The 288,358-nt window shown below is 39.2% G+C and overlaps 1 protein-coding gene across 2 annotated transcripts; it reads right to left on the reverse strand.

Moving 5' to 3' along the window:
* Positions 1 to 50,194: 50,194 nt before the first annotated feature.
* Positions 50,195 to 206,285, reverse strand: LOC143658906 (contactin-associated protein-like 3). 2 transcript variants are annotated; one of them, XM_077131326.1, is made up of 22 exons: positions 206,092 to 206,285; positions 166,376 to 166,523; positions 156,402 to 156,605; positions 155,574 to 155,758; positions 154,345 to 154,488; positions 151,700 to 151,961; positions 145,801 to 145,950; positions 138,088 to 138,259; positions 118,805 to 118,911; positions 115,432 to 115,551; positions 102,506 to 102,703; positions 98,858 to 99,014; positions 93,175 to 93,302; positions 84,704 to 84,874; positions 83,637 to 83,855; positions 81,513 to 81,752; positions 80,719 to 80,949; positions 79,280 to 79,413; positions 78,358 to 78,445; positions 55,187 to 55,408; positions 54,913 to 54,984; positions 50,195 to 51,158 (listed from the first exon to the last, which is right to left on the reverse strand). In XM_077131326.1, exons 1-22 carry the CDS (start codon positions 206,215 to 206,217, stop codon positions 50,965 to 50,967), a joined length of 3,672 nt encoding a protein of 1,223 aa, XP_076987441.1. In that variant the 5' UTR covers positions 206,218 to 206,285; the 3' UTR covers positions 50,195 to 50,964. The 2 variants fall into 2 exon arrangements, with proteins under 2 accessions (XP_076987441.1, XP_076987433.1); XM_077131318.1 differs by having other exon boundaries at positions 55,178 to 55,408.
* Positions 206,286 to 288,358: the final 82,073 nt, after the last annotated feature.

Raw genomic sequence — 288,358 nt, forward strand, 5'->3', positions numbered from 1 at the left:
AAGAAAAAATTACAAGAGAAATCAGTAAATATCTCAAGGCAAATGAAAATGAAAACACAACATATCAAAATGTATAGGCTGCAGCAAGCACAGTACTAAGAGGGAAATTTATTGCCTTAAATGCTTATATCAAAAAAGAAGAAAGAGAAAAAATCAAGGAATTAATTGTTCACTTGCAAGAGCTAGAGAACAAACAGCAAGCTAGCCCCAAAGCAAGCAAAAGGATAGAAATAATGTAGATTACAGCAGAAATAATTGAAATTGAGAACATGAAAATAGAGAAAAATCAACAAAATCAGAAGTTGGTTCTTTGAGAAAATCAATAAAATTAATGGAGCCCTAGCAAGGTTGACAAAAAAGAAAAAGAGAGAAGATGCAAATAAATAAAATCAGAAATGGAAGAGAAGCATAACCACTGACCCTGTAGAAATAAAGAAGGTAATGAGAGGATACTATGAGAAACTATATGCTGATAAACTGGACAACATGGATGAAATTAATAACTTCTTAGACAGGCAGGAACAACCAACATTGACTCAAGAAGAAATAGGCAACCTTAACAAACCAACCACAAGTAAAGAGATTGAATCAGTCATCAAGAAGCTCCCAAAAAAGAAAAGTCCAGGACCAGATGGCTTCACTTATGAATTCTACCAAGCATTCAAGAAAGAAGTAGTGAAAATCCTGCTCAAACTCTTCAAAAATATTGAAGAGGAGGGAAGGCTACCTAATTCATTCTATGAAGCCAACATCACCCTCATAATGAAGCCAGACAAAGATACTACAAGAAAAGAAAATTACAGAACAATCTCTCTAATGAATATAGATGCAAAAATCCTCCACAAAAGTCTTGCAAATCAAATCCAGCAGCACATTAAAAGAATTATACAACATGACCAAGTAGGATTTATTCCAGGTATGCAAGGATGGTTTAACATAAGAAAATTAATTAATGCAATACACCATATCAACAAATCAAAGAAGTAAAACCACATGATCATCTCAATTGATGCATAAAAGGCACTTGACAAAATTCAACATCCTTTCTTGATGAAAAGACTTCAAGGGATAGGAATAGGAGGGAACTTCCTCAACATGATCAAGGGAATATATGAAAACCCCACAGCTAACATATCCTCAATGGGGGAAGACTGAAAGTTCTAAGATCGGAAAAAAGATAAGGATGTCCACTGTCACCATTGTTGTTCAAAATTGTGTTGGAAGTTCTATCCAGAGCAATTAGATAAGAAAAAGAAAAACAAGGCATCCAAATTGGAAATGAAGAAGTAAAACTCTCACTGTTTGCAGATGATATGATACTATATGTCAAAAAACCCAAAAGATCCACAGCAAAACTACTAGAGCTATTAAATAAGTACAGCAAAGTGGCAGGACACAAGATCAACACTGAAAAATCAGTAGTGTTTCTATACACTAGTAATGAGCAATCTAAGGAAGAAATCAAGAAAAAAAATCCATTTACAATCGCAACCAAAAGAATAAACTATTTAGCAACAAACTTAACTAAGGATAGAAAAGACCTATATACAGAAAACAACAAGAAAGTGCTAAAAGAAATAACAGAAGATCTAAATAAAGGTAGGGCATACTGTGTTCAGGGAGTGGAAGCTAAATATAGTTCAGATGTCAATTTTACCTAAAATGATTTATAGATTCAATGCAATACCAATTAAAATCCCAAAAACTTAATTTGCAGAAATAAAAAAAACAATAACCAAAGTTTATTTGGAAGGGCAGGGTGTCCCTAATAATTAAAAATTTCTTGAGAAAGAAAAATGAAGTGGAAGTCATATTATGAAGCTACAGCGTTCAAAATAGCATGGCACTGGCTTAAAGACAGATATACTGACCAATGGAATTGAATAGAGTGTCCAAATATAGATCCTCTCATCTATGGACAATTGATCTTTGATTAGGCAGTCAAGTCAACTCACCTGGGACAGAGCAGCCTCTTCAATAAATGGTGTTTGGAGAACTGGATATCTGTATGCAAAAGAATGAAAGAGGATTGATATTTCACACCTTTTACAAAAATTCACTCAAAATGTATCAAAGACCTAAACATTAGAGAAAAGACCAGAAAACTTTCAGAAGAAAATGTAGGGAAATATCTTATGAAACTTGTAACAGGAGACAGTTTCCTAGATCTTATATCCAAAGCAACAGCATTGAAGAAAGAAAGAAAGAAATGGGAACTCCTCAAAATTAAACTCTTTGTGCATCAAAGAACTTTGTCGAGAAAGTAAAAAGGCAACCTATGCAATGGGAAACAATATTTGGAAACCACATATCAGATAAGGATTTAGTATCCAGAATATATAAAGAAATTCTTCAACTCTGCAACAAAAAGACAAACAACCCAATTTAAAAATGGGCAAAAGATATGAATAGACACTTCTCTGAAGAAGAAATACTAATGGCTAAACGGCACATGAAAATATGCTCAACTTCACTGGCTATTAGGGAAATGCAAATCAAAACCACAATGAGATATCATCTCACACTCACTAGAATGACCATTATCAAAAAACAGATAACAACAAGTGCCCAAGAGGCTGTGGAGAGTAAGGTACACATAACCACTGTTGGTGGGAACATAAAATGGTACAACCACTGTGGAAAACATTTTGATGGTTCTTTAGGAAGAAGAATTGCCATATGATCCAGCAATCCCCTTGCTAGGTATCTAGTCAGAGGATATGAGGAAAAGGACACAAATGGACATTTGCACATCCTTATAGCAGCATTATTTACAATTCCCAAGAGATAGAAGCAGCCCAAATGTCCATCAATGGATGAATAGCTAAACAAGCTGTGGCATATACATATGATGGAATATTACACAGTTGTAAGACAGAATAAAGTCATGAGGTATGTAACAATATGGGTGGATCTTGAAGATGTTATGTTGAGTGAAATCAGCCAGAAGCCAAAGGACAAACACTGTATGGTCTCACTGATATGAACTAACATTAATGGCGAAATTGGAGAATTTCAGTTAAGAACACAGATTATCAGGAGATAGAAATAGGGTAGAGATTGGGTAATTGGTGCTGAAGGGAAACAGATTGTACAACAGGACTGATTGTAAAAATTCAGAAATGGATCACACAAAAGTACTTGATTGCAAGCACAACAATGTAAGTACACTGAATGAAGCTGAATGTGAGAAGGATAGAGGGAGGAGGGCTGGGGGCACATGTGAAATCAGAAGATAGACGATAAAGATAGATGATAAAGACTGAGATGGTATAATCTAGGAATGCCTAGAGTTTTCAATGATGGTGATTAAATGTACAAATTAAAACATGTTTCTGCATGAGGAAGTAAAAAGGAATGTCAGTATTGCAAGGTGTAGAAAATAGGTGGTCATCCATATCTTAAAACTTCTGCATGAGACTAAAGGAAGAAATGTTTATTTGGTGAAAAATTTAAATTTTTAGTAGTGCATTTCCTAATTTACTTTGTATGGTCAGTTTAACTGAACACCATAGGTACATGGAACCTTGAAGAGTGCATGAGATTTTGTTGGTTTGTCCAGGTTAGTGTGATGCCCAGATAAATTCTAGAGTTATCTGAACAGTGAATCAAGAAGTATCTGCAATGTCCTCTTAGGGAAATGGGGAGAAAGGGGGAGAAATGCAACTTTCCCTTTTGGAGAATTCCTGATATTCTTGCAAGCAATGGGGACAGCCAAATCAATAGGCTGAACCGATCTTGGGGTTCGCCCCTGTGAAACTTATCTGTGCAAAGGATAAGCTAAGACTATTTAAAAATAGTCCTAAAAGTCACCCCCAGAAAGCTTCTTTTGTGGTTCAGATGTGGCATCTCTCTCTCTAAGCCAACATAGCAAGTGAACTCACTGCTCTCCTTCTTCTACATAGGACATGACTCGCAGAGGTGTAAACTTCCCTGGCTACATGGGACAGAAATCCTGGAATGAGCTGAGACTAAGCATCAACGGATTGAGAAAACCTTCTCGACCAAAAGGCGGGAGAGAGAAATGAAACAAAATAAAGTCTAAGTGGCTGAGAGATTTCAGAGTCAAGAGGTTATCCTGGAAGTTACTCTTTATGCATTATATAGATATCCCCTTTTTTAGTTTATGATGTAGTGGAGTGGCTAGAGGGAAGTACCTGAAACTGTAGAGCTGTGTTCCAGTAGCCCTGATTCTTGAAGATGATTGTATAATGATGTAGCTTTTACAATGTGACTGTGTGATTGTGAAAACCTTGTGTATGGACCAATGAGTAAAAAATATGGATAAAAATAAACAAATAATAGGGGAACAAAGGTTAAAATAAATTGAGTAGATTGAAATACTAGTGGTCAATGAGAAAGAGGGGTAATGGATATGGTATGTATGAATTTTTCTTTTTTCTTTATTTCTTTTGCTGGAGAGATGCATATGTTCAAAAAAATGATCATGGTGATGAATACACAACTATGTGAAGATATTGTGAGCCGTTGATTATACACCATGAATGGAATATTTGTATGTCAAGAATGTTTGTATGTTTGTTTGTTAAGGTTTACAATTAAAATGTAAAAAAAAAATTAAATAAATGAACTTTACTATTTATTCCTATTGTTCCTCTCATCTCAAAATTCTTTTCATTTTGAGACTAATGAACCTGGACGGGGACTCAGCTGACACCATTGCCAGCAGGGCACTGATTATAATAAGATTCCTACTCCTGGGTAACCCTCCTCCAGCTTCTCCATGCCAACAGCTTCCAATCAGAGCATAGTCAAAGTCTTCTCTTTTTCCAACTGTAAATTTTTTCCATTCCTCTGACTGCCTTTCAGTCTCTGGCAAATCCAAGAGATGGTGGCTACCTCCCTTGCTAGAACACAATCTGACTAGGTAGCCTTTACTTGTTCTCATTTGAGTATCTATTGCTTATTTCCGTAAGATTATTGCAAAGAATCTACTTTATTTTTAAAGTTGTCCCTTCCACACCCCACCCAATCTTCATGAGTCTTTGTTGGTTTGAATGTTGAGATGTTAATTAGACATGCGTAAGACATGGATCTGTCATCATCCATGCCTCTCAGAAGTAGATATATAAGGGAAAAGTAGTCTCTTGTGGTTTGCCATTTATTGGAACACAAAAAGCGCTGGAGATTTCTCAACCACCACTGCTTCTGGGAATATAGGGCTTATATACTAAATTCAACATTATCATCACTTAAACTGAGCTCATAATATTCAGGTTTGACCTCCTTTTATTGATAGTAAGATAAGAAACTGAGAAATTGCTTTAAGTCTATCTTCCAGTTTATTTATTAAATTGTTTTGATAGACTCACTTTTTTAAAACATTTTTCAAGTGAAATTTTAATTAAAACATTTTTCAGAGTTGTCGATACCTTGTGGGGTAAGGATTTTATAGATGCAATGTTTTCTTGAGTCACCTTGAGGATACTAATTACTATTTCAATTAGACAATTCTTTTCAACTCCTTGAATTATTTATCATTCCTCAGAGAGACAGTTTTTCACAGGTCAAAGATTAGAAATCAAATTGAGAAACCAGAACTTGAAGTTGTTTTTGCATAAAACATCACAAACTTGAGAAAACTGTACTTGTTTGCCAAAGAACAGGGAGAAGCAGATAATGGAGAGATAATGGTTCCAAGTTCCCTACCAGAGCTGGCTTGAGTTTCTTGTGCTCTGCCAAAGGTAGAATTTTTCCTCAAGAATCTTTTCCCCAAGTTAAAACCCTTTGCAAAACCCTGGTCACAGGGGCTGAGCAAGGCAATAATAGGGTTGTAATGTAAATGTAATTGTTATAACAAAGCCAAAGCAGATCGAAATCAAACAGCACTTGTGAGCAGGTCCTAGATGGAATGAAGCCCAAGGCACAAAACAGCTTGCCTGACCAGGACACAGGTCAAGAAAGAACACAACCTCCCCGGAAGGAAAAGGATGTAATCACAGTTGTAAAGGGACTGGAGCAGAACAGCATTATTGAATCTTAGTCTTAAACAAAAATCTTAGCAGAAGTCAGCTCTTATGACCCTTCAATGATCACACTAGAGGCCCCATGTCCTCATACTACATGGAATTTCTTTGTTCTAAAATCATATACATATTTCCCCTTGCACTCCTGCTACTCGGTTGAGTACTACCTTCTGGACTGACACCACTAGAAACTCTCTCTGTTTGCAAGTCCTAATAAATCTATGTCTACTTCAGTGTTTGGCATGTTTTTTGGTCTCACAGTTACAGGAGTTCACGCTCTTGATGAATTCCATTTGGGCCTGAACAATGCTCAATGCAGTTTATTTGCTTGTTTAATCTCAAGCAGTCAATGCGATTAATGCACAATAAACAGGGTATGCAATACCTTCAAAGGTGGAGGTGCCAGGGTCGTGGCAGTCCATCTGTGGTTGTTAGATTCAGTTGTCAACTTGGCCAGGTGAGCATACCTAGTTCTGTTGCTGTTGACACGAGCCAATGGTATGTGAACCTCATCTGTTTCTAATTACATCTGCAATCGGCTAGGAGGCATGCCTGCTGCAATGAATGACGTTGACTTAATTGGCTGGTGCTTAAATGAGAGAGGGCAACAACGTAGCACAGCTAAGCAGCTCGGCATTCCTCATCTCAGCACAGCTCAGCCCAGGCCTTTGCAGATGCAGAAAGAAGTCACCCAGGGGCCTGGAGAGAAGACCAGCAGAGACCATCCTGTGCCTTCCACATAAGAAAGAACCTCAGTGGAAAGTTAGCTGCCTTTCCTCTGAAGAACTAACAAAATAAATTCCCTTTTATTAAAAGCTAATCCATCTCTAGTGTGTTGCATTCCGGCAGCTAGCAAACTAGAACAGATTTGGTACCGGAGAGTGGGGTGCTGCTGCGGTTTGCAAATGCCAGATCTGTTGGAACAGTTTTGGATGGCTAAAGGGAAGATTTTGGAGGAATTGTGAAGAGAATGATGGAGAAGTCCCGGAGTGTGTGAAGGGACTGTTGGTGTAAATGGAACCACCGCCAATCTCAACAAAGGAGGACACTAAAGGGAGAGATTGGAGTTTGCAGAGTGAGAACCATGGAAGCTCAGGTCTGAAGCCAAGCAACCTCGGCCAGGAGAGTGAACCCACACATATACATGGAGAGGGTGAGTTTACCCTGAAGGGCGAGGATGAGCCTCTCATCTTGTTGCAGTGGAAGAGCCGTACAGCCTCAGGCCTTGGAGAAGGCAGAGCACGCTCCTTGGGGGACTGGGAGAGCCTGGCTGCCACCACATGGAGGGGTTGAGCATGTGCCCTAGAAATGGCAGAGAGCCCAGGGGTGGCCCTGATGCCTGGAGAGAGTGGAGCTGAGAGGTGGTCTTCTTGATGTTCCCCAAGGTTGATTTGGAAAGAGGCGGGCCACTGCATAGGCCCTCGGAAAGGGTGGGACTGCCACTTTCTAAAGCCGAAGGATGAATGACTTTCAGACTTCGAAATCCAGTGGTGTTTGCCCTGCAGGTTTTACATCTGTGTTTTTCCAATTTCTCCTTATGGAAATGAAAACCTGTATCCTGTGAATATCCTCCTTTGCATATTGGCCCCAGACAACTTGTTTTGAGATTCACAGGTCCACAGCAAGAAGAGAATTTTTTGCACCTGTTTAAGGTGATGCTTGAAGTTGCCAAGTTGACAAGGGGTGGACATGTGGTAGTTAGATTCAGTTGTCAACTTGGCCAGGTGAAGGCACCTAGTTCTGTTGCTGCACAGCCTAAGCAGCTCAGCATTCCTCATCTCAGCACTCGCTGCTCAGCCCAAGCCTTTGGAGATGCTGAAAGAAGTCACCCCGGGAAAAGTTGTTGGAACCCAGGGGCCTGAAGAGAAGTCTAGCAGAGATCATCCTGTGCCTTCCACATAAGAAAGAACCTCAGTGGAAAGTTAGCTGCCTTTTCTCTGAAGAACTAACAAAATAAATCCCCTTTTATTAAAAGCCAATCCGTCTCTGGTGTGTTGCATTCCGGCAGCTAGCAAACTAGAACACCATCCAACCGAAAGCTGCTAGATCACAAGCCTTCTAACTGGCAGGCTCAGGAACCAGGTCCAGTGCAGCATTCAACCAGGCCCTGTTGCCAGTGGCCCAGAGGCACAGGTCCAACCACGCGTGTCGTGAGTGAGTGTGTCAGCAAATCTCCCGGCCTGGACCTTAAAGCCAGGATTCAGAGAACAGGTGGGAATCTGTCTGAACTTGATGTTTGCTGAAGCATCATCCGCACTGGATTTTTTTAAAGAAGTGCACCTAGCTGGTATTTAAGCCAATCCATATCATCATTTCTTCATACAAATGTCTAGTTATCACTACCATATTGCTTTTCTCAATTTGTTTGTATTCTGTTTCCAGTTCACATGTTTATAATGTTTCAGGTTTTTTAATCGTTTACATTTTGATTGTGGTCAGCATGTTTGTAATGGTTTTTGAGATCAAGACCATTACTGCCGTTTCATACACAAGGGCTTACCTGAGTTTCTATAGATGGGGAACTATCTCTGTCACTGAAAACCAAAGCCAGCTATGCTACCCACAGCCACTGAATGTCTCCATTCAAATGACTTTACTAATTCTAGCAGACTAGAACTCATTAGTATAACTTTACAGTTCCTAGATATTCTTGCTGAGAAAGATGAAGGCTCAATGGACTTCAGTCTTCATTCCAGGAATTTTCTGAAAGACTCATTATTTTAGTTTCTTGGGCCACTCAAGCAAATATCATGAAACAGGTTGGGTTACACAACCGGAATTTATTTGCTCCCAGTTTTGAGGCCAAAAGAAAGTCCAAATCAATGTGTCAAGATGATGCTTTCTTCCTATAAATTGGCATTCTTGGGCTGGCTGTCAGAGGTCCTTGGTCCCCAGCTTGTCACATGGCAAGGCACATAGTGGCATCTCTGGGTATCTCCCTTCTCTTCTGGGTTTCACTGAGGTTCCATTTCTGCCTGCTCTCTCTGTGGCTTTCTCTCCATTTCTTGCTTCCTGTGTGTGTGTGTGTGTGTGTGTGTGTGTGTGTGTGTGTGTGTGTGTGTGTGTGTGTTTTCTCTCTGTCTGAATTTCATTTTACTTATAAAGGATTCCAGGAACAAGATTAAGACCCATCCTGACTGAGACACACCTTAACTGAAGTAACCTCATCAAAAGCCCTACTCACAATGGGTTCTCCCCTACAGGAATGGATTACGTTTAAGAACATGTTTTTCTGGGGTACGTACAGCTCCAAACCACCACATTCATCAACCCATTCACAGAAAGCTCACCTCCATAAAGAAAAGGTGCAAATTCTGGGGTGAGGCTTCCCTACTCAGGCATTTCTATCGCCATGCTGCCGTCTACGCTGTGGAAACTGTTGGGAATCTCACTAGCAACAAGCCCCAGTTCCACAGTCATCACTGTAGGAAGTAAATTCCCTTGTGAGTATTTCTTCTGTCATGGAAATAGGCTCATGGCAAGAAGGGAAGACAGACATATATGTGTATTTGGACATTTTCTACCAGACGACTCAGTGGTAGCCCCAGAGTATGGGAATTTGCCAAAAGCCAGACTATACTGAGACTTTTAAAGCTAAGTTTATGTTTAAAGATGCCAAAAGGTATCTTTCTAAACATGAATTTCCAAGTTCACAAACTGCAAAGCCTATGTACTAAAAAGAGTCCCTTAGCCCCCAAGTAGGGCAATGGAGTCGATTCATCTCCAAGGCACTTTTCCCTTTGTGTTTGTTCTCTACCTCCTTCCACTGTGCCCTCTCCTGACTGTGTGTGTGTTACAGCAATGCGCTCCTGTCCCCTTGGGCTAAGGGGAAGCCCTAGCAGGAGATCAGAGGGAAGGGGGAGAGACGTTCAGTTTCCTGTTCTCCTCATCCCAACTCTGTGAGGATTTTTCAGGCTAGATTTGTCCCAACATAGAAGGTCACTGTTCCCTTCAAAAGAGTTAATTCTACTGACTCCTCAACCTTCCATATTTTAGAAACCTCTCCCACATACCCCCTGATCTAAAGGTGGTGACAGCTCTGCTGCCAGCCCTTGCTCCACCTTGCCCTCTGTGGCTTCCCTGCCGCCTGCCCAAACTTTGTAATTAAGTCCTTTGTAAATAAACCCTCTGTGAAGAACCCTCTCTGACACGTGCCATCTGTATCCTGTTGTTCACCCGACTGATGCATGAGCCTGGTTTGAAATAAATAAAGGTAGTTGTCATGCGCACAATGAGGTAGCAGTGCTGCTTGGCTTAGCTTGGGCATATGTGCAGTTTATTCATTAAATAATCATGGTGTTTTTGCTCAATATGACATCAAACAATATTCTTTAAGTCCTTATGTTTATTCACCTCTAGTATATGTATAAATCCAAGATAAATGCACTTAGTATTACTGGCTAAGACTATCACTCACTAAATGTCTTAATATTCAAACAAAGGCCTCGACTTGTCTTCTGAATCACAGGATGACTTTGTGACACTTTGTGATGTTTCTGTCCTTGTTGTCATAAAATTGCCATACTCAGGATCTGGCATTCTGAACTGCCTAAAATAAATAAGAAAGATCTCATTCTTTACACTATATGATATTTTCTAGGAACAATATATTGGATTATTTAGAACTCTACTGACCACTCAGCTCAAAGAGGAAACCTCACATTCTACCAGTTATACCCTGTCCTCTCCATATCCTGCTGATTTTTTTCAAAGCATTTACAGAAACACTACCCATCCGTTTGTTTATTTTAAGTTGTAATATTTCCCCTACTAAAATGTAAGCTTTATAAGATGAGGGCTTTTATTCTGTTCTCAGTTCTATCCTCATCACTTAGGACAGTTCCTGCTGGTTATAACCTAAAAAAAAATTCTTTTTTTTATGGTGAATGAGTGATTCAGTGGTAAAATACTCACCTTCCATGCAGGAGAATCGGGGTCGATTCCTGGACCATGCACCCCCCCAAAAAAATGATGAATGAAAGAATAATGGATATGGCTTTGTAGCTCAGGAAAGAGATCTGACTGACTTTTTCTCTTTCTCTCTCTCTCTTTCTCTCTCTACCTATCTATCTATTTAGTTTTCTCTCTATATATATGTATATCATAATTTTTAGCAAAGAGATGCTAGTTGAGAGCACATCTATTAATCTGAACACATGGAATGTCTGTGAAGGTTAAACAGAATATAGAAGAAAAGCAAAGCTGTGGAGATCCTGGAAAAGAGAATTTGGAGAGAGTTCTGTCATGGAAATTATGAAGAAAGCTTTTTGAGAAGAATGAAATAAGCATCAAATTATCAAACACAGTAGAAAGAACAGGTAAGACAAAGGAAAATGTCCATAGGATGTGTTGCTCTCCATCTCTCCAGAGACCCAGGCCCTGAGTACCCCCTTCCATATGGAGAGTAAGTGGCTGCATGTAGCTGCCTATGTGATTAGGACAGAAGGAAAAGGTCAACAGAGCTTCTCAGGAAAGAATGTACAAATGGTATTGCAAACCACTTATCTTATAAAACATTAAAACTCCTCTCTCCTGATATGTTGATAACAAATCCCCAAACCCTAGTGTCATGAGACCCTGCTGAAACCCTATTCTCATACCTTGTGGGATGTCCTTGTCCTAAACACTTACAAGTGTTTTGCAGCCCCCTTTGCAGGGTGCTGACTTTCCAAATGGCCACCACAGGAAAAGTCTTCTCCTGTTCATAAATCCTAATAAAATTCATGTCTGATTTTGTGCCTAGTGTGTTCCTTGGTTTGGGGGCTGGGATGACATAAGCCATTGAAAAATTGGGTTGTAACAATTGGCGAACCAGCCAGGAGACTGAAGAGCCACTGGCCATACCAGGCATGAGTCCTGGGAAGGGAGAATCTGTGGGGGAAATCCCAAATTGGACTCTATCTTCCATGTAGGGAAGAGTGGCTGCCCTCCCAGATGAACGGGGACCACCATGAGAGTATGGGGACGCCCTGAAATCTCTGATGCGCTTGCTAAATGTTTGTTTTTTTTAAAAAAATATTTTGTTGAAAAACCTTCACACACATACAGTCTATATATCATTTACAATCAATGGCTGAAAAAATCATCACATAGTTGTGGATTCATCACCCTTGTCATTTTTAGAACATTTGCATAACTCCAGAAAAAGAAATAAAAAGAAAAATTCTCTCTCATTGACCACTAGTATTTCAATCTACACATTTTTCACCCTTTAATGACCTCCCATTATTTATTTATTTTATCCTTATTTTTTTACTCACCTGTCCATAACCTGGATAAAAGGAGCATCAGACACAAGGTTTTCACAATCACATGGTCACATTGCAAAAGCTATATAGTTATGCAATCATCTTCAAGAATCAAGGCTACTGGAACACAGCTCATCAGTTTCTGGTACTTTCCTCCAGCCACTCCAATATGCCATAAACTAAAAAGAGAAATCTATATTATGTATAAGAATAACTTCCAGGAGAAACTCTCAATTCTGTTTGAAGTCTCTCAGCCATTGAGACTTTATTTTGTCTCATTTCTCTCTTCCCCCTTTTGGTCAAGAAGGCTTTCTCAATCCCATGATACCAGGTCCCAGCTCATCCCAGGGGTCCTGTCCCATGTTGCCAGGGAGATTTATACCTCTGGGAGTCATTTCCCACAGAGGGAGGAGAGCAGTACGAGTTTGCCTGCCAAACTGGCTTAGAGAGAAAGGCCACATCTGAGTTCTCTGGGGGTGACTCTTAGGCCTAATTTTAAGTAGGCTTAGTATATCCTTTGGAGGACTAGGTTTGATAGGGGTGAACCCCAAGATTGAGGGCCTGGCCTACTGACTTGGTCATAAGAATATCAGGAATTCCTCAAATGGGGAAGTTGAATATTTCCTCCTTTCTCCCCAGTCCCCCAAGGGGACTCTGCAAATACTTTTTTATTCACTGCCTAAATTACTCTGGGATATATGGGGGCATCACACTAACCTGTACAAAAGAACAAGATTTCATGCCCTATTCAAGATTCTGTGTAATCATGGTGTTCAAATAAACTGATCATACAAGTAAAATTAGGTAATATGCTACCCAAAATATAAATTTTGTACCAAATAAACATCCCTTCTTTTGGTCTCACACAGGAGTTGAAGTTTTGAAATATAGACCACTTCATCCTTTACCCTATGTTCTGATTATCACGCCCTATTCAAGATTCCATGTAATTACGGGTTCAATAAACTGACCATACAACTTAAATTAGATAATGTGCTACCTAAAATGCAAATTTTGCACCAAATAAACATCTCCCCTTTTGATCTGGCACAGAGGTTGAAATTTGAAAATATGGGCCATATCATCCTTTACCCAGTGTTCTGATTTACTTTAGTCCTATCCACATCAGCTTCAGTCATATCTTTAGTTGAAGTCTGATCACTTTTTCAGCTTTTTAAAAATGGTTCCTTTATGGGGCAGTGATGACTTTCATAGCTTCAGTTCTCTCACTCAGAGTCTCAGGTGTCCCATACAAACCAGAAATTTCAGGGAATGACTAAATTATACTCACATAGCCAGTATCTCAGAATTTAGAAATAACAGTTACAACTCCTGAATATATGTGACTGCTGTGAGAGTTGACAATATAGGACCTGTTATAATAGACCCAATGCCTGTTTCTTTAGCCAGTTCTTCCTTAGTAGCAATACAGGGTAATTGGTTCTTCTCAAAGGCTGGAGCTAGGATACTGATTTGAGATCTTGTCATGTATATACGGTTTCTTCTGTGTCCTGTTGCTCAGTATTCTTGAGTCCTAAGCCAAAGCTGATCCTGAACCTGGGTTTGATCTTCTCATAAGGAACTTCAGACTTCAGTCGCTGTGCCTTTAATTGTCTTGTTCTGTGGTTTTGAAATCAAACTTAAATTCTAGACTCTAGAATACCAATTTTTCGGCAGGCTGTTCCATGGTAGGTATACCAGGGTAAGGGTTACACTTAAACCACGCTTTAAGGATATTCTTTGGACTCTGGTTCAAAACAATACTCCTTCACCAGTCTTCTTTCTGTAGTGTTTCAGCCAGTGCTGGCTGGGATGTCATTCTTGAAGCAGTAGCTGAGAATTTCTAAGCACATTTCTACTATTTGAAGTAGGGAAAGGAAGACGTCTCAGTTTTATCTTCCATGACTATGTCCACACCTTAAGAGATGTGACCAAAACATCCATGTGGTCCAGACAATATTTATGAACAGGTAAGTGTCTTCTCTATGCCAAATCAGTACTTGAGACTTTTCCTTGATGATAATAGAAGGGTGATATTTTACAGTCTGGTAAATCAACATTACAGACCAGAACTCTCCGGAGGACAAACCGTGAGAAGCTTTACAAGACTATCCATATCCCTTCTAAACCCAGACCTTTGAGAATGAACCATCTCTGTTTACTAAAGCGCTGACTGCAGGTTGCACAGCCAAACCTGCTCTGGAAAAGGGTTAATGACTCCATGGGATATGTCGGCCATCATGGAAGCATCAACATGGCATGTGCCAAAGACCAGTAGCTGTGGTTCAATTGCCGCAGCTTATTCTTTGCAACCCATGCAGAGCTTCTGCATTTTCCAGGTCATTTCTTGCCTCGCCCCTTCATTTGGGAGCTGATGTGTCATTTCAAAACTGAAATCAGCTTCCATCAGAGGGAATATCCCAGTGATGGGAGGGTATTCCCAAATGCACTTGAGCCACCAGACAAGCATTTTACAATGCTTTATCCTAAATCATTTTTGTAAGATAATAATCATTAATTTTTACAATTAGATGTGATCACTTTTGGGGGTCCAGTCACAAATTTTAGAGTATTCTGGCCACAAGCAAGGCCCACAGGTTGATGTTCTGCCACTGATACCTGACCCTTTGGAACAGGCATCACGTCCCAACTTCCCCTGTTAGAGAATGAGTCCCAACATTCCCATCAGAAACAACACCCAGACCTTTCTTTCCAGAAACTAAGATTGACCCAGGCCCCTCCAGCAGCAAAATTCTGTTTCTGGCTCTAGAACCTTCATCCCCACGGGACAGCAGTCAGCAGGCAGTGCCAGATGACCGACGCAACTAGAAGGGAACATAACCTTGTCCATGGCACTTCTCCAGTTCTCCAGTTCTGAGGCTAGAGAGGTGGGGAGTGACAGGCTTGGCATGGCTGGGGATATATTGGCAGAGGATCTGGGATGCCTGGAAGGCTCAGCCTTTGCCGGCCCCTTGCTGGATTGCCCAGCTGGCTATTCCATCCAGAGAGGCAGGGTGCCCAGAGCGTAGATGCCTTGACCAGAGGCCTTAAGGGGACAGGTTGAGAACTGCTGCTAGATGCCCCCACCTTCAAGATGCTCCCATTGCTAACTGTTTTGCAACAGATAGCAGGACAACAAAATATTAGCAAAATGAAAAAAGAACGCCGAGTAGCCGTAGCTGTAGCCTGGCCCTTCTTAGGAGCCTTACATTTGGCCACAGAGGCAGAACCAGTGGCAAAAACCACATCCCACCATCTAGAGGAGGCATTAAAACTGGAAAGAGTGGCATGCCTTGCCCAAGCAGGAATGAAGGACTCTGACTGAGGCCCGCTGGACAGTCAGTTAGAGACTAACAGGCAGATATGCCTGAGTCAGAGGCTGTAAGTTGCCATGGGCTCAAGTTCAGAGGATTTTATCTACTCTGGGATGGAACCCCAAAGCATGGGACCCCAAAGGCCCCTCCCTGGGAAAGGAAGGGGAGGAGGAACGTCCGGAGGCAGAAGAGGATGAAGAGCCCCAACAGGTGTACCTCATAACACAAAAGAAATGGAGTTACCACAAGAACAATGCCCTGATTTTAGCAACCAGGACTAGGGAGTCCCTACCCAATTGGTTTCTGAGGTCGTGGGACACCAGAGCAGAGGTGGTAGGGCATTCTGCAGTGGAGATGAGTAAATGGACATCTGTTACCACTACCCTTGATTATTGCGACACTCAAGTACTACCTCAGCTGATGCAAAAGACGATTCCTTATCGGTATGGCTGATTGATGGGTGTAAGGCTGCATATCCCAATGAAGGGGATATACCACACAATAATCCCCCAGTGACAAGATATGGAGGAGCTACAAGATATTTTAAGGTGGCTGGGAATGAAAGACACCATTTATGCTGCAGCTTTCATAGGTCACGATGCTGAAGCTTATATCATAGGAATGAAAGTCATGGTATTGTATACTGCCCCCAGACATTACTATGGGCCTCTCGTGTCTAACCTAAATCCACTAATAGGACAGCCTGGATCCATTGCCTCCCAAACTACAGCCAACCTACAGAGTCAGAGAGGCTGTGGAAAAGGGGCAGGAATAAGGACAATGGGGAAAGCTCCCTGTAAGCTTGACAGCCCCAACCAATTACCCCACAAGCCAATGTGGTTGGATCGCATTGCTACAGGCACAGAAATAAAGGTTATTGATAAAAACCTATCGCAGTCCTGGAAAAACAATGAAACAAACTGCCTAAGGACCAAAATTTACTAAAGTGAGATTCCAAGCTTCCAAAGGAGAAAAGAAGTCAGGAAAGAAACCACTATTCAGAGCCTGAGGCTGTGAACCATCTGCTACCCTAGAAGAGGCTTGGCGAGCACCTTTTCCTCTTCTGTAGGGGAAGGTTGAGATCCCCAGGTGTGAAAAATAGCTAGAGACCCTCGAGATCAAAAGTCACATGTAGAATTAACCATTTACTGTTCCCCTACTAACCAGCCCCAAGTGTTAGCACTGTGTTGGATATACCTTAATCTATGGGTATGTAGCTCAATTTCGCAACCCAGTACAGCTTATGGATGGCTCTGGGGGGTGGGGGGGAGGGGGAACGATTTGGGCAAAGTAGCACAGTCTTACTTTAAACATTGGGAGATTGCTCCCCAACCCTCACCCCCAGCGTATAGGGTATATATTTCCCCTATACTGGAATATATTTTAGGAATTCTTCTTCTACAGAATGCCACAATACAGACCATCATAGGAGAATTCCACCTCTAGTGTAGTGATGAAAGCACAAAACAATATAAACTTCCAGAAGGCACCAAGAAATTTCAGCTACTGTCAAAGAATCAGAGCAGGTGGGGGTAATAATACCTACCCATACCTTTTCAATACTCCTGTATGGCTGGTATAAAAGCCTGATGGAACATGACATATGATGAATTATCAGAAGTTAAAGTAACACCATCACTGTATGCACAGTCCCTAACATCACTGGTTTATTACACGAGATTAGCACCCAATTGTATAAATATCATTTGGTATTGGATCTTGATAATGCTTTCTTTAGTATCTCCCAAGAAAAATCAAGCCAGCCTACATTCACCTTCACTTGCAAAGGGCAACAATGGACTTTTACTGTGCTTCCCCAAGGCTATGTACATAAAATCTCCCACAGTCTTGGGACAAAAGATTTGGATAAGTGGAAAAGTCCCTTGAATGTTTTGCCAAGGAAAGACCATTCCTGGGAATAGGACACTTCCCAACAGGCTGTTTCTGAAAAGACAAAAAGGGCAATAGCACAACACATGCCCTGGGGAGCATAGAGCCAGACTTGTCCCTGTGAATTGGATGCAGTCAGCATTGTTATCGATTTTGGGTGGGGTCTGTGGCAGAGGGAACATTCTAAATGAATGACCCTTGGATTTGGGTGGAAAGGGGTGAAACTGGAAAAGCAATTGTATGCTGCATATAATGCTTATTGCAAGTGAAGGGACTGACACAAAGATGTTCAGTCATCTATTCAGGGATGGATAACCGACAGCTTCCAAGTCATACTCTGGCACTACCCAACTGAGCACACTGACCAAATGGAAACCCCACCTGCTATGGCACAGCTTTTACAGTACTAGTCCTCTGAGTGCAGAAATGCATGAGATTTTCAGACCAGTGTCTTATATAGAAGATTCGACAGCTAAAGTCACTGCACCTGAAATAGCTATTAGGATGCCTATTCTAGAAGGCATAGGTACCATTTCCAAGTCTGCTTGTACACTGATGGATCTGCTAGCCGGAAACATCCTACATGGACAGCTGTGGCAGTACCACCCAGTACTGACACTATAAGGTGCTGGTACTGTGCAAAACAGTTGATAGGCTGAGTGGAGAGCAGTATGAATGGTAAACGTGCATGAACCAGGAGATGCACTATCTGTACTGACAGCTGGGCTGTTTACAGCGGCCTTATGATCTGGATGGTAACCTGGAAGCAGGAACAATTGACAATTGTCAATCTGTCGCTCTCTCTGGGGACAAGAACTTTGGAAAGACATCTGAGTGACTGCCAATGATGTAAGGTAACTGTCTATCATGTCCCTGCCCACACTCCCAACATGTTACCCCGGAATGTGGATGCACATACACTTGCACAGGTCTGAAGCAGACAGCTAAAACCCGGGAAGCAGTTGAATGGCTTCATCACAAAAGCACACACTGAGGGTATCAAACCTTGTTGGCAACCGGCCCAGAAGTTCCAGCTGCTGATCACACACCAGTAGCTACTGGACATCACTAGAGAGTGTTCTTCATGCTACCTGTGCTGACCACATAGGCTACAGCATCAGATGGGGCATATCAATCAGTCACAAATCATGGTGACCTATTTGCAAGTGTATTACTTCTGTGCCTTCCACTCTTGGAGGAGTGAGGTATGCTTTTACTGCCATGGACACAGCTACAGAACTGTTGCTGGCTTTCCTGGTGGGGAAGGCTAGCCAATGGGCCATGATCCAATGTTTGGAGAGAGTCAGTGCTCTGTATGGAGTGCCTACACAAATGGAATCAGGGACTTCTTTCATGGGGGAGATAACCCAATCTTGGGCCATAGACCAAGACATCGTATGGATGTTCCATCTGCCCTACAGCCTCAGAGGTGCAGGCCTTCTTAAAAGAATGAATGGTTTGTCAAAGGAAAAGCTGAGATACTAAGAGGTCCTTACATCAGTGGACTAAGAGGCTCAATCAAGCCTTAACTTGGTTGAATGCAATGCCCCCAGCCCCATTAAAATGCTGATGGCGGACCAATGTAGGCGCTGAGAATTCAAGTCTAATGGCCCACTGCTTTGCAACTGAAAAGGGAAAATTGTAATAATTTGTTGTTGCCTGTAAGTCAGATCATACAAAAGGGGAAAATGAGGCCAATTGACCTTGGTGCATATTCCCCAAAGTCCATGGGGAATATGTCACTTGTTACAAAATATTGTAATAAGAGCTCAATTTACAGACCTCAATGCTTGTTAAGATCTTTGTCACCAGGGTGCACAGGTCGTTCAGTGGTAGGATATTCACCTTCCATGTGGGAGACCTGGGTTCAATTCCCAGTCCATGCACCAAAAAAAATTATTTGTCACCAATCCAGGGTCTCCTATTCCCACAGGAACCTTATGCATGTCTATGTGGATACTTCTTTTGTCCAGACTAACAACTGATGGAATGGTAGAAAACTCTCAAGATTTGCAGGTGGAGAATATCTGGTATTTAAAACCTCCCCATAATGTTCCTCTACCTGGTACTTTGTTCTCTATCAGTGGAACTCTAGCATGTGTATAGTTAGATCAACAGGGACTGTCCATTATTGTTCCTCATAAAAGAAGGATTATTCCCCATAAACATCTTTCTTTTCACCATAGAGCCCCATAAAACACCTTCCTACAGTGGGCTTCAGAAGGAACTCATGCCCACAAATTGAACCCAGTGTTGGGTTTGTATGGACTCGCCATTTTCAGGTGCTACTGGCCTTCCTTGGACTGTGGCCCCTGCAAATTGTACTACGTGGAATATCCAGCTGGCCTGGCAGAATTCAGCACTTCAGAAAATCTGAAAAAGGATCTTCTCATTTAAGACTCAAGTCCCACTACCATCCTACAATGAGACCAGAGCTTAACTCCTCTCCCTTGTATGGAAACAGGTGAAGAAGCCCCAACCTGCATGGGGTATGCTGCATATAATGGTTTAGGGTGTCTGATGCCAGAAGCTGTAACAGTAGAGCATGTTGTCCTTGTGTGTATGGAAGAACTTGATGGAATTCGACACATGGGGTGGCTACCACCTGAATTGTGTGATTTTACTGCTAAGCTATAAAACAATAGTCTTTTCCACTGGCAAAATACTCCAGTCAACATAGGGCATATTGTTTCCCTAAGGGATAGCTATGGACCTGTGGGCAATATGGTTGGCCCTATTTACCCTGTAACTGGACAGGACATTATATATGGGGACACTCCTATGTCCCTGATGCCTCTCCACCTCATACTCCTAATAATTGGGAAATGGTTAAAGCTAGATATAGAACATGAAACATCACCTGGTGGTATTATCCTTTAGTCATTCTTGCACCAGGCGGGGCTGCAATAGCTATTGAAAAATATGTGGCAGCATTAGCCAATCATACTGCCCAAGCACTTAACGATTCCAGAATAGCTAAATCCTTGCTAAATGAAGACACCATACAGCTCAGAAAAGCGGTTTTACAAAATAGGGCAGCCTTAGACGACCTCACTGCAGTACAAGACATTACGTGTGCCTTAATTACTGCACATTGCTGCATATATATTCCAGATCATTAGCACAATGTCTCACAAGTTTTAAACCACATACTACAGCACATCCAAAATATCGATCAATTATCAGTAGACCCCTTGTCTAAACAGTTTTGTTCCTCTTCTTGGCCACAGCAGGATCTCTTTATAGGGTTGTTATCTCTTGTGCAGGATTCCTAGTGTTCTGCTGTTTCTTAGACTATTATTATGGGATATGGATGCAATGCCTGTTTTATAGTCAATGTAATCAGCTGTGTGGAGGTGAATTGTGAAGAACCAGTTCCCGAGCTCCCCTTCCATACAGAGAGTTAAGTTGCTGCACATAGCTGCCAACATGACCAGAACAGAAGTTAAGGGTCAATAGACCTCCTCAGGAGAGAATGTACAGATGGCATTGTAAACCACTTATCTTGTAAAGCATTAAAACTCCTCTCCCCGGATACTTTGATAACAAACCTCCAAACCCCTGTGTCAAAAGACACTGGTGAAATTCTGTTCTCATACCCTATGGGATGTTCTTGTCCTAAACCCTTGTAAGCTGTCACATGCAGCCTCCTTCGTGGAGCACTGACTTCCTCAACAGCCATCACTGGGTTAAAATCTCCTGTTCATAAGTCCTAACAGGACTCGTGGCTCACTCTGTGCCTAGCGTGTTCACTGGTCTTGGGGTGGCACTTCAAGAGCTGGGTTGGAACACCTCTTAGTAGAGAGAACTCTTTGATATCTTGTTCAATTTTTTTTCAATTAGACTAGCCCAAAGACACCCTTACCTAAATCAGCTGACCTTGTCCCATACATCACTAAGAGAATAAAAGACTTCAAATGGACTTTTGGTGCAATGACTTGTTAATGCTGCTGCAATGTGATACACCAGAAATGGAAAGGCTTTTAAAAATGGAATATATTAAGTTGCAAGTTTACAGTTCTAAGGGAATAAAAACATCCAAACTAAGGCATCCAGAAAAAAATACCATAACTCAAGAAGGGCCGATGGGTCCAGAACACTTCTGTCAACTGGGAACCTGCTGGGAAGGCAGATTGCTGTCATCTGCTGGGGTCTTTGGCTTGTGATTTCAAACAGCTTCCCTGAGGAAATTCACTTTCTCTACATCTCCAAACATCTGGGTCTTGTGTTGGCTCTGTTGCTTCTCCAAGATCTACATCTAAGAGTCCTCTAAAATATTCCCTCTTTTAAAGTGCTCCAGTAAGTGAATCAAGGCCCACCCTGAATGGGCAGAGTTACTTCTCCATCTTATCAAAAGGTCACACCCACAATTGAGTGTGTCACATCTCCATGGAAATAGTCCAATCAAAGTTTAAACCCTAAAAAATAGGTCTGTCCCCCACAAGACTGGACCAGGCAAGAAAACATGTTTCTGGGGTGCATACAATTTCAAACCAGCACACCTAGTTATCTTCCTACTAGCTCAACCAATAGATCTCCTGGCATCCTTACCTTTTTCTTCCTTTTTCCTACTTTTATTGTATGAAGAAATATCTATGAGATCACAGCCAGCCCAACTGTTATGTATCATGCACACTCTAGGACCTGGGATGAGCACTCCTAGATGCTTATGGGCAAGAGAGAAGAAATGTGACTCTGTAAAGGGTATTGTGGACTAATTTAGGAAAATGCTAAGAAAGAGTGAGGGTTGGAGAAAGGGGAAATCAAGTGTCTTCATAGATTTGGAAGTCATCAGCATGTAGATGATGCTGAGATGCAGTGGGCTAGATAACTCACCCCCTTGGAGTGGGTAGGACATTTGGAGACAGGCTTGAAAGGCCTCTGGCACTCAGTAGAGAGGATTCAGTAAACAAACCTTAGAAGTGGCCACCATAGTAGAGGCAGAAAAGCAGAATTTGTTGAGCAAGGTTTTCTGGACTTGCTGAGTCCAGGTGATATAAGTATCATTGCTTAAATTATAGTTTCTCTGCTGGCCTAACCCAGATTTCAGATGACTAGTAAACCTAGCATTCACTATCTCAGAAATGTTCTTAAAATCTCATCAATCCAGATTCCAGATTGCATCTCACTTGCATATTATAAATAATTTAAAAGAATGGGTAATATTTCAGACTTTAATTAGAAATTATAGCCCTTTACTAACCACTCTCCAGGAGTAGAGAAAATATTTCAGATGGTAGATGCAAACCATTCATAAAAACGAAATGCAAAATAAGTTGTAATTAACACAACCAATTGGGTGCATTCCTTAGTCCATGACCTGCACCAACAACTAATGTGGGCAGTTATGCTCTTTAGAAATGCTCATTATCTTTACCTCTAAATCTGCATTTATTGTTAGATATGACTTCGCCCTCCCAAAGAATGCATATTTTAAAGTACTTATAAATAGGGACTAAGACTAAATAGAAACTATAAATAATCTGCTTATTTGTTCATAAATTCCAAGTGTTTTTGAAGCCTGACAAATCTAGAGAGTCTTCAAATTTTATGTCAAATTTTATGTTATTTGACTGAATATATGAAATAACAAAAATATGTGCTTTAGTCCATCAAAGAAGATCTAATCAGAAAGCTATCAATCCTTTATATATTTTATTCAACTTTACATTTAACTTAATTTTGTGTTATATCTAAATGAATCTCAGGTTTTAGATGTTGGTCTGAATAGAAAGATTAATAGCCAGGAAATCAAAATTAATCTTTATGCATTTTGAGATAAACTTCTCTATAACAAAAAGTGACTCAGAAATTTGGTATTTATCCACTAAATTAGGTGATATAATCTATTAAAACAAATAATGCCATTAAATCCACTGTATTATTATTCCATTATATTTTTATTATTGTATTATATTTATTATATATGTTCTAGTATATTTATTATTCCATTATTTTAATTCCATTATAAATGTCATTATATTATTACAGTATATTATATTCCAATATATTTTATATGTATTATTCTATTTATCATTTCATTATAAAGTTCATATCATTATTGTTACTGCTACTACTGCCACTACTACAACTAATAAACAAGTAACAATTTGGAGGATTAACGAAGTCTGCATCAGGTGCAGATCTCATGGCAAATATTAAAGAACAATTTTCAAAGAAAGGGAAAATCATAAGTCTCATAGAAAAGAAACACCTGTTAAAGATTTTATTTAATGGAAAAAAAAGATTTTATTTAATTTATTAATTAAATGTAGGAACCAGGCCGAGTTTATAACCGATTCAAAGGAAAATCCAAAGAACAGACACATATGTAAGAATATTAAAGTGAACGTGCAAATAAAGGCAAAGCTTTCCCTCCCCCCAGCAGGGACTGTTTGTCCCTCAAAGGACATAATTCATTTGCATGCCTATAGAAAGAATTTTTCTGCATCACCATCAGTTATCTACAATTTACGGAGCTGTAAACTAGTTTCTTTAGAATCAGACTCAGATTACCCAGAAATGTGTGCTCTGTACATTGACGCTGAAACATGCATTTTCCCCTGCACAGCTCACATCACAAGTGGATCATATCAGGAGACCACACTGAATCAGTTTCCTGCTGTCCCCCTTGTCTCCCGGCATCCCTCAGCTGAGCTGCGGAGCGTCTCCATTCGTTCAGCAGGTGGCTCATCCAACAATGTGATACTGAGTCGGTCTTGTCCGCTTGCCCCATCATTCTTTAACGATGACAGACTAGTGCCTGCAGGGAATGAAGATTTTCATGGAGGCTCTCTGAAATCTGTCTGGGGCTCCTGGGGTGCGTTTGAACTACAAATGTATGAGCAATTCCAGATGGCACATCAGGAGAACGTCTGCTTGTAGACTTGTCACCAATGTGGAAGAAAATTCTAAACCCCTTAGATTTCAAATCCCTTTCAAGAAGGCACCATGCAGTTCCTCCTGGAATAATATCCTCATGCTGGATAAAGAAGTCTCCGGATTTTATTTGAGTACAGGTAAGATGGTAGCACTAATGTACCATGATGTAAGCATAGTAGAACTCTGAACTGCAAACAATTTATGAAACATTCACACTGGTGCAGATTGGCATAAGATTTGCACTGCTACGGATCAGTCTTACAATGAAGAATCCCTTTACTCCCCAAGGGATGCTCACCAATTTACAGGTTACACATTCAGAAGACGAATTATAGGATTGAAATGAAATCAGAATAATTAAGTCGTATATCCTGGGCATCGGTGAAAGGGGATAGTGGTGTCAAAATTGTCTTTTATTCACCTTTTCCAGTTCTGAGCTGCTAATTATTCTGTACACATTAAAACCAAGAAATGAGAGCATGACTTTGGGTAACTGCAGTGTGCTTTAGAAGAAAACAAAATTAAATATTCAATTTCAGAAAGCCTTCCAATAGAAAAGTTTGTGTAGAAAATAATTAGTGACTGTGACCAGAAAATTTAACACAAACCTATTAATCATGTGATGATAAAATCACTATGTAAATAAGCTGAAGTCAATAATAATATTAAGATCTAGAAATGTAAAGTTCCTGTTCACTTTGGGGTGGTCAGGGTCACAGCAGCAAAGGACAAAATTTTGGTTTGCAAAAGAAAATGGTGATTATGAACCACATTTTACATATCAAATTCCCTACCAGTACCTGAGAGACATGAGTTGAGGAGTGAGGATGGGAAACAGCAGCTGTCACCTGTTCATGAGGATAAAGAATGATCTAGCACCACTTGGAAAGAAAGGGAAGAAAACCTTTTCTACCGTGGGTGGGCAGCCTCATGTTACCACTTACCTGCTCTGTTCTACCCCTCTCCTGTGTCTTCCATGGCCAAAGATCTATCATATAGGATGCAGACTCTCCAGCCCATGAGACGGCATCATACACCTTTCTTTCTGTGGGTCACAAACCTTCAGAAGCATCTTCAGCATGAAGATTCTGGAGACTGTGCAGAGTGGATAGCAGTAAGAAAAAGATGAAAGGTACTTTGAAGGAAGGGGATGGTCAAAGGTGAAAACACAATTGGAGGTTCTCAGGCTTCTTGGTCTACCTTCTGACTTTTACTCCACACTTTGATCCATCTTGCCATGCCACATTCCCATCCTTTGGAGTGTAACTACTTCTCTTTAGTGATGTTACTGTAAGTTAGGGTTCTCAGTAGCCTGGTGCAAAGAGAGCCCTCTAGACCATGTCCAAGAATATCCACCTGGGACATCACACGGGTACTGTCCTTCAAATCATCTTCGCATTCTGGAAGTCTTTTCAGTTTCTGTCTTGTGCCAGTGTGTTTACAGATGCACATAATTATTATTATTTTGTAAAATCATACCTGCCCTGATGCCTTTAATGCAAAGCTGTTCCTGGCTGCACCTTCAGTGCATACTTTTCTCAACCACAGGGATTTTCTTTTCTACCTATTTCAGTGCATTATAATAGCTTATTTCTATTTCTAGGCTTATTTCTTCATAAATTGAACTTAAACAAAATACAAATTATTGAGGTCTGTGCCCTAGGGTGTTAAATAATGAATTTCAACACACAGGCCCTTCTCACATATCCCCAATTGTATTTTTTTGAAGAGTACCATGAATTGTTGCTAGAATAAGTCTGGAGCAACTTAATATATAATTTGTGCTAAGTCAGATGACAGCTGAAATAACAGGCGCCAAATGTGTAAGAAAATTAAACTTAACAGAGGAAATGCGTATTTTTCCTGTTAATTAGGAACATTCCACTCTTTTCAACAACAGAAAATATCCCAGAAGGGACCAAGAATAAGGAGTTGGTAGACAAAGATTTTAAATGAGCTGTAATGAATATGCTCAAAGAACTAAAGCTAACCATGTTAAAGAATTAATAACGAGTATTTTCGTGATGTCTCACCAAATAAGTAAGTCTATAAAGAGATGGAAAACATAAATAAAAATAAAATTGAAATCCTGAAGCTAAAAAGACCAATGGGTACAATGAAAGTTCACTAGAGAATTCAAGAACATATTTGAGCTGGCAGAAGGAAGGTTACTTGAACTTGGAGCTAGGTCAAGTGAGATTATCAGTCTGAGAAGCAGACAGGACATCTTCAAAGTATTGAAAGAAAATGCTGTCAATAAAAAATTCTAAACCTAACAAAACTTTCCACCAAAAATGAAAGGGAAATTAAAACACTCCCAGATAAAAAAAAAATTCTGGGCAATGCACAACTAGCAGATCTACACTACAAGAATGCTTAGTTCTTCATAGATTGAACTGATGCATTTGGTGAGTGTATCAGACTGAAGAGAAAGCATACTAGATAGGAATTTGAATTCATACAAGGAAATAAAAAGCACCTGAAAAGGTAAAGCTTAAATGTATATTTTCTTATATTTCTTTTCTACTTACAAGGGATTTAAAAAGATGATGACAGGCAACAATTGTAAAACTGTATCAGTGGGCCTTTAATATGTACAAGTGCAATATGTATGATAATAATAGTACAGGGAAGAAGGGAGGAATGGAGAAATATTGGAGTAAAATTTACTACTGAAGTTGTCAATATTCAACTGAACCATTTTGTTTTAAGTTAAAACTCTCACTGCAATCTCCAGGGTAGCCACTAAGGTCATTTAAAAAGATATTGTGAAAGAAACAGCACAGAAATGAGCACAGCACAAAGAAAATCTCTGTTTAATACAGCAGAAGGCAGGGACTGAGGAAGAGAGAAAACAACAACAACAACCAGAAAACACATCAGAACACATTATAGAAAATAAATATAAAAGTGACGATGTAAACACTATCTCAATAATTAAATTAAAGATGCAAGGATCAGAGTTCAATTGAGAGATAGAGATTAGCAAAATGGATTTAAAAATGATTCAGCTATATGCCAATTACAAGAGACAGTAATCAAACATACAGAGTGAAAGTAAAAGTGAAAAAAGTATAACACACAAGCAGTAACCAAGGAGAGCTGGAGTATCTGTACTAATATCACAAAAAAGACATTAAGACAAAACCTGATACTAGAGAAAAAGAGGAATCACTCCATTGGGAAGACATAAAAATTACAAATATATCTTCACCTAAGAAGAAAACCCAAAAATACATGAAAAAACTGATATAACTGAAGGAAAAATATAAAAAAGTCAACAACAGTAGAGACTTAAATACCTTACATTCAGTAATAATACAATAATGAGGCAGTTGATCTATAAACAACTAGATCTAATAGAAATCTATAGAACATTTCCTCCAAGATTGGAAAATACACAAAGAGCCATGGAGCATTTTTGAGGATAAACCATATGCTAGGTGTGCTGGCTTGAAACTGTTATGTACACCAGAAAAGCCATGTTCTTTTTCCTGATCCACTCTTGTGGAGGGAGACCTATTGTTTAGGGTGAGACCTTTTGATTAGGTTGTTTCCATGGAGATATGCTCCACCCAATTGTGGGTGGGACATTTTGATTAGATGGTTTCCATGGAGATGTGTCTCCACCAATTCAAAGTGGGTCTTAATTTGCTTACCGGAGTCTTTTAAGAGAGAACCATTTTGGAAAAAGTTCAGAGCCAATGCAGACAGAGATGTTTGGAGATGCAAAAAGAAAGCACCCCTGGGGAAGCTGTTTGAACCCAGAAGTCAAAGGACCAGCAGACATGAGTCATATGACTTCCCTACTGACAGAGGTGTTCTGGACACCATCAGTCATTCTTGAGTCAAGGAATCTTTCTCTGGATGCTTTAGTTTGGCTTTAGAGCTGTAAACTTGTAACTTAATAAATCCTCTTTATAAAAGCCAATCCATTTCTGGTATAATGTATTCTGGCAGCATTAGCAAACTAAAACATCAGGCCATAAAAAAGCCTTAATAAATTAGAAATAATTGAGTATATGAAGTACAGTGTCTACCCACATTGGAATAAAATTGGTAAATCAAAACTGGGAGTAAATCTTGGAAATGGAAAGATACATGTGAATTAACACAGCTTTAAAGAACCAGTAGGTCAAAGAAGAAGTCAGAAACAAAATTAGGAAATACTTTGAGATGAATAAAAATGAGAACATAGCATAACAAAACTTATGGGATGGAGCTAAAGCAGTAGTTAGAAGAAAATTTATAAATGTCTATAATTAAAAAAGAGAAACATCCTAAGTGAGTAATCTAACGTTCCACCTTAACATATTTTATAAACAAGAGTAAACTAAACTCAAAGCAGGCAGGAAAAGGGAAATAATAAAAATTAGGGTACAGAGCCTCCCCATGCCAAAAAAAAAAAATTAGGGCATATATAAATGAATTACAGAATAGGAAAACATTACAGAAAAATAAACAAAACCAAAAACTGATTATTTGAAAAGACATAAATACTGATAAACTTTCAGCTATATAGGTAATTTTAAAAGATAGAGAATGAGAGAGAAAGAAGACTCAAATCACTAATATCAAGAAGGAAGGAGGAGCTATCACAACCAACCCCCCTGCCCCGGGGGTTATATACTTGGTTTGTGGGCAGCACGGATCTCTCATCTCAACAGGAAGTAGAGTATGCAGAACCATAGTCCACTGACCCTAATCCGAGCAGATGCCCTCCTCAGGGGACTGGTGATGATGGGATCTATTCCCCTGTTCTTTGGGATCCTTTGTGCTTTGCAAGTAATAAAGCAACATTTGCTGAAAGTTTCTGTTGTGCCTGAGCCTGTGTTCCCACAACACACTGTCTAGCAACTCACTCCATAGGAACACTTCCCAAGACATGCCATGAGGTCAGTATCTCCCTCACAGCAAAACCAGAAAAAGATATCAGGAGAAAATAAGAAACCAATATCCCTTATGAGTAGAGAGGCAAAACAAGCAAACAAACAAAAATCCCAAATCAACAAAATACTAAAAAGCTGAACCAAACGTTATAGAAAAAGTATTATACACTTAGTATAATCCCTGGAATGCATGCAGGATTGGCTTAACTTCTTAAAATTAATCAGTGTAAAATACAATATTAATAGAATAAAGGACAAAAGGCACATGATCATCTTGATAGGTGCAGGAAAAACGTTTAACAAAATAAAATACTCTTTTATAATGAAAACATTCAAAAAAAACTAGGAATGGGAAGGAACTTTGAGATTGCAAAGAAAGTGTGCTGGTTTGAAAATATCATGTACTCCAGAAAAGCCATGCTCTTTAATCCTAACCCAATATTGCTAGATGGGATCTTTTTTTATTGCTTCCATGGAGATGTGGCCCACCCAATTGTGGGTAGTACCGTTTGATTAGATCGTTTCCATGGAGATGTGAATCCACTGGTTCAGGGTGGGGTTGCTTACTGGAGTCTTAAAAAGGGCACCATTTTGGATAAAGTTTTAGTGTCACCAGAGCCCACACAGTCAGAGATCTTTGGAGATGCAGAAGGAAAACGCCGCTGGGGAAGTCTTATGATATGAGGAGAAAAGGTTAGCAGATATCCCATGTGCCTTCCCAGCTGAGAGAGGTGTCCAGAAGCCACAGATACCAGCAAGCACCAGCCTCAGACATCCCAGGTGACAGAGATTTTCTAGACCCATCCGCCTGTCTTGAATGAAGGTGTCTTTCCCTGGATACCTTAGTGTGAACATTTTTATATCTTTAGGACTGTAAACTTACAACTTAATAAATTCCCTTTTAAAAGTCCTTCCATTTCTGGTATATTGCATTCTGGCAGCTTTAACAAAATAAAACAAGAAGAAATAAAATCATCTCTATTTTCAGATGGCATAAGCCTGCATATAGAAAATCTCCAGGAATCTAGTAAAAATCAATTAGGAAAGTTCAGCAATGTGCCAGGATACAATTTGCACATGCAAACATAAATTATTTTTCTATACACTAGTAATGAACAATCCAAAAATGAAATTAAGAAAACAATTACATCTAAAATAGCATTAAAAATTATAAAATACTTCTGGACACATTTAGCAAAGATGTACAAAAATTATATAGAGTAAGCTACAAAGCTATCAAAAGAAATGGACAGACATCCCATGTTCACAGATTTTAAGACAATATTACTAAGATAGGAATATATCTAAATTGATCTAGAGCTTCAGCATGATACTTATGAAAATTCCAGGCATTCTTTTGCAGAAACAGACAAGATTTTCTTTAAATTCAAAACAATGGACGCAAAAAGGTGAAAACTATCTTTAAAAAGAAGAACAAAGGGGGAGGACTCATTGTTCTTGATATCAAGACTTACAACAAAGCTACAGTAATCAAGACAATGTGATATTGGCATAAGAATAAATGTACAGATCAATGAAATAGACTTGAGAGTACAGAAATAAAACCTCATGTTTGTGTCAATTGATTTTCAACAAGCATGCCAAGAGAATTCATTGGTGAAAGAATAATCTTCTTAATAAGTAGTGCTAAGAAAACAGGATACTCACATTCAAAAGAATGAAGGTTGGACCCTACCTAATACTAAACACAAAAATTAATTCAAAATTGATCATGCATCTAAATGTAAGAGCTGAAACTATGCAATTACTAGACGAGATCATAGGAGGAGATTTATAACCTTGAGTTAGGCAATTATTTATTAGACATGACACCAAAAGCATCAGCAGCTGTCTTAGTTTTCCAGGCTGTTATGGTAAACACTACGTAGCGGGTTGGCTTAAGCAACAGGCGTTTCAAAGGCGTTTCATGATTTCAAAGGCCAGAAGTCCAAATGAAGGCACCGGCAGGAGGTCTTGCTTCCTCCTGAGTTGGTAGCATTATGGCTGGCTGGCAATCCTTGGGTGCCTTGGTTTTCCCATAACATGTCCTCCCCTTTCTCTTCCAGGTTCTGTTGACTTCCAGTTTACGGCCCCTCTCCATATCTTTCTAATCTATGTCTGAATTTCTTCTGCTTATAAAGGACTCCAGTAATCCAGATTAATACCCATGCTCATTCAGTTGGGCCAAACCTAAAATAAAAATAACAACTCCAGAGACCCTATTTACAGTGATTTCATACCTATAGGAAGGAGAATCAAGGCCAAAACCATGTCTAAATTTGGGGTACATAACTCAAGTGACCACACTAACCAAAGGAAAAATAGATACATTCAACTTCATAAAATTTTAAAACTATTGTGCTTCAAGGGACACAATCTAGTAATTGAAAAGTTAACCCACATAATGGGAGAAAATATTTTCAAATCACATATATTTCAAGGGTTTTATATCCAAGATATATAAAAATTCTCTTGCAATATGATAAACACAACAACTCAATTTAAAAATTGACAGAGATTTGAATAAATAGTTCTCCAAAGAAGACAGTAATGACCAATAAATATATTTGACATCATTAGTCACTACAGAAATGCACATCAGTCATAATGGGATAGCACTGCACAACCACTATGATGGGCATAAAAACTGACAGGCAGTAATTAGTAGTGGTGAGGAGGTAAGGAAATTGGAACTCTCCTGTAGTGCTGGTAAGTATGTAAAATGTGCAGCCACTTTGGAAAACAGTTTGGCAGTTCTTCAAAGAGTTAAACATAGAGTTAGCATACGACCCAGCAATTTCATTCTTTTGCATACCCAAAAGAATTAAAAGTATACGTCCAAACAATAATTTGCATGCAAATGTTCATAACAGCATTATTCATAATAACCAAAAGGCAGAACAACTTAATGTCCACCAACTGCTGATAGGATAAACGACACGGTATATTCCTGCAATGAAATATCATTCAGCCATAAAAAGCAATGAAATCCGAATTCATATGACATGGATGATCCTTGAAAGAAGCAAGTCCAGAGTGCTGTGCAGGAGAATCAAACCCAGAGCAGGCAAATCTGTGGAAACAGAGTTGACCAGTGGTTGTGTTTGTTTGCAGATGGGGGTTGAGGGTGGAATAATGAGTGACTGCTAATGGGTACTGGGCTTTTTTGTTTGTGAGTGGAGAAAATGTTCTAAAGGAAGATTTATAGATAATTGCAGAATTCTGTGACTATACTAAAGCCACTATCCTATATATTCAAAATGCTTGGATTTTATGGCGTGTGAATTGTATCTCAAAAAAAGCTCTCAAAAATAAAATGCTTAGGTTGATGAGTTTGGAGTCCGTGCTTTCAGAAGGAAGTAACTTCCACATCTTGCACTAAACTCAGAACTCTTTTATTGTAGGACTTACCTCATTAGATCTCCATAGGCCATCACTTAGAGAGGACCCTGGACATAAAGGAAATGAAAGAAAGTGTGTGGAATACAAAATGATGGGAAGGAAGAGAGTAGGAAGGAAAGAGGGAGGAGAACATAAATAAAGAAAATAAAGAAGGAAGAACTGCAGGTAGAAAGGAGGGTGGGTAGGTTAAAGGATCAAGAACATTCTGCCTTTATGGTCTCCCAAAGAAAAATGATAAACCAATTCAAAATACATGTATTGAGTGTTTCCCATGTACCTAGTTCTGTGTAAGGTATACCAATATTATGCTCATATTAGGAAGGGAACTATATATAAATACTGAAAGTAAAAGTGGTGAGGAATATACTCATAGTACTAAACAAGTGAGGGGGGAAGGAATTTTCATATTTTCTAGAGTGAAGGGCTTGCAGTTGGCAAGAAGGTTGCAAATACTATTTTTTATGAAGATGTGGGCTGGAGGTAACAGAATAGCTGACCAAGAGTGGCATAAGCAATGGTGATTTTTTTAATAGAATGAGAAGTTATAAAAACAATTGGGAAATTTAGTCCTAAGCATTTCCTAGCTCAGTCCCTGAGAATAGGCTCTGATAGCAGGAAGATGGAGACAGGATTAACTGGAATGCAAGAAATGGGAAGTGAAAAGGGGGTGAAAACACTTGAAGTGAATTTCACTGGATAAATAAGATTTGCTAAGAGGTGAAGCCGTGATATAGAAATGAGAAAGCATGCAACATATTCACAGAATCACAAGGAGGCTGTGTGAGTTACCAGGAAGAGGAACCTGCAAAGTCGGTTGGCATTTACTTTATGGAAATTTTTATTCCACGTTTAGTATTTAGTTTAGAATTTCTTATTTTGGGAACATCAATCCATTAAAGTTTTTCAAATAAATGAGATATGTATTTAAGAAAACTAATACCAGCTATAATAGGTAAATGTTAAGTATTTGCTAAGTAACGATTCTGCCCCTGCTATGTACCTGACCTTACTTCTAGTACCAGGGACAGTGAATGCATGGAGCCTCTGGAAACCTACTGCATGAATGAATAAAGGCATAAGCACAGAGGCAGAACTGCCAACCTTCCATCAATATGCAGAACGGAAGACTACGTGTTCTACCCACGTTCACCAGGACCTGTGAGAACAGCACAGGATGAAAAATAGAAAGAGAGAGAGAAAAACTGCCAACTAAGAAGCAAAGGAATTAAAATACTATGTTAAAAAGAATAAAGGATGACATCTAACAAAGAAAGCTCTAGATCAAAAGGACTGTTAGGCTTGTAATCAATCTTCTAGTAAAAAGTTATAAAGATGGCATGCTAATAATGATCATGCTATTTGCTTTTCAAAAGTAGAGTATTATATTGAAGACTAAAAGTTAATGAAAGTTTGACAATTCTTTTGATTTTCCTCAAGTTTTACTTTTCTTTCTGTAAAATTCATGAGAAAGTAAAATTTAAAACTAATAGGAAAAACAGCAAGAATTGAATGATCTAGTGATTTCCCCCCAAATAGCTATCTCTCATTTCTCTATCTGCATCTCCTCTTTTCTCCAGTGTGGGTGCATGAAGACCTATCTGGAATGCAGGTGTGTAATATAATTTATTCTTTATATTTTTCTCTATACTTAATTTAAAGACACGTTGTATTAATTTGTAAGCTGCTGGAATGTGATATACCAGAACTGGAATGACTTTTTAAAAAGGGGAATTTAATAAGTTGCAAGTTTATAAATTTAAGCCTACAAAAATGTCCAAACTAAGTCATCCAGGGAAAGATACTTCAATTCAAGAAAGGCAGATGGGTCAGGAACACCTCTGTCAGCTGGGAAGTCATGTGGCTGGCATCTGCTGGTCCCTTGCTCCTGGGCTCTGTTGCTTTCAGGCTCTGTTCCTGTGGGGGTTCCTTACTTTGCTTCTCCAGGGATGGCTTTCATCTTTTGACTGCCCTTGGCTCTCTCCAGGTTCTGGCTTGCTTAACATCTCATAGCAACATCTGCCAGACTCCAAGCATCTGTAAACATTGGCGTCTCTGTTCTCCAAGTATCAGCATTTCTGTCAGCTCTCTCTCTTTCAGCTCTGAAGTTTCTGTTGGCTCTGTCACTTCTGAGCCTCTTCTGAGAGTTTCTGACTCTCTTCAAAATACTTTCTCTTTTAAAAGATTCCAGAAACTTTTACACAGCAGTAGAGTTGTCAGATTGAATCCAAGATTCCTCATTTTCTTTAGACTCTTGGTCATTCACCACATTTTACTTAACAAATAATTTTTCAGGAAAAAAAATACCATGTTTACCAACCCTTCCCTAATTATTTAAGGATGATAGTCCTCCTGCTATTTTTTTTCTGTTATAAGTTATTTGCAAATGAAGAATATTATAGTAAAGTTGTGAGAAATTCTGAAAAGACAAAACGAAAAAAAGAAAGATAAGAAAACATTTTTAGACCTGGAAATTTTACCTTGGGTTTCTAGAAAACAAAGTAAGTAGGGAAGAGGAGATGTAAGTTGTTTACCAGTTCCAACATCTGACACCTATCTGTAAGTCATAGATATGCTCCTAACTTCTAATTCTACTTTTGAGAGAGGCAAGGACATTTATCAGTGGGGAATATAAATCAAAACCCCAAAGAGTCTAATACGATTTTAATAAATTTTAGTTAGCTTTCCATGAAAATGAATGTCTTCGATCTTATAGCTAATATTATAATATGACATTTTAAAAGAAATTACATTCCAAAATCCCCAATCAAGCCCAGAGCCTAATAAAATAAAAGCAGAAGTGATGAATTACCAAATTTTATATTTTTGGTAATTTTATATCTTTTTATATCTTTAAGGTTAGCTATGTCATTCAAATTATGGCTAAAGTTTAATTTTGAAGTTTAAAATATGAACATTTTCAACATTATATAATATAAAAACTAATGTCAATTATCAAGATCATTTAAAATTTATAAATCATTTACTACCTTTGAAAACAGTTCTGCTAAGTATTAGGATAATTCACATAATGTTGTTAGTAATAAAATTTTGCCACTATATATGCTGTGAGCATGCCCTTTCTTATCATTTGTTATTATGAATAATAAATGCCAATATCTAATTCCAAATACGTATTTGTAACCTAATATGACAAATGTATTCAGCATTCAATCACTCATAAAATATACCTGCATATATTTTGTCCTATGCAATATGTCATGTGTATTATCATATGTATGTAACTTGGGGGGAGGGGGGAAAATGAATCTAAAAATGTAGGCATTTCGCCATTAGTCGAAAAATTCCTTCTGCTGTCTATTTTCATGATGGCATTACATTTTGCATCTGAAATTTTTATTTGGGGATGGTGATAGATTCACATGTAGTTCTAAAAAACAATAAACAGAGATTCTGTCTACCCATTTTCCCCCAATGGCAAATAAGAGCTTGCAAACTATAGTACCATAATCAGGATATTGACATCAATAAAACAAAATAAGAAAATTGGCAATACCACAAGGAACCCTCGTCTTGTCTTTTGTGAACACATTGCTTCCCTTCCACCTCATCTCCTTCTGAATCCCTGGCAGTCCCTGATCTGTTCTCTGTTTCTGTAATTTCTTCATTTCCAGAATGTTGAATAAATGGAATCAAATAGTAGGTAAACTTTTGGGATTGGGTTTTTTCACTCAGCACCATTCTCTGGCAATTTATACCGATTATTGTGTGTAACAATAGATGATTCCTTTTTCTTGCTGTGCAGTACTCCCTGGTATGGACAATTTGTTTACTTACTCATGCACAGCAGAGCATCCATATTTTTTCCAGTCTGTGGTTGCTCCAAATAAAGCTTCTTTGAACATCCATGTGCAGGTTTTTGCATGAAAATCAGTTTCTATTTCTCTGGAAAAATGCCCAAGAGTGCAATTGCTAGGTCATATAGTAGCTGCACGTTTAGTTTTTTAGAAAACAGCCAAACTCTTTTCCAGAGCAGAGGCACAATTTTACATTCACATCTGCAACAAATACTTGATGCAGTTTCTTTGTATCCTTGCAAAGATTTGGTTGCCACTATTCTTCAACTCGGTCATTCTGAAAAGCGTATTTAATTTGTATTCCTGTAACAGCTAATGATAGTGGACATCATTTCGCTGCTTATTCCCCACCTGCACATCCTCTCTGCTGAAATACCTCTGCAAATATTTTGCCTATTTGCTAACCAGATTCTTGACTCACTTATTATTGAGTTTGAGGAGCCCTCTATATATTCTAGATATTAGACCTTTGTTATATTTATTTTGCAAATATTTTCTCCTACTCTGTGGCTTGTCTTATTATTCTCTTCGTAGTCTCTCACAAAGAAAAATACTTTAATTTTGTTTAAATCTACTTGATTAATTTGTTTTCTTTTGTTGTTCATGCTTTAGAGGCCAAGTCTAGTAATTCTTTGTGCTTGGCCTTAGATCTCTCAGATTTCTCTTCTATGTCTTCTTCTAAAAGATTTTTATTTTAGTGTTTTGCATTTTTCCCCAATCTGTATCCCCTTGTATTACATTTTTCGTGACTGCTCGAGGGATCACATTATATATGCAAAAGTTATCACAGTCTATTGATGTTCTAGTTTGCAAGCTTCCAGAATGTGATACACCAGAAATGGAGTGGCTTTTAAAAAGGAGAATTTATTAAGTTGCAAGTTCACAGTTCTAAGGCTGTGAAAATGTCCAAATCAAGGCATCCACAGAAAGATACCTTGGTTCAAGAAGGCCAATGATATTCACCTCTCAATGAGGTTTACCTCTCAGCTGGAAAGGAACATGGTGACTTCTGCTAGCTTTCTATCCATGAATCTTCAACTGCTTCCCCAGGGCTCTGTCTGTTCTGTCGGCTCTGTCACTTCTGGTGGCTCTCAAGCTTTTTCCAAAATGGTTCCCTCTTAAAGGGCTCCAGTAAGCAACTCCACCTTGAATGGGTAGAGACACATCTCCATAGAAACCATCTAATCAAAAGTTGCCAGCCACACTTGGGCAAGTCACATCTCCATGGGAACAGTACAACGTATTCCACCCAGCAATATTGAATGAGAATTAAAGGACATGGCTTTTCTGGGGTCCACAACAGATTCAAACTGGCACAGTTGGTGTCATCATCTTCCAGTATCGATGAAGCATAGAAACTTTGCCTCTATTTACATCCCTTTTTCACTTAAAATCGGCTCAAATATTTTCTATTAATACATTTAGAACCACATCACATAGTGTTATAATTTAGATTACTCAAGAAGAGAAGGGGAATCTATTGTATTTACCTGTATTTTTTATTATTTTGTTCTTCCTTCTTTCCATATGCCAAAAATATCTCTTTTATTATTTCCATTCCATTTAGAGAAGTTCACTGAGCTATTCTTTTAAGGTAGATCTAATGGTAATAAACTCTTCCAGTTTTCCTTTATCTGAGAATGTCTTGCTTTCTCCTTCATTCTTGAGGGATACTTTTCTGGATTTAGGGTTTTGGGCTAGCAGTTATTTTCTTTCAGTACTTGCAAAATATTGTGCCTCTTCTTTCTGTTCTCTATGGTTTCATACAGGAAAATGTTAAAAATGTTAAATGTTAAAATGTCATCACACTATGTATAAGGCATTATTTCTCTCTCACTGCTTTCAAGACATTTTCCTAGTCTTTTGCTTTCAAAAGGTTGACTGTAATGTGTCTTGGTTTGCATTTCATGTTTGGGTTTTCAGTAAAGCGTCTTGCATCTGTAGGCTTAGGTGTTTTGCAAAATTTGGGAAGTTTTCTGCAAGCTGTTATTCCTTTGAGTACTTTTTCAGCCCCACCCTCTTTCTCTTTTCATTCCAGGACTCTGATGACACTGATGTTAGACCTTTTGTGAAATATCGCTGCACAAGTTTCTGAGAATCTGTTCACAGGCTGGTTTTTTGTTTGTTTGTTTTTCAGTCTATTTCCTGTGTTGTTCAGATCAATTTCTATTGTTTTACCTTTCAGTTCACCGGGTCTTTCCTCTATCCCGTCCATTCTGTGGGGAACAACCCATCCGTGCAGGATTTTTTGTTGCTGGTATTGTATTTTCCAGCTTTAAAATTTCCATTTGGTTCTTCTTTATTTTTTTCTATTTCTTTACTGTGACATTCTATTTTCTCATTTGTTTCAGGTGTATTCATAATTGCTCACTGAAGCATTTATGATGCTGTCAGATAATTCTAGCATCTCTCTCGTCTTGGTGTTGGCATCTGTGGATTGGCATTTTCTCATTTAGCTTGATCCTTCTGGTTCTTGGTCTGATTCATGACTCACTACTGAAACCTGGACACTTTGGCACTGTGTTCTGAGACTCTGGACCTTATTTAAAATTCCTGTTTTAGCTGATACCAGCCTGGTAGCAGAAGAGGGAGGGAGTGCATTGCTATTGCCAGGTGGGTTAGAAGTCCAGGTTTCCCCCTTAGCCTCCTTTGCCACTTAATAAGGAGCTGTGCACTACTGTTGGGCAGGGGTGAGGTGGGGGTTTCCACTCTCTCCCAGACTCCTCTGTTACAGCCCTGGTTGGAAAGGGGAGCAGGACCTTGCTACCTGTCCCCAAGTGGTCTTCAGTGACACCGCTGGGAGGAGGGCTGCGTGGCTTTGTAACCGCAGGCAGGTGGTGGTGAGAGTCCTGACTCTCCCCCAGGCTCCTCTGGCACCACTCTGTAGTGAGGTGGGGGCCCCTTGTGATTGCCAGGGGCGGGTGGGATCACAGTCTCCCCACTGACACTGAATAGCTGGGGCTCATTGCCACCTGATGGGGATGGAGATCCTGGCAACCTTTTCTGGCACCACTGTCATGGGAGACAGACTGGAGACCCACCTCCTTTAAAGCATCTAGTGAGGGCAGAAGTAGAGGCTCCTCACCTATTCTTTGCTGGCAGGGTTGGGGATGTGGCCACAGTGTTTTCTGTGACGTTTAGAGCAATTATCATCTGTGCTTGTTTGAAGCCGTTATGTACCTCCAGAAAAGCCACGTTCTTCTAATCCGATTCCATGGGTGCAGACCTGCTGTGGGTGGGAACTTTGGTTTAGGTTGTTTCCATGGAGATATGATCTACTCAATTCAAGGTGAGTTTTAATCCTTTTACTGAAGTCCTCTATGAAGAGAACAAAATGTAGAAAACAGAGGGAGCTTAGAGCTGATACAGAGAGCAGAGAGATGAAACCAAGTGGAGAAAACACAGTCACTTGGAGATGACAAAGTCCAGGGAGATGCTAAAGTAAGAGGTGAAATCCAGAGAAAAGCCCAGAAGAGAGAGAGAGCCATTGAAACCAGCGCCCAGAAGTAAGGGGCTGGCAGACATGCCTTCCCATGTGACAGAGAAACTTCAGATACAAGCAAACCTTTCCTTCAAAAAGTGTCCTCTTGTTGATGCCTTATTTGGATATTTTCATGGCTTTAGAACTGTAAAATTTTAATGTAATAAACCCCCTTTCATCAAAGCTGATACACCCATTTCTGGTATATTGCATTCCAGCAGCTTAGCAAACCAAAACATCATCTAAATGTTTTCTGTTCTGCTACATTTACCCTTCTTGGTCCTTTAGCTAGAGAAAGCTTTAGATGGTGCTTTCTTTTTGTTCATATCTGTTGGCATTTCCAAATTACTGATTCCTCAGCTTCAAATCTGGGATATAAGAGGCAAAAAGAAAATGTGCATAATTCATATAGTTCTTCAGATCCCAAGGTCCCTAGATAGCCTGTCTTCCTCTCTTCCCCTTTCAGAGTGTTTTTATTTTTGAGTTACATAAAATTTTTAGGAACTTTAGTCATAGTTAGCAGGAAGAATATGGAAAAGTACATCAATTCCATCATCCTAGAGCTGAAGGTCTACATTTTTAAGCATCTGATATACAGTAGCCAGAATTGCTTTTACGAACTGTTTTGACTGGGTGGGTAGTTACACACACAGAGATGTTTAAATCAGTTACAAGTATGAAGCAAGGACATGCCAGGCTTCATTTCATTACTCACTTGTCCATACTCCATCTGCATGAAAACCAAGATCAGTCAGAAATTCAACATTGTTTTTTTAGGATTTTGTTCCTATTGTAGCTGTAGTTTAGTTAAGTGAAACCCACGCCAAGTGTTTCTGATGTCATCCTTGATTTTCTTCCTCCTTTCTTGGCCTCCACAGCACCTTTCTGGGAAGCATGCAGTGCAGCCACTCTCTGATTAGCATCAGGCAATCTTGGAGCTTGAAAGACCTAACCTTTTAAATTCACATATAAAGAAATTGAAGCACAGCATCAGACCTCAGCTCCTCTGATTGCCCATCCAGTGATCTCTCCAACATTGGAAAGGCATTCCTAGAAGAGACACAAAGCATGCAAAATTGAAACCCCTACTGTAATGGAATAAGATATGGGCAGTAAAATATAAGCATACTTGCAGTATATCCAGCGGGGTACCTTGGCCAAAAGGAAAGGTGTGGGAGGTTTACAGGGCTGTGTTTGTAATCTAGATCTGCCGTCTAAGAGCCATAGGCCTTCCGTGAGTCTCATATCATTTCTGGGCATGCATTTCTTTATAGACAAGGCTGTGATCACCTTTGGTTAGTTAATATTCATAACGGCATTCCACAGTGCCTTCCACAAAATACATAGTAAATGAGATGGCTGTCTTCAAGTTCAGATTTTCAACCATTTATGTTCTTGGGTAGATTAACTGACACACTGGCCTCACCACTCGTCAGCCACTGTAATAGCATTGCAAGAACAGGTAACCCTGCAAAGTCATGTGTGGTAGGTTCTATTAGAATCCTCTTTAACAGGTGACGCTGGGAGAGGTAGAGACCTGCCCTACACTGCCCAATCTGTCTGACCCTAATACCTCAACTTGAAACCTTTACATGCTTCTCATGAGGTTAATATACCCCTAAAACAGGACAAAGCGGCCCCAGTCAAAGAATGGCAAGTGCATTTGCTTCAGAAGACTTGTTGCTAAAATTGACCTCATTCTCCTTTTATAGAAGGGAAACCCACTCTACATCTTAAAAAAAAATATCCAAACGCGTAATACATACAATAAATTATTCAGAAACTCCTGCCACCCTTAGGTCCATTTTTGTCTGCTCCCGGTTCAGTTCCTTGGGTGTGTTCTCTATACAGGATTAAAATTATTTTCCCAAGACATAAAAGAGAAAGAGACAGTGGTTGCTTAGAACTCCAATCACCAATGGGCCCACTTTCTACTCTCCCAAAAAGCACCCATAAAATAGTAGGTTTGCACCAAAATATATTCTGTTTAGGACCCAAAACTCTCTTTTCAAATGAAACCACAGCTATCATGCCAGCAAAAGAAAAAAAAATGAGCCTGATTTGCTTGGCAGCTGGCATGCTGAGCCTAAATGGCCAACTGCCAAGCTACTTGTCATTTCCTAAATCTCACAGGAAGAGAAACAATTTTCTTTTTAAACACACATGCCCTTTCCTATTAAAAATGTGTCTCAGGAATAAATTAATTATTGTGGTAAAACACCATTTCATCTCACTCAGCAATAACCTGGAAATCTCAGGAAAAACAAACAAACATAGACCCGCCAGGAATTAGAGTACAGTCAATAAGGCCATGGCTATTTGACCACTCGTTCACTCGTCACAGGAAAATGGTCTAAGTGGAGTCGATGTCCCATTTTCAATTTAACACTTGCTTTTTCACTTAATACACTTAAGAGAAGTACGTTTTTCTTGTGTCTTTTGTAAAATGCTTCAGAGAAACAAAATATGCATTGGAATAGAATCCAATGAGATGAATCAACTCAGTAGCAGATGGCTCTTAGCCTTTTGGTATGTAGTTAAATACATATACACACACTGTATCTATTTCAGTTCAATTTTAAATATTCCTTAAAGAATTCTTACAATAGTAGACTTTCTAAAATAAATACCACTAATTTACAGCTTGAAAAATAAATATTGTATACAGTGCCGTTCTTCTGTGTGATGAAAATGAAGCACAGCGAAAAAGGAGAACAACATAGCAATGCAGTGGTAGGAGACTGGGCACAGCGTTTTATAACACAGAGTCAAACCAGAAGCAGAGAAAGCCAGATTAGATGATACCACCTGCAGAGTGAACTGTACCAAAAGGAAAACTCAGGATCTGTGCTGACCATCAAAGGCATCAGATAGGCCATAGAAATGCTTCCCAAAGACAGCAAACCAAAAAGTCTTTGCTAAATTGCTTCCCCTCCAACCATTTAAAGGTCTTCTGAAGAAGTGAAGGACCCGGAAGTTCTGAGTGAGACAGACCAAGCTATTATTCAAGATACCATCACCTTCCATGGCCTACTACCTTGGACCAGTCACCATCTAAACCCTTTGTCATCCCAGTGGTGCAGACTTCCTAGTTGGATTTCCCTCTGTTCCAGATCAGTTTTGGGCTGAATTGCCAGCGATCCTTTTCAAGACCCTCCCCTGGTTTGGAAAGCATTAAGAGCCAAGGGGTTCTTTACAAAGGTCATCAAAGAGGCCTCCTCCAGACCTAGCAAGTTTTGGTGAGACAGAAAACACAATCTGCCAATGGCTAAGCAGCTTGTGTTTATCAGTGTTTTATTTTATTTGGTTGCATTCATTTCGCTACTATTTTATTAAGAACTTTTACATACATGTTCATAAGTCAGATTAGCCTGTAGTTTTCTTTTTTAATATATATTATCCTTGTCCCATTTTTATTATCAAGACTATGCTTCATGGAAAGAGAGTATTCTCTTATTTTCTATACCCTGAAGTGTTTTATGTTAATATGTAATGAATTTGTTTTCTCTAATAAGTGGAGAACATGAGTCCACCAGGACCCAGACTCTTCTTTGTGAGATTGTTGACTTTTGATCCTGCCTAAGCTAGAAGGGGTATCACAGCCCAACTCACTCTGAAGCAATGCACTGCTCAGAAGGGGAGGAAAGAGCAGCTACAAAAGATGCAGCCTTTGTGTTCAAAGCCTAGTGTTAACCCCTGGAAGGCAAGGGTCACTGCTTTACCTGAGTTGCAGCAGCTAGTTTCCTGCACCCAAATGCAGAGGACTCAACCCAGGAAAATGCAAACATGGGCCTTTTGATAGGCCACCTGGGCTTCTAAAAGAGACCGTTTCTTTCTTACCCATGTCTCTCTTCTCTTTCTTAATCACACAAAAACCATTTGTAATTGTCATGTTATTAATATTAATAGATTCACTTAATAGATTTACCACCCTATGGACATGTGATTCATTCTTTAAAAAAAAAAAAACCATGGGACTTAACTATTCTTTTGCATATATAACTTTTCAAATGTATGCACATATTTGCTATTTGGAGGCCCTTCCTTACTTTTGGCATCTCACATCTTGATTCTTTTCTTTGTGCTTGTTATACATCCTTTAGAGCAGTCCTATCCAATACAGTATCCAATAGCTACATGTGGTTAAAGTGAAAATTATTAGAATTAAACAAAATTAAAATTCAGATCCTCAGTGATACCAGCCTCATTTCAGGTGCTGACCACACACTCGTGTAGGGGCTGCTTTTCTACCATCATGGAAATTTCTATTGGACAGTGCTGTTTTAGAATGGGGCTTGTTCTCACTTTTTGTTTATCCAAAATGTCTTGATTTTGCAAAGACATTAAAAAAAATATTTTCCTGAGAATAGAATTCTTGGTCGGCCTGCTGCATTGAACACGGTCAAGCATTGCCAGTGCATCCCCAGTCATGCAGCTTAAAAGCCCAAGGGTCAGGGTCCCTCCTCTTAAGTCTGACATGGACCCAGCACGTCCTTGTGTGCCTCCCCCGCATCTGATGGACAGGAGGGGCCCAGCCCCACACGTTACTGCTCCTGGATCTGTGAGTTTCTTGTGAAGGAATCCCAACCCTCAATATATGGAGAACCACATTTGTTATTCCCACCACTTCCCAATCTCCATAGATACAATGGACCAAATACTTGCAGCATGGAGGAGATATGGCAATTAAACAATTACTTTCCATTGATGAGCTTCTCCATGTGGCCTAAAATATGTGAATCAATTTCCTATATTGAAAACACAACCCAAGAATCACACTAACTCTCATTTCAGCTTGCTCCGTATCTTCGAGATCCCCCTGGTATCACTTAGTAACTCAACCAAGATAGTGAGGAGAGTGTAAATGACTTGGGCATTTACTGGGTGCCAATGTCTGTGCCGAGCCCTTTGCATGGATTGATTGGAATGATTTATTTTTTTTTCAAAATTTCTAAAATTTACAAACACTGTGTACTTCACCAAGCAATAACTTTTTATTAGGAAAAAATATGAACAAATTAACATAGCCTTAGGCTGGGAATATGACTCTGAATTCATTACCTTAACATTCTCATCGCAATCTTGTCTCTAGCTCAATTCAGCAATGATGCAATCCTTCATCCCAACAGGACCTTTGAAAAGCACACTCATTTGTACCCAGGTATTCAGATTTGGGTTTCTAATACTTTAATAAATGGAAGAAGAAATCCTATAATGGGTTCTAGAAAACAGTAATTTCTGTTACCAAAATAGGAAAAGAAAAAAGAAAAAAAACAAATAAAACTCCAGCAGATAGCAGTACATCAAACATAGCAAAATGATGAATTAGCCAATAGTCTTGCAAGGGCATCTTGTGTCACCTGGGATACAAAGCCACTGGGTGGTCATTTTTGAGATGGAAAATGCAATGACCAGGATTTCAAAAAGACCCTGTTTCAAGAGAAACCATGGGTCTGGGGGGGCCTGATTAACCCTGAGGGAGAGGGATGCAGCCCAGCCCAAGAAACACAGGCCTCATTTCCCAGCCAAGCACCGTGAAGATGCAGCCAGGCCCACAGGTTGACCAAGAACCCCTTGACCAGCAACTGGCTGATCTGCGATGATACTCTCCATTCTGGTGTGGCAAGTTATTAAAACCCCTAGAAGGTTGCCTGAGTTTTCGGGGACTACCATGACAAAGGACCACAAACTAGTTTGCTTAAAATTAATAGCAATTGTCTCCATTTTAGAGGCAAGAATTCTGAGCTCGTGTGTCGGCAGGGCCAAGAGGAGAGTCCTTCCTTCCCCTTCCAGGTTCTGGTGTTTGCCAGCAATCCTTGGGGTTCCCTGGCTTGTAGATGGGTCACTCCAATATCCGCCTCGGTGGTCACATGGCCTTCTCCCCTGCGTCTCTATTTGTATCCAGATTTCCCTCTTCTTTACGGACACCAGTCATATTGGATTAGGGCCCACCCTCGTCCAGTTTATCCCCACCTTAACTTACCTCTTCAAAGACCCTATTTCCAGATGACGTTACATTTATGGGACCAGGGGACAGGGCTTGAACATGTCTTTTTAGAGGACGCAGTTCAACACGTAACAGCCGTATAATTGCAAATATTGCAGTAATATCAGCAAATTAGAAACAATAACAATCTGAGTCACATTATCAACAATTTTGCAATAAACTGAGTGTAAATGCCATTGAGATTTCTGCAATCACTGCTGTGATTTGAGTGGTTTGGTTTTCTGTTTTTAAGTTTAGTTGAAACGTTTAGGAGAAGCTGATAGAGTAAATGTTTAAGTTAATAAAATGTTTAAGATAGTTTGATTAAGGGTCCAGTCAGTCTGAGATTGTATTTATAAAATGTACACTTTAATTTAAAAGTTGGGATGTGAAAGTCGTATTTAAATGTTTAGAAAAATTCTGTCCCCAGATATGTAATACAGGCTTAACATATACACACTGAGCGTTAAAGAAAGCACAAGTGGAAGAGTATTTTTCTACGCACATGAAAGATTTCAGAACTGTGAAAGCATAACTGGCAATAGTAGTTAGAAAATTGAGTGTGTGTGCAGGCATCTCAGCAAAGTAATTAGATACATTTTTAATATATAAATTATATCTTAGAAGAGTGGAACAAAAGATTAATGTAGCCATGGATTATATTTACTAGCTGCACAATTTGGGAGCAAGTCAATAGGCAAAAATTCAAAAACTTAACTCCAGTATAGCCTGGTCAGTAATAAATTATCTGCACGACATTTATCATAGAAATGAAGGCCACCTGTGTCCCAGTTTTCTGACCTATGAAAATGGATAATTACCACACTGAGTTAAGGATTAGAGTGAGATATTGTGTTAGTGGTGCAAAGTGCTACATGCAGGTTCAAAGGTTGTAATTTAAGAGATCTTAATTATTAGGTAGATTATAAAACTTCATTTTTCAAATCTAAAGGCAAATTTAGACCTGAGATAGAAGTATTTTTGTTTACAAAGTGAATGATAGATTCTGAATCTAGGCTCCCATACTTGTAACACAAATGATACAATAAAATGAAAATACACTATTTTGGGTTATAATCAAACTATGGCCAATGTATCATTTTATTAATAATTTTAAAGCAGAGATTACATAGGAAGCAGCACTTCAGCATATTTTCCGAGCCACATGGTTAACACATAAATCCTGCAACTAACCCCAGTAATGTAGCCACTCCAAAGCCTGACTAACCCTCCTAAAACACCATCCACAACTGCACTATGATTATGAGAATTGTTTTTATGAAACTTTGACTTTTCCTTTGAATATAAATTTGCTAAACCAGTGTTTATGAATCAAAAATTGGTAATAGGGCGGGCCACGGTGGCTCAGCAGGCAAGAATGCTTGCCTGCAATGCCAAAGGACCCGGGTTCCCTGCCCATGTAAAAAAAAAAATTGGTAGTAATCATATGCAGGCTTAGGAAGCCCAAATATCTGCCACTAATAGCATTTTTATTCAGCTAAAGAGGATATTATTTTCAATCTGCACCATTTCTATTAATGTTCCAGAAATTGCAAATGGGGTGTAGTGTTGCCACTGGGACACAGACATGCAAAAGCCATTGCCCCAACCCCATTTTATGCGAACTATTTATTGCCTGTCACTTTCTTTCTCATTCTTTCCTCCATATTATCTCCTTATTATCAGTTAGATTTTGGAAAAGGAAAAGGGACAACCATTATTCACTGAAGGTACCTAGGGAGTCTTAAATACCTCAGTACATGGGTTTTAAAGCAATAGATGAAGCAACCAACTAGGCATGTTCTGATTTAAAATGTGTCCATTTCACCCTCCTCATTTGAAGAATATTTTGATAATCTACTTACGTAGTTAGCAGTTTATTATACTGAATGGAAAGTGCATCAATCATATTTTTCTTCTCACAAAGCAAGGACCATTAATTTAATATTTTAAAAATTCCATTGAAAACCAGTTGCCTACCAAACACTCCTTATGGAAGAATGTGAAAAGAAGTTCCAGAAATAGTGGTAATTCTAGACAAACAGTACCCCAATATACTTTACCACACTGCTAAATGATACTGGGAAGACAGAAAGTGGGCTTCACTTCATAGTGGAGTGAAGAGAAGTTTCCAAGTTCCAGACCCAAAAAAGTGTGTAAATAATATGTCATTTTCATTTTTATTTGGAAATATAATTGGGGGGATTTTGTTTTACCTTGTGTTCCATAGAAGGATGCTACTTGTACCTGGAATCTTGTATTTAAATAGTATTTAGTAATTCGGCTCTCTAGGGGAAAAAACACATTTAACTAATTTTGAGTACATAGCAACCATTCAACAAATAATTTACTGATTGTTTAATTATTGTTATCTGGCTACAGAGATTTAAATATCTACACTCAAGGGTATTTTGTAGGAAACAGTAAATATTTACCGATTTTCTTTCATTTTGTGTTTGATCATTTAAATACTTTTATAAACAAGTTAAAAGATCACAATACTCATGTCCCCTTATATGCAGAAGGTGTAAAATAAAACACACACACTCTGCAAATTTTATATTATTTTAGGGAAAAAACAACATACTTCCATACTTAAAATCTCATCCAACTTCTCTTAAAATACTTTCCTAATTTAATTCAAAAAAATGCTTTTATCAACAAAGAAAACAGGTAAAGTTTACAAATCAGTAAGGGAAATTGGATAATACAGCCCTGCACTGGGTATAACTATTTTGCTATCTCTCTAGAGATTTTACTCTCTATACATCTGTAAAATTCAAGCTATCAGAGTGATGAATTCTTCTGGGACCTAAGACAATCGCTTGTAAAATCTGCAGTGTTTTCACGATGTTTAGAATCAGCTGTGCGTTTAAACAGTCTACCATATCTGTGTTGGATCCTTCCACAGTCTGCACAGGCCTGTGGGGGAAAAGCATGTTTATCATATTGAGATCTTTAAAGTGCTTTGAACGATATTTCATTCAAAGAAACATCAACACAGATACTTTACAGTGGTGAAGACTGCGAGGTGGCTCCCACGATCCCTGCTGCCAGTACATGACCTTATATAACTTACTCCCTTTGCATGTGGGCAGAACCTGTGACCTGCTTCTACCCCAGAGAACATGGTGAAAGCAGTGCAACGCCACTGCCATCATTAAGTCACATGAATGAAACTTCCTTTTGTTAGCAGGATCCCTCTAGAGTCTCTCTCCTTAGCAGGCTTTGAAGAAGCGAGATGTCATACCTTCCAGGGCAGAAAGGAACCAAATTTCACCACCACAAACAACGTGAGCAGGAAAAGGAATTCTTCCCCGGTTGAGTGTCCAGATGAGAGCCCAGCCCTGGCCAATACATGACCGCAGCCTTGCAAAAGACCCAGTGAAGCCATGCCTAGCTCCCGAGCCAGAGAAACCATGACATAATAAATACTGGTTGCATCAGGTTGTGGTAACTGGTTGTAGCGTATAGAAAACTAATAAAATACCATAAGAAAATACTTTTTTTTTTTTGAGAAAAGGACTTAATAGAAAGGACACATTTTTGCATTCCTTAAAAAGCACACCGAAAACTGGGTGGGCATGCAAAGGTAACAGCAGGGTTGATGCCCTGATGTGGACAGAGTACATAATCTAATTAATACTTAGCAGGCACAGGGCAGATGGGATGCGACAGTGCAGCACCGTTTTATTATAACTGGCTTAGTAAATGCGAATGGTGGCTCCATGTATTTACCTAACGACCTCTGCCTCAAATGTAGCTACTGGAGAAGTTTCCACAGTTAATGTGAATTCCCTTTCCTGGTATGTGTATATTCCTAATACGACATGAACCAACTAACAGCATATGTTACTTTTGGGTGCTATAGAAGAAATTGGCTCATAATCAGAGAAACACCCCTAGACCTTAGTTTGAATCAGATAACCTGCCCCTGCCCTTAGCATCAGCACCTCTCTCCTGATATTCCAAAGAGTAACTTGATGAGACAGATAACATTTTGTTTAGGTGAGTTCAAAATTTCGAACAGGAAATGAAGAGCTTCAGTTCGAAATGTAATTTTGTCCCTAATAAATGAAGACAGTCACAGGAAATCAAAGGATTGTTGTGGTAACTTTCAGGGAGAGAGAATTACAGATTTACAAAGAAAAACTGACCTAATCACTGAAGGGAAATAAACTGAATATTATGTTTCATTCAGATGTGGATGAAGAATGCATTTGCAGGGTTAAGTAGAGTGCATATATATAAGTCTAGTTAGAAAACACACATTTTCGTGAGATCGATGGGAGGTGTTCATTATTATAATTTACAAAAACCAGTATTACAAGTCACAAAGAAAAATTAACAAATTATCACCCACTGAAATCCTCTATACATTGCTATTTAGGAATTTTCTGTCCTATAATATAAATCAGTTCTACAATTTCATAGCTGACATTCAATACTAATTTCATCATTAAAATGCATCCAACGGGATTTAAAGAGCCAAATGGCAAAAGGAATCAACCTTAAAATGTATTTTTTTCCCAGGTCTCTAATACATTTTTGGACAGTGGGCTCTTGTTCACAAGAAAATGGAAACCCAGTCGAAGGCCATCTGAGAAGCATTTCCTGTTTTACAAAGATCAGTAGGGAACTGATAAAGGGACTGCAGCATAGGTTTCCACGAAACAAAATGTGAAAGTCCAACATTGACATTTACCTCTAAAGAAAACTTCTCTGTTGCCTTTTTTTAAGAGAATAAGGCCACAGCTCAAACCTTGGTTCTCATCTGAAACTTATGCAAATTACATTTCAGTCTTAGAAGATCAGGTCAGAGAAGTTAGAAACTGCCAACTTGTGATTAATGATCACACCTGACTCACAGTTACATAAGTACCAGGAAAGAGCACATATCAGTGAGGGGCGCCTCCTGGTACTTTCCATGAGGCTCGGTGTGGGCATTTTAGGGGGGCTGTACTCCCACTTCAGGTTCCAGGAGAACAAGAGCTGGGTCTTCGTCCAAGAAGAGCTTCTGGCTCAGCACACTGCCACACTGTCACAGCAGAAGTCAACCACAGCTACCCATCAGAAGAAATATTCTTTCTGACTTTCATTGGCAGTGTTTTGCACACTGAGTTCACTTTTCAGAGCAGTCTCAGCACCGTCTCCCTTTGTCGAGATATCTGACTCATTTTTTTGGTACAGCCATCTCTGTTGACAAATGCGTATGGCTATGGCAGTGATGCAGAGAAAGATAAAAATCACAACTGCAATCACACCTAGAGAGGGAAGAGAAAAGAAAAGTACGAAGTTAGAATACAAATCATAAATCAGTCTAAGCAGGCATCATTTATACCATATCATGAGAAGTTTTGAGACCAAGCAGTATTATAATATTAAAATTTCTTCAGAACCCCTATAACCTTTACCTACATCTGTTTTATGCCTTTATTCTAAAGATGTATCATGATTAGATTTCAGTTAAGACCTTCGGACTAATGAAGGAGCAGATGTCCTCTTCGGCCACGCCCACACTTTGTGCTAATGATCAGGCTTTATTTCAGAAAGTATAGTGCCTAGTCCCATTGTAGAATAACCAAATGTTATTGTGCACAAATATGAACAGGAAATTTACTTTGATGATGATATACTGTTGAAAGACACCAGTGTGATATGTCTATCTTCAATCCCTAAGAGGTAGACAGGCTCTTAAAGTTGGCTCCTGCGATCGCCCTCCTGGACCCATGCAATGTGTGAGCCCCTCCTTTTGCTTGTGGTCAGGACTTGTAACTTGCTTCTAACCAACAAACTATGGCAAAGGTGATGATAGGCTATACATGGTTACATGTATGTGATTATATTACATTAAAGTTGTGGCACTCATCTTGCTGGATTCTTGCTCCCTGCTGGCTCTGAGGAAGCAAGCAGCTATGTTGGGGGATCAGACATGGTGAGGAACTGCAGGTGGTGTGAAGCTGCTGAGGTTAGCCTAAGCCAACCATCAACAATAGCAACGGAAAGAACGGAAGCTTTCAGCCCTACAACTGCAAGACACTGAATGCTACTAACAACCACAATAGCCAGAAAATGGTCTTTCTCCAGTGGAACCAACAGATGAGAATCCATTCATGATGGCTCCAGGATTGCAGCTCTGAGAGAGCCTAAGCAGTGGACACAGGCAAATTGTGCCCAAACTCCAGACCCCCACACACTGTGGGATGTTCAATACCTGTATTTTTGAACTGCTAAGTGAGTGCTAATTTGTGATGCAGTGTGATAGTTAAGCTCATGTGTCAACTTGGCCAGGTGATAGTGCCTGGTTGTCCTGTTGCTCTGAATTTAAATCACCTGCATGTGAAATTCATTTATGGCTGATTACATCTGCATTCAGCTAAGGAGAGTACCTTCTGCAATGAGTGAGGCTAAAAAGGGGAGGTAAAAATAAATAAATAAATAAACAAACAAACAAACAAATAAATAAATAAATAAAAACAAAAAAACTGACAAACAAAGAAGGAGAGGTCAGAAGAAAGGGAAACAGCTCAGTATAGCCCAGCACAATGCAGCCCAGAGCTCAAAACCAGCTCAGACCCAGACATTTGGAGAAGCAGAAAAGAACTGCCCTAGGGAAAGCCATTTGAACCCAGAGCCAGGAGAGAAGGCCTGGAGACATCACTGTGTGCCTTCCCAAATTAGTACATATGTAACTAAATAAATCCCCTTTATAAAAGCCAGTCCATCTCAGGTGCATTGCATCCCTGCAGCCTTTGCAACTAAGACATGCAGTAATAGTCAACTATAACACCCAATTATTCAAAGGTAGTATAAATATTTATTACATTCATTTACATGGAAAGTGGATAATTTAAATATGTATGACATCAGCTCTGCCGGTGGTCTTCAAACTTGGCTGTACATTAGACAATAACTCGGAATCTTTGGGTGGGAGACCTGGGCATTGTATTTTATAGAAGTTCCTCAGATGATCCTAATGCACTGCCCATGTGCAGAAGTAGCAAGCTATACCATAGAAATAGAAATGTTTGCTCAAGTTAACATATTAATGAAGCACGCATGTCAAATCTGTACCAAAACAAATATATAAAAGCAAGCACTCACTACTCAATATACTTTGAAGATGACTGGCATAAGCTTCAATTCATATGTCCAACTGGCAGATAATAAGAAAGCACGTGCACTGCTCAGTGATGTAAACCAAAATTTATTTCTGAAATATGATTTTACGTTCTACTCATATGGACATAAGCAATTGTTCTCAAGTTCAAACGACTAACAGCTTGCTTGGGTGTAGTTGGTCAAAGGGAGTCCTGAGGACATGCTGTGCAGAGTCCCCACAACCACTCAAGTCAACAGAATTATTTTATCCAAGAGGAGGGAGCCCCGAGGCCATTGCTAAATCTAATATAAATGTATATAAGGATTCTGCATTTCTTATTTGGATGATCTACTGATGGTTGTTAATATTATCATTGATATTATTATGAGCCAGAACAAGAGAGAATAACGAATTAGAGTATTCATTATATGTTCTGTACTTTGTATCTCACTTGGGAACAAACAATAGAGCGGCTTCATTTTTATGTTTAGTAACACAACTTCTCTTTAAAGAGAGATGTCATATCCAATTGCAGTGTTAAGGAGTAGTAAATCTCAAATTACATGGGTCAGGCCAAATTATTATAAAAACACCATCCCCGTTATCTTAACCCATCAAGAGGCTTCAATTCCTATTTTGAAAATATTGACCACATTTAAGTTGATTTATTTTAAACTAGTTTTTGGATCGTAATGAAGTTTTCTAAATAAAACCAACTTAGGAATGATTTGGTTTAGTTTCATTATGATACAAAAGTATTTCTTTTAGATATGCATTATTAATAAAATTTAATATTTTGTTTTTTGATTGAGTTGTAAAATAAGGGCCATATTAAATTATATTTATAACGCACTACAAAAATAAAAGGAGCTGCTTTAGGGATGGAAACGTTAACATTATTATAGAAATTTGGTCAGCACTCCAAAATATCTGAATATTTACATAATTCTTTGGAGAAAATTGGTGTCTAAGCGAATGTGGGTGCAATCAGTTGATTCAACCTGACCATGTCCACACCCAACATGAACACTGACCATGTGCTGTCATTCAGCTCTGTGAGTAACAAGGTACTCAGGCGGTTAACATCAGCAACATACAGTAGTTAGTTAGCTTATGTTTGGGTGGTAATGGAATAGAATACCAGTTGACTTGTATGTATACTAAGCAGAGTTTGTAACTGACTCTATTTCAATAATCTAATGAAATGAAGTAAAACTTTCTTCAGCATGATAAAGAAAGTGATTATTCATTGTTTGAGCTAAGATGGCTAAATTCTGTCTCTGAGAATATACTGCTTGTTTTGCCAGGAAGATATATTTAAGATGCATTTACTTTTATTCCTTCAATTCAAAATGATCATGAAGCATTCAGTCCATTAGCTCAATATATTTAAAAATTAAATTTAAAATAATGCATATGTCCATGGAAGCATCTAAACTATGAAAACTGTCATTATCTGAAACATGAAAAATATAAAACTACGTTTCTGGTATTAATTTTCTCTTAGGCGTCATTGGTTTTTACATAACTATTTATAGAGTCAGTTATCTGACACAGGAGTCATGAAAATGTTATTTTAAAATTGTATATTATATATATATACACACACACACATATATATGAAATATGCCTTGAGAGATACTAAAACCTATTTCCAAATGCAGATCTTCTCATTATTATATAATTTTGCAACTATTCTTTAAAAACTGTGCTTTAGAAGGATTGTCAGTTCCTTTGCTAAACCTCTTCAGAGAAGCTCAGTTTAATTCAGTGACATCCCATCAGAATGTCCACAAATATATAAGGCATGCCATTGATTTCACTAATCAGTGCAGGTTCCTACAGGTATTCTTTCCCGATTAAGCTCACAGTGATAACAGAGCAAGAACGAGGTCATTCAAGGATGGCCCTGTTACCTCCGATTATGGCAGAGTCACTTCTGTCCGCGTTAACTAAGGGCTCCCCCTCATCTGTTGGTCCAGAACGACCTACATCAGAAAAAGGAAGAGTAACAGGCAAGTAGAGAAAAGGACTGCTGAGAAAGTCATAAACATTGTAGCAGAGGCTACAATGGGAGAAACTGAGGAGGTAGGGAGGGAGTGAAAGGGGTAGAGACAGCGAGAGAGGAAGACAGACAGACAGACACTTTGGGAAGCCCCGGTACACGGAGGGGCCACCCACCTGCGTTACCTGCAAGCCTCCGGGTCAGCTCCGGAAAGGGGGAGCCGGGCCCCGCCCCCGCCGCGCAGCGGGCCGCGGCGGCCACGTGGCCGCGGATGGTGGCCCGGGCCGGGCCTCCGACGAGCAGCGCGGCCTTCAGGGGGGCCGCCCGGCCGAAGCGCACGGCGGACAGGCAGCCGGTGAAGCCGTGCGCCCCTGCGCGCCGCGTGTCCGCGTCGGCGCCCGGGGCATCTGCCAGGGAAAGCAGCGGGACAGGAAGGGTTACAGGTCAGAACATCACAACCTCTCCACAACAGCGACGTGGAAACTCCCTCCAATCCTTTGAACTGCCATCATTATGAAAGAGCAGAGCCATTCCCTGTCGGCCTGGCGGGGTGGAGTTTAGCCAGTTGTCATGCAGGTGTAACTCTGCGTATGGGCCAAGTAAAGCTTCCCTGGATGCAGCCGGGGGTACCAATGAACGAGATGCTCTGACATTCAATTTTTTCGAAAGATAAATTAAAATGCATTTTTTGGAATGTCTGTGGCCAATAATCCACGGAGGTACAACGGGCTATCTCCTGATCTGAACGCAACAATGCTCCCGGCGTCCTCTCTTTCGTTGACCCACAATTTACGCTCGAGTCTTGCTGAGTGTTCTCACATCCCGGAGGCGGAGGCGACCACACCCTAACAGCAGGTGCAGCAGCGCCAGCTTCACACAAACTTTCTTTCCTCCCCTTCACACTTGTGGTTTCTCTGTCCACTTTGTCCTCCCACTGCCATCCACCTCCCATACTCAGCCCAATAGCACCAAGTTTATTATACAATCGATGGGAGCAGAGATACATAGGGATTGGAACATCGACTTACTAATTTCAGTAAGGATTACATCATGCCTTCTACTTGCCTACAGGACATAAATTCTGAACAAGGCCCTCAGCTGTAGACTTCAATTGTTTAAAGGTGTCAGGCTGAGCCTGCATCTTCCCACCAGAGCTAACCATGCCAGTATGATCACAGTACTTTCATCTGCTGCCAATTCCTTCCACACTTCATAGCACTTACATGGCCATGTTGACTCTCCTTTTTGCTAATAACCATCCTATAGCTACCAAGGATTTACCAAATGCCTTCCATGTACTGGCAATGTGCTGAGCAACCCGCATAAGATATTTACTCCTCACAGCAACATTATGAGTGTTATTATACCTATTTTGTAACTAGGAGCCTAAAGTTCTGAAGTTAGTAACCTAAAGCTTAAGTAAATTAAGTCATTTAGTTGGCGAGTGCCAGGACTGACCTGAATCTACTCTCCTTGCATCAATCCCTTTCTCTAAAGGATATGCTTTCTTTAGTTCTGTTAATATCTTTTGGACATGGCCATAATTGCTCACCTTAGGTAACAGATGGGAATCATACTATTCTTTCTACTTTAATGATTGCATGCACATTTCCATAGTATATTCACATATATTATGTAAGTGTTTTTTCACTGACTGAACAGTGGACCTTTAAGTTCAACTGAGAATCTAACTTCTGATTCATTCTGTCCTTGTGTTATAGTGAACTAGAGGGCAACTTTTATTTCCTTTGAGTTCAAGGTTTTGAGAGGCACTTCTCTTTTGTCTCCATTTCCTGACAACAAATTACAAATAACAATAAATAATTTTGATTATATCTGATTTGTGGTAGCATGAAAAATAAAGGGTTATTGGTATCGTAAATATAAAAGAGAGCTCAGAGACTTGCTTCTTGCTACACAGCTAAAAAGCAGTGGAGCAGGCTCTCTAAAGAAGGCATCTGAACTCTGAAGCCAGCACACTTCACTACACTGCCGCCAGTCCCACCCCCTGCATCAGTTACAGAATATCACACTCCCTGGATTGTCCATCTGTCTCACATAGTAGATGGCAATTTCCTAGTGGGCAGTCTTTTATTCATCAATCGCCATAGCCCTAAGTTCAATGTCTCTTATATAGGATGCACGCGATATATATTCTTCTTATTAAAGAATAAATTGAGCCCCATTACCATACAGCTCACCCTTCTGTGCACACAATTTTAACATCTGAAACCATTTTTATCTGGCACTCCCAAAGAGTCGTCTGACAAGTGCACAGGACCCCCCTTGTCATAAAATTTATTTGCATTTGGCTCAAGCTAAAAATACACTTCCATATTTGATTGCCATCTTGTGCCCTTGAGTGTCGTGAGTGGAGTTGCAAAGTAACCGAGGACTTCATCCTTCTCACTACAGTAAGCAACATACTTGCTTATGGGGCAGGTTTCTTATCTAATTACAGGTCTTTATCTTTATTCCTTTATCTTGCTACTTCAGTCCATCACTCATGAAAGCTAAATTTGCATATCTTATTATTCCTCTAGCTTGGAAAATAGCTGTACTATCTGAGAAAATAGTGACTTGACACCTTCTGCAAATGCATGGTATGCTACTCAGGCTTACAAAACTCTGTTCAGTGGTTTTGAGTTGCAAAAGTAAATGCTTGTGACATCTAGGGGTGAAAGTCTTCCTGGCAATGCAGATATGACCCCCAAGGATGAGCCTGGCCCTGGCACTGTGGAACTGACAACACTTTCTTGACCAAAAAAGGGAAAATAAATATAACAAAACAAGACATCAGTGGCTAAGAGAGTTCAGGGTCAAGAGGCTACTCTACAGGTTACTTTTATACAAGCTTCAACTAGATATTGCTACTGTCATGGTTTGCCAAACCCCAACCAAAACTATCCCTGCCAACCCTAAAGAACACTAGGGCTATATCTGAGATTCTGCAAAGGATCCATGCACTAGGATTTGCATTTCCCTAATGTTTAATAGTTTTGTGCATCTCTACATGCATTTTGGGGCCATTTGTGTGCCATCATTGGAGAGGTGTCTATTCCAGTCTTTTGTCCATATTTATTTGTATTTTTTTGTTGTTGAGTTATAGGATTTAAACTTTTATTGGATATGTAATTTCCAAATATTTTCTCCAATTCTGTAGTTATATTTTTGCTTTCATGATGAAGTCCTTTTATGCACAAAATGATGAAGTCACACTTATCTATTTTCTTCTCTTCTTGTTCATGGCTTGGATATAAAGTCTAAGAAACAACTGCCAAACACAAGACCCTGAAGATGCTTCCCTGTGTTTTCTTCTAGGAGTTTTATAGTTTTTGGTTCTTATATTTAGGACTTCAATCCATTTTGAGTTAATTTTTCATATGGTATAAGGTAGGGATCCACCTTCATTATTTGGGATTGTTTTTTATATCCAGTTTTCTCACAACCATTTGTTAGAGAGACTATTATTTCCCAATAAGTGGAATTGGAACCCTTATCAAAAGTCAATTGACACTGCACAGGTGGTTCAGTGGTAGAATGCTCGCCTTTCATGCAGGAGACCTGGGTTCAATTTCCGAACCATGCACCCCCCACCCCCCAAAAAAGTCAGTTGATCATAGCTGTGAGGGTTTATTTCTGATCTCTTAATTTGAATCCACTAGTCTATGTGTCTGTCCTTGTGCCAGTACCATGATGTTTTGATCACTGTAGCTCTGTAATAAGTTTTTAAATTGGGAAGTATGAGTCCTCCAGCTTTGTTCTTTTTCACGTTGGTTGCTACCATTTGGGGCCCCTACTCTGCTATATAAATTTGATGACTGGTGTTTCACTTCTGCAAAGGCTTCTGGACTTTTGAGTGGGATTGTGTTGAATCTGTAAATTGTTTTGGGTGGAACTGTCATCTTCCAATCCATGAACACAGAATGTCTTTCCACTTATTTAGGTCTTCTTTGATTATTTTCAACAATAGTTTGTACTTTTCCATGTATATGTCCTCTATGTCCTTAAATAAACTTATTCCTAGATATTTGCTTCTTTTCAGTGCTACTTTAAATGGAAAATTTTCTTGATTTCCTCTGATACAAACACTGCTGACCTTTGCAGGGTGATCTTTTACCCCACCACTTGGCTGAATTTGTGTATTAGCTCAAGTAGCTCTATTGTGGAATTTTTTTAGGACTTTCTGTATATAGAAATCATGTTATCTGCAAATAGTGAAAGTTTTACTACTTCCTTTCCAATTTGAATGCCCTTTATTTTATTTTATTTTATTTGCCTAATTTCTCTGGCTACAACTTCTAGTACGATCCTGAATAACAGTGGTGACATGGCATACTCGCCTTGTTCCTGATCTTGGAGGGAGGGAAAGCTTTCAGTCTTTCATAATTGTGTTAGTTGTTAGATGTGGGCTTTTCAAATATGCCCTCTATCATATTGAGAAATATTCCTTTATCCCTTTTTTCTATGTGCTTTTATGAAGAAGCATTGCTAGATTTTGTCAAATGCCTTTTTTTTGCATCAATTGAAGTGATCATGTGTCCTTTGATCTGTTAATGTAGTGAATTACATTAATTGAGTTTCTTATTTTGAACCACCCTTGCATACCTGGACAGATCCCACTCAGTCTTGGAGTATAATTCTTTTAATGTGTTGTAGGATTTGGTTGAAGACTTTTGCACCTGTATTCAAAAGGGATATTGTAGGCATCTTTCTTGTGGTATCTGTTTCTGGCTTTGGTATGAAGATGCTGTTGGCCTCATAAAATGAGTTAGGTAATGTTCCTTCCTCTTCAATGTTCTGGAAGATTCTGAGCAGGTTTGGTTTTAATTATTCTTGAAATATTCAGTAAAATTCCACTGTGAAGCCATCTGGTCCTGTGCTTTTCTTTGTTTGGAAGGTTTTTGATTACTAATTCAATCATTTACTTGTTATTGGTCTGTTGAGATCTTGATATGGTGCATTTTTGTTTTCATTTGCCACAAAATATTTCCTAATTTCTCTTGTGATGTCTTTATTGACCCCTTGGTTGTTTAAGAATGATTTAATTTCCATATATTTATCAGTTTTACAGTTCTCCCTCTGTTATGAATTTGTACCTTTTTTCCATTGTGAACAGAGAAGATATGTTGTGTGGTTTCAGTATATTTGACTTTACTGAGACTTGTTTTTTGACTTAACATATGGTCAGTCCTGGAGAATGATCCATGTGACGTAGAAAAGAAAGTATTTCAGGCTGATGTTGGGTGAAGTGCTCTATACATATCTGCTAGGTTTAATTGTTTTTATAGTGCCATTCAAGTCTTATATTTCCTTATTGATTCACTGTGTTCACATTCTATCCGCTATTTAAAGTAGTTTGTACTGAAATCTCTAAAAATTAATGTAGAATCCTCTATTTCTCCCTTCAAATCCATAAATATTTGCTTTTTAAAAAATATTTTGGTGCTCTGCCATTAGGTGCAAAAATATTTATAATTGTTAGGTCTTCTTGTTAAATTCATCCCTTTATTACTATCGGGTAATGTTTGTCCCTCATAAGAATTTTTTATGTAAAATTTTTTATCATATTAGCATAGCTAACCCACATCTGTTTTGGTTACTATTTGCAAGGTATATATTTTTCCATTCTTTTGCTGTTAACTTACTTTAGTTTTCAAATTTAAGGTGAGTCTCCAGTAAATAGCATATTTAGATGTGTCATGCTTTTTTTAATCCATTCTGCCAGTCTCAGCTTTTTGACTGGAGAGTTTAATCCATTTACATTTACAATAATGATGGATGAAACGCAATTTTCTTCTGTTATTTTGCTGTTTGGTCTTTGTAAATGTTATACCTTTTTTGGCCCTCAATTCCTCCATTGTTCATATTCATATTCACTTGATTTTTTGGTATTGTGCCGTTTTGAGTCCCTTCCTAATTCTGTATGTATTTTTCAAATATTTTCTTTCCAGTTACCACGGGGTATAATTATACATCATAAATCTATAGCAATCACATTTCATTTGTTATCAGCTTAATGTCAATTGCATACATGTATGCAAACCTTTAAAGCCTCTGTACTACTACTTTTTATTTAAAACTATATCTTCATATATTTCATATCTAAAACCATAAATCTATTATTACTTTTTATGCATTTGCATTTTAGCAATGTTAAGGAGTAAAAAAAATGGTGTATATAACCAAAAATAGAATATATAGTGCACGCAATTATAATTACCCATATGGTTAACTTTACCAGAGGTCTTTATTTCTTTATGACACTTTGATATACTGTCCGCTGTCCTTTCCTTTAAGTCTGAAGAACTCCCTTTAGCATTGCTTATAGGATAAGTCTAGTGGTAACAAATACCCTAAGCTTTTATTTATCTGGTAATGTAAATCTCTCCCTCATTTCTGAGATAGTCTCACAGGATATAAAATTATTGGTCAGCAATTGTTTTCTTTTAACACTTTAAATATTTTACTCCTCTGTCTTATCTCTGTAGTTTCTGATGAGAAATCAGCAATCATACTTATGGGGACTCCCTTGTCTATAGCATGTTGCTTTTGTCTTGCAGATTTCAAAACTCTCTCCTTGTTCTTGGTATTAGAGTTTGACTACTATATGTCAGGGCATGGTTTCATTGAGTTTATCCTGTTTGCAGTTCTTCGAGCTTCTTGAATGTGCACATTTGTGTGTTTTGTTAAATTTGGGACATTTTATACCACAATTTCTTTGAATACTCCCTTGGCATCTTTCTCTTTTTCTGTTACTTGCAGAACTACAATGCATATAATGCATATATATTTAATGGTGTCCCACAGATATTTTAGGGTCTGTTCACTGTCTTTCATTCTTTTTTGGTTCTGCTCTGTCATGGTCAGGTTCAAGTTTCAACTTGGCCAGGTGGTGGTGCCTGTTTGTCTGGTTAGGCAAGTGCTGGGCTGTCTGTTGCTATGAGGACATTTCATAGAATTAAATCATGATCACGTCAGCTGATTCCAGTTGTAATGAGCCAAAGGGAGTGTCTTCTGCAATGAGTGGCATTTAACCTAATCACTGGAAAGCTTTTAAGGAGGATTCAGAAGAGACAGGCTCTCTTCCTGCCTCAGCCAGCGAGCCTCTCCTGTGGCATTCATCCAGACCCTCCATCGAGTTGTCAGCTTCACGGACTGCCCTGTGGATTTTGGGCTCTATGCTACCACAGTTACATGAGACACTTTTATAAATTTTATATTTATGAATATTTCCTACTGATTCTATTTCTCTAGAGAAACCTAACTAATACAGCTTGGTACCAGGACTGGGGTGAGTTGGCAGAAGAAATAGTGAAAATATCACCATGTGATTCTTCCAATTCTTCACTTTTATGAAGTCAGGCTCTCAGGGATAATGTTTCTGACACCTTTATGTAGTTTTGTGGAATTAGGAGGTATAGAGATGTTGACTGGTTGTTGTTAGATACACTGTATACATTAATGAGTGAAAGGGATGGGTTTAAGGATTCAAATGAGAAGCTTATGCATTCTCTGACAGATGTAAGCATTTCTATTAAGTGTCCTGAAGGAAAATCTTATTTTCTGTAGATGCAGACTTGAAATCTCCAAAAATCAGACTCAGAATCTTATTGTTAGAGTAGCAACTTTACAATGTAAACTGAAATCTCAATCTTGCATGGTGTCTGCTGTTAAAGTGAAGGCATTGATTGGAAAGGAGTGGGACCCTGAAAAATGGGATGGTGACATATGGATTGATAATGATGATGGTGGAGAGGTTGGAACCCTAGGTCATGCTGAGTCTTCTCTAAATAACCCTGTATCAGTTTGCCCTGAGGACATGGCCTTCCCACCATCAGCCTGCCCTAAAGAGTTGACCACCCAACCTCCACCTGAAGGGATCAGCCCTAGAATTATTAATCCTGTTTCACCAGATGAAACTTCAAATGAATGCCCTGAAGCAAATGGCTTGGAAGATACTTCTAACTCCTTTCATGACCCACCCCCACGACTCTCATTTCTTCCAGACCTATAACTAGACTAAAGTCCCAACAGGCCCTAAAATGTGAGGTACAAAGTATCACCCATGAGGAGGTATGTTACATTCCAAAAGAACTGTGTGAGTTTTCCAATTTATACAGACAAATCAGGGGAATGTGTGTGGCAATGGATTTTAAGGGTGTGGGGAAAATGATGGGAGGAACATAAAGCTGAATCAGGCGGAATTTATTGTTATGGCCTCACTAAGCAGAGATTCTGCAACATTATAGCTCAAGGGGTTAGAAAAGGCATTAACAGTTTGTTGGGATGGTTGGTTGAAACATGGATCAAAATGTGGCCAACATTACCTTGAATGTTGAAATGCCAGAACTGCCCTGGTGTAATGTAGATGAGGGGATCCAGAGGCTTAGAGAGTTTGGAATGTTAGAGAGGATTTATCATGCAAAGCCTGCTCTTATACCCCAGGAATGTCCGGAGGATGCACCTTTTACCAGAACTATGAGAAATAAATTTGTGAAACTAGTGCCATCATCCCTGAAGAGCTCTGTGGTTGCACTTCTCTGTAGGTCAGATATTACTGTGGGAACTGCTGTCACTGAGATGGAATCCTTAAACACAATGGGGATGATGGGATCCCAAGTTGACAGAAGCCAGGTAGCAGCACTTAATCACCAAAGACAAGGTGGACGTGACTATCATAATCGACAATAGACCCAAAGCAGAAGTCAAAATAATCTGACTCACGGAGACTTGTGGCATTGGCTAGTAACTCATGGGGTACCTAGAAGTACAATAGATGGGCAGTCTACTAAATTCTTGTTTGAGCTGTATAAACAAGAGTTCTAAGTCAAGTGAACAGTGTCTAACTTGAATTACAAGAACACAAACACCACTCTGGTCCACCAGTCAGAGTGGGGACTTATGGAGGCCAGGTGACTGATGGAGTTTTAGCTCAAGTCCATCTCACATTGGGTCCGGTGGGTCTCCGGACCTATTCTGTAGTTATTTCCCCAGTTCCAGAAGGCATAATTGGAATAGACATACTGAGTAACCGTCAGAATCCCCACATTCGCTCTCTAACTTGTGCGGTGAGGGCTATTATGGTGTGAAAGGCCTAATGGAAGCCATGAGAACTGCCCCTACCTAGCAAAATAGTAAGTCAGAAGCAAAACCTGAATCCTGTAGGGATTGCAGAGATTAATGCCATTCTTAAGGACTTGAAGGATACAAGGGTGGTGATTCCCACCACATCCCCATTCAACTCTCCTATTTGGCCCATGCAGAAAACAGGTGGGTTTTGGAGGATGACAGTGGATTACCGTAAGCTCAACCAGGTGGTAACTCCAATTGCAGCTGCTGTTCTGGATGCAGTATCATTGCTTGAGCAAATCAGTACACCCCTGGTATCTGGTATACACCTATTGAGCTGGCAAGGTCAGCAATACGCTTTCACTGTCCTACCTCAGGGATATATAAACTCTAGAGCCCTATGTCATAATCTTGCCCCCAGGGACCTTGACAGTTTCTCCCTCCCAAAAGACATCACACTGGTCCATTATATTGCTGATATCATGTTGATTGGACCTAATGAGCAAGAAGTAGCAACTACTCGAGACTTACTGGTAAGGCATTTGTGTGTCAGAGGATGGGAGATAAATCCAACAAAAATACAGGGTCCTTCCACCTCAGTGAAATTTTTAGTTGTCCAGTGGTGTGGGGCATGCCGAGATATCCTTTCTACAGTGAAGGTTAGGTTGCTGCCTCTGGCCCCTCCTACGACCAAAGAAGAGGCACGATGCCTAGTTGATCTCTTTGGATTTTGGCGACAACATATTCCTCATTTGGGTGTGCTACTCCAGCCCATTTATCAAGTGACCAGAAAAGCAGCTAATTTTGAGTGGGGACCTGAACAAGAGGAGGCTCTGCGACAGGTCCAGCCTGCTGTATGAGCTGCTCTGCCACTTGGACCATATGATCCAGCAGATCCAATGATGCTGAAAGCGTCAGTGGCAAATAGAGATGCTGTCTGGAGCCTTTGGCAGGCCCCTGTAGGAGAATCACAACACAGACCCTTAGAATTTTGGAGCAAAGCCTTACCGTCTGCTGCAGATAACTACTCTTCTTTTGAGAAACAGCTTTGGGCCTGCTACTGGGCCTTAGTAGAGACTGAATGCTTAGCCATGGGCCACCAAGTTACCATGAGGCCTGAGTTGCCTATCATGAGCTGGGTGTTGTCTGACCCACCAAGCCATAAAGTTGGGCATACACAGCAGCACTTTGTTGTAAAATGGAAATGGTATATATGAGATAGGGCCAGAGCACGTCCTGAAGGCACAAGTAAGTTACATGACGAAGTGGCCCGAATGCCCATGGTCTCCACTCCTGCCACATTACCTTCTCTTTCCCAGACCAGATCTATGGCCTCTTGGGGAGTTTCTTACAGTGAACTGACTGAGGAAGATAAACTTTGGGTCTGGTTTACAGATGGTTCAGCATGATATGCAGGTACCACCCAAAAGTGGACAGCTGCAGCACTACAACCCCTTTCTGGGGTGTCCTTGAACGACAGTGGTGAGGGGAAATCCTCCCAGTGGGCAGAACTTTGAACAGTGCACCTGGCTGTTCATTTTTCTTGGAAGGAGAACTGGCCAGAGGTACATTTGTATACTGACTCATAGGCTGCTGCTAATGGTTTGGCTGGATAGTCAGGGACTTGGAAAGACCATAATTGGAAAATTGGTGGCAAAGAGGTCTGGGAAAGAGGTATGTGGATAGACCTTTCTGAGTGGGCTAAAAACATGAACATATTTGTGTCCCATGTGAATGTACACCAGAGGGTGACTTCAGCAGAGGAAAGTTTGAACAATCAACTGGATAAGATGACCCGTTCTGTGGATACCAGTCAGCCTCTTTTCCCAGCTACTCCTGTCATTGCCCAATGGGCTCATGAACAAAGTGGTCATGGTCATAGGGATGGAGGTTATGCATGGGCTCAGCAACATGGACTTCCACTCACCAAGGCTGACCTGGCTACAGCCACTGCTGACTGCCCAATCTGCCAGCAGCAGAGACCCACACTCAGCCTCCAACATGGCACCATTCCCCAAGGTTACCAGTTGGCTACATGGTGGCAGGTTGATTACACTGGACTACTCCCTTCATTGAAGGGGCAGTGATTTGTTCTAACTGGAATAGACGCATACTCTGGATATGGGTTTGCTTTCCCTGCACACAATGCTTCTGCCAAAACTACCATCCGTGGGCTTACAGAATACCTTATCCAATGTTATGGAATCCCACACAACATTGCTTCTGATCAAGGAATACACTTCATGGTAAATTAAGTACAGGAATGGGCACTTGGCCTATTTGGGGAAGATTTCATATGTTTACGGATGTATGCAGTGCAGTTAAGTATTGTTAGGTGAGGAAGAAATATGCCTTTTATTGTTTTCTATTTAGAAATTAAGTATGGTTTAAGGTGATGTATACAGCTGCCAAGGTGACAAGGGGTGGACTGTCATGGTCAGGTTCATATATCAATTTGGCCAGGTGGGGGTACCTGTTTGTCTGGTTTGACAAGTGCTGGCCTGTCTGTTGTTATGAGGACATTTCATGGAATTAAATCATGATCACGTCAGCTGCATCCACAGGTGAATTCATTTGTAATCAGCCAAGAGGAATATCTTCTGCAATGAATGGCATTTAATCTAATCACTGGAAGGCTTTTAAGGAGGATTCAGAAGAGACTGTCTCTCTTCCTGCTTCAGCCAGCAGGTCTCTCCTGTGGAGTTTATCCAGACCCTCCATCAGAGCCATCAACTTCACAGCCTGCCCTATGGATTCTGAACTCTATGTTCTGATGGTTACATGAGACACTTTTATAAATTTTATATTTATGAATATTTCCTGTTGATTCTGTTTCTCTACAGAACCCTAACTAATACATGCTCCTCAGCCTGAATCACTTCAATTCTCTTGTTTTTTGCATTCACTGATTCTTTCTTCTTCGAGCTCCAATCTGCTGTGGCAACTCTCTTGGGAATTTTTCATTTCAGTTATTTTGGTCTTCAACTCCTGCATTTCTGCATGCTTTATTTTTACAATTTTTACCTCCATATTGATATCTTCATTTTGCGCAATCATTTTTTTCAAGATATCCTTTAATTCTCTCTGTGTGTGTTTTCATGACCTTAACCATATTGAGGATCATTATTTACAAACCTTTTTCTGGTGTGTCTAAAAATTTGATCCTCTTCTTTGATGGTTTCTGGATTTTTATTTTGTTCCTGGCACTGTCTTGTGCATCATGTGTTTATTTTCTAATCATTTTTTGCACACTGTACCTTTTAATATTTTAAGGTGCAACTCTGGGATTTAGTCTCTGAGCTGTCAGTTCCTTAAGTTTGCATCCAGGTTGGACTGATATGATAGAGAATACCTTGAGTGTTAAGAGCTTTAAAAATGCAAAAAACACCTTTCCCGATATTTACTGATTGGCCCTGTGTCGGCTCACGCTCTCATTTACAGCCCAGCCCTCCTAGCAAGAAGAGCAGGTGGAGGTGAATGTGAGGAGCAGGTTTCTCTCTCTCGCTTTTCTGAGCCTGCTTGTTTTTGCCTTGGGCTTGTTTTTGCTCATGGCCTGAAAAATTTCCCATTTATAGGAATTCAGGTGCCCCCTTTAACCTCTATGAAATAGACTTTCTCCTCCTGCAGGAGAAAACGCCTATGCACTTACAGCAGGTAATCCTTTGCTCCACTTTGTTTTGTTTTGTCCTAATTGTTTCTTGCACCACTTTTGCTTTCCACAAGCTGCATGCGACTGAATGGCAAATCCTAGGAGGGTGAGCCCAAGATGAGTTTCCTAGTTCAGTTACTGATAACTGTGTCACCTGATAGAATGGCACAACACACAGGCACCCTGGTATGTGCTTAGGAGTTACTCTTCAGGCCATTCTCCCAAGAAGGTAGTACAGAAGGAGCCAGCAAGACACTAAGAGCTTCTTCTACCATGTTTAAAGCTGCTTTTTCCTTGATTAGGCCCTTGCCCAGGTACTGCACTGTTTCCTGTACTTTTCTGTATTTTAACTGTTTTCTGGAACTTTGAAGAAGATGGCTTTGCTAGTCTTTGCCAGTTATTCAAAGATTTTGTATCAGTACCTTGTTTACTTACACTGCCATCTTGGTCAATAGGAAGCTGGAACTACTTTTTAAAGAGCACTGAGTTTCATCTCTGTAAATTGTGCTATTACTGAAGAACTATTGGTACTACATATACTAGCATTATTTATTTCAAGAATCTGTACTGCATATTGATGCATATACATATATATGGACTAGTGAATTGAATGTGCAGGGGTAGATATATATGTACACAAACTGCCTATCATTAATTTAGAGGTAGTTATGAACATGTATGCATGTTTGGGGGGTGTACATTTACATTGAAAGGGGTTTCTCTCCTCTTCATATTTTTTGCATCCTACAACTATGGTTTAAATTCAATTTTTTTTTTAGGTGCATGTTCCAGGAATCAAACCCGGGTCTCGCACATTGAAGGTGAGTATTCCACCACTGAACCACCTATGCACTCTTAATTCAATTTTCGATTGCAGTAATTTCTCTAGCATTTCTGAAAATGGGGGTATATGGTTAATATTTATCAATTTTTCTTTGTTATCCAAAAAGACCTTTCTTTAACATTTTCCAATAAATGATACAGTAAATGCTTTACTTGCAGTCCATTCCTCTTAGTAATATAATAATATCATCCGGCCATTTTTTTTATTCCATTGCTATAGAAAAGAAGTTGTCTATGCTGATGCCAGAATCATTGTTATTTCTTAGAAGGAACCTCTCCTTCTGTCTGGAAGTTTGTAAGTTTTTTCCCTTTTTTTTTAACTAAGGAATTTTCACATAATTTTTCAAGATGTGTGTTTTTCTTCTCATAATAATCAGTGACCCTTTTCAATTTGCAACTCAAGCTTTTCTACAATTCATAGAACTCTTTTCTTTCCTTTCTTTTTTTTTTTTTTCTTTTGCATGGGCAGGTACTGGGAAATGAATCAGGGCCTCCAGCATGGCAGGTGAGAATTCTGCCACTGAGTCACCATTGCACCACCCTAGAACTCTTTTCTTTAAAAAAAAAAGCGTGGCATGTGAGAATTCTGCCACTGAGCCACCATTGCACCACCCTAGAACTCTTTTCTTTAAAAAAAAGCAATGTATTTTTTGGCTCCTTCTACTTCTCTTTCTTCATATTCAATAATTGATGCTAGGTTTCCTGGCTCTAATTTACAATATCTCTTCTTTTCTCTAATATCTATCTATTAAGTTTTTTGCTCTGTAGATCGAGACATTTCCTCTACATCTCCAGGCCTATTTAAGGATAATCAGTTGTGATCTCATTCAAATAACCCAGTGAAGTTTTTCTTTTCTTTTTCTTTTTACATTAGAGTTCACTGTGTTGTACAATCATATGGCTTTTAAAAAATATTTTTATTGTAGTGACAGATGTGTCACTACAATGAAATTTCCCCTTCTGACCCCATTCAAATGCCACACAGTATCATTTTGGAAATCATAGGTTTTAATTACCAGTGTTTCTTTCGAAGTAGGTGTTAGGGATGGGGGAGGGATGATTTTATTAAAATATTTTTGAGTTTCAAGTTTCCTCCTAGTGTTTTCTCTTCTTCATCAGCTCTGTTTCTATGTGGGAACTTTTCTTTATTGTTTGTGCTTCCACCCTTCCTACCCACCTCTATTCCTATCCTTGATGCTAGAGTCCCTCTGGTGTGACATTGTTTATTTTCTCATCTATTATTGGTCTGCTTGTTGGGATTTGATCATTGGTGTTCTTATTTAATACATGGGTCATGACAAAATAGAAGGGGCAGCTTCTCTGTTCCTGGAAGCAGCAGTGGACCTGTGGGCAGCCTGTCAGACCACAAACAATACGCAAGGAATGACCACAAACAGCAGGTCTCTCAACCTTACCCAACCATAAAGGTAGAGGGAATGTGGGACGATGATTTGGCTCCCTTTCAGCTCCACGAGGGGCAGAGCAGACATGGTCATGCTGGGCAATGTTGACCATTTCTTTGGGAGTCCAGATTTCCCTGATAGTCAAGCTTTCCCCAGTTTCCATAGCTTTCAGATTCCCACCCTATTCTCTCCTTGGTCCCAAACGTAAAAACCACACAACAACTCTCATTCATACTTTCCTGCCCCCCTCCCACCTATTAGACTGACCCTACAACTCCTGGATTCAGGAGCATAAATATAGGCTGGAACTGGGAGTGAAGGCAAAATATGATGGCCAAACCCACCACTTCTCATAAGTGAGTCCACACAACCACACAAGATCAGCATCCAAATAGATGGCAGCTGTGCCTGGAGGGGCAACGAGTGTACTGATGTCATCCCTAGCAGCTGACTCCTGAAATTCCATCATGGAGGCTCTTAACTTTGGGCTCAAAATTTTCTGCCCATTAAGGATAAAGAAAAGAAAAAAAAATGGTGAAGGGATGTCCATTAACAGTCATTCATATGTCAGGGTGAAAATGTCTTATCAATTACTAGCATGAGAAAACAGGTACAATGAAAGAAAGTGAGGGGGAGAAAAAGTGCACTTTAATTCTGAGGAAGAAAGGATGAGAAACATGGTTTGAGCGTGGCCATGCAGCAAAGTAAAGGCTTAGGAATGGGCAGGCTAAGGAGCTAAGGCTAATTTTACTTCAGTTGCAACTGTGAGTAGAACTTCTAAATCTCTTTAAATAAAAACAGATTTCATCTTTCCTTCTCTTTATTTAAAAAATCTCTGTGGTAAGAAATCTTGAAGGAAGAGTTAAATTTCCAAGTAACTAGGGAGACAGGCATTTTCGACTGTCTCAAGTTTTGGGTAATGTTACCTTAAAAACATATCACTTAAATTGTACACTCCAGCAAGTGAAATTTATGCTCTTCTGAGGAACAAACACAAACTAAAGGTCTGGAAAGAAAAGGAAGCACCGAAGAATTAAAAATTGTGAAGAGCTCTCAGCAGCCCACCACAAGTACTGCTTCTGAAAGATATTGACAGAAAACCCTAGAACAATTAGAAGAAGCATTTCCAATGATTCTCTGAGGCTCTCATCAGAAACCAAATATCTGACAACAAAAATGAGTGGTTCTTCACTGGTAGAATGGTCACCTTTTATGCAGGAGACCCCGGGTTCAATTCCCGGACCATGCACCCCACCCCACCCCCAAAAAAGAGAGGGAGGTTCTTGGAATTGCAGGAAACATTGAAGAGCAACAAAAAATGTAAATATGTGGGTAAACAGAAATAAATATTGACTATTCAAAAACTAAAAAATAATATGGCAAGGATAGCACACAGAAACCTAACACATGACAACCATAACACAAAGGATGATGGGGGGTGAAAAAAAATAAAATGTTTAAAGAATTTCTAATGTACTTTTGTAAGTGGTAAAATTATGAATTTAAAATAATCTATATTAAGTCAAAGATACAAATTCCAATTGTGAGGGTAATGAATAAAAAATAGTATAAGCACATAGAACTAAAAGATTAATATAGCAGGTTAAGAGACAAAAACAATAAGCAATTCTAATGATCATCAACATGAGAATAACAAATTGTGTCATATTCATACAATAAAAGACCCCATGGTAATGAAAAGGAATGAAATACTTTTACATACAACAGCACAGATGATTCTTGAAAACATTTTTATGAACTAAAGAAGTTGACCACAAGACAGACATTCAACAAACACACATGTTGTAGTATGGCTGAATAATGTTTCATTTTATGGATATACTGTATTTTGTTTATACATTCACCCATTGCTGAGATCTTTGGGTTGTCTCAACTTTTTGGCTATTATGAAAAGCACCGCCATGAACATTTGTATGCACCTTTTCGTGTGGACACATGTTTTCAATTCTCTTGGGAATATAACTAGGAGTGTAATGCCTGGGTCATTCTCAGCTTAACTTTTGAGGAACTGTCAAATTGTTTTCCAAAGGGGGGGTACAATTTTACATTTCCACCAGCATTGTATGAGGGTTCCAATTTCTCCATATCCTCAGCAACACTTGTTATTGCGTGTCTTTTGATTACAGCACCTGGTTTGAATTTGGTATACCATTGTGGTTTTGATTTACAGAGCTATCTAATGACTAATGGCGCTGAGCATCTTTTCATATGCTTATTGTCCATGTATATATCCTGTTTGGATAAATGTCTGTTTAGATCTATTTCCATTTCATTTGAGTTATTTTTTTATTGGTGAATTGTAAGCATTCATTATATATTCTACATAGAAGTCCCTTATCAGATATATGATTTGTAAATATTTTCTTGAAATCTGTGGAACTGTCTTTTAGCTTTCTTGAGTGTGTTCTTTGTGCTACAGATTTTTTAAAAAATTTTGATGAAGTCCAATGTATCTATTTTTTCCTGCGCTGTTTTGTTTTAGCTAGGAACCAGCACCTAATCTAAAGCTACAAAGATCTACACCAATGTTTTCCTCTCAGAACTTTACAGTTTTAACTCCTATATTTAGGTCTTTGATCCATTTTAGTTAATTTTTGTATATGGTGTGAGGTAGGTGTTCAATTTCATTATTTTACATATTAATATCCAGTCGTCTCAGAACCATTCTTGAAAAGACCAAGACTATTGTCTTGAATGAATAGAAGACTATTCGTTCTCAATTGAGTTGTCATGTCACCTTAGGCAAAAGTCAATTGACATAAATATGAGGGTTTATTCTGGATTTTTAATTCTATTCCATTGCTCTATACAGCTATCCTTTTGCCAGAACCAGACAGTCTTAATTACCGAAGCTTTTTAGTAAATTTTGAAATTGGGGAATGTGAGTCCTCCAACTTTTTCCTTTTTCAAGAGCATTTTGGCTATTCAGATTCCTTGCGTTTCAATATGAATTTTAGGATAATGTGACAATTTTTACAAAAGATAGTAATTTGGTAGTTCATAAAAACTGCACTGAATCTGTGGCTCAACCTGAGGAGTATTTCCACCTTTATAATATCATCTTCCAATCCATGAGCACAGGATGCTTTCCTATTTACACAGATCTTCAAAAGTTCTTTTCAACAACCTTTTATAGTTTCCAGTGTACATATCTTGTGGTTCTTTTTTAAACTACTTTATTCTTTTTTATGCTATTGTCAATGGTACTGAATTCTTAAATTCAATTTTTCATTATTAGTGTATAGAAATACAATTGATATTTGTGTATTGATTTTGTATCCTGCAAATTTCCTGAACTCATTTACTAGCTTTAGTAATTTTGGGGGGATTACTTACACAATTACATGGTCTACAAATAGAAATAATGTCACTTCTTCTTTTCCAATCTGGATAGTATTTGTTTTTGGGAAATAGCCCTGGCTAAATCTTGAACTGCAACCATAATCCAAGTGGCAAGAGTGAATAACCCTGTTTCGTTTCTGATTTTAGGTGGGGAAGCTTTCAGTATACATATGATGTTAGCTGTGGGTTCTCTGTAGATACATTTTATCACTTTGAAGTAGATTTCTTCCATTCATAGCCTGTTGTGTGTTTTTATCTTGAAAGGTGCTGGAGTTTGTGAAATGGTTTTTCTGTGTCTACTGAGATGACCATGCCTTTTTCTTTCTTTATTCTATTGTTATGGTTATTATATGGATTGATTTTTGTTTACTGACCCCACTTTGAATTTCTTAGGTGGCTCTTAGTCAGCCATGGTCTAAAATCATTTTTACATGTTGCTTATTTGGTTTTCTACTATTTTGTTAAATATTTCTGCATATATATTCATATTTCAAAAATTTTATAATCCTTCTGTCTTTCTGCTGTGTACCCTTTCTTCACAATCAGGTAATTCCTCAGGCACATCATCGAAAAGCTAACATGCCACCTAAGTCATCAGCACTTTTAGTATTAAAACCCTATGTCTCTCATGACATTTCCTTACATTTTGCAGAAGGCAACTTCCTCAAATAAAGTTAGCCAAGATGCTCTGTATATTGGCTATGGAGTGCCCTTTGAACCCGCCATATCTTTGGTGTACTTCCCTTTCCTCACGCAGAAAGCTGACCTCCTAAGGTTTATTGATATGAACTCTTCACCCACTGGCGTGGCCCACTGGCGTGGCCCACTGGCGTCTCCTCCCCCTGGGACAAGACAGAAAGGTACAGCTCTATCTCCTCACTTCAAAGTAGATTACTGTCTTGTTTTGATATTTTCATAGGTTTTTTTTTTAACATACATATGCAGAATTCAGCATATTACTGGTTATATAAAAGTCTCTGGAGAAATACAACTTAACAAAAATTCTAGGTCACCTTACTGGGCTGCCATACTTTAAAGCCCTCACCATGTGGCTATGAGAGTGATCAGAGTGCAGGCTAAAGAGGAAATTAAAAATTGACAGGGCAGGCCACAGTGGCTCAGCGGCAGAGTTCTCGCCGGCCATGCCAGAGACCTGGGTTCAATTCCCAGTGCCTGTCCATGCAAAAAAAAAAAGACAGGTTTGCATTTAATGCTAAGATCATATTAAAATTATCTTATAATAACTACACAAACTTAACTTAGTGGCCATCACTAATCAGACCAGTGAGAAACATTAAGAACAAAAACATATTATTCAGAAGGTGATTCTGAACCATTTTGTCCAAAGCATGTTATCGTTAATGATAATAATAATAATAGTGTAAAATATAGATCAGGCATGAACACTATTTTTCACCTGTCTTCCCTACTTCATTGTGAACACTCAGAGGACAGATACAATGTGTGTCTTGTTGATAGTCAAATGTGCTAGATATTCAAACTGTCTAATGAAGTATAAGAATAAATTTGGTCTCCCCCCAATTTTTGAATAAATGGCTAACTTAATGATCCAAAATGGCTAATGAGACATAAATACAAAACTCTCTTCAGAAAATTAATAGCTCCTTTCTTGGCCATCTTGTTGGTTTATTTTAATATAGGTAAATGAAACTAATCCAATACTCTCCAAATCTGAAAACAAAGTTGTAGTCTTCTTGTATTTACTAATGATCTGAAAATAGCACCAGAATTAGAAGAGAGCCAATCCTAAAATAAAGTTATCTTAAACATGAAAAGTTTTATTAGTCTTTGATCAAGATGCATATCTCTAGGTACAGATGAAATGCATATTTATAATTTTATTAGACTCAATTGCTTCTGGCTATGCAAGTCACTGCTGAATTTAAACTTTAATTTTCATAGTCTGAGAGGCATGCTTTTGAATATATTATTTTTTAATAAAAATATTAACATCTTGAATTCCATGCTATATCCTCTGTTAACTTGTAGGAAAGTAAAAAAAAAGTATACAATAAAATCATATTGATTAATAAGATTCCCTCCATAGAATACAGGTCACTTTCTCAACAGTTTTCCGTAATCTATTGCATATTTCTTTCCCTACATTAAATATGATGCTAAATTGTGTCTTTGAAGAAATTCCCATGTCAGTATGACACTTCCTGATTTTAACTTTCTACCTTGTGTATTAGAGATTTATGAACATACCTCATTTCTCCTGTCAGACACTGAAGGAACTGAGGGCTGGAAGTTCTATGTGTGTCTTTGCTGTTTGTTTGTCTGTTTTTTAATGAAATCACATCTGAAGTGGCCTTAAAGGAGGGGTCAGCATACTGGGGGCAGATAAGAACAGTCCCTCCATTCACAGGTTGCTTCTACACTATGGAAGGACAGCTCTGAGGGCTTGGAAACCACGGGGATGGCGAATTACTACCCTCTTTAAACGAAGGTGTGGTTTAGAACTGTCTGCGCGCTAGAAAAACATGTTCTTAAACTTAATCCACTCCCGTTGTGTGAACCCATTGTTAGCAGGGCTTTCAGGAGGCCACTGCAGTTAAGGTATGACCCAATTCAGTCACGATGCGTCTTCACCCTATTGCTGGAGTTCTTTGTAAGGGAAATGAAATGCAGAAGGAGGGAGAGAGCACAGAGGGCTCAGCGAGAAGCTGACCAGAGGGCAGAAGAGCCCAAGGCCAAGGATGATGGGCAGACACCCCAGATGCCAGTCTTCGGGGAGAAAGCATCGCCTTGATGGTGCCTTGGTTTGAGCTTCCATCAGCCTCAAAACTGTGAGCTAATGAAGTCCTGTTTTTTAAGCCAACCCATTGCATGGCATTTGCTTGGCAAGGAGGAAACTAAAACAAAAGGATAATTACAATCAGCTGGGGGCAGAAACTAGACCACAATATAGAGTAAAACAGGGAATAAGGTTTTCTCTACTTGGATAATAAGAAGTATATACATAGGATAGATGAACTGACTTCAAAGGACTGCTTTCTACCCTATGAGTCTCTAAAACTAAACAATATCCTTGAGTGTTTAGGAATCTTATAATCTTCTCTATCAAAAGGTATATAGTCAGTTTCATGGCTAAAACTTGTGTGAAGGGTGGAATGTATTTCATTTTGTTAGTTTTCCAATTCTTTGTGATTGCCTGTACAACGCCAGTCTTTTAAAGAGAAGAAAAAAGTCTACGAATGTCATGAAAACCTGCATGTCCAGAAATGCCTAGGAAACACGTCAAAGTCACAGAGCCAATTCATTAGCGATTAGGGTATTCACCGCCTCAGCAAACTGCAGCAGCTGTAAACACCTCCGAACCCTGAGTGCAAAACAACTGTTTATCACCTTCACTTGTTTCCACTGGCGCAACCATTGTTTGCACACAGATGGGCTGAGACTAAAACAAATGATCCCAGGAAAGAACCTACAGCACCAACTCTCTTTTCATTAGGGGGGAGATTCTTTATCAACTTTGAAGGCATGATTATAAAACAGAAGCACCTCTCCAAGCTACACTGACCCTACATTTACTCTTAGAGCAAGGCATGCAAGGACCTTCTTTAAATGGCTTAATGTACAAGACGAACACCACGTGGCCAATTTGGAACTTTTCAGTTGGGCTGCACCTTCTAAACTGCTCATCCGTCTATACCATTCACAAGAGAACCCTGAGCGAGCATTATGATTTGTAACACTTCCTCTGTTTTAACAAAAAGAAGTCACAGTGCTATTCATTGCCCATCATACTATTTCAAAACCACACACATTTTATTCGTCGCTGTGCTTCACAACATGTCTTGACCAACCATTCATGCACCTTCTCTCCCTTTCTCAGGTTTCTTATCGTGCGATGTAGGTGTGCAGATTCAGACCTGCTCTTACTCTTAATCCACCTTCCTGCCATGGACACCCATGGTGAAGAGGATCTCTTGAAGATGTTAATTTTGGTTGGAGTGCGACCCAGCTGAAAGAGTCTGGGTCTACATCTGGATTACTGGAGTCCTTTATAAGTAGAGGAAGTTCAAACAGAGAAAAAAAAAGCTCTGGGAGGGGCCAGAGGCCAGAAGTCAACAGAATGAGGACAAAGGCACAGGATGCAAAGCAGGGATGTAAACGAGGGGACCCCGAGCATCCCCAGCAGCCAGCTCCAGAACAGAACACACTTTGAGGAGCAAACATCACCTTGGTGATGCCTCAGTTTTGGACTTCTCCCACCCACAAAACTGAGCCAATAAATTCATGTTGTTTAAGACAGGAATAATATCGAGCAGGAATAATAACCACGCCACAAGAAAATTTTCCCCCAAAGAGCATCTAAATATCAATTGCGTTTATAGTTTACATATGGTCAAAAAGAAAAGAAGGATCTTTCAAACTTTACTCCCTATTTCTTTATAATTCTTGGTGACAAGGGAAAAAAATAAAGGCATATAGAGCTTGACACCAAAATAGTAATGTCTACATTTACTCGCTGTTTTTATCAAAACAACTAGCTCCCATAAAGAATGCCTGCGGGATATTTAGGATGTGCTTTTGCAAAAGTGGGGAAGGGCAATGAACTCAGCCTACAAAACCTCACAGCAAAGCAGAATCCAGGACATAATGGGTATTCATTTGCTAAAAGAAAATAGTCTTTTCCTTCCTTTCCCATATCTAGTTTTATCATTAAATGAATTCTGCATGTGCCTTCTGATTGATATATAACTTATAAACTTTATGTCTACTTTGATTTTGCCTTCTGTGAATTGTTAGAAAAATACCAAGTTCCATTAAGCTTGATTGCCAGGTGAGAGGAAAAGTGTGGAAATATTTTTCAAGGAATATCCTTGCTCATCTTACAGGCAGTACTTACTCATAATTATATGTGCACTCAGGCAAGAGTAGAGTACCTTGATTGTCACTCACTGTGAAATTATGAATACGGCAAGGAGCTGCTGGCAGCATGATGTAGACTTCTTATGTTTGCTGATTCATGTCATGGGGTAGCACTCCTTCCACTTACCTAAAATTGTCCCCAGTGTGAGGGATTTGATGGCGTTGAATTCTGTACCTGATGACAGGGTGACCTGTCTCCTTGCACTCTGGTTAACCTGTTAAATGGTCCATTGGAAGTAAACATCAAAATGTCAAGCAATTTTGATAAGAAAAGCATAGAAAGACAAAAAAAAAGATAAACTTTATGTTATTACTATCACAAAGGTTAAATAAACCAACTTCAAACAAATAACGGTTTAAAAACGGGACAAGTGTTTATGAAACATTTCTATAATACTACAATCACACCCTACCTTACTCTCAACCCCTTTTCCTCTAATTTTTTTAGTGTTGTAAGACTCTATAATGGGTACAATCCACAGATGAAACAAGCTATTTTAAACCTTAGAACTTCTTATTTCAAAAGAAAATGTGTTACGTGAAGCAGAAAAGTATATTCTTTGTACATTCAATATATAAATGTGATTCATCAAAACCAAGTGATAATGCATAATTTAATTACTCTTTTTTGTTAAATTGTATTCCCATTATAAAAAAGATCTTGTTTTTTTTTCACATGCATTTAAATAGCTGTAGCACATTCTTTTTCCTTTTTTAATTTAATGGGAAGACTTTTCTACTGGAATATCAATTAATAGATTATACCAGTTGTTACCATGATAAACCAGACAACATTTCCCTACCAAGTAGAGTAAAACCGTGGCATTTTAAATGGTCAAATATTAATAATAAATTTGACAGAATCCTACTGTTAAACAAACAAAGCAAAGAAAACAAATTGACATTTTATGTCCTATCAAGACTTACGGAATGACACTGCTGAATGCATATGTCCTTTATTACGACTTATTATCAGATTTTTGCTTTAGGTTATACATTCAGAGAGTCACAATTTTAATTGATGTTGTGCTGCTGAATTTCTCCATTACCTCTACAAAGACCACTGCTCCATCTCGGTTAATCTTGACATGGTGAAGCTGCCCATCAGCCAGGTTTTTAAAATCAAAGGTAAAAACATCAGGTTGGTGATGTCTGTCCAGCTTGTACCTGATCTGCAAACTACCTAAAGAAGGAAAAAAAATGACGTTTTTAACTAAAATAGAATTTTATAAAAACTGTCAATGCAGGTTCTAAAGCACATTTTATTTTATTTTTTGGTTTGATACAATTTGAATTTACTGAGCATTTAGTTGGGTGCAGCTTGTGTTCACTTTTCTGGATTAGTGATCTGATCGCTCATTTACAAGCTAATCTAGGGTTGAATTCTGAGTCCAGATACATTAGTTTAAAAGTCGAGAACAAATGGGTTACGATAAGCAGTCTCTTCTCCAAATTCCTCCATTTTCCTCAACTAAAGGAAAAAGCCTAAATCAAGCATACAAAATTAAACATATTAAGCATGTGAACTAGGCTCTAAATTAATAAGATATTCATATCATTAAGCAGTAAAACCTCAAGCAATATGGCATCAGCATTCCTTTTCTATAAGCACAACTTCTTTAAATGTGACTTACTTTAATGCATTTTAATGTATTGCAGACATTTACATAATTAATTTGTTTTTTCTCTTTGCACAACCAGAATTCTTTTTACAAGTTCTGCCATAATAAGAAAAAAAGGGTAAAAGAGAGAAATAAGTGGTCTGCTATACTGTCTACTTCTCCCGATCCACACACTGTTCCCCCACCCCACAAATTTTTGCCTAAAATGGAGCCATTAGCCAGAGAACATGCAAGGCTTTTTGAGACATTAAATCTTTTCTCTCACTTGCCATGAAGCAAGGTTAAAACTTGATTTTATTCTCCAACTGTGAACACCTGCAAAGTCATGGCAGCCATTGGCTGGGGATTCTCACTTCAATTTTCTTCTCCATGTAACTATGATATGACTGACTTTTCAAGCCCTGATTAGTAAAAAAAAAATATTTATCTGATGCATATAGAAATTGGCTTTTCTGTGGTTTAACTGTTCCAATATCATGTTCGTACATCTTTACTTTGCTTTAAATGAGGAGGAAATATTTTCCACGTGTGTAACATGAGAGCTTTTATTTCAAAATGAACTGCAAAACTGATTTAGATTATTCATGTGCTGAAGTAAAGGCCTCCTAGCCACGATGAGAAGCGGTTTCCCATCAAATACCCAAAAAGATCAAACGTGCAATGGATGAAAGCCATCTTAATGTAATCACTGAAGTGGGAGCTTCTGCGATAAACATTTTGGTTATAATGAAAGATCAACCCACTCCAATGAGCTGCGATGTGGAGGGCATGCCAGTCCCTGTTTGTCACGTAGACTGAAAGGGCCCCGGTCTACACGGGCCCCTTACGCTCATTCAACCTTCCTGCTCTTACGTAAAGACACGTACCGTTGTGGGCGAGGACAACTGAAAGGTATTCCTCCTGGAAGGAGCTCACATACAGCAGTAAGCTGGGGGTTTCCGTGGTTCGGAAGCTCAGGGTAACCATTTCCCTGTTCAGCGTCACCTCCTCACGAAGCAACGAGGCCAAGGAGCTGGAGTTCTTACCCAAGGTGTAATTGGAATGTTCTTGAAAATTGTAGATCACTGAGGAGCCAGTTCTAAAATATGCAGAAATCTCTGGAATGAGGCACATTTTTCTTCTATTAGCAACATGTAAGAGCAAGGGTCTTGCTTTGCGTCCCTAAAGAATGTTTGCATCCTTCAGTATCCCCAGGGAGAAAATGCTAATGGCATGCTTTATGGTTTTTATTTTTTTTGGGGGGGGGGATGGAGGTATTAACTTTAATATTTAAAAATAAAATTGGATTAAAACGGTAACTAAGCCCCATATATCCATAACCCAGAACTGAGTAACACTTAATAGAGATTTCAGTATTGCTCCAAAATCTTCATCCTACTGTACATAAAATTAAATCCCTAGTATAAATGTAGAATTTAAAGGTTACAGCTGCACTAATAATCTTTTGAGAAATCCGGAGGACTGATACCAGATTTAAAGAAGGAGCCACAAGCTTAATATGTCCTTCTAAATTAAATGCAGGAATTTGGGACAGAAATTATTCCGTTTCAAATAATGGCATGGAATGGTCTCCTTCTTCCCTTATAACGTCAAACGCCAGAACCGTCCCCTGCCCTTGAGTTCTTCCACGCCCCGGCCCGCGCGCCCCGGCCCCACTCACCGCTGGCACAGAAGGGCCCGGCGTAGGCCGAGAGGCTGCAGTCACAAGCCACCCCCCTGCGCTTCTCCCGGCACCGTCCCCCGTGGCGACACAGGTGTCCGTAGCTGCTGCAGTGCCCCGGGCAGCCCGGCTCCACGCCCGGCGTCCGCGTGGCTCTTTCTTCCAGGTCCAGGGCGCGCCCGTCCAGCTGCAGGGAGCGCAGGCAGCCCAGGAAGCCGCTCTGCCGGGTGGCCGTGCCGCCTGCAGGGGAAGCACCGCGCGTGGAAACGCGCGCCCGGGTCCACTCGGGATCCCAGCCCCACGCCTCACTGAGGCCTTATGGAGAACACCAGACAGGCCAAAGTCTTGTGAACATACATACTTTGGAAACATAGATTGTGATCAAATGTTAGGAATCATCCAACAGCGCTGAACAAAACACTGACAGCAAGATTTTTTTTTAGGTGGACTTTGGTAAGCATATGTCCTAAAATGACTTCAAGATTTTAGAAACTTTTTTATATTTGCTCTTTGATAAAGAACAAAATAAAGGCCCCTGCAGGTATTTTTTTTTTAATTTTAAATTTATTAGACAATGAAGTGCATGATAAAGTTTACATAGAAAAGTCCAAAATTTCTGCCATATAAAAATATATGTGCAGTCAAATTTCTTATTTACAAGAGTCCTCAATATTAAAGTTATGAAATGGAAGAGAAAGCAAGAGGGGTGAAAATAAAATACACGATTTCATCAGAGTTCTGCCTTATTCCATCCAGGCCTCTCTTAGGACATGGTGGTATAATATTAACTAAATAATATCTCCCTCTCTTATCTTCTTCTTTTAGCATGCTTCATGTGACCATAAGGTAGTCAGGAAACAGGAATTGCCTAAAGAACTTGTTAAAAAGCACAGATCGTTGGGTTCATTTTTAGGGACTGTGATAGAATGTTCCTGGGGTAAGACTTCCAAATTTTAATTTTCAACTAGTTTCACAGGTTTTAGAAACATTATCTAAATGGGATGAATGTTAATTTTAGGTGAATATTCATGCTAACCCTGTTGCTTGGCTTTCTATTAATTAATCCTCAGGAGTATAAATCAAAAAATAAATTTGCTTTATTTAACCCATGTGTGTGCTCTTAGTGTCGGGTGGTTTGATGATTTGAAGTGAAACCTCATCTTAATAAAAACTGGATTTTTATGGTCTGAGTTATGCGCGCACACACACTAACTTTAGTGCACTGGCTAGCACTAACCCCTATATGCGTGCTGTAGTGCTCTCTAGCAGAGTAAGTTGTGTGATAACTTGTGATTTATATCAGTTTTTAATAGGACTGCATTCTTATTTACTTTAAAATGCATGAGAAATGGCTACATGAGAACTACTTCCTTAATCTGCTTAGTTTTCAAATTAGAATAGAGTTGTTTGAAAAGCAATGTAGCAAAACATATTTTTCTTCCCTTTGGGGAAAGCAAACAATAATAAAACAATAAACAAGCAAATTGAAAGGAAGGCTTCCATTACCCAGAGCCATCATCTTTAAATGAACGGAGGGCAAGAATAAAGGAGCAAAATCCAGTTATAAACAGAGCATGTGATGAGAGAACAGGAGAAGGCAGGGAAGGGTGGAGGCTGGTAGATAATACCCAACGCACTGCTTCTTTGGACCTGCTCTCTCAGTGGACTGTTTTGGAGGGACACTGGTGGATACACACCCTAATTAAAAGGTGTGTTCTTTAAATGCACAGACAGCCAAATCAAAGTGGGTAAAACTGCTAATAATTTTATAAACAGTGTTGCTAAGAAGTAGCTGAAATGAATGTGCAAACCGCCTGCAAAATTTGAGTGCAACCTTGAGAATCAGCCAAACACAGGTTTGTATTTCTCTCCCAGATGGGTTCTGCAACAAAAGTCTCTGGACCTCCCTGAGCCTCCATCATCTCATCTGTGAAGTGGGGACAATAACACCCATAGGAGGAGCTATTAATATGAAGCTTTTAGTCAGTGGGGCTAATGGTAGCAGCTGCTTGTAACTGCCACGCCGTCCTCCCGCAGCTGTGGCTTTCCCGCGGCCCCTCTCGGCACGCCCAGTGCGCATGCACCTAGCACCCAGCACCCAGCACCCAGCACCGCAGCGCTCACCCACGAAGAGCTGGCTGTGGAGCTGCAGGCGGATGTGGCCGTCGGGGGGCGCGGGCTGCGTCCTGGGCGGGAGCAGGTCCACTCGTAGCGAGGCCTCCCGGACGTTCCTCTCCGCCCGCACGTGGTGCCACCGGCCATCGTTGAAGGGGCTGGGTGACCGCACCGTCAGCTCGCGGGGCCCGTTCCCCACGTCAAAGGAAAAGGTCACTTCTGCGGGAGCTGGAAGGATGACAGAGGGACGCTGCTCAGGTCAGTTCCGCGGGAGAAAATCTCCAGTGGACGTGGGAAAATTGCGAGTAGACATGAGAAAAGCATCATGACCGGCTCATTACAAAAGGAAACAGTGACATTGGTGCATAAAATGTTACACTGAGCTGGGGTAGGAAGGGGGAATAAATTTGTATACCGGAGGGGAAAAAGAAAAAAAAAACCTAATTTTAATGTATTCGTCCTCAGAGTTTATTATTCATCTTGCTAAACCCTACGGAGTAGAGATATTCGCCTGCAAAGAGAAAGCTAACACATTATCTGGTTTTATACGCATAAATAAACCACTTTATTTGAAGGTGGCTTAACACTGCATATGATTTAAAAAGAACAACGTGAGGGCGCGCAGGTAGCTTAGTGGTTAGAATGCCGGCCTTGCATGTGGGAGACCCAGGTTGGATTCCCGAACCATGCACACACAACCACCCCCCCCCCCCAAAAAAAGAAGTACGTGCAATTCTGACCTTAAGAAATTAAGGTTTGAGTAAATGTATAAACAATATGAGCGGTCAATTCAATCAAATTGTTTTGGAATTTAGTGAACGATTAACTATTTGACCTTCAGTGCACACAATTTGAATTAATTGTAAGTAGCACGTGACTTGCACAGATTATCGTGTATGTCATGAATCTTTGTTTTACTCTCTTTCAAACGGCTATTTAAAGTCCTCGAATTTAACACTTAATAAAGAAATGCAACTGGTATAGGAAGCCGAGCAACAGGCAAGGAATTAGAGCAGCTCAAGCGTTGATGGCTAATGACTGAGCGTCAGTGGCTTAACCCACGGCGGGAGACTCACCCCGCAGTTCCAGCCTGAAAAAGTCTGTGATCCCCAGATTCTCCACAAACACCCCAGAGGGAGCCGTCGTCTTAAAGAAGAAAGCCACGTCGGCACTAAGCTCTCCCCGGAAGGCAGGGAAATGAAGGTATGACGTCTCCGTATTGAAGGAAGCTGAATTCCAAAATGAATCTGTTTACCAAAAGGAAAAAAAAGACAAATAGTGAAAATTACAGTAAAATGAGACAACCATTTTATTTTATATTTCTAGCATTTTTCTATTAAATACATCATCTATAGGACCTTCATTTTAGGCTTGTTCAGAACATGCAGACACCGTGATGGGAATGTCCATATGGTCATTATTTTGATGATTTAAGATTCTGAATGATTACGATTTTTATGGCTGCACCTGACTAGAGAGATGATCATTATGGAAATGGTCTGTGCTTTTCAACTTTGTTTAAAGTATTTCATTTTTTTTTAATTTTTAGAGCAAAATTGACTTTTGGTGGGGGGGATAGTTATGTAAATTTTAATACAATCATGGGTTCATGTAACCATCACCAGAATCAGAATAAAGAAGAGTTCCATCATACAGAAATGCTTCCTCTTGCTATCCTATCTCTTTACTGTCACACCTTCCCCCCACTCCTAGCCCCTCGTAACCACAATCTACACCCTCCCTATACTTTGGCCTTTTCTGGTATGTCATGTAAATAGAGTCTGAGATTGGCGTCTTCCATGCAGCATAATGCCTTGAGATTCATTCATGTATCATTATTCAGTCTTTCCATTGTATGGATGTGCAAAAAATGTATTTACCTGATCTTACTTTGAAGGACAGTTGAGTTGTTTCAGATTTGGGCAAGTATGAATTGAGCTGCTAGAAACATTTTGGTATTGGGTTTTTGTGTGAACAGAAGCTTTCATTTCTCTAGCATAAATACCCAGGAGTGGGATTCCTAGGTCATATTATGAGCATATGTTTAATTAATTTTCTCCTGAGTGGTTGCACCATTTTTCATTCACCTTTAGCAACTTACAAGAGACCTAGTTGTTTTGCATCCTTGCCAACACCTGGTATTGTACTTTTTATATCTTGGCAATTCAAATAGGATGTGGTGTTAACTCACTGTAGTTTTAATTTTCCTAATAGCTAAATTTCATGCTGAACACCTTTTCATGTGCTTACTTGCTATTCTTATATTCTCTTTGAAGTGTTCATTCAATTGGGGAGAATTGACATTTTTCTATATTGAATCTTCCAATCCATGAACACAGTATGTTTCTCCATTTATTTAGAGCTTCTCAATTGCTTTCTTCAGCATTTGATAGTCTTTAGCTTACAGTTCCTATACATGTTTTGTTAGATATATACCTCAGCATTATCTTTTTTGGAGCTATTGCAAATATTTTTTTTAATTTGGTTTCCAATTGTACATTGCTACATTATAAATATATGGTTGATTTTGTGTATGGACCTTGTATTCAAATCCTTCTTGAACTCACCTATTAATTCTGGTATTTTTTGTAGCTTTCTTGATATTTCCTATGTAGAGAATCATATATATGTCTGTAAATAGTTTTCTTTCTTCCTTTCCAATCTGTATGCATTTCTTTTTTTTCACATTATTGCACTGGCAGCACATTATTTTTTAACATTATTGCATCGACATCCAGTTTGTTGTTGAATAAAATTACTTGTTAGAGTATTGGTGTAATACCTTGCCTTGTTCCCAACCTAAGGGAACACATTCAGTCTTTTACCATTAATTATTATGTTAGCTTTGGTTTTGTGTAGATAGTCTTTATTAAGTTAAGTTCTCTTCTATTCCTAGCGTGCTAAAAGTTTTAATAGGAATGCTATCATGAAAAATTTATGTTGAATCATCATAATTCAAATTATCATGTTGAATTTTACCTCAGATGCTTTTTCTACATCAATTGATGCGATCATGTGATTTTTCTTCTTTTGACTATTTAAGATTGCATTTATTGCTTTTCAGATACTGAATCGCTTGTACTCCTAAGAGAAACACGAGCTGATCATAATGTTGTATTCTTTTAACTATTCCTGGATTCGATTTGTAACATTTTCTTGAGGATTTTTGCATCTCTGTTTATGAGGAATATTAGTCTATAGTTTCGTGGGGATTTGGGCACTGTCTTTGTTTAGTTTGAATAATAGGGCAAAGAGGATCTCATAAAATTACTTTGGAAGCATTTCCTCTTCTATTTTCTGGAAGAGATTGTACAGCTATGGCATCAATCTCAGCCTGAAGTTTTTCTTTTTCTTCCCCCAAAAGTTTTAAATTACAAGTTCAATTTTCCTAGCAATTTTAGTACTTTTTTTGTTATTTATTTCATCTTAGGTGTGTTTTAATAGGTCATGATTTAGGAGGAATTGGGCCACTTCAACTATACTGCAGAATGAATATGTGTAGAGTTAACTGAAGCCCTATTGTCCTGTTGATGTCTGTGGGGTCTTAGTCATATCCTCACTTCTATTCCTCTGTTGATCATTTTTATATCTCTCTCTTTTTTTACCGTCTTGCTAGAATTTAACAATTTTATTTATCTTTTAAAAGGATCATCTGGGGGGGCCACAGTGGCTCAGTGGCAGAGTGCCCGGTGCCCGCCCATGCCAAAAAAAGAATCATCTTTCGCCTTCATAGATTTTTCTCTTTTGTGTTTTCATTACATTGATTTCTCTTACCTTTATTATTTCATTATTATTGATTTCTCTCATCTTTATTATTTCCTTTCTTCTGCTTCCTTTAGAGTTTTCTTTTCTTTTTTCAGTTTCTTAAGGTGAAAGCTTAGATTATTCATTTGAGTCATCTTTCTTTTCTAATGTAAGCATTTGACGCCATAAATTTTTCACTGAGCACTGCTATAGCTGCAGCCCACCCATTTTGACATGATGTATTTTCATTTTGACTCAGTTAACTATATTTCATAGTATCTGTTGTGACCTTCTCCTTTACTCACATGTTACTTAGAAGTTTGGTATTTAATTCCCAAGTATTTGGAGAATTTCCTGTTTTATTTCTGTTATTCATTTTTTATTTAATTCAGTCATGGACAGAGCATATTTTGGATAATTTCAATTATTTAATATTTGGTAATTTTTATGACAGAGTATGAATGCTTAAAAAGAATGTGTATCTGACCATCGGTGGAATGTTCTATAAATATCAATTAGATTCATTTGGTTGATGGTTTCTCCCCAGTCTTCTATATTCTTGCTTATACTCTCTCTATTAGTTCTAGGTTATGGAGACAGGAGTATAGATTTCTCTAATTGTGGATTTGTCTATTTTTCCTTTCAGTTCTGTCAGCTTTTACTGTTAGTATTTTAAACTCAGAATTCTTCTATCTTCTTGGTTGACTGACCCATTATCACTATGCTATGTCCCTTTTTTATCCTTATTAATTCACTTTGCACTGAAGCAGAGACTTTTTAAATAGCCACTCCAGCCTTCTTTTGATTGGTGTTTGTTTTAACTTTTTCCATCCTTTTTGCTTTTAACTTACTATATTATATTTTAACTGAGTTTCTTGTAGACAGCATTTAGTCATATAAGGACAATCTCCATCATTTAATCAGTTTGTTTAGACCATCTACTTAAATATAAATGTGGGTGTACCTAATTTAGTTCTATAATTTTTAAATTTGTTTTCTGTGTTTTCCTGTTTTATGTTCTGTTTCTCCTTTACTATCTACTTTTGTGTTGCTTAAACATTTTTTTAGTATTCTGTTTGTCTACAGTGGGGGGTTTTTGGTTGTTTTGGGGATTACAATATACACGTTGATCTTTTCATAGAATACATATTTTTAATTCAACTTAGTATGTAAAACCCTCAACAATATATATATGTCCTTTTACCTACTCCCTTCTATGTTGTTAACATACGTATTACATCAGTATGAATTAACAACTCTAAGAGATAGTTATAATTTTGTTGTCAGCCCTCAAGTACATTTCAAATAACTCAATAAGAGAATAGTCTATTATATTTCCTCAGACATTTGTCATTTCTATTGCTGTTTTTTATTCCTTATGCTCCAAGTATCCTCCAGATATTTCCTTAAGGTTCTTTAGAAATGATTTTAAAGCAGATCTGCTGGCAATGAGTTTTTTAGCTTTTTTATCATCTGATAATTTCTTTATTTTACCTTCATTCCTGAAGGATGGTTCTGCTGACTATAGATTTCTGGATGACAACTCTCTCTTTTCAGTACTTGACAGATGTTGTTCTGATTCCTTGTGACCTCCATTTTTCTGATGAGAAAGTCACTATTATCTGAATTTGTGTTCTACTATAGGTAATACATCATTGTGTCTCACTGGCTGCTTTCAAGATTCTTTTCATTGACTTCACTTTTCAGCAGTTCAATTATGATGAGACTGGGCGTGCACTGGGTTCATGGAACTTCTTGAACCTGTAGGTTTGTCTTTTGCCAAACTTGGAAAGTTTTCTGCCACTCTTTTTTCAAAAACTTTTTAGGACTACATTCTTTCTTGTTTTCTTCTGAAACCTCAATCACATAAATATCAGAACTTTTATTATGGACCCGTATGTCCTTGGCACTCTGTTCATTTTATTTTGATCTTTTTTCTTTCTCTTGTTCATATTGGATAATTTCTATTATTCTACTTCAAGTTTATCAACCATTAACTCAGACCTGCTAGTTAGACAATCCAGTGCATTTCTTATTTCAGTTATTGTACTCTTCAGTTCTAAAATTTCTATTTTGTTTTTCTTTATATATACCATTTCATTGCTAAGATGTTCTTTTTGCTTTTGTTTCAAGAGGGCTCATCATTGCTTAGAATATTTGTGTAATACCTTCTTTAACACATTTCTCAGGTAATTCCAGCCTCTGTCTCATACTGGCATTGGTAACTGTTATTTATCTTCTCCCATGAAAGCTGTAATTTTCCTATTTCTTCTTGGTATGCTAAGGTATTTTGGATTATTCCCTAGAAAGTTTTAATATTATATTACCAAACTCTGGGTTTCATTTAAATTCTGTGGAAAACATTGATATTTTATTTGTTTCAGGCACTTGGCCTGGTTCTGTTCTAGCCACACATTCCAAGCTGCCTTATGTGGGCTATAGCTCTAGTATTCGCTCCAGTTTCAAAGCATTTTCTATACTCGTCAGTTCTATGTCCAGTCTGAGTCCTGGACAGTGGCCTGTTTGCTCTCTTCTCAAATTCTTTTGTTGGCTAGTTAGGACCAGATCCCCACATGCACAGCTCTGCAGTGAGTCCAGGACATCATTAGCCACTTTATAGACTCGATTTCCTGAGCTGACGCCTCTCTGTGACTGCTTGGGTATTTCCTGGTTCCCTGGTGCTCCCTTTTCAATCCAACAGCCACAAAACTAGGTCTCTATTTACCCTGCTCTGTTGCACTTTACCACGCACCTCTGCAATGGCAGAATGCCCAATGCCACGTGGTGAATAAACCGAGAAATAAAAAAGCAATATGAGTCTCCCCACTCTCTGGGAGACAATACAGCTCTGCCCAGAGCAAGAGGTCCCCTTCCCTCAGAGTGCTGGCTCTTGTGCGCTCCTGAGGTGATTTCCACCACTGCCATCATGGGATTGCCTACTGAGGTTCCAGAAAACAGAGAAGGGGGGGGGAGTTTCCTGCACTATCTCTGAGGGTTAGGACTGCCCTTTCCCACTTCTCTAGCTAGAGCTAGAGAGTTTCTCCTGAAGCTCTCTCTCCATCTGTGACCTGCATCTCCTATCTGGGTTGGCTGGGAGATGCTAGAAGACAATACAATGGTGAATTCTGGTTTCCTTCCCTGATCTACCTGCTATTTACTTTTCAGAGTCTTGAAATAGCTCCTTCATGCATCTGGCCCAGGTTTTACAGCTGTCTTCAGTGGGAGAGATGGGGTGGGATGTGCTTACCTCATTTTATCTAGAAACAGACCTGTGGTCTGCATTTTTATATCATGAATGAGAAAAAAAATCTTCGCATTTACATCAATCATAATGAGTTAATACACTCTTCTATATTCCAATTAACCAATATCAATATTTCTATTATCTGAAATAGAAATCATCTCCATTATTTTTAATAACAAAGTTCAAAGGCACCAGGATCTCTTCACACAGAACCCTGCACAGCCCTAGAGAGCATCCAGGGGCCCCGCCAATGCCCTGCCAGATTCAGGGGTCACCACGGGGACTAGAGGACATTGTAAGGACTTTGGTCCCTCCTCTGAGATGGGCACTGCTGGAAAGTTTTGAGCAGACTTTATCCATCTGGCTGCTGTGTTATATATGATCTACATAGGTAAAGTCAATAGCAGTTATGGGGTCACAGCAAAAACCCAGGCAGGGGTGGTAAAGGCACTGGTAATTCATGGTGGGATTCTGGATCTAGCTTTGAAGTTAGAGGCAATGGGATTTGTTGATGAATTAGATATGTGCTGAGAGAGGAAAAGAGAAGTCATGAATGACTGTAAAGTCTAAGGAGCAGCAGAAAAAATGTTGCCATATGTTGAAGTGGGGGTTGTTGGGGAAGCAGGTTTTGTTTTATTTCCTTTGAGAGAGAGAAGGTAAGGAGTTCATCTTTTTGTTAAGCTGAGCTTGAGATGCCCACGGAAATGCAAGGGAAGTGCTGGAGGTCCAGCTGGATGGAAACTGGAAGCAAGAGGGCTGGTCTTGAGGAATAACTGTGGGGGTCATGGACATCCGTGTGAGGCGGATGGATGAGGACACAGCCTTGGGGAACCCCAATATTATCCCTGCGGGGAGATGAAAAAAGATTGGGAGGAAGGAAAGGAAGGAGGAAAACCAGAACTCTGTGGTCTGCTGGCCACCAAGTAAAGACATGTATATTGTCTTAGTTTCCTAGGGCCACTGTAACAATATACTGTAAACCAGGGGACTTAAAACAACAGAAATGTATTATCTCACAGTCCTGGGGGCTAGGAATCTGAAATCAGGGCATCAGCAGGGCCATGTTCCCTCTGAAACCTGGAGGAGTGAGTCCTTTGCCTCGCCCAGTTGTGGGTGTTTGGCAGCAGTGCTTGGTGCTCCCTGGTTTGCAGCTGCAGCCCTTCAATCTCTGCTTCTTTTGTCATTTAGGGATTCTCCCTCCAGTGCTTGTTTGTTCCTGTGTCCAAATTTCTCTCTCTTTATAAGGACACCAGTTATACTGGATTAAGGTTCAATCTAACCTGGTCTGGTCTGATCTTAACCAACCAGATCTTCAAAGACCCTCTTTCTTTCTTTTTTAAAGCAGTTTTATTGAGATATATTCAAACACCATAGAATCCATCCAAAGTATATAATCAATGGTTCACAATATACTCACAGAGTTGTGCATTCAATGACCACAATCAATTTTAAAACATTTTCGTTACTCAAAAAAGAAAAACCTCATACCCCTTATCATCCCATTATAGACCCTTAGCATTGGTGCGGTACATTTCTTATAGTTAATGAAAGAATATTAAAATATTACTGTTACTATTTGCCCATGGTTTGCATTCAGTATATTTGTCCTATATGCAACTATTATTAACTCCTTGTAATACTGATCTAAATTTGTTCTAGTTCATGAAAGGACATTCTTATATTTCTACTATGAACCACAGTCATCATCCATAACAGGACAGAAAGACCCTCTGTCCAAGTAAGGTTACTTTACAAGACTGGGGTTAGGATTTGAACATGTCTTTTTGGCAGACACAATTCTATCCACAAAATAAACCAGAGCAGAGTGACTCATCAGCTGAGTCCAAAGTTATCGAATGGTCAATTAAGAGGAAAACTGAGAAATAACAATTGGATTTAGCTAGAGAAAGGTCACCGGTGACCTGGAAAAGAGTGGTTTCTGGGGAGTGATGGGGGAGAATGCCTAACTTGAGTATATGCAAGAGAGACCATAACGAGAGATACTGGAAATAAAATGCATGTATTTTATTTTACTTAATTTTAGTTATTTTGGGGGAATGAAGGATGGGAAAGAAATCAAGAGGAAGTTGAGCAGTAAGTTGAATTAGAAGCACTGAGGTGCCCTCATTGGCAGAATTCAGAATTTCCAGATAGCATTAATGAACAGACATGCCTGACCTGCTCAGTCCTCTTGTTTTCTAATTATCTTGCCAATGTTAGTCATTGCTGCACTCAGGAAAGCAGTAATAATGCTTCTTGTCCTTAGTAGGCATATATTAAATAGTTGCTAACTGAGTGGAATACAAATTCAGATAATTCCATTCGTCTTCACTTACAATAATCTGATTTAAATAACATATCATAAAAGAGATGACAGAGAGTTTATTATGATTTTCTTACATTTACAAGAAATGGTTCTTACTTTATGAGTTAATACACTACTCCTCATGAAATACTGATTGTCGGGGTAGCTCTTGTGAAACCCATGCAGCTAAATTTATCCTAAAACCTTCGTGCATGTCATTAGGAATGAAGACAGCTTCCCCTGCCACTACTTACTGTCCCCTCTGCAGAGCAGAGGTCCCAGGGTATAAGCTGCCTCCGAATGGGGTCGGCCCATGACTGTCATGACCACCTGAGTGACTGGCAGCTGCTCTTTACGGGACAGGGCTACGGTGTCACTGGTCCTAGAAAACAAATGCAAGCATCTCAAAATTATTCTGATGGACATGTTCACGATCAATAAGTTTTTATTTTTCAATTTCAATAACTGTTTTTATTTTTTAATTACAGTTTAAGAGGTATAAAGCTAAATTTGCAAATACACAACAGGATCTGAGTATCTGAGAAGCAGAGACTATTGTTCAATTCTGTGACCGTGGCGCGGAGAGTGGACGGGTCTGGCACCACGGTCATGGGTGTGGCCACGAGGGCATATTCTCAAGGAGAGCACGCGGCTGACAGCTCTTTTAGATTCAGCCTCTGGAGGGTACTGAATCGCAGGACTCACATATACAAGAGCCAGTTGCCTTCGTGGAAAACCACCCGACTGTAAGATTTAGGTTTCAATTCTCAGAACTTAAGCATTAAAGTTTTTAAAAATTCCATTGAGGTTAATTAGTAATTCCCATACTTGGTGACTCCAAAGACTTAAAAGCAAAAAGAAAATAAAATACTGGTTTAAAACCACAATGAAGGGATGATTCGATGTATTTTTCAAATTAGTAAATGGGATAATGCATGGGAAAGCATTTTGCCGATTATCTCGATCTGTTGATTCCACCAACACTAACTGCACATTTTCTATTTCCTAGGCTCCATGTGTTGGGGACATGGGCAAAAAACACCGACAATGACCCCAGGAAATCTAAGGGATTTTATAAATTTTAATAATATAATATAAATACTAATTTTGAGGAAACATTAATATCTATGATCCCAATACAAAAAAAAAAAAAAAAACTAGAATAGGAGTCAGAAGTCAGAGGACCTGGGTAGAGAGCACTGGGGGTTGGGGGCGTGGGCAGGGGTTTACACTAAAATGCTGTGCCACTTCCCCTCTGGGCAAAGTAAGGAGATGTGTCTATACCTTGCAACCTGCTCATAATTTTTATTGTATTCTTCAATTACATGTGCGCTTCTGACTTCCAAGCAAATACTGATTTGTTTGGTCTTTATTTCTAATGTCATATATGTGTGTAGAACATTTTAACTCTTAATTCCTAACAACTACCCATTCATCACTCACTCCTGCATAGGCAGGTCAAAGCATTTGAAACTGCATATTTTGAGGATCAAAACCCGCCAGCAATTTCACATTGCTCAATGTAATAGCTTTGTGGCAAAACAAAACAAAACAAAACACAGAAACTGAATAATTGACTATTTAGTCATTACAATTCTGTTTAGTCATCAAAACATTATTCAAAAGCAGAAAAATTAAAATAAAATTCAGCTTAAGATTTTTATCCTATTTAAAAATTTTCATAAGGTGGTGCAAAGTGCATAAGGTAACGTGAAAAATACAAGGTATCCTGAAGGTTAAGGAACAATTTCATTGTATCACGTTGTTTCCCAAAAGCAGACTACAAAATAATAATCATGGATTTATCTGATCAATCTCTTAGAATCCTGGTAATGGAGGACCACAGATAAAGCATCCCAAATATATTAACTTTTGCTTTTTTCAAAGAACAAGCCGACAACTAGCTAGGAAGTGCTGCCAAGTTGTGCGAGGAGTCAGTCTGGGAATTTATTTTCTTATAAACGTGGGGATAAACCCTCCAAATGAATTCCTGGTGTTGAATGTCAGTCTTTCTAGTAAATACCACATCCAAATCTTTTTAGTCGCTGTGACTGCTCTTTTGGTAGGGAATCTTAAAGTAAAAACATAAACATATTACTTATTCATGGAGGATCACTGAATTTTGAAGAACTATTTAACAGAGAAGCTATACTTCCATTCCGTTTTGTTTGTTTGTTTGTTTTTGCATGGACAGGCCCCATGAATCGAACCGGGGGGCTCTCCATGATTCCATTTTTAACACAGACAATGCACGGAGATACCTGTAGATGCAGAAGTAAAACTATACTGCATGTTGTGTGCATTGAGGCAGATATTGTAATAGAGGCCTCTTTGCTCCACTGTTTGCAAAGTATGTTCCTTCTCAATCTGAGAGAATTTTTAGCCATCTCATCTAATAATTCCACATAGGTATAGCCCATTCCCAACGGTTGATGCTTTTATGTTGAATATTGTTGATCTTCACAGTCACCAGATGTTCTAAGCTGGCCAATTCAGTTATAGTTCAGATTTCTTCTTATTTCTCTGTTTTTTCCACTTTTGCAAACACTGCATATCTAGGCATGATAATTACAACAGTTTTAAAACATTTAACAAGCGAACTTCCGAATCCCCCTCCTCTTTTTTCTTTTTCAAAGTCCCTATGCTCTGGAAATTATTCTTACTCTTTACTGTTTTTCAGTGGACTTTTTTTGGAGGCAAAACAGCTTTGACGACTTTGTCTAGTTGGGAAAATTAGAGGGGATAATTATTGGGTCAACTTTCAAGTTTTAGAGTTGTCTGAACAAAAGCGGGACTGGTAAAAACATAATTATCATCCAGAATTAGCAAATTTCGAAAGCTTCCAGGCTCTCCAGTGAGTTTCACTGTTCTATCTGCTTATCCATTTGGCAAACCCACACGGAATTAGTTATAGGGCTGTAACACAGCTTTCTGCCTGGTAGGTCTCTCATCTTGTTTTCATCTTCAGAATTGTCTTGGCTATTTGGGTTCCACTGGTTTTCCATATAAGCTTTAGAATTTGCTTGTTACCGTCCAAACTTTAAACAAAGATTTGGCATTTGTTTAGAATTAAATGGAATCTATTCATTCATTTGAGAGAGAGAGATACTCCATTTTCCTACCCAGAGCAGTTGTGTATCTTTCCATTCACTCAGGTCTTCTTAAATTCTCTTAATAAATCTGTATGATTTCTTTTCCATCAAGTCTTACTTACTTTTGTTATATATATTCCAGGGTGCTTTCCTCTTTGTAGCTTTTGCAAACCGTTTTTATTACATGACATTATCGTACCATGTTCTTCTGCAGGAATTCAATTACCCTAAGATTCAGCAGTTTTATTATCCCCTCATTAATCCCAATAATATTTCAATATATTGTATTGGGTTTTCTTTTGTAGACAACCATATTGTCTGTGAACAATGCAGTCTTTATTTCTTTGCCTCCAATCTTTTGTCTTTGAATTGACTTGTGGGGTTTTTTTTAATCTTTTTATTATTCTTTTCTAACCTCATTGCATTGTAATCAGAGACACTGTTCATGTCATGCAATTCCGGTAAAATTTTTTGTTTTGCTTTATTGACTATTGGGCTGCTAGTTTGCAAAAATGTACCATGAGTGCATGATTATGCATTATTTAGTTTGATATAGCTACCAAATCAAGTTGTTAATTTGTTTTTAAAATATTCTCTATGCTTAGTTTGTGAATTCATGCTGGTAGTTCTGTCAATATTTTGATTATACATTTTCAAGAATTTTTATTAGAAGCACACAAGTTTAGAATCATTATTTCTTTTTGGTGAAACTAAAAAATATCATTACATAACATTTTTGTCCATAATATGACTTCTAAAATTTGCTTCCTTTTGTATACATATATTTTGTGAACATTTGCCAGGTTAAAATTTGTTTTGCTGTTTTAATTCCAATATTTCTGGGTGTATAAACAAGATACACGTGTTTCTAATTCAATATGATATATATCTGGGCTTAAATGGACATTTTAGTCACATTTACTGTGCATGACTACTCATCTACTTCGATCACAGTTTGAACTTCTTGCTGCTTCGTTTTTAAAATCCTCATTTTATATCTTCTTTTGGATTAAAGGTGTTTTTAAAATCTCAGCTTTTTTTATTTCTTCCCTCCACCGATTTGAATTTTACATACTCTATTTCTACTCTTTTAGAAGTATGCTTCAAATTTTAATGCATACACTTAGAACAATTTAATACTAATAAATATTCACAAACCTCCCATGGTGTAAGATATTGGTGTACAGCATTTTACTTTTTTGCTTAAACCCTGAGTTTACACATTTCTTTCCTCAGTTTCCTCTTGCATTTCAGACCTTCTTTTGGGATTACTTTCTTCCATTCTGAAAACCATTCTTTGGAAATTCCTCTTGTGAGGTCTGCTGGCGCTCTCAGCGTCTGTTTGTCTGGATCTTCACTTTATACTCACTTTTGAAAATATCAGGTGGTAGAAAATCCTCATTGACCCTTATTTTGTTTCAATTCTATGAAGGTGGTGACCTGCTGTCTGCTGGCCAGTCTGTGTTGTTGTGGAGAGGTCAGCTGGACTCTAGTTGTCCTTCCATTTAGGAATCTTCCTTCCAGTTCTGCTTCTTGTAACGTCCTCTTTAGTGTTCTCCAGTTTCATCATGATATGTCTAGGTATGGATTTTGTTTTATTCACCCTGCTTGGTATGCCACTGTTTCCTTAAATCTGGAGATTTCTCAGCCCTTTCCCCCTTTGATTACTGGCCTCTTCTGAATCATCACCAATCTCCTCTTTCCAAATGTCAATCAGACACATGTTCTTTCTTTTCCAACCTACTCCTCTATGTTGGCTGCTATTTCATATTTCCCAATTTTTCACTTTGTGCTATATTCTATGTCATTTACTTCTCAGTTCACTGATCTTCTAGTCACCTGTGTGTCTATTTGATTCAACAAGGCTTACATTTCGGTGATGACATTTTCATTTAAAACATTCTTTTTTATAAAATGTATAAATCACAATCTTTGTTAATAGTATTCATTTTTAAGCAGTTAACATTTATTTTATTTTGTTTCTAATTATCAAGACTTTTAGGCATCCAATTTTACTCTCTGTGGTGTCTTCTAACACCACCCTTGGTAAATTAATTTTCCTCTTACGTTTGTAACACTGAACTGTCAGCTTGTGTTCTTCGGCATTTTATCTGTGGAAATACTATGACACCTGGTTGTGTGGGGGGTGGGGCTCCTATAATAATTTTGTATAAATTACAATGGGCCACTGGTGCTACCAACACATGGCCACTTCAATTTAAGTTCAAGGACTATCCAAGTAATATAACTTTGAACTCTAGATATCTGTGAGAGCGGGTATGTTGATGTGAATTCTTAGGGAGTTACTGCTTTACTGCCTAGTGTACCAACTAGATTTTCCTCATATACCATTTATTTGGATTTGTAGCCTTTTAAGACCTCTAGATGAATGGGGAGTTTTTTGTTCTGTATATGCCCTTCCATGAACTTAAGACCTTGTCTGGTTCCCCCTATGTGGACACCTAAAGCATGTCTAGAGGTTACAGAGTTCAGCAAACACCTCTGATTCATTCATGAATAAGTAAGACGTCTTATTAACCAAGCTTATTAACCAAACTTGAGGAAACCTGCTAGTTTACTTCCAGTGAATGGGAAACTTCAACCAGGTATATCTATTCTGTCTTACAACAAAAACAAAAATGTACCTGATCAATTATTTACAGAGAAACAGAAATGGATAGCTTAGTATTTTAGACTTCAGATTAATTGCACCACAGTCATCACAGCTTATATTTTTAACCTTCTCGAAGATACTTTTAATCTGTTCTCTTCATTGCACTATCTAAGGTACAGTTTAAGCAATAAAAAAATTACAGCTTGCACAGGAGAATCATGTGGAAATCACCATTCATTCCGGGCAGCATCACAGTTGCAGTAATATTGAGAATCAATGCAGTTCCCCTCTAATCCACAAGTACACTTTTGAGCATCAGGCAGAGAACCTCCCCAATAAGTGAGTGTTTCATTGGTTCTTCCAACCCACCAGCTCACTGGGGTTCCATCTGAAAAACAAGTATGAGAAAGGTGACACCTACTTTTCCCTCACTATCTGCCTCCCCAATATAGTTCCTTTATTTTTCTCTATTTATAAACTAGAGAGTCTATTCTAGAAGTGATCATATTTTAACTCATCAATAGGATAATTTTAGGAGGACTGCCAACTCTTTAAAATATTTAGTAGCAAAACAAGTTATTCACGTATTTTAAAATTTTATTAGAAAATGAACACATAGTCCCTAACTCATTCAAGCATATCTAAAAATGTCTTTTGAGCAATCCACTCGCATACTCTAGTTTGAAATAATATTCAAAAAAAGAATTTGCATCAAAATAAAAGTCAGACTAATTTAGATACTGAACCTAAAATCTGTTTGAGTTTATAAAATGCCCATTGAAAGAACTTAATGTTATTATGAAAGATATGGTTATCTTTCACTTTATTTATTAATGGAAAGCACTGATATTTCCTAACATGGCTTATAAGTTGCTGGGAAATGTGCTTTTCTTTTTCCTGTATTGAGTAACTTCTATTTGGAAACTAAAAAAAAAAAAATGCACGTCAGTCCTTTAGCGTGGTCTCCCCTCAGTGCAACTCACAATTAAGTGGCAGAGTCAAGGGTTAGATATTTCTGCTAAAGAAGCTGCTGAAGCACCAGTGCAGCATACTCAGATGGAGAGGATCGGAAAAGGAGGGGAGGCGTTCAGGAGATCTATTTTAAGAAGCAGTTAGGGAGCTGCTCCTGAGTCAACAGAGAATCAGGGCGGGAGGGGAAATGGAAGTGACACCAAATCAGTTGGCTCTGTGAAGATGCTCTGCCCATTTTAGCACACTCTTTCAATCACTTACATTGCCATCCTCAGGTCCCCACTGAGAATCTGGAACATATCCCAGCTATTCTCTAACTTGCCACTGCCACTGCTCATTACAGCTCCCCGTTAGATGAGACCTCTGCTCCTGCTGACAGTCTCTCAGCTTGTAAACATATCGACTGCATTCATTACCACCCACCTCCAGCCCCGTGAGTGAGCCATGTGCGAAGAAACCACTATCCAATGTGGGTTTTTTTAATGCATCGAAAACTTTTCTCTAGGGGATAGATCTTTTTAGTTTCATAGATATTTAATAGGTATGTTTCCAAAGGCCATTTTAGAAACTTAATAGCTCAACATATATTCCTTCATGCACTGAAGGGCAGAGAAATCACTATACACAAATATATGTTCACATATGAATTTTTCATCATCTCTATTAAAACTAGAAATATCCAATGGTTGTAAAGGCACAAAACGCCTTTGGTTCCATTCAAGATTTCTTAAAGTATCCTAGTGAATTTGCATAAGAAATAATAAAGAAGAGCACCAATTGGAATTAAAAGGTAAAATAAAAGGGAAAATATGATTAAAGAAGCAGGGAAAGCAGCTCCACTTCCTCCATTATTTTAGCCCCATTATGATGGTTGTCCAGTCACAATATAATCCTTAGGGAATCCAGCATTCACAATATGGTGACTGAATGATTTCCCAAATGTCAAAACTTACTGCCATATACTTTCCCATTAGCATATCTCCTGGAACTATACCGACTCTGTGATATAGAAGTTTAGAAGATGTGGAAGGCTAAAAAATGTTCACCTGACCCTAAAAAGACCTTGATCCCATCTGTTCCTCCCTAGCCCTTTTGCAAGCCCAACTTGACCAAGGAGTGGTTGCTATCTATGACCCCAAACTTGTTTTTCGTCTCAGGAGTAGCATGAGCTCAGTTTCCCATAATGTCTCCAAATTTGAATAATGAAACTGTCTTGGAATAAAACTGAATTTCGACTGATATTCCTCAAGCAACCCCATAAAATTCTTAAGCTATGTGCTCCCACACTGGAGTTCCCTTTTGCTATTTTCACATTGCAACATTCTAAGAAAGGTTCCAGCTGAATACCTGAATTGTTTCTCCTTCTTTCAGACAACGGTAGCACAGAGGTTCAGTACACACGTTTTTATCTATAGCTAATGCGAAGCAAATTAGTGCAACAATTTTAAGGAATATTAAGCTAAAACGCTATTTGTCTACCTCATCTCTACCCTATTTAATAGCTTCTGGAAATATATAGGTCTTACTGAATTTGTCCAAATTCAGTTTATATTAAAACTTCTCCAGTGGCAGCATATAAAAAATGCCCAGAACCTGAGCATGCATAATAATAAAGTCCCCTTATTTTCTCCAAGAATTGTTTGACGAGCTTAAAAATTTTAGCTCTTTCCATCTGTCCTCCGCCAACCCCACTTAAATACTTGTTTTTGTTGCTGGTGCTACTGTTTTATGTATTTATATAGAAAGTATGACAACGGAATAATCGCTTTCAAATCAACGGGCAAATAGTGGTCTTGCTTGACGGATGTCTCCACCGGTCTGAGCAGGGTCCAGGCAGTGGAATAAACCACTGCTAATGTGCATGAGTCTTGCTCCCCGACCCACTGGTGGATGTTGTTTTCTGACTCTGTTAGTGTTTGGCTCTGAAGCTACCCTGCCTTTTCTTTGTATTCCCTGGCTAAATAACCCAACTTGAGTTGTTCCACCACACTGATTTACTCCCTCAGAATTATCTTTCTCGTTCTTCTGAGAACATACAGTTTTAGTTCAGTGAACTCTTTGGCAAAAATCAACTAGCAATAAGTACTAAGCCCTCCAAAGACTGGAGATCTGGGAGCATACAGCACTCTCCTCATGCATGTATACATGTTGTGCAATTAAGCCCTGGCAAGGATAGTGTCTTAGCTCTGAAGACTCAGAGAGATGCCACAAGTCCCAAGTTCCACAGGATTAGTGACAAGCTCAGAATGTAAACTGGGAGAACCTGCCTACCCCATCTGCCCTCCTCTCCCCAGCTGCCCACATGGAACCTGCAGAACAGCCTCCAGGAAACCAAAGAGTTTGCATGAAGGCAGCAGGGTCTGGCATTCGGACAAAATGAGATATAGTAAAAGGAGAAAATCCCAAATCAAAAAAGGACTTTTCGAGGGTAGTTTAGATGGAAAAAAAAAAAAAACTATTAATAAAGTAAGGTTGTCTTGGAACCTGAAAGAATCATATAATATACACATTGTTCCCTAATGAACGATTACCTGAGATACTAGTTACTGCATTTGGTTTATGGAAAAGAATCTCACAAAATAATCATCTTGAAAGAACTAAGCCACATTGCTGTTGGCAATCATGCCCAGATAAAACAAAATCATGGTGAACAAACACCGTGAATTCCGAAGGTCTCCAAAAGAGACCTTTACTGCTCTGGTATCCAGTTGAGCCTGGGAAGAGACTTCAGAGCATTCACAGCTTTCAGCATGAGCAACACTGACCTTGCCTCTTGGCTCGATGGAAAAAGCATTGTGTAATTTCCTGATTGTGAGTCTAGTTTTATGGGCAGAGGGGTTCCAGGAGTGGGTGGCAGGAGGGCCGAAGCCTCATGGGGACTGACGTCCAAGAGAGCTGTGCACTTACCAGGATGAGCCGAAAGCCTTGACCTCTTACAGTGGAAAGCCAGCTCCTGTCGGCAGAGCTCCGCATGGTTAACTATGGCCTGGAGCTGGTCTAGGCTGGCTGTGTACTTGAAAAACGTGGCATGTGCGTTTTCACCATGAGAGCTTTTGACTCTGGTTAAGTAGGAGCCGTTGTGCTGTACTGAGGTCCATGTGGCATCTTGTGGGCAGAAACAGGGTGGGAGAGGGGAAAGAAAGGAGATGTGACTGGGCTGAAATAATTAAATATAAAATTCAGAAGCACCTTTTATATGAATTAACACTTTTTATAGTTATCAGATCTCTTTGAGATTGGAATCAACATAAGTGGGATTTTCAAAATGTCAGTATTAGGGATTCTCATTTGAAATTTTTCAAACTTTTTTATGTATTTATATAGAGAGAAAATACATATTTTTTCTTTTAACAAGCATATTCCTCATCTGAGCATTTTTTCTTCTCAAACTCAACTAAATGTATGAAAAATAATACTTGGGGAACAAGCTGCCTACATGATCATGCAAAATAATAGGAAATAAACATATTTTATTAAAATTAACAGATAACTGTGTCAGCAACTCATCCAGCATGAAAACGCCCCCAAACAAAATGCCTTTGAGTATCAGATACAACTATTTCTGGAGGTAACCATGACTACATGGATGTCTGGTGGCAAATTCTGTCATTGTCTGCTACCTCAATTACACATTTTTGACTGAAAGATTTGTTTTTAGTTAACAGATGGCCTGCAATGTTTATAACAGTATTATAGTAGAAAAACATCTTGAATTCCTTAAATTTTCCCCCAGCCCATCTAATACCATGAAGGTATAAAAGCTTGCACATCATTCAAAGCGACCACAAAGCTGAGTGGGGGTCACCCTATGTCAACAATAATTATAATGTCAAGTCACATAACTTCCTCCTTAAAATGGCTTATGGCAAAATTATCGATCTGCACATAAACTTTCCAAAAGAGAGGGGCCGGAAACAGTCATGTGGCATTTATTATTATTTTTAATAGCTAATATACCAACAGCATTCAAAAATCTCAACAATATTACAAGGACCCCACTGAGAGGTCCTCTGCAGGCTCCTCCCTGCTCCTGCCATGGTGAATATTCATTTGTTGTGTCTTCTCTGCTTGGCATGAGACAAATCTAACAGCCACACTGGTGGTCACAGACCCTTAATGCATCAAATACACCCAGAGATCCAGCAAAGAGAGCTGTGAGGGCCATGGAAATAACTCCGTCTCAAAGCCTACAGCAAGCAACGTCATAATATATACAAATAACAAAGCAAGAGCAGGGGCAAACTGTGAGTCAGCATGACTCATGCAGCTTTATATTCAATTAAAACCCAAAGACTTATAGATTTATATCCCTCTCTTGACTCATGAAGAGAGGCTGTGAGCTAGTTGGATTCCCTAGGTTTTCCACCTTTTTCATGTTTTCCCTGGGCATTTTATACTTGAACATTTTCTTAGAAAAATTACTTAAATGGGTCTGACATTATTTTTGAAAATTATTTACTTCCATTCATCCTTAGAATTGTCTCTAGCAAATAAAACAATAGTAAAAGGAAGCATGCAGAAGGCTGTGTTAAGCTTGGGAATTAGCCAATTATTATGGCAATTTGTAATTTACTTTTACAGTCCGTGGCACAGAGAAACATGATGCATTTAAATAGATCATATTGGCTGGTGATCAGTTTGATAGAGTTGTGGTCTTCTTGGTTAAAATGTTGTGGAAATCTTTTCAGGTAAAAGAGAAGGGCAAGGTTGAAAATCACTAAAACTGCTCTTCTGAAAAAAAGAAGGAATAATTTAAATGATTACCTCTTATAATATTATGATTATTGAAAAGACCCCAAACAGGACACATTGTTTCCTTAACATTCTGTGACATATTAATTTCAGAGATTTCAAAATATTAAGTGGAGAGGGACTTTGATATCAGGTTATACAGCCTTTTCATTGGTGAGGAGACAGACGAAGGAATTTAAGTGATTAGCACAATGGAAGAGTATCTAATTGTTATTCACTGTAGTTCGAGTTGATTATATCTGAGGAAATTAATTGCAGTAGCAGATAAATTTACAAAGACGTTTGCCCTGTCATTGAATCAGACCATATCAAAATAAATTAGTTCCAACTCACTGCAATTCATGTCATCTGCTGAATGACATGAAGTCTACCAAGAAGTCTACTGGGGGTCTCTGGTCCACCTCTAAAGCTCAGGCAAGTGAACATGCAGCCAACTTAACTTGAGTGTTTGTCTTGGTTAAGCAAGCTATCGATAATAAAGCTGATTCACCATATCAGACAGCATCTACTTTCATGTATCTTACCAAATGACGTCCACTGTGAGGTTTGCAGTATTTCCCACACTTTACATCTCAGACCCATGCAAGGGTTCTTTTTTTAAAAAAACTGGAGGTTAAATAGAAAAGGATATAGACCTTTATTTTATACTTTCAGGTAAACTTAAATCCAAAGCACAACTTCTGTGCTCATTTCTGTCTCCCCAAGAAGAAATAATAAAAAAATCCTCAAGAAAAACCTGATTCCTTTATAATTAGTGTATCTATCACTCATGATTTGAACACTGATCTTCAGAAAAGTGAAAGCAAAAATCTCTTTCTCACAGATGTGTAAATGAAGTCCAATTTGTGCCTAAACACTCTATCTTTGGAAACAAGGGCCCTATGCAGCACTTCTCATGGGAAAGAGGTACGTAAGTTCTGAGAAGACTGGGAAGACAACACGCATAGATGATTTAACTAGTCACACCGTATCTCTAGACAAAGCACTGATCGTGGAGATGAACTCATGGTGATAAATAAGGATGGACTTATAAAAACATGAGCAGCTGGTCTTGGATCCACAAGGATAAACTGAATTCTAAATTGCTCCTCTGAGAACTGAAGCCCCAAGATACATTTTTCAGAATTTCTTCCACTATGTTAAGTAGCCAGACAGAACCACAGGTTAAGGTACTTATTATCTTTTATCCAGCCCAATCCTCTTACCATATGGATAAGGAAATGGAGTCCTAGAAAACTTCACTCGCCCAAAGTCATGCAACTAGGTAATTTTGCCATGTTTCTAGGTGATACAGTGTGAGTTGCTGGGTTTTCTGAATAGATAGAGTTTTTTAAAGTCTGCTAAAGTCTGTAAGGTTCCAGCATTGTCACACCCAAACCTTCCTTCCCTTATATTTTTTTTTTTTTTTTTTTTTTTTTTAAAGGAAAGACAGAGAGAAGGAAGGAAGGATAGAAGGAAGGAAGGAAGGAAGAAAGGGAAACATTTTTAAACATTTTCTTGTTTTATTGTATTCTGTTTCTCCGTTTTTGTTACATGGGCTGGGGCCGGGAATCGAACCGAGGTCCTCCGGCATAGCAGGCAAGCACTTTGCCCGCTGAGCCACCGCGGCCCGCCCCCTTATATTTTAAATGTAAAAATGCTAAGAGGAAAGAGAGTCAAATCATGGCTATTTCTGGGCCCATACATTTATGTTTTCACATATAAGGGTTGGTAATGGTTAAGTATGCTTGTGGGACAACCTCTTTCCCATCCCTGCCCAGGACCTCTGAGGCACTGAGCCCTACCTATGTCCTCAGTTTGCCAGAGGTTGAGGATGGTTCTGTGTTGGGATTTATGCATATGTGAGGGGGGAAAATGGCAGCTCCAAGCAGAAATCTCCAGGCCCCACCCCTGACCCCACAGCCCTGGGAGAAGGCAAGAAAGAATAGCACTCCTCGTTGCCCACACCCAAAGGGTCCCAACTGATCAATATTTGTATTACAGCCCTCACTGGGCTAGCATTCACTCCACAGTTCTGGGGTTTGTGAGCACTCTTATCCATTTGCCTTAATATTTTAACATGCTGTGAGCTACAATTAAACATCCCCAGGGCTCAATTGTATGCAGCTGCAGAATCTGTTTTGCATGGCTATTTCGCCAGCTTTCCATCCTTCATTGCCTTTCTCCCTAGGGAATTTTAACGATGATCTTTTCAATTAATATGTCACAATTAAATACATTTGTGTGTGTCTGCTCATTTGTAAGTGGGAGCATCTGCTATGTAACTTGGAAGGACTCCCACTGGACATGACTCATCTCCTCTCGAGGCTACGCACACATGCGCCGGGCATATCGCGAGTTCCCAGTTAACAGGAGGTGCTGTTGTCAGCGTTTTCCCTGGTGTTTTAGCTCAACACACAGCACAACAGCAAAACCATCACCTCAGAAAGCACAGAATGTATATGCTTATGAAATTAGATATGCATGGAATGCAGTACAGTATCGTGCTGAACATGAGATATGAAAAAGTCAAGAAAATTTTTTGAGTCTCAATTTCCACATTTGGTAGATGGACAGAATGGACCAAGTGGTATCTAAAGACTGAAAGTCGATATTATTGTAGCCATCTTTAAATGCTGAGGTCGTTAAACAGGCACACTTTGAACAGAGCTAATTTCTGAGCATTTATGTTTTCACTGTCCACTGAGACCTCACCACCTTGCCTTGGGTAAAGCTGTCACATGTATGAAGCAGCTTAAGTCCTGGTGTGTGGTTGCCTAAACAGCAGGAAAATGTACTTTCCTGAAGCATTTGTCTTTGCTGTCCTTTGGAAGTATTGGCAGGGACATGCTCCATTAGCGCCACATGCCTATTTTAGGAACCACCTTAGTAAGAAAGCCAGAATGTCCCCTAGGTGGCCAAGAGAAGGATTCTTTCTACATAAAAGCCAATAAAAAAAACAAAAAAAGATGCAATCTCATGGTGTATGACAATCATCAAAGAGCAGCTCTTTCTTGTTTTCAGAAATCCAAACATTTCTAAAATAGAATTTTACGTAAGAATCTATCTTCAAGCAAGATGTGCCACATGTGCTGAATATACACTGGCGCTGCGCTCCAGTTGGATTTATGCCCATTGCAACCTCAATTTTCAAGAGCAAAGCAGGGGATGATGAAATCACCAGAATTCTTACTGAGCAATGAGAAACACTCTTGCAGTAGCTGTATTTACTAGTGATTTACTAATGACGGAAACTCTCTCCAATTCACATTCAGAGCCTGTTTAAATAAATTCCTATCAAGTGTTGCTATCTATACAAAATAGCAAATGCCAAACTATTAACACCCACAACAACTTATGATTAGTTAAATTAATATTTATCTACTTCACTAGACTGAAGGTCTATGCAATCAGGTCATGTCTATTTTGTTCCTCAAACACAGCATAGTATCTGAAACTTTTTAGTATAGGATAAATTTGTAGAATCATTGAAGGAATAAATGCATTGAATGGATGGCTGGAAAGACAGCTGTTTGATTAAGGGGAAACAGGAATGGTAGGAAGAGAGAGCTGAAAAGATAGAAAAATCTATAAAAGTAAAGAAGCCAACATAAAAATAACAGTAGCATGGATCTATCAGTACTGATTTCCACTGGGCTGACTGCTCTTTGTTCAGCTATGGTGATACTGACCTGACATGATTCCCTACAGAAGAATAGCCTGGTTACTTGGTTTGCATAAGTAGAATGATGGTGACTGAATGAAAACAATAAGACATGCTAGAGTTTTGGCTAATTGAGCCAATGACTCACAATTGGAAGATAGGATGGACAGGGGTGTGCACAGGCCAGGTCACCAGCTTTTTCATCCCCAGGTGATTCTTACGAATTAGAAGTTGCCCATCATTGCTCCAACAGTAATCCATTTCCTCCTTGCAACAGTTGTTCCCAGGATGTTGCTGACCAGAATTTTTTAAGCCCCAAACCATTAAATAGTGTTTAGGGTGGACAACCAGTCCTACTTCTCTACCTTGTAGAGTCCTTGGAGTTCACATTTCTTACCTGGCCATCAACTAAATTATATCATGCTTATTGCACTTGGCAAGGGAATCAATCTGTTAACAAAATTTCATAAGCAGTCCTTCCAAAAGACTTTACTCTTTTGTTTTGATTGATTTTAAGATACTGAAGTACATGCAGGATAAGTCCTTTCCTATGAGCACGAGATTTCTGTAAGCTGTTACCAAGGATACAATTTTAGCCATTGATTTAGAGTTTTGGTTAGTGCATATTTTTGCAAGTCATATTGCTTATTTTTAACAATGAGAGAGAATTTGTTTACAGGCATTCAGCATCATGAAGAAGACAGCAGTTTTGTAGTGGAAATATTTCCAGGCTGGGAGAACAGGACCAGGTATTAGTTCTTCACCTATCACTAGCTGGACTTGTCACAGGGCAAACTCACATGATCTTTGAAGGCCTCCTTTCCTCACCCAGATGCTGATTGGTAAAGAGATTACAGCATAACCTTGGCGCATTCCTTGTGTTTTTCCCAGAAACATTCTGGATATTTTTTACTTTTGAGTAAGCATTTTTTTAATACCTTCTGGATATATTTATTGGCCATTTGGATTGATTTCTGTTTTCCTTTTCTTCAGCACAGTGCTTTCCTTATGGCTTTGAATTTACCAAAAATACTTAACGTTTATTACTTGGAAATCTTTGCTAAAATATTTTCAACTCTTACTCTTGGTCCTGCTTTTTCTTTATGTTTCATGACCTATTTGCTATTTCATCTCAATCCTGATTTATGGAACTTTAGAACATTTTTTCTTATAATATATCAAGAATACATTGATTTTAGGTTTTCTTTTTATACACAAGAGCTAGGCAACAGCAAATTTCTGTAAAAATCTTACTCAAAGGGCATGTGATATAATAATCTGCAATTAAGATTTGTTCATCTGTAATGTAATATGAAAACATACATGATTATGTATTTTTTGATACAGGATCAGACCTGGGACAAACCAGGCAAGAGATTTTCTTTAAATTGTCCTAAATATACTCAAAGAGAAAACAAAAACAAAAAACGAAAGGAAATTAGGGGAAAAGATAATCACAAAGAGAATATCAGTAGAGAGATGGAAATTATGAAAAGGAACCAAACAAAGCTGAAGACCTCAGAAACAGAAAATAAAATTTCCCTAGAGGGGAGTTGGCAGAAGAAAAAAATCAATGAATTTGAAGATAAGACAATTGAAATCACCCAGTCTGAAGAACAAAATGAGAAAAGAATGAGGAAAAGGAAAAGAACCTGTGGGACATCATCAAGCATACCAATTCATGCATTGTGGGAGTCCCAGATGGAGGTGAAAAAGGGAAAGAGGCAGAGAGAATAGTCAAATAAATGATGGCTGAAACTTTCCCAAATTTAATGATAGACACAAATTATACACATCTATGAGGCTTAATGAACTCCAAACAGGATAAACCCAAACAGACCTACACCACTCCATATTATAACCAAACGTAGAATGCCAAAGGTAAAGAGAGAATTCTGAAAGCCATACAAAAAAAGCAACGTCACATACAAAGGAACCTCAATAAAATTAAAAGCCAATTTTTCATCAGAAACGTGGAGTCAAGAAGGCATTGCAAAACATTTATAGTTGTGAAAACAAAAATATTGCCAACTATGAATTCTATATTCCACAAGACTGTCCTTCAAAATGAAGGAGGGATTTTTTAAAAAGTTTAAATAAAAGATGAGGGGCTTTGCCATCATTTGACCTCCCTTACAAGTAAAGCTTAAGGAAGCTGCACAAGTTGAAAGGAAAGAACACTGGACGATTAACTGAAGCCACATGAAGAAATAAAGATCTTCAATAAAGGTAATGACTGATTAAACATAAATAACAGTACTACCGCATGCTTGTTTTATAACTCCACTTATTTCCTACAAGATCTAAAAGTCAAATATGTAAAATATATAATGATAAGACAGTGGTTCTGGATTCTTAACACATACACATTTAATCTGTGACATGAACTACATAAAGGTTGTGGGACAGAATGGGATAGGAATATAATTTGTATACACTAGTGAAGTTAATTTGTTATCAAAACAAATGAGATTGTTTTTAAATTTAGAATGCTAAATTTAAGCCCCCAGATAATTACAAAGAAAATATCGGATTATGCAAGCTCATAAAGACAGAAATTAGAGTACAACTGATGGTGGTAGGAGGGGGCAGGGGCAGAGAATGAGAAGTTAATGCACAGTGGGTATAAGGCTTCTGTTTAAGGAGATGGGAAAGTTTCAGCTACGGAAAGTGTGATGGTACCATAATACTGTGAATATGATTAATCCCCTTGAATAGTATGCTTGGGATTGGTTGAGATGGGAAAGCTCAGGTTGCATATATGCCCTCACAATTAAAAAAATAAGAAGAAAAGAAGAACTAAAAAGTTAATGACAATTAAATGCAACACATGATCCTGGATGGGATCTAGCAAAGGTGGAGAAAAGTCCCAAAGAGACATTATTGGGACATATGAAAAAATTAGAATGCAGACTACAAGCTTTATATCAATGCTAAATCTCTTGAACTTGATAATTGCTCTTAAGGTGGTTATACAAATGAATATTCTTGCTCTTAGGAAATGGACATAGCAGTATTAAGTATTCCAGGAGCATGATGTCTACAACCTACACTCAAGTGTTCAGAAAATGGACTGATCAATAGATAAACAGATAGGTAGATAGGATGATATAGCAAATGTGGCAAAATATTAAATTTAGGGAGTTGAGGCGACGCATAATTTATGAAATTAATGCCTTGTTTTTTATCTTAATGTACGTGAACAACTGGCATTGCATTTGTGGGCATATCCCAGGCCCAGGGATTCAGTGGCCGAGGTGATATGTCACCCACACTAACTACATAAGCAGAAACAATAGGATAGTTGTTTGGACAGGAGAATGAAGAGTTCTCCTGAAGCTATTGATACAATATCTGCCCTCAGCTTTGGTTTTTATTTCCCCGTTCTGTGCTGCTCTTAGTTACTCTCCAGTTTAACACTTGTGAAGATAAAGGTAGTACAAGCACATTAAAATCAAAGTTCCTTAGTTCCAGGATTGTGGTTCCTAAATCTGTGTGCACATCAGAATCACTAGGGTAGCAAAATAAAAAAATACCAACTCCCCTAAGATGCCACTCCAGAATCTGTTTGCTAAAAGCAGAACTTCCTCTTACAGGGCAGTCTCATGGAAAACTGAAAATGCCTTAATCTGGATGGGGCTTTCATCAGTGATGGCCAAAGCAAGTGGGAGCAAGTTGGTCGGGTTACATTAATTTGTAAAGCCCATTCCAAACTATTTTTTTAATATACTTATTGCCAAGGATGCTATGACCACCCTATGGGCTTTAAGATGACATATTATACATTTGTATAACCAATATATCATCAATATGTCTAACTAGATGACCAATGGGCATCCCAAATTTCATATGCCCACAATGGGAATTTAGGTCTTGCTTTTCAAGCATGCTCCTTCCCAAGTATTCTTGACCTCCACTGATAATACCTGTATTCTTCCCAGGCTTGGGTTAGAACACTGGAGTCACCTTTGAGTCCTCTTTCTCCACCCACGTTCAATCCACTTGCCCTAACTGCCACATTTCTCACCTTTTCCTTTGCTCCAGCCCTGGTCTAAGCCAACAATCTCTTGGCTAAATCACAGCAGCAACTTTCTAGCTGGTCTTGTTGCTTTCAGAAGAGGTGCAGCATGGTACTCAAAAACATAAGCCATATTATTGGAGATAAATCCCAGACCTGGAACTTTCTAGCTGTGTGAGAGGCAAGACCTGTCTCCTTGGGCCTTCTACTCCAGTCTCTCAGATATACCAGGAACCCCATGGGCTTAGGGCTTTTATAAATGAGCATTTACAGACAATTCCTTCTTTTACCTTTTCAATGTCTTTGGTTCAAATGTAACGTTGAAACTGAGACCTTTCATAACCCCTTTTAAAAATTTTAACTCATGTCTCAACAGTCTTTATCCCTTTTCCCTGTTTCCAGTATACTATATGCTATATGGCGGGGCCACATTTCATTCTTTTTCCATGTGAGTATCCTGTTATCAACATACTACAATTTTTTATGAATTATGTTAATGGTATGGCTCTCCGTACAAAAATGTCCCCTGCACCAGGGCAGAGAGACCTTTGTTCTTTATTCCTGCTGTGCTTATTGCAGTGTCTGGCACATAGTTGGTGCTGAGTAAGTATCTGTTGAATGAATGCACGATGGTGTTAGGTGCTTGATTGCCATCTCCTCAATACTGGCTGTTTATGTGGAACTTTCTTTCTGTGTCACTGGAGAAGGAAATGAACCCCATCCTCAGCAGACAATTTTCAAGTTCATCACTTTACCTGTGTGTATAGATTGACCAGAACAGTTCACTGGTCAATTCTGCCTTCATCCCCCACACTTAAAGGTTCCTTCTGTCCTCCAGGGTAATAAAAACTCACCCGTCCATTATCTGATATTAGCCCAAGTTGATTGAAATCAAAAGCTGAGCATATCTTCTTTGCTTTCTCTGTGTTTTGATCACAACTGCCCTTAACCTGGGATCGTGAGCATCAAGGTCCAGTCTCAAAGGGACAGGGTCGCTGGGTATCTCAGTTTGCCAGGAGTGCTATGACACAGAACAAGCAGGTTGGCTTCAGAACAGAAGGTTTTCTTGCTTGCAGTCAATCTCTGCTTCTGCCACAGCAGTCCGTCCCTGTCTCCTCCTACGGCCTGCCCTTCCATGACTTCCATGCTCAGCTTTCCTCTGCTTAGCAGGACTCCAGTCTGACTGGATTAGGCCCACCCTGTTCAGTTTGGCCTCATCTTAGTAGGGCCTTTGAAGTTTCCATTTACAAATGAGTTCACTCCACAGGACTGAGTTTGGACTTGAGCATGTCTTTGGGGGGACCTGATTTAATCCACCACACTGGTCAACAGCAGTTACAGGGAATAAAAGCCCATCAGTTACTTGATCAAATCAGTGTCCTCTGCATGACTGAGCATTAAACATTTGAACCAGCTGTACATTCCAGAGGAGCTTACAAATATGCAGAACTTAAGTGTAAGAGTGAACCTATTCCTGCGTTCAGATGTGTTCCCTTGTAATGACTAAAACATTTTTCTTTTATTAGCACCATAGACTGAAGACTATTAGGCAACAAGATTTCAATATGGAAGGTCCAGTGGTAAAATTCTTGCCTGCCATGCAGGAGACCCAGGTTCGATTCCCGGCCCACACACTTCCCAAAACAAAACAAACAAATTAACAACAAAACAAACAAACAAACAAACCTCGACAAATGGGGCTGCAAAAATGGGATACTCACCTGGAAAAAGAATGAAATGTGAACCTGACATACAGCATACAACAAAAAAAGATTTCAATGTGTTCCTCTTGGCAGCAAATGTCTTTTTAAACTTGACCTTGGCCTTGCACTCTAAATGCTTACTCATCAAGGAATATGCCAGTTGTGATCACTTCCACTTTTCTGTGGCTCATGGAATTTGGGGTACATGTGATATCCTGATCACAAGATTGACTCAAGACAAAAATACACAAATCTTTAGTATGGCCTAGACTACTTAATTGATCATTAAACACTTAGACAAGGTACTTAATTGATGGGAAGTGTTTTATTCAGCTGTTTCTTAGGTCTCTTTGTTTTGGGCATTCACTTGATCCATGATATTGAGAAAGCAAAACAAAATGGAAATTACCTATCCTGTATTTGCTACTCAACCCACTAAAATCATAATTTCTAGAAAGACCCCCTTAGCTGTTTCCTCATACATTATCTTTGCCATGTTTGGTAAAGGTCAACCAGTCTCTTTATTTCCATCATCACACTATAATAGTTTGCTCAGTATTCATGACAAAATGCTTGTCCCAAAGCCCAAACAGGAGCCTGTCCAGTGCAATGCCTGAGAATTCTAGGGTTTCCAGTACCACATTCATTAGTAGTTCACAGACCAGAAGATATATCTGACCCAATTGTGATCAAATCATATGATTACTGCTCAAATGCTCAGATTTTTGTTTTACATATTAGTTGCAATAGTTATAAAATTCTCACGAGGATTTTTAAGTTATTTACACACCATCATCATATATTTATCCATAAACAATTCTCTCCTTGTAGAAACTGCATTCTTATCAGGGTGACCTAGAAGCTATAACAACCCGCAAACCAAATGGTACCTTAGTACCATCCACAGTTGATAATTTTACTGAACCTTTCCTCAGAATTTGCAGTCAAATTCTACAATTGTTGAAGTACCTGCTTTGTTTGTATCAAAGAAACTATTTCACAAAAGAAGGGTGGTTCACACAGACGTATTCATATATATATTTTCTGTCAATTCTTTTTTGCTGATAAACCCTAACACAATTATATCAAGGGAGTTTTCTTTACTACTACAGTTGGTGTTTGGGTGCTTAGTAGCTCTGACATTTAAAGGAGCAGATATATGTAATAAAAGACTTGTTCATGTATATATGTGTTGTTACCCACCACACGCAATTATTTTATCATTGTGTTTCTAGGGAAAGTGAAATATTACTTATGCATAGGTACACACGAGCAGGATGATTACATAAATGAAGTGTGTATGCTTTAGAACCAAGCTATCTCCTAGGTAAATTCATGTCATTAGAGATTTAAGAGAATACAAAAGACACATATTGATAAGTTTAAAAAATGACTCTTCTTATAAGTCCTTCACACTTATTGATAAAATATAAGAAATAAAGTTTAGCTTTTCTTGTCTTTGATTAGTAAGCATACATTCATTATTGGCTGTTCCGTAAGAAATTACATTCCCAGCAAATAAAGGCTTAACATTCAATTATCACCTCTTAACTATTTTTGAATATTATGTTTAACACTACATATTAGTTATATTACAATCACAATGCATATCGAAATAAAGCTGCCTACCCGACAGCTCTTGATTTTCCCCATTATGGTTTTACATATAACAAGCAACAGCAGGGCTGTCACCATTACACATAAGCATATTACATACCTGTCATATTGCAATATACAAGAGCCGGTCCCAGTGGGCCACTTCCATCTGAGTCGATATAGTAGAGCCCTGAAGAGTTCCCTCTGTACTTATAGGCTTCACATGACTGCTCGTAGAGAGCTGCAAAGAATATTGATTATAAGAAAGGAATTAAACTGGAATGAATCCCTCCATGCTGTTAAATATGTGATACTCATCTACAGTCACATTCATTCTGTGCTACCCTTAGTTACCTCTTCTCTGGGGGAATGTTTTCCTGTTTCAATCACAAAGCAAGATTCTGAAGCATGGAGTGAAAAATTCAAGAGGTATCAATGAGAAACCTGGGGATGTGAAACCTACAAGCTCTAGAAACACGAAATTCCTTTTAATCCCATGGTAAACTGGACTTAATCTAATTCTAGTACTGCCTTGTAATGTCTGAAAACGTGAAGTACGTTGCTTAACCTCCCTAAATGATGTTATCATCTAATAATCATTCTATAAACATATTTCAAATTTCTCAGCCATTATACCCTCTGTTTACATACAACAATTATGGTGAAACGCCCTTTTTCCCACCAGAATTTTACAAAGCAGCAATTTCTCTTCATTCAATATTTTAAAACTTGTTTTCAAAAGAATATACTTAAATGCTTTGCAAATGATAATTTAAGAGCAATGAAATTTAAAGCAAGCAATATAAAAATAAATCAAATGTCTCTGTAATTTCAAGTTATTCTGATTCACAACTGAATTTCTTATTTGTACAGTAAATGTGTTTGCTATGTAAAAGGCAAGTGATTAATATGCGAAGATGACAGACCTTATTTATATTAAGTTTACATTAGTTATCAACAGAATGACATCCTACACATGAATCATATGTAGCCTTGACAGAAAATAACTTTTTGAAAAAGCTGAAATGTAGCTGAGGCTGCTGGGAAAGAAATGCAGGAATGATTCTTCCAGAATTATATCTGATCAATAAGCCTCCCTAATAATCTGATGTGGCGCCCACCCAAGCAGACTTGGGGAGTGTGTAGCCAAGATACATAAAGTGGAGTGATCATAATGGGGCCACAGAGGGTATAAATTGATGCCACTGTACAAGGACTGGATTACCTACATGATTTAACCAAGTACTTATGGAAAAATTTTCAAGTATTTAAGGAAAACCCAGGGAGAGATATAGCACTTATTTTACTTTCATTGCATGGAATAGGAAGATTAAAGGCATGTTTACTTGACCAGGGAGATTACAAAAGAAAACAGCCTTAATGTCAAATGTGGCCCAGTGTCAAATGTGTCCTGTTTGAGTTTTTTACAGTAGAGAGCCTCCAATCAGTAGCTCAGCTGCTGCCCTCTGCAATGGTGAATGTACAATGATGGACTGCTCTCTCACCAAGATTGCCTTTTCCCATTCATACCTCCATTCCTATAAATAAAAAATACATGCTCAGAGCTGTCTAGAAAAAAAGTCTAGAGGGATGCACGCAAATTGATTACAGTTGTTACGTTTGGGTTAGAGGTGGAATTGTCCAGAGGACAAAGATTGAAGCGGTACGATTAGGAGGCATGTTTCCTTAAATGTACATGAATACATTCATTAGCTATGTAGTTAGAATTCCAGTCCTTGCCCTCTACCACACCCAAAGATAAGGGCCTCGTGGTCAGTTAGGGTCCATTTGGCAATATTTCACCTTCATTTGGTTTACCCATTGGAGAATCACGTTAAATTCAATTCAACTATTGTATCGAACCGTGGGCCATTTGTGAAAGAGCCTTTGTATTTGTCTTTTGGTCTGTTTCTCAGAGTTGTCTGGAAATATGTTTAGATCACAGTAACTGGCAACACTTTAACAGTCATTAAAACATACTTCTTAGGTAAATGCTTTACATAAGACAGCTTGCTAAGTGTGCAGTAAAAGGAAACACCCCAGATCTAACTCTGGCTTTAGCCAGGTCACATAGCCTCTGGTTTCAGGGGTGCTGGCTTAGCAAATTCTTAGCTGGCACTGTGACAGTAAATAGAGATGCAGGTGGAACTGCTCTGGGTGAGGTGATGGGGTGTCTAGGGCGTGAGTCAGGATTGCTTCCTGACTGTCGCACCCCTTGCTCTGCGGAGAGGTTTTGGGGCTCTTCTGCGGAACCCCCCCAGGCTGGGGTACAGAGTTCCCATCCCAATGCCAATGCCAGTATCCCTGGGATTCAGTTTCCATTAAGTGTAAGGTTTCATTTATAACAATACACGCTCTGCCTCTTTCCCACACTTTACGTAAACATAAAATTAAATAATTCAGGCAGAAGGGTTCTTAAAAATTCAACGTATTACTTCAGGGGAATTGGTGACCTTTCATGTCGTCCTCTTTCTTTAAAGATCCAGAAAGATGGGAGGTTGCTAAGGAAGACGGGACTCAGAAATATCAGAAGGAAAGACAAAGCCAAAAACTAATAATTAGAAAACCAGGAAGATTTCAGAGGCTTTGTCATATACTTCTCATAGCTGACTAATGCAAAGTTAATAAAGCTTCATTAACTTTTAAATTTGCAGAGAACAATTCTTCAGAAAAGAGACATGCTGTTCAACACAGAGGACACACCATCAGTGGTCAAAAGCTCTGGCTTTGGAGACAGATGGCTGAACTTGAAGTTTCTCTCTGCCACAAGCGAGCTATGTGACCTCTGCAAACTACTTAACTTCTTTTTTCAATCTAAACGGCAGATAGTAATAACACTTACCTCCTAGGACTGTTTTGAGGATTGATGAGTTAAAACATGCAGTCCATTAGAATGCTGCAGGCGTATTATAAATTGCCAGCAAATGTCAACTATTATAATTATCATCATCATCATCATTATAGTACTGGGATTGAAAAAAAACTGGAAGTTTTCCTGGTTTCTCACTGCCATCAAGAACATACCACATGACTTCCTCATCCAATACTTCTTCTGAGACTCTCCTTGCTTAATTTAATAGTTATTGAAAATCCAGTCCCTCATCACACTCCCATCATTACTTTGAGAACTAAAACTGGGGCGCATCTTGAGGAATAGAACAAGATACTACATCGTGCATGCTTGATTTTGTTTTCTTTTTACGTTGTACAGCATTTCATTTTCCTCTACTTAATTTCACTTTGCCTGCTAGTTTCTCCCTTTTTATTTGATATTATGTATTTCTGCAAGCTGCTTTAACCTACTTATGAAATAATAGCAATTAAAAATAAACCATCCAAAGATCAGTTGGTCACTAAAATGCTTACTCTATTTTATTTTTGTTTCCTAGCACATGGTTGCATATACTCAGACACATGGACACAAAATATTGAAAAGGAAAAGAAAGTTAGGTGTAAATTGGAACAGAAACGGGACCCAGCGAGGCGTGGCTTACGGGAATGGCAAGTCGCTCCCCCGTAACCGGTGTCAGTGCAGTCGCAGGAGAAGGAGTCCCAGGACTGGGAGCACTCCCCGCCGTGTTCACAGTAGCTGGGCAGACACCTAAAGAAGACACACAGCCACAGTTTCCCATGCTCAGTCGTCATAAAATGCACAGCTTAATTCTAACCTGTTACTGTGAAAGACAGATGACAACAGGCACTGGCTCAGAAACATTTCAAAAGGACCAAAGAGAGTGGGGTCTGTCATGCTAATTTTCTAATGCAATGTTAAACCGTACGTTAATAAATAGCCTAAAATGCTACTGATTTCAGGCACTTGTGGCAGATCCATTTTCAATGCATCGCTGCCAGCTGTGCCTCAGGTGACAAAAGCTGCATGAGCGAGTCCAGCAGGGATGCCAGCATTGTGAACTAATTAAATGGCTGTTGTTTTAAGTCTCTAAGTTTTGGGACAGTTTACTACACAGCGAAAGGCAACTGATATATGTACCTAACATTATAATACACTGCCATGTTTAATTAGTACGTGGTAGAAATATCAAAAGTGAAGGAAGGGAAGATGGCGGCTTAGTAAGACGCGCGGGTCTTAGTTCCTCCTCCAGAACAACTACTAGAGAAGTAGAAACGATTCAGAACAGCTCCCAGAGCCACGACAGAGAACAAGAAGACAGGGTACCCCATTCTGGAACGGCTGACTGGCTAGGAGAACCCACTCCGGTGAGATCGCCGAGGGGCGTGGGCTTCCCTGGGCTGGGGTGGCAGGTGGCCGGAGTCCCTCCCTCCCTCCTTCCCGGGCCGGCTGGGAGAATTGGACAGGCGCTTCCCCCAAGCCGCTTCGGCTGGCGAACCCCCCCACAGCGACAGTTTTCCAAAGTTAAAGGAGCCACAGCATCTTTTACTGGTGGGACCCGCAGACAGATGAGCGCCACGAGCGCCACCTACTGGGCAGGATAAGAAAAACAGAGCCCAGAGATTTCACAGAAAAATCTTTCAACCTGCAGGGAATTACACCCAGGGAAATCTGATTAAATGCCCAGATGCCAGCAGAAGATAATGGATCATGCTCAGAAAATTGAAAATATGGCCCAGTCAAAGGAACAAACCAATAATTCAAATGAGATACAGGAGCTGAGACAACTAATGCTGAATATACGAACAGAAATGGAAAACCTCTTCAAAAACCAAATCGATAAATTGAGGGAGGACATGAAGAAGACATCGGCTGAACAAAAACAAGAAATAGAACAACTGAAAAAACAAATCACAGAACTGATGGGAGTGAAGGACAAAGTAGAAAAGCTGGAAAAAACAATGGATACCTACAATGATAGATTTAAAGAGACAGAAGCTAGAATTAGTGAATTGGAGGATGGAACATCTGAATTCCAAAAAGAAAAAGAAACTATAGGGAAAAGAATGGAAAAATATGAACAGGGGATCAGGGAACTGAATGACAATATGAAGCACACAAATATACGTGTTGTGGGGGTCCCAGAAGGAGAAGAGAAGGGAAAAGGAGGAGAAAAACTAATAGAAGAAATTATCACTGAAAATTTCCCAACTCTTATGAAAGACCTAAAATTACAGATCCAAGAAGTGCAGCGCACCCCAAAGAGAACAGACCCAAACAGGCATTCTCCAAGACACTTACTAGTTAGAATGTCAGAGGTCAAAGAGAAAGAGAGGATCTTGAAAGCAGCAAGAGAAAAACAATCCATTACATACAAGGGAAACCCAATAAGACTATGTGTAGATTTCTCAGCAGAAACCAGGAACTAGGAAGCTAGAAGACAGTGGGATGATATATTTAAATTACTAAAAGAGAAAAACTGCCAACCAAGACTCCTATATCCAGCAAAACTGTCCTTCAAAATGAGGGAGAAATTAAAACATTCTCAGACAAAAAGTCACTGAGAGAATTTGTGACCAAGAGACCAGCTCTGCAAGAAATACTAAAGGGAGCACTAGAGTCAGATACGAAAAGACAGAAGAGAGAGGTATGGAGAAGAGTGTAGAAAGAAGGAAAATCAGATATGATATATATAATACAAAAGGCAAAATGGTAGAGGAAAATATTATCCGAACAGTAATAACACTAAATGTTAATGGACTGAATTCCCCAATCAAAAGGCATAGACTGGCAGAATTGATTAAAAAACAGGATCCTTCTATATGCTGTCTACAGGAAACCCATCTTAGACCCAAAGATAAACATAGGTTGAAAGTGAAAGGTTGGGAAAAGATATTTCATGCAAATTACAACCAGAAAAGAGCAGGAGTAGCTATACTAATATCCAACAAATTAAACTTCAAATGTAAAACAGTTAAAAGAGACAAAGAAGGATACTATCTACTAATAAAAGGAACAATTAAACAAGAAGACATAACAATCATAAATATTTATGCACCGAACCAGAATGCCCCAAAATACGTGAGGAATACACTGCAAACACTGAAAAGGGAAATAGACACATATACAATAATAGTTGGAGACTTCAATTCCCCACTCTCATCAATGGACAGAACATCTAGACAGATGATCAATAAAGAAACAGAGAATCTGAATATTACTATAAATGAGACAGACTTAACAGACATTTATAGGACATTACATCCCATAACAGCAGGATACACTTTTTCTCAAGTGCTCATGGATCATTCTCAAAGATAGACCATATGCTGGGTCACAAAGCAAGTCTTAACAAATTTAAAAAGATTGAAATCATACACAACACTTTCTCGGATCATAAGGAATGAAGTTGGAAATCAATAATAGACGGAGTGCCAGAAAATTCACAAATACGTGGAGGCTCAACAACACACTCTTAAACAACGAGTGGGTCAAAGAAGAAATTGCAAGTGAAATTAGTAAATATCTCAAGGTGAATGAAAACGAAAACACAACATATCAAAACTTAAGGACGCAGCAAAGGCAGTGCTAAGAGGGAAATTTATTGCCCTACATGCCTATATCAGAAAAGAAGAAAAGGCAAAAATTCAGGAATTAACTGTTCAATTGGAAGAACTGGAGAAAGAACAGCAAACTAACCCCAAAGCAAGCAAAAGGAAAGAAATAACAAAGTTTAGAGCAGAAATAAATGAAATTGAAAACATGAAAACAATAGAGAAAATCAATAAGACCAGAAGTTGGTTCTATGAGAAAATCAATAAGATTGATGGGCCCTTAGCAAGATTGACAAAAAGAAGAAGAGAGAGGATGCAAATAAATAAGATCAGAAGTGGAAGAGGAGACATAACCACTGACCTCACAGAAATAAAGGAAGTAATAACAGGATACTATGAACAACTTTACGCTAATAAATACAACAATTTAGATGAAATGGACGGGTTCCTGGAAAGACATGAACAACCAACTTTGACTCAAGAAGAAATAGATGACCTCAACAAACCAATCACAAGTAAAGAAATTGAATCAGTCATTCAAAAGCTTCCTAAAAAGAAAAGTCCAGGGCCAGACGGCTTCACATGTGAATTTTATCAAACATTTCAGAAAGAATTAGTACCAACCCTCCTCAAACTCTTCAAAAAAATCAAAGTGGAGGGAAAGCTACCTAATTCATTCTATGAAGCCAAAAATCACCCTCATACCAAAACCAGGCAAAGATATTACAAAAAAAGAAAACTAAAGACCAATCTCTCTAATGAATATAGATGCAAAAATCCTCAACAAAATTCTAGCAAATCGAATCCAACAACACATTAAAAGAATTATACATCATGACCAAGTAGGATTCATCCCAGGTATGCAAGGATGGTTCAACATAAGAAAATCAATTAATGTAATACACCATACCAACAAATCAAAGCAGAAAAATCACATGATCATCTCAATTGATGCAGAGAAGGCATTTGACAAGATTCAACATCCTTTCCTGTTGAAAACACTTCAAAAGATAGGAATACAAGGGAACTTCCTTAAAATGATAGCGGGAATATATGAAAAACCCACAGCTAATATCATCCTCAATGGGGAAAAATTGAAAACTTTCCCCCTCAGATCAGGAACAAGACAAGGATGTCCATTATCACCACTATTATTCAACATCGTGTTGGAGGTTCTAGCCAGAGCAATTAGACAAGAAAAAGAAATATAAGGCATCAGAATTGGAAAGGAAGAAGTAAAACTATCACTGTTTGCAGACGATATGATACTATACGTCGAAAACCCGGAAACATCCACAACAAAACTACTAGAGCTAATAAATGAGTACAGCAAAGTAGCAGGTTACAAGATCAACATTCAAAAATCTGTAGCATTTCTATATACTAGTAATGAACAAGCTGAGGGGGAAATCAAGAAACGAATCCCATTTACAATTGCAACTAAAAGAATAAAATACCTAGGAATAAATTTAACTAAAGAGACAAAAAAACCTATATAAAGAAAACTACAAAAAACTGTTAAAAGAAATCACAGAAGACCTAAACAGATGGAAGGGCATACCGTGTTCATGGATTGGAAGACTAAATATAGTTAAGATGTCAATCCTACCTAAATTGATTTACAGATTCAATGCAATACCAATCAAAATCCCAACAACTTATTTTTCAGAAATAGAAAAACCAATAAGCAAATTTATCTGGAAGGGCAGGGTGCCCCGAATTGCTAAAAGTATCTTGAGGAAAAAAAACGAAGCTGGAGGTCTCACGCTGCCAGACTTTAAGGCATATTATGAAGCCACAGTGGTCAAAACAGCATGGTATTGGCATAAAGATAGATATATCGACCAATGGAATCGAATAGAGTGCTCAGATATAGACCCTCTCATCTATGGACATTTGATCTTTGATAAGGCAGTCAAGCCAACTCACCTGGGACAGAACAGTCTCTTCAATAAATGGTGCCTAGAGAACTGGATATCCATATGCAGAATGAAAGAAGACCCATCTCTCACACCCTATACAAAAGTTAACTCAAAATGGATCAAAGATCTAAACATTAGGTCGAAGACCATAAAACAGTTAGAGGAAAATGTAGGGAGATATCTTATGAAACTTACAATTGAAGGCGGTTTTATGGACCTTAAACCTAAAGCAAGAGCACTGAAGAAGGAAATAAATAAATGGGAGCCCCTCAAAATTAAACACTTTTGTGCATCAAAGAACTTCATCAAGAAAGTAGAAAGACAGCCTACACAATGGGAGACAATATTTGGAAACGACATATCAGATAAAGGTCTAGTATCCAGAATTTATAAAGAGATTGTTCAACTCAACAACAAAAAGACAGCCAACCCAATTACGAAATGGGAAAAAGACTTGAACAGACACCTACCAGAAGAGGAAATACAAATGGCCAAAAGGCACATGAAGAGATGCTCAATGTCCCTGGCCATTAGAGAAATGCAAATCAAAACCACAATGAGATATCATCTCACACCCACCAGAATGCCCATTATCAACAAAACAGAAAATGACAAGTGCTGGAGAGGATGCGGTGAAAGAGGCACACTTATCCACTGTTGGTGGGAATATCAAATGGTGCAACCACTGTGGAAGGCAGTTTGGCAGTTCCTCAAAAAGCTGAATATAGAATTGCCATACGACCCAGCAATACCATTGCTGGGAATCTACTCAAAGGAATTAAGGGCAAAAACTCAAACGGACATTGCACACCAATGTTTATAGCAGCGTTATTTACAATTGCAAAGAGATGGAAACAGCCAAAATCTCCATCAACAGACGAGTGGCTAAACAAACTGTGGTATATACATACGATGGAATATTATGCAGCTTTAAGACAGAATAAACTTATGAAGCATGTAATAACATGGATGGACCTAGAGAACACTATGCTGAGTGAGTCTAGCCAAAAACTAAAGGACAAATACTGTATGGTCCCACTGATGTGAACCGACATTCGAGAATAAACTTGGAATATGTCATTGGTAACAGAGACCAGCAGGAGTTAGAAACAGGGTAATATAATGGGTAATTGGAGCTGAAGGGATACAGACTGTGCAACAGGACTAGATACAAAAACTCAAAAATGGACAGCACAATAATACCTAATTGTAAAGTAATCATGTTAAAACACCGAATGAAGCTGCATCTGAGCTATAGGGTTTTTTTTTTTTTTGTCTGTTTGTTTGTTTGTTTGTGTCTTTTTTTTACTATTATTATTATTTTAATTTTTTCTCTATATTAACATTCTATATCTTTTTCTGTTTTGCTAGTTCTTTTCCTAAATTGATGCAAATATACTAAGAAATGATGATCATGCATCTATGCGATGATGTTAAGAATTACTGATTGCATATGTAGAATGGAATGATTTCTAAATGTTGTGTTAATTTCTTTTTTTTCTTTAATTAATAAAAAAAGTGAAGGAAGGAAGAGAGAAAAAAGGAAAAAGTCTTTATCCACATAGCATCCAAGGGCCCAGGATTTTGAGTATCATCTAGGTCAGACTGCAGATGCTTTGGGGAATCACAATGAGAAGGTACTTAGGACTGAGGCATTAAATGCTGTTTTTGCTCAGAAAATTAAATAAATCACAAAACCACTAAGGTAAACCAAACAATCACCTGTACTCCAATGGAGATATTGACATCTCACTTATTAAAATTAAGGAGGGGAGGTTTTAATGTTTGTTTCTAGGATTAAAAACACTGACATTGAAAAGAATATTACTGAATTTTCCTGATTGTGAAAAATAAGTGTTCACTGTAAGAGTCCCAAGCAATGTAGAAAAGCATATAGAAAAAACAAAAAGTCATCTCAATTCCCACCACACAGAAATGACTATAAATAAAAAAGTGGATGAATGAATGAGTAAATAGATAAATGTATGCATGTAAATATATGCATATATAAATAATTTACATATAATTTTCCATACATGTTGTGTCCATTTTTTACTACTGCTGTAACAAAGTCTTACAAGCATAGCATCTCATACCAATGCAAATTTATAATCCCCTAGTTCAGTGGTTCAGAAGCCTGGGTTGGCTTGGCTGGCTTCATAAGGCAGAAGTCAAGGTATTGGTGAGATCACCTCGTATCAGGAGGCATTGAGAATAACCCCCCTCCAAGCTCAACCAGGTTGACCAGAGTGCCATTCCCACGGTGGTAGGACTAGTTCACGTGATATCCACCAGGATAATCTCCATAGCTTAAGGTCCATAACTGGAATTGTATCTGCAAGGTTCCTTTTGCCTTACAGCATAATCTATTCACAGGACCCAGGTATTAGGGTGCTGACATGACTGGGGGTGGCACAATCCTGCCTACCATAAATACAGCATTATGTTATATGCAGTTTTGCAACATGCTTTTTAAGGATTCAATAACAGGACCTGGCCATCTTTCCATTTCATCCAATACATCTACATCTTTAGTGGCTACGGAATAATTTATTTTCAAATATGGAACAATGTTTTCTAACCACTAATCTGATAAGGGGCTTGTGTCCAGAATATATAAAGAACACTTAGAACTGAATGTTAAAAAGACAAACTGATTACAGAATGGTCAAAATCTTCATAGACAATTCTCCCAAGTAGATTTACAAATAGCCAATATGATTTAGTTGTTAAGGAAATGGAGATGAAACCTACAGGGCATACCACCTCCACTCACTAAATGGTTATAATGACACGGTCAGTTAGCAGCAAATGTTGGTGAGGATGTGGATGGATTGGAAACCTCTTACACTGCTGGAGGAAATGTAAAATGATGGATGCAACTTTGGAAAACAATTTGGTGATTCCTAAAGAGCTAAATATAGAGTTAGCATATGACCCAGCAATTCCACTACTAGTTATTTACTTAAGAGAATTGAAAGCATAAGTCCACCCCAAATTACATACAAGAAAATCACAGCAGCATTATTCACAAAATACAACAGATACAAAGCAGTGTTAATGTCTATAAACAGACGAGTGGATAACAAAATCTGCTATACCCATGCAATGGAATATTATTCAACAGTTAAAAAGGAATGAAATGCTGATACACACTAAAATATGGATGAAACTTGAAAATTTACTTGATAAGTGCAGGCAGTAAGCCAGGGACAAAAAGCCACACATTGTATGATTCCATTTCTATGAATCCATAGACATAGAAAGCAGACTGGTGTTCATCTAGGGCAGGGGACAGGGAGGTGGGAAGAAGTAAGGAATGTCTAGGAATAAGGATAGGGTTTCATTTTTATCTTTTTTTTTTTTTAACTTTTTTATTGTATAGTATAACGTAACACAAAGCAAAGAAATAAAAAAGCAATAGTTTTCACAGCACTCTTCAAAAAGTGGTTACAGGACAGATTCCAGAGTTTGTCATGGGCTACCATACCATCCTCTCAGATTTTTCCTTCTAGTTGCTCCAGAATATAGGCTAGAGGGCATAAATAATTTTTTATCATCACAATTGACCCCCCCTTTTTTTTGTGAACAATTACATACAAAAAAGCTATAAATTTCCAAACACAGTGCCACAATTAGTTGTAGAATATGTTTCAGACATTGACATGGGTTACAATTTCCCAATTTTAGGTTTTTACTTCTAGCTGCTCTAAAATACTGGAGACTAAAAGAGGTATCAATTTAATGATTCAGCGTTCATATTCATTTGTTAAATCCTATCTTCTCTATATAACTACACTATCACCTTTGGTCTTTTTGTCCCTCTCTTTAGGGGTGTTTGGGCTATGGCCATTCTAATTTTTTCATGTTGGAAGGGTCTGTTACTAATATGGGGTAGGGAGGGAGATACTATCTGATGTTCTGGAGAGGCTGGGCTAGGTTTCAGGACTTATCTGGACCAGGGACCCATCTGGAGGTTGTAGGTTTCTGGAAAGTTACTCTAGTGCCTGGAACCCTTGTGGTATCTTATATATTGCCCTAGGTGTTCTTTAGGATTGGCTGGAATGGTCCTGGTAGGGGGTTGGCAGGTTATGATAGGTAGCAGGTCTACCTGAAGCTTATTTAAGAGCAACCTCCAGAGTAGCCTCTCGACTCTATTTGAACGCTCTCTGCCTCTGATACTTTATTAATTACACTTCTTTACCGCCATTTTGTCAGGATGGAACTGTTGATCCCATGGTGCCAGGTCTAGGGGGTAGGGGCAGCCTCGGTATGGAGGTTAGTGCCTGCAACCTCCACACACCAGCAAAAGCCTGCAGGGAACAGGGAGGGGTGCAGGAGAGGTGGGGTGGGCCACACCTGGGGTGGGGCTGTGGGGCAGGCACCTGCACCAGGTGCTGGGGGGGCGCGGGCCCCTGGAGCGCCAGGAATGGGAGCAGGAATGTATAAATGCAACCTAATCTACAAATAATTTATAAGATCGCAATTTATTTTGATTCCCACTTCACTCCAATTTATCTTTCAGAGAGTTTCACACAAGCAAACAATAAAACTTAAGAACTTAAAAATATAATTAAACTATTTAACAACAAGCTTTAGAAAGACGCAAGGAGTACACTACCCACACCCACACACTCTAAGATATGAACTAAAAGAATATTATGATAGTTAATTTCATGTGTCAACTTGTCTAGGTTATAATGTCCAGTTGTTTGTTCAAGCAAGCACTGGACTGATTATTACTGTGGGGGCATTTCATAGATGGATTAGCACCTATAGTCAATTAAGTCATCAATGGCTGACTGCATCTACAATCAACAAAGGAGATTGCCCTCAGTAATGAGAAGAGTCCCCTCATCCAATGAGTTGGAGGTCTTAAAGTAGAACTGTGGGTTTCAGAAGTCAGAAAGAAGGATTTCCGCCTCTTATTCAGCCAGCCAGCTTCTCCTGGAGAATTCAACCTTCCCTTCACTGGAGTTTGCAGTTTGTGGCTCATTCTATAGGGTTTGGACTGCTAGATTTCCAAATCGCCTTTGCAAAGTTTCCATCTCGTAGCCTGCTCTATAGGATTCGGAACTGTCAATCCTTATGGTCGCATGAACCAATTCCTAGAATAAAGCCTACTCCTGGTACTGTTTTCTGGAGAATCGGGACTCATACAAATACCATAAGGAAGCTAACAACTGAGCAGAAAACTGACGATGAGATTTTCAATCTGAGAGATTGAACAAGAGAGATTCACAGAAGTAGGACTTCTTAGGGGAAAATGGTGAAGGGTTAACATGTGAAAGGAACACTCAGCTCTCCTATCTGATTCCTACCTGCTACCTCAAGATTATCTGCAAATAAAAAAAAAAATGATAAAACAAACATCATTGAGGGGAAGTAGGAAAAACAAAGAGATAAAAGGGAGGATCTGGCCATTTTACATTTTGTTCCCTAGTACTACACAAATTACACTTCGAGACACTGAAATTTTTGCAGCTATAACTGAAGAACTGTACTTGATCCTCTTTGAAAACTCATGGAAAGTCTCAGCTGTCAATAAGTAGGGGAAACAAGCAAACTTAACTTTTACTTAAAAAAAAAAAAAAAAAAAACTCCAGGGTCCAGGGTGGACATGCTTATTTTTGATTTCTGGCAAAAGTTCAGAACAGTTTTTCAATCTTAAGGTGATGGACTTAGGAAAGACAGTAGAGACTAGTTGGGATCAGTGGGGTTCATGTATGGAATATATCATGCCAGATTTATTTATTTACCTCTCTGAGGAGGTTTACTATGAATCCACAGGAAAGGAATACATAGGAAAGTGCCCCTCCCACTTAGGATAGGAGAGGAACAGCCATATCTTGTTCATTGTGATTAAAATCAAAAGCAGAAAAAAAAAAAGGACAGGAAAAAAATGGAACAGAGGTAAAGAGCAGGTTTTATATTTAGTTTCAAAATTATCCCATGAAACATTCAAAAACCTGGATTAGTTCTATTCTATTTCAGTCATTCTCTATAGATATGTGACATATTCTACATTGCATGCAAAATCCCTTTGGCAAAAGTCACATCAATGCCAAGCTTGGGTGTTCAGCTCACTCTGTGATACTCAACACCCTTAATTTCTTGGGAACTTCACTGTCCCATCTGTAAAACCGAGCTGGTGCCTGCCAAGATTGAGGAAGAGAGGTGGAATGTGTTCATTCTATACAAAATGCAAGCATGAAGTGGTAGCGGCCATCCTGCACCTGGCATGAGGACCCTGCAAGCAGTTAGCATGACTCTGAACCTGGCCATGCACCCATGGAGAACAAGCAATGATGAAGAGGTTCCCAGCAGGAACAGAGAGGAGTTCAGAACCCAGCACCTGTCCATTGGAGGTGGTGGATGCCACAGACCCAGGAAGGGAACTAGAAGATGGAGGGGGACAGCAAGAACAAGGGCCCAAGTTGGTCCCTGTAGGACACCCTTGAGGAGGTGCTGAGGGAGAAGGACCATTCCCCACTCCCACTAAGCCACCATCCTAACCTTCTGGGGCTGGGTCAGACATGGACCTGGAGCAGATTCTGAAAATGGCGACTGAGGAAGAAGGTTGAAGGAATCATGCACAGCTTTGCGATATTAACAGTGAAGAAAAGAAGACCAGTGTCCACTTGAAGGAGAGGGCCTGGATCTCGTACAAGTCACACTGGCTCCATCATTGTACACTTCAAAGCTCGTGGTGGTTTGAAGCTGTTGTGTGCCCCAGAAAAGGCCATGTTCTTTTAGTCCAGCCCTGTGGGTGCAGACCCCTGTAGGTGACACCTGTGGTCAGGCTATTTCAACTGAGATGTGACCCATCCCATTCAAGGTGGGTCTTAATCCTTTTATCTGGGGTCATTTATGAGCAGATATAGGACACAGACAAAACCCAGAGAACTCAGAGAAAAGTCCCGGAGAAGCTGAGAGGTGAATTTAAGTGAAGCTGGTAGTGGCAAAGCCCACAGAGGAGCTGAGAGAAGAAGCCATTGAAGCCAGAAGCTGAAAGTAACAAAGTCTGGGAGAGATAGACCAGCAGACTCCTGCCATGTGCCTTTCATGTGACAGATGTGTCCCAGGGGGTGGCAGCCTTTTTTCTGAGAAGGTATGGTCCTATTGATGCCCTAATTTGGACATTTTCAGGGGCTTAGAACTGTACATTTGTGAGCTAATAAATCCCCATTGCAAAAGTCAACCTATTTCTGGTATATTGCACTCCAGTAGCTTCAGAAAACTGAAACAAAACTGTACATATCATCACACAATAGCTTCTTATTTTTGTAGAAATCACATAATTATTGTCCATAATCTTATTGAGCTCAATGTCCTTTTCTTTCAAGGAGCCCAAAGAATGAGAAAATTTTAGTTACTTCTCTTTTATAAAGGTTAATACTCCTTTAGTGTTTAGGAGGGAGATGTTGGAAACAAGCCCATTTCTTTCAGAAGGGCACACATAAAGACTCTCCTAACAGGTCTCAAGGTGAAAGCAGCCAGATGCTTTGCCAAGAATGAGACCACAGAAGGGGAGTGTCTTTGTTTGCCAGAGCTGCTACAACAAACACCACACAATGGATTGATTTGCACAAGCATTTATCCTCTCATGATTTTGAAAGCTAGAAGTCCAAAATCAAAATGTTGGGAGGCCAAGACTTCTCCAGAAGTTGGTAACATTCTGGTGAGGTCAGTCCTCTATCACATGGCAATCTCTCTCTTCTCTGGCTTCTTCTGACTTCTGGCATCTGCTGATTGTGTCTGAATTTCCTCTCTTTTATTATGGCCTGTAGTCATGGATTTAGACCCATCCCAAAGCAATTTGGCCTGATCTAAATAGGATCTTAGAAGATCCTATTAACAATGAGTCCATACTGTATTTAATGATAATAACTTCAGAGATCCTATCTAAAATAGGTTCACATCTACAGGACGAGGGCTTAGGACATGAATATGTCTTTATGGAAGGCATGATTTAATCCCCAATACTATCATTCAATACTTGGAGGGTCACAGTGGGGAGGAGGGTACAGAGACTTAATTGTTACAGCAAGAAAGACAAACTCATCCTGGTGTGTAGAAACTCATTGTTCTAATAGATGAGCACTGAGGAACAATTCATGCTATGGACACGTCTTGTCCATGAAAAATTAAGTCAAAGTGAGATTATCTCACAAGAATGAGTGAAAAACAAAACAAGTTTCCTGCTGTAAGATGGAGGTTCAAGTGGCTATCATATCTAAGATTCCTTTCAACCTTAAGATTCTATGTTTCAAAGATTTTTAAGGTATCTTAAGACTTAACAGCTGTACCTCTTGATCCTACCCCTCCAAAATTGGCCACTCCTACATCATTATCCCATTAAATGATGCCATCTTTTATCTAGTTGTCCAAGCCAGAACCCAACTATTAACTTTGATACCTCCCTCTCTGTCACCTCACAGCCATACAGTGAATCAACTTGTAATTCTGCTCACCAAATACCTTACAAATCACCCATGTTTTTCAATTCCCTAGCTCAAGCCATCATCATTTTTCACATGGATAATTACAGTAGCCTCTTGACTGGCCTCCTGACTTTCAATTATGCATATTCCCCTTCTGTGGCCCACACCCAAATTGTCCTCCACCTGTGGTCAGTCTTTGTTAAACACACATAGGAACATGTGACTCCTTAGCCTCAAGCTCTCAATTATTTCTCATGGAAACTTGGGCTTTTAGTTGGCTGACAGGTCTCTGTGGTCATCACCCAACCCAGTACCTCCAGGTCTTGTCACTCCTTTCTCCCCTCAAACTCAGGATTTCTAGATTGGCCATCCTGGCTTTCTGTGGTCTTCAGATGGGTCAGACTTGTCATTGCACCATGGGCTTGTGTGCCAATTTGAAACTATTTTGTACCCCAGAAAAGACATGTCTTTTCCCCTTGTCCAATTTTGTGGGCGCAGCTGTTTCTTTAAATCCTGATTCAGCACTGAAGGGTGGAAACTTTTGATTAGATGATCTTCACAGAAATATGGTGTGCCCAATTGTGGATGTGAACTTTTGATTAGATGGAGGTGAGACTCCACCCTGATTAGTTTACTAGAGTCCTTTAAAAGGGGAGACACTTTGAAGATACCAGACATGTAGATGCTTGGAGAGCAGTTGCTCTACAGCTGACAGAGATACGGATATTTGGAGATGCCTGGAGTGCTGACAGAGAGAGCAGTTGCCTAGACATGGGCCGAGCCCAGCAGATGTTGCTGTGTGCCTTCCCATGAGACGCTGAGCAAGCCAGAATCCAGAGTTGTGTTCTAGAGAAGCTAAGTGAAGGCCCACAGACACTTACAGAAGAAAGCTGATCTGCTACCACAAATAGCATAAACTTAAAAGGCCCTATTGACTGTGCATTCACACTCACAGGGATGTGAATTAAGAATTAGAATGTATGTTTCTGGGAACACAAAATTCAACCTACCACAATAGAGTCCACACATATTTTTGAAACTTGAAAATGGCTGCTGTATAATACAAATAAAGACTACTATAATTACTGATTAGTTTGCAAGCTGCCAGAATGTGATATATCAGAGCTGGAATGGCTTTTTACAAAGGGAATTTCATAAGTTGTATATCTACCATTCTAAGCCTATGAAAATGTCCAAACTAAGGTATCGAGGGAAAGACATTTTAATTCAAGAAAGGCCAATACACCTGGAACAGCTCTGTCAACTGGGACGACATGTGCCTGGCATCTGCTGGTCCGGTACTCCTGGGATCCATCGCTTTCAGCCTCTGTTCCTGTGGGGGTTCCTCACTTTGCTTCTTCAGGGCTGGCTTTCATCTCTTGGCTTCCCTTGGCTTTCCTTGGCTCTTTCCACATCCTGGCTTGCTTAGTATCTCATGGGAAGGCACATGGCAATGTCTGCTGTGCTGCAACCATCCTCAAACATCTGTGTATTTGCTCTCTCTATTGGCTCTGTCATTTCTTTCATTTCTGACTCTCTTCAAAATGTTTCCTCTTTTAAAGGACTCCAATAAACTAATCAAGACCAACCCTGAATGGGCAGAGTTATACCTCCATGTAATCAGAGGTCACACCCACAAGTCACATCTCCGTGGAGATATTCTAATCAAAAGTTTCAACCTACACTATTGAATTAGTATGAAAAGAAATGGCTGCCTGCACAAGATTGGATCAGGGTTAAAACATGTCTTTTCTGGGGTATATAATACTTTCAAACCAGCACATTACCCTAAAAATTTTTTGGAATTAAATATATTTTTTTTAATATACAAGCATTTAAAGTTTGCAGTGATTTAGTTTCTCCTGACATTTACTATTATCTTTGAAACAAAACAAAACAAGTAGTGCACAAGGTTACATTGGCATACAGAAGAGTTATCCTGGGCCAGTGGTCATGACAGCGGGACGGGGGCAGCAAGGAAGAGCCTGAATGGCGTGGTCCACGCGTGGAGACATGGCCATGGCCCCCTTATTTGAAATGTTCCATAGAGCATGGCCATGACCTTTAAGACCTTCATCTAAGATTACCCAAAGTTTTTCTAAAGTTATTTAAAATTAAATTCTAACTTCCAAACTCATGGCTGTACTATGCCTGTCTTAGTTTTCAAGCAAATACGACGCAGCAGGTTGTCTAACACAATGAGAACTTATTAGCTCACAGTTTTGAGGCTCGGAGAAATTCCAAATCAAGGCATAATCAAGGTGATGCTTTCTTCACAAAGACCGGCATTCTGGGGCCAGTTCCCTCTGGTTCTTGGTCCAGGACGATGCACATGGGGGCCTCTCCCTTCTCTCCTGGGTTCCACTGAATTCCAGCCTCCTGCTGACTGGAGCTTTCTCTCTACCTGTCTGACTTTCATTCTGCATCTAAAGGATTCCAGTAAAAGTATTAAGACCCATCCTGGCCACAGCTTTGCTTTTATAACCCCATCAAAAGGTCCTACTTATGATGGATTTACACCCACAGGAAGGAATGAAGTCGAAGTGTATGCTTTTCTGGGGTACATACAGCTCCAACCTACTAGCACAATACCCCACCCAACCCCTGCACCCCAAAGCTGTGTCACACCTGGCTTCCTTTCTCTATAAACATCATTTGGGGCTGCCAGAAAACCAAACACTCAGCCAATGTTCCTGTCAGACTTCAAACAGCTTTTCATAATCTGTAGTATCGTTTGGTCCGTGACTGTTGTTATGTGTCATGAATTATTAATTCCTGTACCTGATGAATATAAATTATAAAACCACCTGCATTTTAATAATAATCTTGGTTTTACACCTGCAAATTCTGACTTGCTCTTGGCAGACAGAGCAGTTCTAGGACAGGAGGGCACACAGCGGAGTGCCCGGCAGAGAGCCTGCTGCATGCACTTTGTTTTGTTGCATTTTTAGGTGAATCTATTTCCAAGTGAACTGGAAGCTCAGTTAACAGGCAGAGCCTAAAGGGCTAAGGAAAAATGAACATATTTATTAATTGAGAATAGTGGCAAAAGAGGTAAAGCATATTTTTAGACATTAAAAATCTAACTATAGAAAAATTTTGATTAGTGACTAGCATTCATCAAAAGTGCCAATTGCTATTTTCATACTTACAGAGTTGCCATGAACTTGAACTTTTGCTAAGAAAAATAACTCACTATCTGAGATGTATCCATAGATTGGTACATATCTCTTAAATTATACATACACACACATCACATACGTTCTTTTTTCTTTTTCTTGGCTAAAATACCTTTATACACAAAGAGGTAACCTGGACTCCTTAAAGAAGAGTGCGGTTTAGCCCAACTGCTAAACTATTGGGGACCCTCTACTCCTCAGCTTCTCACTGCTTGCTAGACGACACTGCCGCACGCAGAAAAGGGGCTCGAGCCGGGGGTCTGGGTCCAAGGGGCGCGCGCAGGAGACCTCGTTGCGGGTCTAAAGGACTGGAGGCCGAGTCAATTAAGGCATGAAGCGAGGTAGCTTTATTGTTGGTAGACGCTTATGCCAGGGCCGCCAGAAGCTAAAGACCATGACGCTCGGTGAGCCCTGGATTATATACAGTTTGAGGAGAGGCGGAGTTAGGGCGTGGCCTCCAGGGGAAGGTAGCCAATCACACAGGGAGGACGGATGAGTGACTGTGACCATAGAGATGCTGTTCCTGAGTGTACTTGTTGCAGTGGATGTTGGGCAGGTGGAGGACTAAGGAGAAGACCAATAGGGTTAGAGAGACAAGGCTGCATCATTACTAGTCGCTGGTGAGGCCTGTAATTCAGAGGTCTAGAAGAACCGGACGTGCCAAAATGGCGAGGGTCGTGAGTGGAGAAAGCGAGAGTCAGCAGACAATGAGGGGGCGGAGGGGGAGGGAGAGAAAGAGACTAAGCCACCAGGCCAAGAATAAAATTATGGCACAGAAGAGAATTATTGTGATTGCATCATCCTTTTTGAGGGAATGCTCAAAGCACTAAAATAATTTTTGGGGCACCTCAGGACTGATCATGCCACCCGCCCTGGCCCTCGGGAGTCTGCCGCAGAAAACAGGGGGCTACAACCTGCCTCTAAAATGGCTCCCTTCTGACATCATGATTCAGCATTCCATCCAGAACATCAGCTAGTTCCATCTCCCTACCCTTTATTATTGACAGCCCTTCCACCGTGAAAAGGTTAGAATGGGCACAGCTCAAATACCTCTAGGGTGGGGGAAAGTCAAAGGTGGTGGAGTTGGACTGAGAAGGTACAGTTTAGCAAACCAGTGTGACTGCTGGATCATTATATTGATATTTCTTTTAGTCTCCAGTATCTTAGAGCAGCTAGAAGTAAGAAACTAAAATTGTGGAATTGTAACCCATACCAAATCTGAAATCTGCTCTACAACTAATTGTTGTGCTGTACTTTGAAATTTATTGCTTTTTTGTATATACGCTATCTTTCACAAAAAAAAAGAAAAAAAGTATTGATAAAAAAAATATGTATTCCTTCTAGCCTCCAATGTTCTGGAGTAGCTAGAAGGACAAATTTGAAATGATGGTATGGTAGCCCATGACAAATGCTGGGATCTGTCATGTAACACTGATTGAAGAGTGTTTTGAAGACTATTGCTTTTTTCTTTCTTTGCTTTGTATATATGTTATAGTATACAATAAAAAAAAGTTACAAGTAATCCTGAGAAAAGCAAGATGTGACCAAGGAATCAAGAAAATAAGAATGTTTATGTGACCATGTCTTAATTTAATTATAACCAGAGACCCCTCTTCCTCTAGCTGTAAAAAACCTAACCCTCATCTTCACTTAGAACTGGTTTTGGGAATTTCCCTCCAGTTCCTTGCTTTTATACTTGCAGTAAAATCACCTTCACATCGAAAAAGAAACAAGAGTCAGCATTCCAGAATCAGTCGTGGTTATAAGTCACAGATGAAGTCACAGTTCCTGTGCTAAAAATATTTATAGTCTGGAAATCAGTTTTGCAAATTTTTGACTATGTTGTTTGAGTCCTTTTTTTCCCCTTGCAAATCAATGGAGTGTGAACCTGTGGGTAAACTATTATGCAAAGAAGAAATAAAACTCTTATGAGTATTTTCCATAGTGGGGATTATGGTTTTCTCACCCATTGCTAAACAGCATTTGCAAGTTATAGCGTATGAGACACGACAAGGAATTTCAATTAGTGTTAAAGTAGAATAGACTTACTCCAAAAAGCATTCTATAAGAAGGCAACTACCAAGCACCATACTGTATATGTTTTGTGAGCACTTAGAGTCTTTTCATTTGCCCAACGGAAGCATAATTGCACAGCTCCCTCAGGGAATGCACTGAGTGGGGTGAATCATGTGCAGAAATTATTTGGATTTTTAAGCCAATTTTCCTTTTAGCCAAAATTACAAATAAGTTCGATAACATGACTAGCAAGGTAAATTGAGTAAAGTTGCAATGCTTAAACATTTCAGTATACTATACTTTTAAAGTCATACTTCTCTTATCTTCTTCAGTGAACTGTTATTGTGCTCAGTATAAGGTAACCGGGTCCTCTCTTTTCATATTCCCTGCAGAAAAGGTAGTGTGGGGCAAATCCCACTGACCACATATAACTTTTATGAACTGGCACCAAATGATGTTATCTTCTTAGAAGATTGTGATCTGTTTTGTACAATGATACATTTTTTAAAATATAATATTTACATCAACCCATGATTATACCAGCATCAGTAGGATTCCATAAGAATTGAGTAGGTTGCAGACACACAAAAAGAAAAGTCGTGAAAGTGCCTTCTGAACACACATTTGAAAGGAGCAATTGATTAAAGATGCATTTTCTTATTTTCAACGTGAATATAGCTATTTTCTAAGGAATCAATAAAAAGAAGAGAGAAGGAAGAGAATAAAGTACTTTTCCAGCTTTTCTTCTCGTTTTAATCTACTACCAAAAGTCTGAAAGCAGGCACGCCAGCACGTCTCAGGTCACCCCTACCTGTCCGTGAGGCCGCAGGAGTCTATCTGAAGGTCCCTGAAGCTCCCCAGCGCCCCCTGCTGGACGGAGATGAGATCCACCTCTCTGTCCCCAATGGAGATGAGCCTCAGGCAGCCCTGAAATGCCCACGGGTGATTGTCAGCTCCAGCACCAGAGCTGTTGTCCGGAAAGCCTGAGCACAGAGACACACAGGAGAAAATCAACAAGTGCAATAAAAATCATGGCAAACATACTGCATGAGATTTACTCTGACAGCTGCTTCCCTGCTGACAGAAACCTGAGGTTTAGATGCCCTAAATCACTGGGGAAGATTACAGCACTCATGGTTGAGAGAGAAGTAAGAACAAAAAGTTTTTGGTGTCCTTAGAGTATGAAAATAACAAAGGGAGGCAAGTTCACGGAAAGATGAGGGAGGTCAGATGTAAATTCCTACAACTAGAGTCACTATGCAGTTCATTTAAGCAAAGCTTGATTTCCTTTTGAAAACAACTGTAAGAAACAATTCCTTTTAGCATTGTGTTTTATAAGTGAGATAAAGTAAAAGGCATGTGAGAGTGGAATCAGTAAAAAATTACAAGCATTTTATATTCAAGACTTGCTCAATTTACAATGTTTGAAAATTACATTTAAATTAAAAATTGATCCAGGTATCCTCCCCAACTAAAATGTATATTAAATATCTACTCTGGTGTGGGTGGTGGGGCATATTTAAAAACACATTTTTATAATGATTAGACTAAACAATTAAAGACCAATTTATATTTATTTTCTAGTATTTTTAAATTAGACACCAGTCAAATATCTTTCCACATCGTTTTCAATACGAATATCTTAAAACACAAAAATTGTCAGATACAACGATATGTCATAGCAAATAATGAATTAAAAAATTAGTACCATTGAATATTCCATGAAAAAAAGAAATGGGCATTTGATTATTCTCAATAATAAAAGTGAAATCTTTATGATTGTGCCACAGCCATTAATTGGTTTGATGTAAATTACAAACTGCAATCCTTTTATAGTGGTTTTATTTTATTCCCCTGGGCTTCTCAAGAAGACAATTCTCATCTAACAATTATGAGCAAGGACATGCTTGGAATTCAAAATCAAAGCAAGATGGGGTCTACAGCCACGTAATTCAGGGAAGAACAGACTTGACTGGTTTCCCACCCTCTACAGAGCTCCCCTCTAAAGGAATCACTGGATGTCAGATTAGTAGTGCAAAAGAGAAAAGGGAGAGTTAAGAAATGAGGATGCAGTAACTGTAAAAATGCTTTAATATAAAAGCAACTGCTTGGGAAAAGAGTTGACAGTCTTGAACAGAGCCGAGAAACCCGTTCCTATTCCATTTCAAGAACAAAGCTGAGGCCTTTTCAAGGAACTGTCCTGGCAGAAGGGCGTTTGCTCCCATAAGGTCCCGCCCTCACTGGTCAGCATCTAATGATGCGATGGAGGGACTCAGAGGCTGGACCTCTTTGAAGCTGTTCTGTACCCCAGAAAAGGCCGTGTTCTTTTATTCCATTCCTGTGGGTGCAGATCTGTTGAGGGTGGGACTTTTGGGTTAAGTTGTTTCAATTGAGATGTGACCTACCCTTTTACTGGAGTCCTTTATGAGCGGATAAAAGGCAGAGAAGCTGAGAGATGAAATGAAGAGAAACTCACAGAGAAAAAGCCCCCAGGGAAGCTGACAGAGGAGGCCACTGAAGCCACAAGCTGAAAGCAAGGAGACCCGGGAAAGAAGGACTAGCTGATGTCATCCATGTGCCTTCCCATGTGATGGAGGTGTCCCAGGTGCCGGCAAACTTTCTTCAGAGAAGGCCTGCTCCTGTTGATGCCTTAATTTGGACATTTTCATGGCCTTAGACCTGTACATTTGTAAGCTAATAAATCCCCATTGTAAAAGCCAATCCATTTCTGGTATATTGCATTTTAGCAGCTGTAGCAAACCAAAATACAGACCCAGACCCACTGTTCCAACTGGGACATGTGGGAAGAGCATGTCTTCTCCAGAGCCTCTATAGAATCCTCTGAGGTCTCACTTGCCATTGTAGGGCAGCTCAACTTCTCCACCTGTTCATCCCAGCTGCCCTCACTGGTTCCCATGGACACTCCCCACTAAACCACCTGCAGGCAAATCTCCTGCACAGAAATAGCTTCCTGAGGCAACCATGGTACAACAAGGTAGAATCAAATGTCCAGGCATTCATAATAATTAACATGTTATTTCCATATGCACCGACAAAAGAGGCACATTGTTCTTTAATAATTCACATTGTTTTAATTCCAAAAAAACTGTGACGTAAACTGCATCACATGATATTTTCCTATTTTATTTTATTCTCTCATAAATTATTCATTTATATCATTTCCAGAGGTACTGTTTTCTTTTAACATTTTAGATATAATATCTCAATTTTTCTTTTCTTTTTTTTTTGCTTTGTTTTTTCCAGTCATTGAAATGGTAATACATTCTTATGTTATATTAATATCTATAGTCTGGGGTTTGAGATTATTTGATAAGGTTCATATTCTCTAAATCAAATAAAGATTTTCTTATTGTAATTAGGTGTTTTCCATTCATTTCTCTTTGTCCTTTTTGGCACCAAGTAACTGGTGCACTTTCAAAAAACAGGAAATGAAGATTCAGTCTCATCTTCTTCCTGCATAATGGGTGCTAGTTTTCTACCTAATAATTTTCATAAAATATACATGTTTTTATTACTTTTCATTCAATGACTGAAGCTTTAATATTTTATATTCCTGACAAATAAATTTATAAACAAACCAAGGCCTGGGTCATGTTTAAAATCATTATTGGGTATATTGAAAACTCATGAATGAGCCTCAAAAAGACTCTGACATTTCAAATATAATGTTGCATCATAAAGACTGCCTCACTCTGAAGCTTTCCTTTATCATTTTCTTATTTTATGTGCTGATGCACACGGTTCAATTTTTTAAAAAAATTGTGAAGGGGTAGACGTATTTAGAAGAAAATTGTTGTATCTTTATAAACAACTTCTACTTAAAGTATTAATGAAGTACACTGGGATAAGAAATGAGGGACATTATTCAATAAATATTTTTGTGGAACAGCTATTATTCTCTTTCTGTGAATCCCCCTTTACCCTGCCTGCATCACAGACCTCAAACGATTCCAAAATATAATGAACAATCTAACTGTTTCCGTGAGGAACAGAACTAAACCAAACCCAGTAGTGTCACAAGGAAACCTCTCTTAAAACTGAACTTGAAGAAAGGAAAGGTCAAGCTATAAAGTATTTCACTTCTCCAGTTGTGGAGTTCAAAAAGCAAGGGATACCAAAAGCCAACGAAGGGTCAAGCCAAGTTAGTTTCATTTACCCAAGTAGAAGAATTGCCTAAAGGTCCACATGGTAAGATGGAAGACATTCATTCATCAATGAGCTCAGCTGAGACAGAAAAAAAGAATACTTAACTGCTAACTTAGTGAAACACATCCATTAACATCGAGAGAGGGAGCAAAGATGCTTCTGAGGATGACACTTCGTTATGATGTTATCATAGATCCCCTGGCCTGGTGATGTTTCACACAGGAAAGGTCTGAGAATACTGAACACAACTCCATGATGCAAGTGTGTTACTGAATAGTACAAAGGCTCCATAAATGGGATTTTAAAAGAGCTTGACTTTCAGCTATGCTTAAAGGCAGGCACCAAATATCTGTGAGCCACATACGACGACAATAAGACTGCCATTGAAGGATGCTTTCATCAAAAAAAAAAAAAGCAGCTCTGAGAAAAAGTAGAAAAGTTAAAAGGAATACCTCAACACCAGTTCTGTCCTGATATATAAGAAATGCCACTGTTTTATAGGCATATCCCTCTCACCATAAGCAAGGACTGTCTGACTAAACTAAAATAGAGACCCCCATATGCCCAGTCAGTGAGGCTTACAACTATTGTCCTGTCGTAACTACTGATATCATCCCTTTCCATTCTCTAAAGTCTCCTGATTGAAATCGCAGTTGAGGTGGACATGATAACTATGACAATAAGGCAACCAAGGTTGCTTTTACAGTGAAGCATATTATAAAGTCTGACTGACTGGAGAGCTCACTGGACACTAGAGCTGAACCTGCAACAGGAATAAACAGTAAAAGGAGAGAGAACTAGTTATGGAGTGTGTTAGGATATGGAGTATTGGATTCCTTGAAAAATCAAATATTCTTAAGTGATCTTTCACCTAGAAAACCTAGAAAGCCTTAGCCTTCGAGACCAAAGCCTGTCACAGAGACTGGGTTGAGAAAAGAAGTCTTCGTGTCAGGATCAAACATATTTTGACACTCACGGACAGTATCTAAGAATATAAATCAATAGAACACTCACACGTGGTACTCTAGAGATTGGGTGAAACCACCCTGACACTGGAGTTTGGGGCATGGAAGCCTATATTCAAGGTGGAGTCAAGCTGTCCCATCTCACCTGGAGCAAGGTTGGAGTCTAATGGACGATGGAGACCCTAGAAAGACCCTAGGCCAGGAAATCTTTACCAGTGAAATCAACCTGCAATTATAATCCATCCACCAAGGACCAGATCTCTGTGTCCACTGGTTATTAGTCTCAGACCTTCCCCTTGCAGATCTCACTGAGTAGAAATCATATCCACCCTTTTATTTAACATCAGTAAAACTGGTAAGCTTTGTGTGTGTTGGTTTGTTTTGACCTGGTGAAGGCAAAATAAATTTTTTTAAATCATAGAATCAACTACATATTCAAAATGTGCAATACACAGCTACATAAGAGTAGGTACATTCTGTGAATATTTACATGCTTATGTGATATGATTCAATTGTCATTATGACATGACAAATGTGTACCTTTTAAAAACAGCATGTTATGCTTTCTCTGGGAAAACAATGCTGTTTTGTGGGTATAAGGCACACTACTGACTACTATTCCACCAGTGACTGCAATTGTGCTTTGAATCAATTTGGCATGTACAGCTATGCATAAAAAAGGTCATTCTAAATGTACACATTAGTTAATAAAATGTTTTTATTGCAAGTTCTCACATTAGTTTTGCCACTCCTCACCGATACAATTACGACAGAAGAACAGGCAAAACAGTCATGAGAAAAAGCCACCATATTCTCTCACGGGATACACGAACTCTGCAATTTCACTCATTTCAGGGATATGGTTTCTCATTAGAAACCATAGTAACAAGGCAGTTTTCCTGGACATCGACTCAATGTATTGAGAAATGCATAAGACTTCTTATGTCTTTTGCAATGAACTGCACTGTGTTCAGAAACTGGAATTTGGACTCAAGCTGTCTGGTCCTTTTGTAGAGATGAGTGCAACCAAAGGCTGGATTTATGCACAATCAGAGTGACCCAGTCAGTTCTTTGTATTCATTTAAAGTAACAACTGACATGCGCTGCTACAAATCACAGCTCATGGCTGTTGTTTCACTAAACTGACTATTCAAATTAAACTCAATAAAGAGTTCTGCATAAGAAAAATCTAAATATCACCGATAAGATTATTTTAAGTTCTGCACAAGAATATTTATGACAACATTTTTTATGGTAGCATTTTTTAAGAGAAAAAAATAAGAGACATTAAAACAAAACTGGGTACGACCAGAATGCTCATCAACAGTCAAGTGGGATAGGAAATAGATAAATAAAATATAGTATAATATACATTGAAAGCCATAGAGCTGTGAAAATTAATTAACTTTAGCTACTCATATTCATATAGCTGAATCCCAAAAGTTAATATGGGACAAAATAAGCAAGTCACGAAAGAATGCATACAGTATTATCCTATTTATAAAGTTAAAAGCAAGGCAACACAAAACAACATGCTGTTTAAAGTTACCTACATATGTGATAAATTTATAAGGAAAAGCAATTGAAAATGTCAATTAAAAATATATGATAACATTTACCTAGAAGACTGTGAGCCCAGAGTAGGGAGTATTGAGCTTCAAAAGTTTTGTAATGTTTAATTTTGTAAACTGGGGAATGAGACTGATATATTGTTTTAAGAAACACTGATGGTATCTTTAAAATGTACACATATGATCAGTTTCACAGTAGCAGCTGATTCATATCACGTGAGCATGCAAATAGCTATGGAATGTACCTTTCTCATGTAGCCATACATTGTATATTCTGAACACGTGGAATATTAAAATATGAAATATGGTTCTATGACCTGAAAAATACTTTCTTCTGTGGATTTTATTTTGTATCATTAAACAAATCTGGCAAAAATTTTCTCCCCATCCCTTTTAGAGCTTCAATATCTTTAACCTTTTAAATTATAGCTCTCGAGTAAATTCTTTATTTAGTTTTGAAGGAATGTGTTCCTGCACAGACCGATAAAACCTAACATAAGTGGCAAAGGCTAAACGAAAAAGACTATCTGGATCAGAAATGCACACTATTTAGGAAACAAGAGAAGCAAGCAATCAGATCTTTTAAGGTAGCCAGCAATAGCCCATCTTTCACATTAATGGCTCCTTTAGGGGGCTTGAAAGATTAGACAACCTGATTCATGGTTTGTGGGCTTACTGACAACTCTTGAAGATTTTATGCTTTCCTGTTGAACTATCAAACTGTCTGCACTATAATTCCAAACTTATTTAAGAAAGAAATAACTATAAAAGGCAAAACAAAAATAATATCAAGAAGGACCTCAAGCCAAGATTAGCAAATGAATCTTACTATTGACAGTTCTAGCCTTCTAGTGGAAAAGGATTTTTCATTTGAAATCCCAGAGATGAAATTCATTGCCCTTGGAAGCTCCCTCTCCCTGGCTGAATGTCTCTGGGTGGACTCAATCAAAGATCCACTGAGCAGGCAAATAGTGCATTTATTAGGGTCAAATAATGGCCTTGTGATGTCTTGGTAAAATGAATCACTAAGTAATGAGCAGAAATACAAACAGCCACTTAAGCTCTTATCTTCTCCGTTGTATAAAATGGCACTGACAATGGGAACACAATGCTTCTCAAACTTTAAAGTGCTGCAGAAGCCTTGGAGATCTTGGTACAAGGCAGGTTCAGAAGGTAGAGGATGGCGAATCTGCAGTCCTAACAAGCTTCCAGATGACGCTGACAATGCTGGTCCAAGGATTACACCTTGAGTAGAAATTCTTTGGGCCAAGGAAAAGCCAATAAGATGGAAAAGATCACCCATAGGCAGCAATAAAATCGGCACATAAAACCCGAAGGAGAGGTTATAAGGACCATCTGGCATTAGGAATATGCCCTATAGCAAAGGTATAAAGGCAAGAAATATAGAGCCATGACCTCGTCTGCATGTAAGAATCAGCTGGACAGCACTGAAGAACTGATCCAGGCTCCAGTCAGGACCAGGAAAATCAGACCCTCTGGGGTAGGGCCTGGGCATCAGCACTTCCAAAGCTTTCCAGGTGATCACAAGATGCAGCCGTGGCTGGGAGCAAGGGCTATAGCATGCCCTGTTTAAAATCAAGCCCACGCACACATGTTTAAGAAGACCACTGGCAGGCTGGCATTTTAGGCCATGATTTCTCATCTTTGGCCACCAGCATTTCCAACGACCATAACTACAGGAAATAGGAAAAGCATTCATTAGTATTAATTTTCACTTAAAAATGACAGTTGCCTTGGAAGGCAGGAGCCAAAAAGGTAAAGATGGTTTGATTGCCAATAGAGCCCGTTCTTTTCACTCACCTCCCAAATAATAGGTGTCGCCCGAAACAACCTGCCCAGGCAAGGAGGAGTGAGCAGTGGAGGCAGTGTCTTCATCCACCACCACACTCAGGTGATTCCCTTTAGCAGATAACGATACGGAGTGCCACTGACCGTCATTTAATCCAGCACCTAGACATAAGCAAAATGGGTTAGAAGAGACTCCTGTAAACCCTACAGATGCTGATAAACAGGGCAGGTGCTTACAAACAATGTGATACAGCTCACTGGGGAGTTCACTTGCCAGAGACCACCGCGAACTCACCTGTCGCCAAAATCAAGCCCATTTTGCTGGCTGGGACAATGGAGAGCACAGCTGGAGGACAGGGGACCTCTCTGAAGACTTACTCGGGAAGTCAGGCTTATGAATGATGTGGGCTTATGCTGGATGATTCTAGAAAGCAGTTAGGTGATTTGGTATCCTGGTTTATTTCTACATAGGAGGAAGGCTTCACCTATTGTCGGGAGGAAGAGGAGCTAATTTGTGGCTATAGAGGGCTGGTGTCATTGGTTACCCACAGTCATGGGGTGGCTGAATCTTAGGTTCTTAAAAAAAATTGTTATATTGAGTTGGGACTATTCCTGCCAGCATGCCCACTTCCAGGGCTGTTTCTTGCTTTCTCATCATTCAGTGAAGTCATAGAAGCACACATTTGAAGATGGAAAGGAAAAAGGAAAAGGAAAGGAATGTAAGGAAACCAGAATAACACGTTTAAAAACATGAGTGGATAGTACATTCTATGGGGAAGTAACACGTTATTTTCTTCCCTTCGCAGGACCTCAATGAAGAGAATAAGATTTCCACAACTGACCCTAAAGGACTTGAAAATAAGAAAAAATTTCCAATTAAAATCTGCATAGGACAGATTTTAGATGTGAATTAATATTTTGAGATTTGAAGAGTACAGATATTTTCCAAAATTCCAGTTATACAAATAAAACATTTTTCCTTACATTTATGTACTGTCATCATTTATAATAATATAATCTTGGTAAATGGCTTAGAAAAAAATATATCAAAGTCTGTAAAAATAACAATTTAGGTATTAAGAAAACATGCAAATCTATACAATAGAAAGTTAAATAGAAATTGCCTGAGTGTATGTGTATATATATATGGCATGGAATACTCTTAAATATTGACCTTAGCTTTTGGATGAGTATTGTGGATGTTTTCACCTTAGTACCTTTTTAAATTTTCTCTGTATTTTCCAGATTTGCCACCGTGTACTTGAGCTATTGCTGTATTATTGTTTTAAAAGAATAATATTTGCCCTCCTAAAGCAGTCACTGATTCTTGAATCAGTAAGGAGAAATATCTTTCTTCTTAAAGTGACAGAGTTGAGGTTAGCCCCGTGGTTGAACTGGTTTCTGGCTACCCACTGAAACATGGTGCCCCATCGCTCTTACTCATTCTCTAGCCAGGTTTCCCATTGAAAGAAAAATTCAACAGTGTAAGAAGCAGGAGGACAAATCAGTGAATAGTGGGTGTCCCAATACAATGAGCAAGACAATTTTTCTTAACTAGCTTTGCCAGGTTATTTTGTGGAGGCAAACAACCCCTAAATTTCAGTGTCTAACAATTACAATTTTAGTCCCAAAATAACTAAAATCACTTTGTCTGCTCCAAGTGTCCCATTCTTGGACTGCACGGCACCTGCCTTTTTCCTAGGGTCGAGAGAAAGGCGTATGTGGCAGAATCTTGCTATGACTCTTGAAGCTTCCACTCAGACGTGGTACATATCACATCCCAGTGGCCAAAATCAGCCGCATGTTAATGGGGCAAGAGCTTAGATTCCTCCACAGGGAGTCTTGCAACTCTTACAGCTATGGACAGAAATGTACGCTTCTCTTAAAGGGGGCACAACGAATAACAGGGAACATTAGAAATTGTGTGGGTCAAAGAGAGAGAACATCAGGTGGCAAACCTGCTTCACTCAAGATGGTGGAGTGAGAGGCTTCAGGGCTCCATCCCCACTCAAGAGCTCTGAGCAACCAGCAAGAACCGGCAGAAACCGTTTTCTCAAGGCTCCAGAAAACAGAGTACTGCAGCAAAATGGTGAGCACCAAATCAAGAAAAGGGCATCTTAAACGTGGTAGGGTATCATGGTGCCTTGCCTGGCAACTCCCCATTCCCTTTGCTGGCTCAGCACAGAGCCAGCTCCTGCACGCAATGCTGGCTCAGGTCCCAGTTCCAAAAGGAGCAGACTAGCCCTGTGCACGTAACGGGGGCAGGGATGCCTGGCCGATCTGCGGGGTGGTGGCCTGAGGAACTGAACTGGGACACTCACTGCAGGGTCTCCTTTCCAGAACTTGCCGTGTGTAGAAGGCAGTTCACAGAGCTCCCCGACAGAATGCCTTAGAAGAGCAATAAAACCATGCGGCCTGGGGCAAGGAATTGCTGGCTGCAGGACATACGGTACAGCACCTAGAATCATGAGAAAAACTTGCGTAGGGAGGAGGGGACCCCTGTACCTGCGTAAAGGAGGGAATTCCTGAGGCCAAGGGTGTGTGCACAAAGGAGACACAGACCCAGAGGGCTGCGGAAGCCCTCTACACTTTGGCCTAGAGCTATCCTCTGAATTCCCTGTCTGCACCAGGTCAGTCAGCAAAGACCCAGAAAGGTGTTTTTCCTGTTTTTGTGAGCCGCTGTCATTTAAGGATGTCTCTATTATAAGACCAGACAGATGCAAGCTTAAGGAGCAGACATCTCACGATCTAGGGTATGAATGATTTAGGTTAGAGACTTATGACACATTTTATGCAGTAAGAGTCAATCCTGAAATAGAATTCTGAAAGAAGTTCTGTAATTCTAGAGCTAAGAAAAGGTACTGAAGAAATTTATAAATGTTCCTTCCAGTCTTGTCATTCAGTGTTTCTACTTGAAGGTGATACCACACATCTGTCAGTGTAGTAGCCACAGCCATTTTAAGGCTGGCTTTAAAGCCCAATACTTAATTTGAACACTGACATCTATTTATTTCTGTATTTCCCTTTCTCTATATCTCTCTATCTACCTCACTAGCTATTTATCTACCCATCTAATCGAACCTACCCACCTGCTCATCTAATGAACAGAGTAATTTTCACAGGGGAACCTGTAGAAGACACTTCTAGAATCTTCCAGAATATGTAATAGACGTCATTTGCCAATATAATAAAAGACTGTTTTCAATACAACTTGTCATCCCATTTTAAAAATAAAAAAACTTGCCGTTTAAATTCATTTTCTATATCTATGCATTACAAAGAGGATACACTTTATGTTTTTCTTTGTAAACATTTTTCAACTCTTCTCCCTTCTAGGCATTATGAAAAGACATCATGATTTCCAACCAACACTTATTGTCAAAGAATGGGTGGAGAACAGATGATGGTAGATTTTGTGTGGTTAATTTGTGATACTATGAGGATGATACTATTTCCACGGCATCCTCCTGGCATCCCCCCAAAACCCTCATCGGTGGGGAGGGGGAGGGGCTCCAATGGCTATAGGACTAGTTTGAAAAGAAAAATAATTAAAAATTGAGTTGTTACTGCTGAACAGGCCTTGTGCTAAAAGCTTTATGCACATCACAGCACTGGATTCTCACCACACTTCATATTAGTCTCATTTTGAAGATGAGGACCCCAACGTTTTGGGAGAAGGAGCTGCTGATCAAAGGTTATCGGCCAGTAAATTGCAAAGACAGATCTGCAAATGAGCATGGAAGGCGAGTCTTCCAACTCGGACGCTCTTCTGGTTTATATCAAATAATTTATTTCAATGACAAAAGAGAATAATGACATGACAGTAGGGACAGTTTGGACAAGGTTGGAATTGCGTGTTGCACAAAAAAGAATTCCCTAAGCCAACATACACACATTCCCTTCATCTCCTTCTACTGCTCTCACTTTTCCTTCATTCCTACCACTTCCCTCACTTGGAATATAACCCCATAAACACAAACACACAAGTATATAAATTCTGGGTACATTTCTAAATCTAAATTTTTAAACTTTTTATTGTGTGGACTATTCAAAACCTGGAATTAGGTAAAAAGCTGGTTGGAAGCCCTTTCAATGCTATACTGGAGCACTGCCCTACGAGTTAACCAGTAGAGATGCATTTGGCTTCTGTTAGGAAGAAAACACAGGCCCAGAAATCACAGTTCTGTTGCCTTGTTGAACATAATCGGTTTTGTCTGCAACTTAGCAAATGTCCACCAGCATGACTTTCCTCTTTCCTAACTCTATAAATCACTATTTCTCAGATACTCTTTAAGCCAGCTCTACCCTCCTACACATTTCCTCATTACTGATTAAATAAATATTTGGTGCTTATTCATTCTATGTCAGTATGAGGCACATGTTTTATTTGTCTTTGTTTTGCCTTTTTGGCCTCTTAAAACTTTATTTAAAAAAAAAACTTTATTTTAACATAATTATATGCCTGTAGAATAAACTCATATTAGTAAGAGAATGTGACTTACGTGTAATTTATACTGCATAATCTGGTACATGGTTTGTTACATGACACAAGGTTTAAAATTACTAAAAAAAAAAAAAAAAAAACAATTTGCAATATGGTTTTCTTCTCATCTGCTACAAATGTATAAAAGATCTTTCCTCAAATGCTACAGCAAGAACCATGAGCTATTTCCCTTAACTCTGCTTTGCTTCATAAAAATAATTAATATTGTGAAACAAAAGTTAAAAGTTGGTGCAACAAAGCTTTTGTAATCTTTCAAATACCAGCTTAAAAAAGTTTTATAATTAATGGGAGTGTATGAGGGGAAGAGGGTGGAAGGGGAGAAAGTACACATTGATTTAATTAGAAAAGCTACCAGTTTTAGTTCATATTACATATAGATTGTAAATCTATGTAAACCAAAATCCAGGCATTTCACTGACTCAAAATTTATACTATCAGCTCAGTTCATTTCCGAAGGTCAACAAGGAAACTCAGCATATATGCAGTCAGATTATTTCATTTATTAAAAAAACAAAAAAAGAAAACATAAAGTTTCATTACCAGTTTTTCAGTTGGGAACTAATAACCAAACTGCAGGCAAAATATTCCTTCCACATTCAACATTCATGAAGTGACATAGGATAGAGGTCTACCTGGATTTAAATTTATATCAGCACTCACATGCAAAATAGTTTCCACAGTTCAAAGGTAACATGACTTTAGAAGTGACTCTAGAAATAAATGGGGCTCTTCCTGGAAGACTGGAGAAGAACATCCACGCATAGTTAAAAGAAGCCTTATCAAAAACAAGTAGCTTCCAGGCGGGCCGCGGTGGCTCAGCGGGCAAGAGTGCTTGCCTGCCATGCCGGAGGACCCCGGTTCGATTCCCGGCCCCAGCCCATGTAAAAAACAAACAAACAAACAAAAAATAATAAAATAAACAAAAATACTTTAAAAAAAAAAAAAAAAAACAAGTAGCTTCCAAAGAAGAAATAACTCTGACAGAAGAGAGGAAAGATACAATTTAAAGTAGCTTGAAAACCAATATGTATACAGATCCAAAAGGCAGTTAGAAGAGATACATTTTCACAGGACTACCAAGGATGAGGCCAATAGTGTATTCAGTATTTCAAGTTTGCCGCCAGCTACTAAACATTAATTTACAGAAAACAAGAAACATCTTTTTAACTTTTTGACACGTGCATTCGTGTAGCTAAATTTCTGCACCCTGACTTGCAGACGAATAGCCTGGAGTTACCTGTTTAATTGGGTTCCTGAAAGTAGGGTTATGAGTATCTTACTGATTCAATTATTCATTTATTTAAAAGTTTACTGATCCCAGGTGTAGGTATAAGGACTGCGGGGGGCCACAGGGGTGACAGAGCTGTTGCAGATGCAGAGGTATTATTTCGCATGTGCATTTATTACCTGCTGTGATGTTCCGCGTGGCGTGTCCCGGCTGGGAGAGACTCAGTTTGAGTTTACCATCGTCGAGTCCAAGGACAAAGCTCCCTGCACCATGCTGAAACTGGGTCGTCAGCAAAACCCCTGCCCTGTTCCACGTGCGAAACTGGAAAGTGACAGACACTCTGTCCTCTCCGGAGATGCCTGGCAGGACCAAGTAACTCCTGGAGTTCAGAAAAGTCACCGGGACAGTCTGAGGTTGTGAACACGAGAAGGACACATTTCCCTGTGAATACAGTGAAGGAGGGTATGAGGAAGATGCCAGCGGGATGCTTCCATCTCATTAAAATGGACGGTCCAAGACTTAAAAAGGTATCTTACCAACCTCAGGGCAAACCAGGGTTTTAAAATTCAGGCTTCCCCATCGAACTTAAACCTATGACATTCACCTTAGAGACCTACCAGTCAAAGCATGGTTCTAAGATGGGCAGATCTGCTCGTAAGCATTTTAGGGACATTTCTACCTTCTCGATTTCTCAGCTTTAGCCAAGGAATCTCACGCCAACTACTTTCCAGGCCTTGTGCTGTGCCTAGGGATACAACAGTACACCAGATATTTTCTCCTCTTGAGGTATCTGCATTTCCGTACCCAATGTGAGGACCAAAGATCTTTCGATCACCTGCTCCAATAACTTTTCTTTACTGGTCTTGATTACATAAATGTGACGACAGGGTTGTCACTCAGATGCCACTCTAGATAAGAGGTGTTTGCATGTCTCAAGAAAAGGCTGGTGGCAAGGCCAGAGGCTATCTAATCCCCAGGCTGCCTGGCTCTCAGAAGCCCTCACAGGCTACTTTACCCAAGTTGATCTTCTCCTATAAGGTTTAGCCTTCTTTCTTGCAGGAAAGCTTTTATTTTTATATAGTGTTTGTTTGGAAAGAGAGCTCTTGAACCTTAGCTTATCTCTCTTGCTTTAGGAGCAAACTTATTTTTAATCATAGACAGTGTTTTGATGGGAAGAATTTAAAGCAATTCCAATCAGGAATTCTCCAGGAATTTTTCCATAGGATTGGCTAAATTATCATAAAACTCAAATGGAAGAATACATCCCCCCATAGATATAAAGCAAAGCAATGAGATGGAATTTAATGGACTGAGCATCAAAACCTGCCATAAAGGCACTGTAATAGAGTCAAATCAATGGGATGGAATATTTGTCACAAATATTTCTGAAAATATATGGATAGCTAGTATGGAATAAATGCTATGACTTAACTCTAAAGAAAGGGCTGGGTTCTTACTACAGGAACAGTGGGTGCCCAGAAGACAGAATATAAAACATGATCCTTGCCACAGGTATCATAAGAAATAAATTCCAGATAATTAAAAACTTAAAAATTAAAAAAAGAAATAAAAAACTATTGCAGGAAAATCCATGAGACCACATATAGATTTTAGGATGTTAGATATATTCCAAAGCAAAACTCACTCCAAAACTAAAAAGAAATATACAGACATATTGACTATGTAAAAAAAAATATATGCTCAACAAATTGTAAAATATTTAGTATAAAATTGATAAATATGAAATAAATATTTGGACCACTAATGACAAAGGATTTTCTGTAAAATATAAAGCTCTCCTATGAACTGACAAGAAAAAGTCAAAGAAAACAATAAAAAATGGGGAAAAGAAAAGAATGAACAATGATCAGAGAAGCAAATCTGAATGGACAGAAAAATGTGAAAAGATCATTTGAATTTACTCACAGTCAGATAAAGGTAAAATAATAAGATATCACTTCATATCCACTGAGCTGGCAAAAATTCAAAAACTTTATAACACGGGCTGCTAGCTGGGTATAATAGAAAAGATATTGCCATACATTGCTAGTAAACAGTATTTAGGAAAGCAATCCAGCAATATTTTTTAAAATTTAAAACCATATAAACCTTTGGCCAAGAAATTCTACTCTTGGAATTTAATCTCATAGAAATAAAAACCCCAATACCTCAAAACACATGTGCAATGGTATGCATTACTGCTATGTTTGTAGCAGAAAAAAAAAAGAGAAATAAACCAAATGCCTTGAATAGAAAAACGACTAAATAAATAATGGTATATTATCATAGCAGAATTGACACATCCATTATAAAATAGAACTATTTCAGATGTCAGAAGAATTCCCATGAGGTTTTGCTGAGTAAGTCAATTATGAAGCAGAAAAGCTATACAATGTGATTCTATTTTTGGAAGCAATGCTAACTATGGATGCATATATCCATCAATATGCGTGTGAAAACAAGTCTGCAGATATATATAGGATTAGTGAATATGGGTCACACGCAGGAGGCCAGTGCTAACTCAGTATCATTGGCGACGTAGTAGAAGGAAATGCAGCAATGTGGGAGGAGAGAGAAGGAAGAGGAAAACACTGAGAAAGAAAGAAAGCTACTATCTTAAAACTCCTTTATATGAGCACACTGTAACAACTTCGTAAAATCTTGCATGTGTGTCCACACGTATATAAAAATCACATCACACATAAACTAAAAATTGCATGAGATGTATATGTTCCCTGCTTTCACAGAGGTATATTTTAAAACAGAATGAACGAAACAAATTGAAGCTCTCTTTTCTCTTGAACTTGCATTTCAGCTTTCTTACCGTAATCAGGACCTGTCGCTTGTGTTTCTTGGACAATTCAATGACATCCACTCCATTATAGTACAGATTTTCTAAACACCCATCAAAGTTTTTATGTGGAAAAGCCACTGATTTTCCACCTCCAGCAATCCCTCCAAAGCTGATCTTAGAAAGAAAAAATGACATAAATAATAGTTTAATGATTTTCTGATTATCTGCCTAACACATATGATTAGCTGGGATAGCAATAATTATCTTAAACCTGTTTTGCACCATTTTACATTGTCATGTTAATTTCAAATGAAGTTTTAAGATGCAGATTTATCAACCTGTTTAAAGATAATACATGCACCAGAAGAAATATCCTTCTCACAGTTTGCTAGTCATGTCTCTGCCATTTGTCGATGGAGAATGTTACATCTTTATTTCCATGGTAAATCTTGGTCTGTGTAACAATGCTTATCATCATGATGGCATTTTATTTTATAGAAATTTATAGAACCCAGTCATAAGGTTACTATCTTTTGCTATTATATCAGTAGGTTAGAATAATAAAACAATGGCTAAGTTCACTCAAGACCAGAAACTTCTGCTGGTTTCATTTTCCAAAATCATTTATACCAAATGAATATTGAAATTTGCTGATTTGCTCCCATAGATACTTCATGAAGTTAAGATATGCCAAGCAGAACTGGCAATACAATATTTTCGTGCAGGGTAGAGCTATGTGGACAATGTGCTATAAATATTTTGAAGCCTTTAAAAATCCTAATAAACTGTATTTTGATGTGTGTGCATTTGGTTCTCTTGCTATTTAATAAATCAGGTTGAAATATATGTTGATTATGTCTCCAAATTTTCCCAGGTTGCTGATCCCAGATAGGATCGCTTTAACCCAAGAAGAAATCCCCTAGGTAATGATCCACAACTACACACCAGATATAAGAACGGCAGAACTATCCAAAAGTAAACACTTAAAACCATTCCTTGTTTTATTGCTCTCTCTTCATCAGCAGACTTCCTAAACCTAACACTGCGTTACCACTTAGCTCGTCTGAAGATTAACAGTGCCTATATGGGACACGGTGTCTCAATGGGACATGCCACTATTTACGATTGTGTGACAATCACTTAGAGGGAACCGTTTCACCAGAATCTCGAATCGCTAGGGGAGGGCACTTCTCTAAGTACCGGTGCCTCCTTGCATTAAAATGATAACATCGGCAACACTGAAAAAGTCATCTTCACACCTCATCATCAAGATCCAAGTAACTCGATCCTCCCTGTGCCTGGAAATGGCGCGTGTGCGCGTCCACAGTGAAGTTGGCGTGTGTGTCGAGCAGCTCGACAAGGACCGAGTGCCAGTGTTGGTCATCCAGCAGGCTGCCCAGTGAGACGCGAGCGCCGGCGGCAGCTGAAGCCGGCCCAGCTGCCCCTGGAAACACAGGAGCCAAATGCTCAGTTATTCCAGCTCAAACAAGAGTTTCTCTTTAGTGGTTCAGCTTATGTCCCAGCACTTAACACTTTCTTATATCCTTCAATTGCCAGAACAGATCAGCTCATTTTGCATCTTAATCTGATGCATACTCTTCACCTTGAGTCATTTCTTCTATATTCATTTGTTATTATTACTGATTGCATTTTCACTTTTTAAGAAAATACTTTCTAACTAGAGACCTCATCAGAGGCTCATAATTTTACACTGATCCACTTTTACCTCCGTGACATTATCATGAGCTACTTATTGAGCATTTAACGATGGTCTTTGCATACAGCTATCAAAATATAAAAATCTTTCATGTAAAAACATATTCAAGATATATACATGCTGTCTTTAATCTGCCCTCAACTGCAGGACCACCAGACATTCCTGAGTGCCTAAGATAATTCTGGTTTATACCTGCTGTCCCAGTGTAATTATTGATAGTGTCCACTTTTACTCCTAAAAGTGTTCTAGTTTTCAGGACAATTTTACTTATTTACTAATTAGTTATAAAAAAAAAAAAACCTAAGTGTCAAAAAATTGCAGTTTCATCTAGATAATCACATTTTCAAAAACATTCCCTTATAATGTTTACCTGAATTGAGGAATAAGTTGAGTCTGCCTTTAACTAATTCTAGAGTGATATGCTGGCCACTCTGTCCTTCTCTGTGCAGTAGAATCCCGTCACTCCGTCTGGTTTTAAATTTCAAAGAAATAACATCTTTTGTGGGACTCATGGATTTCTGATGGAATGTGTACATCAAGGAACTCTTTCCATCAAAATTAATCATCTCAGATTCTACAATGGAAGATATTAAAAAGTTATTCTCAGTATAAACTATAGTGCATTAAAAATGCATGTCGATAACATGTACACATACACATACATGGCGTATCTCTGGTCTGTTTAAAATAGAGAGAAGACCTGTCTGTCAATTTCCTCTTAAATTCCACAGTTTGCCTTTTCTGATAATTTCCCACCCAAAAAAATGTATTTTCTAGAAATACTTCCCTTCATCTACAGTGGTCTATTCTCATCCTGTAAAAAAATGAAGATGGGGAAAGAAGCTGAAGTCAACCTCCTCTGCATAAATTATACCTGTATATTTTACCACCATTCAACATGAGTTTCTATCAGGAAAGGTTATGACAGTTCTCACTCACTGGTAAAAGTTAAAATACCAATATCACTCATTGTAAACAGCTTACTTGTTGGGGACCAGTGGTTTTGTCAAAAAAGACAGACATTTATATATATGTGTGTGTGTGTGTGTGTGTGTGTGTGTGTGTATATAAAATATATATGCACCACTTTAAACTCATTTTATAAGCCTTCAGTAAACTGGCAGATATTTTTTCTCAACATTTTGGCCAAGCCACAGTACTTAAGAATACACTTATTTTGTGTTTTTTTTTTTAATAACACTACAAGCACATCATGGTGCATTGCTAAGAGGCTGCCACATTTTCTCCACTTCCTGGCGGCATGTTTTCACTATCAAGATCATATGTATCCAGTTGATATTCGAAAGGACACATTTTATCATTAATATAAAAGAACATCAGTGGAAACCAGTTGAGATGAAATAATAGATACAGAAGGAATTCCTATTATCCAGAAAAATCTCTCATATATTTTCTATTTCACAAATAAAAAGGACACTTAAGTCAATGATATGGCATGTTTATTTAATTTGACCAAAAAAATGTGGCTAACATATACATCATAATGTTCTCCATTAAGATTAACTAAAATTTTACAGCAAATCTTTGTGGTCACAACTCAAAAGAATTGTCCATTTTATGCAGCCAAATTGTGAAAACTCAGAAAATAGATACACGTACCAAGCGTATAATACGTAAACACACGGGTTCATTTCCCAATGCCTGCCCATGCAAAAAAAGTTAAAAATACATAAAATAAAATACTTAAGCGCTGCATTCTATCTAAAAATAATGTAAATAAAACAATTATTTTTCATTGTATAATTAAATGAATGTGTTGGATAAACATAAATCTCTGTCAAATCCAAATGAAGGCATTCTAACTTATTTGATGACATGGAATAAAGACTTTGATAAAAAAGAATTTAAATGCTTTCACCTTTCAGTTGTACAGTTTATCTCTGGGTTTGTCACTGAAAGTTCATGATAATAAATAAGGCTTATTATTGTCATTAACTAACGAGATTTTTGTCCATCGATGACTTCGTCTGGATTATTTCAGCTTCATCATTTGTGTCTTCATCTTCCCCAAGGCTGTTCATCACTCGAGCTTTGCAATAACAATGTTGATTTTCAAATTGAGCAGCACCAGAATCACCTAGAGGGCATATCAAACAAAAACAACAGGGCCCCACCCTACAGTTTCTAAGTAGGTGTGATTTTTAGGTTCTGGTGTCAACTTGGCCAGGTGATGGTGCCCAGCAGTCTGGGCAGGCAAGCACTGGCCTGACCGTTCCTGCGAGGACATTTTGTGGACTTAAATCATCGGTCAGCTGATTGCATCCGTGAGTGATTACCTCTAGAATCAGCTGAGGGGAGTGTCTTCTACCATGAGAGAATCCAATCGGTTTGGTTCAATATCATCAGTGGCTTTAATTCAATTAGCTGGATTTGATCCAATTGATTGGATGTAATTCAATCAGCAAAGGACTTTTATGGGAAAGGAGACAATTTCAGCAGACAGAAGAGAGAACTTTCATCTCTTCTTCAGCCAGCCAGTCTCTCCTGGGAATTCACTGACGACCTTTATCATTGTTGCGAGCTCATGGCCTGCGCTATGGAATTCAGACTCACGCATCCCTACAGTTGCGTGAAACACTTTTTATAAAATCTCATATTTACAGACCTCTCCTTTGGTTCTGTTGGATAGAGAACCCCGACGGACACAGGAGGTCTGGGGCAAGGCCTGAAAATCTGCATTTCTAACAAGTTCCCCAGTGATGCCTGATGCTACTGGTTTGGTGAACACATTTTGAGAACCACTACCATACAGCACCTAAATTGGAACATTCCCCTCATGCAAAACAAGGTAATAAAGCTTTTACTGAAATTTACTGAGTAGTTGAGATTCAAAATAATAACCTGAAACCCTCTTGTCATAATGCTTTCATTTTCTAATACAAATGCTAATACTTGTACCTAAACAATTCACTGTCTGTGAAGCATCAACTTATAGTTTATAAAGCTAATTCCACATATATTTGACAGATTTTTTTACACCAATGAAGTGACCAAATTAAAACACAAAAATGGGTATAAAATAAACACTTGAAAATGATGTATCCTGAAACTGTTTTAGTAGTTTAAATAAAATCTTAAATGATGATAAACTCAAGCTCAACTTAGAGAGAAATATGGTAGATAAAATTCCGGCATGGCTTTTAGAAGTTTGGAGTTTGGGGCTGCTCCTTTTCACCAAAAATGACCGATATCATCTGCAACTGAGCTACCAAACTGCAAACCACAGGGACCAACCCCAACCTCTCACCTGTTCCACGAGTTCACTTTTAAAGGCTTGTTACAAAGCAAACACAAAAGCAGAGAATGGGAGACTATACCTGCTGTGCAAAGTCTAAAATGTTTACTAACTGGCCTTTCACAGGAAAAGTTTGCCAGCTCTGGTCCAGTAGCCCTACATCCTGTGATGGTTACTACGTCTTGAGGTAGATTGTTTAGAGGCAACTGTGTTAAGAGCCAGCTCACAATCAGGCAATATGCCATCCAGATTTGGCCTCAGAATTGAAAACTCTATTTTGTTTTAGGACCCTGCAAATGTGATTACTTTTGTTGACATTCATATCACATAATTCAATACTCTCAATTTATACCTATTTTTGGAGTATATATTTTACAAGCTAAAGATGATATCAATATTTTAGCTCCTGGCTATATGTTTTTTTGGTATAATATAAAAGATTGGTTTTCATATAGATCATCTTCTACACAGCACCTAAGATCATCTTCCATAGCGTCAAATTCTGCTTTGTCAAGGATATTCAATATATGGAATTACATAATGTTATTAAAAGACTTTTTTTTTCTCTCTGCTCCCCGCTTGACCTAATTTCCACTCACTCTACAAGGACAGGTCCCTTCCATTCACAGCGATGCAGCATCTCCAGCTCTCACACCCTGTGCGTGATGCTAAGATAGAACATGAAGAGGCAGATATGGCCTTGCCCTCACTGAGCTGGCAAGAGTCTCCATACTTTCTAATTTTTATTATCCTGAAAGAATATATCCGACAGGGAACACCCTGAAGTCTTGCTGTGGGCTGTCAAGAAAACTACAGTAAAAAAGAAAAAGAAAAAGAAAAAGAAAACCACAGTGAGAAGGCAACAGTACACAACTCAGAACAGAACACTAGGAGAAAAGTGGGCTTTCCTTTGGTGAAAACAACCTGAAAGCAAGAATTCAAAGAATCAATGGAATCAAGAAACCATACCCATCATATAATCCCCTTCACACAAAATTTTAAAGTATGCATCAGAAAGTACTGACCCATGATTCAGAACATGAGCTACACTGTTAATTAAGAAACCCTCAAGTTATAAGCTACACAATAAATAAGAATATATATTATCACAAACGGTTGTTTATAATGAAAATATTTAGCTTGGAAACTCACACGCAGGCCTCATCAAACAGGATCAAATCTATACAATGTCACACACTTACAAATATCCACAAATCAATCTGAATATTTGAAAACAAATTTGTAGATCAGTGTGATGGTCAATTTCACATGTCAACTTGGCTGGGTTATGGTATCCAGTTGTTTGGATAAACATGACCTGGCCTGATTATTACTATGAGGGGATTTCATAGATGCATTTGCACCTATAGTCAGTTGATTTCATCTAAGCTGATTGTGTCTACAATCAACAAAAGAGAGTGCCCTCAGCAATGAAGGGAGCATCCTCATCCAGTCAGTTGGAGGTCTTAAAATCACAGCTGAGCAGTTGAGATGGAAAAAGGAAGAATGTCTGCCTCTAATCCAGCCATCCAGCTTCTCCTGAGAAATTCAACTTGAGCTTCATTTGAGTATTCAACTTGAGGCTTACCCTATGGGATTCGGACTTGTTAATCCACACTGTCATGTAAGCCAATTCATATAATAAATCTTAAATATCCTATCAATTCTGTTTAGAGAACCCTGACAAAAATGGTCAGTAACAAATAATAATAATAATAATAATAATAATAACACTTAAAATTAATAGTATATGCAACCATAATTTGTAAAGGCAATAGATAAAAAAGTAAAAATAAACAAATATCTAATTTGGGGATAGAGACCATTTAGTTCAATAAGACAGCACCCAATAGCTCCCCAAGAGTGCTGAGGGGAGAGCTTCCTTGCAGTCTTTCCCGAACGTAATCCACTTCCTAAGCAGAGCCTGCATCGGCCCCTGTTCATCTTGGAGTGACCCGCAGAAATAGACTTTCGAGTCTTTAGGCACACTGACAATGGTGGGGTGAACTTGTCTCCACTGTCCACCAGAGCCAAAGTTTTTGTTATTTAACTGTTGTGAGCAGAAACAAAATTTTATATACCCATAATTTAACACAAATAAATCACTTTAATATTTATTTGGATGAAAATACCAAAAATAACATATTAAATTTCCACGTAGTATCACACTTAGTAACTTTGATAGGAAGCTTTCATGAACAGTGTCTTTGTATGTAAGTCAACTATTTAAATATTGGGGTAGCAAAAAAACTTATTCTGGATCACAACAGGAATCAGTGGTTTCCCCAGTTGTAAGAGCACCGAACACACCTTCCAGAAAGAATAGGAAGAAACATGATACTCGGTTGAATGTAGGAAGCGTTTTTCAATTTTATACGGTTTTAGTTTACAACCAGTAGTTTTACTAACTGAGGCTATATCTTGGTTATAGGTGGTTAACTTATCAATAATATTATTAGAGTAAGCCTCTCATATTTTAGTCCATTAGGGAAAGGAACACATCTTACCAGTAGTGAGATAAATTTGTGCTGATACGTTTCCACCTTCTTGATCTAGCCCCATGAATGGCTGCTCATAATAATGATTATAACAACTCACAGCAGTAGTCCAGGCAAAGAACTATGGAGCTGGGCTCTGGGAGCCTGAATCCTGGTTCTGCTCTGTGGAATACGTACTTACCCTCTCAGTGCCTCAGTTCCTATTTCTGTAAAAGAATGAGTCTTTCCCATATGGTCTGACACTTCGACTTTGGACTTCTCCTAGCCTCAAAACCATGACTCAATAAATTCCCATAGTTCAAGCCAATCCATTGTGTGCTATTTGTTTTAGCAGCCCGGAAACTGGAAAATTCATCTTATCCAGTATGGCGCCTTGCACAAGTAAAAGTAAAACTGAGTTAATGCTATTTGTATTTTAGTTTAACCGCTTTCTATTTTTTTCCACAACTAGAATAGATAACATGGAGCAGCATCCTCTCATAGGACTAAAACCCATTATTAATTTTCCCTCCTAAAGAGCAGGGGGTCCTATGTATAGCCTCTTCTCTCAAAATTCTTCTTAAACATTTCAGAATATAAGTTCTTTTATTTTTATAAAATTGCTGCAATTTTATAACAGCAGCATTATAAAACTGATGTATGTTGAGGCTGTTAATAAAGCCCATTTGTTTTTCATTGTAACAGTCAATATTATTTTAAAAAAAGGTATAATATTGTAAACCAGTCCATTTCTCTTTCTGTTTCATTCTCCTCTCCCTTCTTTACCCCTCGTATTCTAAAGTTCTGACCTGAAACAAGACTGCATATGTCATACTGATGATTGGCACACCTCTCATGGAGCTCACCAATTCCACCTCTATTTATTCCACATTTATAATAATTCATTCACTTCTTTCCTCCTTATTTCTTCCTTCCTTCCTACCCTCCCTTCTTTTCCTTCCCTCCCTCACCCCCTCCTTCCTTCCATCTTTCCTTCCCTTATTCATACAAAACAATCAATAAGAAACAAAAATAAAATTACAAAATCATAAATGATTCTAGCAAAATACAATATGATGGTGGTCTAGTTTGCTAGCTGCTGGAATGCAATATACCAGAAATGGAACGGCTTTTAAAAGGGAGAATTTAATGAGTTGGAAGTTTACAGTTCTAAGGCCGAGAAAATGTCCCAATTACAACAAGTCTATAGAAATGTCCAATCTAAGGCATCCAGAGAAAGATACCTTGGTTCAAGAAGGTCGATGAAGTTCAGGGTTTCTCTCTCAAGTGAGAAGGCGCATGGCGAACACAGTCAGGGCTTCTCTCTCAGCTGGAAGGACACATGGCAAATATGGCGTCATCTGGCAGCTTTCTCTCCTGGCTTCCAGTTTCATGAAGCTCCCCGGGGGGCGTTTTCCTTCTTCATCTCCAAAGGTCACTGGCTGGTGGACTCTCTGCTTCATGGTGCTGCAGCATTCTCTGCTCTCTCTGAATCTCTTATCCTCCAAAATGTTTCCTCTTTTATAGGACTCCAGTAAACCAATCAAGACCCACCCAAATGGGTGGAGACACGTTATCCCCTAATCCAGTTTAACAATCACTCTTGACTAAATCACATCATCCAGGGAGATGTTCTGATTACAGTCTCAAACATACAGTATTGAATAGAGATTATTCTACCTTTACGAAATGATGTTTTGATTAAAACATGGCTTTTCTAGGGGACATACTTCCTTTCAAACCAGCACAGATGGGATAACACTTAAGAAACTGCCATAGGGAAACACTTAAGAATGACACCTAAGATGAGTACAGGAAGTGAAAGAAGATGTCAGCAAAGAAGGGAGAGAAGAACTCCAAAAGGCGAACAAGAATCTAGTTAAAGAAGGCTGGACATGGGGGGAGTATCTGGATGACAGTGACCTCCTAGTCCTGTGATGAGGATATCGGTTTGGAATTGGTTAGGCAGTGTGCGAGTGGTATGGGAAACTCATAAGACTGGATGAGAACCCAAAGAGAGCGCTCTTTAGAGTCAAGTACCAGGAGTAGAACACGTCTGCAGGTAATATCAACACTGAACAGATGAAACTGTCAGAGAGGGGCGAGGAAAGCATGCGAGGGCTACATGGTGAAGAATAACCCAGGGCAGCCCCTATCACAAACACCATCATTCAGTCTAGAAACATGCAGGAGGTAAGGGGAATAATGAACACATCCCTGCAATGGAACATCAAAATCTGAGACTGAAAAGAGAGACTGCATCCAAGAGCCATGTGTCAAGGTAAGTCACTTGGATATGATTCTCAATACAAACAGAGCAGTGGAAATGCAAATGGAAAAGAAAAGATAAAAACTATCAGTTTTAGCAACAAACCATATCAAATTAAATTACTATCAACAATAAAAATGCAAAGTGCTTTGCCTGAACAATCATTCTTAATAACAAAAGCAAAAGCAATACACAGTCACAAATACAGCTATTAAAGGATACACTTTGCATTATTTTTTTCAGTAATGGTAATATATTATCTGCCTGCATTTCTTTATGCCAAGAAACCCTTGTGCCCAACAGTTTGAGTCTGCTGAAGTTAGGGGCGCCAGCAGGTCCCATGACAGTTCCACAGCCCACCCGTCCTCCGGAAAGCGGGCACACAGCTTTGCTCTTTCTGTTGGCAACTGTTAGTCCAAGGAGCTGGAGTAATATCACCTCGTGACGAGACATCAAGAGAATGGCAAATCCCCATCAAAGAGCATGTTCTGCTCTGAAGTCAGTAAACCTGAAGTTGTTTCCAGAGTAATGAGAGAAGGGGAGACGAATTTCATGGGATGAAAGAGAAACTCTAAATATCAGGCACCTTAGCCATGGCAGCAGAGAGCATATTTACAGATTCAAAAGAATATAAAGAGTGAAGGAAATGACCAACAGAGGGAAGGAAAAAGTGTTGACAGTAAACCAAGGCCATCCATGGAAATGGAAATGATGGGAAGGAGAGATAAGGTTAGACGATTGAGTGAAAGTGGAACACGTCTGAGATGTTGCTAAAAAAGAGACATTAAGCCAAGGCTGAAAGTATCCTTTAATTTAGAAGTTTCAGTTTCAGAAACTCCTCATTGTTGGTGGAATTACCATAATAGAAATGATATTATTGGCACTGAACAACCACTGTACCCCAGAGTGCCAGTGCCACCCCACCCCTGCAAGTGTTCATGTTCTGTGTACACCACGTCCCCCCTTTCTGGCTTATCTGAGCACCCGGCCTTCACTTTGAAATTTGACTATTACAAAGATTCCTTATCTAATCCCAACTGACTGATCTCTCTACTCCCTAGGCCCTAAATTCATGCCACACTATGTTGCACTGGTTTTGCATAATCGGATGACTCTTCATAATATCTTGATAAAGAAAATGAGTGAATTTAGGATCAGCCACTACACCTAATACCTAACGTATCTCTCTGCAAATATCCAGTGTCCAACAAATCCTTCCATGATGAATAAGGGGATAAAAAATCGAATATGTGGGTAGTATAGTTGTATAGTAGTTAAGAGAACCAAACTTGGAGGAAAAAGATCTATTTTTAAATCCTAGACGCTTAACTAGTGGCTGGGTAAGCTTGACCAATGTCTTCATTTCCTTACATTTCAGAGAGCTCTTCCTCTGAAACAAGGAGGAAGCTCGCAGATCTAATTAACGCGCTTGGTATGAGAGTTGAATGATAATGTATCTGTTGACAGCATCTGGTACATTAAATACTCCAAATATGGTATATATTCGTACTGCACTTTTCTGCAAGTCAAACGCTTTCATCAGGTACAGAATGAGTTATAAGGTACGACAGTCCATCCTGACCAAACACCAGGCCTCATAAGATATTTACATCCAACTTTGTCTTGGGTTATTCTCCAATGTTCATGAGAGTATTTTTTGAGGAAATTCTAGTATATTCTGGATCTTCAAAACGGCAACTGTATAATTGACTTGTCCCTCCTATTTCATCGCATGCTTTATGTCTGTGCTTATGTTCGTGTGGCCTGTAGAGTTTGCTACTTTGATCAGCAGTTGACTAAAGAGGAAACACACACATATATACTTGAATGTGATTAAAAGATAAAACTTTAGGTTGTATAATATGTTGCTAGGATATTAGGAAAAGGATTAAAGGAGAAGGAGGAGATGTAACAGAGAAAACAGAATTTAACAAATGAGTATGCCCGCTGAATCACTATATTAATATTTCTTCTAGCCTCTAGTGTGTTGGAGCAGCTAAAAGGGAAAATCTGAGATGGTGGAATGGTGACCCACGACAGACTCTGGGATCTATTCTGTAGCTGCCTGTTGAGATGTGCTTTGAAAATTATTGTTTTCTTCTTTCTTTGCTTTGAATATATGTTACATTTTACAATTAAAAAAGTTTTAAAAAATTAAATGCCTCCTGTAAAGCAAGTACTTTGATAAACGCGAGGAATCGAGAAATAAATAAGGTCCAAGTCAGGTTCTCCTCTACAGACAGTGGAGTAAAAGCTTTCCCTCAAACCCAGCCCTCCTGCTCCAGCATGGAAAGGACGGATGCATGTGGAGCAGCTGACGTCGGGGGATAAGCAGCACTTACTGTAGGCGCATCCGTACACCTCGACCCGCATCCCAATCCTGCCCTTCGGGCTCCAGGCTGCAGGGAGGAAGCGCAGGAACCTGGCTTCCACGGGGGGCTGGAGTCTGTAGAGCACCACGCTGTCTGCATTGGTGTTTCCTGGAAAGCCCTGGGGAGAACGGAGAAGGAGATCAAAGTGTTTGTAGAATATCATCTTCAGGCTGCACCTCTCATGCCAATCATGAGTGCCCGGTTAGCTTCACTAACAGACAAAAGGCTGCCTTCCTTACAGAAACTCTGCTGGCGTTTAATGAGCTGTGATACCTCTTCTCCATCCCTGAGTCAGTCACCACTGTTTACGTTGTCGTCATTTGCTGGGTAGTTTAAACTTCATCGGAAGTACCATAAGCACTGTGCCCTCCATAAGCCTCTCTTTGATAAAGTTGCTCATTCCCTAAACTATTCTCTCAATTTCAAAGTAGTCAAGACACACAACATTCAGGGCAATCAAGCACCGCAGTAATTTGCAGAGGAATTGCAAAAAGAACCCTATGACTCTAGAGTTAGAGCCAGAGGGACCTGCAAACATTCTAATTTGAAACCCTCAATTAATCAGTGAAAATCCCAAGGCTAGGGAGGTGAAAAGGTTCTCTAGTTAAGACAGCTGTCATAGAGCACTAGATCTCTGGGCTTTAGATTTCAATTCCAATGTTCTTTCCATGTTATTGGGAGACGCAGGTTGCTTCCACAGGCATCCGGATTTATGCTAGGAGAGGCCAATCTGAGAGCAAAGGAAGTTACTATAAATAATGTTTGACTCATTTTGCATGGCGTCTATTTTAATGTGAATATCAATATGTGGGGGAGGCAAAAAACATGGTTGACATTGCTGCCTGTACACATTTGCTATAGAAACCCTACCAATGACTTCATCTATTTTTTAAAAAGCATAAAATTTATATATACACAAGAAACTTTTAAAATATAACCAAACTCCTATACAGAGTGGTCCTTTCCTTTTATACCTCAACATTGCCAATTTCTCTTTAAAAGTATTTACTGAAGTGTTCTGTGATTTTATATTAAAAAAAAAAGTCGGTGAGTTTCAGGGTCAAATGAGTTTGATGACCCTCTACTAACAAAGCCATTAGCCCCTTACTTGTACTGTCCTGCCCATCTCAGGAAGCATCTCTCCCTCCATCTCTACCAAAGCCCCAGCATCCACTATATCAACAAGCAAGTCCTGAAATAGCCTCCTGATAGGTTCAAGACGCTTTTGGCCATTGGCATTTTAGAGTCACAGGACTAAGTTTCTGCTCTTGAGCTTTATATTCCTTTTAAAAATTGATACCATTGATTCTTTATCAGATGCTTGACCAGTCCTTTTAAAAATTGATACCATTGATTCTTTATCAGATGCTTGACCAGTTTTCCTGGATGACTGAGGCTGCAGTGAAACTATAAGGAGCTAAGCTATTCCTAACCCTAAATGCCCCTGAAGAGGAAACGCTGCCCCATCCAAGGACTTGATCAGTTTATGCTCTGAAACAAAGAGTAAGGCCCTGGGGTGGTTCAGAATGGTATGTACCCCAGAAAAACATGTTCTTAAATCTAATCCATTCCTGGGAGTGTGGACCGATTTTAAGCAGGACCTTTTGATGAGGCTACTTCAGTTAAGGTGTGACCCATCTCATTCAGGATGGAATTCGATCCTATTACTGTAGTCCCTTATAAATGGAATGAATGCAAAGTGAGAGAGAAAAAGCCATGGAAGTAAGAAGCTGAGATCAGTGGAACCCAGAAGAGAAGGGAGAGACTAGAAGACACCACAACATGCCTTGCTTTGTGGCAGAGAAGCCAAGGATCACTGGCAGCCAGTCTTTGAGAAAAAAGCAAAGCCTTGATGATGCCTGGATCTGTATATTTTCCTAGCCTCAAAACTTAAGCTTGAAAAAAAAAAACTTAAGCTTGTAGGCTAATAAATTCCCATTTCTTAAGTTGAACCATCGCATGGTATCTGCTTTAAGCAGCCTAGGAAACCAAAACAGGACCCTCTATTGTATTGCTTTTGAAATTTCCCATCAAACACCAAGACCACCTTAACTCTATAGATTTTGGGAAATAGCAGTCAAAAATAAAATGTAGTGTTATTTAGCAGGTTTTACCTTCAAGTTCTGTTCACTTTGTTTTGATTATCCAAAAAGCCAAAAACAGAATCCTTCATATAATAGTAACAAAATTGGGAATAAAAAAAAGAAATTGTTTTCTTATGCTCATTTGCACCAAAATGACAAACTCATTGGCATGCATATAAGTGCCCAACTGTAAGCAAGAAAGTTCTTTAGTTTAACCAAGAATTTTATCTGCCTAGTTATTTAGCTTTTTAGAACTCTGGACCAGGCTTAACAACTCAACCAAACCAAATTAGTAGTCAGTGTACAAACACATGACCAATCATGAGTTTTCCTTGGTATAAATAAATGGAGCTAAGAATACATGAAACTCAAATTTAATGCCACTGCACGCCTCAACTCTGTAACACTTCTTGGCTCGTGGATGAAATACCAACATAAACACACTCAATCATTTCTCTCTTGTTCAATGACAGTGTAATCTTTCACTGATACCAACATTTTTTCCCCAAGCATCAGCAGTTGTTACGCCAAGATCAAGTAAACTCTTTCAACTTCCTTCACTGCCTCCAAGCTTAAAGGGAAAATTAAGAAAGTCCAGCTACAACGTTTTAACTGGAAACCCACGGTTGATGTGGATAAAGAAGCTCTATACCAGCTGTACCACTTCCCAATATGTCTTAAACTGTTACTGCCTGCCTTAAGCTGCAGCTTCTTCATCTGTTATACCAAGTCAGTAAAATCTAGCTTTAAGGGTGGAAGAATAATTAAGTGAGATGAGAAATGAAAAGCCATCAGCCTTCCACCTGCTTCCAGGTAAGCACACCCCAAGTGGTAGCTGCTGAGGCTGTGGCTGAGATGATGTTTTGGTTGTAGCTGTTGTCCTGGGGGGCAGAGGTGGCTCACCCATCAGACTCTGAGTCCTTTTACCTGCATTCTAGGTCAGGTTCAATATTAAAGCGACCCAGCTAAACATCTAGGAGGGAAAGTCAGCTCCTCTATTCAGGTCTATCCTCAGAGCTCCTATTCACTCTGCATCCAAAGTATAATTCCTTTTAGGAATTAAAGTCAATATTTATTTGAATGTACCTTACACAAATTTTTAAACCTCATTATAAACTAAATGGGATTATTTCCTAAAAAGGGTACATGACCAGAATTTTTGTGTTTTCTTCATATATTATCATTTCTGAAGTTTTGCTTATTAAATACAAGCTCCAGAGACTGTACATTTGAGCGGCGTGATTACAATGCCACATAGTGAAAGGAATTTCTATTTTTGCTGTAATGGAATTAAAAGAGATTGCTAGTTAAGAAGTATTTCAAGTGAGAAAAATCTATTTTAATAGTCTATGAAGAGAGGAGATTAAGAACGCACTCTTTACAACTTCTGAGATCTGCATACCAAACAAAGCATTCATTATACATGGTTTTAATTCTATCCAAATACTTGGAATTTATGTATGTAGGCATATAAATGATACAACTCTTCAAAGATACAGAAATTAGATGAAATAAGTTTGGGCAGGAGGGATTACTACTAGTATGTCACTCGCACAACATTTGGGGCTTATTACTGAAATGACCATATTTTTCACTAAAATAACACTTACCTTTATAGAACGAGGTCTAATCTAGTATTTGGATTATATAATATTGCTTTGGTGTTTCCAGAACAGATGTGACTACATTGACCGAGCTTTTAAAAACCACACATAGAGTGTCAGAAGCAAAGGCCTACACTTGTTGAAACTTCTTATGAGTTAGAAAGTGAGAATTTCAGAGGTATATGAGGAAACAGCATCTATGAAAATACATCACCATCAGTAATTCTTCAGCAGCTCAAGCCTAGGGTCAGAGAGTTCACTCCTGGACAGGCTGGTCTTTTCAGAGTGGCCCTGCATAAAGCTCCAGCTGTGCAATCCACAGCCATTCCTTCTAATCCTTCTCTACCTCTGGCAGGTATGTGACCTCAGGGAGGTGACCATCTACATGTGTAAAGGAAGAACCTGAATTTCTCTGGCAATTTTGATGGATTCGTGTAAAGAATTTCATATGCTTATAATCAAACCATTTTCTTTACCATATTCCTCTGTTATCTATTGCAGAATTGAAAAACAAACCACCCCCTCTCCATTGACAGCTTGAACCAGTTTAGCTTGGTGAGTCTTCAATATTGAACAGCGTTAAGGGCATGACAATTGAGCGTTTAATCCACTATTAAGAATGAACACTGTTTGATAAAGTTTTCAGTTGCCGTAAGCGTGTCGTTCTCCAGCTACACGTGGAAGTGACAAAAATCTGTATCTGGGGTCCACTCACATGCCACAAACATGTTTCCAAAATAACGTATTTAGAGATGAATAACATCCCTGAAAAGTTGCTAAGTCCCCACTTTTGTTCGCTTATCCATCACACTGGTGGAATCTAAACAACCCCAAGCAAGGATCACTTACAGGCTTTGGCAGAATCTATCATGGTCCCAGGCATAAGACAAGGCATCACAACTCTGTGCTGAAGCCGACACTGAAGTCGCCTTTTAGTCTTGAAATATCTGTGTCTCAAGAAATACTTTACCATCAATTCTTTCTTTCAGAATTTGAGAGATCATGCTTATAGAAAAGGGTATTCGTGATTTTAAAAAAAAATATTGAGTCTCTACTGTGCGCCACTATAAGAGTAGATATTTGTAATTAAACGCCCTGCTAACCACAGTTTAAGATATCTAAGGTACGAGCGACGATGCTGTTTGGATTAGGGAAGTGCCCGGGGTCTCGGGTGTGCTAAATCTGCTAACTCTGGCTCTTTTAATTGCCCGACCATGCAGATATCAAACATGACCTTAATCTCTGCAAGTTTCAGCTTCTGCATGAGTAATGCGGGAAAAAGGAGGAGAAGGAGAGGAACAGGAGGAGGAGAAGGAGAAGGAAGAAGAATTATTTTAAGAAGAATTTAAAAAATCATTTTATCTTATATTTCCATAGGACGACAGACAATGAAACACTGCACCAATATTACATCCTATAATTGGGCAATGTAGAAAAACAGTTTTAGGACAAATAAGTTATTTAAATATCACATTAAATAGAGAATGCTATAATGTTAATACAGAATCATTCACTACCTCTCCTATGACACTGATAAGGATGGCCTCCACATTTTGCTTTCATTTAGTGAATGAACTGGAAGTTCAATCACATGGATTGAAATGCCAAGTGCCCACTCGGGCCACAGAGCAATGAGTGAGTTAAGCGAGAGCTCAGTTTATCAGATCCGAGCATCTCGTACCAGGTGCATTCTAGGATTTTCCCTTATACTGACAAGTTAACTCCAACACGTTCTAGAAAGCGAATGGATGCTCTCTCCTCTCACATGACAGAAACAAGGAAACGGGTACTGGAACTGCACTTCTTCGCAGCTTGTTTCCCAGGCGTTTTATATAATATAGTTGGTGCTCATTAGTCATGGATCCCATATTTGCAAATGTGCCTACTCACTAAAATTCATTTGCAACCCTAAAATCAATCCTTGCAGCACTTGCGTGGTCATTTGCAGACACGTGCAGAGCATCGAGGAATCTGCACTGCTGACGTGCACAGCCCCAGCCGAACAGCACCCAGCAACACTGTGCCTTGCCTTCTTGTTTCGGCTCACACATTGCAAGCAAGTGCCCTATTTGCAAGAAAGTTCATGCCACATTTTTCACATTTTGTGCCTTTGTGATGATTATTTCACCTTTTGGAATGGCCTGCAAGCAGGCAGCTGAAGTGCTGTCTAGGCTCCCTAGTAAAGGAAGGCTGTGACGCGCCTTAGGTGGGTTAGAGCAGCTTCCTGCAGGCCTGAGTTACCCAGCCTTAGCTGGCCAAGAGTTTGCTAGTGAATCAACAGCCTGGATTAAATAAGGTGTCTTTGCCCAGCAACACATGAAACCAGGTTCTGTACTGATCACCTGATGTAAACGTTAGGCCCAGAAACTTTGGTTTCCCAGAAACTTAACCCTATGTTTCCCCTAGGGGCAATGATTCAGTATTATTTGCTAGCTCAATGTTTGTGGCAACTGTACAAAACTTAACAACGATCAAATGTCTATTCCCCCACAATAATCTCAACTGGCAGACAATGTCTTGGGCATAGCACATAGTTGGAAAGTATTTTCTAGTTTGATTTAGGGCCCCTCAGGGGAAGCAAGTCAGAGAATGGAACCGGCAGCTGAGCAGAAGCGGGTAATCAGCTCCTGCCCCAGCCACAGGGGATGCACCCCACTGTGATGGCAGCAGCACAGCGTGGGAGCAGAGACCAGGTCCACAGTGCCCAACCAGGGCAGATGCAGGGAAAGGGGAGCATAACTGTGCATGCCATAAACCAGCTTCCATAATTTTGTGCAGTTTACATTAATTTTAAAAGTTTTTACTAGGAAAATCCAAGGCAGGAGAAAATTATATTAGCAAATTCTTCATAAAACAATGCTACTGCTGATGTTTTATGTTTGTTGAGCATTTCCTAGGCATGAAGTTTTGTTTCAATCAATTCATCGACTTGTCAAAAGGACTTAACCGACCCTCGCCTCAATCAGGATTCAATCTATCTAAATGGCCAAAATGCAAGGAAGAGTTGGTCATGGACCATGGTTTATAAAGCAAATTTTTATTATTTATTTTTCGGATCATTTCATAGACATTAGCTGGCGGATTTTTTTGAAAAAAAAAATCATTTTAGTCTGATAGATCTGCCCGTGTGCTATCACAAGGCTTGGACATAAAATCCTCTGAAATGTGGATATATCTATATTACTCACTAGTAAATGAAAAGAGAGTTTATCTTATACAATAAAAATGCCCCCAAAAAAGTGAGAGAGCAGAGTCAATTATTTAAATGTAAATGTGTGACTGACTATAGCTCCAGAAAGTCTATACATATAAACAAAATCAACTTTATAGTTATTTGGCAAATCACAAGGCACAGTGTGATGTATACCAAAATAGTTATCCGTTCTCAGAATACCCCTTCCATCCCTCACCAGTGGGTCTGAGGCATCGGAATGTTGATTTCTGTGAATCTCCTGGGCCTTTTCAATCTTAAGAAGTCCCTTCTTAAAAATAACCTTTATGCGTACTTCTTTTAAATTAGGATCTCTCATCGATTTATTTATCCAAAAATATTTACTTAACCACAATTACAAGGAAAAGCAAAGTGGAAGACAAGCAAGCCTCTGCTTTCCTTGGAGAGCTTACATTTTAGAATCATTTATTCCTACCTGACAGCAGTTGACAGAGATCGGGTTGAGGGGGGGAAAAAAAAACACTAATCTCTGAGGATATCAGAGGGAAATTACAGAACACTTTCTTGGAACACTTTACAATTTGCCTCAGGCTGGTTCAGTGGACAGAACATAAAATCTGTGGAAAGACCGCCAAAGGAAGTGGTTGCTGCACAGAGTATTTCTAAGATAGTGTTATAGGCTTACAGTTTTTCACTTTTATTGTAATAACTGTCTCGGTTCTGAGTACATTTCAGACAAAAACCTTAAACCAGCTTTCAAGTAAAGCAATAACAGTATACTGCCGTGTGATCAAGTGGCTATTTTAACAATTTATAATTATACTACTAACCTACAAGCTGCTGCACCCTTCCAAGTCAAGCTTGTTAGGTGAATTCACAAATGGGTGCAATATCTATTGCATCTCTGTCCTGGGCTATTCTTCTTAAAAATGTTTACGGCAGCTTCAATTGTGACTTTAAGTGAAAATACTACGCTATGTGTTTCATGCTAAATACCCACTTCAAGTACAGCAAAAATATCGAAAGATAGAATTTTGTTGTTCTCTTGCCTTTAAGAAGCTTTTTCATTTGTATTTTTGAGTACACTATATCAAAAAGGACGTGAGTGTATTTCATGGTAGATGATCTTATTGGTAACCTGAATACATCGGGGAAGCACAAATATTAGGGTTTTTTGGATTCAACCCTCGTTTCTCGAAGACTCAGTTAAGCAGGAAAAGGCCAGCCACCTCCACTGCTTCTGCGCACTGAAACTCCCTCACGCCCCGCCCTCTGCTTCAGGTCCTTTCTGGCTTCTAAGCTGGACCCAGGGGCCACACGAGCTGTCAACAGGGTCTTCTTACCACCCCAGGAGAGGAACAGGCAGGTCCAGAGCGGTGAGAAAGCTCAGCTGCTGTCCCTGTTCACTGCCACAGGCAGCTTCTGCAAACCCAGCTGGCCCCTCGGTGCTGGTTCTCCAGCGGTGGCAACTTCTGCTCAGGCACTACCGGGTTCCCAGGACCTCCTGCTCTCAGAAGCTTATCACTGCCCACATTTGATGGATTTATGAGCTCAGTGAGGCAGTGCTGGATTTTAGGGGAAAGAAAATAATATTTCTTAAGTTGGAAGATCTAATTCAGAAGTCGTGACCTGCCATGAATCCAGCTGTGTATAAATCTTATTTAATCCCCTTGAACTTCCCTGCTTTCTGTGGCAAACAGAGGTGCCTGCGATTGCCTGAGCAGTCAGGGAAGGGAAGATGGATTTGTTTTTACATACTACGTAAACCACAAATGAGTTTCAAGGCCGACGAATTGTGCAATGAGGCAAGGTAGAAAGAAAACTGTAGGAAGGAGGAAAAAAAAAAAGAGAGATGTTATTTTTGTTGAGGCTGTAATGCATGCACTGAGGGGTCTGAACGCAGCTGGGTGTTTCACAGATGAGCCTTCCCCGTGCCGGGGCCATGGAAACCGCAGCAAGATGTTGAGTGTTTCGATGACAGATCACCATTAGCTAAGAGAAAGCCACTTTCCTCTTGCTAATTTTTAGAGAATCTGGGGTTATATGTATATATTACAATTGTCTCTCTCACTCTGTGAAAGAAAAATGAGGTTGAGAATGAGAATAAAGCGGGAAGGTGGTATTGGTGGAAAATGGATATTTTAACTCCAAATATATGCAGTTTGGGAAAGAAAGATGATTTCGTAGACAGTCTTTCTAGAAGGTTTCTCTGGTTCCTGGAAAAGCTTTTAGAGAGTCTGCTCCCTGGTCATTTGCTCATAATGGCATCGTTTCTCTCAACCCTCACCCTAATTTTTACCCTCTACATTTACCTTGGTCCCCATACCATCACTGGGTGCTATGGTTAGTAAAATCCTACTGTGTGGAATGCACTAGAAAGACCCTTTAGGGTGGGCCATGGTGGCTCAGCAGGTAAGAATGCTTGCCTGCCATGCCAGAGGACCCGGGTTCGATTCCCGGTGCCTGCCCATGTAAAAAAAAATAAAATAAAATAAAGAAAGACCATTTAGACATAAAGAACCATGTGTCTACTATACGTTTTTAAACCACTCAATAGCTTTTTTGTTTTTTGCATGGGCAGCCTCTGGGAATCAAACCCGGGTCTCTGGCTCGTTAGCTTTTGTTTGTTTGTTTGTTTTTTCGCATGGGCAGGCTCTGGGAATCGAACCCGGAACTCTGCCACTAAACCACTGTTGCCCACACTCAATAGCTTTTTAAAACATGAATTAAGAGTTGTCAGACATATTCACTAATGCACAAATGGATGTAATGCCCAAATGAATTGATTGAAAGCAGACTTTTTTTTTTGCCAAGCAAATATGATCTACTTCAATAAATTTGGTATGTTTCATTGAAGGGGCAATCAGACTTTCCACTGTTATCTTTGTAAGTCTATGAAAAGAGTTCATTTGACCTTTCCTCAATGTTTACTTGAGGGTAGCTTTTAGGTCTCCTTTTACTAAGGTAGATGGACCATACAATGCAGCATCTCAAAGTATCAGCAACTCAGAGGTCATCATCGCAGCTTAAATGCCAACCTGCTCAACAGTGCATCTTGACACTCAGAAGCCATAAAAAATGTGCTTGTGGATATATTAACCACATGCTTATCTCATATACAACTTTCCAGTCTTAGAAAGAATGGTTTTGCACATTAGAGATTGTTCTGAAAAAGTAAAATAAGGTATGAGAAATTAATGTCAAACAGTTTTATAACCATCACCTCCCCCACTCCCCCACCAAGATTAAACTACAATATGCCCTAAACACAGTGAACTATTTCTCTTAAGAAATTTGTCTTATAAGATTGCAGCTTGCTTGCTCCTGGAAATGCAGTAAGTACTGTACTTTGCTCACGACATGTACTAAAACCTAGAGGTGAGGCAAACTGGGCTTGGAGACCATGTCACAGGATCAGCTGGGATGCAGGCACATGAAAAGCACAAGGGGACACTCACGTTGTAAGGGGATCTGCACCGAAACGCACATAACTGCATTTTGGTTATGGAGTCAGGAAAACTTCCCCACACAAGGAGACCCAGGAAATTAGGACTTTGAACAAAGAGAAAGAGGCAGCAAATGATTTACAGAGGAGAGGGCATTACCTGCAGAAGGAAGCTCTCATGCAAAGTTATCGAGGAATGAAAGAAAATGGTATGTTCATCAATAGAGAGGAGGCTGGCTGGATTTAACTGCAATTGAGATGAGAATGTGAGCTTGGAGCAGTGGGTTAGGGCAGTACTTTCATATCAAAATAAGGAGCTGAGATAGTATTCCACAGGCAACGGAGCCACCAGAGGGCTTTGAGGAGGGAGGGCTGCCGTCCATTTGTTTAATGTCATGACAACCCCGGCCAGGCTTTGGTGGACACTCAGGAACAGGCGGAGGGGGTTTCAGGGAGTCAAGACACAGAGATTTCTCTGAAAAATCAGGATGAGAATCTATTTTTACATATTATATCAGAGATAAAGACAATTCACACTCAAGAATGAATTAAAACAGAGGTCATTTCATCTGGAGTGGGAACAATTCCTTAACAGGGCTATAGCTGCAAGATCATTTATTTCCTGATAACAGGATCAGGTTTTATTTTACCTTATGTTTCCTTCTCTTCTAAATAACTACAGTTGAATCAAATTCATGGTAGGTTCCCATAACAATAGCTACCAGCCACCTGCGTGGAGGCAGGTAAGCAGAGTCTGGTTCTTCCTATGGGAACTCAGCTTATCAAGGGGTCTGTGAAGGAAGGAGAGGGCAAGCCATGGACAATCCAGAGTGAAGCATAGACCCCTTCAGAACTGATTATTCAGCCATCACGGGTCACCTACACCCTCTTTCCACCAGCATGGCGTCAGAGCAGGGGGACTCCCTTCATCCGTCCTTCCTCGCAGGTTGAGCTGAGTCTGATTGCTGTGAGCAGCCCCCCACCCCATTTGGAGAACCAATGACAGGGACACAGAAGAAGACAAGGCCCAGGCGGGTCAAGAAAAAGATGCGAGATGAAGTCACTAATGCAGAGTAAGTGCAGTGTGGATTCCTAATAGTAAGTTCAGCTTTCGAAGGTGCTAATATACACACCCTGATACACACACTTCACACAGGGTAGGAAGCCAATGTAGAAACAGACCCACTTTTCACGTCACAATATTTTTCATCATTTCCTGAGCACAGGTGGGCTCGGTCACTGGTAGCCGGTGGCTCCATCAGGACCATTCCATAGTTACAGGGGTGCTGTCCCCAGCTGTATACTGAGGGACCAGCACAGCCCGTGTTTGAGGAGAAGCATCTCCAGTTATACACAGCCAACTAATGCTTTGCTTACAGGGACGGTAAGCAGGCGGAGCTCAAAAAGCCCACCCTGGGCATCTTCACAGGACAAGTTTGCAGAGTAAAGAACATTTGTTTTCAGCAGTGACTGGAATCTATTCACATCTTTGTGATCATTTTTTAAATATGAAAAAAAGACAGAAAAAAAAACGCAGCCTACTAAAATATACCCATCAGCACATTTTGAAATGGAGTTTATGTTACAAAACTGATTTTTTTTAAAATAAGGACTTGTTTTCATTAGTGTGAAATGAGACCCAAACTGATTTTTGATACAGAGAGGAACCCTAAGAGTTTTTTGCATATTCAACCCCATGAGGTGAGGGGACTCCCCAACCCCCATCCCAGCCCTGGGTGCAGGTTTCCCAGACACTCACGAATGTCTGCGCCTGTCCCCAGAAAGCCCACTGTCATTGCATCTCACAGTGCAGGGGACACATTTCATGATTTGAATTCCCACCACGTATTAGAATAAACGTCTACACCAGGCAAAAGAATATATTCATCATCAATTTCACATGGGGAGATTCTCTAAATATCCCCCATTTTATGTAGGTATTACCAGTTCAACATCTTTATCTTAACTCAGTGATCTCTGGATCATTAAACCAAATAAAGAGCTGAAAGACAGAAAATCGCACACCCATGATTCAACACAGAGAAAAGCCAAGACCTCCCACTCCCATTCTGATTTGGATGCTTGTATTAACCAACGAAGATGAGCCAGTTCTGACTGAAACTGCTTCCCAGTGAAGAGAGGCTGTGAATCAGAAACAGGCAATAGAAACCTTCTCAAGAAACTGCCTATTATGGGTTAAAATATGTTCCCCAAAGAGACATGTTCAAATTCCAGGCCCATAAAGGTGAATTTAGGTGTAAATAGGACCGTTAAAGATGTAAATAGTTAAAATGATGTGAAAGTGCATTAGCAGGGGCCCTAATAAAATATGACTGGTGCCCTTATAAGGACAGGACATGTGGACAGAGAGCCAGAGACAGAAAGAGAGCCCTGTGGTAGAGGCAGAGATCGGGTTATGCTGCCAAAAGGCAAGGAACAGCAGGGATCGCCTCTGCCACCTAGCAGAAACCAGGGGAGAGGGATGCAAGGGTTTCTCCACTTGGAGAGAAAGCACAGCCCTGCCAACATCCTGATTTCATACTTCAAGCCTCCAGAACTGTAAGATAGCAAATGCCTGTCGTTTAAGTGAGCTCGTGCTGCTGCTCTGTTACAGCAGCCCTGGGAAGCCAACACAGCCCCTCCCCCAGTTCCTCAGGGCATGCAGTATAGTAAGAGTGATCTCAAGTGGCTGCCAGGCAGATGTAATAGGAGTGAAATAAAGAAATAGTCTTCCACATGCAAAGTAAGAGGGCAATAATATGGTGGTGGGGGGGGGCAGAGTAACTGATAAAGAGGTACAGCTTAGAATTTTAAAAAAGCTAAATTTAGGGGGAAAAAAAGCAGAAAGCAAACCCAGAGCAAGTTCAACCCCAAAGTAAGATTAAATGAGAAAATAAATAAAAAAGTGAAATTTGAAAATGGGCTAGCAATGCGCAACAGAAAGAAAATGGGGCTGGAGGCAGCTGCCCAGCCCCCAGCCTGCAGACCAGGTGGGTGAGGCGGGCGCCTGCCGGTCACCTTCCTGCCAGTCTGCAGGTGTGAACCGCGCAGGAACCTTCCCCGCCCAACTCCCACCTGCGCATCCCTCCTGTCCTTCTGCTGATTCTGCCCTAGGGAGGCTGGTCAGGACCAGGCACTCACTCAGTTCCAGTTATTTAGGGGGGTTGGGGAGGAGGAAGGGCTCCCCATGAGCTGAGCAGGTCACTGCCAATCAGCCGAGACCCTCAGCCTTCGGCCCTGGCGGCCACCTCCCCACCCACAGGTGCCGTGGGGACCTCAGGTGAGCAGGCCCACATCCCGTGACAGGTTCTGCACGCCCTGCCAATACTTGTCTTTCCCCATTTCCCCACGGTGCAGTTCTTGGAAAAATGCTGCTCAAGGCTGGAACATAACTACTTGTGAAAGAGCTGCCCCATAATAAACTGAAAAGCATTTTATCTTCCTCACTGACAAGCAAATCTTATTTTCTCAGTCTAGATTCCATGTTCAATCATAGTACATTAACTCTTAAAAATGAAAAAAAAATTTTTCTATGGATTTAGCTTAATTATGAATCATATAGTAAGACTTTAAGAATCTCTGTATTCAGCCCAAAAGGATATTTTTAAATATCTGAAGTAAATTACTGTCAAAGAGGAAACAATAAATGTACAAAATGAGTGAATGTGCTTTTTAAAGGAATACTATATTTGTCGTTGAAAGACAGGAAACCTTCAGGTAACATAGTGTCATATAAAGAGAAAATTGCTGTGGATGGTTTTTAGGGTTTTCTGGTATGACACACATGCATTGAAGCAGATTAACAGCTTATCTGCATACGTGTAAAATGTCATCACTTTTGATGCAGTGCAGGATGAACTGCTATAGTTTTGCAAAGTCATGCTTTCTGTCTTTGAGTCAATTATAATTCAAAAAGCCACTGACTCTTTTAACATATGCTTGAAGTTGTGATAGCATATTACATTAAGGAAATATTACATGCTAAATACATTTAATAATCATACATGGAAGATTCCTGTGTGTGATATGTGCATCTTGGTATCTTCCCGTTCTCAATGCCTTTAAAACATGGGTGCCTTCGGGTATTTACGCTGATTCCCCAAAGCTAAAAAACATTACATGTTATTAGCAATACAAATGTTTGTGCAACAGAGGAGTCCACATAACCTTATAAAAAAGTTTTCTTCAAACAAACACCTCCCATTCCACCTACTCATTGTTCTCCCCTGGTAACCTCTAATCTGCTTTCTATCTCTACAAATTTGCCATCTCTAGTCATCTCATAAGTTATATCATACCATTTTTGTCCTAAAGCACCTTGCTTATTTCACTGAGCATGATATTTTCAAGGTTCTTTCATATGCAGCGTCTTTCATAAATTCACTCTTTTTATGGCCAAGAAATAGTCTACTTTGTGTATGTGCCATATTTTGTTTATCTGTCCATTCGTTGATGGACATTTGGGTTATTTCCAGCTTTGGGCTATTGTGAATAATGTTACTATAAACATTGGAATGCAAGTATCTGTTTGAGACCCTGTTTTAACTCTCTTTGGGTTACATACCAAGAAGTAGAATTGCCGAATCATATTGCAGTTCTATATTTAGCTGCTTGAGAAACTGCCCTACTGCTTTGCACAGTGGCTACACCGTTATACATTCCCACCTACAATGCACTAGAGCTCCAATTCACCATGTCCTTTCCAACCATCCTTCTTTTCTGTTTTCTTTTTTCAGAACTAGCCATCCTTGTGGGTTTGAAACAGTATCTCATTGTGTTATTGATTTGCATTCCCATAATGGCTGGGGGTTGAGCATCATATTTGTTCACTGGCCATTTGTCTATCTTCTTTGAAGAAATGTCTATTCAAGCCTTGTACTCATCTTCTAATTGGGTTGCTTGCCTTTTGGTTTTTGCAGTGTAAATATTTTTATGCAGTCTGGGTATTTAAGCCCTTATCTGATATATAGTTTGAAACTATTTTTTTTACTTCTTTGATAATTTCCTTCAATGCACAAAAGTTTTTAATTTTGATGAAATAAAATCCATCTATGGTTTCTTTTGCTGCTCATGCTTTTGGTGTCATATCTAAGAATCTGTCATGAAATGCCAGGTCATGAACATTGGCACCCATGTTATCTTCTAAGAGTTTTATGATTTTAATACTCTTAGGCCTCTGATCCATCTTGAGTTGATTTTTGTATATGGATGTGAGGTGGGGGTTTCGCTTCCTTCTGGTGCACATGGAGACCAAGTTTTCCCAACACCAGTTGTTGAAGAGACTGCTCTTTCTCCACCACGTGTCCTTTGTATCCTTGTCAAAAACCAACTGGACGTAGAAGTTTAGACCTACTTACACTGTTTCAACTCGTGTAAGCTTTGTAGAACAATTTGAAATTGTGAAGAGTGAGTCCTTCAATCTGTTTTTCTTTTATAAGATCATATTGGCTGTTTGGGGCCTCTTGCAGTTACATGTGAATTTGAGGAAAGGTTTTCCATTTCTGCAAAAGGGTAGCTGGAATTTTTAGAAGATTTGCACCCAATTTCTATATGGCTTTGGTTAATACTGACATATTAATAATTATTAACCCTTCCAACCCATGAACATGGGCTATCTTGCCATTTAGTTAATCTTCTTGGGCAGTGTTCTAGTTTGCTACCTGCTGGAATGCAATATACCAGAAACGGAACAACTTTTAAAAAGGGGAATTTAATAAGTTACAAGTTTATAGTCTTAAGGCCATGAAAATGTCCCAGTTAAAACAAGTCTATAGAAATGTCCAATATAAAGCATCCAGGGAAAGATACCTTGATTCAAGAAGGCTGATAAAGTTCAGGGATTCTCTCTCAAGTGGAAAGGCACACGGCAACACAGTCAGGGTTTTTCTCTCATCTGGAAAGGCACGTGACGAACGTGGGTCATCAGCTGGCTTCCTCTCTAGACCTCTTGCTTCATGAAGCTCCCCCAGGGACATTCTTCTTCATCTCCAAATGTCGCTGGCTTGTGGACTCTGTGATTCTCTCAGCCTGTGGCTCTGCTTGGCTCTGCTGTGGCTGTCTAGTCATTCTCAAAAAGGCATTCTCTCCAAAAAATGTCCCCTCTTTTATAGGATTCCACTCAACTAATCAAGATCCATGTAGAATGGGTGAAGACACACCTCCATCTAGTCAAGCTTAATACCCACCACCATGGAGATGACCTAATCAAGTTTCCAATTTTTAGTACTGAACAGGGATTAGAAGAAACTGTTGCTCCCACAAGACTGATTAGGATTAAAACATGGCTTTTTTAGGGTATATAAATCCTTTCAAACCAGCACAAGCCACATATTGTCATTTTCAATCTTTTGTATCCTTGGTTAAATTTATTCCTAGATTTTTTTAGATGCTATTATAAATGAAATGATTTTCTTAATTTACCCTTCAGGTTGCTCACTGCTAGTGTATGGAAGCACAGCTGATATTTTGTGTACTGATCTTATATCCCGCCACTTTGATCGACTCATTTACTAGCTCTAATAATTTTCTTGTGGATTCCTTTGGGTGGACTTTCTATATACAAGATCATGTCATTTTCAAATAGTGATGATTTTATTTCTTCCTTTCCAAAATGGGTGCCTTTTATTTCTTTATTATAAAAGAATCTCTAGCATAATATTGAATGGCAGGGGTGAAGGTGGGCATCATTATCTCATTCCAGATTTTAGGAGAAAGTTTCAAGTTCTTGTTTTACTTTCCCAGCTGCTAAAATACACACCGCAAAATGGGTTGGCATAACAACAAGAGTCTGTTGGCTCATGGTTTCAGAAGCTAGAAGGTTTGCTTCCTCCCAGGGTCAGTATCTTCTGGCTGGCCGGCAATCTTTGGGTTTCCTTAACCTTCCACCACATAGCAATGTACATCCTCTTCTTTTTCTTCTAGGTTCTCTTGACATCCAGCTTCTGGCTAATCTCTGTGGCTTCTCTCTCCATCGGACTCACTCTGCTTCTAAAAGAGTCCAGTCATCTGGATTAAAGTGCAACCTCAGCCAGTGGGGTCACGTCATAACGGAAGTAACATCTTGAAGAGATCCTTCTACCATGGAGCCACATCCTCCAAAATGCAGACCAAGACCAAGGACCCGTCCAAATAAGGGACTGCAATTCAATCCACCACAGGCATTCACCATCAAGTAGGATGTTAGCAGTGGGTTTCTCACAAATAGCCATTATCTTGTTGTAAAAGTTCCCTTCTATTCCTATTTCTCTGCATATTGTCAAGGAATATTGCTGGATTTTGTCAGATGTCTTTCTGCAGCTATTAAGGGAATCGTGTGTTTTCTCCCCTTCATTCAATGCATTGCATAGATTGATTTTCATAGGCTGAACCACACTTGCATTCCTGGGATAAATCCCACTTGATCATGGTGTATAATCTTCTAAGTATGCTGCCGGGTTTAATTTGCTAGAATTTTGTTACAGATTTTTGCATCTAAATTCATAAGGAAATTTGTTGTAATTTACTTTTCTTGTGATGTCTTTCCACGCTTTACTATCAGAGTAATGCATGCCTCACAGAATGATTAGGAAGTATTAATTCTTCTTTAAATGTTTAGTAGAATAAAGCAGTGATGCCACCTGACCTGGTCTTTTCCTTAGTGGAAGGTTTTTGATTATTGTTTCAATCTCTGTATTTGCTACAGATTTGATGAGGTGTTCTATTTTAATCTGTGCTAATTTCATTAACTGGCATATTTCTAGGGATTTTTCCATTTCTTCTAACTATCTAATTTGTTGGCATACAACTGGTCATAATAGTCTCTTACAATCCTATTTATTTCTGTTAAGTCAGTAGTGGTTGTTCTAGTTTGCTAGCTGCCAGAATGTAATATACCAGAAACAGAATGGCTTTTAAAAGGGGAATTTAATAAGTTGCTAGTTTACAGTTCTAAGGTCGAGAAAATATCCCAATTAAAACAAGTTATAGAAATGTCCCTTCAAAAGTATCCAGGGAAAGATACCTTGGTTCAAGAAGGCCAATGAAGTTCAGAGTTTCTCTCTCAAGTGAGAAGGCACATGGCAAACAGTCAGGGCTTCTCTCTCAGCTGGAAGGGCACATAGCGAACACGGCGTCATCTGCTACCTTTCTCTCCTGGCTTCCTGTTTCATGAAGCTCCCCGGAAGGCATTTTCCTTCTTCATCTCCAAAGGTCACTGGCTGGTAGACTCTGCTTCATGGGGCTGCAGCATTCTCTGCTCTCTCTGAATCTCTTGCATTCTCCAAAATGTTTCCTCTTTTATAGGACTCCAGTAAACTAATCAAGATCCACCCAAACGGGTGGAGACACGCCTCCACCTAATCCAGTTTAACAACTGCTCCTGATTCAATCACATCTCCAAGGAGATGATCTAATTACAGTTTCAAGCATACAATGCTGAACAGGGATTAGAAGAAAGGGCTGCCTTTACAAAACGGTATTAAAGCATGGTTTTTCTAGGACACATATAGCATTTCAAACCAGCACAATGATAATACCATTTTATTTTCTAATTTTAGTTACTTGCATCTTTTATATTTTTTTCCCAGTCTAGCTTAAGATTTGTCAATTTTATTGAGTTTTTCAAAGAACCAACTTTTTCATCTTCTTTATTCTATCAATTGTTTTTCTATTTTCTCCATTTACATCTGCTCTAATCTAAATTATTTCCTTTTTTCTGCTATCCTTGAGTTTACTTCATTTTACTTTTACTAGTTCCTCAAGATGTAAAGTTGGGTTGTAAATTTGTGCGATCTTTCTTATTTTTTAATATAGATGTTTTTAGCTATAAATTTTCCAGTGAGCACTGCTTTCACTACATCCCATTAGTTTGGGTATACGTTGTGCCTTTGTTTTCATTTCTTTCTAAGTATTTCCCTTGTAGTTTCTTCTTTGACCAATTTGATGTGTAAGACTGCACTGTTTAATTTCCACATATTTGTAAATTTTCTTTATTGATTCCCAGCTTCATTCCATTGTGCTCAGAGAAGTTAGTATGATTTCAGTGTTTTTAAATTTATTGAAATTTCTGTTGTATTCTAACATATGGTCTATCCTGGAAAATAATCTGTGTGCACTTAAAAAGAATGAATATTCTGTTGTTGGGTAAAGTGTTAAATATGTGTGTTAGATCTATTTAGTTTATACTAATTAGTTGCATGGGTCCCTCTATTTCCTTATTGGTCTTCTGTTTAAATGATCTATCTAGTTTTGAAAGTGGTTTGTTGGAATCTCCAACTAATATTGTAGAACTGTCCACAACTCCCCTCAATTCTGCCAATATTCAGTTTACACATTTTGGTCAATACCCTCATGTTGGATTTCCAGTTTCCAAAACCATGAGACAATAAATCCCTGCTGTTTAAGCCAACACATTGTGTGGCTTTTGTCATAGCAGCCTGGCAAACTGAAACAACATCAAACACTCCCCAAGTGCTTCCAATGTGCAGCTACGTTTGAAAGCCAGTATACCAGGAGATTCATTCTTTGGTTCCTAGTCAATGTCCGCTTTCCCAGAACTGCTCTTGCAATCTCCAGGCTTCCTAGGACATACATACTATTATTCTGCCTATTCTGCACATGGGAAAACCAGGACTATTTTACAGTGAGGAAGCAAGGCACAGAGGAGTTAAACAACTAACCCAAGCTCACACAGCTCATAGTTGTTAGAGCCAGTATTTGACCCATCAATCAGATGCCAGAATCTGCACTGTAACCGTCCTTGCTGCTGTGTCTTCCGGCGCTCCCCACGTGTGCCTGTTCTGATGGCAGTACCCTGCCCTCCCTGATTTAACATTCTTAGCATTCAGGGCATTCTTAGACACTAGAACCAGGGACTATTTCAGAAAACCACTGCACACACTTGTGTTAAGAGGGGAAATGTTCACGCGGAGACTTACTGATATTCTCGCAAGTAGCTGGGACAACCAAATCAATAGGTCAAACCCTTGATCTTGGGGTTTGCCATGATGAATCTCATTCCTGCAAAGGAGAAGCTAAGCCTACTTAAAATTAGGCCTAAGAGTCACCCCCAGAGAACCTCTGTTGTTGCTCAGATGTGGCCTCTCTCTCTCTAAGCCAACTCTGCAGGTGAACTCACTGCCCTCCCTCCTACATGGGACATGACTCCCAGGGGTGTGAATCTCCCTGGCAATATGGGACAGAAATTACAGGATGAGCCGGGATCCAACATTAAGAGATTGAGAAAGCCTTCTTGACCAAAAGGGGGAAGAGAGAAATGAGACAAAATAAAACCTTAGTGGCTGAGAGACTTCAAACAGAGTTGAGAGGCTATCCTGGAGGTTATCCTTATGCGTTATACAGATATCTTCTTTTAGTTTATGGTACATTGGAGGGGCTGGAGGGAAATAGCTGAAACTGTCAAGCTGTGTCCCAGTAGCCTTGATTCTTCAAGATGATTGTATGAAGATATAACTTTTACAATGTGACTGTGTGATTGTGAAAACCTTGTGTCTGATGCTCCTTGTGTCCAGGTTATAGACAGAATAGTAAAAAAAATATGGATAAAAATAAATAAATAACAGGGGAGATAAGGGGTAAGATAAATTGGGTAGATGGAAATACTAGTTGTCAATGAGAGGGAGGGATAAGAGATATGGGATGTATGAGTTTTTTTCTTTTTTCTTTTTATTTCTTTTCCTGGAGTGATGCAAATGTTCTAAAAATGATCACTGTGATGAATGCACAACTGTATGACGATACTGTGAGCCACTGATTGTACACCATATATGGACTGTATGTGTGTGAAGATTTGTCAATAAAAATATTAAAAAAAAAAGGGGGGGGGAGAGTATTTTGGTGATCCTCACGAGCCTCTGCCCACAGGACCTTAGCTCAGCGTTACAGTCACATTTACTGGGTCTGTATCGATGGAGCCGGGGCTGCTTTCCCTGCAGCCCTGGCAGGGGGCACCTGTCCTAAGACGTGACCCACAGGCCCCCTGACAACCAAAAATCCCAGGTAACACCCAAAGCAGGTATCACTGTTGCATTAAAGAACGGGTAAGAGGAATACATTTTTTCTAAATGCAGCTGCCACCTAGCATTTATTATGCTGGTTCACATCTAGTCAATATAATTTCTTTTGGTCAAAAATTTTCTTTACAGATTTTCAGTCACAGCTTAAGTGCAGAATGTGATTGAGAGAGGGAGAACTGTCTCTGAAGACCTGAATCCAAAAACCACCACCACCAGACATCCCAAATGGCCCATACTGAAATTCAAGATGTGTTCATACAAAGAAGGAGACATGAATGCAACAGGGCAGACCTAATTCCTTCAGATTAGAGGTGTCCTGGAGTCTCTGACCTACAGGTTTTTCAAGGGAGCCTAAATATCAAGTGAGCTTCATTAAATAGTTGGTTAATGTATTTATTCTGTTCAAGGAGAGAAAACTTACTAGTGATGACATTCATTGGAGGTTTCACATATTAGTATTGAGAGATGTAAAAGAAAAACATTTTGCTGCAGGAATTTTGCACACATTTTGGGAGATTTTTTTTTTTTTTTTTTTTTTTTTTTTTTTGGTAATGTTTCTCAAACTGTCTTACACTAGATTTGCGCCTTTTCCTGGATCTGAATTTTCCCTCCGTGGGAACTTCAGCTTATGTAGCTTTTGCGGAGTGTAGCACAAGAGCTCCCAGAGAATCTCTTTCCACGGTTCGAGCGATTTTTCTCTTCTCTCTCTTTAAAAAAAAATTATATATTGAGTCCTTAAATTGTGCAGAGCTCTGACAGGAAGATAAGCCGCTCAGGTCGAAGGATTAAAAACCTTACACAATGCAAAAGAGAAGGCAAGAGTTCAAATCCAAGTAAATTTCCATTTTGCCTAATGCACATTCTCTCTTTCATCCTTTGGTATTTTCACTGCCAGCCTTTTTCCTTTCTTACTCGCAGCTACTTCTGGAAAAGTGCCTTGTCCTTTGAAACTTTGTAACTGATTGCTCCTTGAGCAATAAATAAAGCTTCATAAATAAAGCTTCTTTCTTAGGGTTTGATGCAGCATGTCAGAGGGCACATTTGTCTCCCTGTCACACAAACCTCTGCCGTTCATCCTGGCAGATATGTGATTAGATATACTGTCTCTTATATCCCAGAAGAAAGTCATTTAAAAGAAGTTTTCCTTTAATTGAAATAGTATACATTATCTATACCATCTAGATTTAAGTGCATTATCTATACCATCAGAAAGCCTCTATTGGGAAAATAGTCACTGTGGAGATAATTTAGATTCTATTCATTTGAAGGAAACTCAAGACAGCCCCCACTGCAGCTGGCAATCTCAAATAAGTAATGAGCATATTGTTATGGTTTATATTTATAATGAAAAGATGGTATAAATGATATGACTTCTAGCTATTCACAAACAGACGTTAGATTTGGTGTAATTTATGTTCAGGATTTAATCCCGAGGAAAAGATCAACATAGAACCATCATGAAACCAGACAGAAAATAATCGAGTTCCAAACGCCAGCAGGGAAAGACTGGTTCAAGCCATCATGGTTTGAGAGAATCCAAAACAGCATCTGAGCCCTGGCACCACTTCAGAAGCCGCTTACAGGAGAGATCAGAGACGGTTTTGTGGCCATAGCATCAGCTCCCCTTGCCCCCACCCTAAGTCCCAGGGGGGGCCACAAAGGCTCCAGGACGACGCTGAGACACACAGCAGGCTACACTACAGAGAAGGAAGTTGGAGCTCAGGGGATTCGCTGATTTTCTAAGGGACAGAAGCAGCCCTGCCCTGGGCAGGAGATGCCGTACCTCACCTGTCAAGACTGCTGGCAGCAGACACCCTAAAAGCAGGCCAGGTGAAGAGTGGGAATCTGCATTCTGGGTATTTCCAACAAGAAGTTGCAGGTCCACAGGGCCCCTTGCAGAGAGCCTCTCTCAACACAAGCTGCAGGTATTTCAGCAGGTAAAGGGGACCAAATAAACATGCTATTTAGTATCTTCTGATTGCATTCTTTAAAACATAGCATTTAATTTGAAAATAATGCATGCATCTCATTTAAAAATGCCATTCACTTCTTAGCCCCTAGCCCTTTATCCAAAGATAAGAATGCTATTAATGATTTCTTGTTTATCCTCCAGAAATATTCCATATATTGACCTGCACATAGATGTTTGTATTAATTTGAGGGATTTCAAAAGGAAACAAAATATACATATCATTCTGTACCTTGCTTTAAAAATAAGTTTCTCAAAGTTCTTTATCAATAAATGTTTACCTCTTCCTTTTTGTAGAAAGTATCCCAAATTATGTTATTCCATAAAATGGAGATACCATAATTAATCTACAAGTTTATCTATTAACAAAGAACCCCACCATCCAACCATCATTGCAAACAATGATGTAATCAATATTCTATACATAAAGCATACAGGTATTTCATGTGCATATCTGTGAGTATTCCTTTGGGATTAATTCCTCAAAGCGGAATTTCTACTTAGTGCAGCCAACACTGAGGGGGCTTAAAGCACTGCTCCTTTTGGATAATCATCTTGCAGAGCACTGAAAAGTGGATGCCTTTAAATGCTTTCATTTGATTTCCTAGACATCCTCTCCAAGGATTTATGCCACTGAGAATGTCTGCTTCCCCAGACACTAAGGCAGAGGTGCCCCATCTTGAATCATTTGAGCTTTACTATCACAATTTCAACTCCCAATGTGAAACTGTGGTAAGGTGGCTGTGAGTGGGCCCTGCAGTCAGATGCCTTGGGTTCAAGTCCTTGCTCCACCATAGTTAGCTGTGTGACATTGCTCAATTGACTTAACCTCTCTGTGCCTGTCTCATAATCTGTAAACTGGGCATAATGGGGCTGTTGTGAGGATTTATAAATAAATATGTGTAAAGCACATGCAATAGTATGGAGTACTCACTAAGCACCCAGTATATATATATATGTTAACTGTCTTATTTGTTTAATATTTTCATTTAAAATTATTTTTTAACCTTGAATTTATGCTAAGCAATGTCTATGATATCATAGATTGGTGTGTTATTTACACTTTATTCTGAGACATGAGATTAAATACGTAAATAGAAAAGAAGTTTTTACTGTGGTACAGTTTGGAAAGCACTCTACTAAGAGTATTAGCAAGTGTTCTGCTAAGTTTGTGTGATAGGTTACACTGTATCATATTGACATTTTAATTTTCATTTCTTTAAATAAGTGGCATTGATCATCTTTATTATATTTGTAAATCTTTTTTTAAAATTTTGTGAATTGTATCTCTGCCTTTCTATTTTCTTTTTTTTGCATGGGCAAGCACCAGGAATCGAACCCGTTTCTGCAGCATGGGAGGCAAGAATTCTGCCACTGAGCCACCATTGTACCACCCTCTTTGCCCATTTTTAAATGAAGGTTATGAAGGCTTTCGTTTCCTGCATCATTTTATAAGAGTGGATTTATAAATTAAGGAAATTAGTCCTTTGTTTTATATATATATAATATATATATATATAAATTATATATATATAAAAATTTATATATATAAAAATATATATAAATATATATATTTATATAACATATAAATATATGTTATATATATAACAGTAAAATATATATATGTATAAAACTGTGCCACAGTAAAAACTTCTTTTCTTCTCTTTTTCTATTTATGTATTTAATCTCATATCTCAGAATAAAGTGTAAATAACACACCAGATCTATGATAAATTTATATATATATAAATTTATATATATATATAAATTTTTCCCTATTTAAATTCAATGTCTTCTGATAGCAGTTTTCACCCAGCATTTTAAAATTAATCAAGTTTATCAATCTTTTCCTCATGTGCCATTTTGGTTTTGCACCTTGCTTAGAAATCCAGTCCCTCTCTGATATTATCTACACAAATATTGTCTCATGATTTCTCTTGGTTCTTCCTTGCTTTATTTTAAATCTTTAGCCCATTTACTATCTGTTTAAGATATGAGGTAGGGATTCAACTTTGTTTATTTTTTCCATACAGCTAACTCATGCCAGTATTGCATATTGAATATTCCACTTTTTCACTGATTTGAAATGCCACATTTATTACACACTAATTCTGTAAATATACCAGTGGATCCTATCATTTTTATTCACCAGTCTTGGAATTAATATGTTAAGATGCAATTAATATGCTAAAATGCAAACCTTTAGATTTAAGCTGACAGAGACTCTCTTTCCTTCTCTTCACCAAGCTGCACCCCGCCCCCCCGCTCCACCCCCACCCCAGCTACCTTAAAATTCATTCTGCAGTTGTCAGACTGCAGAGGATAACAACGTGGACGATAAGGAAAAGAAAGAAAGGGGGGCGGGCCGCGGTGGCTCAGCGGGCAAGAGTGCTTGCCTGCCGTGCCGGAGGACCCCGGTTCGATTCCCGGCCCCAGCCCATGTAAAAAACAAACAAACAAACAAAATATAATAAAACAAGAAAATGTTTAAAAATGTTTCCCTTTCTTCCTCCCATCCTTCCTTCCTTCTCTGTCTTTCCTTCCCTTCCTCCCTCTCTCTTTAAAAAAAAAAAAAAAAGAAAGAAAGGGGGAAAAAGACAATTTTTAGACCGTGACTATTCTAAATATCGATCTTGTCCCCCACCTTCCTTCCTCTCTTTCTCTCACCCTGGCTACCCGGACGCCTGAGAAGTTGCTAATTAGGCATTCCCTTGTCTCCCTCCTGCTCTGGAGACTTGAAGACTCCAGGTGGCTTCACTACTGCAAAGGAAAACGTTCTGAGCCATGTGGTCCTAAGCGCGCCCCCCAGTCAGTCCCGCATCCTCCTCTCTCGAACCCAAGCATCCTAGCTGCACCTGAGTAAGCCACTCGCCTGCCCCAGGGATCAGCCCCTTTACTTCCCTCCAGGCTTTTTCTCCAACCCCAGACCCACCCCTAACCAGCGGGCCATTCTCTGTCTCAACCCAGATGAGTTCTCCTGGCTCTCCTACCACAGCAGCCCCTGGATAAAGTCAGCCTTGCTGGGTAACACTGTCTAGTGGGGGTTTTCCTTGGCCAAAGCTTTATAATGCATTTTCCTAACCTGTACAAATAATTTGCTTTATTGCTACTGTTTCTTTTCCAATTCCCTTGTCAATGCTTGTTCTTCCCAATACCTTTATTGTGAAATTTACAAAAAAACAATAAATGTTAAAGTACATTGTAACAAGTAGTTATAGAACAGATTTCAGAGTTTGGCATGGTTACAGTTCCACAATTTCAGGTTTCTCCTTCTAGCTGCTCCAACATACTAGAGACTAAAAGAAATATGGATACAATGTTTCAGCAGTCATACTTATTTGTTAAATCCTATCTTCTCTGTTGTTCAACTCCTTCTTCTTCCCTTTGATCTTTTTCCCAGTGTTTAGGCATATTTGGGCTCTGCCCATTCTAACGAAAGGGGTGTTGACAACAGGGGGATGGAATTAGCTGATATTCTGGAGAGGCTGGCCCTTCTGGGTTTCAGGACTTATCCAGCCTAGGAACCCATGTGGAGTTGCTAGGTTTCTGGAAAATAATCTTAGTGCACGAAACTTTGGTAGAATCTCAGTTAGAGCCCTAGGTGTTCTTTAGGATTAACAGAAATGGTGTTGGTTGGGGGTTGGCAAACCATGGCAATTAGCACTATCTAGCTTAGTCAATGACACCTTCTTTTGTCATATTTCTTTTCTCCCTTTTTATCAGGAAGGCATTGCTGATCCCATGGTGCCAGGACCAGTTTCATCCCTGGGAGTCATGTCCCACAAAGACAGGGAGACTTTCACCCCTGGATGTCATGTCTTACGTAGAGGGGAGGGTCATGATTTTCCTTGCTGAGTTGGGCTTGGAAAGAGAGAGTCTACATCTGAGCCACAAAAGAGGTTTCCTTGAAGTAATTCTTAGGCATAACTTTATATAGGCTTAGCTTCTCCACTACAAAAATAAATTTTATAAGAGCAAATCTCAAGATCAAGGCCTTGGCCCATTGACTTTGGAGTCCCTAAGGTTTGAGATAGTAGCAGGGGTTTCCCTTGTAGGGAAGTTTAATAGTTTCATATTTTTTCTCCCATCCCTCAAGGGACCACTACTTGTTAATTATCTGCTCAGCATTCTCTGGGGTGTATCCAGGTATTATACTAAGCTATACAGAATTACAAGCCCTTGTTCCCATTCTGGGCTCCACGTATTTGGGTTGTTTAAAAGAGCTATCCGGACAGACTGAGTTCGATTATGTGCTGCAGAAAATTAAAGTTTTGGACAAGATAAACCTCTCTTCCTGTGGTCTCACAGAGTAGGTGAAGTTCTAAAACACAGACAATGTCTTCCTTACCCCTGTATTCTGATTTACCTTCGTCCCAGCCAGATCAGCTTCATTCTTATCTCTGATGGAAGCTCTATCTCCTCTTCAGTAACAGTTATTGTATGCAGCAATGCTGACTCTCCGAGCTGCCGAACTCCAACTCTGAGTCTTAGTTGTCACACAGGTACCCAAATTTCCAGGGAAATACTGGGATATACATATCACAACACCTCAAAATCTAGAAATAACATTTACAGCTCGGGACTAAATGTGACTGCCGCAAACGCTTACAATCTAGGCCCTGATTTTCTTGCAGCTGTTTTCTAAAAGAGATACAATAGTAGTTCTTTTGCTTTGGGCTTATTTTGCACCACATAGTGTTCCCAGGGATCATTCACTTCGCTGCACACCTCATGACTTGTTCTTTTCTGTGGCTGCACAATATCTCACCATATGTATACACCACAGTTCAACATTCCGCTTCTCAGTCAGTGTATCATCAGCCACCTCCATCCACTGCGCATCATAGATAATGTCCAAAGTCTACAATCCATGTCTCACGTTATCCTCACTTAGTTGTATAATCATCCACACTTTCAATTTTAGACAATTTTCACTGCTCCAAAGAGAAAAATAACAGATAAACACACCATCTCCAAATAGAAAATCCAAACCTCCCCTTAACTCTTGTTCCTACCCACCCCCAATTACTCACTCCTGGAATTGCTGTGGCATTGTGGCTGCCTCGGCTATTCTTGCATGCACAAATAATTTAACCCTTAAATTTAGGGGTTAAATTAAGACACCCTAAATTAGAGTGAATAGATGTCATTACAATATCGAGTCTGGATAGCCAAAGACAGGGATTAATTCCAATCACCTTTCATGCCCCCTTTGGGGTGTTATAAGTATTTCTTGATATACTTCTCATTAGTTTTATTGTTTCTGACTCTATTATAAATGAGGTCCACGTTCCCTTTATTTTTTAACTAATTAAAGAGATAAATTATTGATTTTTGAAATTACTTTCATAAGGAGGCACATAACTGAACTTCTTTTTATTGTTTCTCAGGAGAGTGTCTTGTGTTTACAAGGAAGAAATAATGATAATTTTTCTTCCTTTCTAATTATTATGCGTCTTTTTTATCATTTTGTACCTTAACAGAATGCACTTGTTAACTTGGGAAAGAAAGGATAGACATTTAGGAAGGAGAGCACAAAAGAGTCAACTTTTTAGTCATGTGGAACAAGTGCTTGAAAGAAACATTTATTTTCCCCCCAAATAAGGGAAACTCCAAATTCCTCCTCTGTGGGATCAAGTGATGGAATAATCCAGAAGTAAAAAAAATCAGGATTTTAAAGCAATACAAAGAATCATTGAGAGGAAGGACTTCTTTTTACCACAATAACACAGCTCCTTTATGAAGGCAACTTCACCCATATGTCCGCACCACTCTTTGTAAGCACGTGGACTGGTGGGCAGGCGCCTGTTTCACTGCAGATGATGAGCTGCTTCCTGTTCAATGCTATTTGATAGACAGTACTAAAACAACTAGAAAAGCACTGGAGGGAGGTGTGGATAAATACAGCTGGGGTCCCACCTCACACCCCAACAGAACCTAAATGGATTAAACCAGAAGTCAGCAACCTCTGTCCACCGGGGCTAAATCTAGCAGGCTGCCTATTTTTGTAAATAAACGTTTATGGGAACCAGCCCCACTCACTCCCTCACATGTTGTCTAAGGCTGCCTTCGTGCTACAATGGCAGAGTTGAACAGCTGCAACATGGCCCACAAAACCTGTTGACTCTCCTTTCCCCCTACTGAAAAAGCTGGCTGATACCTGGTATAAACCAATATCCCTTCAGTCTGGGACTTTCAAACCTCCTTGAATAACATCCAGCTTCTCAACTGATGTCCTCACTTTACTATTTTGACAGTCTGAGTTTGCGGATATGAGAAATCCTCATTATCTAAAAGTTTGGGTACTGTGATATTAATATTATAATAAGCCTGACTTGTCAATCTCTTTCCCCAATTTTTATTATTAATTTCATTATTGCCTGCCTCTATACAAACTTGTAAAAGGTACTCATCATCAAAGGTCGTGAATTATTTTAACTGCACGTAGCCTGGGCACAGGGGAACCCATAAACCACCTGACTTATCGAGAGCTTTAAACAGGGCAGTATTCCACAGAACTCTACCTCCAATGGGGGCCTCTGCTCAGGACTTCTCATAAGTCTGGTCTCAAACCACTTGAGTCCTTTATGCCAAAATTATAGACCAAAAAAATGTTCCATAAATATCCTGAAGTACACATCACACGTATGCATGCAGTATATTCGCATTATGTGTGCAGCTTGTAAAATTTGTAGAGCTTGACTCTGGCAGCATGCAAGCCTTGCCACACGAAGCTGAGATGCCTGAACTGCAATGGATTAGGAAGAGTTTCCATGAATTCCTGGTGGAGACATTTTGTGAGCTGCCGTGCTTTCCATCTTCCTGAAATCTGGCTGATTAGTGTTGTTTTTCAATTTGTGTGCTGCCAGAGCACCTTTTTATTTTTTTTCTGTCAGATTCTAATTTTTGCCATCATTGTTTGTCTTACTTAAAGCAAAAGACTCTCTATTGCTATCTTGTTCCAAATGAACAACATTTAAAGCTGCCTCCTCCCCACGAGTCTCTATTACTCCATTCATATTACTATTTATGAGTTACCTTTTCCATAAAATATATCCTAATTTCTTTATATCTCTAATAATGCCACTTCAACAACCACTTCATTATAATGAAAAGTGAAGTAGTAATTTGGAGTGCACATGAGCTGAGACTCGCTATTTATCTCATTATATATTTAAACTTCTACTTGTGTACCGTGTGATAACACGCATCAATACAAATGAGCAAAACTGTTCATTTTGGAAAGCAGTGGAGTCATTACCAAGGATATAAACAAGCCATAGTCCCCGACTCCAGAATTTATGGGAAATAGGTAAGGGATGAATGAATATAGTAAAAGGGAAGCAATATGTGAGAGTTGAAAACAAAAAGTCCTGGGAACAAGTACCCCTGGGGGACGCTCTCCCATCTGTCAAGGGCCTTCGAATGAAGCTTTCAGGCTGGGGTGGCTGCAAGAGAAAGACACGGAAGGAAGGCAGGTCCACATGGAAAGCCGCAAGTCCAGGCCAGAACAGTAGTCCCAGGGTCAATAGCCTCTGGGGAACTGTTATTTCATGGTCGCAGCTCATTTCTCAGCCTCAACCTTTTCAGCAGTGCTGAGAGTTCCCTACAGATTGAAGCCAGTGTTTATCTCTATTGTCACTGAGACCCATAACTGAGGACAAATGTGACACTTCTCTCTCAGGTTCAAGAGGACGTCATCCTCGTACAGCTTTGGCAGGGGGAGTGCTAGTCTCTTGTTATAATTATTATTTGATATCAAAAGCTTCCCAGACTATACACAGTATCACGTTATTCACTAAGCTTTCTGGGTCTCTCAACTTTTTTATGCATTTGAGAACAGAAACTTTTCCTTAATTCAATCTGACAAACCTTTATTGAGAAAGCAACATGGGTCTGATCTTCTGTGGCCATGAAGTTCTCAGGACACAGAAGGGAAATGGACCAGTAGAAAAGGCAAATGAGTCCACGATGGTGAGCAAGAAACACAGCTGTTCACAAGGAAATGCCCCTGCCTGGAAGGAATCCATCAGCTCAGAGTAACCAGGTGGGTAGGTAAGAAGGGACCACCCCTTCTCTAACAAGGCTGCTCCAAGTTCCTAGGATATCATCAACACAGAAACCTTGAGCTGAAGAGTTGCTAGAGCCTAGCAGTTCTCAGAAGTAAACCAGAGTCAATATACCAGGAGTCTGCACAGGCCAGACCTTGGAGGCCCCTGCAGTTCCTTCTTTGCAACTTCCCCAGTGATATGGGACTTGGCTCAGCTTGAGTCATCACCTGATTAGCATTAATGTTAGAAGCATGGACCTGTTATAGCCCAGTATTAATCTGGACCCGAAATAATCCAATATATAATAATATATAATAATCCAATATATTGGATTATTGGAAATGGCTGAATAAACAATGAGAACCCTGTCAAGTGAATTTCCCCTCTTCCTACTTCCATCTGAGCTCCCTTACTCAGCTGACATGGAATTCCTTACCGCACTAACATTTTTCCTGATTTCTGATTCTTATTATGAGTTCACTTATCCTTCTTTCACCTTCTTTACTTGCCATGCTATTTTTCTGTTTATACCAAGTAACCATGGTTTTTAAAAACCTGAACCCAGTATTCCTCTCTTATTATCTTAAATTATGCAATATTTCACACATACCCCAAATAATAGCCACACATTTTTTACAAGGCTAACATTTTGTCATTTGTGCATCAATTCATTCTATGCCTTATGCACCCAATGTTCCTGTCATTTCTTGTACTTTAAATTTTTGGTGTGGCCGTGTAGCCCCCCTTAGGGCACTGTGAGATTACTGTGCCTGTCTCAATACATTATTAATTGCCCTAATTAATTAGTCTTTTTAGTTTTCTAGCATAGAAATTATCCAAAACAGAAAAAGGTTACAAATAGTTTACTATTTCTATTGTATTCTCATCTAAGGATCTAGCATTAAATAGTTTTTCAAAGCAAAAAAAGAACCTATTATAATTATTTTTTACACTAGAATTTCGTTAACTATATTTTACTTATTTTTAGAAAGATGCCTTTCTCACATAAGTGGGGAAGGAGGAAAAATCCACTTACAGTCTAAGCTGTTTCAAATGGTAACTCTCATTTGGAATTCATGAGGGCTAGAACCCTTACAGTAGAGTTCTGATGAGATTTTAATGGAAGGAATGAAGCCCCAGTTAGTACAGAATGTACGTATTGAAGAAATACTATGGTTCTCAAAGGCAGAGCGAAATCTAAGCTCCAAACCACGTGGCTGTTATTTACTGATAAATTCAAGTAGAAAACGGTCTGGGAGAGCGTGTCCTGCAGTGTTCGCTGGGGCAAAGGTTCCTAAGATGCAACTGCAGAGAGATCTGTGGATGGCATAAGCTGCTTCACCAGGTAGGAAACATCCCCTATGACTCTAGGCATTGGAGAACAATCAAAGGGGCACAACAGTCTCTTACACTAAGATGAGACTTGAATCATCTCCATCAGAGCTTCTCAGAATTTATCCTGTTCTTCAGTCCCCTCGGGGTCTTGTTAAAATGCAGATTCTGACTCAGAGGGTGAGGTTGGGGCCTGAGACTCTGCATTTCTACCAAGATCCCAGGTGGTGTTCCTGGGGTGTGGACCACAGGCTTGCTAGCAGGGTCTGCAGCCATCAGGAATCCAGGTTCCTCCTACTTTAGAGCCAAGGGAGAAGAGAGGAGTGGAAAGAGAAGAGATATAAGGAAAATAAATGAGAGGAAAGTTAAGCAAAGGACCAAGGACAGAGCATGAGGGGGGAGGCAAACAGGAGGACATTTGAAAATGCAGCCCTCCCGGCCTGCTGCCTTTCTGTAGAGCATCTCCCCAGCCTCCCTCAGCTGGCCTAAGGGCTCACATAATGCCATCCACCAGTCCAGGGCGTAGCTGGGGTCAGCTGGCTCCATGCATCCTATCAGCCCTTGCCCATTTCAGGCCATGAGCTAGCTTTGGGGTGGACCCTCAACCCCAGCCAAGCAAGTAAGTGCGCTCATCCCGACTTTTGAACCAGAACAGGGGAATAAACGTCAAAAGCCAATCCAGAGAAGCCAAAGACCAATGAAGGCATGGGGTAGAGCCTGTCTCTTGGTTACTGCTGCATCTGGGCCCCTCCATGTCCTACAGTGTGGACAGAGTCCCAAACTGATTCCAGTTGATTTCTATAATTGCAACCCTACAGAAAGAGGACAGAAATGGGGAAAAAATGGAGAGGTGAGAAAAAAATGCATAATAGATGGAGGAAAGGAAAAGAGAATAGACAGTTGAGGAAATAATAGAAGAAAAAATGAGAAGAGTGAAAGATCTTGAGGAGAGGACAGTGAAACTAAGAAAAAAGAGAAGAAGAGACAAGCAGGGGTTGCTGGGACAGGGTCCCCATGGTGGGGCAGGGACTCAGCGGTCCCCAGGGTAGGCGGGCCCAGCAAGTGGAGCCTCTGCACAGGGGACGCCCCACGTTGCAGAGCCCCAGAGGAGAGGGAGGGTCAGCCTGGCTGTGTCCACCTGCAGGTCCACACAGGCAGAAAGGGGGAGGGGAAGAAACGAGGTCGCACCTGGTGAGTGGCCTGAGAAGGTACACTGGGGAACCACAGTTAGCCCTGAGACACCTTCCGAGCACAACGGGAAAAGGCATGAGGCAGGGCCCACATGGACCAAGGAGGGGTCGGGGGGTTGGTGGAGCTGGAGCCGTGCCTGCCTCAGTTTCCCTCCCGCCTGCGCAGTCCCTGCCTGCCCGCAGGGGATTCCCGCACCCCAGGTCCCAAGCAGGAGGCGGATGGAGACTCCTGAGCGCAGCCACTGTAGCTGGTCCAGGGGCCCCGGACAGCTCAGACCCCCACTCGCATTAGCTTGGGTTTCAGGCTACTGGTTTATGAGGGATGCTTCAGGGATTTTCATAACGAATCTGAGCCATCATATTTCTTGATGGAGCTTTGATGACTCATTCTCGAAGAAATCAGTAGAAAATAAATATTGGTTTAATTGGCAGAGATCACTGATCCACGTAATTTGATCAATATGATGTCATTACATATCCCTCTATGTGACTATGGGCCCTTTCTCCAAGCACAGCCTTTAACCCCTTATGGAGGTTGGCATCCAGCTTTACAAGTGGAGTGGTTTTACTAGAGACGAATAAAAAAGCCTTAGCTGTTCAAAACTCATAGAAAATCTGCCATCTCTACTCACCGTACATATTTTTCTGACCTTGTTTAAGCAATGAAACCTCTCCAACTATATTTCCAATGAGGATATTTACTCTGTACATCAAATGAGCTTGTGCGTCCTGAGATACAGTTTGTCCCGGGATAAGAGATGGGGATGACTTTTTTGTAATTTAGGATGCATTCCTATATTTCCATTTAAATAAGAAAGCCTCATGGTTTGGGAAAGGATTTCATAATTCTGAATTTATCTTTAATTGTTTGGCTGCATAAACCCAGTCCACCCATGGAAGCAGCCTTTTACCAAATGAACAGCATTGTGCAACATACCATCAATAAAGAATACAAACCTTCTTGGACAACCTGCAACCCCCAATCCCCAACTAAAGACTTTGTGGTCAACTATGATTCTGATTTCAGAATTTTTGAGTATTTAGAAAGGCACACACTGAGTACCAAAATTAACAGCCCCGATGGCAAGCACACACAAAGCACATGGACACTTACCCAAAGTGTGGCAAACTAAGACCCTTAATAACCTCAAGTTTACTTCTACTAATGGCAAACTGCTTTCTCAGAGTTTTTCTGGAATTTGGAATTAGAAGTAGGGGGATTATTGACATATATTAGGAGAAAAAATTAGCATTGAGAGTAGAGGCAGACAAAGAAAGAAAGTCATTTAAAAAGTAGGTCAGGTAAGCCAGGAGATGAAGGCTGGAGGATAAGTTTCTAATTTGGCCTTATTATGAAAGTAGAAGCCGACTCCCGGGAAGAAAGCTAAATGTTCGATCTTTCTGCCCAGCAGTTAAGGCAGTGAGGGTGAAAGAAGCGGATTTTTCTGAGTGAAATCTGCACCAGGAGATACTCTGGGCAAAGCCCTAGGCAGGTCCTATCACATCACTGCGAGCACCACAGTGCCAGGAGAAGGAAGCCTTCAGGGTGTTCAAGACTACTGCACTTGACATTTTAAAAATATCTTCAGATCCACCTGGAAGTATGTGCTGCATAAGAAGGGATGCCAACTGCAAGAAAGAAAAAAAAAACCGAGGGATGTACAAATACAGCGGTGCGGTGGGGAGAGTGGTCCCAGAGACGCCCGCTTTCATTCCTGGAGCTTTGAATATATGTTATTTTATATGACAAAAGAAACTTTGTAGTTGTAATGAAGGTTAGAAAGATTCTGCTGGCCTATCCATGTGGAACCAGTTTAGTTCTACTGGCCCTTACCGGTGGAAGGATTTTCTCTGGCTGGAATAGAAGGGGAAGTCAGAGAGATCTGCAGTGGGAAAGGACTTGACCAGCCAATCGCTGGAAGGGGCCCCACAGGAAGCATAAAAAGGAATTCGGGAAACTTCTAGGAACAAAGACCAGCTCCCAGATGACAGCCAGCAAGGAACCTGGGATGTCAGTCCTACAACCACAAGGAACTGAATTTGTCCAGAAACCTGAATGAGCTTATGTGCAGAAAAGAGTCAACACAGCGGGCGGGATGGCCATCCACTGAAAGGCCCGTTCCAAGGTTCCCCATCCTTCAGAAGGGTTTCTCCCTCCCTAACTGATGATGGCTCACCATCCCTAAACTATTTCTACAAACAACGCAGCATATGCCAAGCCTGTTTTCCTTCCAGGAGTTGGAATTTTGGTGCACACGGGGCAGAACGTGCCTAGGTGACCAACCCTCAATAAAAACCCTGGGCCCTGGGTCTCTAATGAGCTTTCCTGGTGGACAAGATTTCGGCCATGTTGTCACAGCCAATTGCCATGGAAACTAAGTGTGTCCTGTGTGGCTCCACTAAAAGAGAACTCTAAGAAGCTTGCACCTTTTCCCTTTGCTAATTTTGCCTCATGTCCTCTAGCTGTAATAAATCCCAGTGACACAACCATATGCTGAGTCCTGTGAGTCATCCTGGCAAAATGTTGAACCTGGGATAATCCTGGGGACTCTAGACAGTTGGGAATATAATTTTCCCCTGAGTCTCCAGTAAGAAAGCCCACCCAGACTTTAGACCTAAAGAAACTGTGAAATAATAAACCTGTCATTTTCAGTGGCCAAGTGAATGGTGATTTGTTATGGCAGCAGAAAACAAATCAAAATGCTAAAGTGGAAAAAGTGCATATGATTTTTGGTAAAGAATAATGTTAATATTATAAGGAATTTTTAAAAATCTTAATTGCATTCATGTTAGTGGTGTCATCAATTCATATATAAAATGAGTGCCTAAAAAATGGGCAGAGGCTCGGGTAAGTGAGAAGGTTTTTTGTTTTGCTTTGTTGTGGTTTATCAAAAGCAGCTGACTCTGTGGCATAGGGTTGGAGAGCAGCCAAAATCAGTCCAGTCTTTTTAAAAGAAGCTATATGCATAATACTGATAATTATCAACTAGTGAGATGCCCTGCTGTAATAGTTCATTGTGGGTAGAGCCAGGCCTAGGATAGGATATTAATTCAAATAACAGTGACTCTTTGCCAGCATGGTGATGGATGCAGAAGATATGGGGTGAAGTCCCTTTCCTAAGGGAGCTCAAAGCACAGGAGCAAGGAAACACCTACACTCGAGCTTCAGGTGCCCGAGTGGAGGCAATAAAAGAGGAGTGCCGAGTGGTGAGGACTCCCTTTCAGCCTGGGGGGATCAAGAAAGGCACCCTCCTGGAAGAAGGAATATGTAAGGGGTAGTTTGATTCTAAAAGGCCATTAGGGGGCAGGGGGCTCATGGTCCTGGAATCGAACCCAGGTCTCCCTCACGGAAGGCGAGCATTCTACCACCAAACCACCCCTGCACCCTGAAAAGGCCATGTTTTTTTTTATTTTTTTGTGTGTGGTCAGGCACCAGGAACCGAGCCCGGGTCTCTATCATGGCAGATGAGACCTCTGCCTGCTGAGCCACCAAAAGGCCACGTCCCTTTAATTCACTCCTGAGGGTGCAGACCTATTGTGGGTGGAGACTTCTGGTTAGGTTATGTCAATGGAGATGTGACCCACCTCATTCAAGGTAGACCTCAGTCCTCAGTCCTCGTGCTGGAATCCTACAAGAGGATAAGGACACACAGACACTAGGAGATGAGATTAAGAGAAGCTTGTACAGATGAATCCCCAGAGATGTGCTTTGGGTGAAGAAACTAGAAGCTGAGAAACGAAACCCAGAGAGAAGGACCAGCCCCCATCACCACATGCCTTGCTACTTGACGGAGGAGCCCAAACTCACAGGAACTGGCCTTTAGAGAAGGTGTTGTCCTGTTGATGCCTTAATTGGGACATTTTCATGGCCTTAGATCTGTCGATCTGTAAGCTAATAAATCCCCAATTTATTAAAGCTGGTCCGTTTTGGGTATATTACATTCCAGCAGCTTTACCAAACCAAAACAATGTCAGTCATTCATTAATTCAGTCAACATGTGCTGATTTTCTGTTCTGTGCCAGGCCCCAGGAACTGCTAAGGATGCAGGGAGGGAAAGCAGGTCTCTATTTAAGGACTCGCTAGGAGGGTGCTGGGAGGCAGACACCTACCTCAGCCTTTCTGATGCGGGCTCAACACACTGCGGGGTGGACAGGTTGGAAGTGGAAGCACCCATCCTCGTTTGCAAGGTTTAGGGTTAATGCCATGTTCTTAGCACAATTTCCTTTAGGACCTTGACCCTTGAGCAAAATGGTGGAGGGTGAAGCCTAGCTATTGCTCTCTGCACAATACTGGTCAACTGAAAAGCAAGACTTTTCACAGTTTCCCAAACATGTATTAGGGATGAGGGGAGGGTGATCCAAAATATGAAACAACTAAGAATAAGTATGCATTAAATATTAGTTACTGAATTCTTAAAATCAATATTTAATTAAGAACATGAATTCTCTCTATATATCAATATTCCATTAAGCTTTAATTTATTCATTCTTAATTAGTTTATCGTAAACCCGGTTTGAAGATGGATTTCTTAGACTTAGCTCAATATTAATATCTATCTCTGATCACATATATGGTCCCTGATTGGGAACTTTAAGACAAGCAGTCCTAAAAACTCCTAAAGATAAATTCTCTCCAGTTCTTGTTCTTTTATGTAGTGCTAGATATCCAACTCATTCTTGATTCAATTTACATCAAGATTTATTGAATGATCAATAAGCACTTCAGAGATAAGAAACTGAATAAATAACCCTACGAACTCAGAATAAGTAACAGAGTTCTAACAAATTCAAATGATGTCAAATTACTGTCCAGGGAAGATTGCCATCTTGTCCCTTTTAGCCTTAGAAGGTAAGCTAGGTGCTAATAAACAGTGACTCCTGAGCTTGGACCCCTTTCCTCTTACCATGACAACTCAGGAAAAGAAAAAAAAAGCGACACAATATCCCCAGTTTAAATTAAATGGGAACTAAACTCCATTGTTACTAAATAAAAAGTCATTTCTTCTCCACCTGGCAAACCTTCAAGCCACCTTCCTCCACCAGCTGTTTCATCAGACAATCCACCCTTCCACCTACTGCTCCATCGTCCAATTACAATACAGCATTTTACCTTTACAGCCTCTCTTTTAGAGCAAACTATGATTTAAAGATGTTAAAGATAATGAATGAAATACATTTCAATATTCAAAAATGTTAAACAAACAAAATTTTATTCTTCCAAAAGAAGCACTGGCAAAGGAGTAAGAAATAAAGCTTATGTCACAATGCCACGTAATTTAAACTAGTTATGATTCCAAAGAATACCAAAGAGATTTACCCCCAGGAATTACAAGGGAGCATCCAGTTTGTGAGTGCCAGTTGGGGCACTAGCTATGTTTCTGAACATGTCGCCATTTGGAGAGGTTCTCTGAGTACTTACTGAAGCGTTCAGTGTCTCTCAAAGACCTAAATCAGAGGGCAGGGCAGAACAAGCGTATGTATTAACGTAAAACAGTGCTGAAGCAATACAAACTATTGTGTTATTGAGCAAAAATTACAGATCTCACATGACATTTACTCTTTATACATCATACTATAGAAAGTAATAATGAAAATATGCATTCATATTTCAGGATGCTGTAAAACTGTTTTACTTTCAGATATTTCATAAATTATACCTAAGCAAACTATTTTAAATGGCAATATGCATCTTACATTCACTGGAAAACATCTTCAAGTAATTTAGAAGGTTCTGGTTCTATACTTGATCTGACAGATTTGCAGCAACATGGAATAACTGGCATAATTCGTACTCTGACATACGATGTTTTTCAGTAAAGAAACTTACCCAGATGCTCTCTTCACGTCGATATTGCTTCCAGTTCTGTCCACTGTCACTGAACATCAGCAGGTAGCTGGTCACCCAGTTGGAGCTCCCATACCCTCCTTGGGTGGCCACGGCTGTGACCTCCATTCTCTCTCCAAGGTCAATCTGCAGCCACTGGTATTTATTTGACACAAGTGGGGACCAGCCACCAGCTCCTTTTTTTGGAAATCAAAACAAGAAAAATGGTAAAGAGAAAGAAATATTTAAAACCTACATTATTTGGCAAGAATATTCACATGTATGAAATATAAATGAAAATCAAGTATAAATGGAAAATATCACTTCTCATAATTACACATACGACAAATAAAGAAGACCACAGGTTAAGTGTAAATGGATGAATCCTACATTAAATTGTTTTTGTTTTAGCTCATAACCCCTTACTTGGGGTCCAGTCTCCTGTTAAGAGTGAAAGTATTTAATGCAATCCAACCATGATGATGCTTGGAACTAGTGACCTTACTCGCCTGCAGGCATGACTTGCCCTTTGCTGGATATAAAGGAAAATATGAAGACCATCACAGAACTAGAAAACCATAGATCTTGATTCCCGACAGCAGGAATCCAGTAGAATGTTGAACATTGGGTTAAGACATGGCCCTGCTCTCCAGGTGCTCACAGGAGAAGTCAACATTTCATAGAAAAACTTGTTATGCCATGTGGCAAGGGTGGCAGAACCCTGAAGGTGACTTCTAACCTGGGGAGGACCATGGAGAGCTTCATCAAGCAGGGTATACCTCAGCTGTCATGCATAGTAGGGAGCTCGCCAGGTATTCAGGACAGTAGGTGTGGTAGTTAGATTCAGGTGTCAACTTGGCCAGGGGAAGGCACCTAGTTCTGTTGCTGTGGGCATGAGCCAATGGTACGTGAACCTCATCTGTTGCTGATGACATCTGCAGTTGGCCAGGAGGCGTGCCTGCTGCAATGAATGATATTTGACTTAGTTGGCTGGTGCTTAAATGAGAGACTCAATGTAGCACAGCCCAAGCAGCTCAGCATACCTCATCTCAGCACTTGCAGCTCAGCCCAGGTCTTTGGAGGTATCAGAAAGAAATCACCCCAGGGAAAGTTGTTGGAACCCAGAGGCCTGGAGAAAAGACCAGCAGAGATCACCCTGTGCCTTCCCACGTAAGAAAGAACCTCAGTTGAAAGTCAGCTGCCTTTCCTCTGAAGAACTAATGAAATAAATCCCCTTTTATTAAAAACCAATCCGGGCGGGTCATGGTGGCTCAGCAGGCAAGAATGCTTGCTTGCCATGCCAGAGGACCCGGGTTCGATTCCCAGTGCCTGCCCATGTTAAAAAAAGAAACAAAACTAAGCCATCTCTGGTGGGTATGTTGCATTCCAGCAGCTAGCAAACTAGAACAGTAGGCTACAGGCAGAAATCACCATGTCTTGGTTTGCCCAGTGTAGATCAGAGGCAGAAGGATCAGCTGGCTCTGGGGATGTACTGCTGATGTATTCTGTTCTTCCGATTTAGTAGAGCCATTTAGCTGTTCATTTTAATTCGGAGGTTCTGCGTTTGTAATGTCATATACGAATCAGCTCTGAGAAACCACTAAATGTCCTGCCTTCCGGCTCGTAACAGTGGGTATTAAAGTTTCACACGACGTACTGACGGTGCACTTTTTTGCACTGCCCAATCTTTCTCTGTCATTTTCATTTCCTCTTGAAGCCAGTGAGTATAATTAGCATGGGTACTCATGTAGAGAAACACAATGGAGTAAAAAGCATCAGCGTGCTTTAGCGTCTAACCCGGGGAACATGTGCACTTGTCAGGAAAATGCCCTCTCCCACAGGTCCGGCTGCACTCCTGCCAACCAGCTGTTAACATCTGCAGCTAATTCACCCCAAACATTCCACATTTCTTACGGGAGGTGAGGCGGCACTACTGATATGCAAGTTAAGTTACTTTATTAACTAGGCACACTGATAAAGTAATGAAACTTCAGATTTCCCCGTGCCTGGTGCGGGGGGATTCATTTCAACTGAATAGCACAGTCCCGGGGCATCTCCAGGTTCCTGTTGGGTGAGGCTGCATCACTGAGCATTCCTTACCCACTATACCTTTCCTAAACTTGAATACAATGTTGTACAAAGAGAGTGGGACGCATTAAAATGCCAACCTGAGGACTGCTAGGCAGCAAGAAACAATTTTACTAACCAGTATAAGGACAACACTGTTGTGTGGTGGAAAAGGAAACTAAATGAAACAAAATGCACAAATGCCAGGATTAGAAGAGGTGAGTGTGAGGGCTGCCGAAACTACAATTTTGCAGTGTAGATGATCTGTTCTTAAACCTGTCAGCCTAAGTGTTAGGCAGTGCCTGCCCTAACAATGCTGCAAAGCTTTGGTCAAATGAACCCTACCCGAGAACCAACAGGGCAGCAGTACCTCCTAATTGCTGTTATTTGTCTACTAATGGTTAATGCACAAAAAAAATGAAAAAAAATTTCTCCCATCTCTTCTGCCTCTGCACCACAGACATTCTTTCTCAAGGGCCTTTTGCCACCCTTCTCTCTCCCCTGCCTCAGCCCCTTGGAAAGGAAGGAAGCCTTAGCTAAGTAAGGATCACAATTCGAAACAAAAAGACACATGTTCAATGGGCCTGATTTGTACAGAACAAGCTTCTAAAGCTTGGGAGGTTGTCAAAGAATCCCGAAAACATTCTTCACATTCATATGAAAAGTATGACAAATATGTTTCAGGGCTTCAGTGAGGGGTTCCATAAGAAAATGCATTTACGACCTAATAATTTCCCTCCCCTACGTCATCATGAAACAAAAGATGGTTACTTCTATGGTAGTTACCATGAACATCGATTACAAATAGACGTGGCCACACACAGGAGTGGAGGTTTGTGGTTTATGGCATTATAGAATGATACACCACCTCCACTTTATACCACAAAGAAAACTCTATGATGCTTTAGGACGTTCCTACAGTTTTGTCATGTATTTTAGAGTGAAAGGGAAGAAAAGGAGGAGAAAGCAAAACTTGACAGCTGTATGATTGGCTAAGGATTCTCCCAGACGCTTTCGTGTGTTATCACACTTAATTCGTACGAGCACCCAGTGAGAGACGCTGACCTGGAGCATGTCAGTTTTGTGCATAAAAGGCAATTACTCCGAGGAAAAAGTAAAAACAAGCATACGCCTTTCTCCAGTTTTAACAAGTACCAGAGCAGGGAGATTCACCAAGCAAACACAATTTCACGGAATCTAATTGAAGTAAATAAAAGCACCCATGGCCAGGGCTTCTGTATATCAGGCTAACAGAAGACTAAACTGAAACTGTTAAGGGGGATGTTTCCCTTCAAGATAATTACATTGTTTCAAATGTGAGCTCATGAATTGAGAACTACTTGTTTATTTCCTGGCTGGATTGCATCTCACTACACAGAAGACTCATTACAACTTTCAGGGTGAGTGCAGGGAGGAAGGGTGAGAGAAGAGGGCACCATTCACTGTCCTTGACAGATGACAGCTTCCCCTTGGGAAGGGGCCACGGGAGATCTCTGCGGGCGCCCCCCCCCCCCCAACCTGGACCGCCGGCTCCAGAGGTACCCAGGCTTCACACTGACTCTTATCTTCTGCAACCTTGCCTACTTTGCTGAGGGCAATTCAAGCATCTGCCTTAGCTCCAATGTCTTAGGAAAATAGTCCAGCATTTTCAGCTATCAGGAGAGAGAAAAAGTGGAACCCCTGCCTCTGGATGTCTCTAGCTGTGCTCTGATTCCTCTTCCGCCAAGCTTCATGCAACGCAGCAGTCTGAGCAGGTGAGAATGTTGTTTCCCCAAAAAGAAAAAATAAATCAATCCATAAGAAAAGATATCACACCCAGCTGCCACATTGGAAAACAGATCCCCTTACAAAATGCAGATGTGTCACATGAAGGCTTTGCAAATAGACAACTTGAAAATAAATGAGCCATAGGTTTATACCAGTCAATTTGAGCTTCACACGAAATGCTAATAACATTGAGGGAAAGAAAACATTGTGATGGCTTGTGTATGGTTCCCCTGAAGCTTTGTGGGCAGTGTCCCCAGGGACACCTCCCAAGGCCCCTGTATTGATATTTAGTATTCTATACTGCAGCACTTTCTGCATAAAATAAACAAAAATCTATTGATGCTATGCCTTGCTTCTCTTTTCTCAGCTATATTCCTGGCTCCATTTATAAAGGAATGTAGAGAGGCATGGACTTCTCAGAGCTGGTCTGATCAGGTGCTTTTTTCTTTTCTTTTTTATTAAAAACATTCAAGGTTTACAGAAAAATGAAGCAGAAAATACACAGTGCCCAAATACCGCCCTCACACATAGTTTTCCTCATTAACATTTTGCATTAGCGTGGTATCTTTGTTACAGTTGTCAAAAGAATATTATAATTGTACTATTAACTATAGTATATAAAATACGGCATTATAATGTGAACACAAAAAGGATGAGATCCATGCAGCACAGAATGTAAATGCAATTGAAAAAAGGAGCGTCTGAGTCGGAGGAGGGCGCACTGCTCCTGGAAAACAGGGGCACTCGAATGCTGGAGGAACGTCTGGTCTACTGGATTTCTCTGGGTGAAACATGGCAACATCAGAAGAGTCCAGCTGTAAGGATCACAGTTAAAGAGAAATGCAGGAACAGCCCACAAGACCACCTTGCACTTCACCCCCAGGGTGGGCAGTGCTGCAGGGAGGGTCTCTGTTAACTATTAAAGCAAGGCAGAAGGGCTGACCCCAGGACCCCCTGATAGAGCTCCCCAGTCTGTTGCTGGCTGCAGAGTCCTGGGGCAGTTCAGGTTCCACAAATTAAACCTGCTCTCGAGCAGTCTAGCGTGCTTTAATTTTTAACATGAGAATCATGTACTGCTAGTAATCCAAGTCACCCCCCAAAAGCGAGGCTGTTCCTAACTCAACCTCCCATCTTTGCCTAGGGAGAAGGTCATCGTGGCTCACCAGGGGATCTTAACAGGAGCAAGGGAGGATTCTCATGTTTATTCAAAGAGGCAGCGTGGTTGTATTTACACGGAGGGTGGGCATGGGACAAAATGTGTCTCCACTAGGGTGACTGCAGCAAGATACCAGGAACCAAGCTGCAAGCCTCCAGGAACGTGGAAACAGAACGAACCAGGATCAAGGTCCTGAAGTTTCTGGAAGTAGATTTCATTAGTCTATGGCCACAGGGCACAGCCCAACAGCCTCTGAAAGTCTGAGCACCGGTAAGGTGCCGATACGAGGTATTTATAGACAGAATGGCTGTGTCTTCCTAATATGGCACTTGGTTATATTCGAGGGAGGCGATTGGCCGCTGGCAGGGGCTTCCTAATATGGTAATTGGCTACATTTGAGGGAGGTGATTGGCTGCTTGCTGGCAGGTGGTGACTGGCTGCTGGCTGGTGTGAGGTGATAGGCTGCTCGCTGGTGGGTGGAGATTGGCTGCCCGCTAGTGTGAGGTGATTGGCTGCTTGCTGGTGGGAGGTGATTGGCTGCTTGCTGGTGGTCAGAACCAGGAAGGGTTTCAAAACCTGAGTTAAGGGGTGGGAGAGGGGGTCTGCTTGCCAGGAGCTTGCTTACTACATGACAAGTAATATTTATTTTTAAAAAATGTTAAATGAACAAGACATCATTGTGCATATCAGCATGAACACTGCATATTGTTGAATAAATTATTTTCATGAACCTATCTGGGTATTATGTGTGGTATAAAAAATTAAATAATTGAAAAATATGGTAGCATTCACAAGACAACTATTTCAGATTTTGGATAGCCCTTACAAAGGCATACACATACAACTTGAGACGTTGTCAAGGATGCCCCAAGCACTACTTATCAAGTTGGAGGATTCATACTTCCCAATTTCAAAACTTATTATACAGTTCCAGTTATCAAAACCACACAGTACTGCTATAAGGACAGACATATAGACCACTGGAGTGGAAATAAAATAAAAATAAATAGATCACTGCATAAACAAAAAATAAGCCCACACATCTATGGCCAATTGATTTTGACAAGAGTGCTAAGTCCACTCAATGGGGAAAAAATGGTCTATTCAACCAATTGTATTGGGAAAACTGGATATCCAAATACAAAAGAATAAAAGCGGACCCTACCTCAGTCCACACACAAAAATTAACTCTAAATGGATCAACAACTTGCATACTGAGCTAAAATTACAAAACCCTTTGACAATTACATAGGAGAATGTCTTCGGGACCTTGCATCATATCAGACAGTGAATTCTGAGACTTGACTTCAAAAGCATGAGCAACAAAAGAAAAAATTAACTTCATCAAAATTAAAAACTTCTGTGCATCAAAGAAAATCAAGAAAGTGGAAAGACAACCCACAGACTTGGAAACTATATACCTGATGAGGCTGTAATATTCAGAATATATAAAGAACTCCTACAACTTCACAAAAAGACAAAATCCAACAAAAACTGGGCAAAGGATATGAATCAACATCTCATCTAAAGATATACATATGGCTGATAAGCACATGAAAAGATACTCAACATCATTAGCTATTAAGGAAATACAAAACAAAACTACAATGCAATACTACTCCATGCCCACTAAGATGGCTATTATTTTTTTAAAAATGGGGAAAAAAACAAGCATTAGCAAGGATACAAAGAAATATGAACCCTCGTACATTGTAAATGGGACTTTAAACTGGTGCAGCTGCTGTTCAAAACAGTTTGGCGTTTAACAGAAAGTTAAGGGTATAACTACCATATGATCTGCCAATTCCACTTCTAGGTACATACCTCAAAGTATTGAAAACAGGGACTTGACAAATATTTATACACCATTCTTCATAGAAGCATTATTTCCAATAGCCAAAAGGCAGAAAAAACCCAAGTGTCCATCAGCAGATACATGGATATTAGACATACATGCATGAACAAATGTGGCTTATACATACAATGGACTATTACGCAGCTGTAAAAGGAACGATGTTATGATACATGCTACATCAAGGAGGGACCTTGAAAGACGTCATGTTGAATGAAATAAGCCAGCCATGGAAGGCCAAATACTGTACAGTTCCACTTAATGAAATTCCTAGAATATGAAACTTCAAAAATATAAGTAGATGGGTGGAGGAGGGGTAGGGAGGGGGAGTTATTGCTTAATGGGCACAGAGTTTCCATCTAGGTTATTGCAAAAGTTTTGCCAGTGGGTGATGGTGATGGTAGCACGACACTGCGAATGTGATTGAGAGCACTGAATTGTGTACTTGCAACTGGTTGAAATGGGAATTTTTTGTTGTTGTTCTTATACAGATGTTACCAGAATCTTTTTTTTTAAAAGGAGCTGATGCACTACTACCCCCAGGAGACACTGTGAGCTAAGACCCACGGTTAAAATGGAGCTCTGTATGAGGGCCAAGACCCACCAGTGTCCCTCCTCCACCTTCCAGCTCCATGAGTACAGGAGGCCATCCCACACTCCAAACAGCTTCTTGGAAAGAAGCAGAGAGAGAAAAAAAGCTATGAAATCTGAGCATTCCTAGAAGACATTCCTTCATCCAAAAGAGGCTACTGAGTCCTGCAGTGGGGTCATCCTACACTGAGGTATACTATAGACAAAAATGACTGACAACTCTGCCTCAACCACCAAAGTCTGCCGACAACACTGAAAACACATTTGGTTTATTCTGATTTGTCTCATGCAGTAACTTGGACTCTACAATAGGCACCGAGATGCAGAAGCTTTAAAAGGGCCTTGGGAGAACCAGAGCAGATGAGCGTTTTCAGCTGTACCACCACTCCATATTCATTCGGGAGCCTCTCCTCCCATGTGCCATCATCCTGCCTTTTAGACAAGTTGTGATTTAATAAAGTTATATGTACTGCCAAGATATAGGTATACTTTTCTCAGATGCTTTTACATTTGTCTTGTCCACAACACTCAAGACCCATAACATGCCAGCAGGGTCATTTGGCAAAAATCAGGAAAAAAAACGGTAGCATAAAAATAGAACATCCATTTCCTTAATAAATCTAAAAACTTTTAGGAAGGAGAGATAAATGGAATTTAACATCTTACAGCCAGAAGCAAAAGCCTCCCTGTGTAGTCATGCAATTTTATTTAAAAAGTTGATTTGCAAGTCCTTTTATTGTGATTTAAAACCACTTGCTCCACTATTGAAACACTGGCTATCTCCACCAATCTCCAGACCATAAGACATGGGAATGTACAAAAATAACTACTACTTTATGAAAAAATATGAGGGAAATTTTACTATAATTAATTAAACATTTTATGTAATAATCTTATACCAGTAGTTTACAAACATTTCAATATTTTAAATTATTATCCACTCTTCCAATTTTTTATAACATATCCTTTTTAAAAATCAGTGAATTTTACATCATATTCTTTTTTGGTATATCTCATTGCACTAAAAATTGCAGAGTTCAAATAGTTAGATGTCCCATGTAATAGGAAACCATTTCTGGGTGACTATTACAATCAAAGCATTTTTTTCCATTATGTATTTATCACATTGAAACTTGTTATATAAACATATTCTAGTAATTGCACTTCCTAAGGTAAGAAATAAATATCTTAATACTTGAGGGCAGTTTCTAAAATGCTCCATCAGGAACTGTGTCGGACACATTTGACAAATACTTTCTTGGCTCCATCAGCATGTAACCCAGGGGGTTGGAAGACACACATTCAGAGAATCAGGACAAGAAAGGTGGAGAATCACAAAGAGAAAAGAAAAAATCAGATTGGTTCTGTTGATCTCCATCCACTTTCTGTTTGCAGTAAGGGATACAGTATTCTGAAATATTATTTTGCATAAAGTTAAAATCAATGTGATCTCTATTCTACAGTCAGAGAAGAGATTTCCCACCTAGGTGGACTCTGTTTACATCAGAGTGCCTGATTTGGGGCACTTATGGCTTGATTGAGCCAGGAATAAAGGGGTCTGGGAATGAGTGGTTATGCAGGTAACTTGGGGGAAAAGCAAAGGAGAACAAAAGGTGAATATGCTTTTTCCTAGTCAGATAGCTTCTGCCAAGCCCATGCACCTCACTGCAGTTTCTGTACTTATGGTTCTCATAATGAAAGAGAAGATAATGGTATTGCAGGGCTGGAAAACAGCATCATCTGAAATGTAACTGAGCCAGCTTGATAAAAGCTCCCTCAGAGTAACAGTAATTGTAAGAACAAAAAACTGATTTCACAAGCAAATTGTAGAATCAAAGCCCAGCACTGGCTTATTTCAAAACAGCTTTTTTGCTTTTTGGTTCTTTCTTTGGCTGGATAAATTTGAAGTACAAAGTTTGTTAGGACATGTCTGAAACGAAAAAAATGAAGTTCAATATTTATACCATGTTCTTATTTTAAAATACAGTCAGATCCCACCAGTCTTGCTTTTGTGTAAGAAATAGGAAGTAATTTACGATTTTAGGAAATTTCGTTTTACTATTAATGGAAACAAAATCAGCTAATCTCATCAATCCAATCTGATTTTTAAGAACTTTACATTTCTATTTAATAACAGCAATTTTCTTGAGAAGGTATATGAATAAATGTACATGTCTGTGTATTATTTCTTAAAATCTATCAGTTTTGAAAAATTACATGTATTTTATGTTCCTTTGTATAAAAAGGTATGCATATTATATCAGTGTGGCTATTTTGCTGAATGTATTATCTGGAAGCCAGATAAACTCAGACTTTGAAACAGGAACCATGAGTAGAGATTGCAAAAATAAATTCTGGGAGAATTTAATCCTATGCTGAGTGACAAACCTAACCCATTACTATCTTTACTAACCAGCTCTCTCATTCCAAGCTCATGGAAACACTGACAAAACTGTGGCAAACAGATCAGAAGTCATGATTTACAGACATCCCTGAGCCTTGTCTCTCCAACTTTGACTCTGTGTGTCCCTGGAAACCAACTCCAATCCTCAGGCCCCTCACTCTCAGTATCCCTCAAGAACTTCCTTCTCTGACTTATTGCAATTGCTTTGCAAAGAAAAATTGTTTTAGTTGATAAATTAATAGAAGATATAAATGCATACATAAATAAAATGCATAAGTAAAAACAAAATAAGTATATAAAGCAGAAATGTGGGATTAATTTGAATAGATAAATGAATAAATGAATGGATAAATATTTGCAGTGTGTTGAATAAATAAAGTACATTAAAATAATAAAATACCATAAGTTTTCTTAATATTTGGCTTTGTAGGGGGCTAAAGTTTATATATGTAAACAGTCCAAAATTATTTGTAGACTATTCTCTTATCACCTTCTTTGCCAGGATATAATGATCAGCTATTATAATATAAAATTCTCGGCAGAAGCTGTGATAATTAGGGCATTGCTAATTCTTAATAAAATCCCTGGAAACTCAGTGAGTTCTGGGCAAAATAAGAAACTAGGGAGGCAAGAGAGACCACCTTCTTTCAAACCTCCAAATATCACACCAGAGACCAAGGAAATTTCAGCCATAAATCTTGTAGGTGAACACGACTTTCATTACTAGATCATGCATGGAATTTTCAAAAACCTAAAACTACTCTATATTAGGAATCACCATCATTAGATTCTTCCACATTTTACATTATAATTAGTCTAAACTGAAGTGAATTAATATGTTCACAGGCATTTACAAAGCCTGAGGAAATACTATTATGAATAGTGTTAGGTTGCTTTTAACAAAAAACACATATACATGATATACGTCAGGAGAAATACTGATAAATTGCACTATCTGAATTATGCTTTAGAAATGGGTATGAAATTAGATAATACCAAGGAGAACTTATTAGAGAAATGCATTATATGCGATTGAGTAGCAACAACAATCTCATCAATTGACTGTCACTCTCTTACAAAAATTAATTTGAATGTGTAGAGAAAGTAGTCCTAACATAGAAGATACACATTTCAAAATGAGTACTCATTATATCTCAAGTTATTAAATTTTTTAAATTAAATGCAATGGGAATAAATTAATCTTATCCTTAGGGATTTTTCTTTCAAATGTTTATAAATTTTCCAGCGTCACTGACGGCAGTAAATTGAAAATGAGGTCAATTTAATGAAATCATAATGGTATTCAATCCATGCGAATCAGAAACACAATACCAGTTTCTTGGGCTTCCTTGCACTAATTAAATATGGTGCTCATTTATTTTTTACCTTCTTTTGGCAACCACTGAAAAATGTAGATGTTAAACTAATATGACGGTAACTACCAGACCAAAAATGGTTATATTTGTAATTAATTTTTACTTGAAATCTATTTCAAAGACAATATATTTTTGCTGGGATGCTGGAAATAATCATGAACGACGTTTAATGTCAGTGCCAGGCCACAGAATAGTTCTTCATGTAAAATAACATGAAGGGAGACAATTAATTAACCTTATCTCTCATCCCAAGCTCACTGAATTTTTTACTTGTGTTCTTACTCTTTTCTACCCCAACTTACTAGGTACCTGCATTTCATCTTTAGGTGACAGAGTAAAATTCAAGCTATAATTCTATTTCGATTTTAGAATTATTATATAAAGAGGGAAAAAACATTCAATTCCATAGAAATATGTCCTATGTCTTACAGTAATGCATTTACATAGGATACAGTTAACTTCAAATTATTCTGTATAGTTATCTTAATCTATCACTAAAAAAAAGATGGCAAAGCACTTGAATTCCAAGATATTAGCTGATTAAATCCACTGGGCAATCCTTTGTGCAACAGGAAAAGTACTGTATTCTACGACACTCAAGTGGTATGGATGGATTCATGTATTTCCCAAATGTAAGCCATCCATTCCCCTCCCGCTGGCACTATGGGAATCCTGACTTTAAGAGTGGCCTTCTCCTGGTCTCTTCCCACGCCAAGTGGTGGGTCAGTAGGCTTTTGCTGGCATGACCTATACATCTTCACATGCCATGGATGCTACGTGGTGCCATTTTTTGTTTTCCTGTGATGGCTTTGATCCATTTATTGGTTTAGTTTTTCCAACCACTTCCACTTGCTAGATACCCTTCCACAGCCTGCACTAAGACAGACGAACAATGATGAAAGGGGAAATAATCTCTAGCCTCATCATTTCCTTCTGATTTGGATCTTCTTTATGAGCCAATCACACTTGCCAGCAATCACCAGGAGTAAAAAAGGTCAAAACCAAATAAAACCCAGCAATTTATAATACACAAGCAGAAAGCGAGCAAACGATAAAATGGTGAACCTACTTTCTTCGATTTCATGAGAGCTATAGGGAAGAAAATCAACCAAGAATGAAAATAAATTCTCGATGAAGGAGAGTCAAGATGGATGAACAGGAAGACAGTGGCAGACTCACCATCTCTTCGGTTAAGCCTGGCAAACCCCGGGCCGTGGCTGCGGGACAGCTCCGAGGAGCTGCTGAAGGAGGCTGGAGGCAAAGCAGACGCCAGCGGCTCATCACAATTATCTGCCAGGGAAAAACAACCAGGTTCAGGTTAAGATGCAGGTGAAAGCTTGTATTTCATTGGTCTTTCCTTCCTACCTTTCTTTTTAATTAATGGGCTAGGAAAGTACCAAAACCCCTAGCAGACATCAGTCTTATTCAGAAGGTTTCTAGAAAATGTTTATCCACAGGCTCTTCATCTCTTTTGTGGGGTGTAAGGGAGAAGGGAGAGCTGTGATCTGTAGCACTTGCCATTTCCCATGGCATAAATACTTCAAGCTGTCGATACACTGTCCTGAAGACACCGTCACACCATTTCCCCCATGCAGATGCAAAACAGGTCAAGAGCCCCAAGGGCAGAGAGAAACTGGTAACGTGTCATAGAATAAGTAGGAAGTGAGGAGCGCTGAGAATACAACTTCGTTTAAATATTTTTAGAGGAAGCCATCAAAAGATGGAGTGCTTAAAAAAAGGGTTCAAAGACACCAGTCAGTTTGTCGCAGGAGAACTGGCAGCACTAGAGAATGAGGGAGAAGCACCTTCACTATCTCATGGAAAGAGGGGAATGCAGAAGTTATGATGTAGGGTGGTTTACATTAGTTAATTTTAGAAAATGTCTTAACAAGGAGAATGGGCCAGCTCCCTCGCCTGGAAAAAGAGCAGCATGACCTAGAACGAGGGTGTGAGCTACTGAACTGGGAGCTGTGCGCAAGGCTAGCCACTGGGGACTGGCGGAGACCGAGACGCAGAAGCAATGCGACAGCAACTGCTGCATGAGCTGGTGGCCGGGGTGACGCATTCGTCAGGGACCTGGACAGGCAGGAGAAGCCCAGGAAGACAACGAGTACTTGGAGCGTATTCTGGAGCAAGACAAAGGTGGCCAAGAAAGAAGAGAGTGTGTTCTTCAGTAGCGACCAGACCAGAATCATGTCCAACATCTAGTGTCTTGGGGCCCCAGACCAAAAAAAGTCACACTCATCGTGATTGAAAACTTTCAACATTCTGTTTGGCTGGATTATACTTCTTTGCACCAACACCCCTTTCCCCTCCTGCCTTTCCAGATAATATACAGAACTATAAAACAGATTGGTTTCAAGATTTTGGGGGGACTTAATCATTTCCTGGAAATCATGTGAAATAGATTTGCACAACACCTGGTGAGTACTTGATATTGGGGGTGTTCAAGAAGCTGTTCAAAAAAGAAAAACATGCTCCCTACATTATTTTCTTTCAATTTTTTGATGGTAGGAAAATTTGGTCGTTTTGGGTTGTTGTTAATAGCATAACGATGGTGGGAAGGGAGTTCAGAGAGGAGTAAGGAAATGTCATGAATGATTTTGTTTCAGTTCTACCAAATGTAACACTGACTGTGCTACCACATCTTATACTTAGATCACACTTATCATCTGAGAGGCACCATCTTTTTCTCTGGATAATTACTCATGCCATCTAGTTTGGTTCCTACATTTTGTTGGTTGAAAACGGCTGTTAATATTGATTCTGTATTGATAGAGGTCTGTCTTGCCACTGAGTATATCCCTCCCATTAATGTTTTCTTCTCTAACATAGCACTGTCATTTTTTTGTGAAAATGGTTATCTGTTTATTTATTACTGAACCATACACATTTTCAATAAAAGCAGAAACTTTCTTACCTCAAAAATATATATTATTACTTTTTAATTATAAGTTTTTATCATTTAATTTTGAACAATGCCTTTAACAACTGGATTGCAAATGACCAGCTCTCAAGATGGTACAAAGTGGCTCCAGCACACAATTGCTCAAAGGGAATACACTAGAAGTATTTCCTTCATAATCAGGAAGAACTAGGCATTGCTTTTGTTGAGCAATGCACTGAAAGTCCAAATTAGTCCACAGAAGAAAAAATTTTTAAATCAAAAGCACTAGAAATTTAAACAAACAAACAAACAAAAAGCAACTGACATCATCCCAGGTTGAAATGATTGTGTAGGAAGAAAATCCAAAAGGAATTGGCTAGCTATAAATGCAATATACAAAAACTGATTGCATTTCTAAACTCTAACCATAGTCAGAAAATACATTAAACAGCAGGAAAATTAAAAAGTAACAGAACATATAAGCACCTAAAAATGAATCTCACAACTGTGACAGGCATTCATTCACGTGGATGATGATAAAAATTTTCTTAAAAGTCATCAAAGTAAAAGTACGTAAGTGCACAGAGCCAAAGATTTGCAGATAGAAGACAATTTTTGCATTTTTTAAGTTATTTTATTATGGAAACACAATATGCCATAATATTTGCTATTTTAACCATTTTAAGAGTGTGTTTCAGTGGCACTAAGTACACTGACAAGGTTGTGCTGCCACCTCCACCATCCATTACCAAACTTTTTCATCATTCAGAACAGAAACTCTGCACCCATTAAGCAATAACTCCCTGTTCCCCATTTTCCCAGCCCCTGGGGACCCCTAATCTACTATCTTTATTAATTTACTTATTCTAGATATTTTATTTAAGCAAAATCATTCAGTATTTGTCCTCTTGTGTCTACCTTATTTCACTTAGCATGCACCCAACACTTTTAAGATCAGTTCTCCCTAAATTGATCTAAAGATTCATTAGCAATCCAATCAAAAGCCTAACAGGGTTTTTCACGGAACTTGAAAAAGTCAGTCATAGTTGAAGGGTTCGTAACACAGGGCCCAGATATAATTCAGGGGTGTCTGTGATCAAGAATAGGAAAAAATTGCACCTTTATCTTCAATAACCTCTTACTGAAAGTTAGCATCACTTTCAATTATGAATGCAGGCAACAAGTCACATCAGTATCAGCAGTGCCTGCACATCTGTTACCAATATAAATTAGAGATATTTTATATCAAGCATTGTTGTCACAAATATAGAAATATTGTTTATGCTCTTCAATACTTCAAAAAAATACAGTTATTAAACTCACCATTAGATCATGCATTTCAATATATTTCGTTTTCTTTGGACTCCTTTGCATATTATTTTATGAATTCATAAGCATTCCTCTGAGAAGGCTCTTACAGCCTTCAGCAAATGTCCCCAGGGGTCCTTGGCACAAGACAGGGTTAAGAGGCTCCACTGAGGGGGCGTGCACTGAAAGTTCAAAGCCCTTGAGTCCTTACTGGGACATTAACAGCACTTCTGAAAAGATTCCAGAAGAGGGTTGGTTCTCTATAGTTCAGAGTCAACGGTATCGGGCCCCGTGTTACCTCAGCAATCTCTCCTATGCGATGTCAAGTGGATCCTGAGCTTGCCTCATTCCCACCACATGCAAAGAGCCTGGAGGTCCAAGGACTTGACCAGCTTCCTCAAAATGACTTAGCTGGGCGCAAGGAAGATGAAGAGATGGAGTGAGGATGATCTTCATTAGCTTCTTTTCCAACCTCAACCCAACCTCTTCCTTTAAGAACCTGCACAGACGGCTCTCCCAGCACAGCCATCATCCACTGTTCCCAGGCATTCCTCCTCATGGCATTGGCAGTTCCTCTTCCGGAGTGGGGGGCTTCCGGGGGCCTCCTGACCTGAAGTGCATACTAGGAAGCAGGCTGCTGGTGGGGCGGGGTCTGATGTCACAGAGTGTCCTGCACCCAGCTTTCTCATGTGTAAAATGGAATGATAATAGCACACATCTAACAGGGCTGCTGTGTGGACTCAATGTCTTTGGTCTTACTATTTTTGTAACAGTGAAAACAAGTCATCACATTAATTTTCCTCAAAATATCCTGCAAGGACATTCACCTCAAAGACAGTTCTAGAAGGTTGTGCTAAAAGTTCCAAACCATATTGTCATCCTTCCTTAAAGGGGGGCTTAGGAAGGTTAGTCTTTAAAAAATAACACACACAAAAAAAAATTAAAAATGGAAAATAACACAAGATTTTTGTGATATAATCTTTCCTGTTGAGGAACAATTTTATAAAAAAACATAATTTTCTTCATAAACCTTAGAGTTTTATAGTCAATTGTTCTAATTTACATGAAACAGTCAAATTTGAGAATTTCTGTGGTCAAAACTAAGGCAGCCACATCTTTTAAGGGACTTGGACAAGTATATGAACCATGTTTTCAGTGTCCTAAATTACATCTTTATCTTAGCAGGCAAAGGTTCAGATGCAATCCAAAATCTCCATTAACTGCTCTTTTCAATCTGAAATGCCCATATTTTATACAAAGATTCCTGGAGGGAAAATTGGTAAGACTCAATTTAATTTTCTTTTTCTGGCATCATTGTATCATATTTCAATGTCACTAAAAGAAAGTTATTATTATCAAATTATCTTGATAAATAATATTTACATGCAAAAAAAAAAAAAACAGATGGATCCTGAAATGCCTCAAGACCTTAAGGAATATTCACAGATAATTGCTTTTAACAAGTGAGTTGGCAAAAAAAAACAATTGTAAGTAAACAACTATTTATCACTTAAGGACAAAAAAACAAGCCAAGCAGAAACAATAAGCTTATAAAGATTAACATCTGAAGACAGAGAACATTGTAATTAGACGGGCTAAAGTAATTTTCTTTCTCTTCATAATAATCACTCATATTCATAAGAAACAATTTTACGAAAAAATCTCAATCGTGAAATGCACTTATGCCTTCTGAAGTTCAAGTGTATGCAAGGTTAGGTTCTTAGAGACGCTTAAGAAATCTAAAGGAAAAGAGATATCCATTGTGATGTGTTTTATAGAAAAACAAATACTCCATAATTGTTCATAGTTTGTGCATATTCAGATCAGATTACTAGAAAATCCTTGCATGCTTTCTTATAGAATACATTCAATATAATAAATTCAAATCTTGTCTCAAGAGTTGTAGCTATGGTAATGCCATTTTAATCAACAACCTAAGGTTTGACCGATAGAGTAACATGAGACAGAAATTAATTTTTTAAAAAAAGGAAAACTTCGTTTTTTGCTTTTTTTAAAATGCTATGCATATGCTATTTTTCCAGGTGAAATCTTAGAAATGTTGAACTTCCCATAAGCTGAGGAAAATATCGTTGGCTATGTGCAACTGATACAAGTGAGACAGTCCAAATGTTTTCCTGGCCCTTGACTTCCTGATAAAACTACTTAATCTATTACACCACCAGCAGCAGCAGCCCACATTCCACAGAGACTTTTCAGAGTAACCGCAGACCACTGGTAAGGCATTTGCTCAATTCCTTCAGCACATTAGAATTCAGCTTGATTGTACATGAGGGGCATCTTCTCCATATGCATATCTTCTGAATTATATTTGTTTGCTTGTTTGTTTCTTCATCCCTCAATATATCAACCTATTCTCTGGGAAAAAGAGAGAGAAAAGTATACATTTCCCTGGAGGTTGAGGTCTGGCCCCACTTGTTCACCCCACGTGGATAGCCCAGGTGTTGGTATTTTAAGCCCACACCACAAAGTGGCTGTCCTCAGTTTCTGCACCAGGAGAATCCGATGGACTCAGAAGAATCTGAGGATCCCTGGAAATCACGTCCTTCTTCATAGGAGCCAGGTCTGGAAATTGTCTGTGCCTCCAATATCCGCCGTTCCAGTGTGCAATATCAGGAGCACTGCAGTGGGTTCGATATTGCCCCTAAATGAGACGGCCAGGTTCTAACCCGTGGAGCCTGTGAATGTGGCCTTATTTAGAGAAAGGGTCCTTGCAGTTGTAATTAAGTTAAAGCTGTTGAGATGAGATCATCCTGGATTTAGGGTGGGCCCTAAATCCAATGGCAGGGGTCCTTATAAGAGAACAAAAGAGGGAGATTTAACAGACAGAGAAGTGAAGATGCTGTGGCGATGGAAGCAGGGACTGAAGTGAGGCGTCTACCAGCCATCGAGCACCTGGAGCCACCAGAAGTAGAAAGAGGCAAGGAAGGATCCTCTTCTAGAGCCCCTTTGGAAGGACCCAACCTGGCTGATACCTTTATTTCAGACTTCTGGCCTCCAGAACCACGAGAGAATCCATTTCCACTGTTTGACGCCACCCAGTTTGGGGTCATTTGTTACAGCAGCCACTGGGAACTAATATGCATCTCAAGGCCTCTGAGAACTCTGTGATCCCCAAAGGCCACTTTCTCACCTTTCCCACATACCTAGGGCTCTGTCTTCATAAAGATTCACAACCCAGGGCTTTGCAGGTTTTTACCCCCATTCTGAGCTTCGCAGAGTTTTCTGGGGCTCTGGCCTGCTTCCAGCACTCAGATACATACACAGTGGGATGAGGTGATGACTCCCCCAAACCTACAGGTCAGTCCAAGCTCAAAAGCAAGGCAGGTAAGACCTGCTGGTGACACAAGGGAATTCTCCAGCCTCATCCCATCCTCCCCACTGCCCTCCCTTGAAAATGCCTCTGAACATGCGTGCCGCAGGCCATCTCACCCTTGGTTCACATCTGCAACGACACCGAGCAGGTTTACACGTAACTTAAACCACAAACTTGAACATCTCCATCAAACTTTAATGATCAACTCTGTGATCCACAAAGCCTGGGCTGATAGGCCATGGGGGAAGGAGAGCAGAGGTGATTTCTGATTTCCAGCTTAATGTATGTTCTAACAAATTATGCATTTGAGTAATAGAACATGGTTATATCTTCTCCAGAACGAATGCAAGTTCTAGACTAATGTACTTATGTTGCACCTGGATTTATGCCCAACCATCAGCACAGTCCACTTTTGCTTTTACTTCTAGGCTTTCTTTCATATGGTAACATATGTACCAAATCATTTCATAGGTTTGGTTTATGTGCACTAAATTAACTCAGGGACATTCAATAGATAGATCTGCATCCATCATTGCCTATAAAATTATTTGACAGTGCTCAAGGATTCACTTTTCCTTATAAATCACATGCTAACATGCACACCTAAAGAACAGTCTGCCTTTTAATTTTAGGGCTACAATATAACAAATTAAAGCCCATTAATTGGGACTGTCCTTGGGTTGTATCTGATATCAACTTAAAAAAATCATTGTTCTTGTAATTAAATCAGCACCTCATGCTCTCCACAGCAGAGGAGGAGTCATACAGGTACTGTTTTCCTTTTTAGGTCACAGCATTTGTGAAATGCCCTATGCATTTTCTGAGAAAAATTCAGGTTATATATAATACGTTGCAAATACTGAAATCTTAATGGCAAAGAATATTTAGCTGGGCATATACTTGTTAATAAAAAAGGCCTCCCACCTAACGATCTGGTTTTAATTTCCAGAAATTCTGTGCCTCAGAATACATAAAATCAGTTTTTAAAGGCTTCCTTTGCTCTTTATGAACGATCATCTGATTTCACTTACCAATAAATGCTTGATTTAACTAATTTAACTGATAGAGCCCATAAAACAACCTTTTACTGATTGAGTGTTTTTCCTTATTTATATGTCTAGGAGTCTATTTTTGAAACTCAGCACTTGCCCTGGAGTGGCAACTGAAAGAATCAAGTCCATTCCCTCATTTGGTTTTAAAAGCATGTGAAATTGTGTGCCCCTCAGAGCAATCAAAACTGGAGAGAGAATTGTACCAGCTGTTCTCAGCTCCTGCCTGCTTGGGTATCCTAAGAAGATAAGGGTGTAGACCAGCTGGAAAGACAAATTTTGCTGAATTCCCTCTCTATTACACTACTGCATAATAATTGAAACTGCTAACCCTATGGTTTTTTTCTTTAATGATTTTTTATTGAGATTTAATCATGCAAAGTGATCAATCAGTGGTTCACAGTATCATTATAAAGCTGTGCATTCATCATTACAATCGATGTTTGAGCCCTTTCATTACTCCAAAATAATAAAAATAAGAATAAAATAAAATTAAAAATAAAAAAGAACACCCAAAACATCCCATCCCTCCATCACCCCATTGCTTACTTTTTGCCTTTTTTTTCTTTTGCATCTGTCCATACACTAGGTAAAGGGAGCGTAAGTCACAAGGTTTTCACACGCACATGTTCACACCTTAAAAGCTCTATAGTTATTCAACCATCTTCAAGAGTCAAGGCTATTGGATTACACTTCAACAGCTGTAGGAATTTCCCTCTAGCCACTCCAACACACCAAAACCTGGAAAGGGATATCTATATACTGAGTAAGAAAAACTTACAGAGAGACCTCTCAACTCCTATCTGAAATCTCTCATCCACTGAAATGTTATTTTGTTTCATTTACCTTCCCCCTTTTGGTCAGGAAGTCTTTCTCACTCCCACAATGCCAGGACCAGGTCAACCCCAGGTGTCAGGTCCAATGCTAACAGTACTTTTAAAGTCCTACAGTGGACATGAAAGGGTATAGATGGACATTGCCATTCAGAGGAATGGTTCATCTAGTATTCAGTTTGTCTTTGAACACTTAAAAATTTAACTGTACTATCAAATTTGATTCATAAATATTGTAACAATTGCTGATGACTTTTTTTTTCATCATCTTAGAACATTTTGATACTCTGATAATTTGAGCATTTTCTCTGGGAAGAATTTAAAGCAACTTAAATAAATAACTAATATATCCAAAGCTAAAGACACACCGCTTTAGGTCAGAATGAATAAACAGAAGAAATGTCATTTCAGAGAAATACATATTTGGTGCTTCAAATAATCAAAAAATTTGTTGGTTTTTCCTATTTCAGGTTGTTTTTAACATCTTCTCTTTGAATTTGATATTTTATAATTCCAATATAAAGTATTATGGTAGGTATGGATACCTTTTGCTTTCTATTACTAAGGAATTACTAAGGAGGTTCCTGAATCTAAGGATTGGTTTTCAATTCCGAGAAATATCCATAAATTATCTCTTAAGTACCTCCCCTTTCCCTATTATGTTGCTGCCTTCCACAACTGAGGGAGAGAAAGGCAAGAAGGGAGGGAAGAAGAAAAGAACAGGGGTGGGGCTGGGAGAAGAGGTGGAGAAATGGGGGAAGACTCTAAGTTATAAAACAAAATAGGTAAACAGGTTTTCAACAGGCAACCAACAAGCTTTTTTGTCATTCTCTTCACCTTCCCAAGTAGTCTTTCTTGTTCATTTTCCATCTCTTTGTCTCTCTTTTGTGCATGCTGGTTATTTATTTCTGATCTGTCTTCCAATTTGCTGAATCTCTCTTCACCTGTATCTAATCTGCTGTTTCTGCATGCACCAAATTCTTTCTTTCAGTGATTCATTTTTCTTTTCTAGATACTGTTCTTTTTCATTTCTAGTTGATCATTTTGCTATTCGCTTATTCTCCCCCATAAAGAGTTACATCTTTATTTCTTTAGACATATGAAAGATTTCCTATTCTAACTCTATTTTCAATATCTACATTCATTTTCAGTCTGATTCTGCGGTATATTATGTCTGCTGATTACTTATCATTGTAGTTTGGTTCCTCGGGCATTTTCTGCTTTTAGTCTTATTGTGAACAATTTCCTGAAATTGCATCTGTGAGCCTATAACATAGGATCTGTAATGCATCAATCCTTGAAGGGTTGGTTAGTGATTGCTCCTGTCAGATGCCTCCCTCTTTGGGGGTACCGCACACAGATTATAAATCCTGGCTAATCTGAATTTACAGTTAAAATTTCACTACAAAGATTTTTTTAATTGTATGTGTCTGTTTTACCCAGTCCCCACACAGAGACAAAGTCAAGACCAGAAGCATCCCCACACATACCCTTGGTAAGATATGTTTTTCCCTAAGTCAGCTCTAAGGATATTGCCTTTGCAACATGCTGGGTTTAAGTAGAGGTCTTGGCCTTTTGGCCCCAAATTTTGTATTATAAATGGAAACCCTGTTCCCAGGTCAAGAGAGGATGTGTGGATCTTCACTTTCCATCTGTCTACAGGTATTGCACTTTCACAGAATCCTTTAATTTAATCTTCCTGTGCAATAATTCAATCCAGCTGCATCAACTCTGCTCTTTGGGCTATCTATTGAGTATATTATACAAAGAATAAAGTTTTCAGTTTTAGGTTTTGCCCTGATTCTTTGTGTTGGGCACAATATTCAGTTGCTTCTTTATGAAGATAGCAGTTGGTCGATTTTTAAATTCCTTCTACTGACTTTATTATTTCTGATCATTGGGTTTCAATTGACTGCTCCTTGAGCTTTCAGCTTCTTTTTCATAGGACATGCCTTCCAAAATAGTTGGTGACTGCTGGACGAATGCTCAACTTTGGAGACTTCCCTTTCCACGCTCTGTGAATGCCATCTGGTAGTGGTCTGCTTGTGGGGGTTGGTGAAGGATGGAAAGGGTGGATGTGGCCATAGCTTGCTCAATCATCCTGGGTTCCCCAGTTCCCTGAGATATTCCCCAGCCTTTTTGGATCAAGTCTCAGCACAATGGAACTTACCTAAGGACAAGCTCTTCTGTAACTTACTATCTGGCTAATGGGCAGGGAGACAGGATAAGAACTTCACAAACCAGCTTCTCAGTTTTGGCTCTCTGTCTGTGATATTCCCGAAGATTTCTCCTTTCTTGGTATCCATCACTCCAGACCTTTACAGAGACTTAAGACCCTTTGTAGCACCCCAACTTTTGTAATAATTCTCTGGGTTGTAAGTTTGGGACTGTAGTTTATTCTTCCTGCAATCATTCTAGTTTCAGATGTTCTGTATATCCCTCAGATTAATTTATACAATCAGCAAACAATCAACAAAAAGTTATTGAACCCTCACTAGATTTCAGTAAATGAAATAAGCAGGTGGATTTATCAACATTTGATAGATCTGATCATTTAACCTTGCATATAAGAAGACAAACATGCAAGAGACTTCCTAATCCATTTCATTAATGTTATACCAATAAAAATTTATATTATTAAATGGCTGTATTCATATTGGTGTGCAATAATAGGTTAAAGTACCCATTTTCCTTTGTTTCTCCCATATAAACTTCTGAAACTCTATATTTGTCATGCTGCAAAATAATTCAAGTAATATTTTTTTGTGCAAAGATAAATCTTGTCAGGCAGACTTGAGCAAACTGGTTGTAGAAATAGAAATATAAAAACACTGTGGAAATAGAAAATATGAAAGTTTGTACCATTTCCATGGAAGAATTCGGGTTTCCAGACCCTATAGGTTTCCAGACTTTCTCACACCAGGCACTTTACTCAATGACACATGCCTTACTTGGGCACTTTTCTTTTCAGTTCAATCACAGCAATTTTGATCATTGCAAAGATCAAGGACCGAGTTGAAAGTAAAAGATTAGATGATTGGGGGTTTTCTTTTGGAAACAGTCTATGATTGAGATTTATATACAAGATTATAAAGATCACCACTGTCCCACAGATTTTACGGGTTCTGAACTTTACCCCTTGCTCACTTAGGAGCTTAGCTAAAGTTTACTGAATGTTTAGATGCTCAGCTCAGAAAATATGAGCTCAGAGTCACAGTGCAGTTTCATTTGTATAACGTTATTTCACCTTTACAGTCATACCAATAAATGTGAGATTTGGAGACAAAAACTGTTTTTTTTTTATTTTTCTCTCAGAAGTTCATGGCTAAGGACAATCTAAAAAGTCTATGTTCAAAGAAACTTGATAAATGTTTGACATTCACCATTTTCTTTAAAGTCTTAATTTGTGCAGTCAAATAACCTAACTTAATACTAAAACACACAGGATTAAGATGGAGAAAAATTCGTAAAACATTGAGAGTGAATCCAACACAAAAAGTTATTTATTTGAAAACACACATAGCAATGAGTATTCATACCAATGGAAGTAGAGTTTATGGAAATAAATAGCCTTATATGCATGATTATATTAGAGAGCGTCTTTAGATCAACTCTGTGGGAAACCCAGAAAATAATATTTCTGCTCTTGGATCAGTGGTAGGATTAGCATCCTGAGGCAAGGAAGACTTAATAATGGGATGCAGGGCAATTAGAGGGAATCATAGCCTGGCTGTCCTCTACCTCCAGCCAGAAGTGACCAGAGATAAGGAAGATCCAGGAACACTTCCATGGGGCTTTACACTCCAGTAATTAAGTAATTGAAAGTTTAAGCTGGGCACACTTGGCAGCTGCAGAGCTCTGCTTGCTAAAATCCAATAAGACTACAGGGCACCTGCATCTAGAACACCTGAGAAGAATGCTGAATCCAAGTGTCAGAGAAGCTCTGAACAATGCTGTGAGCTCAGGGACCTGCCTCTTGCCATGGTCAAGTGAAACCTAAATCCACCAGGACCAACATCGAGCCTTCAGGTTAGAGTCTCATCTGTAATTCCTCACGCGTTGCCAGTATGTCCTTTCTGTGCCTTATTAGAGGGCCATTTTTTTTTTCATTTAAAAAGCAAATATTTGGTTTCCTCTTATAGAGGCTCCATGAAAAGCTATCTATAGCTCAAATGCCCAAGGAAGGGGAGACTGAGGGTTGTGAAGGGGCTGCAAGCTTCGGGAAAGTGTGTCTGGGTGACGTAATCCACTTAGTTGTGGTGACACACCTCATGCCTCTCCAGGTATGAGACGTGAGCTTCTCACAACTTTATGTTCTGCAATCGAGTCTTCTATCTACCGAACTTGCACAGGACCTTGCAAATGAAGTCAGGAGAGTGAGGACCTTAAGCCTCAGGCCCAATCGCATACTTGCTCTCCTCTTCTCTGCACTTGTGGTAATTTTTTTCTTAATTGTTTTTTGCTGTATTTACTGTGTGTAGAGTACAATGTGGCCAAACATTTATAATAAATCATACTGAAGGGAGACCTAGATATTTCTCTCTTAGGAACTAGGGAATATTTATAAAATCTGATGTGTATAAAACTATACCAAAGCACATGTAAACAAATAAATGTCGTCACTTACACCTTAAAAGCACAACATTGAAAAAACAGTTGAGGCTTCCAGGTCAAGATGGCAGCTTAACAACGCGCGCATTTTAGTTCATCCTCCAGAACAACTATTAAATAACCAGAAACAGTACAGAACAGCTCCCGGAGCCACGATAGTGACCGGACACACAGTGTACCCCAGTCTGGACCAGCTGGACCAGCTGTGAGCATCCCCCAGAACTGTGAGTTCCCAAAGCTGCGGCAGTCAGTGCCCCTCCACCACAGGCCACTTCCCAGAGGGGAAAGGAAAGGACTTTACCAGCAGCAGGGACTGGGCACAATCAAACGCCAATTGTGGAACTAATTAACAAATTCTGACTACTAAAAATAGGCCCCCAGCTTAGGTGAACCTGATCAAAGTGGAGGTTGCTCATTTTTGCCCCGGCGCCAAGGGGGCAGGACTGACAGAAAAAGGGGGGAGAAAAAAGAAGGAAACAGAGGTTTTTGTGGTTGTGTATCTACAAAGGTTTGACTGCCTCTGGATACAGCAGCAGGACCTTACAGGCTGCAACTGCCCCAGGCATAGGCAGAAGTGAGCTCTTTTGGGGGCTTATCTGGAGCCTGTGCCTTCCCCAGGGGAGGGGTGAAGCCCCACCCAGGTGGAATCCCTCCATCAAGGAATTCAGACACCAGTGCTTGGTAATTTGAAGCCATTAAAACCAGCCCACAACCTCTCCTCTGTCTCCATCATGCCCCTAGCAGGGAGAGTCTGCCAAAGTTAAAGGTACCGCATCATCTTATGCTGGTGGGACCTGCAGTCAGACAAGCGCCACATACTGGGCAGGATAAGAAAAAGAGTCCAGAAACTTCACAGGAAAGTCTTTCAACCTGCTGGGTCTCAACCTCAGGGAAAACCGACGCAGGTGACTCTTTCCTCCTGATAGAAGGCCCGTTTGGTCTGGGAAAATCTGACTGGGGTCTATAATATCTAAGTAGACCCTCCTAAGTGTGGGGGGAGGGGGAAGGCACCACACAAGCAGGGCAAGAAACAAGAAAACAAGAACCGAAAAATTCTCCTCTGTTAAACAAAACTTAAGCTAAAGGTCCAGATAAAGCTGAACGGAATGTCAAAGAACAGATAGACAACAAATTCATCCAGCAAGAAAACCTTAGATAAAAGAAGTGAAAAGCAAAACACTGAGGCATAGCCACGGCCTTCCCTGATCCTAAGCATCTGTGCTTAGTGAGACACTTGACTGCTTAGCCTTGGGGGTGCCATCAGCAACTGTCTAACGGAGAGTCTAGAAAGTCAAAGCTTCAGTGGAGGGCAGAGTACTGGAGAGAACTCCAGAGATCTGCAGAAACCTCCCTTTGAGTCTTCAACAGAGTTCTGATCTGTCTATGCATGTGGGGAAAGAACCATCCGAAAGGAGTCGAGGGAACAATCCCCAGAGCTCACATAGGGGTTCCGTGTTCCCAGCTGCCACAGTGAGAAACCACATAATACACAGGGTGCTGAGTCAACTCAAAAGAGCATTCCCTTGTTTTAATGAAATGTCAGACCTAGATTCCAAGCACATTTTCATCAAGTATCCTAGACACAGATTAGTGAACCTGGAGGAACAGCAATAGAAATGATTCAAAGTGAAATACAAAGTGATAAACAGCTTAAGAACATGGAACTGGGCATTAAAGTGGTTTTGAATTACTTCAAGCAGGCCAATATGCGTGTATTTGGAGTCTCTGAAAAAAATGGTGGAGAAAAAGAAAACTGGGAAAAACAATGGCTGAAACGTTTACAAAATTTGGTTCGAAATCCATAAACCCTAGGAACTTAGAAGATCAGCAAACCCAAAGGACAGCAGATCTATTTGCAAGAGCCCCAAACTGGAAATAACCCAAATGTCCATTAAGAGGTGAGTGGCTCTGGTTAGGAGGCCTGCCCTGCTCTCCCCAGAGAGCTAAACTAACCAAGTAATAAACTGGCTATTAACCAGTTTATTAGCCTCTTGGTGCAGTATCGTCGGTCTTCACATTGGAACCAAACTCTAGGTGGGGGTCCCTCCTGCCTTTGCAGGGTTGACTAGAACCTTACAGGTACTGGAAGACTTAAAAAAAAAATAGGCTTAACAAGAAGTATGTTTCCAGTTTTAAGGATTTATACTATTATCACCCAGACTTCCCTCTCTGGGGTATATTGCCTTGAAAGGCATGTGGATAACAGGAGTCCTTTTCAGCTATTGGAAAAATATGCAATATTGAAAGAAGTTAAAAACTAAGGCAGCTAATGATAACTTAATGCAAATAGCTAAAATCTTAGGAACTTGATTATTTACGGAGGTATGATGTTAAAGTCAAAACAGATCATTGTGGTATGGGAGTCTTCAATTCTGTACTATAGGCTTCTATGTCATAGTCTCATTTTGTACACTGTCTTGGTAACACACTATTAATGATAATATACTGAATACTGGAAATACCCAGAACAAACCTTCTTCCCAGCATCACAGGCCAAGGTCACATACATGATGTGCTTGCAGCCAACAGGAACAATAATTATGGCCAAACATTGAGGATTATTATGTTCCAGGCATTATTATTTTATATAGATATATATTTACATATTAATTAATTAAACTGTCATAATGTCTCTATGAAAAAAGTTACATATATTTTTAGAGATAAGGGAACTGAGACACAGAGAGGGTAAGTAAGTTACCCAAGGTCACACAGCTGGCATTAAGCTGTGAAGCCAGAATTTCAACCTAGGAATTCTGTTCATAAAACTACACTAGATTGCCTACACGAAAGCTTAGTTCACTAAAAAGCCAGTACATTTTAGTGAATTATACAGCTTTATATGTCATAAGTAAACAGCAGTTACTGATTAAAAGAATGATGCTGGGATCATCTTTATTTATATGCTTCCACTGTTACCTCCCTATATAGTTCTGAAAATAAAATAGAAAGAAGCGCCATCTGAAAACAGAGACATCCTTTAAGTCATACAGTGTGAGCATGTCATTAAAGTTGTCGACCACGGCATCAGGTTTGGCTAACAAGGATGACCAACCATGAAGTCACACTCAGCATCCCTGGCCCAAGGCAGCATGGTCAGGTCTGCAAACCCAGCAGGAATTTGCTCTCAACAGGACTGGTAACTTGAAGCAAAGTCCATAGCTCCCATGCCCAGAGGCAGTTGAGACCCAAGTTAATTCAGTGTCCCGGGTATTGGGGAGATATGTGGACACATCCATCCCTTCCCCTGAAGGGCACTGGCTGTTCTAGCTGTACACCCTCTGTCCCTATATGCAATTTCCCCTCTAATCCTGAGGCCCAGCCAGCCCATACTCAAATCACCCAGTTGTTATCTGGCCTCTGCGCTTGGCTTAGATGCTGCTTCTAATATGTCCTACACATTAAGAATGAGGGATTCCAAAGTTCAATTACCAGCTCCTCCCAGGCCCATCGGCTACAGGTCCTGAATTTGGAGCCTGGCTGCTCCACATCCCCTACGTGCAGTGATACTGCCTCGCAGCACCCGCCCAAAGGCTTCCTGTTTTCTGCTCCTGGGTCTTGGGGAGCTGCCCGACACCTGGTCTTGGTTGGCTCTTGTAACACGGGCCATACCTGGGGCCAGGAATTATGTTACGCATTTTGCTACTGAAAGAAAATGAAACACTAAAAATCGGTCAGTGGAGCTTTCCATGGATAAATGAGTCACTTCTTAGAGATCTCAGTGGTACTTACATTAAAATTTATTTGTATTGGGTTTGTTACAAAATGCTTATAACATGCACAGGGTGCTTCTCCACATCTTCCACAGCCGTTCAACATAGCATATTTTAAATGCGTCAATTCCTTCATTAATTTGGTAATCCTTATTGAAGGTCATAAGCAGAGCACTGTGGGGACAAAGGTGCCATTCCTTTTTCAGGAACTTTTAGAACAACTTGTTGGTGAGGATATGGAGAAATAGGAACACTTGTATATGGCTGATGGGAATGTAAAATGGTGCAACCACTGTACATAAGTTTGGTGAGTCCTCAAAACATTGAACATGGAATTACCATACATGCCGGCTTGTAAGGATTTATGTACCCTAGAAAAGCTGCATTTTAAACCTAATCCAGTCTTGTGGAGGCGGCTGTTTCTTTAAAACCCTATTCAGTACTGCATGCTGGAAACTCGATTAGATTGTCTCCACAGGGAAGTGCTCACCCAGCTGTGGGAATTAATTAGAGGGAGATGTGACTCTACCCATTCGAGGGTAGTCTTGATTAGTTTACTGGGCACTTTTAAAAGAGGAAGCATTTTGGAAAAAGCTTGAGAGCAGTGAAGTCACAGAGAGCCCACGCAGCCAGAGACCTTTGGAGATGAAGAAGGAATATGCCCCTGGGGGAGCTTCATGAAATGAGAAGCCTAAAGAGAAAGCTAGCAGAGATTACCATGTTCGCCATGTGTCTTTCCAGTTGAGAGAGAAACCCTGAATGTCATCAGCCTTCTTGAATCAAGGTATCTTTCCCTGGATGCCTTAGATTGGACATTTCTATAGGTTTGCTTTAATTGGGACATTTTCACAGCCTTAGAACTGTAAACTAGCAACTTATTAAATTCCCCTTTTAAAAGCCATTCCATTTCTGGTATATCGCATTCTGGCAGCTCACCAATTTAGAATACTGTATGACTTGCAGTCTTACTTTCAAAAGAACTAAAAGTAGAGACTCAAACAGATACTTTGTACTCCAATATTCACAGAGGCATTAGAAGCATTGGTCACAGTGGCCAAAAGGTAGAAGCAACACAAATATTCACTGACAGAAATGTGGCAGGTGGAATACTGTTCAGGCAGAAAAATGAGTGAAGTTCTGATCTATACTACAAAATGGATGAACAGAGATAATCCAGACGCACAAGGACAAAAAAATCTATACTTGGATTTACATGAAGTAATCAGAATATGCAAATGCAGAGAGGCTGAAATTAGAACACAGGTTACCAAGGGCAGGGATGAGGAGGGTAATGGAGAATTAATGTTGAATTGGCCCAGAGCTTCTCTCTGGAGTGATGGGAAGTTCTGGAAGTGGATGGTGGTGATGGCAGTACAACATTGTGAAATGCATGCTTGAAAGTGGTTGAACTAGAAAATTTAAGTTGTGTATATGGCACCAGAATAAAAAGTTAGAAAAACACCCATAAAACTGTACCTCACAAAATGAACCCTAATGTAAATTATGGGCTATAGTTAATAGCATGATTATTATAATATGGTTCCTCCATTGTAATAAAGATCCCACACTAATATAAAATGTTAATCATGGAGAAAACTGGAGGTTTTGGGGGGAGGTGAGATGGGAACTGTACTTTCATGATTTTTTCTGTAAATTTATGCCTGCTGTTTTAAAAGAAAGATCTCAGGACTCAACCAGAAAAAGAAATCTAATGCAGGAGGCAGATAACCATCTGTTATATGGAGCAGAGAAGAGCCTGAAAACTAGAACTTTTCATAATACTGCTTTTCAATAGATGTGAAACCAATTACCTAAATAAATGGTGCAATTTTATTTCTTAACAAGATGATGCAGCCAAAGCACCTCCTCAAGGACGAAACCACAGTCAGTTCCAGGCTCCACCCTGGTCGACGGGAGGGCGCCACACTCCTGTCGCCGTCATTGGGCACCAACGGCCACGCCGCACAGCCGCGTCTAAGAACATTGCATGTGGGTATTCTGCCGGACACGTCAGGAAGGAGAGTCATGCATGCTTTTACCCACTCAGCACACCTATAGTGACAGCCCACTGTCGGCCAGGATTGCTCTTTTGATCTTGGAATAGCCAAGTAAAAAAATAAAGAGACAAAGTCACTGTTCTCATGGAATTTGGGGTGGAAGATGAATAAGTGCATGGTGTTTCAAGTGCTGTTGAGTCAAGATGGGAGGGAGAGAGAAAAGAGGGAGGGAGCGGAGAGGGAGGGAAGGGACGGAGGGGAAGGTGGGAGGAAAACCACCCCATTGGCATCGCTAGTCAGGTAGTCCTTGATCTTGGAGCTGCCAGGCAGAAGGAAGCTGGCTGAGCATCAGGCTAACACCGGGAAAACAGACCTGAAAGGTGAAGAGAAGTCAATTCTGAGGCAAAATTCTATCACCTGGATCCAACCTCGCCTGAAATTAAATAATGGACTTCGTAACGTCATGCGAGCCATCAATTCCCCTCTGTGTTTGAGTTTTCTGTCCCTTGTAACTGAAAGGTGCTTGTCAATGCAGCACCACTGACATCTCCTCTGCTTATTACTCCATGACCAATCAAGCCATCATTAAGTGCCACAAAGGGCTCCTTTTCAATCTGTCTGCCATCATCCTATTCCAGTCCCTCTTAAACCTGTGAAACTGAATAACACTGGGAGACTTGAGAGTGGCTGGGTCCCACGGAAAGCAGAGGGAGGAGCAGAACCCCTCTTTGGCTGGCCTAATCTACCAAAATCAATGCAGGCAATCATTACAATCACAGATGTAGTGGCCAAGCCATCCTCAGTCCAAGAAAGCGGACGAGGAAAATGATCAAAGAGGATCAGTTACGGAATCTCAGGGTGGGCAGGGGTCGTGGGGGGCTGGGGCAGGGTGCAGCTGCCTACCCTCTTCCCCAGGGAATGGGACAGAGATTTTTGTACAGCACATGTCCTTTTTATGTTGAAATGCATTCTAGTCAATAAGTTTCATCTTCTCACTGTATCTTGTTTCACCCTGTAACCAAACTCACAAAGAAAAGGTTCATTCTCTGGGCAAATATACAACTAACTTCTTAACAAAGGAATCTCATTATTCACCATGAAAATCAGTGAAAGTGATAATCAGTACTGGTGTAATTCTATACTAAGTCAGGTTTTCATGTTTTCTAAGGTAATTTGGTAGGCTTAGCATTATGACAAAGAAGAGTAAGTTATTATGATCAAAATTTTATTCTTCTGATCTCAAAAACCAAAATTATGCTTGATTAGCCTTGAAACTATACAGTTCAATATAGATCATCTGACTTTCTCTAATAGGTATTTGACTCTGAAAATCTGTTAACTGCATTGTGTTCTGTATCTGGAAATGATTTTCAGAAAATTTCCTTATAACTTTAAAAAAGAAACAGTAATTTGGTATTTGCTCTCCTAAACCCTCTTAAGTGAACCCTTAAACCCTATTCAACATATGGTCCTTGCATCCCTCAATTCTTTTTCTTTATCTCTTCTCAATGTCTGTACATTTCATGCTTTGTAAAAGGATGTGCTCTAAAATGTCAAGGCTCAGGAGGTTTTCTTATCAGAACTTCTATGAACCAATAATAGAACATTGTTGAGCAGCCTATGGATCACAGTTACTGGCGGCCCAGCAGGCTTGATGATACCACAAGTTATTCCTTTCTTGTAATGTTGTATTACTTAGAGTTTAGCAGTTCTCTTACTCCTAAGTTTTAAACATCTAGAACACAGCAAACATAAGGCTTTTTAATAAATCCATTATTTTTATTTTTATTTGATCATCTCAAATATTTAGAAAGATATCTGCACAAATGCATCATTTTTCTAAAAGCAAAAACAGCAAAGGTTCTTAAAATATCTTGTTCCCTGTATATATAGCTTTGATTCAATTGGCTTTCATTGACCTGAATTAAATTATTGAACTACTCTCTAATGCTGATGGGTTTCCAGTTGTATCTACTGGCCTTTAAACCAATATCCTTTCTGCCGGAGTTAGGTATAACTCCAAAGCAGGTTAAGGGCTATAGGTTACGGACATCTGCATATACTTTATTTTCCCAGGCTGCCCACACAAATACCATGAAATGGGTCCAGTTAAACAATGGGAACATCTTTGCTCATGCTTTGAGGCTAAAAGAAAACACAAATCATCGAGGCGATGCTTTCTTTCTGAAGACTGTGGTATTCCATGGCTGGCTGCCGGTGATCCTCGGCCCTTAGCTTGTCACATGGCAAAGCACATGGCAGCCTCCCCTGGCCTCTCCCTTCTCTTCTGGGTTCCACTGATGTTCAGTTTCTTCCTTCCTGCGCTTTTAGTCTAAGTCTAAATTTCATTCTGCTTATAAAGGATGCCAGTAATAGGATGAAGACTCATCCTGACTGAGTTGGGCCACGCCTTAACTAAAGCAACCTTATCAAAAAGTCCTGCTTAGGACGGGTTCACACCCACAGGGATGGATTAGTTTAAGAATATGTTTTCTGGGGTACATACAGCTTCAGACCACCACAGCATACTAAAACCTAGAACACAGAACACGAGGGCACATAAAAAGGCAACAGCTTCAACTAGATCAGGGCAGAAGACACCCTGTTTATTAATAGCTCACACACTCAGAAATCCAACCTGGAGACTTTCCACCTTCTATTGGTAGCAAATAAAAAAATAACTTCATTCCACTTGCCAACACAACCTAAATTAATGTGTCACGCTTGTCGCAATTGACAGTGATCTGTCATTCCTTCTTCAGCACTCCCTACCCAATCACCCTCTCCCAAGACATTTAAACAAACCTGCACATACACACGGTGATAATTTTGCCACTTACTCCATCCACTCACTATGCCAAAAACAGTATATTTAGCTTAAATTTATCAAGTGCTCCAGACGCCTGCGAACTTAAGGATTTTGAAATGCAAAACAATTACTATCTTTGAACACTGCAAGTAGCATCCACCTTGGTGTCTAAAGACATCAAGTCACTTCTGTGTTCATCTGAGCAGAAATCTCACTGAGCAGTAATTTCAAAGGCTCCAGGGAAAACCTCTGTTGGGATCTGAACCCCACAAGTAATGGGGCTGACAGTAAAAAAAAAAAAAAAAAGAAGCAAGTAGGGGCCAAAGGTCTAGAATCACAGAATTCAAGTGACTATGGAAGGTCACCTAAGCTGTGACAGATTTCAAATACCATCAGTCCACTTGAGTGGATGGTCCCGTGGCCCAAAAAGATATGTCCATGCGAACACCAGATGTAGCCTTATTTGGATTCAGGATCTTTGCAGATGTAACTAAGGGAAGGATTTTGAGCCATTATCCTTGGTTAGGATGGTCCTTAAATTCAAGGATGAGTGTCCTTCTAAGAGAAAGGAAAGGAAAAGCACGGTGGAGATACCAAAGAGAAGGCCCCAGACGACGACGGAGGCAGAGGTTGGATGGATGCGTTTCCAAGCCAAGACCCCAAGGATTGCAAGTAACTCCCAGAAACTAGGGAAGAGGCATGGGGCGGAATCTCCCTGAGAGCCTCCAGAAGGAACCGACCCTGCGACACCTTGATATCCCACTTCCAGCCTCTGGAACCTTGAGAGAATACACTTCTGTTGTTGTAAGCCAGTTTGTGATCAAGTGTCACGGAGTCAGAGGAAACTAATGCACTCCTTCTTCCAACAGTGGCCCAAGAGATGACCTTAAACATTCCTTCCACACGGGCCATGCTCCCTGTGGCCCACGTCAGGGGATGGAAGCACAAGGGACACAATATCCGAAAGCACAAAAATGTAAATATGTGACACGCTGTTCATAATAATGTCGTCTTGAATGACCCATCTGAAAGTCTACGTTTGCCTATTAAAAAAGAAAACATTTACATGTTTTCCCCCATGAGTTAGATATAAAGAAATACCCTCATGACTATCCTAATCTGAGGTACTACCTAGTACTAACTGAATAAAAGTCATAGCGCAGCTAATATAAATTGTATCATTTTTTCCTTTGTGACTTACAATTTTAGAGGGAGTCTTTTAAGAGGCGCTATTAAATGGGCATATATTTAAATAAAAATCATGTAGCTTCTAATTTTAAACTCTTAAAACAGCAAATGTTTTATGCTTCAATTACTTTCCAAATTAGCGCATTGAAAATATCCATTATCTGGAACCTAAGGAGGATAATATTACCCCATTTTATTATTGAAAAAGGTTTTCTAGAACCAAAAAGGAAATTTCCTGTAAGTCAACAACCAAACCAAGCCCATTTATTATCACAATGCTATGTGTACATCCTCCAAAAATGTGCAATCCTAATGTCAAAGTACTACTTTCAAGAAATTAAAAACATGATTCTTATACAAATATAGAAGAGACCCATGCCAAAGATTTATAGGCTCATTAATGAGTGATAATAAGAGTATTTTGAGAAACCAAAATAATTTTATTTTTGATAAAACAATGTTAGAATGAGATTACTAGGTTACATTAAAAATGATTAACATCTGACAGGGCAATAAACCTTTTCTTGTTTGTTTTTCATGGGCAGGCACTGGGAATCAAACTGGGGTCTCTGGCATGGCAGGTGAGAACTCTGCCACTGAGCCACCGTGGCCCACCCAATAAGCCCTTTAAAGTTAACTTTTGTACCTGGAAAAAAAAATCCGCTTAACATGAAATGTCTCTATGTCTGAACTATAATCAAATAGTAAATGACCAAACCAAACATGGATGCTTTCTTCTTGATAAACAATCACTGAGTAGGCCTATTAAATAATGTCCCTGTATAAAATCAAAAGGTCACATCATATCCTCTTCTGTAGTAATTACGAATTGTGTACAATTTTTCTTAATACTTGATAAGAAGCATTTAAGCACATAGTTCGATGTATTATTAAAACTAGGAAAAACTAGTATCTACACTTTGAAGGGGCATAATAGATTTGGTCTAATACCATTCAGAAATATGCAGACATATATAAAAATAGTTTTTTTAATAAAGTTATTCAAGACAAAGGAGCTAATGCCTAAAGCGATCCACAGATCGGAGGATCCACACAGGGCAGGTAGAAGTGGGAAAGTCGGTCACTTAAGAAGAAAACCTGCTGTCATGCAAAGCACTTATCAAGCAAACGATTAACACCTTCGAAGTCACTCTAAAGAACTTTCTACACTGAAATCAAGCATTAAGATGTTCTAAAAAAATAAGTGTGAGAAAGATCTGAGGTTAATTGTTCTGCTATCAAGTCATAAGTAACCCTTGGTTCTATGACTTCCAAATTGCTTAAGCTTTTTTACACTATTATATTCAAACTCTGATTTTGGGTCTGTTAGGGGAAAAAAGTCAACAACTTATAATGTATTCGGTTCACTGAGATATTTCTGTTGGTGACTATGTCCTTCAAAAAGTACTTTCAAATGGTTTGTTGTTATTTTTTTCCCAGATCAACTCTGTTAGCCCATATAAAGAGGCAAATTTATCTTGACGCCAATGAGGACTGAGCTTCATCCTCTCCCCAGAAAACTTGCCAGGCCTGGGAGGATAGTTCGATGTAGTCCCGGGGTCATTTCATTTGCTTTTGCTTAAACAGTCTCCCCAAACTGCAGAAGCATCGAGCCCCACAAAACCTGGGTCTGTCCTTTCCTACCTAAAGTTTGTGACACATAAGGTTTAGAGAAAATGTAATTTCGTTTGTTTTCTCTAAAAGTTTCTGAAAAAAGAGCCTCCCTTAGTATTTCTAGGAAGTATATTCAAATACCATAAAGAAGGTCAGTCATCTGGTTTGCTGGAAGGTCTTCCCAAAAAGTTAAAGATCAAGTGTCTGCTAAAACCCTCACTCCTGTGGGGAGTGACCACCCCCAATTTCAGTGCATCAGGGCACTCCCTGCTGCTCACCCCACAGCAGCGCCCTCGGAGGGGCTCCCCTCCCTTCCCCGAGCTGATTAACTTTGAAGATAGAATTCACTCCAGAAACTAAGCAAGCGGTCAAGGTAGAGCAAAGCCTGAATCAGTCAAAACAGCAGCAAGATTTTAATCTTTATTCACCAGAGTGGCAATGTCTTCATAGACCACATTGCATTCAAGGCATTACTTGAGACTGAATGGACAACACTTAGCAAATAATTACAAATAATCCATTTCCTCTGAAATGCTAAGCTTTCCAAAAAGCAAAATCTTCAAGAAGAGACCTATGACAAGTATACCATAGACATTTATTTAAAATTGTGATTTTATGATTCTTAGCAACTGTTCAGTGCCTCCAAATAATTAAGTTTCAATGTGTCACCATGTTAGTAAAATGTGTACATCCCAGGTATCTCACAATTATCCCTTTATGTATGTTATTCATTTTTTAAATGGCAATATTGCAGGATCAATTATGTTACAGAATTACATTAACACGCTCTCACCAAAGATAATATAGAGTAATGCTTTAACACATATTGGAGCCTGAGCTCCAGTGAAATAATGATTCAAATATGATACAAATCTTTAAATTATAGTGCCAATAATATTTATTACTTAGGTCAAATGCCAGGTGTGACGTGAAGATCAAGGGTCTGTTTCATGTCGGCCAATAAAATGGGTTTATACTGTATCCCCAATCAGAAACAATGTAATCCAGAATATCACTCTTAGAAACGACTCAAAGTATACACTCTATCTATAGTGGGTCAGAAGTATATATCTTTTTTCTTTCTTTTATTTTCACCATGAGAAGGGCACTTTCCAGAGGGGGAGGAAACAAAAGGAAAGTTCTAGAGAAAAGTCTAAGTGTTGAGATTTAATAGTGCGGGAATAAGTCCGTCTGTTCATTAAAACTGGATCCCTGGATCTACAAGTGTTAAAATTTACGCCAAATAATCACAGTCAACTACTGAAATTTCTCACATATGTTTCAGTCCTTTTTTCGGAAGAGGAGGTGGGAGCAGAGCTGGGTTGGGGGGAGGTAACAGCCTTCAGCTAAAACTTGTTCTCTGCTTATCTGGGCAAAATAATTCAGCTGTGAGTTCGTTTACAATCATGTTATTCAAGGGGAGAAGGGATGAACATTAGTCCTCCATGAGACAGATTTACAACACTAAATAAGCAATCAAAATGTTGACATTTTCTTATTCTAATTATATCTATTCTATCCCCCAAAAGGCACCAAAATTCATCAAGATATGGTAGATTCACAGAGATAATTATAAAGCAGAGCGATGGCTCATTCCTCCATCGTAGAAAGTGAAGTGGCCAAAAAATGCCTTTCTAGAAATTTCTAGAAAACAGGACTCTAACCTGGAATCCCAAATTCAAAGTTTCCTCTTGAGTTCCATTTAAAAGGGCAGCTCCAAACAATAATGATCTCTCTTGTCTTTACTAAGAACACAGAATTTTAGAAAAGGTCCAGATAAGTGAACACATTTCCTACAAAATCAGGCCCTCGGCCACACTGAACTTGTTTCACCTTCAAAAAGAGAGAGAAAATGTAGACCCCTCCCCCCGCCCTCGCCAAAAAAAAAAAAGAACAGGTACATGGTTGTGGCCATTTCAAAACACATTTTTTTCCCATGCAGAATCCTCCTAACTTAAAATTTCCCACTGATGAAAAAGATTCCTGGCAAAACTGTGTACTAATCCCCGAGATGGCACATGCTTGAAACAGGTCCTGTTCCCTAAGACTGGCTACGTCCCAGCTTCACACAGGCTGGGCCCCACCCCGGGAGGATGATTTCCTACTGAGAACCAGCTATAAATGGAGTAAAAATGTCATTGGGTCCATTTGGAAGATTTTTACGTTTTTCTAAATTTATATATAGTTCTCATTAATTTCATATCAGTGCTCCAGAACATTTTGTTATTAGTTTTAAAGTCTTGTCTGAAAGGATTATTGCAGTTCTTAAAACATGTCTTAAGAAAGAACATGTTGGCCATCAAAAAGCTTGAGCAGCAATGATGTTCATAACTTCTTTTTTATGCCCTAAATCCCACCCCACTGGAAATGGCTACCTAGAATCCCTCAAACCATGGGGCAGGCACTAGAAAGACCTCTCTCTCCCATGAGTTAGCAACAGCAGATTTCAAATACGCATTTCATATACCCTGTTTGCACACACACGCAAATACATAATGACGTCCCAATTTTTCAGCAATTAAAGAAAAACTGGTCAAAACCAGATAACATATAACACAAAGGGCTTCATTTACCGTTACATGTGTTGCTACAAATCATCACCAAGAAATTATCAAATGTAATTTGCCTTACCGCTATGAACTCTTAAATCTACAAACTAATTTAAATATATATTTGACACTCTACATCCATCTTTGTCACGTGGTAATCAAGGACTCCAACTTTAGTATCAAAAATGTTCTTAGCAATTCAAATTTACATAGGTACTTTTGTTTACTGACCCTTTAATAACAGTACAAACATCTTAAATAGAAAGAAGGTGCAATCTTTTTTTAAAAATTAAAACTAGCATTGACATTTGGGGGATCAGCCAGAGACCCACAGAGAGCTGAGTTTAGGTACAATCAACCCTGAGAGGTATATTGTCCTTTACACAAAGCACCTCAGAGCATGTGATTCCCCTAAAAAGAAAGCTCAGTGTGAAAGAGAACTACATTTTCCGTCTTCTTGGATCTCGGGGAATTAAAAACTAAATAAAAATAGAGACATATCATAACAAGCAGTCATGCCAGTAGAGTGTAATGACAACTAAGGAAACAGGAAAGACAGCTCAGTGCTCTGCTACCCTAATGAGATGGATTTTGAAGCCACATTTTCCCCAAGTACTAGTGACCTCCAGTGACTGACTTTTGAATTGTACTTCGGTCATTCGTATGCTGAATTATTTTCCTATTCATTTATACAAGCACATCACTTAGTGCCAGTTGTTTTTTATTTCTTTGCAAAATGACAAGTGCTCTATCACAGGACCTAAAGGTTTTTCTTTTATGGCAATGCCTCCATCTTCCAGCTTTTGAGGGCAAACTTCCTAGCGATGGTAGAGTGGTGCCCCCCAGAGCCAAATCTGTATACCTGGCAAGTGAGGGAAATTTCTGAACGTGCCCACGAGCACTTTCTTGAAAGGCATCCTAGCTTTTCCTACTCCCCACAACCTGATTGATTTTTTTTTTTTTTTTTTTTTTTTTTAATTCTTGGAGGGAAGGAAGGGCGTGGTAGGACTTCTAATTTCTCAAAAGGTGACTAAGCCCTGCGATGGGGATTTCAATCCAAATCAAACTTGAAGAACTTTGCTTTGATTTGCAGATTACAATGCATGGGGATCCGAATTAATTCGCCCAGCATCTTTCCATCAGATTCACAGCGCCAGATCCGAGAGCTCATATCTCCACTCAACCAATGGAAATCAGAAACGGAACAAATCGTAAAACATTAGCAGATAAACTTTTAAAGGGACAATTTTTTTTTTAATCAAATGAATGGCAGGCTCTGTTTTTCCTTCAGCAAAAGCCATCTCCCAGGAGAAGGATCTATCACTCTCCGAATACCGGGAGGATGTCCAGCCTTGCTCCAGTGGGCTCTGCTCCCGGGCAGAGCTGCAGCACCCCAAGAGTTCTCAGGCCGGCCGGGGTTCCATGGACGCGCCAGCGGCCAGTTCGCCCCAGGGCCCCCTGCAAACATTTACGCTAATGCGGGGCAGAGCAGGGTCGGCCCGGGAAGTTCCCTTTCTGACATAATCCCTGTAGAACGCATGGATACGAAGCAGGAACAAATGAACACACTGGCAGGCTGTCCTCTGATTAGCATGCTAATTTTACGTTTTACTAGAACTTGAGCTTTCTCAATGAACAGTCAAAACAACAGCCTATGATTCAGCTCCCAGACAAAAAAAAAAGTGAAGACATGCTGCGTGCATATATTTTAGACCTGACAGAAGGAAAAAAAATAAAATAAAAATAAAAGCAATCGTAAAACATCTCATTTTTGCGCCCAGGACCCGAAGCTATTTTTCACACGCCTCCTTTTCCGGAACACGCCAGCGATTCCCTTTTGGCAACATTCATGAACACCCAAACCACCCAAATCCTAAGTTTCCCATCTAAGTTTTCCATGCCGGGCCGTACTCACAAGCATTCCCTGCCGCCACGGCGCCCCAGTTCTGAGCCGACAGAAGAAAGAGCGTCTTGAGAAAGGCTCCGACGACCGGGTCCATGTTAAACGTTCGTGGGGGGACCCCCACCCCAAAACCCAACAGCCACCCACGGCGGCTCTGCGCTTGGGCCTTTGCTTCTCCGGTCTCTGCGGGTCGTCGGCGCTGCCTCCCCTCCTCGCCGCGGCAGAGCCACGCAGCGCGGGCCGGGCGGGCGCGTGGAACCTGCAGCCGCACCTACACGCAGCTCCGCCCGCGCCCGCCAGCGCCAGTCCCCCGGCAGCCGCGCAGGAGCCGGTCCCGCCCCCCACCGGCTGCAGGGCGGCCGCTGCCGCGGGTCTTGGGCGCCCCTGGCGGTGGCCGGTGGGCAGTGCGCGTCTGGGAGCACGAGTCACCCTTCAAAAGCTCTCTCGCTCCGGGTGGGCTGGGAGAAGAGGGTCGTGCCGGATACGCCCCCCGTCGGGCGCTCCTTCCCCACGGTGTTTCTCTACCCGCAACAGCTGGACGCCGCGGTGTCCCTTTAGTCTCAAGGAGCCGACCTGCCGGCTTGTGATCATGCTGGAGTACCTGGGAGACAGGCTAGTAAGCTTGGGCAATTGTTTCCCTTTCATTGGCAGAGGGAAGTTAGGACAAATTACTCGTCAGGCTCGAAAGAAAAATTACATATAGTGAAAACGTTGGTGAAGAAGGACATCTGTGTTTTATCAACTCATTCGTTTAAAGATAAGTATGAAATAGACCCCAGTTCAGCTCCAGCGTCAGCTTTTTGATTAGGCATATTCATTCCTACTTGGAGATTTTATGGTTATGATCCACAGATATATTCAACCATAAATGGCATCCTAGCAGGACTCTTACTCCAAATATCATCATGGAAGTGACCTTTATTAATTAGGAATTGAGCAGATTTAATTGAATGGAAAGTCTTTAAACAACCTCTATTGTAAGTGTCCTACTACTTCCCACTCAAATCCTTTAATAATGATTTCGAAAGTCATGCACTGAAAACGATGGGACATAAAGGGAAAGGAACCATCGAAGAAGGCTGCACTGTATAAAGATAGAGTCCAAATGGTCCACAAAGAGAGATGGGATCATGGATTTTGGAATTCCTGCTCTTAAAATAAGTTGTCAGTTTACTGGACCCCTCTGTTTCTCCAAAAGCCTGCAGGCAGATGTGAATAAACATCACACCAGATCAGTCCTACAAGGATGGCCAGACTCAGAGCAAATGTGTTGGGCCTTTTAGGAAGAGGATTCCAGGCATTCCAGCATCACCCAAATTGATCAGAATTTGAATGGAGCTTTATCTTTAGCAGGGGCACACTAAACAATACAAAGCAGAAAAAGTGTTGTGGTTGTTTTTTTGTTTTTTTTGTTCTTAATTATTCCTATTTTTCAGGCAAAGGAAACAACAAGAATAGAAGAATTTAAATAGCTTGCCTAGGCTACAGAGTTAACAACTAGGAGTGCTGAGAACTTCACCAAAATACGTAGCTTCTGACCCCAACTTTGCAACTCCCTCCACTCACGCTCAGGACCCCTCTGAATTCGGAATGTTCCCCACCTAGCCCCAGCAGTCAGCAGCCCTGGTGAAAAGGCTGACATCAAGGCTCAGGGAGTGCATTTAGAATCTTGGAAAAAAAGTCAGAGGTGGTAGGTGGCACTCATTTATTCACCATTCTTATTGCATACCTGCTAGGTGTCCCTGGACCTAAATTCCTAATTGCTTAAAGCAAATGTAAATTAACAGCTTACATGAAGGGTCTACTATTTTTAAAGCAACTCATGTATCAGGCTATATATATATATATACACAATTTAAAATATATTAATATAAATATAATAATATATAAGTATATATAATGGACATAGCACTCTTTTGAAGTAAATATTATTATGCCATTTAACAGATAGATTGAACTTCAGAGAGGTCGGCAGATGTATTCAAAATCACACAGCAAGTTAGGCTTGGAACCCAGGCCAGCTAAGCTCTGGAATCCCTCCTCACAGGACTCCAGGATTTCCAGGACAGAACAGACGCCACCCTCTGAAAACTCTACATATTTCAGATATTCAGAGGAATCAAAGAAGAAACCCATTAAAATGGTGGATGCCAATTAATGCCAGTAATATGAAAATGGACAAAGCTGGGAAATGAAAGCAGGTATTAACGATGAATTTTACAAGTCGAACAGGAGACACAACCATAGAAGGAATTGAGGACCCTCGTGTGAGGGGGGAGGTGGCCAAGCAGTAGACAAAGGCATTGAACACCAGAGCCCCCCGCCCCGTTCCTCCTAAAATAACCGCGCTGAGTTAGGGATGAGGATTAAAGGAGAGAACACGCGCAAACGCTGATTGCCGTGTAAATCAGCGACGGCACTGATGCAGTTAGCCGTGATTTCCTGACCTCACCTGGCACAGAGGGGCGGGATGCCAGGGAATCAGGAAAGTCTGGACGCTGAAGCCTGGCAGGTCAGGGTCTGGCACCAGCGTTGTCTCTTTCTTCATCCAAGGCTCTTTGGCTGCGCCTGCTAAGAAATACAATATAGGAAAGACGTAATCTTGCCCATTTCTATAACTGCTGATTCCAGCGCCACACATCACTTGTCTCTGTGAGTGTTCGTGTGAGTGTTATTGCTGTATGTGAGGTGTTGGGTAGAGTTTACACAGAATATGGAAAAGAATTTAAAATAAGCGGGCATCATCAGGAAAATAGCAGCCCATGACCAAAGGTCAGACGTTTGTGTACACTCATGTATATATATAATTGTGGATAGACTGCTTACGAAATTACTCCAAGGGGAGCTGGAAATGCTGGTGTATTTCACCCTCAGTGTGTTCTGTCATCCCAGCACACCTGTGTGTCATCCGTGCACCTGGTAGCTCCTGGCCCACAGGTGAGGTGAGGAGGGAACACCTGGCCCGATTGGAATGTAGCGCCTTCTGCAACCTCTACATAAGTTAGAACATGACTCCATTCTTTTTCCTTTTTCATTTCAACAAATTTCTCCTGATAAGTACTTTTGCACTTTTTAAATTTACAACTGAAAATAGATTTAACTTCACTATTATACTCGTAACAGGTTTGCCTTTGAATCCTCTGGAAGAAAGTTAGAATTCTGTGAATAAAATAGAATAGTATTTATATTAGGAATAATTTTCCCCATAAGCCCCAAGCAACAAATCCTGGAGAGCGATTATGAAGAGACAGACTCGGGCGAGAAAAAAATGTCACGTTCTTGAGATATTGAACACACTGCACAGCATTTTTTCTGATGAGTTGTATTCTCTATAATTAGTCCCTAGAAGCCTGGGTTTTAACAACCAAAGGATTGTGAATTTGATTACATAAGTCCATCAAAATAATCCACCTTATTTATTTTTTTCAAATTCAGCCTACTTCAACCCAACAGAATTGCTTTTGACCAACTCTGATGTCTAAGACAACTTTGAATCATAAAACATTATCTCATGGTCTTTCCAAAAGCGTTTCACTTTATTACACACAGTTAAACACACAGAGACGCAGACGCACACACCGTCCTAACAAAATTTGCTGTGTGCCGCTGCGACATCCCACTCACCCCGGCTAAGCCATTCGCCCCAACGCAGACCTTTGGCCTAGTGGAAAGCAGCCCCCAGCTCGGGGTGTAAACCCCCCGGAGCCCAAACCCCCACCCGCGGCACCCCCAGCCCATCCCACACCTCACCCAGAGCCCCAGCTGGCCCCATGATAAACTCACCCTCCCCCCCACCCCCACCCCCACCTTCCGGCCCCCAGGCCCTTTCCCTTTTCAGGCACATTTGCTTTAAACAACCTTTGACTGCCATGGGATCTACTAGCCTCCACCCCCAGACCACACTGAAGGCACAACCCGTGGGTTCCTCTCACCTGGCTGCCTGCACCCCACTTCCCCGTTGGGCTACCTTTTCCAATCATGCTTCCTGTCGGCCCCTCATGCCACTCCACATCTGGGACCTGTGAGTAACAAAATGGCTTTTCTCTTGCGTTATGGACCTCAGTTTCCTTTTGTGCCACACTCGAACTCCACCTGGACCCAAATTAAGAATCCAACTTCACCAATTCAATACACGCACTGACACAGTGTGTGAATTGAATTGCAGGAATTCTAACCTGAACAGACTCAGAGAAACTTAACACTGAAATGGAGCTCAGGTTAAGCAAGACATTGGGGTGTCTGAACCCAACGTTGGATTCAAACACCCCCGTATCTCCAAGCCCTTGATAGGAGGCCCCTCAGCATGACCTTGCAGCTCTCCACTGATCGCAAACAGCTGGCACCCCCTGGAGCCACCGTGCACCTGTGGAGAGAGAAGGGCGAAGCTAGAACTTCCTTCACTCACAACACCAACACACACACACACAAACACAAAGATCAACACCTACACAGCTTTCAAAGAAAAAAAAATTTCTAACAATGCAAATAAAAGATAACCCTCTGAATTTTTCTTCACCTCTCTGGGCAGGCAGACTTAAGCATAGCTTTAAAAGTTTGCTTTTCCCCCATCTAAAATTAAAATCAACATACAATTTTCACATAAAAAGAATTTAACAGCCACACTTGAAGGGACAAGGCTCCCAAATTATGCATGCAGAATATAAAATGTACCTTTATAAACGTAGAAAGAAAAATAAATTTGCATTGAGTGACATTTACTAAATGGAGCATTTAGTGCAAAAACAAAATGCCAATCTGTATATTATATGCCAGTTTGTGGAAAAATTGAAAGAAAATTAAAATTTGGATGTTTGGCTGTTGAAATTGTTAGGTTTAATGGGTGAAAAATTCAGAAACTCTTCTTCAGAAAAATATATTTAAAATCTTTAAATAATGGCCATTTCAACAAGTAAAAGGAAATGTGATGAGTGTGAAATCTTTGTCTTATTACAGTATAAGACAAGAAATAATACCTTAAGTATTACACGCCAGAGACAAGACATATTTTCCAAATTTGGTTGAGAGTTGAATTAGCTTTAGACACCACTTGAAATCCACCAGGAAGCACTGAGTTGTTCATATATACTGAATATACACAATAGTTTATATGCTGTCATTAGTAAGCACAAAATATATTCTTCTAATAGGAAGTAGGCAAGCAGTTGTTTTTTTCTTCTTTTGATTTAATATTTGAATATTTGTATGATTTTTATTTCCCTCTTTTGGGTTAAAGAGCTTATAGTCCTCTAATATAAGTGATGTTTATAATTGAAGTTTATGTTGCTGTAATCACTGCTGCAGAGATATGATTTTCATTAAATTTACATTTGAAACTTACTTTGGTAATTGTGCAGAATTTAAGAATACAGAAACTCACCACCATGAGATACCTCCTAGGATGGTTGTAAGAAAAAAAAAAGATAACAAGTGTGGCTGAGGATGTCAAATCATTGGAACCTACAATACTGCTGACGAGAATGCAAAATGGTGCAGCCACATTGGAACAAACTCTGTCAATCAGTTCCTCAGCAGGGCAAACACAAAGTCACCATATGTCTCAGCAACTCCACTCCTGGGTCGATACCCAAGAGAAACGAGAGCATATGTGCACACAAAGGTGTCGATGGGAATGTCCACAGCAGCATTGTTGACAACCGGTGAAAGTGGAAACACAACAACCAATGACTGGATAAATGAAGTGCAGTCTATCCATACAGTGCACTATTACTTGACAATAAAAAGAAATGAAGATGTGATCCATGCTCCAACATGGAGGAACCTTGGAAACACACTAAGTGAGGGAAGCCAGGCATCAAGGAACACCCATTGTATGATTCCATTTATGTAAAATGTCTATGAATGGCAAGTCTATAAAGAAAGAAAGAAGAGGAGTGGTTTCCTAGGGCTTGGGGAATGATGGTTAAGGGGAGGAGGCATCGTTTCAGAACAATGAAAATATTCTATAACTGAGTAGGGTGATGGATCCTCAACTCTGTGAAGAGATTACAAGCCATGGAATTGAATGCTTTACATACAAGGATTTTATAGTATGTGAATTATATCTCCAAGCTCTTACAAAAAAAAAAAACAGAAATTCAGAAACTCAAGAAATACGTAGAATCTATTAACATCTCATTTACTATAGCTGTTCCACAATGGAAATTAAACTGACAAATTAAAATTAAAAGCTTAAGTTCCTGTATCAGATAGTTATCTATTGCCACAAAACCTCAGTGGCAATCAGCAATGTCATTAGCTCCATGAGACTACAGCTCCATAATCTTGGTTCAGCAGCTCTGGGTCTCAGCTGGGTTTACTGCCAAGTCTGAGAGTAGCTAGCTGCCTGACCTACGATGGCCCCATCTTGAGTGATTCAGCTCATCCATCAGCAAGCTAGCCCAGGCATGCCCTCCCAGCGATTGCACAGAAGCAAGAGAAGAGGCAGAAAAATGCAGTTCTGTTCTGAGCCTCTTCATGTGTCATGCCAGCTTACATTCCATTGGCCAAAGCAAGTTACCTGGCCTGAGAATCAAGGGGCAGGTAAATGGACTCTACCTTATTAGTGAAAGGAACTGCATTAGTGAAAAGTCACCTGCAAAGAGGGTGAAGAATGAGGCAGGTGAAGAATGGGGACCGTTAATGGATGATTCCCCTGAAGTAGCTTCTGTGACTAGCACAGCAGATTTGTAATAGAAAATATTAAATGGAAGAGATCTAATGATATCCCATCTTGCAACTTTTTCTTCCCATTTTTATTTAAAATTGTATCTGAAACATTGAAATATCTTATTTGAAGTTAGTTTAATCTTGATTTAGATGACGGAAGCATGTATCATTTTTGCATTTTAGGTTGAAAAGTGTTTGCATAATTTATTCAGATTTTAAAGCAAATACAATCAGATTTGCAAGAGCAAATTCTGATATAAGTGTCTTTGGAGGGTTATGTGGGTGTGTGACATGAACCTGATAACTTGCTTTTCACTGAAAGAACATTTATATTTTGCAAAGATAACTATTTGTTTAAAATGTTTTTCTGCACGTTCTTGTCTTAATGGAAATACACAATTGTATAGATTGTAAAATGAAATGTTAATTACTACCCCCAAATACACAGGCACTCAATTCCATTTTTCTATTGCCATGTCATTGATTGATAACTCCCTTTCTTCCTTTGTTCATATACACCTATACATGACTGTGTTCGTTTTATTTTTAATATGATTTTCATGTGATTTTATACTGTGATTTGCTTTACGTTAAAATTTGAGGTCTGAATTTTCATGTCCAGAGATTGGTTTCAAGTAAGGAAAATGGAATCTTATTGTCCCACAAGTCTAACACCTTTTTGAAAACTAAATGGATCTACTATGCTGGGCTGTTAAGAACTCCTTTTTGTGGCTGTAGTATTTTCTACATGATGGTATGTTTTACATTAATTAAATAACAAATGCACACCCTGCTGCATTGGATATGCTTTTTAATCCACTGGCACAAATTGAAAGAAAGAAATGGTTATAGCGTCAGAGTCGTTTTTTTTTAAGTGATTGTGGTGGTTGATTTTTTTTTTTTAATGGGTGATATTTAAAAGTGGTGGCTTGAAGTGGAAAACTAAAGTCCTTCCTTTATGTGGAGGCTTAAGTAATTGCCTTACTAGGGGGGAAAGCAAAACAACAGTAACAACAAAAAAACAGCACTTTGCATCTCTACTATCTTCCCCTTTCATGTGTTTCAATTACTAGGAAGGTTAATGGGACTGAACAGGCATTGAATAGGCCTTTCATTAACTGTTCCCTGAGTCCATTTGCCTTTCCCCAGTGTTTGTGGGGAATGACACAATGGTCTCACAAAACCAGAAAAAATAAGAACTGGCTTCTCACAGCCTATCAGAACCTTTACCAACATTTTTTTTTGTATGACAATTCTGCACATTTTAGAGCCTGCTGGGGAATGTGCACGTAAACTCAAATACAAAGGCAAAGCATCCTTAAAATAAGTTACGTAATTCTTTAATATTGTGAAACAACACACAACCTTATGTAGAGTTGCATTCTTTAAAATTCTGACTCTAAAAAAGCTTCTTACCAGTCAAGCAAGTAAATATGCTTCTTCGCCAAATTCTTGGAGACAAGTAGACTTCTCCAAATTCTTTATACTAAGCTAGTGGAAAGTATTAGAGTATTATAGGAGTAGAGAATAATGGTGAATATCTATCAACAGAAGAATTTCTTTGGTGCTAGGTAGATTCTCTCATTTCTTGTCTCTATCATATCATGCCACCCAACACTACAGTTGGAAGGATTCCATAGGTGTCCCTTTGTGACCTCTCTTCTCTCAAATATCCTCACTTATACAAATGGAATAACATCTCTAATCCATCAGGGTTAACATTACATAGAAACAGATATTTGTGAAAACACAGTAGGTATTTCTGGGGTTAGAAAGTGAATTTCTGACTCCAGAAAACCTTTCTCATCTAAGTCAAACTTGCTGATATTTAATATAACATACTTGGTTTCTTTTCCTCATTATGGTTTCTAATTGTAAGGAATGCAATACTGTCTTAAATTCCCCCTCATCTGATCTTCATGAATATGACCTTTTCTGAAGAAGACTTTGATACAGGAAAGAGCATTGAGCCCAGAATTAAGGTGAGATACATGGAGAAGTGTTTCACTGGGATAAAGATGTCAAACAAAATATAGGATGCCCAGTTAAATTTGAATTCTTAGATAAATATGCAATTTGGGGGACATGCTTAAACTAAAAAACAAAAATGTAAATCCAGAAAATCAATATTGTCATGGAATGTAGAGACGAGAGAGGGTGAGAAAAGATTGTACCTAGAATATCCAAGATAAATTTATAAACTTAATACTTTTGTCTATGACAAGGGTCGACAAACCATAGCCTGAGGACCAAATGTGGATGGCCACCTGTTTAAAACGTTTCATTAAACACAAACACAACCATTCATTTATGAATTTTCTGTGGCTTTTTATCATGCTACAATGGCAGAATCTTATTGCAACAAGATTGTTTGGCTGACAGACCCTAAAATATATCCTATCAGGCCCTTTACAGGAAAGGTTTACCAACCTCTGGTTTAAGGTAAAGTCCTGAAACGACAATTGACCATTCTAAAGTACTCAATATCCTTCATCCCTAAATGCTTCTTTATGTAAGCTGAAACTGTATAGGATATTAAATAAGTGATATTATTTTATTCAATTGTTTAAAAATAAGGCAATAATGTTACTTAAGAAAAATTGGAAGAGCCCTGAGAAGTTCATATCTACATCAGCATTCGTGTTTGAGAACTACAGGCACTCTCATGGTAAATTTCCTTTCTCAGTATAATGAAACATAATATTATAGAAGGTTCAGGGACATCAAATCCACCCACCAACTAGATCTTCCAATTTTCAGCACATTCGCCAGCCAGTGTGCCTCTAGGTGACTTAAGGAAGCAGTTGTCTAATCTCAGGTAGAAAACTATGATTCTGGAAGAAAGAGGGAATTGTAGAATTAAGCATCTAGTAGGAAAAAAAATCTGGGTTTTTAAATTCTGTGATATGTCAACTAATAACTGGCAGTAAGCATTTAGCTGGAAGGTAGATTTTATTTCTGGGAAAACCAACTCCTGGTGGATGGACCCCATGAGGTAGGTCTGGGAGCAAAGCTAGCCCATCCAGCTGAGTCCAGACAACTAGCAGAGACAAGACATTCACCCAGCAACTCAAAGCTGCAAAGCCTAGTCTGCAAATAAAATCACAGAGAAGACAAGTCTATTTCCAATCTACCTGGACATGTGTGCATTTAATTGTCAGATTCTGAATTATGCAAGGAAGAGAAAAGCTCTGGGCTGTTGTGAACGGCAGTGCATTCCGTTCTCAGAACTCACCAACTCAGCTACTAACGGCCAACAGTGAGAGTGCATTTGGAATATCCACCCACCAACACCATGCATAGAAACTGAAGAATGCAAGTGGAGGGATTTCCTGAGAGGGTACAGTGAGGCACGCTGCATACGTACCATCCGTGCCATGACGCGAAGAAGCTGGGTAGGATATAAAACCAAGCTGAAAGAAAGAGCGAGCACATCGATGTTGAACAGAGAGAATCAAATCAACGACAGTGAAGCATTTTGAGGGTTGCTGTGGCCTCATGGAAGGAGATGGTCTCAAAAGGCAAGGAAACCAGGAGACAACATTCGGAGGTCAGCTCTTTACCAGTAAGTACTCTTTCAAACTCAAGTGTCCACATTCTTTATAGGAGAATAAGCTTACCCATATGTCATAAAAACACTTCATAGAAATGGCCAAGGCCAATAACATGGTGAGAATTGAACAAATAGCTCATATTATCATTAATAGAAATGACTACAAGAATCTAATAAGAACTTGTTTTCTAACCACGTGCATTTTGGGGTCACCAATTTCCATAAAGATATAATCTACCCTTTCTGGATCTCTTAAGTTTGGCAGGGGATGTTGGGACAAAATATTACTGTTTTTAGCCCTGTGGTGCCTACACGATCCTGTCATAGTATTCTTGACTGATGTTTCCTCAGAGTAATTTTTGTATGAATAAACAATTAAATAAAAATGGGGAGCATTCCTATGAAAACCTTATCAAATATTACAGCATAAGCAATTCTAATTTAAAAATAAAAAAAATTTATTTATAAGTGCAAATTTAAGTAATTGTGCTCTTCAAAAGCTTATATCAGGTCTTTTTCACAACTAGTAAATTTTAAGCCATGAGAAAAAATCCTTATGGGAGTGGTATCTTTCAAAAAGAGCTCTCATCAAACATCACACCCTCCCACACACCTAAAAACATTCTTAAATGTTTCAACTTGGAATAAGATGATAAAGTGGGATTGTAACTTGTCGATTGATAATTTTTCATGAAGCAAAGCTAAGTTTATTGAACGTCCTGCAGTAAAGGGGAATCCTGCCTTGACACAATCATAGTAGCAGTCAAAAGGGAATAAATGGGGAGAGGATGTGTTTATTTGCTTTAAGATGGATCTTTCAAGGTGTGAATCTGACTTGGTTTGCTTAAAACTCATGAAAGAATTGTTTTGGATGGGCGGACAGAGGAAGGCAGGGTCCTCAAAGCATGTCTTGAAAAGAGTTGTTTGATAAGTGAGGCATTTGCCCAGGTGAGCTATCCATTGCCCTAAGAGAAGAGCTTTTATCCCCAGGTGAGAAAACTGTTTGCCTGGGCAAATTGGTTTGCAGGAAGTTCTGGAAGCAAACACTGAATTTATTTATTGATTTACCAATGTATCTTCCTGGCTGGGAATTCCCTAGAACAAATAGTAACTCATATTGACACAAGATGGTTAAGCTCTGTGGATGGAGAAGGTCCCAATTCTCAGTTTCATTCTTTATGCGTATATACTGATGCATCGAGAAGGGCCAGTTTACTCTTGATATTTTTTTTGTAACTTGTTCCGTATAAGGAGTTTTTAGGAAGTTTTCCTTAAAGAAAACTTTATTAAGACAATAATGCCAACCAAAAGGTTAAAGCAATCTCTTCCTTCAAAACCATTATAAGAAAATACATTGAAATGAAGAAAAACATATCTTTCAAATCTTCAGTGTGACTAAAGTGATAAAATTTCTATATAGAGCAATCTCTAAAGAACTCAGAACTGAAAAAGAACCAATATGAGTACTGTTTGATGTGTTTTCTCATACCAAGTGGTGCCAGAATGTTCTATAAACACTATTTGCTAGTTTAGTAGTTTGGTACTTACAAAATATTGTAATTCTCTCAAATATTAAAGATGATAATAAGCCATTTCATCTATTTTGTTCAACATAGATACTAATTTAAATCTCAATTTCTTTGTAAATATTTTAAATAGTCAAATTTCATACTAATTTCCAAGTTTCAAATATAAATATGCAAAGTCAACATGAAAATTACATAACTGGAAATAAATTTCATATTTCAATATTATTTTTCATCCAACAAAGATAGTCATCTCCTTATAAGCTATTGCTGATAACTGTTTAAATGTGTATCCTCTTTTAATTTAAATATCAAGCAAGGCAATGATGGAAAAGGATAATTTGAGAGGATGATACGTGATACTAGGTTACCAGAAGCTTCAAAAGTTGAGGAGAGGGAGCTGAGAGTAGAAGGATTCCAATGCAGGTTGTGTTTGCAAAAGAGGTCCAGAAATAAGAGAGCTGATTGGAGAAGGAATGTTGGAGGTCTGCAGGGAGTCCACCTGAAGTATTCAGATTGTTGAACCGTGCATGCATGTGAAAAAAAAAGCTACTCAAAGCTAGGGAAAAATCAGCTAAAATGATTCATGGGAACAGTGCCTGGTACCCACAGAGGGCATGGAACAGTGTCTGTTCTCAGTAGGTGTACTAGAAAGCCTCAAGATTTATTGGGTTTAGGTAGAATACTCATAAGACACCTGCCTCAGTCAGGAGAAATAATTAGTGCTACATGGAAAACGGCTCTGGAATAGCCTACAAATCTCAAAAGTAAGATTTGAAAAGATCAAACTATTTCTAACTAAACTGTATCCAGAACAAAGCTTAAGAATATTTACAGAAATACAAATTATCAACTGCCCTAAAGTGTTTAGCATACAATAAAAAATTACCTAGCATTAAAGAAATAGGATATGACAACCTGAAAGAGGAAAAAAAGTCAATAATTTGAAACATACCTTACTGATAAAAATTTTGAGTTGGTAAACAAGGTTATAAAAGGAGTTATTGCAGCGATATTATATTGTACAAATAAATAGAGAAATGGAAAATATTTTAAAAGAGCCAAATCAAATTTCTACAGATAAAATGCAATGTCTAAGATGAAAATACACAAGCGATTAACAGCAGAAGAAAAGATTACTGAACTTGAATGCCTAGGAAGTAAACCATCCAAATAATGACTGATAATTTTCCAAATTCATAAAAACTATAAATCCACAGATTGAGAAGGCATAACAAATGCCAAGCACAAGAAACATCAAGAAAAAAATCAGATAACACATTCCACTTATTCTTTGTGTGTAGGCTGTTCCATCTTTAAACACATGCCTGCGTTTAAACTGAAGTATGGAAGATATCTACAGTTCAGAAGACTCTTCATTTAGTATTTTAAAGATGTGTCCACAGTACTTTCGTGCTTGCATATTTACGATGATAAATATGCTGTCCTCCTTTTCTCTGTTCCTCTATACTCATGCCTTTTCTCTCTTGCTGCTTTTAAGACTTTTTCTTTATCACTAGTCTTGGCTAATTTTATTATGAAGCGTCTGTGTCATTTTTTTTTTAATTAAAGGGGTGATGGGCCTTTGCAATCAATTTTCATTGCAAGTGTTTTGATTGGTGGCCCTCAGCACCACCCCATCATCAAGGGGACCTAATCTGCAAACACTTGATCTAGTAGATGGGTAGGGATCTACTCCCGTGTTAATAACAAAGGATAGCAGAGAGAATGATCATTAGTTGTAGAATTTTGAGTGTCTATACCATCTCATAGTTGTAAGACTGCGAAACAGAATTTTAAATTAACAAGGGTCCTTCAGTATGTAATTCCCAGGATATATTTTTGTTGGAAACATTGTACTAGGTCCAAATATGAAAAAGACATGCCACCAGTCCTCAAAGAGGTGACAATCAAATGCAGTTGCAGACATAAATACGTAACTCTAAAATAGATACGTTTAATAAGTACTAGAGAGATACAACTAGGTAAAATTAGGATATAATTATGGAGCAACACATAATGATTTAAAGGATCTTGAAAGACTTTAAGGACTCATGAAATTTGAACTGGGATTTCAATGATGGATTGAGATTTGGTGAGTCAAATCTAAGTAGAGAAAAGGGATATCCCAGGTTGGGGAACATCTTGTTAAAGAACTGAGAAACCTGTTTCTTTTGAATTACATTTTTAGATTACATTTTTAATGTAAGTAAAAATAAGATCCGTGTAATTAATAAAGTATCAGTGGCAGAGAGAGTTCAAATAGAGTCGAGAGGCTACTCTGGAGGTTGCTCTTATGCAAGCTTCAGGTAGACCTTGCTACCTATCATAACATGCCAACCCCCAGCCAGGACCATTAAGAGAGGACTTAACAAATGAATATGAATGCCGAATCATTAAACTGATCTCTCTTTTAGTCTCCAGTATTTTAGAACAGCTGGAAGTAAAAACCTATTGTAACCTATGTCAAAGTCTGAAATATGTTCTACAACTAATTGTGGTGCGGTGCTTTGAAATTTATAGCTTTTTTTTGTATATATGTTACTGCTCACAAAAAAAAAGAAGGATAAAAAGTTGATTATGATGATAAAAAAGTATTTAAGCCCTCTAGCCTCCTATATTCTGGAGCAGCTAGAAGGAAAAAATATGAGAGGATTGTATGGTAGCCCATGACAAACTCTGGGATATGTCCTGTAACCACTTGTTGAAGAGTACTTTGAAAACTATTGCTTTTTTATTTTCTTGCTTTGTATATACATTATACTATACAATAAAAAAAGTTAAAAGAAAAGTCCTGAAACCTAGAGGGCCCACATCTCCAGAACATCAGCTAGTTCCATCTCCCTACCCCTTACTATTGACAGCCCCTTCCAATATGAAAAAGTTAGAATGGCCATAGCCCAAATACCCCTAAAGAGAGAGAGAAAGATCAAAAGTGATGGTGGAGTTATACAGAGAAGGTCAGGTTTAACAAACGAATATGATTGCTGAATCATTACATTGGTATTTCTTTTAGCCTTCAGTATCTTAGAGTAGCTACAAATAAAAACCTAAAATTGTGGAATTGTAACCCATACCAAACTCTGAAATATTTTCTACAGCCAATTGTTGCATGTGCTTTGAAATTTATTGCTTTTTTGTATATATATATATGTTATTTTTCACCAAAAAAAAAGTAATGATAAAAAAGCATATATTCCTTCTAGCCTCCAATGTTCTGGAGCAGCTAGAAGGAAAAATCTGAGAGGATGGTATCATAGCCCATGCAAACTCTGGGATCTTTCCTGTAACTACATGTTGAAGAGTGCTTTGAAAACTAATTTTTTTTCTTCCTTTGCTTTGTATATATGTTATATTATACAATAAAAAAAAGTTAAAAAATGTAACCTTCAGAGAAACTATTATTTAGATGTGATTATTATCCAAAAGACTTACTCTTAATTTTACAAAATTTAGGGTAGACTGACGCTGTATTTAAATTAGATTTCCCTCACAAATATCATCACTTTTTGATTCTGATAGGACAAGCATTTCATTTCCGAATGTGTGCCTGTTTGATGATATATAATGAAAACTATGGTTTTTCTGACATCAAACTGCCTTTGTTTCTCCTCTGATATTCTACCCATGAGTGACCCTGAGCCTACTTCCAACCTCCCCAGCTGTGTTCAAATTGTTCCCTCAGGCAGCCAAGGGATCGAGCAGCCAGGAGCGGGTGCATGTTTGAGAAGAGAGTCTACCGAAAACCTACTGGATGGAATCTGAATGGGTTTGGGTAGAGATTGCTCACCTCTCAAGTATACATGCAGAATATTTGCCGTTCTCTTTCATCTTCTCCCATTGCTTTCAAAAGACATTAATCTTTTAGAAATAATGGAAATTTGAAAGGTCACTAGAACCTTGAATTTCACCAACCACAAGAAATGACTTTGAGCCCAGGTTTTTTGAATCCTGTAACCTTGGAAATTTCATTTGTAAAATGAGAAGATTTGGATCAGTGAAAGGGCAGCTGTGCATATGGCTCTTGAGCTGCAGGGAAAGTCTTGATGATGTAGAATTAAAATTGAGAAATATCAGTGAATACAGGACTATTGGAAATTAACCTAGTAAACCCTATTTATAGATACAGGATTATAGGATACCAACAAGACAAGGCTGTAGAAAGAGAAAAAAAAAGAGAGCCCAGCTCAGGAGTCATTCACAAGCTATTCCAGCATTTAGAAAAGAAGGAGTCTGAAAGAGCTTTGGGCAGAGAAGCCAATGAAAGAAACCAGAAGAGTGAAGTGTGATGGAAGACAAGATAGAAGAATGTTTTCAGAAGGATGGAGTGTTTAATTGGGTGGAACCCTGTTGACGGGTTGTAAAATGAGAGTGGAAATGTGGCCAACGTATTTGGCAACACGGAGGCCCATGATGACTTTGCCAAGGGTGATTTCACAGGAGTGCTGGGACACAAACCAGTTATGAGGAGGTTGAAGAGTTTAAAGGGATTTAGAACATTGAGACAGCAAATATAGACAAGGATTATGAAAAATGTCACTTGGAGGGAAGAGGAGGATTTGGACAGTGAAGGAGTGGGAGATCATATAAAAGCAGCGTTTTTTAAAAGTTGGGAACTTCTGTAACATGTTTATGTCATGATGGAAATAGCCCAGTTTAGGGAAATATTGGTGATGCCAGGTAGAGCACAAATAATTGAAGACCTGATATTGTTGAATGGAAAATTTTATCCTTTAAAGGGAGGGGAGAAGGAATTGTGTACAGATGCTAGTAAGAATGGAGTCCCTGTTGTGGAAAGAAGGTAGAATGCTTCTGTTTTCTCAATTAAGTATGGAGTAAGTCATCGGCTGAGGAGAAAGGAAGGCACATTTATGGTACGTTCGAGAAGGAACAACTTCTCTCTGACATTTAGAACTTCGCTTGCTGAGAAAGTGTCACAGGCCCGCACTGCAAAATTAAATGTCAATTTGTGGTCCTCACCCACAAATTTGAAGTGAAGCCAATCAGTCCAGTAATGAGATTTGCTCCAACTTCTTTTTCGGCAGACACAGGAAGGTTTATAGGTGTGTTTGTCAGAGGTTTCGGTATGGAGGGAGCAAAGACCACGGCAGCTCATCTTGTTGTGTGATGGTATCTACTCTGAACAGAGGGAAATAAAGGCCAGACTTGTGAGAAAGTAGTCACCAGGTATAGGATCCGGCTTCACAACAAGAGGGAAAACTTCTGGAGTAAGGATTCTGAAGCAACTGGGCAGCACCCGTAGAAGATGGGTCCCAAGTTTGGAAAATTGAATGAGGAGATTTTGGAAATGGTACAGATTCGGGGGATCACAACTCAGATTGCGTGATGATGGGAGTGGATGACAAGTGGAGCAAAAGATACTGATGGGAGTGAGGGAATTAAAGGGCAGAGAGGTAGTATAGATAAAAATACTTGAAGCAATCATTCAAAGTATCGCAAAATATGTAACCGATATTAATATCAATTCCCAACCTCAGGTGTACAGGAAATGTTAAAACATCTCAACGTTTTTATTTTCTACACATCCACTCAGGTTTGAGTCTAGGCTTCTGTGGTATAGATGGGAGAAGAGAATATTTAGTCACTCGCCAAGGTCCCAGCTGTTCACATGCAGCCGTGGCAGTGGGGGAGGGGCTCCCGTAATGAACTCTGATGAGTGCCTTCTCAAGGCAGCTGCTTCACTTGTGCAATACCACCATTTTTCTTTTTAACTTTTTTTTATCGCATAGTATAACATATGTACAAAGCAAAGAAATAAAAAAGCAATAGTTTTCAAAGCACTCTTCAACAGATGGTTACAGGACAGATCCCAGAGTTTGTCATCCTCTCATATTTTTTCCTTCTAGCTGCTCCAGAACATAGGAGGCTAGAGGGCTTAAATGCTTTTTTATCATCACAATTGACTTTTTTTCCTTCTTTTTTTGGTGAACAATAACATATATACAAAAAAGCTATAAATTTCAAAGTACAACACTGCAATTAGTTGTAGAAGATACTTCAGACTTTGGCACGGGTTACAATATCACAATTTTAGGTTTTTACTTCCAGCTGCTTTAAAATACTGGCAACTAAAAGAGATATCAATTTAATGATTGAGCATTCATATTCATTTGTTAAGCCCTATCTTCTATGCATAACTCCACCATCACCTTTGATCTTTTTGTCCCTCTCTTTAGTGGTGTTTGGGCTATGACCATTCTAATTTTTTCATGTTGGAAGGGTCTGTCACTAATATGGGTTAGGGAGACAGAACTATCTGATGTTCTGGAGAGGCTGGGTTAGGTTTCAGGACTTATCTGGACCAGGGACCCATCTAGAAGTTATAGGTTTCTGGAAAATTACTCTAGTACCTGGAACCCTTATGGTATCTTATATATTGCCCTAGGTTTTCTTTAGGATTGGCTGGAATGGTCCTGGTTGGGGGTTGGCAGGTTATGATAGGTAGCAATACCTAACTGAAGCTTGCATAAAAGCGACCTCCAGAGTGGCCTCTCAACTGTATTTGAACTCTCTCTGCCACTGACACTTTATTAATTCTACTTCATTTCCTCCTTTTGGTCAAGATGTAATTGTTGATCCCATGGTGACCAGGTCTGGATTCATCCCTGGGAGTCCTCTCCCATGTCGCCAGGGAGACTTTCACCCCTGGACGTCATGTACCACATAGTGGGGAGGGCAATGATTTCACTTGCAGAGTTGGGCTTAGAGAGACTGAGGCCACATCTGAGCAACAACAGAGGTCCTCCAGAAGTAACTCTTAGGCATGCCTATAGGTAGCCTAAACTTCTCTACTACCTACATAAGCTTCACAAGAGTAAGCCTCAAGATCAAGGGCATGGCCTATAAAAGATTTGGATATTCCTAAAATTTGACACAGTATTAGGGGATTCCTTGATGGTAAGGTTTAATAGTTCCATATTCTTTCTCCCTTCCCTCAGAGGACTTTGCCAATACTTTTTTATTGTCTGCTTAATATACTCTAGGATGTTTCCAGGCATTACAATAATCTACACAGGATTAAAGGACCTCTTTCTTATTCTGTGCTCCCTGTGTTTCAATTGTTCAAATGAGTTATACAGATAGGTTGAATTCGATTATGCCCTACAGAAAATTTCAGTTTCAGATCAAATAAACCTTTCTTCCACTGGTCTCAAAGAGTATGTGTGGTTCTAAAATATAGACACTATCTTCCTTACCTCTGTGCACTGAATTACTTTAACCCCAACCTGTTCGGCTTCATTCTTATCTCTAAATATCAGGTTATATATATAAAACAGCCTCTCAAAATCCAGAAATTAATAACCACCACTCTGGACTTAATGTGTCTGCTCTAAAAGCTTACAATATAGGCCCCTGTTTTCTTATAAGCATTTTCTAAAGGTGGCCATACCATTCTTGTTCCTTTATTTCTGGCTTATTTACCTCACCAAATGTCCCACATGCTCATTCACATCGTTGCATGCCTCATAACTTTTTTCCTTTTTGTAGCAGCACAACCTTCATCATAAGTATATACCGTTGTTCACCAATCTACTTCTCCATCAGTGCATTCTTCAGCCACCTGCATTCATCGGCCATTATGTAGAGGGTCCAAAGTCCACAGTCCATCAACAATCTCAATTTTAGATAATTTCGTTGTTCCCAAGACTCAGAAAACCAATAAACCCACCCTCATGAAATGGGAAATCTAAACCTCCTCTTAACTCTTGTCCCTCCCTCCATTATTTACCTCTGCTGTTGATGTGGTAGTGCTGATAGTTTCCTTTTGAATATAGCTCATAGCATGCAATAGCAATTTTCCCCCTGTACCCTGGACTTAAACACTCTTTATACAAGAATCATATCTTTGAAGTAATTCTTGTGAGAATTCATATTTCTAGTGTTAGTGAAACACATAGGTGTGTACAACCCCTTTCAATCTTGTTCATCTTCAGTATGGTAATATTACTTACAGACCCACTAGAGAACTACCTTCACTCCTATCTATTCCCTTACATTAATTCCACCATTTTTGAAATCTATTTTCCAGTCTATTGCTCCCTTCTTCCCAACAGGAGGCAGTTAAGTAAAATAAAAATGGCCGCCTGCATTGGGTGTTGCCAGGAGAAGACCCCTTTCTTGGAAGAACAAAACAATTGGCCTGCATGGGTTTTCCAAGAAAATGGAACACACTCTATAGGGTAGCTGATAAGAACACCTGTGATAAAACTAGTTTGGGCCCAGTAGAGACATTTCATCAGAATGGACAAACATATCTTACTCATCAATGTACATCTCCTCCCCACTTTTTAAGACCCCTCCCTCCCCAATAAAATGGAAACTTAATGTCAGCCAATCAGATATTTCCTCACCTGCTTCAGTGTTTGCCCTTTGTGATGTTTCCCCTCCCACCCCCTCAGTGGAGCTCCTTTCTACTTTCTGAATGGGGTGCTGCCCAATTCATGAATCTCTCAATAAAGCTCTGAGATGCTAAATTGCATGAAAATTTTTTTCTTTTCTCATACCTCACCCCTCTCTCTCCTCTTTGTTGCTTACCCTGTGGGACATCTTAAGGATTTCTCCTAAAAACTGGCTTCTGTCTTCTCTTGTATTTAGTCTAATAGAAAGCTCTAGGCAAGGGTTTACAAAACTGGGTTACCAGAATAAAATGAGTGTGGAGGGAAAAGGGAAGGAAAAAGAAACAAAATCTAATGTTTCCATAAATTATCCTGACATCATTAGTGTAATCCTGGCATTTACAATTATATTACAGGTAAAATGGCATATTCTGAATATAGTAAGCATATTCTAAAATGTAAATTGCCATCTGTTGAAATATGCAAATGAGAACATTTTGAGCCTTATTATGGCTTTTTGGCTTTCTGTATAAAAAATGTAGGCACCCAGTGGCTACATAATCAAATATTATTATTTGATTTTTTATTTACTCATTATTTTTAGTCCGAAAGTCATTAAAGAGCACTTTACTTTCCTCCTGACAAATTAAACTGAAGAAGGCAAAAAATAAATGTCATTTACCTTGTTCTTGCATGTCATTTTAGGATTTAGAGAGATCATTACACCACATCCATTCAATCAAGAGAAAACCCTCTGCAATGGGATTGGGAGCAGACTTATACTTACAAAAACAAAAGTTATCCTCATGGCATTGTTTTCATCAGGCCAACCTAAAAGCCAGAAATTGAAAGAAAAACCCATTCTCAGGCAGTGTCCATCCCCACCCTTGCTTTGTAATACCCGAACTTAAATCGTTCTTATTGGTTCTTCATGACGAATTCAACTTGAAAAAAGCAAATACAAATTGTGCTGTTAGTATTTCTTCTTTTTTCTTTTGCATGGGCAGGCACAGGGAATCGAACCCAGGTCTCCGACATGGCAAGCGAGAGCTCTGCCTGCTGAGCTACTGTGGCCCGCCCTATTAGTATTGCATTTTTAATTTCATCTCCATGAAGATCTTCCTCTGATGGTCACGCTCAGTGAATGCAGAGACTGAGGACGTAATACCTTCTTTTCTTCCACAGCGTGGTTCAGAGAGTTCCGATACAGGCATTTGCTTGACCATGGGGCACGCCAATGACTTGAGGAAAACCTATCTCATGTCCCCTTCAAACAGTGCCAAGATCATGGTAGGTAAAAGTAGTGCAGCAAGGAGGCCTTGAGTTGTGCTGTATTATCCTTTAATATGAACGGAAATACTGAGAAGATCAAAATTCTGAAAGGACTTTACAGATGAGTACATGGTGGCCCTACCATGAACTTGAGGCCATGGGGGTAATGAAGAGACTCATTTTTGAGCACTACAGATTCACACTCCACTCCTGCCTCTGCTACTTGCCATCTGCCAGTGAACCTCTCTTAATCTCAGGTTCCTTTTTTATGAAGAACCATATATACAAAGAACTATTTAGGTTTTCCTATGACTGGATGGATGTTTTTTATTTACTATTCTAATTCCAATGACCTTTGATTCATGTGTTGCCTAGTTTTATTTTATTAATTTAAGTTATTTAATGGATTCATTAACAAATATAATATTTTAATGGATATTAAAAAAAAACAACACCACACCAAAAAAAAAAAAACAGGTTTTTTTGGAAAACCCTGCAGGTCAATTGTTTTTGTCTTCTTGGAAAAGGGCTTCTCCCAATGCAGGTGACCATTTTATTTTACTTAACGCTCACACTGGAATAAAATATGGCTGGGTACTTAAATAAACTACAACTGTGCCAGACAAATGGATGAATTATAAAAAAACATACTTGAGTAAAAAAAAGACAGTAGTCATTAGGACACCCTTTTTGCTTGTATGGAACATCTGGTGATAAAACTAGTTTGGGTTCAGTAGAGAGTTTATCAGAATGGACAAACACACCACACTAATCAATGTATATCTGCGCCTGCCTTGTAAGACCCCCTTATTCAGCCAATCAGAACATTTCCTCACTTGCTTCTGTGTTGACTCTATATGAGTGTCCCCTTTTGACTCCCTCAGCTGTGCTCCCTTCTACTTTCTGAAAGGGATGCTGGCCAATTCATGATTATCTCAGTAAAGCTGTGAGATCTCAAATTGCATAAAAAGTTTTTTCTTGTATCATGAAGATATTCTATAATTTAACTGTCCATTTTTTTTTCATTTCTGGCATTTGGGTTGTCATATTATTTTACGATCACAAACATTCTTGTATATCTCATCATTTATCTTGGATATATATCTAGGAATTGTTATGATCAAGAATGTAATAAAGAGCCCAGATCCCTTTTTTTGTTGTTTCACTTCTTTTGATGTTTGAGGCTTTTAATTCCCACCTGTCTTTTGTCCCTTTCTGCCATACATCTGGACAAGCTGAAAAGAAACTTCAGGTGTTCCTCCCTTTGGAGCTGGAAGGAAAGTCAAGCCACATGCTGGAACCCTCACCCCGAACTCATCTCATGACCATTAAAGAAGCCCAGAGCCAGGCTCTTTCCTGTTCCTCAAGCCATTTTGGGGCCAGTTTCCTTGTTCTTCCCAGAAAGCCTCATAATATGAATAATAAACCCTTTCTTATGCTTTATATGTGTAGGGACGTATCAGTGTAGACAGTTGAACCAAATTTACAATAAAAGTCATCTTGGCTCTGCAGGTTGGCTACAACAGTTGGCACCTTGAGAAGGTCTAGATGATGACAGCCACTGTGGAAGGTCTTTCTTCTCTTCCTCTGCCTGGCTTATTGTCTCAGCTGCCTGCTGGTGAGCATGCTTCTTGAGCTGTGTCGCTGCCTGCTGCCAAATTTGAGCTTTGAACTGGGTTGCTTTGTGCTGCTTGTGCTGTGTTCTACTCAGCCTCTGTTTATAGATTTTAACCAACAGTGCTGGTTTGAAACTGTTGTGTACCCCAGAAAAGTCATGTTCTTTAATCCTGTTTCAATGTTGTTGGGTGGGGTGTTTTGATTAAGTTGTTTCCATGGAGATGTGACCCACCCAATTGTAGATGGAGCACGTTGATTAGATGGTTTCCATGGAGATATAGCTCCACCCATTCAAGGTGGGGTCACTTCCTGAAGTCCTTTAAAAGGGATCATTTTGGAAAAAACTTCAGAGCCCACACAGCCAGAGACCTTTGGAGATGCAAGAAGGAAATGCCCCTGGGGAAGCCGTTTGAAGAAGCCTGAAGAGAAAGCTAGTGTACATTGCCATGTCCTTCCCAGCTGAGAGAGAAACCCTGAATATCATCTGCTCTTTCTTGAGACAAGGTATCTTTCCCAGATACTTTAGCTTGGACATTATTATGGCCTTAGAACTGTAAACCTGCGACTTAATAAATTCCCTTGATAAAAGCTGTTCCACTTCTGGTATATTGCATTCTGGCAGCTATAACAAAGCAAAGCACTAATCTAAGTAAAAATTTTCAAAATTGTCAGTTAGAGACAAGAGTACGAGCTTTGGGGCTCTCATTAAAGTGGCTCTGGGTCGTGTGTCTCAGCCCAGATCTATATATATATATAGGAAATACTGAAATATATATATAGGAAATACTCAGGTTGAATCATGTGAATCTGTGACTGTTGGTTTTCTCAACAAAGTGTTCATTCCTCATTTGAAAGAGTGACCAGGGGAAAGACTGGTTCCCCATGCAAAATATGAGCCCACTTTTCCCACTCTTTTACCAAGACTTCTGCCATATATCAAAGCTATGATACATATGGATTCTGTCTTTAAACTTCCTGTGTTCCGTTGGCCAATGTGCCTATTTCTGTGTCAACACAATTGTTGTTTTGAGACAGTTTAAGGGAACTCTCCATTCGCTATTTTTTTCCTCATAAATTTCTTCACTACTTTACTCTTCACATTTTCATTTACATTTTAGAATCATATTGTCACATTTCATAAAACCCTGTAGGTTTTCATCAAAGTTTCCTCAATTCTGCAGTTAATTTAGGGAGCAGTGGCATCTTCAAAACATGACTCCCAATACATAAGCATGGGCTAAATGTCCATTTTTGACATCTTTTTATAGTATTTCTGTAAAATTTTTCATTTTTCACATTCAAGGAGTGCATAATTTTACTACAGTTATTCCTAAGTGCTTTCCAGCTTTAGTTAGAAATGTTATATTTCAAACTATGCATCTTCATTGTTTGTTGCTGGTATATAGAAATTTTATTATTCGTGCTTGCCCTCCCATTTTTATAAACTCTATTCTTCAATCACTATTTTCAATTGTTAAAAGACCTGTGTAAGTTAGCTTTTATGAAGTTAAAAAGTGGGAAACCAGTATGAATGATCAGTCTTTGTAATTGTCCTCTATTTCATCTCAGTTTGCCTTGCCTTTGCTCAGACACCCCCCATTGGTTGGTACAGAGTGAAATCAGGAACCCAGCACTCTGGAAAGAATCTCAATTAAGCATCCTTTCTTCCTAGGCAAAAAAATATAGCAAAAAGTTGCTTGTTAGTTGACCTGTGAACTTCATGCCCTTTAAGAAGTACTGAATTGCAGAAGTCATTTCCTTTGAGTAATGGGTTTCGTATTTTCTGCAGACAAGTGATGAACCTGTGAGAGTAACCACTCACCAGGCCCATGGTAATTTCAGCAAAATGCATTTGACAAACACGGCTGGCAACATGGCTCAGTGGACCCTCCCATACACAGCTGCAGAGAATGAATGCAAGAGCTGTGATTTTAGAAGTTTACAGTTTACCTTTTTTCCATTATTTCTCACTCATAAAATATACAACAAAAAAATCAAAAGATTACATAAATCAAAAGAATGTTATCTTTGTCATAGACTTTCACAAGCAAAGAATAACAGCATTAAATTAAAACCTGATCATGCTTTTTAACTCAATGCCAGCTGTCTTCCAAGAAATCCCACATAACTGGATGTGAAGCTAAATTCCATATAAATAAGGTATGTGTCAAACAAGAGAGTGGAATTTTAGAGTTTGCATCCCCAAGCTTGTCTAATTTATCACATACATATATTGAAGACAAGAATATAGATGTTTTTATTATTCTCAAACTACTCTTCTTTTCAAAGCCAATCTTATCGGTCATAATGTTAATATTGTCAGTGTAGCAATCAGCAAATTAAAGTTTATTGAATTATTTTATTGATTAAGATTCAATACCCAGATCTGTGGTTAGCAGTGGCTCTTCCCAAGAAAGGTCTTTGTTCATATTTGAAAATGCTTTTGGATTAGGTTGCAATAAGCATTACATTAAGAATCAGGATCGTTGAAATTAATAAAAGTTAACATGGAATTCATTGATTTTGGAGAGGCTAGTTGCATTAAAAATATCTTTATTCTTCATGAACAGTATTATTCTTCATAAATGTTATTCTTCTTTTAGCATACCAGCAAGAAAATTGCTTTCTACTTCATTTGAAAACAAAACAAAAGTAACTTTTTATCTGACTCAATTTTAAATTTAGAATTTTAAAATTCTAAATACCATTTTCTTGCATAAATACATTTCTATGATTATATATATTTTTATTTTACAAAAATGCTACAATACTTAGGAATGCCAACTTCTGTATGAATCAAGAATCAAAGAGAACTTCAGTTTACCATTTGGTTTACCATTTGGTTAAAGTTGCCCCTATTACCAAAGTGGAAGGCAGGAAAACGATTTCTTCTTACTCTTCTTGTCAACAAGCTCTTTCTTCAAGAAAACCTCTGGCTTGATTTCCCTTTGTGTTTCTCTACAGGAAAAAAAGTACACAGTAACCAAAAAGTACATCCTCTCCATCAAGCTACCAGTCCAAATGCCTTAAATGAAGGGAATACGGAAAGGTGGGGCACATTAAAAAATATCGCTGTCGTAATCTGCACAATAACAGAGTAGTAGCTTTGTCATCAGAAGTAATTGAGAGAATGGAATAAGAGATAGAACATAAATAAAGGGTCCCCAATAGAGGATTTTCCTGTGTAGACAGCTCACCTAAAAGAGAAGTTAGCTGTGGGTGATGTTATCAAGAACACAACATAAGGCATCCTTGGAAAAGTTTCCTCTTAGAACAATGAAATAAAACAGCAGCGTCCACTCCCTTGGAACCCTGGGAGATGATAGAGACTATAGAAAGTCTCCACAAATACTGACTAAACATAAAAATTCACCAAAAAAAGAAGGTCAGGACTCTATGACTCAGACCCGCCAATCCAGTTCCCTTCTTACGTTCAGTCCCACACAGCTTAAGTCACACAGCGACAGCACCTCTCCCTGGGAACTCCCTCCTGTGGTCATTGAACCCAGAGCCCACCATGTAGTCCAGATGAGAGTCCCCTACACTTTCAGGCAGGGGGACCAAGGCCACCTTCACCACGGTGGAGCCATAGGGATGCACGAGCATGAACACACGAAGCAGAGCAGGAAATAAGCAGCCCTTAGTGGAGTGTTGGCACGCTGTGCACACTCCCAGTCTGGTCTCTAGTTACCGGTGCACCTACATGAAAAGTAAGGGTTTTGAACACTGACCCCATCTGGCTCTGTGGGGTGGGATATCCTTACGTGGAAATTCCAGAGGCAGAAAAGGGCAAGGATGAAGGGGAAAAGTGAATTGCTCGAAGTCAGGGCAGATCAAAGAGTGAAAGCTGTAGCAAAAACAGAGCCCTGAGCAAGGGAGAACAGTTGAGGAGATCAAAATGGTTGAGGAGGAAAATTTGCATTCAAAAAGCCAGAACAGCTCACAACTGCCAGAGGAGGAAGAGAGGAAAGGAAATATTCTTCTGTCTGAAGGGGAAACAATTGCCCATAATAGGTTAATCAGGACAGTTATACGCATGCCCAGGGCAAGGGACAGGAGCAGAAAACCCGAGAAAAACTAAACGTTGGACCAAGCACTGAAGAAAGGCCTTCACAGGCAGCCAATCTACAATAAAACCATTGCAAGAGGGAGAAATGTACTAAAAGAGTTTGTCTATCCAAGAAAGCAAATGCTCAGACATCAACAAACAATCACAAGCCATAAAAGAAACAAGATAACATCGCTCATTTAAGGGAACATATTAAAACTTCAAGGGAAACACAGATTTGAGAACAACCAATTGAATATTCAAATTGCCTAAATTCATTCAAGGGGTTAAAGGAAGATATGGATAGAAATTTGAAAAATGGATATACAGCTAAAGAATATTGAGAGCACCATGTGTGAACAAAACGAAGAATTCAAAAATTTTTAAAAAGGAGTATAATGCTTATGAGATGAAAAACATAAAAATGAGGATTAAAAATACATAATCAAAATCAGATAGTTGAATAAAGATAGAGAAAAGAAGTTTTTAAAAGGGAGCAGAGGGTGCACAGGTGGTTCAGTGGTAGAATGCTCGCCTGCCAGACAGGAGATGAGGGTTCAATTCCTGGACCATGCACGCCCCTCAAAAAATGCTAAGTACAAAAAGGGAACAGAGCCTCAAGGACCTATTGTACAATATGATGTGTACCAGCATATGCATTACGGGAGTCCAGAAGGAGGAGAAAAAAGAAAGGGGGCAAAAAGAATATTTGAGAAAATAATGGCCCAAAAGTTCCCAACTTGTGCGAAAGACATAAATATGCATGCCCAGGAAGTGCAACATATTCCAAAGAGGATAAATCCTAATAAACCTACTCCAAGACACATACTGATCAAAATCTCAAAAGCCAAAGAATAAAGAGAAAATTCTGAAAGCAGCAAGAGTAAAATAATTCATCACATATAAGTGATCCTCAGTAAGACCACATGCCAATTTCTCATCAAAAAACCTGGAGGTGAGAATGCAGCATTATGACATATTTAAGGTACTGAAAGAGAAAATCTACCAGCCAAAAATTTGTTTTCTGGTAAAACTGTCCTTCAAAACTGAGAGACAGTTCAAGACATTCATGTATAAACAAAAACTGAGGGAGTTTTTCACCAAAAGACATGCCCTATGAGAAAGGCTCAAGGGAGCTCTTCAGGTTGAAAGGAAAAGAGAGGAGAAAGTGGCTTGAAGCAGTGTGACAAACTGAAGATCCCAATAAAGGTAATTGCATGGGCAAATGCAAAACCCAATAGAACTGTATCCTCACTATATGACTCTACTCCTTATTTCCTATAAGATTTACAATACAATTGAATAATAAATAAACACATTTCCTTGTAATAAACATACAAAGCATAAAGATATGTGTGACAAAAACAACATAAAGGGGGAAACAGAGGGAAATAGATGCAGAAACTGTGCATATGCTACTGAAGTTAAACTTGGTATCTTCTCAAGCTAGTATTTATAGCCTGAAGTTGTTCAGAGTAACCACAAATAAACTATTTTAAATATCTACATAAATGGAAATCAAAAACAGATGAAGCAGTTACATCACAAAAGATCAACTACATACAAAATAAGATTGCAATAAAGGAAAGGAGAGACAAAAAGATATAAGATGTATAAAACACAAAGGACAAAATGGTTAAAGTAAGTGTTACACTATCAGTAATAGCACTGAATGTAGGTGGAATAAAATTCTCAATCAAAAGACACAAGTTGGTAGGATGGATAAAAACAGCATAATCCAACTATACAAGATATTTTACTGAGACCCAAAGAATTTTAAAGAATGGGAAAAATATCTCAAGCAAATAGTAACCAAAAGGAAGCTGGGGTGCTTTAGTTTGCTAATGTTGTCAGAACGCAATATACCAGACGTGGGTTGGCTGTTATAAAGGGGATTTATTAAGTTACAAGTTTATAGTTCTAAGGCCATAAAAATGTCCAACCTAAGGCCCCCAAAGAAATATACCTTGACTCTAAAGACAGACCAATGTCTGTCAAGTGAAAAGGCACGGGGCTGGCGTCTGCTTGTGCTTGTTCCCAGTTCCATTGCTTCTGATTCCGGTGGTTTTCTCTCCAAGCTTCTCTAAATGGGGTAAAACTCTGGGTTTCATCTCTTAGCTTAACATCTCCTGGGGCCAGAGATTCCTTCTCTTCAGGTTCTGGCTATTTCTGTGAGTCCTTGATTAGCACTTGGACTATTTTTGTCTTGCCCCAAACGTCTATGTCTGTGTCAGTTCTGAACTCTTTCTTTCTCTGTGAGCTCTCATAAAGGCTCCAGTAAACTAATTAAGATCCACCTTGAATGGGTGGAGTCAAATCTCCTTCTAATCAAAAGATCACACCCACAATTGGGGGTGTCACATCTCCATGGAAACAACCTAATCAAGAGGTCCCATCCTAAAATAGTGGATCAGGATTAAAAGAACATGATCACCCCCCCACAAGACTGGATTAATATTAAAAGAATATGTGGGGTGCACAAGTGGTTCCGTAGGAGAATGCTCGCCTTCCATGTGGGAGACCTGGGTTCGATTCCTGGATCATGCATCCCCCCAAAAATGAATATGGCTTTTTGGGGGTACATAACAGTTTCAAACCAGCACACTAGCCATAAAGGAAATACAGTAAGATATCACTCCTTAACTATTAGAACAGCTAAAATTAAAATGTCCTTATGTATTGGCAGGGATGTAGAGAAACTGGATCTCTCATACATTATTCATGGAACGGAAAATGGTATAGTCATTTTAAAAAATGTTAGTTTCTTAAAAAACTCAACATATGCTTACCATACAACCCAGTATTTGCACTCCAGTAAAATTAAAACATATGTTCATGCAAAAAGAAAAATCTGTGTACAATTGCTCGTAGCAGCTTTATTTTTAATAACCAAAAAACTGGAAAAATGCGAAAAGTCTTAGAATAAGTGAATGGCTAAATAAACTGCAGTATGTCAAAACCAGGGAATACTAATCAGTAGTAAATAGGAATGAACTACCGATACATATAAGTACTCAGGTGGGTCTCAAGGATATAAGGTTAAGTAAAATACACCAATTTCAAAAGCTCACATATGATATGATTACACATATCACATTCTTGAATGTGATATTACACAGAATACACATTCTGTGTAATATCACAGAATTACACAGAATCACATTCTTGAAATGAAAGTAAAAGTTTAAAAAGAAGACAGATAAGTAATTGTCAGGTTTTAGGAATGGTGGATGGGGTTAGGGATAAGGGAATAGAGTAGCAAGAGGGAAATCTTTGTGGTGATGTAATAATTTCATATCTTGATTGTGGCTACACACAGCTATACATGTGACTAAAGGACAGAACTGGATACACATATGTTGCGCCAATTTTGATTTCCTGATTTTGAATGGGGAAAGTGGGCAGAGAGCGTCAGGCATCTCTGTACAATCTTTGCAACTTCCTGTCCATCTGTAATTACTTCAAAATAAGAGATTAAAAATATGATGAGCTAACGTGTGTGTGTGTGTGTGTGTCTGTGTTTTGACGAAAGCTTTCAAATGTTCACACGACAGCTTTCACTTTGAGGCCATTTGTCATTTGTAATATAAAAAGAGAAACAGAAATTTTATTCAGGGACTACATCTTAGGAAAACAATTGATGTAATTTTTGATACACTGTACTAGAATAATTTGGCTTTCCCTTATAAATCCGAGGACATTTTGGAAATTACTCTTTGCTGAAACTTATTGGTGGTCTTTTGCTGTGGTTTTTGGTAACTATTGAGATAGGTTAACCATGGATAGATTAATAAATCTAGAAATCAACGAATAACATTAGTGAAGACAGTCTCTTAAGATATATGGTATCATGTTATATGGACTTTTTTCATTATTTTAAGCAATTTTGTAGAGCTCTGATAGCAATGAAATCTAATGAGGATTATGAGCGGTTTACACAGTAAATTGTGGCAAGCTGACTAAATGTGAAAACAAAGAATTACAGAGCTTGTTGAAAACTTAGAAACTTCACAGCTACCCATTTTCTGGATGAAAATTCTCTTTCTCTCCTTCACCCAGATGTCCTCTCTCCTCACAAGTTGCTTTCTCAATGACACTGAAGTTTCATTCAAACTGCAAGGCATGGAGAGCCTACGTTAAACTGAAAGTCTCTCTCCTAGAGATGGGCTTAATTCCTTGGGCTCATTCCTTATTATCAGTCCACACTGAGTCTTATTATATTCAATGAACTTCTCTGCAGCTGAAAATACTTTAGAAGGAAGAAAGAAAAAATATTCTAGAAATTGTCTAATTGGGGCTATCCCAATCACCTTTTATTGAGAGTGTCCCTGAAGTCTCTTCAGCTTAAATATTCTATGATTCTATCTGGCTTGTTCTTAGTAAAAAAAAAAAAAAAAAAATCTAACAAAGGGAATTAAAAGGTATTGAGAGACAGCTCTGTATGTCTTAATTTAGGAGAAAAATAGTTTACAGTTCACCATTTAGAGCACTGTCTCTGTAAGTCCTAACAGTGGGTTGTCTAAGACACTAAAGTCCTATCCATGAGTAGATGTTCCACCAGTAAGCAGCTGGCAGGGGAAAATGCACTGAGCTTCTTCCATGTGCTTTTCTCTACGCCAAGTATTATTTGAAGAAGAAAGAAATGCAACCGCTCTGCTTCAGCAACATGGCCAGAACCACCAGATGTTCCCAAAGTCTGTTCTTTGAGCGAAAATGAAATTAAGGAGGCAAAGGGGATGGAAGTCTGAAATTCAATCTCTATCTGCAATATGCTTATCAATAGAGGTCAGTTAAGCTTAATATATTGGAGAGAGTGTGGCCTCTGTTATTTAGCCGAAAATATTTGAGGGTTTAAATAAGCCACTTACTGTGACATGTGCCAGGTAGGTGCAAGCCTTACCTGGTATTCTCAGGAAGCACAAACGTGATTTACGTTCTTAACAATTTGTAACTCCTAAAGTAGGAGGTGAGTCAGATACCAATGGGCAATAAAGAGGAGCTTCATTATCTTGGAATTTTTGATAAACACCTCAAGAAACTTAAAGGGATTCAAGGGATCACTTTATTGTCCCCAAAACATTTTCATACTTGACATCCATAATAGTATTTTTGTGTAGATATTAAGAATACACAAGAGATTTTGCCCAAGCTTTCTCATGAAACTCCATCCCTAGGTAATTATGGAATCTCCATGGAACCAAAATATTGGAATCACATTCTAGTGGATGCCTTTGTTTGGTTTGATTTCTTGAGTCTGTTCTTCACTGGTATTGCCTTCGAGGCATATCTTCAAATGTTGCTTGCACTACTGGAACTCCAGTTATTTGAATCGGGTGAGAATCTGGGACAAAGATGCCTCCTTATACTCTTCGCTGTAGAGAGCCAATCTTCTAGGGTGTGAAAATAGACAGACCACATGGTATTTTCACATTTTTCAATAAACTCTAATAAAACCTAGGCTTATAAAGAATGATAAAACTGAACCAATGATTTGACTCTGTAAAATTTCTTTTGGGATAGAAAAAATAAAAATAATATGTAAATACCAGTTTGTAAATTCAGGTTTAATAATGAAAGCTTGTTATTAGTTTGATCTTGAAAGCGTTTTGAACTTTTAGGGATCAAATCAGGAAAACAAGAATCCCACAGTCTCGGGAAGAATAAGTAAAAGAAATTATATTGATGCTTTCCAAATTTTGAAACTTTGGACTTCAAGTAAATGTGAAAGCATGTCATGTTTTCCCCTCCCCCTCAAACACATCACATGTAATTGGGAGCAGAAACAAAAAGTGTGTTCCAAAAGAGAAAGGATATTTAGAGGAATCGAAGTGGTTTCTGTTGAGGGTGGGGCTGTTTATTTAGGTAAATGCATATAGTGCAGACTACGGCAAGGCATGTTACTAAATCCTTTCCATACATTAACTTGATCTTCACTGAACCTCCGTGAGCTAGATTATTATGCCTATTTTACAGACGAGGACACTGAAGCACAGAGAAGTTAAATGACTTGCCCAAGGCATCTGCTGGAAAATTGATTTTCAGGAGGGTAAACCTTTCAGTGTTATTTGACCTTGTAAAATAGGTGCCTATATTATTTTTAATATGTCTGTATTAGCTGTACTTAAAACACTGTCTAATTGTTCCTATTTAGTTGAAATACTTGTTCCCGTTTATTGAATCTATACAATAGATTTTGAACTCATTTTAAATTAAGATTGGATAAAATAAGGACCAAAATAAACTGGATTAACTTGTTCCTTTTTCTTTCTTTTATCCTTCAAGGAGTTTCTTATTTATTTATTTTTTCAAAGGCAATCAGGAAAATACATATGTGTTCAGATAAAGTTCTATACCTATCATAAAACTCCTGGAGCTTCAGACCTGTGCAGGCTTTATAGATAATACTACTTCTTTGGCAATACTTATAATCCCTCAGGTCATTCCTTCTGGCCAATAGCCTCTTCTAGATCAGTAAATATTTCCTATTTTATTCTTACTGGGTATATTTAGAGTATTATGTAATTAAATGAAGTCCAATTTATAAGATGAAATATATGCTTTTTAAAAAGTGAATGTATATATAAAAGAAAACTTTTAAAAAATATATGTTATTTAAAAGAAAACTTTTAAAAGTGTACCTTTGAAAACTTATATTTTGTGTATTGCTTTATCGAATTTAACTTGTATGGTCAGTTTATTCAAACACATAATTACATGGACTCTTGAACAGGGTGTGAAATCCTGTTGGTTTGTACAGGTTAGTTTGATGCCCTGATACATCCTAGAGTAATTTGGACAAAGAATTTAAAGTATTTGCAAATTTCCCTTGGGGGACTAGAGAGAAAAGAGGAAATATTAAACTTCCCTATCTGGGAATTCCTGATATTCTTGCAAGCAGTGGGGACAACCAATTCAATAGGCTGAGCCCTAGATCTTGGGGTTCACCCCTATGAAACTTATTCTTAGGCCTAAGGGTCACCCATAGAGAACCTCTTTTGTTGCTCAAATGTGGTCTCTCTCGCTAAGGCAACTCAGCAGGTGAATACACTGCCCTCCCGCCCACATGGGACATAACTCCCAAGCGTGTAAATCTCCCTGGCAACATGGGACAGGACTCTCAGGATGAGTCAGGACCTGGAATCAGGATTAGAAAGTCTTCTTGACCAAAAAAAAGGAAGAGAGAAATGAGACAAAATAAAGTTTCAATGGTTGAGCGGTTTCAAACATAATTCAGAGGTTATCCTGGACATTGTTCTTATTCATTATACAGATATCCCTTTTTAGTTTATGGTGTGTTTGAGTGGCTGGAGGGAAGCATCTGAAACTGTTGAGCTGTGTTCCAGTAGCCTTAATTCTTGAAGATGATTGTGTAATGATAGAGCTTTTACAATATGACTGTGTGATTGTGAAAACCTTGTGTCTGATGCTCCTTTTATCTAGAGTATGGACAGATAAATTAAAAAATAAAGACAAAAATATAAATAATAGGAGGGATAAGGGATAAAAAAAATGGGTAGATTGAAATATTAGTGGTCAATGAGAGGGAGGGGTAAGGGGTATGGGATATATGAGTTTTTTGTTTTTCTTTTTATTTCTTTTCCTGGAGGGATACAAGTGCTCTCGAAGTGGCCATGGTGATGAGCGCACAACTGTGTGGTGGTGTTATTGGCCACTGATTGTGTACTTTGAATAGACTGCAGGTGTATGAAGATATCTCAGTAAAAATATTTTTTAAAGTGAGCCTTTGAAGTTCAGCTGTTTAAGATAGTGTTTTTGAGACAATACATTTTAAGAGTCTGACCAGAATGAATTAAAGTTGTTTTGTTTAATGTTAGGTGGTTAAATATCTTTTCATAAACTTATATTAAAGGTATACACGCAATGTGTTAAATCAGTTAAAATAAATGAATAGTTGATGCTTCAAGCTCAGAGTCCAAAGTCATATATATATTATTGTTCAAGTTTGGATAAAATCTCCTAAGAGTTCTGATTCCACAATAGAAGGAGGGCGAGTGGCTACCAGGTGGAGCTGAAAAGTATGATGAAATGCAATTTTTTTTACTCAATTAAGTGGAAGTAGAATGTAAACTATAGGAGAGCAGAACTAACCTAACCCCAAATTACCAGCTACCTAAGCATCCTTACTACAAATTGCTTCCACATGATATTCTTAAAGAAGCAAAAAGCAATCATGTTAATGACTTTTGTTCTTAAATTTTATTATATGATAGGCTCAATTTGAAATGGTTCCACTAATTCAATTTTACTAATGAAAGAGAACGCAATTCTATGTAATCAAATTGTTAGAGATAGATCACAAATAAAATAACCAAATTAAATAATTACAGGAATTCATTCTTAAGACATTCTTTCTATCTGCTCCTCTTCTGTTTTTCTTCTCTCTAATAACAACTTCTGTTTTTTTACTTTATTTGCCTGAATTTTTTTTTTAAATGAGAGCAGTTGTAGGTTTACAGAAAAAACATTCAGGAAGTACAGAGTTCCCATATACCTGCTTCTCATACACGCAGTTTTCCTATTGTTAATATTTTATATCAGTGTGGAAACTTATAATCCATGAAGCACTATTATTATAATTATGCTATCATATATAAGTGTGCACTGTTTGCATTGTGTAGTAAAGTCCTATGAATTTATGTGTGGTGACTTATATACAAACTAAAATTTCCCCCTTTTCCCTTTTCAAATATAGAATTCATTGGTGTTGATTCATAAGCGAAGTTGTGCCTCCAGTTCCAGCATCCATTGCCAAAATTTTTCCATCACTCTAAACAGAAACTCCATACCAATTAAATATTAACTCCCCAATCCCCTCCTCCCCTTGGGCCCTGGTAGCCTGTATTCTATTTTCTGATTTCATTCATATGCTTATTCTGCTTATTTCATATAAGTGAGATCATTCAATATTTGTCCCTTTGTTCCCGCTTATTTCACTAAATATGATCTCCTTGAGACTCAACCACGTTGTAGCATGCATTGGAGCATCATTCTTTTTATGGTCGAATAATATTCCATTGCATGTATACACCACATTTTGCTTATCCGTTCCTCTCTTGGTGGACACTTAGGCTACTTTCACCTTTCAGCAATTGTGATTAATGCCACTATGAGCATCAGTGTGAAAATTATGGTAAGTTTATACTTCACTTTCTCAGAAATCACCAAACTGGTTTCCACAGTGGCTGCACCACTTTACATTCCCACAACAATGTATGAGTGTTTGCATAATTTCAATCTTTTAAAATGTATTGAGATGATTTATGACCTAATATGTGGTCTATCCTGAGAATGATGCACGTGTAATAGAGAAGAATGTGCATTCTGCTTTTTTTGTGTGCAATTTCTGTGAATGCTTGTTAGATCTAGTACATTTAGCATTTTGTTTTCTTGTTGATCTTCAGTCTAGATGTTCTATCTATTGATGAGAGTGGTGTATTGAAGCTTCCAACGATTATTTAAATATGTTTATTTCTCTTTTTTGTTTTGTCAGTGTTTGCCTCATGTATTTTGGGGCACTGTAGTTAGGTGCAGAAATGTTTATGATCATTATTTCTTCCCACTGTATTGGCCCTTTTATTAATATATAGTGTCTTTCTTTGTCTCTTGCAATAGTGTTGGTCTTAAAGTCTGTTTTGTCCAATATTAGTATTGCTGTTTGTGCTGGTTTGAAACTGTTAGGTACCCAGAAAAGACGTGTTCTTTTTCCTAGTCCCAGTCTTATGGGGGCAGACTTGTTGTTTGGGTGGGATCTTTCGGGCTGAGTTGTTTCCATGGAGATGTGACCCTCCCAATTGTGGGTCAGATCTTTTGATTGGGTGGTTTCCATGGAGACATGTCTCTGCCCATTCAAGGTGGGTCCTAATCCACTTCCTGGAGTCCTTTAAGGGGGATCCATTTTGGAAAAAGCTCAGAGCCAACACAGACAGAGACATTTGAGAATGCAGAAAGAAAATGCCCCTGCGGACGCTGTTTGAAATGGCTAGTCTCCCCCCAGTCAGTATGATGTTAGCTATAGATTTTTTGTAAATGTTATTATCAAATTGAGGAAGTTCCCTTCTATTCCTTGTTTTTGGAGAGTTTTTCATATTTGGTATTGAATTTTCTCACAGGCTATTTTTCTAAATCGATGGACATGAGCCTGTGATTTTTCTTTAGTCATCTTAATATGGAATGTTACATTAATGTATTGGTCAAATTGAACTAGCCTTGCACCACTGGAATTGACCCCACTTGATCATGGTATAAATTCTTTTGTATATATTGCTCAATTCTACTTGCCAATATTTTGTTAAGGATTGTTGCATCTCTAAGCACAATGTTATTATTCTAAAGTGTTCTTTCTTTCTTTTTTTAACTTATCTGGTTTTGGTATTATGGCAATAACTAGTTTCATAAGATGATTTGGGAAATCTTCTTATGAAACTAGTATTATATTCCATTTTCTGGAAGATATTGTATACCATAGTGCTAATTCAATCTTACAGGTTAGGTAGAATGCTCCAGTGCATTCTCTCCTCTTCTATTTTCTACAAGACACTGTGTACCATAGTGCTAATTCTTCTCTAAAGGTTAGGCAGACCTCTCCAATGAAGCCATCTGGATCTGGATATTTCTTTTGAGGAATTTAACTTATTACTTAAATTTCCTTAACAGTAGTAAGTCTTTTCATAGTCTGTATTATATAGTGGATAAGTTGTGACAGTTTCTGTTTTTCCTGGAATTGGTTCATTTCCCTTAAATTGTCAGATTCATGTGTATGGATTTGTTGTTCATAATATAACCTTATTATTATATTGATATCTTCAGTACCCACATGAATCCCCTGTTTGATTCCTGATATTTGAAATTTATGACTTCTTTTTTCCTTTTTTAACCTTATTAGAGGTTTGTACATTTGTATCTCTCTTTTTACAGAATCAATTCTGTTTCATTGCTTTTGTTTACTTTTCTGTTTTCTATTTCACTGAGTTCTGTTTTTGTCATTATTTCCATTATTCTGCTTGTTTTGGGTTTTATTTTGCTATTATTTATCTAGTTTCTTCATAGGAATAGCTTGGACATTTGATCTGAGACTCTTCTTCTTTTCTAACATATGTGTTAATATGTTATAGTTTTATTTTTAAGGCAATTTTATTGAGATATATTCACAAAGGGAAACCATCTGAAGTACATAATCGCTGGATCACAGTATCATCCCGTCTGTGCATACAGCCCCATGATCAAATTTAGAACATTTTCATTACTCCAGAAAAGAAGTAAAAAGAAAACCCTAATCTTCCCATACTTCTTATTCCCCCACCATATTATTGAGCCATAGTGTTGGCATAACACATTAGTTGCCAACACATTAGTTAATGAAAGTGTTAAAATATTACTGTTAACTATAGTCAATAATTTGCAATTGGTACATTTTCCTCATATGCCCTTCTATTATTAACTCCTCATAATAGCATCATATATCTGCTCTAGTTCATGAAAGAATTTTTATATTTGGACAGTTAATTATGGACATTGTCCACCACAAGATTCACTGTGTCATACATTCCCATGCTTCAACTCCAGTGTTTCTTCTGGTGGCATACATGACTCTATCCTTCCCCTTTCCACACCCTCACACGATTGAGCACTGCTAATTATTCTCACAATAACGTGTCACCATCCCCTCTGTCTAATTCCAGACGCTTAAGTTCACCCTAGCTAAACATTCTTTGCATATTAAGCAACTGCTCCCCGTTCTCTAGCCATTCTCTATAGCCTGGTAACTTTTATTCTATATTCTATCTTGTGAGTTTATATATCACAAGTAGTTCATATCAGTGAGCTCATACAATATTGGTCCTTTTGTGTCTGACTTATTTCTTAAATATCTCTTCTACAAACCTTTAGAACCATATTGCATAGTACGACGATTTTCCTTCAACCGTCAAATACATTTAGAAACCTTAAGAGGAAAAAGTCTATTTTATTTAACGCTATATTTGAAAATTATGTTCTTTCTTCCTTGCTGATGTTCCAGGGTTACTTCTTTTATTATTTCCTTTCTGTTTCAAGGACTTCCTTTAGCCATTCCTGGCATAGTGGGAATGGGGGTCACCATTTGTTTTCTGTGGTATCTCTGCCTAGAATAGACTGATTATTGCCCCAAAATTTTCTGTGTTGCTAGACAATCTTTTTCTTGTTGTGTTCTCATTTTCATTTGTCTCAAGATATTTCCTAATTTCCCTTGTGAATTGTTCATTGGTCATTAGTTGTTTTAGGGTTTTATTTAACTTCACAGATGCGTGAATTTTTCACTGTTTCTTCTGTTACTGATTTCCAGCTTCATTCCATTGGAGTCAGAGAAGATGTCTTGTGTGATTTCAGTCTTTTAAAATGTAGTAAGACTTGTTTTCTGACCTAAATAATTGACCTGTCCTGGAGAATGATCCGTGAGTTCGTCTGTTGTTGGGTGAAGGGTTCCATATAATATCTGTTGGGTCTCGTTCGTGCGTAGTGTTGTTCAAGTCCCCCTTTCTTTACTGGTCTTCTGTCTTGAGAGTCTACTTGTTATTCAAAATGGTATATTGAGGTCTCCAACTATTACTCGAGAACTATTTCTCCCTTCAGTGTTGTCAATGCTTGCTTCCTGTATTTTGAAACTCTGTGATTATGTTTGCATTTTCTTAAAAGTTTACTTTCTTAAGCAGTAGTTGGCAGGTATATGGCACGGGAGCTCTAATGTTTCGCTCATCTCTGGAGCCCTAGTGTACAGTTATGGAGGAACTTGGTAAAATATTTGTTAAATTATGAACCTTTGGTCTGAGCACTGATTTTGAAAAGTCTCTATCTGTCAACTATCTATGGTGCCAGTTTCTCCCTTCTACTTTATGATTTGTAATTTCAGCATATTTATGATTTTCTGTAATATTTCTAACGTATTTATTACTCATTTTCTGCATATTCTCACTGAGGGTCTGTGCTTGAGAATATATACATGAAAGGTTAATTTTTACACATTAGATCTTCTTGTTTTCCATTCACCTATTACTGAGTTTTAAATGCCACATGTTGAAATGAATTTGGTAAATGCATAACTACGCTTTTCATATGATACTTCAGTTTTCTAAAAACTAGAATCCATTTTCCAATTATTTTTTCTGATTCTCTTTAAAAAGCACTCTTGCTGAAAAGCTTAATAAGGAACTTCCAAGTCAATGACAAAAATTTTGCGATTGAAATATTTAATTTGAAGAAATTTTCTGATTTAACCATGTCATTGTTTTTTACAAAATATCTTGCTGTCATTATTATATCTATTTAACTTTGGATGTTAATGTTTAATAGAAGGAGGTTTTTTGTTTTGTTTTTCTTAGAAAGTGGTTTTTAATATATGGCTCTGAAAAATCATCCTGGCTATCTCATATCTATTATTACTATTATTATAATTAAAGTGTAAATTAATTAGGAGCATATGAATTAAACATATAACAGTTTTATCGGTGGGGAAATATTTGGCAAATACCTAATAAATCAGTGGTGTCAACTATTTCCTAGCTCTGGGATCAATGTCAGAAGTACCACAATTAATTTTGGGGGCTATGTTTTCTAATGAAAGAAGGAAAATACTTTAAGTGCAAGCATTAATTTTAACCAACGTACTGAATTACAGAATTTCAGAATCAATTTTGAGATTGAGGATTGTTTTCATGTTGGAAGATAAAATATTTCCAGCCAACTGGTGTCCTTTGTTTTTATCCACAAGAACAGAGTAAAAGAACAGAATAATTATAAATGTTATTGGTTTCACTGTTATGAAGTGATAATATTGGAATTACTCATCAAAATGTACTGTGTTCAGTTAAAAAACCCAGCAGTGTTATCTCTCTGTAATGTGCATTGCTCATATTTCAGGAAGCACAGCTTGCCAGAGTTACACATTCATTTTTAGTTCTATCAAGACATTAACTTGGATGTGATCTTGATTCTGAGAAGAAAGTGAGATTACAGAGGAAATTGAGCTGAGTGAATCTTTTTTTTCCTCCCTATAGGGGAAAAATGCATCAATTCCAAATGTTGTAAAAAACAAAATATGCGAACGCTTCTCATTTTACAAAATAAAATGAAATGGGTTTCATATTCACATGTGCTGAAAACTAAATGGTCTGATTCTGTGATAACTCAGGATTTTTAATCCAAAAATGTGCCTCCCTTTTCAAAGCAATC

The sequence above is a fragment of the Tamandua tetradactyla genome, chromosome 2, assembly GCF_023851605.1.
Source record: "Tamandua tetradactyla isolate mTamTet1 chromosome 2, mTamTet1.pri, whole genome shotgun sequence".
NCBI classification, from domain to species: Eukaryota; Metazoa; Chordata; class Mammalia; order Pilosa; family Myrmecophagidae; genus Tamandua; species Tamandua tetradactyla.

Bases quoted from the DNA above. Each gene is read 5' to 3' on its own strand.
- LOC143658906 (XM_077131318.1), bottom strand. From the start codon at position 206,217: ATGGAGGTCACAGCCGTGGCCACCCAAGGAGGGTATGGGAGCTCCAAC. The intron at 102,704-115,431 runs GTATGTAATATG...TCTGCCCACAAG, and splicing joins TGTATATTGCAATATGACAG to ATGCCACATGGACCTCAGTA. The intron at 81,753-83,636 runs GTGAGCGCTGCG...CTTCCCCTGCAG, and splicing joins CCACAGCCAGCTCTTCGTGG to GCGGCACGGCCACCCGGCAG.